At 44.4% G+C, this 281,964-nt stretch overlaps 1 protein-coding gene across 1 annotated transcript; it reads left to right on the plus strand.

The window, feature by feature from the left end:
- The first annotated feature begins 14,300 nt into the window (after positions 1–14,300).
- On the plus strand, positions 14,301–156,966 carry LOC146832707 (adapter molecule crk-like). The gene is made up of 3 exons (XM_085604172.1): positions 14,301–14,429; positions 21,480–22,004; positions 156,389–156,966. Exons 1-3 carry the CDS (start codon positions 14,412–14,414, stop codon positions 156,452–156,454), a joined length of 609 nt encoding a protein of 202 aa, XP_085460298.1. The 5' UTR covers positions 14,301–14,411; the 3' UTR covers positions 156,455–156,966.
- Positions 156,967–281,964: the final 124,998 nt, after the last annotated feature.

Here is a 281,964-nt window from a genome sequence, read left to right on the forward strand (position 1 = left end):
TTTAAGAAAAGAATTCTGCATTTGTGCCTGATTATTCAGAGAAAAAATAAAAAACCCTTTGTGAAGACATATATGTCAGTGGTGTAACACAAAATAATGCCCACACCATGCAGAATGTGAAGAAGGGTCCCAGATCCCCCCATACCTCACAAATATTCATTGGTCGTGGGCTGAATGGGGGCCCCCTGAAGAGTTGGGGGGCCCCCATTCAGGCTGGGGGCCCTCGGCACTGCAGGGGCTGCAGGGGCCTGCGTTATGCCCCGATATATGTAGCGTCACGAGCCAGTGCAATAGATAAAAATAGTACACAACTTGCATCTATCTGGTCTCAAAAAGGGCTCAGCAATAATGAATTTTATGTGTGTGAGTCACGTACATCAGATAGCGAAGTGCACAAATAGTTTAGTAGGGCTAAACATTCAGGGGCTTAATTACAAGCCCCTTGCATTGCCGGTACATCACGTTTTCCCATATTAAAAATGACACACTGGCGGCGCAAGGTGCTTGTACATAAGCCGCTCAGAGAGCAAAATCAGGGTACTGAAGGACAAATCTTTAAATGCATAAAAACAAACCAAGAAATGAGCAATTAATGATCCCAAAATGACACATAGTATAAATTCTTCCTTGCTACTTGCCCCTATTATAAATTTGCTTTCAGATCAGCACTTTTCGGGAGAGCATACTTTTCTCTGACCCCATGTCTTTAATCATGCAGTCTCCTGCAGCTAATGAGGTAGCTATACATTATTGAACCACACTGTCTGCTGCAGATCCACACAAGTAAACACTTTCTGTCACCTAATTAACTTTTCGTGGCAGCTAAAACATCCAGCAATGTGAACAGAAATAGAAGGAGCACACATTTGCAGTCCCAGTGTGTCTGTCACAAACGCTGTCTAGACGCGATACCATCGCTTGCCATGTCTCCTTTAGTTTCCTCATACAGGTCTAAACTGACTTCCCTTGTCACCAATGTGAGATCCTAGAGTTTTCCTGCCTGCTCTTGGGCACCGCCCTTCTTCTCCCACAGGCCCAGACCTTGTGAGTGTTGAAATCCAATAATTTGTTACACGTTATTTAATATGGAGTTTTCTACAGCACCCTTTGGTTATTCTGGTGATCTCAAAACGCCAGTCAGTGATGGTTTATGCATGAGGTGCATGAATTTGAAGGTTAATTGTTTACATGCACTTAAATTGACTTTGCAATATTACCCACCAAAATCTCTTCAAGGTAGATAGTTGAGGAGTTAATAGTAAATCTATATATACATATACATGTTTACCATGACAACATGTTGGTAGCTATCCTGGCTGATGATGGGTGAAACCCCAAAACCGGTCCTAGAATGCTTGTTTATAGTCCAGGGACGATCTGGCCTGGCAGTTTGGGATGGACTGTTCCCCCGGGGAGCAGGGTCAAGACTGATTGGCATATTGCTGAGTCTAAACTGGAATGGCGTGGCTTGAAAAAAAGCAATGGATTTAACCCAGATCTGTGTTTGGGGGTGAATGTTTGATTGATTCAGCATTATGTCCATTATCCGTTCTTTTTGACATGTTGGTAGTAGATATTGTGAAGCAAGGGAGCAGCCCAAAAAATGCAATACCACCATACTTTTAACTATATGGGAGCAAGGATCTAGCAAGCCTAGAACTCTTTGAGGATCGTCTCCCCTGAGATAATTCTAAAAGCAGGGAAATGCATATATCAGCTGATCTTATTCAGAGATGTTGAAAGCATCACTACTTCTAAAGTACATTTTGAAAAATGGGACAACATTTTGCATTTTACTGAACAATTTTCAAATAAATTGTCTGAAACAGATACAGGTTTTACAGGCAGTTGTGAATGGGTACAGTTGTAAGGGATGCTCATATGCAAGACAAGGCTTATCCACACAGGGATATTGTAGATTATTGCAACGGAATAGTCCTCTTCATGCTTATAAACTTGTACCCTTGAGTGACCAACTGTACTGTTGTCTAAATCCCTAATGCTAATTTTTGTTGTCATGCGTGCATGCCATGACATAGGCCTGTCTCACGGATTAAAGTCTTGTTGGACCAGAAGGGACACCCACAGCGCTACCCTCATAAGTGGTGGAAGGCCTTCACCAGGAGATAAGCACGGTGGCGGCAGCATACTGTGTAGTAATCAGTAGGAGTGAGCAGGTTCTTTTTAAACTGTGTCACAGAAGTGAGGCCTACAGGCTTGCTCACTTTTTAAAGTTGCACTGCTATGTGCTTAACTCACCACTTGGCCTACATCGGTTGGATGTAAAGTGCTGTGCAGCAGAGAAGTGGTGACTCTGCGCTGAATGCATAAGTGCCGGGGAAGGATACAATACAGAGATAGGACAATGCTGTGCAGTGCATGGTGAGCGCATGAACTGGGTGTAAATGTACTTGTGAGGAGAACGGTCCATGAAAGATGTCCTGTTGTGCTGCATGCACATGGTGAATGTGTGTACTGGGTGTATGTGTGCCGGCAAGCAGCACAATAGAGAACGTCTACAGTGCTATTCAGTGGACACAAAGGTAATGTGTGTGCTGAGTGTATATGTGCCTGTGGTGGCACAATACATGGTGGTAACAGTGCTGGACAGTGTGTATGCTGTGTACGTGCCCAGAGAGCAAGTGTGTCTTTTAAGGTACATTGCACGGAGAACCCTGGGTTCCATTGTGGAGACCCACGCCTGCATGGTGAAGACATGAAGAGGTTGAGGAATCCCTCTAGACAGATTTGTGTATTGCTGTATTCCTGTGAGCTGGGTAGGACACACTGGGGAGGAGAGAGCAAGATTTCCCTGTACATTTCAAAGGTGCTCTTTGGTTCAGTGAGAGATCACAAGGAAGGGGCCTGGACACATCTCAGGAAGGAAATGCAGCTAATATGGGAATCATAAAGAGTTGGACTGGAAGCCTGAGATTAAACTTTATAATTAGGCTTTCCTGTTTTCAGTTTCTATTTTTGGGAAATTCTGGTGGTGTTTTTCAGTGTTTTCCAGTGATTTCAATACCTCAAAAAACAGTGCTTTTCAGTGGTTACCACTTTTCGCGCCATAAAAAACAGTGTTTTACCGGTTTTTATGGAACGCTTTGCTTTTATTATTGCTTTTGCCATTTTTCTTCAGAAAATGTATACTGCTCTACATTTCAGAAGCTTAATACATTTATGAAAAACTTTCCATTGTCCTTTGATTCTGCAGCTCAGATTTAACAAGCATTTGCAATGCAATAAGTCTCGCATTTATGCGAGTTTAAGCTATTCGCATTGTAAATGACAAAGCCTTTTATTTATGTTTTAAAAACGAAAACAAAAATACAAGGCATTGTTATTTTCAATGTCAATAGCTCAAACTTGTGTAAATGTGACACCTATTGCATTACAAATGCAGTTTGAGAATAGGCCTCTCTGTGTTGAGTGCAGATAGTTTTCAACTAAGTCCCTGCCAAATAGGCAGTCGAAGCAAATTGGCTGGGAGAGCAGGAATTTGTGCAAACCTTTTGGTACCAGAAGTCAATCTAGCTACAGAGTTTTGAATCCTTTACAGCGGAGCTATTTTGAGAATGAAACCCCAAAATATGCACCACAAAATTAACTACTGCTTGTGGGTGTCTGCATCAATTATGGTGTTCTGTAGAACTGTGTCGTCAGAGACCACACCGTCAATAGTAGTGTGCAGTGGAACACAACCACTGATGCAGATGCTAGTGCGCGATTGGCTCCATGCTCTCGGCCTACTGCAACCCACTTCCCAACAGTCACTCTTCTGTACCAGAATTGAGAACAGGTTGCCCTACCCAGGGGAACTATCAGAGATAGGAAGGGGCGAAGAGTGCCAAGTATGCAACCCTTTGCATGCCTTGACGCACTGGCTGAACACTCTGCCCACGAAGTTCTGTTCAGTGGAAAAGCCATGACTTTTATTCAGTGGCAGCTACTGCGGAACAGGAGTGGCGGGGGCGGTATAAAAAATAACAATAAAGATCTCTTACCTGTTCACGCTGCACGCTTTTCATCGTCCCCTGCTCTTCCTCACTCCTGGAAGCACCCAGGGGTTCATCAGTGCAAATACTGGATTTTCTGAAAATCGACATTACAAATCGCACTGCGGGCTTGCCTGGAAGCAGTTCTGAGCTGCTTGGCGTCAATGCACTATCTAAGAAACTTGACCAGAATCGAGTTTGAGCGCTTTACATAGCACCAGTTGCATTACATGAGGACACATTCATTTTTGTTAGGCCGGCCAACCGAATCGGTGGTGTCCATCCCACACCGAATGATTAATTTAGCAGCCTGCTGTCCATCCAAAATCAACTGGGTCAGATCGTTCCGATTAGCTTCTGGGAGCAATGGCAACAGCTGTGCCAACAGATCCCATAGGGCAGGAGAAAAACGTCCGAGGACACAAGATGCATTGATGGAACGCAAAGCAGCACTAGTGGATGAGAAAATATGCTTACCACAAGAGTACTATTTCCGGGAATGTCTGTCAAGAGGAGTATGAGGCAGACAATCCAAATCATGAGAAGCTGTAGCGAACTGCACCAGGAAACTGTGGTCTGTCAGGTTGCGGAGGAGACAATCCAGGTTGGTGGGGGCAGGACGGTGATTGTAGGCAATAGAATAGTCCACAGGGGCACCACTATCTGGCTTAGACCAAGTCCCTAACAAAATATTATGCAGCGCCTCACAAAAGGGCAACAACTCAAAACCTGTTTGGCCCGTGTGAAGAACTCAAAGGAGGGGTTGCATTGACTTTGCCACCGAAGCAAGGGACAAATCTAAAACTACAGCCGGCGGAGCTTGCCGGAGCCGAGAATGGTGCCTAAGGGACGAGCTCCGCACTACTGACAAATCGTGCAGGAATCCTACATTACCTAAACGAATATCACTTTACCACATGGTGCCCTGAGTTGCAGAGACTATCTGCTGCGATAGCGCTGCTCCCGAAGCCTGACGGAGCGGCGTGAGTGGAGAGGCAGACACGGTGGGGCAGCGCGCTGATTGGGCCGCACAGCCTCGGACTCAAGTCTACAAGACGCCCGCCGGAAGTGACACCCGGCTGGGCTGCTGAACCTGCGTGAGCCGGCCAGAGCCCTGAAGAAGCCTGTCGCACCCTCGGAGACGGCGGCCACCTGCAGACAGCACTGCATTGCTGTCTGCGACTTATTGTCCTGACGTGAGGAGCAGCAGTGCAACGAGCACGCCCAGATCGGAGCTGAGGGTAACGTGTGCCCCAGGACCGCGGCTCTCCCGCAGCGGCAATTCGGAGATGTTGGTGAATGTGCAGTGGTGCGGCTACCGCGGCGTTCACCCTGAGATCTTGTGGAGACCGTCAGACGGCCTGTTCGGAAGGGCGCGGTGGCTGGGGGTCTTGATGAGGCGCGAAGAGTGAAGTGGTTTCCACTGCCATAGCCGTCTCGCCCAGCACTGCTGTCTCTCCATTGATAGCCGCTTGGCAGGACCTGCATTGCCATGAGCTTGTCCCGTAGCCTGGAGCTCCATCAAGTGGCCAAAACACGCAACAACAACGAAAATCAGTGACACTCGGTTTAAACCGAGTCAGCTGATTTTCGTCCGGTAGGGTACTCTCGGGCATAATCGGTTTAAACCGAATTCCGGACAGCCTATTTATGATGCACATATCACTGTGCATGACATCCGGGTGTGAACTCTTGTCACTCCCATGGCCTGGGTTGTGGGACTAACAGCTCAGCGTCTCTCCTCTTGTGACAGATGGCTTTTCAAGATGAAGATGGAGTGGAGAAGTTTGTACTTCAAAAGAAGGAGAACTCCAACATGAAACTTCAAATACCCAAACGCTAAATCACACTTGGTGCCTGGAAGTGGACAATAAGAAGGGGAGTTTGCGACCCCAACAATTGTCTCCTGCCAAGCAGCCAGACGGACTGTATATGAGAATGGGAAGCTCAGCAAGACCGGTGCCTGTGACCATGACTGGGGGCCAAAGCCTGGTAGTCTTTCTGCTGGGTATGGGGAAATCACCCAGGGAAAGCAAGATCACCTGATGTAGAGCCCCGAGCACCAGTGCCTGCCTGCCTGCTTGTCAAGACCAGTTGCCCTGTGAGGAAGAGGAGAGTGTTGGAGCAAGCAAGGTCCAGTGGGGAGCCCTGTTGATTACAGTCCTGGGAAGAGTGGGGAGCCCTGTTGAGTACACTCCCATGACGAGGTGTGAGGAAGTGGCTGCTGCACCAATCGGGTCATTGCATGTGTGCAGAACTGAGTAAGTGAGTCCAGCTTCAAAATCCTCCCTTCAGAAGCATGAAAAATTACCTTGCAGGTAGACTGCAGGAAACACCCTGATCATTTTTGAAGAGTGACCACGAGGGAGAGAGGAGAGAGGGCCTGCTTCAGCCGAGGTGAGTCTGCTGTGTCCACGTGCAGCCGACTCACCTGACCGGGACTGGAGCTGCTATGAGCACCTGCAGATGGGGCGCACTCCAATGCTCTGACCGGTTCACTCCAGTATGATTTGTTTTGGGTCTACCGGCCCCAGAGGGACTCAGTGCTGAAAGTGCTGCAGCCCTAAGACACTTTTGAATCAACTTTAAGAGTCACAGTGGACTCTTGAGAAATGGACTTCTAGTTTGGCATTCCCTGCAATTCAAGCCCCATGGCCCTCAGAAAGAGGTTCTGACAAGGATGTATTAGATTCTTTCCATCTTTCTCTTATCTTTCTTTTGGATTTCAATCTATGTCTTAACTTCTCATTATCTTTCCTTCTTTTCTTCTTGTTCACTTTTTCCATTTTTATTTTCTATCTTTTACACCTTCTATTCATCTTTCACTTTATATATTTTCTGCCGCTCGTAGGCTTGTCGCTGCTTGCACGTTACTTGGGCTGTTTTTGCTGGACTTCGTGGGTCATTGTGGGCTCCGCCTGAGGACGCTATGCTGTTTGGGGGCTGCTAACATCTTGGATTATTCCTAACCGGGACTGCGAGGAACAGGCTGCTTGGCGGTGTTCGCAGCTGTCTCCTCTTCCCGGCCCCTCGCTCTGCAGGCTCTTAACGCATCGCGGCCCCCGCTTCGCGGGTGCCGCTCGTAGGCTTGTCGCTGCTTGCACGTTACTTGGGCTGTTGTTGCTGGACTTCGTGGGTCATTGTGGGCTCCGCCTGAGGACGCTATGCTGTTTGGGGGCTGCTAACATCTTGGATTATTCCTAACCGGGACTGCGAGGACCAGGCTGCTTGGCGGTGTTCGCAGCTGTCTCCTCTTCCCGGCCCCTCCCTCTGCAGGCTCTTAACGCCTCGCGGCCCCCGCTTCGCGGATGCCGCTCGTAGGCTTGTCGCTGCTTGCACGTTACTTGGGCTGTTGTTGCTGGACTTCGTGGGTCATTGTGGGCTCCGCCTGAGGACACTATGCTGTTTGGGGGCTGCTAACATCTTGGATTATTCCTAACCGGGACTGCGAGGACCAGGCTGCTTGGCGGTGTTCGCAGCTGTCTCCTCTTCCCGGCCCCTCCCTTTCCGACCCCCTGTCTTCATTGCGCAGCTCTGCTTCCGCGCGCAAGCGGGACGCGCGCGGGTCGTAGCCCGGGGCGAAGACCGGGCAAAGAGCGGGCCGTTTGAGGCCGTTAGAGGACGGGAGAGACTGGGCCTGGGCCAGTCCCCTTGGCCCATTCCGGGATTGCATCTGAAATTAAAGGGTATTTATCGTTGACTTACTTCAGAGATGACGACCAGGGAAACAAGGAGCAAAAGCGTATCGGCTGCTGTTGCTACAACAAAGGGAACATTGGATAACTACTTTGTGAAAGCTGGCTCCCTATTAATAGAGGACATCACACTTCTCGAGAGGCGAATATCCCAGGAACTAGACCGGGCGGAGGAGATCGTCTATGGGTCCCTTAGCTCAGGGAAAGTCTCCTGAGGTAAGCCCAGAACTCATTTTGTTGGATATGGGGGTAGACGGCACAAATGACCCCTCCGGGACTTTGGATATTTCAAATTGCACCTCCCAGTTAAGCATGAAGGATCTTAGTGATTCTGTAGATCTTAGTATGTTAACTCTCCCGCCAGCTCAACCCCACCCTATACTCACTACCACCCTCGATTCTGACCCTGAAAAGGTTAATTCCGCAGGCCCTAATGCGAACAAGCGGAAGGGGATTAGAGAAGGTGCAATCCCGAAAAAGAGAGGAGGGACCAAGAACAAGGGTGGTCGGAAGCTGAATATCTCTCCCCTGCACCCGATATTAAATAGTCCATGTTTAAACACTAGGGGAAGAACGCAAACTGCTAGAGCTGAGGCCTCGCCTTCAAATTTACCGGGGGAGAAAAGCATTCATGCCAATCAGAATTTTCCCGAGCCTACTGAGGAGGATGTCACCCTTGCTGATATAGGCGTACTTATAAGAAACCTTTTAAGCCCCCTGGAAGAAAGGCTAATTAAAATTGAGGCCAGGTTAGTGGCCATAGAAAAGTCGACAGTGCAATTAGCTGATAGTTTTAAAGGAACTAGCAGTGGTGGGGCCAAGGTTTCCGCCAGAGAGACAAAAAAGGGACCTTCCCAGGCTATCAACCAGGCCAAAAGTGTTACTTACACAGCGCAGCAGGCAAAACCTACTCCGCCTACAAGCATTAATATACTTCCCGAGGCAACTGTCCCTAAAAACCCTGCAGAACAGTATAACCACCCATCCTCTTCTCCAACTAGTGCTAAACAAACCAGGGATAATAACCCCGTCCCCATCAAACCACTGAATGCTGGAGAACCAACGATTGAGGATGCTAATAAGAGGAAGAAGCCTAGACCAGTACACCTTCCTCCAGAGGCAGCTCCATATACTGTAGTCCTAGCAGGGATACCAGAATTTAACATTTCCTCCAAAGAATCCACCGCTTCACTTAAGAACAAGGTGATAAATTGGCTATCTACACATAGACCACTCCCGGAAGGCATATCGAGCATAGTCCTCATGGTTCGAAGGGTGCCTTGGCTGGGTAGCTCAATTAAATCCATAAATGGTGATTGTGTTATAGTTAGTTTTAGAGATCACAGGACAGTCCAGCACATATGCGGATGGATATCAGAGGATGAGGGGACCACTATTCAATCTTTACCTCTTTCCTTTTTTTACCCCCCTCGGGTTTATGACAGAGAGGACGAGACTTGGGGGCCTTGGACACAAACACCGGCTGGTTGGGAAGACAGAAAAAGAAGGGGAGATTTTTATCATCCCAGAAGCCAATATCAAGGATGCCCTGAAATCAATGCTCAGTGCACCAACACAGAGAGACGGGGTGGGGGGCTGGCAAGTGGATGGAGAGAATTCCCCAATTCTAGAAGACATCAGTAAATCCACTACACCACGAATACAGATGACGAGGGATGGGAAATTTGCCATAGGAGGGGAGGCAACTGGGGCTCTAATGAGCAAGATTATTACCCCCGGAGATTTCCCCAGCCATTTTATCTCCCAATGCAGAACAGGTATAGCCAACTAGACATGGTAGACTGACTATCCACACGTAGAAGCAGGCAGTGCAATTCTGTATCATGGGAGGGGGTGGTGGGAAATAGTCTAGAGATAGAGCTGGCCGATGCCCAAGTACATCATGGCAATTTGGGTAATATTGGTGAGTCACGAAACAATGTGGGGGAAGAAACAAGCCACCCCCTAGCATATACAGAGACCTTGGCCAGTGATAAAGGGAATGATTCCATCCATACCACTATTGCGAACAACAGGCCTCTGCCACTAAAAATACTGTCATGGAATGTGGCAGGCCTGGGAAATAAGTTCAAATGTCAGGAATGGATCGAATATATTAACTCTAAAGACTTATGCATGTTCCAGGAAACTTGGGAGAGGGAGGAATACTCAAGGCAGGGTTTCGCAGTTTTCTCCATTCCCGCGAAATGGGGGGGCAGGGGGCGCCCATCGGGAGGCCTTGAAACTTGGGTCGCAGTCCATTTGGGATGTCAGGCCACGCGTCTCCCAGTGGCATCAGAGGACATACTTGTGGTTATACTGGAATGGTCCAACTGCTGCAGACTAGCAGTGGTAAATGTATATTCAAGGCCGGTCACTATCTCGCAGGAGTCCTCTACCATTGAAGAACTGTCGGATGTTTTGGGTGAACTCCCCAAGGGGACCCCTTTTGTAGTGGGTGGGGACTTGAACTCACACTTCGAGCCCCTAGCTGGTCTCTTGGATGGGGCTTCCCTAGAGGAAGATGCAAGATGGCGAGGACCACCGACAGTATCTATTCCCCCCAAAGCTTGGACCCCACTAGCACTCCAGATCACTGCCCTAACTCTGAAACATGGGGTGAGGGCCTGTAATGGGCGTGCTAAATCTGATATCCCGAGCAAACCCACGTTCAACCGGAAGGGAAGGGAGTCAAGACTAGATTACATCTTAGTACAATTATCCTCGTGGTCGCATGTCATTGACTTCAGGGTAACAGACAGAGAAGACAGCGACCACAATGCCTTGGAATTGGACTTTCTCCTTCCTGGCCGGGATCATGGGGAAGTAGAATTGCCTAAGATAAACCTGGACCTAGCCCTAGAAAGTAATAGGAGGAGAATTAAGTGGGAGAAATTAGCTGCAAGCACAGTTAAGCTCCCTCGGTTTTATAATAATTTTATCCCCATATTGGAAAAAATGGGCACCCTAAATGATGAACCCAGCTCAGGGGAGAAAAATAAACAAATCTGGTTGATGCATGAAGAAGTCGTTAAGACTCTGACTGCAGATTTATTTAATAATGGACCAAGGAGGGCGGGTGGTAAGACCCAGCGCACATGGTATAATGCAGCGTGCCGTAGGGCAAGGAGGGATCTTTTGTCGAGTATTAAGAATCGCAAAAGTAGGCCTGAGATTCAAGCTAGGAGACGTGAATATAAGAAGTTGGTCTTTAATGCCAAGAGTGAGTGGGACCAGAACAAATGGGAAGAACTTACTAGTTTCCTAGCCTCCATGGACTCACGGAGGTTTTGGAGAATTGTTAATACAGGTTCTGAGGAACTCGTCTCGGCAATAGAACCGAATATCTCTCCTAAGTCATGGCAGGAGCACTTCCAGTCTCTTTATACAGTGGAAGCAGGGCATGGAGACTGTAAAACCCCACTCGTATATAATTATCTGGAAGGGGACCCATTCACCGAAAAGGAGGTCCGGGTTGCCATATTAGGCCTGTCAACTGGCAAGGCACCCGGTCTGGATGGTCTCCCTGGTGACCTTTTTAAACAGGAGCCAGACATATGGGCCCCTTATCTCCTGGTATTGTTCAATGCGGTTCTAAAGGGGATGGAGGTACCCTGTACTTGGCTGGGCGCAGAGGTGGTTCCGATTTTCAAGAAAGGCTCGCCTCTGCTCCCATCCAACTACAGGCTCATCAGCCTGATAGATGTGTCGCAAAAACGTTTTGGGAGGCTCATTTTAGATCGTCTCCAGAATTGGATAGAGGAAACCGCCACCCTGAGCCCATATCAGGCCGGGTTCAGAAAGGGGGTATCCACCATGGTCCAAATTTTTCGCCTTAATCTTATTTATTGGAGGACAGCACTCGTCGAGGGGGGCAGCTTGTTCACGGTGTTCGTGGACTTGCGTGCCGCCTTCGACTTGGTGCCTAGATCCAAACTCTGGAATGTCCTTGAGGATCTGGGAGTCCCGCCAGACATCCTGGCCATCCTGATTAAACTACACCAGGACAATTATGCGCGGGTCAGGTGCGGCAGGATGGGGGGCTTAACAGAAAGATTCCCCGTTGACAGGGGGGTGAGGCAGGGATGCGTACTCGCACCCACCCTGTTCTGTCTCCTTGTCAACGGGGTAATCGCCCACCTGTCCAGGATAGAAGACATCGACGCCCCCAGATTGAATGGCAGCAGGTTGCCCGCCATAATGTTTGCGGATGACACCCTGCTGCTGTCTAAATCCCCTATGGGAATCCAACGGATAGTGGATGGGTTCTTGCAATTTTGTACTGAGAGGGGCCTTGAAATTAACGCCTCCAAGACAAAATATATGATTTTGAACCCTACCCCCTCAACACGTCCTAACCCCTTGTTGGGTACAGTGCGATTGGAGAGGGTTTCCACTTTCGAATATTTGGGGGTGACTCTGAATGAGAAAATGACATGGGGGACACATATGATTAAGGCAAACATGAAGCTATCACAGAAAGTGGGTGGTATTACCAGAATGGTGGGCAAATCTATATACCGCCCACTGGGCCCCATGATACAGATCTATAAATCCCAAGCTCGGGGCTCAGTTACATACAGCGGCGAATTATGGGGCCATACTCCTGCTAAAAACCTAACAAGCACAGAGAACAAATTTCTCAGGCAGTTGGTGGCTCTCCCTCCTAGCACACCATTGTTTCCTTTGAGATTGGACCTAGGACTTAGGCCCATCGCCGAGGAACTTGGCCTAAAACCATTAACTTTTTGTCAACGATTATGGAGTAGCCAGGATCTAAGCGAGCTACAGGAGTTCCTGGCCTTACCGAACATTCGTATTATCCCATGGCTAATATACATAAAAAGATCTTGTGAAAGTTTAGGTCTAACGGAATTATAGACCGACCCTGCAAACTCAAGCACGAGGATCCCTCGAAAGGCACTTTCAAAACTTTACTACCAGTCAAAGCTGAACACCGCTTTAGACAACACACGGGTGGGCTCACTGACTAATTTATTTATACAATTAAAAGATTCCTACCTAATGGAAAGTGTTTTGGATGGCATGGCACCTGTGATGGCAAGAAAGCTCTACCTACAGTGGAGATATGGCTCTCTACCCTTGAGGGCCTTTACCAGCTCTTGGTCCCAGCCTCCAACAAGTGAGCAATGCCCAGCCTGTACACATCCTCAGGAAAGCGATTTACATGTGGTCCTTTTTTGCAAAGCCTATCGAAGAGCGAGGAAGTATTGGCTTCTACCCATTCTTAAAAATATTGGTTTTAGGAAATTCTTGCCTGCGTTTAGAATACTAAAATCTGATTTGTCACCTCCGATTGTCTTTGCAGTGGCAAAGTTTTTAATGGCCATGTGGCATGTTCGAACTAGTCTTTTAAAAGAGGGGGGGGGGGTTGTATAATGTCAAATGATTTTAGAACACCCTTTCTCATGTTTTTAAACGTCTGTTTTATGAAATTTTTGAAAGTCATTGTTCAAATGTAAATATCTAGAATATCGGAAACTCCTAAATTTTAATAATTGTTAAGTATTTATATCTTTGATGATCTAAATGATCGAAAATAAAGATTATTTGATTGATATATTTTCTTCCATGTTTCTATATATCTTTCCTTCATTTCTGTCCTTGTTTTCATCTTTTGTTCTGTCTTTCTTTCCATCTTACCCTCGTCTATCTTTTTCTTCTTCATCTTACTTCCTTTCCATATTTCTTTTTATTTAATTTTCCTTCTTCCTTTCCTTCTTTCCTATCTCCTTTAGTTCATCTTTCCCTTTTTCTCCCCATTACCATCCTTCTTCACTTTTGTGCTTTCTTCCTTTCCGCTCATCCCTTATGTGTTCTTCTGTCTATATTTCCCACTTCATTTCTGGCCTTTTTTCTTCATTTCATCTTTCTTTCATTTTTCATTCACAATTCTTATGTCTTCCTTCCCTCTATCATTATTTCAGCTGTTTCTAATTTCTTTGCTTCCTTCCTTGGTCCATCCTTCTTTCTGTATATATCCATCCATCCATCCACCCTTCTCTCTATTGAGCCGTCCAAACTTCCTACCATCTATCCATCCATCCGGCAAACCATCCTTCTCTCCCTGGATCTTTCTCTTTATTCACGTGTTTTTCTCTTCAGTGGTCCATCCATGGGCTTCCACAGCCATCCATATGCATGTTTCTCGCCATCCATCCCTCCTTCCACTCTTCTCTACATTCACCTCGTTTCTGGATTTCTTCTTTCTACCCACCTATTAGGCTGCCACCCGTGTTCCTGGTCTTGCCTGCCTGTTCTTCTTGTACCTGTCCAACCGCAGTGACTGCGAGGGCTGACTCATGGAAAACGAAGCAGTGTCAGCTGTTCCAGGGCTTAATTGCAGCCATTGGTTTCTGGTGCTGGCCTCAGCAAATTAATTGTCAACAATGGCACTTATGCCAGTCTGCCACATGGTGGCGCTGTTTGTCTGATTTAGAGTTGCGCACAACAGTTGTTTACTATTCCGATATACATTAAAAAATACTAATACAGCTGGCCAGGTCAATCTTCTAGCTTTGGGGGTGCCAGTCTAGATTGTCACACTTGAAGGAGTGTGATGGTTATTAGTTCTTATTATGAAGTGCATTGGCCGTCCACCTCTTTGCCGGTCCAGCCACAACCCCTGCTGCTTTCAGTCAATATTTCTGCAGGCTGCCCCTGAGTGCCCCAGCCCCTCCTTCCCAGCTCTAGTCCCTGCATGCTCAACCAGCCGCAGGTAAGTAGAGAGAATGGAAGGTGGCTTTGTTTTCCTGCATGGTTGCCTCTTCATAATGCTTTCAGGAACCCATGCGAGGTGAAATGATCCGTGGTTGCTTTCTGTTTTAGGTGCAATGTACAACTTCAGTATGAAGTATTTACTGAGTTTTGGTAGACCACTGGCTTTTCGTTTTTTAGTGCATAATGAAAGTAAACTTTGGGAGGACAGCGCGCACGGCTGGTGCCTCGCCTGAACCACAGTCCCAGGCTGTGTGCAATTGATCAGTCGTTCCCCTGATACAACTCGTTCCAATACCTTCCTTAACGAACTAACTTCTCCCTGTGGTGTCTCACTTTATTCTGAGCTGTCTCAAGTTGCTGCCACCGCCCTTCGTTTCATCGTTCAGTCAGGTTTGAAGTGTTTTGAGGTTGTGTTTTTTCCATGAGGGGCCTCTGGCTCTTGAGTGGGCTCGTCCCTTCTCACGGTTGTTCTGACTGCTCTGCCTTTTGCCTGTCGTGCTTGTGTTGATAACCTTTCGAGTGTGGCCAGCGAGATACAGAAGAATGTGAAATGTGTTTCTACTGGCCCGCACACTTACCTGGTACAGTTTAACAGTTGTCACCCTTGTCCTCGGCATGGCCAGAGGAGTCATTTGCCTGTTGCCTGAGCTCCACTGAACTTTCTGTTGCCTGAGCTGTTCATTTTTGTATCACCTCACCTGCTTAGCTGCCCCCTCTTCAGCTGCCACCCCTGTTTCGGGTTTTGCCATCTCTATTTTGGCATCGTTGTGACACCATCCCTTTTGCTGGAGGTGTTCCCTACTGCTTGTTGGCTGAACTCACTTTATTTGACTCACCTGATCCGTCATTGTGCCTCTTGTGCTGTTTCTCCTCTGAGCTGTCCCTCGCACTCTATTGTCTGAGTGGTCCTCTCCTCTGTCTAGGCGCTTTGTGTTTGTCTGAGTTCCCCAAAACTATATGAGGTCCCCTAGGTCCCTCAGGACACCTCTCAAAGCATTGACTAGGCATTGCATTAGGCTCAGGTGGTCTTCGGGGCTCATGAGCTCCATGGGTAGATTTGGCGTGGCCTGTCCGGGTGCAGGCTGAGAGGCATGCCTGTGTGTGTGAAGCATGGGTGCGCAGTGTGCCTGATGGAGTGCGGCAGGGGGATGTATGACGTAACAACGCGAGTCTTTACAACGCGTGCAGTTACATCGCAGTTTTTACAAGGAACGCGATGTAACCACGCAATGCCATTACAATGCAAGTCTTTACATCGACTTGCGCTAGCGTGCTAACATTAGAAAAGCGTAATTTACTATTCCAACTCCAGTCCACTTAACAGTAGGGAAGGTGTTGGGATAGTAAACTACACTATTTGTAATGTTAGCACGCCATCTAGCACAAGTCGATGTAAAGACTTGCGTTGTAATGGCATCGCGTGGTTACATCGCGTTCGTTGTAAAAGTTTTGTTGTAATGGCAGTGCGTTGTAAAAGTTTCGTTGTAAAGGTTGTTTACCGCGGCAGGGGTCTGTCTGCGTGAGTAAAAAGTGATTTCTGCCTTTTTGAGTGCAGGGTGACCGGTGATATGTGATATGGGTATTAATTTTTTAAATGCACAATCGTTTTTTGAATATATTTTATAACTGATTTGAATCTGTTTTAGCTTGTATTTTTTAGCAAAGGGGGTTCTGTTAGTTTTAGCAAAGTTTTATCTTATGGAAATTTTTATAAATTCCGAGTAAAAGAACTCCGATTAACTCGTTTTAAATATGAATTGCTCTTGTAATTGCATTTTATTGTGCTTTTATGATTGTTTTCCCACAACCAAATAAAGCTTAGTTTGATTGATTGATTGAGTGCAGGGTGAGAGGAGTCTCTAGGAGTGGAGGTTGATTTCTGTGAGAACGATTGTCGACTCTTCTCTCAGGTGTGCATGATCCTTTTTGTATCTAACTTGATTTTTTGTTAATTCTTGTGATTAATGTAATTACAACTGCTGTAAAGCGCTCTGATACCCTCAGGGGTCATGTTTGCGCTATACAAAACACTAAATAAATAAATAAGAACAGGGTGAAAGGCATGCCTGCATGACGACAGGGCGAGGAGCTTGCCTGTGTGAGTGCAGAGTGGGGGGCCAATGTTCCTGCATGGGTGCAGGGTCGGACTATAGTGTAATACGTGTGCTTGTGTGAATGCAAGGGGAAGGGTTGGTATAAGTGCAGTGGTGCTGGCATGGACCAAGGGTGGGAGGTGAGGGGGGCACGACAACAAAAAACTAAATAATAAATAAAAGAAACTTCCCATCCTTTCTTGCAGCACAATGTCTTCTTCCCTCTGGTGTCTTCCAGGAAGCTCCCAATGCAGGAAACTACACTACCCAATCCTGCTGCTGCTCTCACAGCATGAAAGCAGTACCAGGATTGGACAGAGCAGACTCTCCCAGTGCTTTCTAACCCAGCTGTGCATGGCTCGCCGTCCCAAGACAGCCGGCCAAAGAGACATGCGCATTTTAAAGCACATAGCTCCCTGCCTCTGCCACTTGGCAGTGCTGGCCCCACCTCATCATGACACTTACTTCAGGACGGACTCCTAAAAAATAAAATGGAAATGAATAAACGTTATTACCATTTTTTTTTCAGCTCTGGGGCTTGTGTGGGTGACTCTCCCCTGCTCAAATGGAGGAGCCAGCCCTGCTATACATGACCGTCAAGGAGATGTTCTAACAATGGACAATCATTTCATAATAAGAGCAACTGCCATGGATGAGTGCTGCACCACACCCACTCACTTACCTTAGATCTGAAAGGAGTGGGAGTTATGAACCTTATTCCTTGTGGATTCCCTCCGTTATACCTTTTGTAACACTAGAATATCTTTGGTGAGGAAGAACCTGTATTTATGCCAGGATCTAATTTTATCTAAGATGAATATAAAAAAGACCAAAGATATGATGTTATTCATTATCTTATTTGTAACTAGTGAAAGGAAAGACGTATTAAATAATTAGTCTTACTGGACATATTTAGTTATGTTAGCAGTACGGTATAGATGTGGTAAAAACATTTTGGACAGAACAGGATACTTTTTTATGCTACATTCTTCACCCTGGTGAGCTTACCAGGTCGTCCAAGCTTTTGGAACCTTTAGGTGAAATCTTGATACCGTGCCAGCTGATGCAGTTGGATATCCATAGGATCTTTATTAATTGTGTCAAACCACAACACCTACTGAATTTATTGCAAGCCAAAACCTACCTAACCTAATGCAAGCCGAAACCAACCTCACCTAATGCAAGCCAAAACCTACCTAACCTAATTCAATCCAAAACCAACCTAACCTAATGTAAGCCAAAACCAACCTAACCCAATGAAAGCCAAAACCTACCTAACCTTTTGTAATCCAAAAATCAACCTAACCTAATGCAAGCCAACACCTACCTAACCTTATGTAAGCCAAAACCAACTTAACCTAATGCACTCGGATAGCTCTAGATGTAATGCCTGGCAACTAGAGTGGAAACAGCTACAGACTTGTGTCTATAACCCCAGGAGGAGATATTGGAGATGATGTTGAATCTCTCATCAGTCCTCAGAGTCCAAGGAGTGAAGAAAGGACACAATGATGCTGGTGCTGGAAAGTGTCAAATCATCTGTTAAACAAAAAACGAGCACAATTGAATTTTCAAACAGGATATGCATGCTAATCGTTTAAGCCAAAACCAACTTAACCTAATGCAAGCCAAAACCAACCTAGCCTAATGCAAGCCAAAACCAACCTAACCTAATGCAAGCCAAAACCTACCTACCCCAATGTAAGCCAAAACCAACCTAACCTGATGCAAGCCAAAACCAACCTAACCTAATGCAAGCCAAAACTTACTGAACCTACTGCAAGCCAAAACAAACCTAACCTAATGCAAGCCAAAACCAACCAAACCTAATGCAAGCCAAAACATACCTAACCTAATTCAAGCCAAAAGCAACCTAACCTAATGTAAGCCAAAACCAACCTAGCCTAATGCAAGCCAAAACCTACCTAACCTAATGCAAGTCAAAGCCTACCTAACCTAATGCAAGCCAAAACCAAGCTAACCTAATGCAAGCCAAAACCTACCTAACCTAATGCAAGCCAAAACCAACCTAACCTAATGCAATTCAAACCAACCTAATCTAATGCAAGCCAAAACCTACTCAGCCTAATGCAAGCCTAAACCTACCTAACCTAATGTAAGCCAATCCCAACCTACCCTAATGCAAGCCAAAACCAGCCTAACCTAATGCAAGCCAAACCAACCTAACCTAATGCAAGCCAAAACCTACTGAACCTAATGCAAGCCTAAACCTACCTAATCTAATGTAAGCCAACACCAACCTAACCTAATGCAAGCCAAAACCAACTTAAGCTAATGCAAGCTAAACCCTACTGAACCTATTGCAAGCCAAAACCAACCTAAACTAATACAAGCCAAAACCTACTGAACCTAATGCAAGGCAAAACCAACCTAACCTAATGGAAGCCAAAACCTACTGAACCTAATGCAAGCCAAAACCAACCTAACCTAATGCAAGCCAAACCAACCTAATCTAATGCAAGCCACATCCTACTGAACCTAATGCAAGCCTAAACCTACCTAACCTAATGCAAGCCAATACCAACCTAACCTAATACAAGCCAAAACCAATCTAACCTAATGCTAGCCAAAACCTACTGAACCTAATGCAAGCCAAAACCAACCTAACCTAATACAAGCCAAAACCTACTGAACCTAATGCAAGCCAAAACCAACCTAACATAATGTAAGCCAAAACCAACCTAACCTAATACAAGCCAAAACCAATCTAACCTAATGCTAGCCAAAACCTACTGAACCTAATGCAAGCCAAAACCAACCTAACCTAATGGAAACCAAAACCTACTGAACCTAATGCAAGCCAAAACCAATCTAACCTAATGCAAGCCAAAACCTACTGAACCTAATGCAAGCCAAAACCAACCTAACCTAATGGAAGCCAACAACCTACTGAACCTAATGCAAGCCAAAACCAACCTAACCTAATGCAAGCCAAAACCTACCTAACCTAATGTAAGCTTTAGTCTTCCCCGCATTGTCGTAGAACACACTAAACAGAGTTCTAATGACGTGCAGAAGTTAACTTAGAGTTCAACCAAATGTTCAACGTAATATGTATGTTGGGTGAATAATACTTCAGATCTAAATAGCTACAGTGATACTACCACATGTAGACCTGACTAGTGTACGTACCATCAGTACTCATAGCATGGTCCCAATGTGCAATGCAGTGCTTCAACATACACCAAAGGACCCAGCAAGCTGTGTAGCAGTAACTCCATGCATATATATTAATGCAAGCTCCAGCAGAAACACCATAGGAGGAGAGCTGAGAAGCCACACCCTGCAGGCCGTGCCATGGTTGTCTAGTAATTTTGTTTACCTCTGAGCCGTTTGAAGTAACACCCAAAGTGGACCTTAAAACAGCTGTAAAACAAAGAAAATATACATTTTCAAAGTGGGTGGTAGACGGCCCTTTGTTAAAGTGTTCAAGGGTTATGACAGGCTGTCTGGGTGCTGCTCTCCAGCCCCACATCTTGTGCCAGGGCAGTAATCTTGTCAGATAGCAAGCTCATAAAAATAAATGCAGTGGCCTGCACTCGGATAGCTCTAGAGGTAATGCCTGGCAACTGGAGTGGTAACAGCTACAGACTTGTGTCTACAACCCCAGGAGGAGATATTGGAGATGATGTTGAATCTCTCATCAGTCCTCAGAGTCCAAGGATTGAAGAAAGGACAAGATGATGCTGGTGCTGAAAAGTGTCAATAATTCATCTGATGAACAAAAAAGCGAGCACACTTGAATTTTCAAACAGGATATGCATGCTAATCGTTTAATCTGAGACCCTGCACGAGATTGCTTTGTAATCACCCAATTAGCCATTGCCAGGTTGATGTATTTGCTGCCATTTTTGTCCTCTTATGTTGTGTATAGCCTGTTTGTTATCTCGCTTGTGGTATTTTTAATTTCACCCTCCTTCTTGGCACCGCTAATCAAGGAGACAAAAAAGAATAGATCAGCGTCTGGAAGTTTACATACTTACACCTTTTTAGGTCTCGCTGGCGTTGCAGCGCGAAGCGCTGCCGCCGACGAGACTTATTGTTGCCGTGTTTGCTCCCAAGAGAGAAAGACCAGGGCACGCTCAGCCATCGGAGTCTGTGGACACGCTTGCGCAGACGCACACGCACACACACACACACGTGCGCGCACACACCCCGCCGCTGCCGACCCCCCTCACCGCATCCGCGGCTGCCTAACGTGCACACACACACCTCGCCATCGCCGCTGCCCCCACCTGTTAGAGACCAGTGTTTCTGTTGTAGCTACCTGCAGCTTCCTTCCCGCCCTCATCCCGTCCAGGGCTCTGATGCTCCCACCACCGCCTTTTTCATCGTGCGGCCCCCCCTGCCCCCCCGCCCCGCTCACCTCCTCGTTCTGTGTTGTTTGGTGCTTTGTGGGTCCGCCGGACCGCCCCCCCGCGCTGTTTCTCCTCCTGCGTGGGGGCCCCTCCGTTGGCGGCATGGTGACTGTGTGGCGGGACCCTGCCATGCTGGCCGCCATCTGAGTGTTGTCCTGGTTTAACTTTTCTGCAATTTTCCATGTCGATCGCAGTTGGGCGTTTGTTTGGTAGGATATGGCTTTGTTTGGGCTTCTTTTTAAATGGGATTTGCTGATCGGCAGTTGGGTTTTGTTCGGTAGGATATGGCTTTTTTAATTTATTTATTGACCATGTGAGCTGTTTCCCTCATAGAAACGTAGCCCACGAATGGCTCAGTGTATATTTTAGACATCTGCGTGTTAGTTGTAGGTCTCGGATTTTTCATCTCTATTAAGTCACCAACATTAGTGACCATGCTGTTGCCGAAATTGGAGCAGTAGACTTCTATACCTTCCTCCTGGACTAAGAACATTATTCAAAGTATTTCTTGCCATTTTGATGCTGTTGCCCTCTTAATGTTGGCCACATTCCTTATTTTTGTTCTTTGCCCACCAGGTATCACACTACATCATTAACAGTGTGCCTGGCAGACTGAAAATTGGAGATCAGGAGTTTGATGGCCTGCCTTCCCTTTTGGAGTTCTACAAAATCCACTATTTGGACACTACTACCCTGATTGAGCCTGTCTCCAGGAGCTTGCCCCCACGCGGGGGTCCTGGGGTGCCTCTGAGACCGCCCTCTGATGGAGATGATGGAGGAGAGTGGGTCAGGACTCTGTATGACTTTTCAGGCAATGATGAAGAAGACCTGCCCTTTAAAAAGGGTGAGTTGCTGAAGGTGCTAGCCAAGCCGGAGGAGCAGTGGTGGACGGCGCAGAGGTCAGACGGCTGCATGGGCATGATACCTGTGCCCTACGTTCAGGTCTGCAAGTCACAAGCTATGCCCAAGGACACCCTCCTGGGTCCCTACGCACAGCCCAACGTTAATCCGCTGCCAAGTGTGCAAAATGGTCCAGTTGAGGCACGGGCAATCCAGCGAAGAGTGCCAAATGCTTACGATAAAACAGCCCTGGCCTTCGAGGTATGTGCATAGAGTGTAGCAGCGTAAAGTGTCTCTCTTCCAGTAAAAATGAATACTGCTGTGGGTGTTTTATTACTATATTTAAAATGTGGATGTTTATCACATGTAGACCATTGTGTTTACCTCTGTTCTTTAAATACAAGGTCATAGCGCACAGAGGTTATTAGTGTGGTAGAAATGCACTTAGCATATCAACTTGCAGGAAAATCTCCAACACCTTGATGTGCCCCTCTTTGTGGAAGTAATTGCTGTTATAAGACTATCTATCCCCTGCCAAGGACATCACCTGTGTCATGTCGCCTATTGAACCCACTCTCCTCTACGTTACAGATTATTTCCAGAAAACCGTTCCATCCTATTTATTGAGCCTTGGTGATTTAGCACATTAAATTACCTAGTATGGGAACACTGGGTCTGATATATATATATTTGATGCACTTAGGTGAGCTGCGGACACAGATACAGACCAGCCCCCACCGATCCCTTTCTCCAACACGTGGAATGCTCCCCCTGGTGTCTGTCCTGGCTGTCCATATACCACGTGCTCTGAGCTAATAATGGAGATGACCATGTGGAAAAAGGCTGCATGATCATTCCACATTCTGTGGACTGAAGCTTGTAAGTGCAGGGGTGCTTTACCATTTTTCCCTAGCCATCATCACACCCTCGATGATTCTGAGGCAAACGGGTCTCAAAGCAATGGCATTTGAGGGACTTCATGTAGCCTAATTGTCACTCGCCTCCCAGTAAAAAGAAACAAGCATTTGCAATGCAATAGATCTCGCATTTTGCAGCAGTTTGAGCTATTGACATTGTAAATGACAAAACCTGGAAGCGTTGTGTAAACGCACTTTAAACTAATAGTCCTTGCTTATGAGAAGCAAGGCTGGCAGTAAAAGAGGTGCAGTTACTGGCAGCATTGCTTCTCCTAAGCAATGACTATATGTACAAAGTGTGTGTTTACGCATCTCTTGCAGGTTTGCAAAGCACATAAATAAAAGGCATTGTCATTTACAATGCCAATAGTTCAAATTTTCGCAAATGCGAGACCTATTGCATTGCAAATGCTTGTTCGTTCTTCTCACGGGGAAAATGTGCACCTGTTATCGGAGTTTCGGTTTCTCTCACGTGTACTCTCGCTTCCAGTACGTATTAAGAAAATCTATAAAATGTCATACAAATTGGAGAGGGGTTAGCATTACATGCTCACAGCTAATAGAGGGGAAATGCTGTCACGTTGTGTAGGGATATCGCTCTTTGCTTCTTTTGCTGAATAAACTTGTTCCAACTTCTTGTAGGCGTCAGAGGAGTCTGTCTTATTGTTGACAAATTCATCCTTTGACTTACACATCATAGAAGCCACAGGCTGGTTACAGACAAGGAGGAGCGGTTTGTTCCATGTCCAGTTCAAGCAGCAAACACGATAAATCCATTTGTAGACGTTGAACATGTGCCCATATCTAGGATCAAATGTATTCCGGCTGCTCACAAACATCTCCTTGAGTCAACCGAGACTCACATACATAGATTATGAGGTTTTCTAATGCAAGGCTACTTTCTGCCAAGGTAAAGCGTGTAGCTGTAAAACAAAAGGTGAGATAAGGGAGCAGTGTAATCCCATCATTCTCTTGTGCTAGGAATTTCACATTTGTTTGGGAAAAGGATTTACGGGCTGATTCCTTATTCTGCTGTAAGTGTGCGGACTGCATTACCACACCATCTGGGAATTCAAAGACATATTTACTTCCTATACCCTCGCAGAAGAAGTCCTCGGAAATTTGGGAATTACTTGCAGAATGGACACACTGATTTCCATTGTAATTCCCCATTTGATTGTGGTCAACTCAGACTAGAGCAGCCAGAAATGACTGCCACGGCTGTGAAAGAAGTCATCGGTGCAGTATCAGCAATAGGGTCGCCAACATTTTTGGGTGGATTTCAAAGCATGTGAAGTTCAGTTTTTCTTCTTCCTGGGGAGTGGAATTAAGGTTGCTCCACTCCACTTGGTGATAATTGCATTATGGGAATTGCATTGCCCTGACCCTTGACAGGGCTTTCAAAACCAATTTTCCCAGCAGTGAATCCTAGATGGGTCACCTTCCCAGGAGGCAAATGTCACACAGGCGCTTCTCTGCCGGGGAACAGGGTGTGGCTTGATCAGTAAGGTTGGGGGTCTGGGGGGGTTGAGCTTCAGATTTTCCGACAACTGGGCTTGCATATAATGTTTAAATACATTATAGGACAAGCAGGGAGCATGATGCAGTAGAAAGGTGGATGAATGTGGATTGGCAGGGGTACTAGGAGAGAAAATCATATTTTGTGAAATATTCAATATTCATAGGACTTTCAAAACAGAGAGTGTGTGTGCATTTTTATCTGTGTGTATGCAATAATCCCTGGGGAAATCCGACTGACATCTCACCAGACCCAGCTGAAAGCCCCTGTACCCAACTATCTATCTGAAAAAACATTTATTAGGGGGGAGTAACACCCCAAACTCATCCTTAAGCTACGCCCCTGCTGGGAAACTTGGTTTCAAACACTGTCACAGCTCGGGTATTGCACCTAATGTAATCCAGTTACCACAATGGTAAGTAATCACATTACCTAACCCCTTGACAGTTCTAGACCTTAGAAGTATTCCCATCCCTCTCATTCCTTAGTGTAAGGAAAAAGGAATACTAGTGCTGCAGGCATTTCTGATCTAAAAAAAAAAATCATGAACAGCCAGATGCAAACACAGCTAAACAGGCGCAATTGCCAAGCGTTTGCTATTCACTCACTATGCATTAAAAATAATAATAAAAAATATGCCCACCACTGATTAAAACATTGAATGTCCCACACTGTTCAAAAATGAGGGCGAAAGCGTTGGCGACTGTCTGGTTAAGCGTGCCATTGAATGCCTCTTGTTCATTGAATATAATTTATAGAATGACTTCACTGGGTACGTGTATATTGTACAGAAGAAGCTCTTCGTCAGCACATTGGACTATTTTTGAGCAGAGGCAAGTTGCATGGCAAACACTGTACTGAAGAATACCAGTAGAAGTCCGAGGTTTTTTTTTGGCAGAGGAACTATAGGCCTATGGCCTCTCGTTAGGCCCTTTAAAACCCTAATCATCACTTCTATCACCTTCCTGAACGTGTTCCAACTCCCTCAAGTTCGAGAACAACTAGACGTGTCTCCGCCAAGAGAAATCCGTGCTCGCTGTAAACGGCAAATGGCAACTTGGACTTGTTTTAACAAATGCTGCTTGGCAGACATGCTTGCGCGGAGGCCACATACAATATTTAAAGGTTCCCGCAGGAACTAGCACAGAGACAGAAATATTTGTCAGATTTACATGTAAACATCCAGTGTTTCATCAAGCGAGGCGTCGTGCAGCGGTATCCTAGAGCGACTGGTAATGATTTACTTCCAGTCACAATCAATTAAAGACGTCATTTATTTCTTTTGTGCCTGCAGCTTTTAGATTTTCTGTAAACTAAGCAGAAATGAAAGACTAGCGGTGACGTCAAGACTGGCCACCTCGGAGTTGTGTGCCAACCCCCTTTCGAAAATATGGACCCAGCGATGTGAGAAATGATGAGAAAATGGGATGTGGAACAAAGCAGACTCCCTGTGTACTTATAAAATGGCGCTACATTCAATCGCTTTTGATTCTCACAAAGAAGCTCTTGTTTGTATTCCAGTAGAGGGTTTTCGAAAGATATGTATCTAATGAACCATTTCATTGGTGAAGTGGCTTTCAGGCTTGCCATTTACTTTTGACAATGTATGCTCAAGTCACCTTGGAGACAATGGGTGTTGGGCCTTCCGGGTGGCAGATAATGGGCATAGATAAATAACCACTACGGACACTTGGGCTACAGATACGGACCGGAAGTCCCGAGCGACTCCGGCCCCTTTCTTTAAAGCCTTCTGGCCACGCCTGGCCAGAAGGTGATACATTGTGTGTATCGGGTTCCGGGTTGGGGTCTGCATGTTGTAAGACGGTCAACGACTAGACCGCTACATCCCTTCCCAAATCAGTTCAAACGACAAACAAGGATAACTTTAACACACATAGTCAATAAGCTTTTGACTGGGCTTCGGATGGGGTCTCATATTGTAACGATGTCGTTGACTGTCATCTCTCAGGTTCACTGGCCCTTCTATCCCGACTGTCCTGCTGTCCTGAGCTCTCTTGTGCTTTCTGGAGCCGCTACGTTCATACTCGGGCCAACTGTAACACTCTGACTTCCATCGGGCTGCTCATTACTTCCGCTAGGGACTTCCTCGACTATTGGTCTCTCCACTTCCGAGTTAGGCACCCTCTTGAACCAGGATATGTTTAGTGTGATGACTTCTCCACCTTTTTCGACTGTCACAGCAGTGCCTCTCACGACTTTGACTAGCCACAGCCCTGGTTCATAGGGTGTGCGGAACTTTCCTCTGCTGCGACGATTTCTCACAAGGACAACACACCCTGGTGCCATCGGTCGGACCTTTGCTCTTCTCCGCCTACTCGCTCTGTCATTGTTGGCTGACCTCCTTGCCTGCGTGCTTGCCGGGTCATACGGTTCAGGTTCCCAGTTCTCTGGTACGGGAATGTTGTCTCGCCTTTGCCCAGCCAGCATCAGTGACCACGGGGACCTATGAGTGGTGCAGTGTGGTGTGCTATGATATTCCCTTAGGAATCTCTGGAGTGCGACTTCCGGATCGGACTGTTCGGCCATGGATATGCGTAATACTTTGTTCAGCGTCTGCATGAATCTCTCCACCTCTCCGTTTGCTTGCGGCCACTGCGGCGTAATGCGATGATTTTTGACGCCTAGTCGCGCCAGAAAATCCTTAAATTCGTGCCCTAGGAATGGGGACCATTTTCTGTTTTGACAACATGTAGTAGTCCGAACAGTGCGAATGTCTTGTCCAACAGCGGTAGTAGGTGGTCGAATGCAGTCGATGGTAGTACTTCCAACACGGGGTATTTTGTGTACCCATCTATCAGGACCGCGGTCACTCTCCCGTCGGGGAAGCTTCCAAAGTCGGGACTGATCCACGACCAGGGTGACGGTGCTGGCTCTTCTGTTATCACCGGAGCTGGAGCCTCCGAGCCTCCCGTGAGCTGACAGGCCCGGCACCTGCGTACAAAGTCTTCTACATTCTCTTCTAGGTTCGGGAACCAAATCTTCTCCCTCAACCGGGCTTTCATCAGTCTGGTGCCTTGGTGACCCTCATCATGAGCTAGGGCAGTTATCCGATCCTGGAGGGTCAGGGGTATGACAATGCGCGAGCCTCTCAGCACTACTCCGTTGGCTGCAGCGCTTAGTTCTTCATGGACTCGCCACATCTTCCCAAGGCGAGCTCGGTCTATTTCGGTCCATCCACTGATGTCATGGAGAAACCCAGTCCACGAGCCTTTTCCAAATTGCTCCTAGTACTTTATTTAAAACCATGACCCGACTTGGTATGGGTCTCATTTTCTGACGATGTTAGGGCTTTTGGGCACGCCCACTGTGTGACCATGCTGACAAACTCCTCCGTTAGTTGCTCTTGGTCGCCCGTTTCTGCTGGGGCGACAGCTGGATGCCGTGATAGGAAATTCGCTGGATTATTGGCACCAGGCCTGTAGACTAGATCAAACTGATAGTGCTGGAGTTGAATCGCCCATCTTTCGATCCGTGGCGGTGGGTGAGGCGCAGTTCCTTTGAATAGTGGAACAAGCGGTTGGTGATCCGTTACTACCCGGAACGGGTGTCCACTCAGATATAAATGAAAATGGTTGCAGGCCCACTTGATGGCCAACGCTTCCCGTTCAATTTGGGAATATCTTGTTTCTGTTGCCGTCAGTGACTTGCTGGCGAACGCTAGTGGGACCCATGTTCCTGGGTCTGTTTCTTGGGACAGCAGAGCTCCGAGGCCTAGGTCAGTTGGTCGCTTGGTATCGAAGTATGCCATAGTCGTTTTTCCTAACAACGTGAATTTCACCTTGCTGAACGCTTCCTGTTCCTCTGGGCCCCACTTCCACACGCTGTCTTTCTTGGCGAGGTTTCTCAACGGCTCTGCTACTGTTGCGAGGTTGGGTATAAATCTCCCGCAGTATGTTGTCATACCTAGAAAACTTCGAACTTCTGATGCTGTTGTGGGACCTGGAGCTAGTTGGATTGCCTGCGATTTCCGGGAATCCACCTTGACACCCTCCTGGCTGAAAACGTATCCAAAGAATTCAATGGTCTTTTTGAAAAATTGGCACTTGTCTTTATGGAGAGTCACTCCGTGCTCCGTGAACCGTTGGAGGGTGGCCCTGAGTCATCGATGATGATCTTCTAGAGTCGCTGAGTGGATTAAGATGTCATCACTGACATTTAATACCCCTTGGAGCCCAGACAGGACTTACCGTATGGCGTTTTGGAAAATTTCGGCGGCTGACGATATCCCAAAATGTAGTCTTTTATATCGTCTGAGCCCCAGGTGTGTTGAAAAGGTAGTTATATACCTGCTTTCCTCCGCCAATCTCTGCTGGTGATATCCTGCATTGAGGTCTAGTTTAGAAAACCACCTGGACCCATTTAGATCAGCAAGGATATCATCCACGGAGGGGGTCAAGTGTCTTTCCCGTCTTATTGACTGGTTAGGCATGCACATGTCTATGCAAAGCCTGATTTGTCCAGGCTAGTCGGCTTCTCAGCAATTACCATGGGTGACATCCAGGGGGTTAGTCCGGTTACTTTCTCTATCACCCCTTGTTGTTCAAATTTGATTAGCTCCTGTTCAACCAGCGGCTGTAGATGGAATGGGATGCGTCTGTGTCTTAAGGCCACGGGCTTTACTGACGAGTCGATGTGCAGTCACACCGGAGGTCGTTTCATGCTTCCTAGCCCTTTGAACAACTGTGGTAACAGCTCCAGGATGTCTTCTGTTTGTAGTACTCTTACCGCATTTGCAAACGTCACTAGGCTTAGATCTTCAGTGGTGTGGCTCCCCACCAGGATATCTGCTTCTTTGTCGACCACATGGAATGTGGTTGTTATCTCGTGATTGTCTGACTTTACTTGCACAGTCATTTTGCCTTTCAGCGGCAGAGGAGTCTGACTCCCATACGTAAGAATTCTTACCTTAGATGGTGTGAGCGGGGGTCTGGGGCTTAGCTTTTTGTTGGCTCCCCATCACATTGACCGATGCTCCGGTGTCAATGAGGGCCGTCACGGGGCACCCTGCAATCTCAATCGCACGTGTTGGTTGAGGGCGTCGCCTCCGTTTTAGGTCACTTGCCCATGTCGGATTCTTCAAGCGAAAGTTGCCTCACTGCTTTCGTCAGTGGCCATCGTCTGGCGCTTCCTCTGCCCCGCATACCCCCTCGGCACACACTGAAGAAGTGATTGGGAATCCCGCACTTCGAGCAAGTCTTCCCTCGTTGTGGGCATGAGTGCCGCCTCCATCTCTGTGGATCGGACCTCGGACAGGTCGTGTGACCGTGCTAGGACGAGCATGTCTCCCAGGGAGATCCTGGGTTGTCGAAGAATGAGCATCCTCAACGTTTTGTTTTGGCATCCTTGGATGAGTTGCGCGCGCACCTCTTTGACCTGATCATCTTCCGTGCATGTGCTAGCCAACTCTCTCAGGCGTGCGTGGAATGCATCCATTGACTCTCCTTCTCTCTGACGGGCTTGTCGCAATTTAAATCATTCATAATTGGGGTTTAGTTGAGGGTCAAAATGGGCATTGAGAGCCCTCACCGCTTTGTCGTAATCTGTGGGGGCCCCAGTGTTTGGTAGGTGTGTGAATTGTTTGTATATCTCATCCCCTGCGAAATGCAGTAGCAACGATCTCTTGACGGCGCCATCCGTTTCTCTGGTGGCGATGAAATAGTTGTCCAGCCGGCCAACCCACACGTTCCACCTTGGTGATGCAGTGGCAGGATCAATTAGCTCGCTAAACGGTGGCAACGTGCTAACTTGAGAGTGTATGGGCGTTGCTGGGGCTGGCGCTGCTGCTTGCTGTGGGGCTGCTGCTGCCCCTGCTTGGTCTGTCATGGCTGTGCGTTGTTGCACCACCTACCGGCTTCCTGGCAGCCTCTGCGATGTGTGTCCTGACGGGCCTTCCCTTGGTCCGTAGCCTCTGTTGCTGGTGCTTATTTCCCGGTTTCTGCTTGCCTGTACCTCTTCTCTTGTGTGGGTCTCCGCGATGCGAGCCGCTCCACGGTTGACCACACACGGGAGGTCCGCAGGAGGGCGGCCGGAGCAGATGCTTCAGCAGACGGGGAAAAGAGCAGCTGCTGAGGTGAGGGATTTACACTCACACCCTCGTCGCCATTGTTGGGCCTTCCGAGGGGCAGATAACGGGCATAGATAAATAACCACTACGGACACTTGGGCTACAGTTACGGACCGGAAGTCCCGAGCGATTCCGGCCCCTTTATTTAAAGCCTTCTGGCCATGCCTGACCAGAAGGTGATACATTGTGTGTATCGGGTTCCGGGTTGGGGTCTGCGTGTTGTAAGATGGTCAACGACTAGACCGCTACAAATGGGTGCATTAATGTATACTGCATTTATGTATAGATTAGATTTATTTGTGAATTTGGTGGATTTGTCACACAGACACATATATCATTTGGGATGTCATCAGTTATGTCTTCAGTGATGTCACTGACCATTTTATAAGTAATGTAATATGTGAGGTCATAAGCAGTTTATTGCCGGGGCTTAAGTTATAGTTAGCTCAGGTAACTATAACTGCTGAATTTCGGTGGTTTATGTATAAGTGAAATGTTAGCCTAGCGATAACGTCCCTATGAACTTCGGATTTTTCAGTAAAATATACATTTTATTTTCTAACTATGAAGTTTAAAGATTTTTCATATTCCATGTCTTAACTATGGCTGCCTTAAAATTTCACCAGCTGGCAGGTGCAATTACCTCTAAATTTAAATCCTCCCTGACCAAGCCCATTACCCCTGCCTTAGAAATTTATAACATGAAAGTCATTAGTGCCTCCTTGTATGGTTCGGAACTGTGGGGCTTTGCTAATTTGAACCAATTAAGACTGGCAGAAAACAGGTTTTTACGCTGCCTAGTTGGAGTTCCCCAAAGTACCCCAACGGTTCCGCTTGCATATGACCTAGGCAGGAAAAAAATTGAGGATTTGGCACGACTACGCCCACTCCTTTATTGGAGACGGATTCTGACAACTCCTGAACTAGCCCATTATGCTATTGCCTTGAAGGATATTATTAGGGCTGACCGCTTTCATTCCATCTTATGGCTCAAGGAAATTAGAGACCTGTTAATAAAACTGGAACTAGGACATTTATGGAATGACTCAAATGGTTCAAGTTTCCCATCTAAGTCAACTTTTAAAAAAATGTACTGGGATATGATCCTGACATCTGCTTCCAGCTCTGGCCAAAACGCCAAGCTAACGGGTCGCTTTCTTGATATCAAATCTATACCCTTTTGTGAGGCATATTGGGATATTATAGAAAGGACCATTGATAGAAAACTGTATTTGCAGTTTAGAATTGGGTCCCTACCTGTAAAAGCATTCACCCATAGATGGTCATCCACCCAGGATGATAAGTGCCACCATTGTAAAGATTTGATCGAGGACATAGGTCATTTGTTGTTTGTATGTCCTCTGTACACCAACCCACGCTATAGGTGGTTAAAACCAGTGTGTATAAACTTGGGAACACGCAGGTATAAAGAGGCCCTAAGAATACTTGAATCTGATTGCACTCCCTGTATGGCCATTGCCGTCGCAAAATTTTTAGGGTGGGCTTGGATAATTCGCTCTCGCACCTTAAAGTCTCTAGAAGTTGGCCAATGAATTCCTGACTCCACACAACGCATGATTAATTTTGACACCAAGATTTTATTCTTTTTTAACTGCTTTTATATCATTGATGATGTTTCACTCTTTTAAAAAAAAATTATGTTATTCGCCAGCATTATGATTTAATGAGTTCTTAAAAATGTACATATTGTATCTTATTTTAGTATTTATAGTATTGTTAGGATGTTCATTTGCTTTTATGACATGCTGTCGAATAAAGCTTGAAACTTGACTTGATAATGTCTGTGTAACCTTTGTTTTTTTCAGTGAATTTTTAAGGTTTTTTAAAATTAATTTCTAACTTTAACATCCTTATAATCTTTAGTTTAACTAAAAAAATGGGCAGTAAACAAGAAGATGTCAGAGCCCATGACCAAAAAAGTAACCTATACCTGTGTTCTTGGAACTCATTTTGCAGCCTCTGAGTCCAGGGGTCACAAAAGCAATGCCAAGGGTTGGAAGGGACAAGCCAGGGGTTGCAGCTGCAACCCCTAAATGACGTCTGTGCTGGTAAAGAAAGTATTGTGCCCAACTGGAGCCTGTAAAATATAGGCAGGGATAGTGGAAAGTCAAACATTTGTCAGACTTCTGCCTCTGAGAGACTCCTGGGTCTACTCTGGGGCAGAGGTAGTGAAACAGCAAGCTAGGGTCTGTGAAAGGCATGGAGGACTGGACAGCCTAACTCATTTCCAGCTCTTGCCTATGAAAGAGAGGTAGGGTTGGAACATGGAGCAGAGTCAGTGTCCTTCCAGTGTGATATAAATGATTTTCGCAGAAGTATCAGGCCAGAGCCTCTGAAAGAATATTGCCTGTGAAAGGCTCATAGGGCAGGGCATTGTTGGTTACATATCATGTTGCTGCTTGTGAAAGGCTGGTATGAGGGTGGACATGGGAGGGATCACATCACAAACCTGGTAGAGCTGGGCAGAGTTAGTCACAGGTCATGTTGGAGCTTGTTAAAGGCAGGTCTTATGGAAAACGTGTCAAGCTTGTGCCTGTGAAAGACCAGTAGGGTTAGACATAGTTGGTTGTGCATCATGTTGGCACTTGTGTGGTATCGTCGCATTTGTCACAAAAAGTTGAGGGGCATGCATTTTGTTATCGTGATTAATAGCAAAAACAGTGTGATTTTTAGAAAGTGTTAAGAACACACAAACACACACACACCCACCAACCCACACACATATACATAATGTATATATATATTCACTGAAAAAACCATAGGTTTCACACACGTTATAGTTAGGAATTAGCATTTAAAAAACCTTGCAAATTCACTGAAAAAACCATAGGTTTCACACATGTTATAGTTAGCTGTACATTTCACACGTAAAAAACCAATGAAATTCCACGTTATAGTTAGTGCAGGCAACTATAACTCACGCGACCGCAATCCTCTGCTGATGATGTCAGATATTACATCACTGATGACATATGTGTCTTTATGAAAAATAAATATTTGTAATATATGTATAGCTAAAGATACAGTATTAGCATCAACAGAGGATTGCGGTCGCGTGAGTTATAGTTGCCTGCACTAACTATAACGTGGAATTTCATTGGTTTTTTACGAGTGAAATGTACAGCTAACTATAACATGTGTGAAACCTATGGTTTTTTCAGTGAATTTGCAAGGTTTTTTAAATGCTAATTCCTAACTATAACGTGTGTGAAACCTATGGTTTTTTCAGTGAATTTGTACGGTTTTTTAAATGCTAAGTTATGTATTTATTTTTAATTTTTGCGCGCACGGTGCGCTTCGCGCACCGTGCGCGCTCTGTGGGCGCACCGAGCGCCCACGTTGCGCATTTCGTACCGTGCATGCCTCGCCATTTTTTTCAAAATATCAATTGTTTTTTTCTCCCTTGGGGGTCCTTAGGTTTATATATTAAATGTGATTGTTAATTTTTTTTTTTTTTTACCGTACGCGTACGGTAAGCTTACCGTAAGCGCACCACGCGATTTTTGTAAAAAAATTTTAAATTTATTTTTCATACTTTTTGGTCCTTCGTGAACCCCCTGACGAACGCTAGGGGTCTGCAACTCTCTTCGTTGCCCCCTTTTCATGTTATTAACCTTTTTTTTTCAGTGCGACAGACAGAAAATGGCGGCCGATACTTCCTGGTTTTGACCGATTCGAATGTTTACTTTGATCTAACAACCAATCAGAATCGCGCTCGTGCACGGCACCGTACGCGTACGGTAAGCTTACCGTAAGCGCACGGTAAGCGCACGGAGCGCGCTTACAGATATATATATTGATTTAAATGCTATTTTCACAGGAACTACTGAACAGATTTACACCAGACCTACAAAAGGCACTTCCTTGACCTGCGGACTACCTCTCTGCCAAATTACAAGTAATTCTGTTCAGCCGTTCGGGCTGTAGCTGTGTCTAAAGGTCCTATGGAAAAATGCATGGAAAAAACGCGTTTTGGGACCCCCCTTTTTTCTCAGCCCCCGCTTGACGAATCCCCCCGAGACTTTCAGGGTAGGAGCGGAGCGTAGTGCCCCATTAGTTTTGAAAATTTCGCGAAGATTCGTCGACCGGCGCCAAAGTTATTCCAAATAGAATGTTGCGGATTTCCTATGGAAACAGGGTCCTAACTATAACTACCTACTGGCGACCGCCAGTAGGTAATATATATATATATATATATATATATATATAGATATATATATATATATATATATATATATTACCTACTGGCGGTCGCCAGTAGGTAGTTATAGTTAGGACCACGTTTCCATAGGAAAACCTCAACATTCTATTTTGAATAACTTTGGCGCCGGTCGACGAATCCTCGCGAATTTCTCAAAATAGGTGGGGCGCTACGCTCCGCTCCTACCCTGAAAGTCTCGGGGGGATCCGTCAAGCGGGGGCTGAGATAAAAGGGGGGTCCCAAAACGCGTTTTTCCCATGCATTTTTCCATAGGACCTTTAGAACGAGCTACAGCCCGAACGGCTGAACAGAATTACTCAAAATTTGGCAGAGAGGTAGTCCCTAGGTCAAGGAAGTTCCTTTTGTAGGTTTGGTGTAAATCTGTTCAGTAGATTCTGAGAAAATAGCCTTTAAATCAATATATATATCTGAGCCCGCTTACGGTACGCTTACCGTACGCTTACCGTAAGCGTACGGTGGCGTGCGCGAGCGCGATTCTGATTGGCTCTTAGATCTTAGTAAACATTCGAATCGGCCGAAACCAGGAAGCGGCGGCCGCCATTTTCTGTGTTTCACTCTGAAAAAAAAAGAGTGAAAACAAGAAAAGGGGGCAAGGAGGAGAGTTACAGACCCCCTAACATTTGTAAGGGGGTCAAAGAAGGACAGAAAAGTACAAAAAAAACATTGATTGATTTTTAAAAAAATCACGGGGTACGCGTACGGTAAGCTTACGGTAAGCGTACGGTTAAAAAAAATAAAAATGAATAAATGAAATGACGAATTAAGAGTTTAGAAATTAGGGAGCTCTAAAAAGAGCTGTTGTGTTTATGAAGTCATTTTTTTAGTGGTACCTACAAGTAAGTACCGATGCAGAGTCTAAGGTTCAAGAGGAAGACTCTGTTCCCTTCATCATTGAAGTGCACACCATCTCCTCTATAAATGTCTTGCATGTCATAACGCAAGTTGTTGTGGTAAATGGCACCCATACCATAGTCACGGAGGAAAGCAGAAACAGATTTGTTGACGTGCTTTCTTGCTTTGTCAATCTGTGGACAGAAATGATTGGACCAGTTCCATTTTTGCCTTTGGCATATGTTAGAAAACACAAAGGCAGTTTTAGGGAAAAGTGAAAACAGTTGTGCAAAGGTCTCCTTCATAAGCATTTCCAGACCTACCCCAGTCAAAGTGCCTAGGTCATTGCCACCACAGTGCACTATTATGAGGTCAGGGTGTTGGATTTGAATGAAGGATTTCACCAATGGCATCAATTGGTGCCACTTTAACCCTCTCTGACCAATCCATTTAATGTCTACATTTGGCAAAGCAAGGTCTCTCACCATACCTGTTTTCTCTGCAAACTTTTCACTCCAGAAGACATAGCTGTGCCCTACAATCCACACTGTGAACATCTTCAAAGGAGAACTGGATGCACTCAGGAGGTGTCTTTCAGTAGAATGGCAATATGAAAAGAAAGACAGTTTGGAAATGGAGGCATACATATTTTTTTCAAAACAAAAAGAACTGATTGGCTGTTTCATACCATTCTAGAATAAAAACTAGGCTGTATGTGTAAATTAATAGAAGCATGTTTTGTATTGGTAAAAAAAAATGTGTAACCAAAGAACAGTACTATGGATTTGCTGTTAGGTTTGAAAAGTCAAGCACTCTTGCTCTGTGGAATTGAAACATTGTTTGGCGAACTTCTGACCTAACTCAACACAGCAGTGTTCCATGAGCTGTTGCTATGGTAGCAGGCAGAAGTCAAGTTGGGGGAAGGGTACTAGGCAGAAGTCAAGTTGGGGGAAGGGTACTTTTGGAAAAGGGTTGGTTTTCAACCAATAGAAATGTGTGATTACATTTGAAAAAAAGGGGGAAGCACTGAGATTTGAAACTTACAAGTATATGTGTGGAAAAATAGAGGGAAAGTTTGCCATTATCTGGTTCTGCTGAGAGGAGAGAGGTGAACACAACAGAGATCCTGGCTCTGATAATCTGCTGTTTGAGTGCCACATTTCTTTCACAACTAACTAATTTTAAAGGTGAGTTTAGAGTTTGAGAGGGGATGTATATGGTAAATTAAGAAATGAATAATAGAAATGCAATTCTTTTTGTTGAAGTTGTGTTTATTATTTTCTGTTTTGGGAGAAATTTAAATGTGAGGAACAAGTGAAATAATATGGACTATGTTTTCACAATAAATTAAGGTGTACTGGTATAATAAAAGAATAGTTTAAGGGTTTGAGGTTGGACTCAGTAATGCAAATACATTCAGCATCACTAAGGCTGGTTGCCCTTGCTGGAGTGTAGGCAGTCACCGAGAATACACATGGTGGTGGTCTGAAAAAGAAGTTTGGACATGTGCATTTAAGAAAATCGAAAAAAGTGGTTTCATAATGTGTCAGTCTGTAAAAGTGATTTTCACTTGGCCAAAAAAAAAAGAGTAGTAAGTGTGCTTTCAAATTGGCAAAGAAATTTCGTTTTGGGACTAATGTGAAAACATGACTCTGTGTGCATAGAGGAATTATAGGCAGAGATTTATTGCGTCTTGCTCTGGTGATTTCACAGTTGCATTAGATGGAAAGGGGGAGCGAATTTTTGGGGGAAGAAGCAGAGTCTTAGCACACACCCATGTGCTTGCCATGTATAGTCATGCACAGTATTTACAAGCGAGTGGGGTTTTCAGGTTTCAGTCTGTAATGCAAATACATTCAGCTTCACTAAGGCTGGTTGCCCTTGCTGGAGTGTAGCACTCTGGACATGGGCTTTTTAAAAAATCTGAAAAGTGGTTTCATAATGTGACAGTTTGTAAAAGTGATTTTCACTTGCCCAAAAAAAAGAGCAGTAAGTGTGCTTTCAAATTGGCAAAGAAATTTCGTTTTGTGACTAATGTGAAAACATGACTCTGTGTGCATAGAGGAATTATAGGCAGAGATTTATTGCGTCTTGCTCTGGTGATTTCACAGTTGCATTAGATGGAAAGGGGGAGCGAATTTTTGGGGGAAGAAGCAGAGTCTTAGCACACACCCATGTGCTTGCCATGTATAGTCATGCACAGTATTTACAAGCGAGTGGGGTTTTCAGGTTTCAGTCTGTAATGCAAATACATTCAGCATCACTAAGGCTGGTTGCCCTTGCTGGAGTGTAGGCAGTCACCGAGAATACACATGGTGGTGGTCTGAAAAAACAGCTTGGACATGTGCATTTAAATAAATCAAAAAAAAAAGTTTCATAATGTGTCAGTCTGTAAAAGTGATTTCCAATTGTAAAAAGTGATTTTCACTAGCGCCGAAAAAAAAAAGAGCAGTAAGTGTGCTTTCAAATTGGCAAAGAAATTTCGTTTTGGGACTAATGTGAAAACATGACTCTGTGTGCAGAGAGGAATTATAGGCAGAGATTTATTGCGTCTTGCTCTGGTGATTTCACAGTTGCATTAGATGGAAAGGGGGAGCGAATTTTTGGGGGAAGAAGCAGAGTCTTAGCACACACCCATGTGCTTGCCATGTATAGTCATGCACAGTATTTACAAGCGAGTGGGGTTTTCAGGTTTCAGTCTGTAATGCAAATACATTCAGCATCACTAAGGCTGGTTGCCCTTGCTGGAGTGTAGGCAGTCACCGAGAATACACATGGTGGTGGTCTGAAAAAACAGTTTGGACATGTGCATTTAAATAAATTAAAAAAAAGGTTTCATAATGTGTCAGTCTGTAAAAGTGATTTTCACTTGGCCCGGAAAAAAAAAGAGCAGTAAGTGTGCTTTCAAATTGGCAAAGAAATTTCGTTTTGGGACTAATGTGAAAACATGACTCTGTGTGCAGAGAGGAATTATAGGCAGAGATTTATTGCGTCTTGCTCTGGTGATTTCACAGTTGCATTAGATGGAAAGGGGGAGCGAATTTTTGGGGGAAGAAGCAGAGTCTTAGCACACACCCATGTGCTTGCCATGTATAGTCATGCACAGTATTTACAAGCGAGTGGGGTTTTCAGGTTTCAGTCTGTAATGCAAATACATTCAGCATCACTAAGGCTGGTTGCCCTTGCTGGAGTGTAGGCAGTCACCGAGAATACACATGGTGGTGGTCTGAAAAAACAGCTTGGACATGTGCATTTAAATAAATCAAAAAAAGTGGTTTCATAATGTGTCAGTCTGTAAAAGTGATTTCCAATTGTAAAAAGTGATTTTCACTTGCGCCGAAAAAAAAAAGAGCAGTAAGTGTGCTTTCAAATTGGCAAAGAAATTTCGTTTTGGGACTAATGTGAAAACATGACTCTGTGTGCATAGAGGAATTATAGGCAGAGATTTATTGCGTCTTGCTCTGGGGATTTCACAGTTGCATTAGATGGAAAGGGGGAGCGAATTTTTGGGGGAAGAAGCAGAGTCTTAGCACACACCCATGTGCTTGCCATGTATAGTCATGCACAGTATTTACAAGCGAGTGGGGTTTTCAGGTTTCAGTCTGTAATGCAAATACATTCAGCATCACTAAGGCTGGTTGCCCTTGCTGGAGTGTAGGCAGTCACCGAGAATACACATGGTGGTGGTCTGAAAAAACAGCTTGGACATGTGCATTTAAATAAATCAAAAAAAGTGGTTTCATAATGTGTCAGTCTGTAAAAGTGATTTCCAATTGTAAAAAGTGATTTTCACTTGCGCCGAAAAAAAAAAGAGCAGTAAGTGTGCTTTCAAATTGGCAAAGAAATTTCGTTTTGGGACTAATGTGAAAACATGACTCTGTGTGCATAGAGGAATTATAGGCAGAGATTTATTGCGTCTTGCTCTGGTGATTTCACAGTTGCATTAGATGGAAAGGGGGAGCGAATTTTTGGGGGAAGAAGCAGAGTCTTAGCACACACCCATGTGCTTGCCATGTATAGTCATGCACAGTATTTACAAGCGAGTGGGGTTTTCAGGTTTAAGTCTGTAATGCAAATACATTCAGCATCACTAAGGCTGGTTGCCCTTGCTGGAGTGTAGGCAGTCACCGAGAATACACATGGTGGTGGTCTGAAAAAACAGCTTGGACATGTGCATTTAAATAAATCAAAAAAAAAGTTTCATAATGTGTCAGTCTGTAAAAGTGATTTCCAATTGTAAAAAGTGATTTTCACTTGCGCCGAAAAAAAAAAGAGCAGTAAGTGTGCTTTCAAATTGGCAAAGAAATTTCGTTTTGGGACTAATGTGAAAACATGACTCTGTGTGCAGAGAGGAATTATAGGCAGAGATTTATTGCGTCTTGCTCTGGTGATTTCACAGTTGCATTAGATGGAAAGGGGGAGCGAATTTTTGGGGGAAGAAGCAGAGTCTTAGCACACACCCATGTGCTTGCCATGTATAGTCATGCACAGTATTTTCAAGCGAGTGGGGTTTTCAGGTTTCAGTCTGTAATGCAAATACATTCAGCATCACTAAGGCTGGTTGCCCTTGCTGGAGTGTAGGCAGTCACCGAGAATACACATGGTGGTGGTCTGAAAAAACAGCTTGGACATGTGCATTTAAATAAATCAAAAAAAGTGGTTTCATAATGTGTCAGTCTGTAAAAGTGATTTCCAATTGTAAAAAGTGATTTTCACTTGCGCCGAAAAAAATAAGAGCAGTAAGTGTGCTTTCAAATTGGCAAAGAAATTTCGTTTTGGGACTAATGTGAAAACATGACTCTGTGTGCATAGAGGAATTATAGGCAGAGATTTATTGCGTCTTGCTCTGGTGATTTCACAGTTGCATTAGATGGAAAGGGGGAGCGAATTTTTGGGGGAAGAAGCAGAGTCTTAGCACACACCCATGTGCTTGCCATGTATAGTCATGCACAGTATTTACAAGCGAGTGGGGTTTTCAGGTTTCAGTCTGTAATGCAAATACATTCAGCTTCACTAAGGCTGGTTGCCCTTGCTGGAGTGTAGCACTCTGGACATGGGCTTTTTAAAAAATCTGAAAAGTGGTTTCATAATGTGACAGTTTGTAAAAGTGATTTTCACTTGCCCAAAAAAAAGAGCAGTTTGTGTGCATTCAAATTGGCAAAGAAATTTCGTTTTGTGACTATTGTGAAAAGAAATGTAGTAATATATTTAAATACAATAAAGGATTTTTTTTTAGTTTTTTTCAGGTATTGCTGAAGAACAGTGAACAAAATTTAAGATGCCTACAAAATCTAGAGTTCAAAAAACGCTAAAAAAAAAACTATATTTGAAGACAACTGGAGGACCAAAGTTAGTAGAAGATGCTCATGTTGGGAAAAAGAAAAAATCTTCTGGTAAGCAGAAAAAACAATTTCTTAAAAAAATATTCAAAACAAAGAAAAATGTACAAAATGTCTGTCCTGGAAAGAATGTAACAAAACGAAGAGAACAGCAAAAAATTGAGAATTTAGTTAATGCAAATATACCTTCTGCAACTGAAAAGTTTTACATAAACAGAAAAACAGCGTTTAAAGAGATACGTAGAAAAATGTTTCAGAGAAGAGTTATGTCCAATTTGATAAAGGATGTGAAGAAATATAAGCAAAAGGCAAAATATTACAAGAGAAAAAAAGAAATTGAAGCCATTGCAGCAAAAGCATTAGAATTAAAAAGGAAACTATTCATATTAATTTTGAATAGGATGCGTACATTGGATAAAATGGTTAATGTACTGAAATCACAAAGCAAAAGCAAAAGAGTAGTGAACAGAACAAACTTTTGTAAAGTGTTTTTAGGAAAGTGGATGCATAGTTCAAGTAGTGAACCTTTTTTTAATGAAGAGAGCTATTTTCAAAGTAATAGTTTGCTGCATGCAGTTGACACCAGAGGTCGTTCATACAAAGTAAAAAATGGTTGCATAATGGAGAAGGAGATAATGGTTCCAAGAGATGAGGTACAAGTGATGGCAGATGAGGCAATGGGGAGACGTCCTAAAGCCCCAGTGTACACTTGGAATTGTAGTAGTATTTGCACTGTGCGTCAGGAATCTATTGACAGATTTCGAGAGTTTCTAAGAGAATATAGTAAAAAAAGTGTAAAACAGAAGATTAAGGTGCTTCAAAGTCTGGATCCATGCAGAGTGAGAGAGAATACTGGTTTGCAGGGTCATTCTCTGGCTTGTCTATCTAGAAAAGTGTGCAATAGTGTTTTCCATCATTTTAGGATGCTGGCTGTTCATCATACTGAAATGAGAAAGTTTGTGAGACGGTTGTATTTTGCCAAAAGTCCAGCAATAAAGTTAAATGAATTGAATAGGGCTCTGTTCCGAGGAACGGTATCAGATGTAGAGAAGGTTGTTGATGAAATTCAGTTTTGTTACTTTGGTCCTGAACAAAACAGTGCAGAGAAGGACACAGTAAATGAGGAAGAAGTGGAAGAGAATGTAGAACCTTCTGTAAGTAAGACATTTAATGATCACATAACAAAATTTGCAATAGTCTCTAATGAAAGACCAAATGTTACTTGCATTTGTTGCCGCAGAACTCATTATAGAAAACAAACTAGGAATGTTGATCTCTACAGAAAGAGTGAAAATGAAGATAATTATAAGTGGAAGGATTTTGCCACATATATATTTCTTGAAAATTGTTTTGAATTGGGTGAAGATCAGCGTATTTGTAAATACTGTTACAACAAGTTAGAGGAAAATAGAATGCCGACCAGAGCTGTACATAATAATTTAGAATTGGATGCTATTCCTGCTGAACTTTCTGAATTAAATACATATGAGTCTATACTCATTCAATGTGTTCATCCGTTCCAGACCATAGTACGTATGGAGCCCAAAACTGGTAAATTACCTCCTTCAGATTTACTGAGAGGTTTAAAAGGTAGAGTGGTGTATTTGCCCTTGGATTTGAAAAAAAATATGGAAACTATTGATGCGGATACTTTGGAAACTGAACCATTAATTATTCTGGTTAATGGTGTACCTACAAAGAATAAGAAGATTTGGCAGGAGCTGGTAGATGTGCGGAAAGTACAAAGAGCAAATTTGTATTTGAAAAAAAATAACAAATGGTATGAATCAATTTATATAGAAGAAGAAGAAGACGAAGATTTTCAAGAAGACACAGAAACACCAACTGGACAAATTGAAAAAGTGGACAAGACAAAGGAAGAAGAAATTTATGAACATTTTAGCATACATCCTCTTCATTCGAAAGAAGTTATGGGAGACAATATTGATCTCTTTCAGATGAAGAAAGCAAAAGGAACTCCCGTGAGTGTATGGGAGGAGAGCTTGGAAGCTCGATGTTTTCCCCAGCTGTTTCCTACGGGAAAAGGAGGACGATACGATGAACGTCCAGAACAGATTCCAGCTTCAGAGTATCGGACTACAAGACTATATGCTGAAGATCCCAGATTTCGACAAAGTATTCCTTATTTGTTCCATCTTTTATTTGAAAGCGACTTGTCTGCACTGTCTTATGCAGTAAATCACATTTTAAAAAGTGGAGTACATTTACAAAATGTGTCTGCTAAGGATTTTATGGAGAAAGTGCAGCACCGAGATGATCATTTGGAAACACAACTGATCAATCTGATGGCTTGTCAGCGTGGGACAAATGAATATTGGTACCGACGCCATGGTGAACTAAAATGCATGTTACGCAATTTAGGAACACCAACATGGTTCCTTACCCTAAGCTGTGCCGAGTACGCTTGGGATGATTTACTGGATTTTCTACGAGAGGCCAATTCAAACATTAAAAACATCGAATACAAGACAGCAGGAGAACTGTGCTCATTGGATCCGGTTAATGTTTGCAGATATTTCAATCATAGATTTGAGGCTATGATGTCCTTCATCTGCAATAAAAAAAATCCACCCCTTGGAGAAGTAGTGGATTTCTTTTGGAGAAAAGAGTACCAGGCAAGAGGTGCTCCTCATATTCATATGCTGTTGTGGATCAAGGATGCCCCAAAGTTTGGAACAGATACTGATGAAGCAGTGTTATCTTACATTGAAGAATATGCAACATGTGGTATACCAAAAAGCACAGAAGAGAACAAGTTAAAGGAGCAAGTTTTACGTTTCCAAAGTCATCGGTGTGGAAAATACTGTCGACGGAAATACAAGAGCAAAGAAAAATACTACACTAAATGTCGATTTGGATTTCCTAGACCTGTTCTTTCAAATGGAAGAGTAAACAGTTTTATGTCAGCTGTGAGACATACTATCACAAGAAAATCACCTAAGAATACCTACAACCTTAAAAGAAAAGAAGAATCAAAAAATATAAATGACTACAACCCAGTCATTTTATCCATGTGGAACGCTAACATGGATATACAGTATGTAGCTGACAATTCCATTGCTGTTGCACGATATGTAACGTCTTACATTACGAAATCAGAAAAAACAGAATTGAAGGAAATGTGGGAAGAGATTTCTCACGAGAAGACTGTCAGTAAGAAGCTGTACAGTTTCAGTTTGAAGATGTTATCGCATCGAGAAATTGGATCCTACGAATGTTCAGATAGGTTATCTTCTGCAAGTCTCTACTCGAAGTCAAGAAGAATAATTTGGGCAAGTTTAGGCCTTGCAGCAATGAGAAATCGGGTACTGAAATCTGTTGGAGAAATTGAATATTTGGCCGAGAATGACCCAGAAAGTACAGATATATTGAAAACAAACATGTTGGACACATATTATCCCAAGAGAAGTCATCATCTGGAGAACATGTGTCTCTATGAAGTGTTGCAGAACTACATTTATTCACGGAAAGCTGCAGAAGACATTAATAATGGAAAATATAAAGTTGTTGGTGAAGAAGGATGTTTGGTGAAGCAAACCAAAGGAAGTTTGATAAATCACCGGAAGCTGAGTTGCGACACTACCGACAAGAAAGAATTTTACTACTTGGCTCTTTTACAGTTGTTTAAACCATGGCGTACAGAGGATGAACTACTGGGAGAATTTCAAAGCTATGAGGATTCATTTAATGCTTGCAAAGACAGCATACAATGCAATACATTCACAACTTATCTGCAAATGTTAAATGAAGAAATTGAACAGGAAACTACAATTGCAGCAGAAATAGCTAGAGACAGTTCTCAGGACAGCCAAAGTTCAGGAACACACAGTCAAGATCCCCTAGGACAACCAATCGTTGAAAATGAAGCATCAATAGCCATGAATGAAGTGGAAACGGCTATGAATCAAGCTCAAGAAGAATTTATAGACTTAGAAAATTTGGAAAGACAACTGAATCAAGAGCAGCAACAAATTTATGAAGAGATCAAAAACAAAATTGATCACGGATTTCTACATGTAAAAAAAGAGTGCTCATGCACATCATTTCATCCAATCAGGATGTATGTAAGCGGACAAGCTGGCACTGGAAAAAGTTTCCTAATTAAAGTCATCAGAAGCTACCTAAAGCAAAAAACGGATTCTACTTTGTCTTGTGTGGTTACTGCTCCAACTGGGTTAGCAGCATATAACATAAAAGGAATCACCTTACATCGTTTGCTAATGTTACCAGTGGAGCATGAGAACAAAATACAATTCAACAAGCTAACTGGAGAAGCATCCTTGGAAGTTTCACGAGTATTGAAGAAGATGCAAGTTCTCATTATTGATGAGGTGAGCATGGTATCAAACTTAATGCTTGCCTTTGTGCATTTAAGAATGCAGCAAATTTTGAAGACAGACTATGACGTATTATTTGGTGGAAAACACGTCATAGTTTTTGGAGATCTTTTGCAACTTACTCCAGTTAAAGGAAAACCAGTGTTTAATACTGTGACACATGAAGACACGAAGAAGTCATTGGGAAGCATCGGAAATACAAATATTTGGTCCTTCTTTGAGTACAAGGAACTTACAACTAATATGAGGCAAGCAAACGATGAAGAATATGGAAGTATTCTGAAAGATATCAGAATTGGACTACTCACAGAAGTTGGCAAAAAAGCATTACAGAGTCGGCTGCTACATAATTTATTTCCAAAGGAAGAAATAGTTGCAGAGAAAATATACAAGAATATTGCAGAAAACAAAAGTGTCATCTGCTTAATGCCAACTCTACGTGAATGCTCAATATTCAATGAGGAGCTTTTGAAATTGGAAAAGGAAGAGATCAGGAAATTGAAAGCAGTGGACAAAATTGAGGATGGAAGAATTACTGTCACAGTAACAGGCAAACTGAAAAATAAATTGGACTCACTAGAGAAGAACATCTCCAAAACAGCTGGATTAGAAAAAAATCTATATGTTTGCATGAACTGTAGAGTGTTTTTAAGGAGAAATTTGGATGTTGAGAAAGGTTTAGTTAATGGAGCGATGGGAAGAGTTGTGGGTTTTATTAATTATCAGAAAAAAGAAGGAATTGAATGTTTAAAAATAAAATTTGATCAGATAGATGAAGTTAAAGATATTTGTCGTTGTACAGTTCGTTTTATGCTTGTGAAAGACTTATATGTACGTAGGAAGCAGTTTCCGTTTTCTCTAGCATATGCTGTAACTATTCACAAGTCTCAAGGATTGACTGTAGATTGTGCATTTGTGAACATTGGTTCAACTGTGTTCAAAGAAGGTATGGCATATGTTGCTTTGTCACGAGTCAAAACATTATCAGGTTTATTCATGATAGACTTTGAAGAATCAAAAGTTAGTGCTGATACAAATTGTGTAAAGGAGTATAATAGATTAAGAAGAAGCTATGCTCCTCATTTAGGTCAGTATCCTGTGTTGGAGAAACGTGTAGTTTCTCGTAAAAGGAAAAATGAGAATATCTGTAGTGAAGATGTAGAGAAGAGGAAAAAAAAGAGGAGTGATGTAATTGCAAGCAAAAAGAAAAAGGAAAATGAAGAACAGGTTGTAGGATGTCATTTTGAAAATAGCTCTGGTGTCAACTGCTACGCAAATGTAGTGCTGAATGTTGCATTTTATCTGGAAAGTTTGCAAGAGCAGATAATAGTAAATCAGGGAAAAAGATTCTGTTCAGAGCTGAGTCTCCTTTTTCAAAAGCTGAGTAAAGATAAAACTCAAATAGAAAGTGCTACTGACATTAGAAAACTTTTAGATGTATGTTCAGGACGAACACAGTTTTCTCAAAATGAACAGCAAGATGCACATGAATTTTTGATGTATTTTCTTCAGGTAGTGGAAGAAGAAGGAGTTCCCATTGACATTTTTTTTGGTCTCTCTTATAAATGGGAACATAGTTGTGATAATTGTTATAATTGTTATAATATAAGTGGCTCTATTGTTGATAATGAAAGGTTTATTTATTTGACATTGCCAGAGAGTAAAACAGTCACTTTTGCAAAATTAGTTAAAGATGCTAATCATAGCATGAAATGTGGTGAGTGTAATTCTGACATGTTTTCAACATTAATTTTAAAGGAATACGGACAGTATGTAATTTTAATGATGCAACGATGTAGAGCTGATGGTTCAAAATTGGATACTTTAATAAAGAAGTTTACAGGACAGCAATTATCAATTTCAGGAAAAACTTTTGTAACTGTTGCAATAATTTTCCATGATGGACCTACTGTTACTTCTGGACATTACACAGTTTATCTTAAATGTGAAAAAGGCTGGACACTGTGTAATGATTCTCAATTGATTTTCAAACAACGTTTGCCTTTTGATTTAGCAAATTCATATCTAATCTTCCTGAAACCTAAATTTTAGAGAGACTTGGCAAGATCTGGACAAAACAATTTTACCATTTTACTGGATTACCATTGCAATTTTGTAAAAAAAAATTTTTTTAAATTATCATTTGGCCTAATGGAAAGATAACCAATTGTAATGTGGACTTTTTTAATTTTTAATGAAATTTTGAAAAACCAATAATTTTGAGATTATCGGTAACTTCTGCACATTTTATATTTTGGAATGTTATTGGACTGCCATTGGAAATTTTTTCAAAAATGATTTAAAAAATTACTATTTGGCCATGTGGAAAAGTAACCAATTCTATTGTGGACTAAATAAATTAATCAAAAAATTTTCGTGAACCAAAATGTTACAGAGAATCTGTGAGATCTGGACAAATTAAACTTTAGAATTTTATTGGATTACCGTTGGTAATTTAATCCAAACAAAAATTTAAAATTACTATTTGGCCTAAAGGAAATGAAATCAGATGTTTTTTGGAGTTATTTGAGATATAATATTGTGATTATACTTCTGAAACAAACATATCAGACGGTATTTTAAAGGAATAAGTATTGGTATTAGATGATATTTTTTTACAATATTATGCATTTCTATAATGTTAAGTTTAAGTAAAAAAAGAATCAGGGCTTTTTTAATACAATCTTTGTGATTGGTATTTTTTTTTGCCCGCTGTAAAATGATGAATGCAATTGCTTTCACAATTTATAGTGAAATGCAATATATTCTGAAAACAGCAAAAATAAGGCAAAAAAATTTTTGGGGAAAAAATGTAAATATGTGTACTGTATTATAAAAAGTTTTAAAAATATTAATACTTTTTACTTTTTTTCCAGATAGATATAGAAAATTTACGAAAACTACAAACATTTTTAAAACTATTTTTTAAAAAAAGAAATGAATAAATATTTTTTCAGTGAGTATGGTAAGTCAATAATAATAATTGTAGTCTCTCAAGGTCAATGTAATGTCATAAATGATTTTTAGTGTTTTTTTAAAAAAAAAGTACGCGCACCGTACGCGTACGGTAAAAAAAAATAAAAAAAAGTTTTTAAAAACATATGTAAAAAAAAGATGAAAGATAAGGTTGGCTCTTAAAAGAACCGTTGTGTTCATGCAGGGACAGAGGAAAGAAAGATTGGGAATATTAGACGGTACGACAAGTGTGCTGATCTATTTTACTGTTCACCAGGGAAACACTGGTCTCCCTATAAGTAATTAGATCGTGACAAGTGGCGCACCGTACTTCAACCCTCGCAAACCGAGGGTTAATTTCCAGAGGGCCAGCAAAAGGAGATTCTCCCCCCACAGATGAAGGGCTCACCTGACCTGCAGAAGAAGGAGTCAGCCCTGCAGATGATGGTCCAGGCTGAGCTGCTGTGGATGTACTGGCTCGTCTTTCTGAAGAGTTACCTCCAAAAAGATGACCATGTGTCCTTCTGTGTACATCCTGGAGGTGTCTCTTCATGGTGTGATTCCCAAAGGAATACTTCCTGTCAGGATTACCTCTAGAAAGTACACGCTGACACAGCCTGCAAGTAACTAAGGGTGCATTCACCTTTTGCTGGCCTTCAGGAAAAGTAAAATAATCCCAAACATAAGAAGGCTTTTGTTTCCTCGCTCTCTGCCTCAAGACAGTGCTGCTGGTGCTAGCCTCACTCTCAGAAGGGCTCTGCTGTTCTGCCATCGTATCCCAAAGACAAACCAGCTCCTTCTCCTAAGGGATCACAAGCAGAAATGAGGGGAATGGGTGTGGTGTAGGAGAGTTCTAGAACTGAAAGTAGTTTCAACCAATCAAAAGTTGTGTTTCATGATCACATGACCAACCGTACGCTTACGGTACGCTTACGGTACGCTTACGGCAAAAGTGCGCATGCGCGTAAAAAAGACACGCGCTTGCGCGCATGCGCATAACAGTCACTCCCCGACACTTCCGCGTAACGTGCACGCGTGGCGTAAGCGCGCACGCGTCCCACGCGCAGTACGCGCGGCTACGCAAAGTGCGTAACTATACGCAAGCAGCGTAGAAAGATTACGGACGTTGCGTAAACCGTACGCTTACCGTGAGCTTACGGTACGCGTACTAAAAAAAATTTAAAAAAAAAAAAAAAAACTGGAAATAAATTTTACATGTTTATTTTAAAAAATATATAAAAAAAAACATATTAAAGAATTTTAAAAATTTAAGCATAGTCTTTATAAAAGGTAAGAAAATTAAATTAAAAATATGTTAGAAAAAATTGAAGAATAAAAAAAAAATTAGCATTTAAAAAACCTTGCAAATTCACTGAAAAAACCATGGGTTTCAAACACGTTATAGTTAGGAATTAGCATTTAAAAAACCGTACAAATTCAATGAAAAAACCATGGGTTTCACACACGTTATAGTTAGGAATTAGCATTTAAAAAACCTTAGAAATTCAGTGAAAAAACCATAGGTTTCACACATGTTATAGTTAGCTGGACATTTTACTCGTAAAAAACCAATGAAATTGCCCCGTTATAGTTAGTTCAGCTAACTATAACTCGCGCGCCCGCAATGCACTGCTGATGACGTCACATATTACATCACTCATGACATGGTCAGTGACATCACTCATGACATCACTGATGACATCTCAAATGACATCACTGATGACCTCACTGATGACATCATCCAGTGAATGTGTGTTTTTCTGAAAATTAAATATGTTTTATATATGTATATCTCAAGGTCAATGGAAGAATAAATGGGTATATAAGTGTCTAAATGGATGCTTTCTTTTTGAAAAATTTATTGTGTAACTGACTGATTAAGTGTATCATAGTGAATACATGGCTTACTGTGTAATGTTTAAATATGAAAATATCTGTATCAGTCTCTCACTTTGTGTATAAGTGGTTGCATGGGTTGGTGAGTAGCTACATGGGTGTCTATATAGGTTATTAGTTGTTTTTTGAGTATCAGTCTGAGTGTCTGTATGGTTCGGTGGGGGGTATTATGTAGTGCATAGGTGCATGAATGAATGATTCACTCTTTGTGTGTGTTGAACACAGCATGTGTGCAGGACTGTATGGGTGGATGAGTGTGTGTATGGGTGTGTTAGTGAGTGAATGACTGTCTCAATAGTGTCTTTATGAGTAACTACATATGTTTAAAACTAGTATATGTGACTATTGGTGTATATATGTGAGTATATGTGAGAGATTGAAAGAGTTCCTGTATGAATAAGTATGTGTTTCTATAAGTGATTGTTTAAAAGACTAAGTATGTGTAAGTTTCTGTAGAAGTAAGTGTGGTGGTGTGTGTATAACTGTATATGCTAGTAAATGTATGTTTGATTCTTTATTAGCATGAGTGACTATGTGTGTGAGTAACTCTGTGGATGAGTGGCATTGTGTAACAGGATGTATAGGTGTATGAGTACATGTGTTGAGTGAGTACATGTATGAGTGACTGTATTGGACTGTTGGTGAATGAGTGGATGTTTATGTAGATCTTAGAATTACTGAATAGGTTGTTGTAACTGGTATTGGTATGTCCATTGTTTTGAAAATTTTAGTCTCTATTTTTGAATGTGTGTATCAAAGGTTATATTAGGGTGAGAGGAGGTCTGCCACTCTATCACAAGGATGATGTCATCAGTGAGGTCATCAGTGATGTCATTTGAGATGTCATCAGTGATGTCATGAGTGATGTCACTGACCATGTCATGAGTGATGTAATATGTGACGTCATCAGCAGTGCATTGCGGGCGCGCGAGTTATAGTTAGCTGAACTAACTATAACGGGGCAATTTCATTGGTTTTTTACGAGTAAAATGTCCAGCTAACTATAACATGTGTGAAACCTATGGTTTTTTCACTGAATTTCTAAGGTTTTTTAAATGCTAATTCCTAACTATAACGTGTGTGAAACCCATGGTTTTTTCATTGAATATATATATATATATATATATATTCACTGAAAAAACCATAGGTTTCACACATGTTATAGTTAGCGGAAATTTTACTGATAAAAAACCAATGAAATTCCCCCGTTATAGTTAGTGCAGGCCACTATAACTCACGCGACCGCAATCCTCTGCTGATGCTAATACTGTATTTAGACACTTATTTGCCCATGTCTTCGTCCATAAATTTTTAGCTATACATATATTACAAATATTTTTTTTTCATAAAGACACATATGTCATCAGCAGAAGATTGCGGTCGCGTGAGTTATAGTTGCCTGCACTAACTATAACGGGGGAATTTCATTGGTTTTTTATCAGTAAAATTTCCGCTAACTATAACATGTGTGAAACCTATGGTTTTTTCAGTGAATTTGCAAGGTTTTTTAAATGCTAATTCCTAACTATAACGTGTGTGAAACCTATGGTTTTTTCAGTGAATTTGTATGGTTTTTTAAATGCTAAGTTACTTTACGCCATTCGTGGCGTGCACGCCCACTTAACGCAGTTTGTTCTGTGTGCGCACGGTGCGCTTCGCGCACCGTGCGCGTACAGTAAGCACGCGGTGCGCTTTGCGCACCGCGCGCCCACTGTACGCAGTTAGTGCCGTGCACGCACGGTGGGCACGCGGTGCGCTACGCGCACCGCGTGCCCACGTTACGCTAGATGGGCCATGTACGCACGATGCGCTTCGCGCACCGTGCGCACATGGAGGACATATGATGCACTTCGTTTTGAAAGGTAATATTTAAATTTTTCACACCTCTTATAAGCCATGCACAAATGGTGCCCTTCGGGCACCATTTGCACACGGGGTGGGGAGAGTGTGGATAATTTTTTTTTTTTTTATATTTTTTTACCGTACGCGTACGGTAAGCGTAATCGGCGAAATTAGCGAAAAAATAAAAATTCAGTTTTTGGCCTTGGGGGATCTTTGGGGACTCCCTCAACATGGCTAGGTGTTTTGGAGCTGTCCAAACAGCCCCTTTACATGTTTTTGTGCTTTGTATTTTAATCCACACTCTCAGTGCGAGAGAGAAAATGGCGGCCGCCGCTTCCTGGTTTCGGCCGATTCGAATGTTTACTAAGATCTAAGAGCCAATCAGAATCGCGCTCGTGCACGCCACCGTACGCGTACGGTAAGCGTACCGTAAGCGCACCGTAAGCTGGCTCAGATATATATATTGATTTAAAGGCTATTTTCTCAGAATCTACTGAACAGATTTACACCAAACCTACAAAAGGCACTTCCTTGACCTGAGGACTACCTCTCTGCCAAATTTCTAGTAATTCTGTTCAGCCGTTCGGGCTGTAGCTGTGTCTAAAGGTCCTATGGAAAAATGCATGGGAAAAACGCGTTTTGGGGCCCCCCTTTTATCTCAGCCCCCGCTTGACGAATCCCCCCGAGACTTTCAGGGTAGGAGCGGAGCGTAGCGCCCCACCTATTTTGAAAAATTCGCGAGGATTCGTCGACCGGCGCCAAAGTTATTCAAAATAGAATGTTGCGGATTTCCTATGGAAACGTGGTCCTAACTATAACTACCTACTGGCGACCGCCAGTAGGTAATATATATATATATATATATATATGTGTGTGTGTGTGTGTGTGTGTGTGTGTATATATGCACATATTGTAATTAATGTTTGAGGTCAGTAGTTCACTAATATAACATGTAAAGGGAGATTTTCATAAGTAATTTTATGGTTCCCCACTGTTTTATTCTATTTCCCATTTTCCAAACTACATCAGCATTTGCGAAAACATCAGCATTTGCAAATATCACATGACTATAAAATAAAGGAATTTCATTGTGCAGTACACTTTTCATTATTCTAGAAAGGAAGTCCCCACCCAAGTCTTTTCTTCACACTTTCAGATTGGAAGTATTTCTTGTGGAACCTGCTTTTACCAATATTAGGGAATCATTGTGTACTTTTTGGGGGAAAAATGGTAAAAGTAAAATGTCATCTGGTGGCAGTGGAGAGCAGGAGCCACACACTGAGGAGCACAACTCATGCGATGTGGAACCCCCAGTGAAGAAGCAGGCCATCGGCTGGAAATTGTTTACCAAAGCACTTGAAGTTCTCATTATGCAAGAAGACCCTGTCCAGGGGTACATCAAAAATATTCTCCTGTGAGTGGATGCATGAGTGAGTAAGTGGATGTGTAAGTGTTTTAGTGAGTTGATGTGTGTGTCTGAGTGAGTGGGTGTGACAGTGGCTGTAAAGGTAAGTGAGTGGGTATGTGAGTGGCTGCATGAGTGAGGGAGCAGTTGTGTGAGTGGCTGTAAAAGTAAATGATTGGGTGCGTGAGTTGCTGTTATGCATGAGTCAGTGGGTGTGTGAGTGGCAAAATAAATGATTGAATGGTTGTGTGAGTGGCTGTATTGTCTGAGTGGGTATGTGAGTTGCTGCATGAGTGATTCAGGTCCCGCTGCACCTCGTCTTCAGGTTTCACCTACTAGGTGTCTGCAGCAGTGCCTGCAACTTTGAGTGTCTGAGCAGTGCGGAGAGGTTTTGCCGAGTTTTCACACTGTGGAAGAGGTAGAGGGCCGCAACCTGAATTTTCCACCCACGAGGACCCGGCGGTGGTCGGGAGGCCCGGTAACTCAGTGAGAACATAATCCATGGGCGGAGAGACGTCCCCTACATCGCAAGTACAGCCGGCAAATTCATTGACCATGGGAACGTGGGACACAGTGAGGTATTTGAAATCCCCAGCAGCTCGTTGTCCAGCCAGTGGCAAGACCCACGTTCAGAATAGAGGTGAGACTAATTAAATATAAAGGAACCCCCAGGAGTGCAATGGGGATATCGCGGTGGCTGACTGCTGGGTGTAACGAGTGGACCGCAGGCAGCAAGATCAGTGGAGCCAGGACTAATTAGGAGACCACGGACTCAGGCTGCAGACGGTGAATGCGGCAAACAGAGAGCTGTGAATGAGTGAACGCCATATATTGATAAGCAGTTATAATGGCAGGGGCGAAGGAAACCCCTCTGCCTCAGCCTGCACACTTTGTCTCTGCAAGATTGTTTACTTAGAGGTGCGGGTGACACCTTAAGCAAATCTTGACTTTTAAGCTAATCGCAGTTGCATTGTGGGAATTGAAGTTTTGTTTTTAACTTTGTGTATATAGACTAAATGGCCCGATTTCACTGCCTGCACTTATTTGTTTATTCCAGCTAGAGGGGGGACACAGGACTTCTGTCCCACCCAGCATGGCGGCCGTTGCCGCTCCCGTCAGCCCTCAGCGCCTGGAGGCGCTTTAAAAGGCGCTTAAAAAAAAAACAGCGAGGGCGAAGTCCTAGCCCGTTACTGCCCGGAAGAGGCTGGGCTGGGCAAGCCCTCTAACATTTGATATTTGGGGTATCAGCCTGATTTAACGTGTACTATTGCTGCCATTGTGACATATTAGTATTTTTTATTTTTTTGGTTTACCGCCTTCACGCTTGTGCTGTCATTAACATCGGGTTTTAATAATGAGTAAGCGAAAGGGAGTGGCGGGGACCCTAGATGCCTTTATTGTCAGGGCAGAATCCATGCTTAATCACGAGATACAAGTAACTGAGAGGCGCCTTTCTCTTGACCCACTAACTCTGCGGCGCTCTTCTTTGGGTCGTATTATGCAGTGTGAAACCCCTCATACTCAATCGTCTCTCATGGCCTGGCGGACTACACCCCTGCCTCTGTACTTGTACCGGCTTCGGGAGTAACTGTGTTAGTTACCCCGCAAGGGCCTGCATTGGGCATGAGAACTCGGATCTCTAAGATCAGTGACGAGGATAAAATAAAGGAACAACAAGCGAAACGAAGTAGGGGAGAGGGAGTGGGTTCTCAAAATCCCAAACCTAAACTACAGAAATTGCCCCGGCGTGTAAAAAATGTAATGACACGTACCTGCTCGGTTGGTACGCAGACTGAAGCCCCCTCTCCTGTTTTTTCTTACAGTGCATTAGTGGATGCCGCTTCAAACACTTCTGGGAAGACAGACCATGATAACGTTCTAATGGATTTTAAAGAGTTATTAGATAACAGCCTTGTACCATTACAAGGCTGTCTGGATCACATGGACATCACACTAACCGCATTGATTGATAAATTAGTAATCTTACAGTCTATGCCTAACTTAGTGGGGGGTATGGGCATAGCTGCTCCTGTCGCATCTGCAGTTTCTGTTTTTAATGATGTATCTAATGATGTTGTTTCTGCCTCGCTTGACCAAATGTTGATTAGGGTTACTGCCATTGAGGATCTATTAAGATTAGGGCAGAGAGTTACCCCCAGTAATTTTTTAAATAAACCTCTACATTTTGTACGGACTGAAGTTGCGGTAGCCCCCACTTTGCAGACTGAACCCGTCCATATTGTAGAAAGTTCTAGGGGTCGTAGTAGTACCTCGCTCAGAGGTGCCTTGACTCTTAATAATTTAAGAGTAACTCAGCATATATCCATTTCCTGTTTATCCTCTACAGTTAGGGAGGAGATTAGTCTGAATCTACCCCCGGAAGCTACCCCATATGTCACCATTTTGGCCAATGTACCCCAGCTCCCTCTCATGGCTAACGAAACGTGGGAGGGACTGAGAAACAAGACTCTCTGTTTGCTCAGAACAAAAACCGGGCTTACAGAGGTCTTGTTTGGTGAGTTTAAAATGGCAAGGCGAGTCAACTGGTTGGGGAATAGCGATAAAAAGCTTCCCGGTGATTGTATTGTCCTTACTTTTAGATCACCTAAATTGGTACAGGAGATTCTACGTAGACTTGGTAATGTTTTTATTGTCGATAATGGCATAAATGTACTGCCCATTGGTTTCTTTTATCCCCCAATGAATTATGTCAATCCCTCCCGAAAGCAGAGGCCTAACAATTCTAATACATATGAAGGTTTTATGGTACCTTTGCACAATAGATTTGATATCCTGCCATCCCTGGATGATATAGACTGACTCATTTCCTTGCTTGGCCCCACAGTACAAAGAGGGTCTTTTTTATCTAATTCTTTTTGTTCTGAATCTATGCCCTCTGTTGCAAGGGTAGCAGTTCATGACATCCTTAGCCTGAGGTCTGCTATTCCTGATACTTATTCTTATGGCGGACTGGGGTTATCGATTGGTGCCAAGTCACCTAGTGACGTCGCTGGTAATGTCACCAAGGGAGCACAGCTGTGTAATGTGAACACGTTACATCCATCTTTATTTTTTAGTTTGGCCCCTTCACCCAATGCTACTAATAAAGCTGTCTGTACTAAGTCTGTTGCTCAGGGTGAGCCTAGGCCTAGCCTAGTGAATATTCTTTCTTGGAACCTGGCGGGACTAGCTACAAAACTAGCTGATCCCGCCTGGTTAGACTTCATATATAACTTTGATATCTTATGTTTCCAAGAAACTTTGATGGACGTGGTACATCACATCAATGGGTTCAAATCTTTTTTTACGCCGGCCGTACCTTCTAATCGTGGGAGGAATAGGGGAGGCTTATGTATATATTTATCCCATAGGATGAATTTGAGCAAGATAGATCTTTCCGAATCTAATACCTATTTTCAGGTCCTGAAGTTGAGCATTGATAGCACACATTGTATTGTTCTTGTTAATTTTTACAATAATTTACCTAACTCGGCATCTGAGGTAGTATTAAATCAGCTACAGAAGGCCTTGGATAAAGCACAAAGGGGTAATAACAAGGATTTTTGTATAATGTGGGTAGGTGACTTTAATTTGGGACCTTGTCCACATGCAGCAGACGGTAATTGTGGTTCATTGTCTGGCGATGAGAAAGATATCTCCCATTTCCTGCATACTCCGTTTGGGGATCATTTAAATTTAATTAAGTTTACCCAGGATTTTGGTTTTGCCAATGATCTTTGTTCACCTGCCTCCCCATTTAGTCACACTTTCAACGGCCGTGGGTTGTGCTCGACCATAGACTTTTTATTAATATCAAACAGACACACTGGTAGGATATCTAATTTTAAAATTTATACAGTTGCCTTCAGTGACCATTATCCGCTGAGTGTTATTTTGGATTTGCCAGCTAATGTGCTATCTAAAAAACACGCATCTGCACAGGCCATCAATAGGGTCAATGGCTACACTATTAAATGGGCAGGGATAGATTCACTTCAGTTAACTAAGTCACTTTTGACTAGTTGTAAAACAGATTTTTTGTCTGTCTTGATGAGACCGCCTTGGACTCCAACATCGTTAACTCCTTTAGTAAAATTACACAGGCCATACAAACTAACTTAAGATCAGAGCCTCAAAGCTCCGTTTCTTGCTACACAAAAATTACCCAGCACTGAAATTTCGATTGGGGAGGATCAATGGGTGTCTCATTTCTCTAGATTATATTGTAATCATGATGACACCCCCCAGGGTGATGATCCCGGACCTGCTCTGTCTAACTTCCTCCAAATTGATATTGATTTTAACACGGAGGAGGTAATCTTGGCCATTAATGCAAGCAAGGGCGGAAAAGCCCCAGGACCAGATAGTATACCTGTGGACTTATTTAAATCTTGCCCCCTGTTGTGGGGCCCACTGCTCACTCTGGTCCTACGGGCCTGTTGTACTTGCGACCTCCCTCAGACCTGGACGGAATCAATTCTTGTGCCGATATTTAAGAAGGGCGATCGTAACGACCCAGCTTGTTATAGACCTATTTCATTGCTAGATTCTCTAGTGAAGGTAGCCGGGCGCGTTATTTTAAATAGACTGCAAATGTGGGCAGAGAATGCCGATGTAATTTCTGAGCTTCAGTACGGCTTTCGCCAAGGTCTTGGCACTGTGGAGCAGAGTTTGAACTTATGCCTCCTATTGTGGAAATATACACAGGCAAAAAAGGGGAGTTTATACCTGTGTTTTGTCGATTTCAGTTCGGCTTTTGATGGTGTTAACCATCAGAAGTTGTGGAGCATACTGGAGGTCATGGGGGTGGAAACCCCTTTAATTAATTTCTTAAAACAATCATACTTTGATGCCCGGGGTAGGGTTCGCTATGGGAGAACAGGAGAACTCAGTGATAACTTCCCTGTCAGAAAGGGGGTAAGGCAGGGGTGCGTACTAGCACCATTCCTGTTTACCCTCTATATGAATAGCCTGGGGGATACCCTATCTAGGGATTGTCTAGCTATACCCATTGTTGGCAAACGGTCTATTGGCGTACTTTTATATGCTGATGACGCAGTTTTAATAGCTCGTACACCACTAGGCCTGCAGAGACTAGTCACGAGTTTTGTGTTGTATATGTCTAATTTAGACCTAAATGTAAATATCGCCAAAACTTTTACAATGAAATGCACTAAGCCTTCTACCAAGTGCCGTGATATTTTTATTGGTAACAACAGGTTGGAATTTGCTAAGTCCTTCTCTTATTTGGGTATTGTGTTTGAAAATAGGGGTTTGTGGGCTCCAGCTATCAATTCCAGAAAATTGCTCTTTGCTAAAGCCGTGGGAGACCTTTTAAATTTTGCTAGGAAGCTAGGCTAGCGTCCCATTAAAGATCTACTGACAATTTACAAGGCCAAATGCATTTCAACTGCACTGTATGGAGCTGGGATTTGGGGCTATGAAAGTGTAGAGTCTATTCAGAAAATCGAGAACAGTTTTTTAAAATGTCTTTTAGCTGTCCCAGACAGCACCGCTACGTATGTTTGTCACGCCAAACTGGAACTACCATATGTGTCCGACTTAATAAAAAATACAGCCTATACTATTGTGGCATAAAGTCTGGAATGGTATTTCCACCAGTCTCAACCGGGATGTGATAAACGACTGTCTGAATGTACAAGGGGTTTTACGTACTCCCTGGTTGGTGTATGTCAAAAAAAGCCTGTATGACATGGGTCATCCCGAGTTTTTTGATAAACCTGACCATTTGACTTCAATTACGAGGAAGGAGTTAAAGTCCCTATGTTTTAGTCATCTGGAGATGCTTAGATTTTCCTCTAACACTATGAAATCAACGGTCAGTGCTAATCAAATGATCCAGACCGAACCAGGGTTACAACATTATTTGTCTTTTAATTTGAGTATATACGCTAGGAGGCTTTTGACGCGTTTGCGTCTAGGCAATTTTCATAACATGGTTTCATTCCCCCAAATGAATGATTGGTCACATCTTTTGTGCCCATGCCCATGCGATGACATCTCCCCACAGTCGACAATACATGTCATATTTTTCTGTAAGTTTTACATCATAATCAGGAAGAGATGGATCATACCCATTTTAAAATCACAAGGTCTGAGACAGTGTCGACCTGCATTCATTAAATTGCAATATTTGGATGATGAAATCAATACTGGCCATATAGCTATATTTTTAAAAGGGGTGGTTAAATCTAGAAACTCGATGTAATCAGCGTCCAGCGTAACTGATTCTCGATTTTATTCACGTTAGGGATGTTTAAAGAAATCTGTATTGTATTTTTAATGCTCTTACATGGATTGATATATCATGTTTTTAAGTCTTTGTTTTATGATGTGCTTTTATGATTTAATTGTTTTTAAATCGAATAAAGCGTATTTTGAGTTTGACTCAGTGACTCTGTGAGCGGGTGTATGAGTGTCTCAGTTGGTCTGTGAATGGATGCCGAAGTGTCTGAGTGGGTCTGTGAGTGGATGTGAGTGTATGAGTAGGCCTGTGATTGGGTGCATAAATCTCTGAGTGGGTGCATGAGTCTCTCAGTGGGTCTGTGAGTGGGTGCATGAGTTTCCGAGTAGATATATGAGTGAGTGAGTGCATGAGAGCCTGGTTGGGTCTGTGAGTCTGCATGAGTCTCTGAGTGGTTCTGTCACTGCATGCATCAGTGTGTGAGGGGATCTGTGAGTGAGTACATACATCTCTAACTGTGTCTGTGAGTGGGTGCATGCATGTCTATGTGAATCTGTGAGTGGATACATTAGTCTTTGAGTGGGCCTGTAAGTGGGTGCATGAGTCTCTGAGTGGCTCTGTGAGTGGGTGCATGACTGTCTGAGTGGCTTTGTGAGTGGGTATGTGTCTCATTGGGTCTTTGAGTGGGTGTGTGAGTGTCTCAGTGGGTCTGTGAGTGGGTGCGTCAGTGTCTGAATGGGTCTGTGAGAAGTGCATATGTTTCTGAGTGGATTTGTGAGGGGTTGCATGAGTCTTTGAGTGGGTCTGTTAATGGGTGCCAGAGTGTCTGAGTTTGGGTCTGTGAGTGTGTGTGTCAGTGTCTGTGTGGGCTTGTCAGTGGGTGCATGAGTCTCTGAGTGGGTTTGTGAGTGGGTACATAAATGTCTGTGTGGGTCTGTGAATGGTTTTTTGAGTGTCTGAGTGGGCCTGTGAGAGGGTGTATGAGTCTCTGAGTGGGTGTCTGAGTGGGTGCATGAGTATCTGCGTGAGTCTGTGAGTGAGTTTATGAGTGTATGAGTGAGTCTGTGAGTGGGTGCGTGAGTGTCTGAGTGGGTCTGTGAGTGGTTTTGTGAGTGTTTGATTGGGTCTGTGAGTAGGTGAGTGGGTCTGTGAGTGGATCTGTGAGTGTCTGAGTGGGTGTGGGATTGCCTGAGTGACTCTGTAAGTGGGCATGTGAATATCATTTTTAATAACAATTTTGGTGATATTTGCAAATTCATCACAACATTACACGGGGCCACACTGAGTCTGTGCAACGCATATGTGAATATCACACATCCACATAAAATCAGTTTTTCGACATATATTACACATAAGGGTCCTCTCCAAAACCCCTATATAACTCCCATGGGGTCAGGATTCCTCTACACTTAATGGTCAGTTTCAGGCCTGGGGCCATTTCCTGTTACTTAAAATGACTGTCACAACCTTCTGCTCAGGTTGTGGGCAGCTAATTATGGCATTCCTATGAGAACATGCATTCACAATGCTTTGCGAAATAGTTGCGAACTATTCGTGCACCTGGATATACAAATTTATTTTGCCATTAATATCTCAAAACCTACAGAAACAATTTTATACCAAATCACAAAAATCGTTCTTTTTGGACCAAGAGCTACCTTCCTGCCTAATTTGGTGAAATACTGTCCAGCGGTTCGAGCTGTAGTCGTGTCTAAAATTTCTATGGGAATTAACATGGGAAATTTACTTTTTTTACCTCCTCCTTTTTCTTGGTCCCAATTTCACGGGTCACTCCGAAACTTTCCATATACCGCTAGAATGACCAGCACACATTTTTTGGGGAAAACTAAACACAAAAGATATAGGAATGTCAAAAAAGCTTTTCCTATGGAAATTAGCAAAAGAATCTCACCTGCGAAAACCGATTGGAGGGTAATTGAATTTAAAGCATGCAAGTAAAAAATGGTTCTTGTAGTACATCTGCGCAGTTCCAGTTTGCCTAGTAATAAGGGGCTGGGGGCCCTGAAACGTGTTAGTCAGGATATAATTGATTGGGAAAGAACATGCCGGTTTGCCTTGGAATAAATATTCTGTTGAATCAAACTGCAGGGAGTGCATCCTTGCCTTATGGACAAAACATGGAATATATATATATATAGATAGATAGATAGATAGATAGATAGATAGATAGATAGATAGATAGATAGATAGATAGATAGATAGATAGATAGATAGATAGATAGATAGATAGATAGATAGATAGATAGATAGATAGATAGATAGATAGATAGATAGATAGATAGATAGATATGTATCTATGTGTGTGTGTATATATATATTCACTTAAAAAACCATAGGTTTCACACATGTTATAGTTAGGTGGATATTTCACTCGTAAAAAACCAATGAAATTCCCCCGTTATAGCTGGTTGAGATAACTATAACTCACGCGCCCGCAATCCTCTGCTCATAACGTCACATATTACATCACTCATGACATGGTCAGTGGCATCACTCATGACATCACTGATTACATCATCCTTGTGATAGAGTGGCGGTCGCGCGAGTTATAGTTATCTCAACTAACTATAACGGGGGAATTTCATTGGTTTTTTACGAGTGAAATATCCACCTAACTATAACATGTGTGAAACCTATGGTTTTTTAAGTGAATTTGCAAGGTTTTTTAAATGCTAATTCCTAACTATAACGTGTGTGAAACCTATATTCTTTTAAGCGAATTTGTACGGTTTTTTAAATGCTAAGTTATGTATGTATTATAATTTTTTTAATATATTTTTTTTTCAATAAACTACGTATTATTTTTTTAAATTTTTTTTTATGGTTTTTCACCGTGCACAATGTTTTTGTCTGCCTTCGGGGTCCTGCAGGGACCCCCTGACCAAGGCTAGGTGGTCAGGAACTCTCTACCCTGCCTCCTTTCACGTTCGCCACCTTCCTTTTCCACTCTCGCACTGAAAACAAACGAAATGGTTGCCGACACTTCCTGATTTCGACCGATTCGAACGTTTACTGACATGTAACAACCAATCAGAATTACGCTCGCGCACGTTAGGGTGCGCGCACGTTGCGCGCACGGTGCGTGCACGGTGCGCGGCTATAGATATGTATGTGCTTTTAACTGCAATTTTCTCAGGAACTACTGAACAGATTGACTCCATATATGCAAAAGGCAAATCCCTGACCTGAGGACTACCTCTCTGCCAAATTTCAAGTAATTCTGTACCTTTGACTAAAGGTCCTATGGGAAAATGCATGGGGAAAATGTGTTTTGGGACCCCCCTTTTTTCTTGGCCCCCGCTTGACAAATTCCCCCGAGACTTTCAGGGTAGGAGCTGAGCAGCACGCCCCATTAGTTTTGAAATTTTCGCGAAGATTCGTCAACCGGTGCCAAAGTTATTCAAAATAGAATTTTGAGATTTCCTATGGAAACACGGTCCTAACTATAACTATCTACTGGCGGCCGCCAGTAGATAATATATATATTACCTACTGGCGGTCGCCAGAAGGTAGTTATAGTTAGGACCTATTTTCCATAGGAAATCCGCAACATTCTATTCCCAATAAGTCTGGCGCCGGTTGACGAATCCTCGCGAAATTTTTCAAACGTGTGGCCAGCTCCACTCCGCTCCTAACCTGAAAGTTTCGTGGTGATTCGTCAAGCGGAGGCCGAGAAAAAAGGGGGGTCCCAAAACGCGTTTTCCCCATGCAATTTCCCGTAGGATCTGTTGTCGCAGCTACAGCCTGAACCGCTGAATGGAATGACACCAAATTTGGCAAAGAGGTAGTCCTCAGTTCAGACTCGTGCCTTTTGCATAAATGGTGTGAATCCGTTCAGTAGTTCCTCAGAAAATTAGAATTAAAAGTACATAAATATCAATGGCCGGGGAGGATCCGCAGACCCTACCCGCACTGTAAGCGCACCCTCCCCGAACCGAGTGCGCACTCTCCCGATCGCGCGCTGAATGCTAATTGGCTGTCGAGTGTCTGTCTACATTCGAAACCAGGCAATTTTCTGCCTCGGTAGAAGCGAGGCTGAAGAAGAAAGGGGAATAAGTGTGTAAAACATATAAAGGGGGCACAGTGGAAATACTCTGACCCTCTAGAGGTGCTTAGGGGGTCCTAGAAGGACCCCCTGGGGTCCCATTTAAAAAAAACCAAAAAAACGGCGGAATGCGCGCACGGTGTGCGCATCCTAACGCGTTGGGTGCACGGATTCTCTCGCGTTGGGAGCGCGGATCCACGGATTGTTTTTTTTTTAAAAAGACAAGAAATCATTGGTTGTATGACTACTTTCTACACTGAAAGGTAGGGAGTATATTTCTGTTTTTTAAAGGTATGATTCTTCTTGGTTGACAAAAACAGATTGTAAGGAAGAATATATATGATAAGCTGATATGTTGAAAAGTCAAGCACACTTCCTGTCTTGTTAGGCAACATTGTGTGCTGAACTGGTGAACTGTGTGCTCAGTGCAGTGTTCCATGAGCTGTTTCTATGCTAACAGGTAGAAGGCAGATTGGGGGTGAGTTTCTTTTGCTAATTTCCATAGGAAAAGCTTTTTTGACATTCCTATATCTTTTGTGTTTAGTTTTCCCCAAAAAATGTGTGCTGGTCATTCTAGCGCAGAGGTCTTCAAACTTTTGGATGCCGAGACCCCCCTGTCAACATTCTGAGGCGTAAGGACCCCCTCCTGACAAAAATGTCTAAACCTGTTGACTAAATTGCGTGGGATGAAAATGTAAATGAGGTTATGTGATGCCGCGTATTTTGGGATAGCATTGCTTCATTATTTTGATATTTGTTACACACAGTAACGCTGAGGAAAGATTTCACCCAATCAGTACCCATTTATAACCAAAATACAGCAATTATCATCAGAAAGATTTCAAGTCAACCTTTGTGAAGGGCCTTCCACTCTGCAGCAATACGTGCTGCCACATTAGAAGCTCACCTGGCCCTGACCGGAAGAAGCAGGGGTCCCTTAAAATCCTGGTGGTTTTGTGTAGAGTTAAGCCGTTTACCCATGCAGCTTTCCTCTCACCCCCTCCCTTCCATCCCTCTCTCCTCTCTTAACCCCGGATCCCTCTCTCACTTTGCAGGTCATTTTCTTTCACCCCTTTTTACAACTTCTGAACTCTCCCCATTCAACCTCTCACTTCACCTTTAATGACCTCTTGCCATTCTGTCCTTTCACTGCCCTCATCTCTAACAGTCTCTCACATTTATCTCATGGTCTCTCTGGCCCTGTCACCTCCCGTGCCCCTCAGCACTTCTCATTCACCTCGTCTCTTCATTCAAATTTTTGTCTATTTGTATCGAACACCTCTCCAGTCCCCCCCATTCCTCTTTCACATCTCCCCTTTGTTCTAACAGAAGCCCTCACCTTTGGATCACACTCACTTCTTGCGTGTCCACACTTCTCTTCGGCAATTCACATTTCTCCTCATCCCTGACCTCTTCAATCAAATTCTCTCACTCCCTTGCTGTCCTCTCTCATTTTGGGTGCGGATGCAAGTTCAGAATGGGATGAATGAATGTATGATTACTGATGGGCTTGTTTGAGTGAGTTGCATATTGAGTAGTGAGGGGGACAGGTGAGTGAAGTGTCACATGAGTGCAGGATGAGTAGTGTACTCGTGTGTCTGCAGGTTGAGGTATAGTGTGAGCAGGACAAGTGCATTTTGAGTGCAGAGTGATCACTGTGAGTGCAAGGTGAGAGGGTGAATGGTGCAAGTGCATGGTGATCAGTGTGAGTGCATTGTGATCACTGTGAGTGCAAGGTGAGCGTGACAATAAAGGGCGAGAATGAGGAATGAGTTGTCTGAATGCAGGGTGCATTCCCAGACCCATGAAGTAACTCAGCATGTTATTGACGGGGCGTAGACTTTAAGATCTAAGTTAAACAATTGCGGCATTAATCGGGGATCGAGGGTGAAGGAAATAAATAATGTGCTGATCCTGCAACAAACTTCCAGTCCTATGGTTAGGGTTACCAGCAGATTATTTTGATGGCCCAGTCGGTACAAAAAAAAGCAGTCACCTAAAGCGGTATTTTCAGCGCTTATCTGTGCATACTTCCCTGGGCCGGCTTTAGTGCTGGTGGTGCCCTGTGCGACAATGTTTGTTGGTGCCCCCCCAATAACCACCCCACCACGGATTCTCTCACTAGCACCCTTTAACAGTGACCAAGTCTCCATAACCCCACACTCTCAGATGCAATGAATTAGTTATATAGTGCCACTCATACCAGTGTAGGGTGTCCGAGCACTTTGCATCACACACACATTACACAGAGACAATCAATCATAAGTGTGTAAATCAGTGTATAGGAAATGTTACATAAGCCAAAGGACTAAAAGTATAGGAGTCACATGTCATCCATACTGGTAGGCAGCATAGTTCAAGAGTGCTTGGTGTGGAGAAGCACAAACTCAGAGTCGAAAAAGAAACAGCATAGTTGGGAGTTTCCTTTAATTATAAGAATTGATTTCTAGCCAAATTAACCCTTTTTGCAACATTAATCAATGGTCTAATAATGTACTCTTTGTAGTGTGCATGCTGTTCTAGGATGAAAGTTAATAGCTCACTATCCTATATTAGGACTTTAAGTTATAAATTGCAAGTAACAAAAGGATGTCTCTTTTGAAAGCAGTAACCTGCTGATCTCTTCACATCATACGCACTCTGTAATCTACTTGGTACACGTTCTTTGCAGCAGGCATATTAACCCTCTGCACTAACTTCACCTAAGTCAAAACCTCAACTATACAAAATTCTGATCTCTCTCCAGGAAGATAATTAATCACGAGTTATCTTGACATTTATGTGAGGCCTGGCAATTGCCGGGGAAAGAAACGCTGCAGCAGGTGCTTCAAAAGCACAATAAACTTTCACACACGGCGCCCCCAGAAAGCCAACTTTGTATTCCTTTCCATGAAATGCATTCTCACACTACGGCAGTGAATGTAAAATCCACATGTAAGGAATAGGCACAGTGGGGACCCAGGGGGTACTGGAACCAGCAAAAAAACCTAAGCCTCTGTAAGCAGTTTACAAAGGCATGTTAAAATGCAAATGGTCTTTAAAGACCTGTGAAAAAAACACGGGGTGCCGGAGATAGGAATCCAGACACTGCCCAGCTGAGCCCCCAGCAGCTCAAGTTTCACTGCAGCAGGCCGGGCTGAGACACAGGAGGGGGGGGGAAGTGTGGGGGGATGCTGAAGCCCTTGGGCCTGGGCAGAAGTGTGACTGGGAAGGCGCGACCCCCTTTGCATCACTCCACGGCCCCCCTGGGGGTCGCGCCCCACAGTTTGAAGACCCCTGTTCTAGCGGTATATGGAAAGTTTCGGAGTGACCCGTGAAATTGGGACCAAGAAAAAGGAGGAGGTAAAAAAAGTAAATTTCCCATGTTAATTCCCATAGAAATTTTAGACACGACTACAGCTCGAACCGCTGGACAGTATTTCACCAAATTAGGCAGGAAGGTAGCTCTTGGTCCAGAAAGAACGATTTTTGTGATTTGGTATAAAATTGTTTCTGTAGGTTTTGAGATATTAATGGCAAAATAAATTTGTATATCCAGGTGCACGAATAGTTCGCAACTATTTCGCAAAGCATTGTGAATGCATGTTCTCATAGGAATGCCATAATTAGCTGCCCGCAACCTGAGCAGAAGGTTGAAGGGTTGAAATGTTTAACCAATAGAAATGTGTGTTTGCTTTTGAGTTCATGTGTGAAGGATTGTGATGTAATATTTACATGTATATGTGTGGAAAATGAAAGGGAAACTTTTCCATTCTTTGTTTTTGCTGAGAGGTGCACAGTGCAGAGATTCTGTAAAAGAAAATATGGTGAGTGACTGATATACTTTTTAATCTACAAAACAACTTGAAAGGTGAGTTATTTAATTGTGAGGGGATGTATGTAGACTATTTTCATTTTAATCTGACTAATGTATTTCTCCTGCTAAAGTGTAGGGAGTACTTTTTTTTCTCTACAATCTTATTGACAGTGTGTGTGCATGTAGAAACCATTCTGTGATAATCATTTGTGTTTTTCATGTGTTTGCAGACAGATAACTGTGCTGTTTTTATATTTTGGTAGAATTAGAAACCAGTCATTGTTTATGAATTTGTGAAATGAGTTATGTTATGTATCTATACTAAAATGTAGTACTTCTTCTAGATGAAGAAATGCGTTTTAGTATAGAGCAAGGGATAGTGTTGTTTGTCTAGAATCGCACAGTGAGTATGTGTGCATTTGGGAACCACTGTGAGAGAAGCATTTGGTAACATTGTGTATTTGCTGACAGATAACTGTTTTAAAACCTGTCATGTTGTCAAGTTTTAGTAGCATTAGAAGCCAGTCTTTGCTTATGCATTGATAAAATGAGTCATGCTTTGACACTAATGTGTTGTACTTTAATATGTAGATTGTGTGTAGTCTCCTTATCCCTTGCACAGTAGTGAATGAGTTTTGGTAAGCTGCTAGGGATAGTGTTGCTTGTCTAGAATCACACTGTGAGTCTGTGTGCATTTGGTAACCACTGTGAGAGAAGCATTTGGTAACATTGTGTATTTGCTGACAGATAACTGTTTTAAAAGCTGTCTTGTTGTCAAGTTTTAATAGCATTAGAAGGCAGTTTTTGCTTATGCTTTGAATAAATGAGACAGGCTTTGACACAAAAGTGCAGTCCTGAAATGTGTAGATTGTGTGCAGTTTCCTTACCACTTCCACTGTAGTGAATGAGTTTGTGTAAACTCCTAGGGATGGTGGTGCTTGTCTAGAATCACACTGTGAGTGTGTGTGCATTTGGGAACCACTGTGATAGAAGCATTTGGTAACATCATGTATTTTCCGACAGATAACTCTTTTAAAACCTGTCATGTTGTCAAGTTTTAGTAGCATTAGAAGCCAGTCTTTGCTTATGCGTTGATTAAATGAGTCAGGCTTTGACACAAAAGTGCAGTCCTGAAATATGTACATTGCGTGCAGTTCCCTTACCATTTCCACAGTAGTGAATGAGCTTTGGTAAACTCCTAGGGATAGTGGTGCTTGTCTAGAATCACACTGTGAGTCTGTGTGCATTTGGGAACCACTGTGAGAGAAGCATTTGGTAACATTGTGTATTTGCTGACAGATAACTGTTTTAAAACCTGCATTGTTGTCAACTTTTAGTAGCATTAGAAGGCAGTTTTGGCTTATGCTTTGATTAAATGAGTCAGGCTTTGACACAAATGTGCAGTCCTGAAATGTGTAGATTGTGTGCAGTTCCCTTACCACTTCTACTGTAGTGAATGAGTTTTGGTAAACTCCTAGGGATAGTGGTGCTTGTCTAGAATCACACTGTGAGTCTGTGTGCATTTGGGAACCACTGTGAGAGAACCATTTGGTAACATTGTGTATTTTCTGACAGATAACTCTTTTAAAAACGGTCATGTTGTCAAGTTTTAGTAGCATTAGAAGCTAATCTTTGCTTATGCATTGATAAAATGAGTCAGGGTTTGACACTAAGGTGCAGTACCATGTACTATTCTCTTCAGTGTGCCAGAACTGAAAATTTAAAAGTTTTACCCAGGCACTGTCCGAGCAGTAGTCTGATGATTTAGTCAGTTTCTAAGTACTTATGTTGTGAACCATACTTTACCACATAGACTGCTTCAAATGTCTATGCAGTATGCATGCAGTCTCCTAACATACTATACATGTCTTTCACACCTTCAATTCGCTTGTCAGTATCCATACACTTCCAGGAAACACCCTGTCACTCCCTTTGCACTCCTCTAGTGACCCATTCAGTACCAAGTACTAATCCATTCACTGTGCCAAAAGCCAACCACTTATAGATTCACCCAGGCACTCTCCTTGCTGTACTCTAATCATTTAGTCAGTACTAAGGTGCAGTACCATGTACTATTCTCTTCACTGTGTCAGACCTGAAAATTTTAAAGTTTTACCCAGGCACTGTCCTAGCAGTAGTCTGATGATTTAGTCAGTTTCTAAGTACTCATGCAGTGAGCCAGGCCTTATAAACATAGACTGCTTCAAACGCCTATTCACTATGCATGCAGTCCTCTAACCACCTACACAGTTGTTTTTCACACCTTCAATTCCCTAGTCAGTATCCATACACTTCCAGGAAACACCCTGTCACTCCCTTTGCAGTCCTCTAGTTACCCATTCAGCACCATGTAGTAATCCATTAACTGTGCCAAAACCCAAACAGTTATAAATTCAGCAAGACACTCTCTTTGCAGTACTCTAATCATTCAGTCAGTGCCTAAGTATTCATGCACTGAGCCAGGCCTTAGCACATGGACTGCTTCAAACCCCTATCCACTATGCATGCAGTCTTCTAACCACCTAGACACTTGTTTTTCACACCTTCAATTCCCTAGTCAGTATCCATACAGTCCAGCAAACATCCTGTCACTCCCTTTGCACTCCTCTAGTGACCCATTCAGTACCAAGTACTAATCCATTCCCTGCGCCAAAAGCCTACCACTTATAAATTCACCCAGGCACTCTCCTTGCTGTACTCTAATTATTCAGTCAGTACCCAAGTACTCATGCAGTGAGCCTGGCCTTAGCACATGGACTGCTTCAAATGCCTATCCAGTATGCATGCAGTCCTCTAATCACCTACACAGTTGTCTTTCACACCTTCAATTCCCCAGTTAGTATTCATACACTTCTAGCAAACACCCTGTTACTCACCCAGTGTGTCTCCTTATAGTACTGTAATCATTCAGTCAGTTAGCATGTAGTCTTTTAGTGAGGTAGTCTTTAGGGCATGAACTGCTTCAAAGTAGTATGCACTATGCATGTAGTGTTTTAACCATCGTCACACTTGTGGTTCAGGGCTATAGTTTCTTAGTCAGTTTTTATATAAAATGTGTTTGTACAGTAATGGAATAGTATACATTTGAAAGTTATTAATATACATTTATTTGTGATTCTTTTTTACAGATACAGTTTTTCTATGTTAAAATAGAGAAATCATGCCAGAAAAAAAAAGAAAAAAAAAGAACAGAGACAGGAGGCTTATTTGAAGAAACATCAACCACAAGTATTGAATGTACAAGATAATGTGGCTAAAAGGAAAAAATCTTCTGGTAAGATCCCAAAGCAATTTATTAAAAATGTTTGTAGGAGCAAACAGAATATAGATAATGCTGGAACTACTGAGAATTCTTCAAGTAAGAAAAAAATTCAAAATAAGAGGAAAAGTAAAAAAACAAATGGTCAGTCAAAGGAGATGAAGTATGGTAAAAGAAGGCAAAATCAGTATAAGGTATTACGCAAACATTTTTTTATAAGAGAGTAGTGCATAATTTGCTGAAAGATGTAAAGAAATATAAAAAGAGAGCTTTATTTTATAAAAAGAAGAAGCATATTGAAAACATTGTGGAAAAGGCTTTTGAAGTAAAAAGGAAACTGTTTATTTTAGTGTTAAACAGAATTCGACCACTAGATAAACCAATACATGTAATGAAGGCCAAAAGTAGGAGGAAAAGAGTTATTAATAAAAAAAAAAATTGTGATTTTTTTTGGGGAGAATGGAAACACAGTTCCAGTTCAGAGCCTTTTTTTAATGAAGAAAGTTATTCACTGAGCGAAAAATTATTGTATGCAGTTGACACCAGTGGTCGAGGTTATGAGGTTAGCGACAGTTGTTCAATTGAGAAAGAGAAAATGGATGAAAGAAATGCAGAAGAAGTGATAGCTGATGAAGTTTTAGGGAGACGTGCTAAAAACCCTGTGTACACTTGGGATTGGATTAGTGTTTGCAGTGTATGACAGGAATCTATTGAAAAATTATGTAGTTTTTTACGAGCCTATACTAAAAAAAGTGTAAAACAAAAGATTAAGGTGCCAATTCCGATCCGGTAAAAACCGGGTACGAACCGTCGGACGGAGCCTTTTCTCCGTCCGACTCGTACCCGGTGCGAAATCCATCCGAAAATGCAAGTACGATTCATACGGAAACACCATTTCCGTACGATTCGAACAAAACACCGACCGAACAGAAACTAAACACAATTCCGATCCTGAAAGGAGCCGACGTGACGTCGGTACGCATCCAGCCTACGTTTCACGAACCAGGAAGTACGATTCGAACCGACGTCATCCCGCACGGAAAATATTTACCGGCTGCCAAAAACTGCCGGGAAATCAGGACGACACACGCAAGGAGCAGCTGGACGCGACGAACAGACATGGACCCGAACCTACGTGCCATCCCTGCCCTCCTAGCAGTCCACCTGGCGTACAGGAACCGACGCAGACGCCGCAGAAGGTCAGCACAACAACCAGGGGCAAAGGGGGGGGCAGGGGCAGGACACACAACACCAACACATGGTACCAAATCACACATGGCCTGGACATACCTGACCATCAGGGCCTGGTCACTTCCAGGGGGTGGGGGCAAGGCCAGCAACGCAAGCGTCCGCCACAACGGAAGTGGATGGTCACGCGAACCGGTACGTACCCTACCCAGGCCGCAAGAGCGTGGGTACGGAACGTACCACGCGTCCCCCTACGTCACTCCAACAATAGCGGTACGGCCCGTACCCACGTCAGAAAGGCCTTGGTACAGCTCGTACCAGCATTGCTGGGGTCATGTAGGGGTACGCGTGGTACGACCCGTAGCCACGCCCCCAAGGCCTGTGTACGGTGCGGACCCCACGGCCCGCAACAATGGTGGGACGCACCGTACCCACACACCAAAGGCATGGGTACGGCCCGTACCCAGGCACGCAGAGCGTGGGCAGGGGTATGTACGGACCGTACCCCCACCCGTGGAAGTACGGCCCGTACCCCCACCCGTGCATGTACGCCCCGAACCCCCACTCGTGTATGTACGCCCCGAACCCCCACCCGTGTATGTACGCCCCGAACCGCCACCCGTGTATGTACGCACCCAAGCGCCACCCGTGTATGTACGCCCCGAACCCCCACCCCACCCTGGTATGTACGCCCCGAACCCCCACCCGTGTATGTACGCACCCAAGCGCCACCCGTGCATGTACGCCCCGAACCCCCACCCCACCCTGGTATGTACGCCCCGAACCCCCAGCCGTGTATGTACGCACCAAACCCCCACCCGTGTATGTACGCACCAAACCACCACACCAGCCGTGTATGTACGCACCAAACCCCCACCCCAGCCGTGTATGTACGCACCGAACCACCACCCGTGTATGTACGCACCGAACCCCCCCCCAGCCGTGTATGTACGCACCGAACCACCAGCCGTGTATGTACGCACCAAACCCCCACCCGTGTATGTACGCACCTAACACCCACCCCAGCCGTGTATGTACGCACCGAACCACCACCCGTGTATGTACGGACCGAACCCCCACCCCAGCAGAGTATGTACGCCCCGAACCCCCACCCGTGTATGTACGGACCGAACCCCCACCCCAGCCGTGTATGTACGCACCAAACCCCCACCCGTGTATGTACGCACCAAACCACCACCCCAGCCGTGTATGTACGCACCAAACCACCACCCGTGTATGTACGCACCAAACGCCCACCCGTGTATGTACGCACCAAACCACCACACCAGCCGTGTATGTACGCACCAAACCCCCACCCCAGCCGTGTATGTACGCACCGAACCACCACCCGTGTATGTACGCACCGAACCCCCACCCCAGCAGAGTATGTACGCCCCGAACCCCCACCCGTGTATGTACGGACCGAACCCCCACCCGTGTATGTACGCACCAAACCACCACACCAGCCGTGTATGTACGCACCAAACCCCCACCCCAGCCGTGTATGTACGCACCGAACCACCACCCGTGTATGTACGCACCGAACCCCCACCCCAGCAGAGTATGTACGCCCCGAACCCCCACCCGTGTATGTACGGACCGAACCCCCACCCGTGTATGTACGCACCAAACCCCCACCCGTGCATGTACGCACCGAACCTGCTATAAGAATGGGGTGTGCAAAACACCCCCAGCAGTGCCCAGACACAGGAGGGGTGGGTGCAGGGTCCTCCCAGCAGTGCCCAGACACAGGAGGGGTGTGTGCCTATCACTCCCAGCAGTGCCCAGACACAGGAGGGGTGTGTACCTATCACTCCCAGCAGTGCCCAGACATCGGACAATATACCCCATCAACAAGTTCAGTGACCTACAAGGGTGATACCCCAGATGCAGGCGGAGCCATCGCTGAGCCAGCATGGCTATATTGAAAGGCAACCCTCACACATCCAGGAAATGTAGACACAGCACAGCACAGCATTTGGGAGACACCCTGCAGGAAAAATGGCCTGGGCCACAGAGGACGGAACACACCTTGGGACAATGTCACCATACAGTGAGAGCAAACATGACCAAATACCATTTGCAGAGACCTTTGTGATGGCACGCAGATGGCAGGGTACACCCCATGAGCAGCACACTCCAACATTTCACAGACCCCTAACACATTATCACCACCCCAACGCAGGGAGCACCAGCACCAACAGCAAGTCCAGGAAAGCATCAGTGTGCAAAACAAAAAGAAAAGGCTTTATTCAGCAGGAAAATATATCAGAGAAAATGTCCACTATGTACAAGGGCCATGGGCCAGCCCAGCAGCAATGTCCGGGGGGGGGGTACACATCGGGACGTGTGTCCCCTAGCTTGCCTGCACAGTTCACAAGTCCATTTCATCCACAGAAGAGGGGGCATCAGGGGGGAGGGTGGAAACAGGCACCGCAGGGACAGGAGGGGAAAGGGTAGGTGTTGTGGGTGCAGGGAGGGATGAATCTGCCACAGGGGGGGTGCCAGCGCCAAAGGTGGAGGACAGAATGGCGCTGCACACGTCGGCAAGTTCCCCCAGCGACTCCCCCGTACCCAATCCAACCACAGGCCCCAAGGAGGGGGGGGGGGCAAAGGGATGGGTCGCAGCGCCACTGGGGGAGGGTGTGGACAGGGTGGGGGACTCAACTCCCCTGGCCGGGTCCCGCCTCCACCGCTTGCGGGGTGGTGTCATCCTGGGGCTGGGGGGCACACTCGCAGTGGATGATGCTGTCACTGACTGTTGGCCAGGAGAGCTAAGGGGAGTGGATTTGGAGGGAGTGGGTTGTGTGGAATGCGGACTCCCACTGTGGCTGCGTGTTCTACGTTTCCCCCCCGACCCAGTGGGTGTGCCTTCCTCACCCTGTGTGTGCGTGACAGGAGGTGTGCGCTTCGACTTCCCTGGTGGTGTGGTGCCTGTGTCTGTTGGGGTGCGTGCACGCTGACGTCTGGATGTGCGTGGGACAGGCACGGGAGTGGGAATTGTGGATGGGGCAGGGGTAGGGGGTGTTACGCAGCGCTGCAGGAGATCCAGTGCTGCAGTCAGTGTGGAGTCTATGGACCTCAGCAACTGCCGTTGGTCAGACTGCGCAGCCGACATGCCCTCCATGTATGCCTCCATCTGGGTCAGCACCTGGGTGTGGGCATGGAGGACATTTAGCATCGCAGTCTGACCAACCTGCAACTGCCTCAGGATGTCCACAGACTCCGCACTCACCGCAGCAGTGGTGACAGGGGCAGGGGGTGCGGTGCCTGGCAGGAAGGAGACATGTGGGGACCGAGCACGGAGGGAAGGGCCACGAGCATGTGGGAGGCCGGTGATGGAACCTGAGGTGGCGGGGGGATGTGGAGGGCTGCCATCAGCTGGGGGGGCAGACTCCGCCACCTCTGGGAGCTCAGCCTCGGACCCGTCTGCGTCATAGTCTGTGTTGGCAGTCAACAGGTCCTCCGCCTCACTCCCTTCGGCCTCCGTGCCACTCCATGTGCCAGACAGGACAGCACTGCTGGTACTGGTGCTCAATCTCTCCTCCCGGTCCGTGCTAGTGTCTCCTTCCGTGTCCCCCGGCGATGCTGTGGGCAAGGTGAAGAGACAGGAGAAAATCAGACACCTGTACACTTATGTCACATGAGTCAAATATACATAGGTCACATTGCATAGCCTGAAAAGCAACAGGAGTAACACCTACAAAACAATGTACACATGTAGGCCATGGAACACACAGTTTTTCTACCCACCATGCCACTGAGACACAATGGAGATCATGACACAACAGCAAATCACTGCACCTGAAATTTTAGAGAGGAGTCAGCCTCTGGGGACAAATGTGCACAGCACCTGCACCACACTGCGTCGTCAAAAAGGGATGAGCATGAATCATATCCATTTACTCTTGCCGCATGCTGCAAAGGCAATACATGAAACCAGGCCACACATGACAGGGTCACTGCACCTTGAGCGTATGTCCAGTCAAACATCACACACAGGCTAAACCCAGCAAGGAGGATGAAGCTTCTGACATGTAGGCCTTGTACGCACAAACCACCCACACCTGAGACAATCTCATTGAGACGGAGAAAGTATGTACACCTCTTACTCTGGGATGGAAACACATGGCCTCCACTAATTCATGACTGTAAACACACAGCCCCTGGTGGCCATGTCCACACATCATTGACAGGCAAACATCATCAGATTGTCTCAACAACACACACAGGTAATGCCCACTGTGAGTATGCACAAGCAAAATGGGTCCCCCTGTACAGTGGACACATGTAGCAACCTGTAGGTCCTAACAGTTGAGCCCAGGGTACAATGCCACCCTACGCAACCCATGGCAAAGACACAGTGAATGGCCATATTGTTGGATGACGCACATGATACCTAGGAAGAGGTGCCCCAGGGCACAGTAGTGCCCACACTCCTCCATGGTCCAGGATGGACATGACTGCAAATTAAGCAACCGTCCCTGCACTTAGCAGGCCTCCCACTCAGGCACATCATGTCAGAGGGCACACAATTGGACATGCATGCTGGAAGGCTGTACATTTTGGAGACACACCCCTATGTCGTGATTCACAATCAGTGCCAAGTGACATGGACACCACAATGACTGAAATTGGCCATGGCACACGCAAGGTCCCCATACCTGTGGCACATCACCCCCACACATGATGCTGATAGCATAGGGCACCTGCATGAACTGCCTGCATAAATAACCTTGTGCAAGAGTGGCGACAGACCAGGGAACACATTGCAAGGAGGGGAAGGGAGGGAGTGAGAACAGCACTGTGCTACTTTGTGGAGAAGTTGACGCACTGCACAATCAAACCCTGGCAGTGTATCCATGCAACTGCACACTTACATTGGCTGGGGACACACAACTGACACACATGTACCTACCCCCTTCCTGCTGCTGCCTCTCCTGTAGGCGCCTGTCCATATCGGGGAAGACCACCGCCAGCACACGCTTCTGGATGTGGGTCAGACGACGGCGGCCACGGTTCTTACGGCTCTCAGGTGAGTCCCCCAGCAGGAGCCGTGCAATCCTCCTCGTCCAGCACCGGATGTCCTGCCAGCGTTTCCTCACCTGAGACAGGCTCCGCCTCCGACCCTCTGTACCCCTCACGGCACTGACGGCTTCCCTCCAGATCTCCCCCTTGGCAATGGCGCCTACCTGTGAGGATGCAAAAGAGAGAATACATTAATCCACATGAGCAAAGACACAGAGACACACATATAGAACAATCCTCATTATGAACAGGCCATGGTATGCATGCAACTAATTGCACCTTTGTCATAGGGACATTATCCACTGTGGAAGGCCAAATGCACTACGTGCCAGTGGAAGCACACGGGTGGCATGAGGGGTACCACACACTCACTGACCAGGGATCACACTGTGCCTCACAGGCTACACCAGGATTATGTACAGCACCTCACAGCAGTCACCTGCCCCAGCACACTGATGCTACCTCAGCAGAGTACACAGACACACACAGGTACAGGACAATCACATGGCATTGCCAACTGCGGGTACACACCTCACTCTGCCCATGTGCCAGTAGACGGGGGTGTCACAGGTGTGGGGCTGGCTCAGCACGGCATGCACACAGCACTGCTCCCTGCTCACATCCGATGGCCAGGCCATATCCATCCCTCATGCTGCTTGTGTGCAACACTCCCCATATGCACTCACCCACATGACAGGGGACTAACACACACACCAATGTGCAGGGGACGAACACGGCCTTTGGACACTCACAGCACAGGTACACTGAACAAACACACATCCATGGGTACTGACACCTGTCACACTGGGGGGAACACAGGATCACATCAGGACTGTGGAAACAACATCCCCAGGAGGAGTATGCAGGCAGAATGTGGCATGCACCTTGCATTCATTGTCACAGTAGGCACTATGCAAGTGAGGAGTGCACACAGGAAACACAGCATGCTCTGCATGGGTGACATGAGGCCTTCCACACCCTGGGACCCACTCCAAACAACAGTGCATGTCTGTCACACATGGACACAATGCCAGAAGTCACTGTCACACAAAAGGGGCACAGTCTAAGCTAGTGGAGTCTGCACTCACCTGAACCCCTGGTCGACCATACAGGCTCTGGAACTGTGGGAGGATCACATCTATCAGGGCAAGGTTCTCCTCCTGGGTGAATGGCTGTGACCTCTCCACAGTCCTGGACATGGTGCCAGAGGAATCACTATCAGCAGCAGTGGTCATGGATGAATGGATGTGCAGGCAAGTGCTCTCTCATGGGACCTGGCTGCCTTATATATGCCTGGCTGGCCTGTTCATGTATAGGAGTACAGATTGATTGGTCAGTCACATTAGCATCCTACGTTTCATCCAATCCCTTCAAACCTACCCCAGTGTGTGGCTTTGCATGGTTTCAGTTTTGATAATGATGTCAAGTCAACATCCACATTGCAACAATGTAGATTCTTTCAAACTGACTTCTGCTGTGCACCTGGTGCTCAAATTCAAAAATTTAACTCAGTCTCCATGGCAACCATCAGGCATTTAGGCCCTTATACTTGTCCCTCATGTGTCCCCTATGTGTTTTCATACATTTACACACAGGTACGGTGCGTTCCACGCCCTAGGGCACCCCACAAGCAGTGATACCGACCGTACATGCGCTTGTACGGTCCGGATCACAATATGGGCGCTGGCGTATGCGTACGCCACAGTAGTACGGACTGTACACGCGCTTGTACGGTCCGGATCACAATATGGGCGCTGGCGTATGCGTACGCCACAGTAGTACGGACTGTACACGCGCTTGTACGGTCCGGATCACAATATGGGCGCTGGCGTATGCGTACGCCACAGTAGTACGGACTGTACACGCGCTTGTACGGTCCGGATCACAATATGGGCGCTGGCGTATGCGTACGCCACAGTAGTACGGACTGTACACGCGCTTGTACGGTCCGGATCACAATATGGGCGCTGGCGTATGCGTACGCCACAGTAGTACGGACCGTACAAGCGCGTGTACAGTCCGTACTACTGTGGCGTACGCATACGCCAGCGCCCATATTGTGATCCGGACCGTACAAGCGCGTGTACAGTCCGTACTACTGTGGCGTACGCATACGCCAGCGCCCATATTGTGATCCGGACCGTACAAGCGCGTGTACAGTCCGTACTACTGTGGCGTACGCATACGCCAGCGCCCATATTGTGATCCGGACCGTACAAGCGCGTGTACAGTCCGTACTACTGTGGCGTACGCATACGCCAGCGCCCATATTGTGATCCGGACCGTACAAGCGCGTGTACAGTCCGTACTACTGTGGCGTACGCATACGCCAGCGCCCATATTGTGATCCGGACCGTACAAGCGCGTGTACAGTCCGTACTACTGTGGCGTACGCATACGCCAGCGCCCATATTGTGATCCGGACCGTACAAGCGCGTGTACAGTCCGTACTACTGTGGCGTACGCATACGCCAGCGCCCATATTGTGATCCGGACCGTACAAGCGCGTGTACAGTCCGTACTACTGTGGCGTACGCATACGCCAGCGCCCATATTGTGATCCGGACCGTACAAGCGCGTGTACAGTCCGTACTACTGTGGCGTACGCATACGCCAGCGCCCATATTGTGATCCGGACCGTACAAGCGCGTGTACAGTCCGTACTACTGTGGCGTACGCATACGCCAGCGCCCATATTGTGATCCGGACCGCACAAGCGCGTGTACAGTCCGTACTACTGTGGCGTACGCATACGCCAGCGGCAATATTGGCCCAGGGACCCTATACACGCGCTCCGAGCGTATGTACGGTGCGTATAACAACTGTCAGTGGTGACAGGCGGCACACAGACAGGAATGGAGCGGACAGGTATTGCCAAGGGTGGACACCAATGCATTGTCTGTGCAATACCACCTGTGTGTGACACAGGTGTGTCAGGATGTGATGTGGCACTTTACCCCTGAGGTGTGGGCAAAGCACATGTACGATGAGCTGTGTACACATGTCGTGTGTGATGGTGCGCATTGTACCACACATCCCCTGCACTCCTTTGACATGTGTGCATGTCGTACACACTAGTGGAGCCATGAGTCACTTGCATGTCCCAGTCACGGACACCCGCACCTGTCCCCTGATGCCAGGTACACGGAATATTACATATGACACGTGTATGGCTGCGTTGCATGCTGCAACCATGTCATGTGTGTGGCATGTCTTTCCATGATTTTGCTGTAGGTGTGTGATTCAATGTGTCAGCAGTTGCTGCTGCCAACATGTGTCTGTGTGTCGATGGGCATGGCACACTGTTCCGCACACCAGCCCACATATGTGATTTGCCATGAGGTGTGTATGTATCCAACTACACGGAGTATCAACACAAGTACATATCCACATGCTCCCTATGTATGTTCTGTCTCGACATGTACTCCTCAAAGGCAATGTGTGTGGCCTGTCCTATTCCTATGACATGTGACCAGTGCATATCGCATCCAACTACCTGTCTGTACCATACGCATACTACCTCTGCACATGTGTGGATGTCTGTGAATCCTGTGATGCGTGTGCATGTTCACTTACACTGGCCCACAGCTAGTCTCATGCCATGTCATCGTGATCTTGCCCCCCTCCGTTAGTGGCTGTCCCTTGGTAGGAGTGTAACCTGACTGGCGTTCGTGTCCAGGAACTGTGGCACAGACCTGACTCACAACGTGGCATATGTGTATTGGCTGTGTAACATGTGCTCAGTGCATTGACGATGTTGTTGTACAGTGCTCACTCTTAGGTGTTCCTTCCATTTCACTGCAGGGCTCCGCCTCTCCCTCGACGTATGCCAGACATTGCTGCCCTGCATGAACGGGACTGTATACGCCGCTACAGATTCAGCCAACGGTTGATTGATGAGTTGACTGGCCGGCTGGAAGCACAACTCCTCCCGCGCCACAGGTATCCAAGTGCACTGACACCCAAGTTGAAGGTGATGGCAGCCCTACATTTCCTTGCCACGGGTACGTTCCAACATACCATTGCTGATGTCGGGGGCATGTCCCAGACGATGTTCAGCCGTGTTCTGCATGATTTCTTAGAGGCCATGTTGGTTCACCTGGATGAGTACATTAAATTCCCAAATCGTGAGCAGTTGACAGATGTCAAGCGTGAGTTCTATGCCCTGGGAGGGATGCCCCATGTCATTGGGTCCATAGATGGGACACATGTTGCGTTGGTACCACCACAGGCACAGGAGGTGGTGTATAGGAATCGCAAACATTATCACTCCATTAATGCCCTTGTGGTGTGTCTGTCCAACATGGTGATTTCACATGTCTGTGTTCGCTTTCCAGGATCAGCACACGATGCCTTCATCATGAGGCGTAGCAGGGTGCCAGAAATGATGCTGCAGCTGCGGAACGAGCGAGCATGTATTGTTGGTGGGTAGACTCTGGCAGTTCAGTGTTTGGCGTCATCTTCCAATCTCACTGCCTGTGCTGACACACTTCTGTCCATGATGTTTCCTTGTAGGGGACGCTGGCTATCCCAACATGCCATGGCTGATGACGCCTGTCCGCAACCCCAGCACGGCTGCCGAGCACCTCTACAACAACGCACATGGGCGGACCAGGAGAGTCATTGAGAGGACGTTTGGACTTCTGAAGAGCCGATTCCGGTGCCTCCACAAGACCGGCGGAGCACTCCCATATGCCCCGGTGAAGGTGTGCAAGATCATCATCGTCTGCTGCATGCTGCACAACATGGCAGTGGAGGAAGCTGTTCCACTCATACTGGATCAAGATGACCAGGACCATCCACCCGTGGAGGATGAAGGGCTTGGTGACGGGGCAAGTGATGTGGAGGAGGAGGAGGCTGTGGAGGACATGCGGAGTCGGCTCATACGCAACTTCTTTGCTTAGTGGTGAGTTCCAGTGTCTGAGTGTGCACGCATTGGGCCGTGTGTGGCATGTGTTGCAATGTGTGTGTCCATCTGCATGTCTGCCAAGTGAGTCAGTGGTGTGTATTGAAGTGTCACTCAAGTGATGGCGCAATGGAAGGATGTTGTCTGAGGGTCATCATTGTCACCTGTCATGTTAACAACATGATACGTGTTAAGTACATGCTTGCGGATGTGCTCCTTTGTGCTGAATCCTTGTGTGTCTCTCTTCCACAGGTCCATGTGCATGCTGTCTGCTGGTGGCATTGTTGTGCTCCTGCTACTCCTCATGAACACAGCGACATGTGCTGATTCAGCGTCACATGCACGGGCAAGTGTTGAAATCTCCTCAGGGTAAGGGATGCCTCACGTCGTTTTGGGTGTGTGAATTGTTTGTAGTCTGTGTGCACTTCTCCGGTTCATGTGTGTTCCATTTGCATACATGGTGATCCTACATGGGGAACATGACATGGGGCAGGCTTCACCTGGAGCCATGCTCAGACTTGGTGACTGTCATGTGGCAGGGGATTGGGGATTGTGATGAGGCCATCATTGTGTGTAACACTGGCCTCGGAAACATACAGGTTGCACCGGGTTGACATGGTGTGTGATTGCCCCATCAGGGCCTCAATGGTGTATAGCGGCCTCTCCGTGGCAGCAGGGGGTGTTTAGCTGTTATCCGTCACTTGTGTGCCAGGTCAATGGGATGCCAGCATCTGTGTTGCAATGGGGGGTGCCAGTGTTGCTCCCACATGTACATCCACATGACCTGTGTATGTGTTGACAGAGTATCATTGTCATTCCAACACACATGACTAATAAATTTGTCCCTCTGTCTCCAAGGTGCCTCTTCCCTGTCAATGGTGCCCTGTTGCCACTGTGCGTGCCGCAGGTCTGGCATAGTTTTCATAGGTGGTGCATATGTGTCTATGTGTAGAGTGACAAGATGCTAGGGGTTTGTCAGGGAGTGGGAACTGTATTATGCACAAGATGCACAGTTCCATCCACCTCAAGGCAAGAGAGACCATCCCCCAGGGAAACTACAACATCTGTGTAGAATCCTACCCTGCAGTCTACGGACATGTGCCTCACGACTCCCATGGTACTTGTCCATATCCGGAGTGCATCTGCACAGCTCTGCTACTGCGTCGGGCAACCAGGCCACATCAACGTCCTAACGGGATGGGGGGAATGTTTCACAGCCAGCTGCAGGATGACCTTCTAGATCCACGCCCACACTCATGATGCAGCCCACAACCCCAACACAACCATGTGGCACAGTGATCCTAAACTGCATTCTGGCATCTCCATGCATCCAACCTTGGCCTAGCCACCATTCTCAACATCCGCCTGACGCAAGCATGCTGCACATTGTAGGGACACATGTCTAGACATACCTGGGAGCGGCAAGCCAGGTCACTCCACATGATCCCTGACCTCTGCGCATGACTGTTGCTCCCCTGAATGTGTCTGTAGCCACAGTTGTGCGGGAACCACTCAGCTGGTTGGGCCCAGCACAGGTGAGTTTGGTACTCCATGTCTGTATCAGATGAGACATTGGGACCCATGTGTGTCCTGGGCAAGACTGCGACCCCACGGTTTGGATGGTTGGAGTTAATTCTGAGATCAGGCATGCTTTGACTGTACGACACACACATGTATTGTAATAATGTAGAATCACGGCATCATCTTGTAAGTGTGATTAATTTATTTGTGGTGGGGTACGGGTTTGTGGGGATGACAAGAGGTGCACAGCGGGAGTGTAGAATCCAAAGTTCACTGGGGGAGTTGGTATCCTTGTCGTAGCAAAATGTCAGAGTCCATGCCACAGTCTTCGTCAACATAGGTCAGACAGTGACCAGCAAGTCCATGTGGCAGAGAATGTCATGTGCTGCTATTGGGCCAGAGGGCCAGGTGCCAGGCCAGGTGACCTGGGAGATGGTGATGTTCTGCTGACTCTCACAGTCTTTTTCGTGGACGACCCACCTTCCTGCGGGGACCCTCGGAAGCAGTCCGTGACGATGTCTGTGACGCTCCGTCGGATGAATCCTCCTCCTCCTGATCCCTCCCTGTGTCTGGTAATGGCCTTCGCCTGGTGCCACAGGGAGGGTTGCCCATGTTGTCGGCAATCCGACGGAGTACACCGGTCATTTGGGTTTGCACCGCCACGAGCTCAGCCTGTCTATCCTCCATCCTTCCTTGGTGTTGCAGTTGACAGGCATGTTGCTGGGACTGCAGGGTCTTCATCTCCTGGAGGGTCCCCTTGATGTCATTGAGGGTGGACGCAATCTGGTCCATGCCCCTGGTGTCACGCCGGTATGTATCCAGGATGTTGCTGACCTGGGACACTACCGGGTCCTGAGCTGCCTGGTCAGGTTCGCGCCTCCGCCGTCCTCCACTCCCGCCACCCCTGCCCACGTGCACCTGGCCTGCCGTTGTGGGTGCATCGGGTCTCCGGGACCCCTGAGGGATGGCATCTGCGTTGCCGCCTGCCTCCTCCTGGGTGCCCGGAGGACCGTGTCCCTCCTGGGCAGACTGGCTGGGTGGTCGTGTGCGGGCAGGGCTCCTGGACGTCTCCTGGGATGTGGCAGGAATGGGGGTGGTGGTTGGCACAGTTGTACCTGACGCAGGTGCTGCAGGTGGTTGGACACCAGAGGGGCCAGGTTGGTCTGGGTCATCCACGGAGTGGTGAGAGTCATCGCTGGCGGTGGGGTCATCATCCCGCGGAGCCTGGTCCTGTGTGACTTCCCCCCCAGTGTTGGGGGGTGTTCGTCGACGTTGACCTGTGTGTGAGAGAGACAATGTTAACAGTGTCACATGTGGCATCCATGTTGCATGCATTTCTGATTTGGCACTCTTCCTCTGGGTAGTTGGATCTGTCCTGCATTCCTCTCACAGTGCACTTGTGCATGGCTATGTCCCTTGGCCACAGCTGTCAGGGCTTTACGCATGTGTGAGACACAATCTTAGTTGATGCATCTATTTGGGTACACAGTCAGCAGTGTGGTGTGCGGGCGTAGCGAGCCATGCAGAGGCGCCTTACGTGTTGCACTGTACGTGGCCAAATGGTGTTTTGGCAAGGCAATTTGATGTTGCAGGTAGGGGACTGAAGCATTTGTGACAGGGTTCTTACCGACACGGTGGGTGGGTATACTGGGTGTGTGGTTAGGTCTGTGCCTGCAGCACGGATGGACTCGTGCACAGATTGACACATGGACCGGTCTTCATCTACGGAAGGGGGGGTTGAGGCACTGCCAGACCTGGTCTGCATGCACACAGTCCACCGGCTGACGAGTGGACATGGCCACACCACCCAAGGGTGATTTAGTCTCCCTGTGTCTCCCTTCCTCCCTCCCTCTGTCACCCTCCTCCCTCCCTCTGTCGGTCTCCCTCTGTCACCCTACTCCCTCCCTCTGTCTGTCTCCCTGTGTCCCCCCTCTGTCTCCTTCCCTCTCATTCCCCCTCTCCCTCCCTCTCTTTGTCACTCTCTGTCACCTCAGGCCAGCTTCCTGGGCACACACAGTTAGCCGGTCTTTGAATGGCCATTGGCTTGTTCATGTGAGTTAGTCCCTGTTCTCCGGGCACCCATTGGGCAGTGTGTCTGAGTGTAGGCTGCTGCTGTGGCGGTGTGTGCTGAGACTCTATCAGAGCGATGCATCTTCATTGTCTGCTGTTATGTGCAAATTGTGCCTTCAGACCCATGGCATCCTGCATGGCAGCCATCATTTGCAGGCAAGACAGTACTGTGTGGGTACACACAGTTTGTATGGCTGTGCCCTGGGCCATATGGGCTGAGGGCATTGTTGTGTGCTTGTGAGTTGCTCAATGTTAGTTTTGCTGCCCCCACTCCCAGCATCGACCACATCCTGTGTTGTGTTGGTGTTTTGTGTGGCCTGTGACTTGGCATGGCCCTGATTGATGCATGGGGCATGGAGGTGCCAGTGGCATGTGTGTGTTTGTGGAGTGTTGTTGTGTCCGGTGGTGGCTTGGGGGGGGTGGCATGCATGATTGATTGTGTATGGCATCCCCCCCATGTGAGGTGAGTTGTTTGTGTACTCACCAGGGTCTGGGAGTCCTGGCAGTCCGTGTAGTCCCTCCACCGCCAGCGTGGACATCACCTTCTCCTCCCAGGGATGGTATTGTACCGGTCTGGGGGGCGGCCCTCCTCCAGTGATGTTCCCCTGGTTGTGATTGTCAGTCATCTTCCTCTTGACCGTCCTCCGCAGATCGTACCACCTGGATTGGCACTCGTGCCTGGTCCTTCTGGTTGTCCCAACAGCATTCACAGAATCGACGATCCTCTGCCACATGGCGGTTTTTTCGGATATGCTGGTCTGTCTGACCAATGTCCCAAAGAGCTGTGGCTCGACTCTGAGGATTTCGTCGACAAGGATCTCCAGCTCCTCCTTTGTGAACTTTGGATTCTTGGTGGTGGACATGGCGTGGGGTGTGGTTGTGGGGGTGTGGGTGTGGATGGCTGTGGGTGTGTGGGTGTGGTAGTGGAGGTGTGTGTGTGAATGTGATGAGGGGGTGTTTGTGTAGGTGGTTGTGTGAAGGTATGCAAGTGTGAGGTTCAAGTATGGTGGTGTGGGTCGTCTGTGGGCTCTGGCAGCAGTGGGTCTGTTGCAAAGGCTCATGGTTTGTGTGTGTGGTCCATTTTTATTGGTCCATTTGTGGGTGTGGCTGTGTTTGAAATTTGTGTGGGTGTGTTATGAGGAGTGATTGAGTTTTGGGCCTCTGTTTGGCAGTTTGGCAGTTGCAGGTGAGTGTATGTGATGTTTGTGGGGTTGTTGGGCCTGTTTGGTGGTGTGGGGAAACTCTACTTGACTCTCCTTGTGTAAATATGGTTTGTCCGGGTTCAGTACGTGTTTTTTTGGCGTCAGTACGGTCCGTACATGCACTGGTGGGGGTGCGGTCCGTACATTCCCTGGTGGGGTGGTGGTTAGGTGCGTACATACACGGCTGGGGTGGGGGTTTGGTGCGTACATACACGGCTGGTGGTTCGGTGCGTACATACACGGCTGGGGGGGGTTCGGGGGCGTACATACACGGCTGGTGGTTCGGTGCGTACATACACGGCTGGGGGGGGGTTCGGGGGCGTACATACACGGGTGGGTGTTTGGTGCGTACATACACGGCTGGTGGTTCGGTGCGTACATACACGGCTGGGGGGGGGTTCGGGGGCGTACATACACGGGTGGGTGTTTGGTGCGTACATACACGGCTGGTGGTTCGGTGCGTACATACACGGCTGGGGTGGGGGTTTGGTGCGTACATACACGGCTGGTGGTTCGGTGCGTACATACACGGCTGGGGGGGGTTCGGGGGCGTACATACACGGCTGGTGGTTCGGTGCGTACATACACGGCTGGGGGGGGGTTCGGGGGCGTACATACACGGGTGGGTGTTTGGTGCGTACATACACGGCTGGTGGTTCGGTGCGTACATACACGGCTGGGGGGGGGTTCGGGGGCGTACATACACGGCTGGTGGTTCGGTGCGTACATACACGGCTGGGGGGGGGGTTCGGGGGCGTACATACATGGGTGGGTGTTTGGTGCGTACATACACGGCTGGTGGTTCGGTGCGTACATACACGGCTGGGGTGGGGGTTTGGTGCGTACATACACGGCTGGTGGTTCGGTGCGTACATACACGGCTGGGGGGGGTTCGGGGGCGTACATACACGGCTGGTGGTTCGGTGCGTACATACACGGCTGGGGGGGGTTCGGGGGCGTACATACACGGGTGGGTGTTTGGTGCGTACATACACGGCTGGTGGTTCGGTGCGTACATACACGGCTGGGGGGGGGATTCGGGGGCGTACATACACGGGTGGGTGTTTGGTGCGTACATACACGGCTGGTGGTTCGGTGCGTACATACACGGCTGGGGTGGGGGTTTGGTGCGTACATACACGGCTGGTGGTTCGGTGCGTACATACACGGCTGGGGGGGGGTTCGGGGGCGTACATACACGGCTGGTGGTTCGGTGCGTACATACACGGCTGGGGGGGGGTTCGGGGGCGTACATACACGGGTGGGTGTTTGGTGCGTACATACACGGCTGGTGGTTCGGTGCGTACATACACGGCTGGGGGGGGTTCGGGGGCGTACATACACGGGTGGGTGTTTGGTGCGTACATACACGGCTGGTGGTTCGGTCCGTACATACACGGCTGGGGGGGGTTCGGGGGCGTACATACACGGCTGGTGGTTCGGTGCGTACATACAGGGCTGGGGGGGGGGTTTGGTGCGTACATACACGGCTGGTGGTTCGGTGCGTACATACACGGCTGGGGGGGGTTCGGGGGCGTACATACACGGCTGGTGGTTCGGTGCGTACATACACGGCTGGGGGGGGTTCGGGGGCGTACATACACGGGTGGGTGTTTGGTGCGTACATACACGGGTGGGGGTTCGGGGCGTACATACGCGGGCGGGGGGTGGTGGGGTGTTCGGCGCGTATGCGGGCACATGTCTCCATGGTTGCTATGGGAGTTCGGTTCGGACGGTGTTTTTTGCGTACGGTTGTGAAATGGGGAGGACGGGAGGGATCGTACTTGCGCAGTCGGACTTTATTTTTCCGCACGGTGGGTTTCTCGCCCGGGGACGTGTCGGTGACTTTTCCCGACCCGAGGACGTGTGGGGAAATCTTCCCAATGCGATTCGTATGGACTTTTTTCCGTTCGAATCGTACTTGGCAGTTTGTACGCTACTTTGACGATTCGGACGGAAAAAAATCCGGATACGAGTCGGACGGGGAATTTTTTTACCGGATCGGAATTGGCACCATAGCTGTTGCAAGGACTAGACCCTTGCAGAGTGAGAAAACATACTGGTTTGCAAGGTCAATCTCTGGCTTGTCTTTCAAGGAAAGTTTGTTAAAATGTTTTTCACCATTTCAGAATGCTGGCAGTACATCATACTCAAATGCGGAAGTTAGTGAGAAGGTTGTATTATGCAAAAAGTCCAGCACTAAAGTTAAGTGAGTTGAACAGTGCTCTTTTGCGTGGGTCAGTATCAGATGTGAAGCAGGTCTGTGATGATATTGAGTTTTGTTACTTTGGTCCTCAGCAAGAGAGTGAAGAAACTGACACATTAATAGAACAAAATGTTGAAGACAATGTACAATCCGTAATTACAGAAAAATTTGAGGATGAAATCACAAAGTTTAAGGTAATTTCAGGTGAAAAACCAATTGTTTCTTGTATTTGTTGTCGGCGAAGTCACTATAAAAATCAGACTAGGGGTGTCAATCTGTATTTAAAAAGTGAAATAGAAGATAATGATAAGTGGATGGAATTTGCAACTTATTTGCTGGTAGAGGATTGTTTCGATTTGGGATGTGAGCAACGTATTTGCAAATATTGTTATAACAAATTAGATGAGAATAAAATGCCTGCTAGAGCTGTTCATAATAATCTAGAGTTGGTTGCTATTCCTCCAGAGCTGATAGATTTAAATACGTATGAGTCTATTCTCATACAATGTGTTCACCCGTTTCAGGCTATTGTTCATATGGAGCCCAAAACAAGTAAATTACCTCCATCAGAGTTGCAAAGAGGATTGCAAGGAAGAGTTGTGTATTTACCATTAGATTTAAGGAAAAATATTGAAACTATTGGTGTAGACCATGCAGAAGATGAGCCACTAGTCATTCTATTTAATGGTGTTCCTACTAAGAAAATCTGGCAAGAGTTAGTGGATGTTAGAAAAGTGCAAAAGGCGTCATTGTATCTGTTAAAAAATAATGAGTACTATAGAAATGTGTTTGTTGGAGAAGAAGAAATAGATTTAGCAGAAGATACTGAAACATTAAGTGGACAAATAGAAAAAGTGGACATGTCTAGATGTGAAGAGATCTATGAACATTACAGTGTACATCCACTTCATTCCAAAGAGGTGATGGGGAATATGATTGAGTTGTTTCAAATGAAAAAAGCAACAGGAAGTCCCATGAGTGTATGGGAAGAGAGCTTGGAAGCTCGTTGTTTCCCGCAGTTGTTTCCAACAGGAAAAGGTGGACGATATGATGAACGTCCTGTGCAGATTCCTGCATCTGAATATCGGACAACAAGATTATATGCAGAAGATCCAAGATTTCGACAATGTATCCCTTATATGTTTCATCTTTTGTTTGAAAGTGACTTGTCTGGACTTTATGGATAAAGTGCATCAGAGAGATGATCATTTAGAATCTCAGTTGATTAATCTGATGGCATGTCAGCGTGGGACTAATGAATATTGGTACCGTCGATATGGAGAACTGAAATGTATGCTACGGAACTTGGGAACTCCTACATGGTTCTTTACACTAAGCTGTGCTGAGTATGCTTGGGATGATTTACTTGAATTTCTTCAAGAGGCAAATTCCAATATAAAAAATATTGAATACAAGACACCTGGAGAATTGTGCTCTTTGGATCCTGTCAATGTATGCAGATATTTCAATCATAGATTTGAAGCTATGATGTCTTTCATCTGCAATAAAAAGAATCCTCCTCTTGGAGAAGTTGTGGATTTCTTTTGGAGAAAGGAGTATCAAGCGAGAGGTGCTCCTCACATACATATGTTGTTATGGGTCAAGGACGCCCCCAAATTTGGAACAGATTCAGATGAAACTGTTTTGTCTTTCATTGAAGATTATGCTACATGTGCTCTTCCAAATAGCTGAGAAGACAAAAACTTAAAACAACAAGTCTTACGATTTCAAATCCACAGGTGTGGAAAATACTGTCGACGAAAGTACAAGTCAAAGTATAAGTTCTATACCAAATGTCGTTTTGGATTTCCACGTCCTGTATTATGCAAAGGAAGAGTGAACAGTTTTATGTCAGCTATGCGACATACCATCAAAAGAAAGTCTCCGAAAAATACCTACAACTTAAGAAGAAGCGAAGAGTCAAAATACATAAATGACTACAATCCAGTTATTTTATCCATGTGGAACGCTAACATGGATATTCAGTATGTTGCGGAAAATTCCATTGCTGTTGCTCGATATGTAACATCTTACATTACTAAATCAGAAAAGACTGAATTGAAAGAAATGTGGGAAGAGATTTCTCATGAGAAGACTCTAAGTAAGAAATTATACAGTTTCAGTTTGAAGATGTTATCGCATCGTGAAATTGGAGCATATGAATGTTCAGATCGGTTATCATCTGGAAGTCTATATTCCAAAAGTAGAAGAATCATTTGGGTCAGTCTAGGTCTTGCAGGAATGCGAAATCGGGTACTGAGATCTGTTCAAGAAATTGAATATTTAGCAGAAAATTACCCAGAAAGTACAGATATTTTGAAAACGAATATGTTGGACACATACTATCCAAATAGAAGTCATCATCTTGAGAACATGTTTATCTATGAAGTGCTGCAAAACTACACTTTTAAACGGAATACTACAGAGAACATCAACGATGGAAAATATGGAGTGATTGATTCCGAAGGATGTCTGGTGAAACAAAGGAAAGGAAATGTAATTAATCACAGGAAACTGAGTTGCGACACTGCTGACAAAAGGGAATTTTACTTTTTAGCCCTTTTGCAAATGTTCAAACCTTGGCGTTCAGAACTGGAATTACTTGGAGATTTTCCCAGCTATGAAGATTCATTTAATGCTTGTAAAGATAGCATACAATGCAGTGCTTTCGCAAATTATGTCAAAATGTTGAATGATGAAATTGATCAAGAAGCTATAATTGCAGCTGAGATTGCTAGAGACAGTTCTCAAGACAGTCAAAGTTCTGCTGCACTGAGTCAAGATCCACTAGGACAACCAATTGTTGAAAATGAAGCAGCGATTGCAATGAATGAGGTGGAAACAGCAATGTATCAAGCACAAGAAGATGCAATACAGTTAGGAAACTTGGAAGAGCAACTAAATGCTGAACAGAAACAAATATATCAGCAAGTGAAAGAGCAGACTGACCATGGATTACTTCATGAAAAGAGAGGGTGCTCATGTACATCATTTCAACCTATCCGAATGTATGTGAGTGGTCAAGCTGGAACAGGAAAAAGTTTCTTAATTAAAGTAATTACAAGTTATCTGCAGAAAACAACTGATTTGCATTTGTCTTGTGTTGTCACTGCTCCAACTGGGTTGGCAGCTCATAACATTAAAGGAATTACTTTACATCGTTTACTAATGCTGCCAGTAGAGCAGGAGAACAAATTGGAATACCACAAGCTATCTGGAGAAGCTTGTTGTGAAGTTTCAAGAGTCCTGAAGAAAATGAAACTTCTCATTATTGATGAGGTGAGCATGGTCTCAAACTTGATGCTTGCCTTGGTGCATTTAAGAATGCAGCAAATTCTTAAAACAGAGTATGACGTGTTATTTGGAGGAAAACACGTCATAGTTTTTGGAGATCTACTGCAACTGACACCGGTAAAAGGACAACTGGTATTTAAAACACTTGCCCATGAAGATACCAGAAAGCCTCTTGGCAGTGTTGGTAATGTGAACATTTGGAGTAATTTTGAATACAAAGAACTGACAACCAATATGCGACAGGCAAATTATGCTGAATATGGAAGTATTCTTCAAGATATAAGAATTGGAATTCTTTAAAAACAAGAGAAAGAAGCTTTGGAGAGTTGATTACTTTGCAATGTCTTTCCAAATGAAAATGCAGTTCCTGCAAAAGTGTATGTGGAAATTGCTAAAAATAAGTCAGTGATTTGCTTAATGCCAACACTGCACGAGTGTTCAATATTCAACAAAGAATTATTAAAACTGGAAAATGAAGAAATTGTAAAAATGGAAGCCATCGATAAAATACTGCATGAAGGAATCACTATTATTTTGACGGGAAAGTTGAGATCAAAACTGGATTGTTTAGAAAAAAAAATATCTAAAACTGCTGGTTTAGAAAAGACACTATATGCGTGTGTAAACTGTCGGGTAATTTTAAGGCGTAATTTGGGTGTAGAGAAAGGTTTAGTTAATGGTGCAATGGGCAAAGTGGTGGATTTTGTGAATTATCAGAAAAAAGAAGGAATTGAATTTTTAAAAATTAAATTTGATCAGATTGATGAAGTTAAAGAAATTGGTCGTTGTCCAGTTCGTTTTTTGCTTGTTAAAGATTTATATGTCCTTAGGAAACAATTTCCATTTTCTCTGGCATATGCGGTGACTATTCATAAATCTCAAGGATTAAGTGTAGACAGTGCATTGGTGAACATTGGATCTACCGTATTTAAAGAGGGTATGGCATATGTTGCTTTGTCGCGAGTCAGAACATTATCTGGTTTGTTTTTGATTGATTTTGATGAGACAAAGGTTACTGCAGATGCAAACTGTGTAAAAGAGTATAATAGGTTAAGAAGGGTGTATGCTCCAAATTTAGGTCATTATCCTGTATTTGAAAAGCGTGTGGTTGGTCAAAAAAGAAGGTTAGAGAATATCTGTTCTGAAGGTGTCAAGAAGGGAAAAGAACAAGATAATGTTGTGATTGCAGGTAAAAAGAAATTGGACACTGTTGGAGAGATTGTTGGTTATCAGTTTGAAAATAGTTCTGGTGTCAACTGCTATGCTAATGTAGTGGTCAACGTTGTTTTTTATCTTGAAGGTTTGCAAGAACAAATTATGTAGAATCGGCAAAAAAGATTTTGTTCTCTGTTGCATTCTGTTTATGAAAAATTGACAACAGATAGAAGTAAAATACAATCTGTTTCAGATGTTCGTAGTCTTTTGGATGTGTGTTCTGGTTCTACACAATTTACACAAAATATCCAACAAGATGCTCAGGAATTTTTAATGTATATGCTTACCATTTTTGAAAATGAAGGTGTGGAAATAGAAAATATTTTTGAACTTTCTTACAAATGGGAACATTATTGTGAAAATTGCATGTATACATGTTGCACCAATGTAGACACTGAGAGGTTTCTGTATTTAACATTACCAGACTGTAAATCAGTGTCTTTCAATAAATTAGTTAAAGGTGCAATTCAAAACATGGAGTGTAACCAATGTAAATCAGAAATGTTATCCACATTATTCCTAACAAAATATGGAAAATACATAATTTTAATGATGCAACGTTGTACAGCTGAAGGAAGAAAATTGGATACTTTAATAAAGCAATTTGTAGCAGCACAACTATCAATATCAGGAAGGACTTTTGTAGCAATTGCAATAATTTTCCATGATGGTCTTTCCACAACATCTGGATATTACACTGCCTAGCTAAAATGTGACAAAGGCTGGACACTTTGTAACGATGCCCAGTTGGTTTTCAAACAACGTTTGCCTAGTGAATTACCAAATTCCTACCTAATATTTTTAAAGCCAAAGTTTTAGGAAGATAATTCACTCTCTGAGTATTTTATTATTATAATTTAATAGGACTACCATTGGACAATTTACATAAAGAAGGAGTGCAAAAATACCATTTGGCCTCAAGGAAAGGTATATTTTAGAATTATGGACTTTTTGGTGGTCATTCATTCGGTGATTATTTTAATGCGGCAATATTTACAGTTTTTATAAGTTAAAGTTATAAAACTTTGTAAGCTGTAAGCATTTCATATATGTGTGATTTGTATTTTCTGGTATTTTACTGAGAATAGTATGTTGTTTTTTTTTAACAATCTTTCTGATTGTTTTTTTTTTGCCCGCTGTTAAGTGATGAGTACGATTGAAATCACTATTTCTAGTGAAATTCAATATATTCTGAGAACAGCAAAACAGGGAAACAAATTACTATATGGAAATTATGCTGTGTTGTAAAAAATGTATTATTACATGTTATAATTTTTTTTTCTTTTCTTTCACAGATCCAAATTTTAAAATAAGCAATTTATATGAATTTAGATTGCAATGAAAATCTGAAAAAAATGTATACCATTTTTTATTCCTATTATTGTGAAGGTAAGTTTAACTAAGTCTCAATATGCAGAATGACGAGGTCTGCAAGAAGCTACAAAGTTGAAACACGTTTCTAAAAACACTCTGTTTATACCTATGTAGTTTTGAAATCTGACCATAATCAGATATCATGTGACCTGCAAAAAAAGAGATTTGAGGGGTTAATAATATTTCCCATTGTTCCTATTGAAGGACCGCAATCATTTCAATCATTCTTCTTTGAGCATCTTTGCAGACAAAACTCTGTGCTTACCTTCTATCATTCGCAAGGAATTTTAAAACCGGAAATATGTCACTTTTTGTAACAAAGTTATTGTGCAAGACACTCTTTTATATTTACAAAGAGAGGAAAAGGCACTCTGTGTACTTTTTCTACTCCATGTAAATACAACCTCATCATACACACCACTTTGCGTTGAAAGGGTGTTCTATAAGTGTTGTTCTGCATGATTGCACTGAATACTCATAGAACAAGATATATCTCTAGATTTATCAGAAATCATAAATCTCGATATGTATGTGAATGCTGCACCATTCTAAAATTGGTGTAGGAAAGTACAATAAGGATTTTTTTTTTATTTCTCCACATTTTTATATCTTCAATGCATGCTAAAATGTTCAGCATACATTGAAGGAGAAAAATGCATTTTCTCATTGTTTTTGTGTAGGAAGGTGTGTCTTCCTGGAGAAAAACAAACAGCACATGAAACAGATATCCTTGCACTATGGTGCAAGGGTGCCTGTGTCACCACATGGCTGCAGTTTAAGCAGCCGTGCAGAGAGAAGCATAGATTTGCAACTTATTTATGTACATATGTTGCATACCTTTGCTTCGGAAGTACTACAGCACACTGTAGTTAAAGAGGTTACTGTGTAATGCTGCAGCACTTCCTCATAGTTCTGCACTTATACATTCACCATACGCTACTAATGCATTCATTCACTCAATTACGTACTACACATACATTCATCTAAACTTTCACACACCAACAAAGATATTTAGCTCTTTTTTTAAACCAGGAAAGTTAGTTCTTACAAGAACATTTTTTTTTTCATCTTTCTTCTTTTATATTTTTTTTTTGGTTTTTCTAACAATTTTGTGATTTTTTTGGTTTTTCTGCAAAAAAAAAAAACCAGGAGGAACCAAACAATGAACTTCAGGGAACAAAAAAAAAAAGCTAGCAAATGTGACTTTCTTGCCGGTGGCAGATCAGATCGATCGACTGCTCACCGTAGCACAAAGTCGCATTGCACTTAGTGCAGAGCACTTTTAAATATTGAAATTGAGGACGGATGTCCAAGTTTTGGGCTGATGGATGCACTCTTGAAGTGCTCGGCTGTGATGAGGTGGAAGGCGCAGGAGCAGGAGTGATCCTCATCCGTCGGCACTCTTCTCGTGCAACATTGTTCGGATGAAGGGTCCTCAGGTGCTTCATCATACTTGCCGTGCCGCACGAGTATTTCTTGTTAGGATCCCCTCGCGACAGCACTCTTTTGCAAATCTTGCACGTGACCAAGGTGGCATTGGTCTTATTCTGCCCCTCAGGAAAAGTAAAAAATTTCCAGACCACTGAAGAAAAACGTTCTTTGGGTTGTGCCTCCTCCAAAAATTCATCCTCAGATGTATGAGGAGATGCAGGTGATGCCTGCTGCCCTGAAGCCATTTTTAGTTGAAAAAAGTTAGAGCTAAGTGTAAACTTAGTCTAAAAAATCTTCTTCTCTGCAAAGAGATGCTCCTCCAAAGAAGGTCAAAGAAGAATGATTGAATTGGGTGGGGTCTTTCAATAATTAGAACAGGAAGTGTAATGAACCAATCAAATCTCTTTTTTGCAGGTCACATGGGATCCGCGCACCCTGCGCTTACACAGCACGCACCCTGCGCGCATCCACGAAATTGAATTAAAAAAAATTATAGGATTAGATGTAAAAATATATTAGTTTTAAGACTAGTTTAGAGTTTGTCTTCAATTAATATTCACATGAAATACATATATATATATATGTTTTTTTAAATGTTAAATATTTCACGGGATTCGCGCACCTACCACGTCATAGACGCACATGACGCATCGCGGAAGCGCGTAAACGTCGCGTTACGTACATCGAACGTGTCGCGTATAGGCTGGGAGTCACGTACCAGTCGCATTGCAATTGTGCACTAAACACTTACCCAACTCGTACCATGCGCGGATGCTAACACGTCGGGATCGAGAACGGTGCTCATAGGCTGCGCGGATCCAAAAACATGGAAAAAATATATAAAATAAAGTTTTGAACATAAAAAATATGTTTGAAAAACCCATTAAATTTAAATAATATTTTTTAATTTTTAAAATAATTAATTGAAAAAATAAGTTTATAAAATGGTGATAAAAAAGTATTTTAAAAAAAACATAATTAATGAAATTGACACACAATTTGAAAAATATAGAAATCCAATCAAAATCATTAAACATGATATCTTTAGAGATAAGTTATAGATAGGAATTAGCATTTAAAAAACCTTTGAAATTCACTGAAAAAAACATAGGTTTCATGCACGTTATAGTTAGGAATTGGCATTTAAAAAACCTTTGAAATTCACTGAAAAAACCAAAGGTTTCAGGGGCGTTATAGTTAGGAATTGGCATTTAAAAAACCTTAGAAATTCACTGAAAAACCATAGGTTTCAGGGGCGTTATAGTTATCTTGACATTTCCGTCATACAAAACACTACAAATTCCCCCGTTATAGTTAGTTCAGCTAACTATAACTCATGCCCCCGCAATGCACTGCTGATGACGTCACATATTACATCACTCATTACATGGTCAGTGACATCACTGAGGACATCACTGATGACATCTCAAATGACATCACTGATGACATCATCCAGTGAGTATGTGTTTCTGTACAGTTTTAATATGTTTAATATATATAGGGAAAGGTCTGTTGAAGAATGAGTGGGTGTCCAAGTGTGTGAATGGATGATTTTCTAGGTGCGTAACTGACTCTATAAGTGAGTCATTAAATGTATCTTACGGCAGACTAGTGACTAAACTGTGTGAATGTCTGTATGTGTCTGTGTGTAGGTGTATAAGTATCTGCATGGTTTTGTGAATAGCTATATGAGTGTCTATATGGGTTATTGATTGGTTGTCTGAGTATCTGTATGGGTGCCTGAGTGTTTGTGTGGGTAGGGTGTGTGTGACTCTATGCATAGATGTGTGAGTGGGTGATTCTATGGGTGCATGGTTTTAAGAGTGCATTTGTGATGGACTGTATGGTTTGGTGAGTGTATGTATGGGTGTGTTAGGGATTGAATGTATATCTCAGTTGTACATGTGTGACTAACTACATATGTGAAATGCAGTATATATGTGTGTAAGAGTATATAAGTGGGTATATGTGAGAGTGTGTGATTGTGAGAGGGGCTGTATGGATGAGTGTGTGCTTGTATCAATGATTGTATAAGAGCGTAAGAATGTTGTACTATTTTTATGAGTAAGTGAATTTGAGTGTGTTTAACTGTATATGTGAGTAAATTGGACTGTGTTTAATTACTTGCATGACTGACTAGGTGTGTCAGTACCTCAATGGATGATTGGCGGTGTGTGAGTGTCTATATAGGTGTATAAATGCATATGATAGTCTTGTACGGAGTGACTGTAAGTATGAGTGACTGTACAGGTGAGTGAGTGGAGGTGTATGTAGACCTAAGAGTTAATGAGTGGGTATGTAGTTATTGGTGTTGGAGTATCTATGGTTTTCAAAATGTCCGTCTGAAATTTTGAGTCGGTGTATCAAAGGTTATATTAGGGTGTGAGAAGATGCACTAATTTATCACATGGATGATGTCATCAGTGATGTCATCAGTGATGTCATTTGAGATGTCATCAGTGATGTCATCAGTGATGTCACTGACCATGTCATGAGTGATGTAATATGTGACGTCATCAGCAGTGCATTGTGGGGGCGGGAGTTACAGTTAGCTGAACTAACTATAACAGGGGAATTTCTAGGGTTTTGTACGAGGGAAATGTCCAGCTAACTATAACGCCCCTGAAACCTATGGTTTTTTCAGTGAATTTCTAAGGTTTTTTTAAATGCCAATTCCTAACTATAACGCCCCCGAAACCTTTGGTTTTTTCGGTGAATATATATATATGTATATGTATATATATATATGTAATTACTATAATATACAAAACAGTGATTATATATATATATATATTCACTTAAAAAACCATAGGTTTCAGGCACTTTATAGTTAGGAATGAGCATTTAAAAAAACCTTAGAAATTCACAGAAAAAAACCTACGTTTCAGGGGTGTTATACTTAGCTGGACATTTCACTCGCACAAAACCATTGAAATTCCACCGTTATAGTTAGTTCAGCTAACTATAACTTGCGCGTCCGCAATGCACTGCTGATGACATCACATATTACATCACTCATGACATGGTCAGTGACATCACTCATGACATCACTGATGACATCTCAAATGACATCACTGAATACATCACTGAAGACATCACTGATGACATCACCCAGTGAATGCGTGTCTTTCTGAAAATTAAATATTTTTTATATATGTATATCTCAAGGTCGATGGAAGAATAAATGAGTAAATAAGTGTGTAAATGGATGTTTTTTTTGTAAAATTGTTTGTATAACTGACTGATTAAGTGTATCTTAGTGAATACATGGGTTAGCGAGTAATGTTTAAATATGTAAATATCTGTATCAGTCTCTCACTTTGTGTATAAGTGGCTGCATGGGTTGGTGAGTAGCTACATTCGTGTCTATTTTGGTTATTAGTGTTTTTTTTAGGATCAGTATGAGTGTCTGAGTGCCTGTATGGTTCTGTGGGGGGTATTACTAAGCTCATAGATGCATGAATGAGTGACTCACTGTTTGTATGTGTTGAAGACAGCATGTGTACAGGACTGTATGGGTGGATGAGTGTTTGTATGGGTCTGTTACTGAGTGAATGCTTGTCTCAATAGTGTCTTTATGAGTAACTATATATGTTTTAAACTAGTATATGTCAGTATTGGTGTATATAAGTGAGTATATGTGAGAGTGAGAGATTGGAAGAGTTCCTGTATAAATAATTATGTGTTTCTATAAGTGATTGTTTAAGAGAGTAAGTATGTGTACGTTTCTGTGTAGTGGTGTGTGTATAACTGTATATGCAAGTAAATGGATGTTTGATTCTTTATTAGCATGAGTGACTATTTGTGTGAGTAACTCTATGAATGAGTGGCGGTGTGTAACAGGATGTATAGGTGTATGAGTACATATGAAGAGTGAGTACATGTATGAGTGACTATATAGGACTGTTGGTGAATGAGTGGATGTGTATGTAGATCTTAGAATTACTGAATAGGTTGTTGTAACTGGTATTGGTATGTCCGTTTTTTTGAAAATGTTAGTTTCAATTTTTGAATGTGTGTATCAAAGGTTATATTAGGGTGAGAGGAGGTCTGCCACTTTATCACAAGTATGATGTCATCAGTGATGTCATCAGTGATGTCATTTGAGATGTCATCAGTGATGTCATCAGTGATGTCACTGACCATGTCATGAGTGATGTAATATGTGACATCATCAGCAGTGCATTGCGGACGCGCAAGTTATAGTTAGGTGAACTAACTATAACGGTGGAATTTCAATGGTTTTGTGCGAGTGAAATGTCCAGCTAACTCTAACACCCCTGAAACCTATGGGTTTTTCTGTGAATTCCTAAGGTTTTTTAATTGCTAATTCCTAACTATAACGTGCCTGAAACCTATGGTTTTTTAAGTGAATTTCAAAGGTTTTTTAAATGCTAATTTCTTGCTTTAACATAACTGAAACCTATGGTTTTTTAAGTGAATTTCAAAGCTTTTTTAAATGCTAGTTTCTAACTATGCCTACAGAGGTAGGACATGTGAAGAAAGAAGAAAAAAACGGAAAGAAGAAAAAGAAATGCAGAAAGAAGCAACAGAAGTCCTCAAAGACGAAGAAAAGTGCAGGAAGAAGGAAGACGTGCAGAAAGAATAAACAGAGGAGCAGAAAGAGTCTTTGTTGCAAAATCATCCTGTACCCTCAACTTTTTCAGATGGGTACTGGTGGTAACTGACTCTGACTAACCAGTCCTAGAGCCAGTGCTATGCTAAAAGACACTTAGAATATAGTTAAAACACCTACATACACTAGGGAACACTATGCATTGGGTTACCCTCCTCTGTAAGCCCCTAGTATATAATAGGTCTGGGGGATTAAAACTACCTCTTAAAATGCACCACAGGGTGCGTTTGCCACTGGTGAAGGGGGGGCTGAGCTGATGTGTGCAAACACGCCCTGTGGCTGTTTTAATTTGGGGGATAAAGTCCCCTTGAATCCTGAGTGTCCCTTGGGTACAACTAGCCCATCAGGTATCTCTAGTTAGCACTACAGAGCTGCGTTGCAGAGAAGATGGGCACAGCCTGGACCACCTCTCTGCAACGCAGCACAGTGGCGCTTACTGGAAGCACCTGGTGGACTGGTTGGCCCCCAGGGTCCCTTAGGATTGAAGGTGAATTATTTCCCCAACTTAAAACGTGCCACAGGGCGTGTTTGCACATGTCACCTCAGGCCCCGTCCCCTCCCTTCACCACTGTGTAAATGCACCCTTTGGCTGTTCTAAGTTAAGAGATTAAGTCCCCTTGAAACCTAAGGGTCCCTAGGGTCAAACTAGCCCACTAGGGACCTCCAGTAAGCGCCACAGAGCTGCGTTCCAGAGAGGTGTAAAAAGGGGCATGCCTCTGAACACCTGTCTGCAACGCAGCTCCCTGGCTCATATTGGAGATACCTGTTGGGCTAGTTGGCCCTCAGGGACCCTCAGTATTAAAAGAGAGTTAATCCCCCCTTTTTTCTCGGCCCCCGCCTGCCGAATCAACCCAAAACTTTTCAAGATAGGAGCTGACCGTAACGGGCCAAAGTTATTGGGAAAACAGAAAATGAGTTTCCTATGGAAACTAGGTCCTAACTATAACTATCTACTGGTAACCGCACAGTGGTGAAGGAATAGGGCGTGGCCTGAAGTAACATGTCTTCAAACATACGCTGTGGCGCGGTTTAAATTGGGAAATTAATTCCTCCTCAATCCTGAGGGTCCCTGGGGGCCAACTAGCCCACCAGTTACCTCCAGTATGCGCCAGAGATTTGCGTTGCAGAGAGGTGTTCAGAGGCCACGCCACTTTTTACAACACTTTATCATGTGCGATTAATGTGCAAACTGTTTACATTAGTCGACGACGCTTCGATCCTTTAAAAACAATAAAAGGATCATCACCAGGACAGTTAAGGTGCAAACCTGAATCAATGATGTGAGATTCGATGCTCAATTGCTGGGTTCCCAGCGATTGAGCAACGGATCTCACATCATTCTGTGCTTTGCCACATGCTAATTTATTGAATATACTATCACGTTTTGCTGAAAAACGCCAGAATATCTTCACCACCTTATCCACAGAACCATCATTACTGCAGCTCCGGCCCCTCCTGAGTCCGCGTACGGCTATCCTTTTCCCGCAAGCACTATCCAGGCTATTTTCATTGATTCAGGCTTGCACCTTAACTGTCCTGATGATGGTCCTATTATTGTTTTTAAAGGATCGAAACATCCTTGACTAATGTAAACAGTTTTCACATTAATCGCACATGATAAAAAAAGTGCAGTTACTGTTTCTCTAAACTTGTTAGAAATTGTGCTCAATATTCCACAAGCTACCCCGTCTTGCCTGATATATTTTTGTTCTAAATGTATTTGTCATGTGTTCATGTTGGATGCAGGATTGTGTCCCATGTAAATTCTACGTTTGTATTTTTGTTCTTTGACATTTTTGATTTATTAAATTGATTGTCTGGCTGGACACTTGCATTATAGTACTGATTCAAGTCTAATATTAGCCTATTTACTCAACTGTTGCGTTTAAGGACCACTGTTCTAATACTAACCTGTCACACTCAGAGCACTTTACTAGGGACTGACAAGTAAATCAAATAAGGCAATCATGGAAACACCAATCAATAACACAATTTACACAGAGAGCATATACACTTTAGCACTGATCAGCAGGGGTAAAGGGCCCAGTGTCCTAAAACCAACAAAGACAGGCCAAGAAAAAATAGGAAGAAGAAGCAAAAGGTTTAGGGATAACCCTTCTAAAAGGGCCATTTCCAACACAACCCTCTTCCAGCCTAAAGCCAGGGTAGAACAATCCCTACCTTGATGGGTTTCCCTGCTTAGGCCGATAGAACATGGAACCTGGCCCATAACAGCAGGAGTCTATTCCCGTCCTACGCGTCCCTGAACCCAGTTGGATCCCTCTATCCATACTCTCAGGACCCACTAAGCTGACCCATGGGGAACCCTTCTCCTCACCTCTGGACCCCATCTGTGCAGTGCCTAAACCTACTTTGTTCACAGATGTGTCCCAACAGACCGACAGTACCCACATGGCCAACACAGTGGTGTGGCCCAGTCCAGCCCCGGGAAGTGACTCCTTCCCCCCTCCCAGGGGCAACTCTGTCCACCAGAACAGCCAGCCACAGTGGCCACTGAAAACTGTCAGTGATGAGAGCCAGGCTTTATGTCTTTCAGGCCACTCTAACCATTGTGACATCAGAGAGTGGGGGGCGGTAGCCCCAGGTGCCTGGAACCCTTTCTCCACTCTCCCTCCCGCCAAGTCAGGTATGGCATCCTGACACTGGACCACCAGCCCAGGGTCTGTAACCTGCGGCTGGACAGGAGACTGGGGTGGGCTCTCCCACACCCTGTGTCCCTCCCTGGGGCTCTACATCCCCCACCGGGAGCAGTCCCCCTCGACTCCAGAATTGTCAGGGCACCTGAGGCAGGTGTTCTGCATAATTCTCCCACCCATTCAGGGGTGCTATCCGGCAACTGGTCCACCAGCCCAGGGTCTGTACCCTGAGGCTGAACATAAGACTGGGGTGGTCTCTCCCACACCCGGTCCTCCCTGGGGCTCTGTAGCCTAACCACCTGGAACAGTACCCCTTCCATAATTGTTAGGGCACCTGTGGCAGGTGTCCTGCACAATGTGCCCACCAGTTCAGGGGTACTATCCTTTAACTGGTACACCAGCCCAGGGTCTGTACCCTGAGGCTGAACCAGGGACTGGGGTGGGCTTCCCACGCCTAATCCTCCTCCCTGGGGCTCTGTATCCTCCCACCTGAAGAGGCACCCCCAGAAGACAAACTGGTAGGGGCACTGTTAGCAGTCATCCCTTCCCCCAGGTCAGGGGGGACACCCTAAACCTGGTCTTCCAACCGAGGGTCTGTACCCTTAGGCTGAACCTGTGCCTGGCAACCCAAGACTTCCGGGGGGAGTGCACCAACCCCTCTCCCAAGGGAAACACACTACTCATGAGCTGTGCGAGAGTCTACTTGGTGCAGGTCTCCAGCCTCCTGTCCACCTCACAGAGCATGAAGACCCCCCAGGCCAGAAGTGGCCTCACCATGGTCAATCCTGGGGTGCTCTGACCTCACAGCTGGCAACCCCTGACCCACTGGTCCTTCCACTGGGGACAGCGTCCCCCTCACCCATTTCTCTGGACTCATGCACACTACCAATTAGAGCGGTGCCGCCAGACACCAGAACAGGTGGCATGCTGGTTACAGCCGTACCCCCCAGCTCACCTGACATCTTGGGATCCCCCTCAGGGAATGGAAACTGGTAGCAGACTAGGTCCCCCTCCTGGCGTTCCCTCATGGAACCAACCAGTCCCTGGGATGGGGTCTCGGGCACCTCGGGACTCAGCCCACCCCCACTCCCTCTCCTCAGAGACAGGACGTGGGACCCCACACCAATCCCACTACACTAAGTCCTATCTGGGTCACTGCCAACCTCCCCTACCTCACCTGGTCGGGCAAAGCCCAAGCCACCTCCTTTAGGATCACCCCCAGATGCCTCTCCAGACTCTCTGGAATCTACCAAAAGGTCTGCCTCCAGTGCAAGCTCCCTGGGTTTAGAGAACTCACACGACGCCAGGTGTCTTGGCATAGTTCTGGAAAACAGGGACTTAAAATATGCTCTCTAACAATTGAATCACACAGCCCAACACAGGTGTTAACCAAACTACCCTTCACCCAACCATCCAGTGCCTCAGAAATGTACCCCACATCATTCTCACAAGAATGGTGAGACAGTGTCTGACTGTTCCTGTCCCTCATCCCAATTTCTTCTGGCTGGTCTCCATACTCACTTACCAGGGCTTCTATCATGGGGGAACCACTCTCCCTGCACCTCTCATCTAGAGTCAGTAGAGTGTTCCTCCCACTACCAGGAAAATGATCCCCTGTGCTAGTTCCCCAATCCACCTCAGGGACACTGCGCACCACTGGAGTAACCTCACAATCCTGAACCCCCTGGTGTATGTCAACCCCCTCCTTCAAGCACGGCATAAAATCTATGTGTGTGTGTACCTCACCGCCAGTACTGGACCTAACACTTTTGCTGCCACCATCTGGGCTGGATAGGTCCAGCCCTCCCGGCTTCTCAGGCTAGCTCCAGCTCTCTTGCCTTATGGGAACAGTCCAGCCCGAACTGACAAGCAAGGTCCTCCCTGGGTCCGGAAACAAGCATCCTAGGACCGGTTTCAGGATTTCACTCCTCATCAACCAGAATAGCTTGACTCCAGGGGCATGGAGAGCACGAGACCCAGGTCTGGGCATACCCATCCTACTCGGGGTGACAAATGCAAAAAGATCAATTGATGGGCAGAATGCTTTGATTTGTTTTGCTTTCCGTCCATCAATTTTATGTCTTTTGCTTTCTCGCCCTAAGTCTCATGGGGCACAGGGTCAAGACTGATTTGCATATCGCCAGGTCTAAACTGGGGTGGCATGGTGAGTAAAAGAATGATGGATTCAACCCACATCTCTTGACTGGGAGTGAAAGTTTTGATTTGTTCTGCATTCCGTCCATCAATTGTGTGTCTTTTTATCATCTTAAGTTGAACACTTCAAAAATTTAAATACTGATGTGCAGTGAATGGAAAAATGATGATCCTCTGACTTTCTGACTGGATAAAATAGAAGCTCCTTCAAAAATAATTGCAAAATCACGCCTACACTTTCCATGAATGGTCAAGCAGGCAAGCTATCTCAATCAACATTCTACAGAATGAAAATGTGTAGGCTCATCTTTTCACAACTTACATTTCCTCAACTGGGACAAGCAATGTCATCATTCTCTCTAAACGTGATTATGCTAACAGACTGTACCACAGCATTTCACTCTTAATCATGAGAAGGCTGCAAAGAATTCAGAATTCAGCAGAAAGGCTACTTCTAAATGTAAATATGCAAACCCATATCTCATCGTTCCAGTCCTTAAGGCTGTACACTGGCTCCCAATAACAAGAAGATCCTCTTTCTTAAGTTCCAGGTTGGCCCTGCATTTAATACTTCCTGCTTACAGAAAAAAACATTGGTGACATTACTTTCTCCATTCAAGCTGACAAACTATGGAATTTCCTACCTGCAAAGATTAGCACCAAGTAGAATTACAAAGGTAAATTGCACATGTAATCAATTTACATGTGTAGTTTACTCTTACACTGTTGAGTAACTTTACTACTTTTGGCTATTGACAAAATTCTGGCGTAATGTTACTTAAAGGGTAGACTTACACCTTGCCCCCTCCCTCCTTGAGAATAGTGTTGGAGTCAAATTTAGGAGTAACAGTATTAAGTACAGCACCAGACAGGGCCAACCACTTCTACTGTAAGACCATCCCATTGAAAATAATGAAGGTAGGAATTTAAAATAAAACCCTATTGGAAGTAATGTTAAATTATTAAACAATTTTAAATAGTTAAAATGTAACTAAATACAATTTTAAGTTAAACATAATATATAAATTTGTTTTTATTTAATTATAAAATGTTTTATTTACCTTATTTGCATTTACAAACTAGTGTAACAATATATTTTATTAAAATATAAGTAATTCTGAACATCAGTTGTAATAATTATTAATGCATAATTACAATTTTACATTGGTTTACTTTAGGTGGGAAATTATTTTTAAATCTACACTTCAAAAAAATAAATGTAACTTAATTTAATATTTTTACATTAAATAAAGATTCAATTCAAGATTAGGATAATAGTGATGTAGCACTGTTTTCTTTAAATCTACATTTAACATAAACATACACATTTATTTTGCATGAATATTTATTTTAAAATATGTTTATAAACGTTTTCCAAGTATAATAAACTTTTTTATGTTTCCTACACTTTACCATGCGGAGATCTCGGCTCCATCTTCTTGTATGGCATTAGTATTTATTAATTCAACTAACCAATAACATGTTCTTGTTAAAGAGGAGGCCTTACTTACGTGAAAAGGAAGGGTGTCCATGCATAAAGACCTTGATTGATTAATGGTCTTTGATCATGTTCATACCAGCAATAACGAGAAAGTTTACTCTTAGTGTTAAGCATATATTTACTGCTTCCTGATTTCTTGCAAAAGGTAGCAGTGATATCTGCTTTGGTAACATTCTTGGTTCCAGACTAGCATTTAATAAAGTCAAGATTACAGATCGATTTCGATAAATGGAGAGCAAGTTTGATTTAAAATTTTCTAGAAGTAAAGCGATTTTGGTTGAATTATGCGTCATAAAATTTCTACAATTTTCTGCTGATATTGTATTGTCTTTTGCTTAAAACCATTGGGATTGATACCCTTTCAGTGTTCTACAACATTGTTCGCATGCACGGTGCCATATCTGCACATCCCTTGTTCTAATTGATTGGTGAACTTCAGCCCAGTTAGACATGTCAATTTAGTGCATCAGTTTCGAAGCCACCCCAGGCACTGTGCATGCACACATACACACACAGTGCACATATGCAGCAAAGTTCCATTCACATGCTTGTGCAATACAGTGAGCTTCATGGGAGTAGGTGGGTTTCCACCAAGCAGTTTGTCTATGTGGCACTTTTGCTGAAGAGCATATACTGCTGCGCTTGAAAGCACCACACTTGCACACTAGACAACCAAGCATTGGATTGAACAGACCAGATTCACCACTGTCATTGCTGCCCTGAAATGAAGTGGTGTTGGCTGTAGGGAAAACCCAGAAATGGTCAAAAGAATACATAAAGTGATCCCTACTGACAGTGGCTCAGACGTTAGTTGCTTCCTCCCTGCCAACCCAATCCATATACATACCTGTCATTACATTTGGACACGTCAGTCATGTTATGAGTAAGAAATCCAAAGCACGTCAAGCTGCATTGTACTGCCTGTGCTCTCAGTGGCACATATGCACACCATTGTAAATTTTACAGAAGTGACCAGCACTGAGGCTATTGGAGCTCTTCATGCCACAACAAGAGGTGCTGGGTGAGAGAGAAAGAGGTTTGCTTGATTTCTTCTGGGATCGATAATTGTATTTCCATTGCAGTTCATGTGGCACTGTATGAACTGATATAGGGGGCCTACGACGATCGGTGATCCATTAATCCCTGACTCTCCTGAAATTACTGGATCCCTTGTAATTGTGACAATTGGAGATTTTACCACTCGAGTTCTGGGGCCACCTTGCTGTTGAACCCACCGTAAGAACCAACGGGCATATTATCAAGGGCCTTATCTCCGCTTTTTTGGCTTTAAAAGCCAAAAAAGCGGAGATGATGTTTTTGCCCTATTAACAAGAGGGTGCTAACATGCATTAGCGCATGTTAGCACAATTTTATCCGACGCCTCCCTTTGCATCTCTAATGAGATGCAAAGTGGCCGTCACTGGGCAGAACAACCTTGTAAATATTGCTGATGTGCACATCGTGGAGGAGGCCCAGGCATTTTTGCAGATGTTAGTTTGTGGCGTAAACCGCGGTTTTCGCCAAAAACTACCGTCTGCAAAAATGCTGACTTACCTATACTTTATATTGGAGGTGGATTATGCTGATACGACCACAGGGTCGTATCAGCAAGGTTATCGCCGTTTTCCATGGAACATCGCTGGTTTTCCAGCGATGTTCCATGGAAATCAACGCTATCGCAGGAATAATTATCGCCATTGTGCTATGCATTGTTAATACAGCGCTAGCATGGCGATAATTATCTGCGATAGCCGGCGATGACAATTCTCACGCACAGAACGGCCAGCGATAATTATCGCTGGCCGTTGATAATATGCCCCCAAGTACCTCTCTTTTTCACTTGACCTTCAAGGTATGTGAGGCAGAGCAGTCCAGTGATTACTCAGAGAGGTGACCTGGGTTAAAATCTCAGAACTCCTCAAAGCTCACATGAAAAAACGTTAAAATGTTTATGCGGGCCAGTGCTATTACTTTTAAAAAAAACATACTTTAAGCCCCACTCAGATAAACAATAAACATGAACTTACAACTATACACAGTGAGACCTAGATCTCTCTTGCCCCTACTGAAACAGTGATCTATGCAATGAGCTCCCAATGTTAGACAATGTCAAACAATGTCCTCTTGTGTTTGCCACAGAGTTCACAATGTAAAAAAACCTACCTATTCCTTTTCTCAGAGTACAGAATACAAAACCCGTCATACTGTATTTGTCAAAGGTGTCACACTATGCAAAGTCTCTTCCTACTTTCTTAGTTTCTTTGACACAGGGTCTGTGTTAACAATGTCTGTCAGTTATGACCAATGGGCCTACTAACACTACTGCTACTCAATCACATGCCCACAAAGACGAAAAACAAAGCTTGTCTCTCTACACCATTCTTCATAACACCTTTATTTGGTGATTACCTGAGCTCTGGAACGCAGCTAAATATTTCAGGCCAGACCTAATATAATTGGGGGTAGAGATGTAATGGATCAGTGTCGCGTGTTGTCTAGCTGAGCTGTTGGTCAGGGTAGGCTGGGTGAAGTTTAAGGTTGGACAGGAATGTCAATAACATAAAATGTGGAAAAAATTTAGATCTTCAGTTTCTTCTGGTGGTTTTACAGAAAGGATGGAAGTTTGGGGTATATGGGTAATTTGCCAAGAATTGTGATTAATAGACAGAGAAAACAGATTGTTTTCCTCTTCATTCAGATCATTCTATAATTCTTTACCTACATGGGATGTGTTACCTATTGTGCTTAGACCACCACAGATACAGAATTTGCCAATTAAGTTTGTTTGATTTATGCTTATTGATACCTTTTTTAGGGGATTGCAGAAGAACAAAATGCTCCTGTCAGCTCTTTATTGAGCAAATTAAGTTGTCTTACACGGTCAGGATGATGTAGTCAAATTTTAGTTAATTTGTGAATAGGTGAGTAGGTGCATGTATAACAGCTTTTAGAAGACCCATTCTTACATCAAAGATATTGGTGAGTGTGGCACTGCCACTATAGATCGGTCTGAAGAGTCCAGTGAAAGTGGATGTAAAAATAAATGTTTTGAGTTTATGGAGGCTTGGTTAGTGAAAAAATGGTCTGAAATTTCACGTGCTCTTTGAAAGAAAGATTTGCATCTAGGTTGAAAGCCTATGAACCTTTCACAGCGGGTTGTAGGAAGGAGACAAGATGTCAAGGTCCATATACGGACTGGCAGCTGAAAAGTATTGACTTTCATCAGCACAAACTCCAATAGTCCAGGTTCAGCTTCCAGACTGTGCTGGACTAAAGATTTGGATGATGTCTGATTGGGAACTGGGGTTCCTCATGTAATTGGCTGATGATACTTTGAAATAATCAGCCGGATGGCACATTGTCTACCACAGCAGCGGAGTTTATGACCTACTCTGCGCAGGTAGCCCATTGGCCACTGTATTTAGAGATCTCTGTCTGCCTGATGGAGAGCTCGATGACTTCAGAAGAGCCGTCTGCCTTATGGAGATCTCAATTACTTCAGAAGGGCCGTCTGCCTGATGGAGATCTCTATGACTTCAGAAGGGCCATCTGCCTGATGGAGATCTCTATGACTTCAGAAGAGCCGTCTGCCTGATGGAGCCATCTCGATGGCTTCAGAAGAGCCTTTTGCCTGATGGAGATTCTATAACTTCAGAAGAGTCGTCTGCCTGATGGAGATCTCTATGACTTCAGAAATTCTGCCACCACAATGGCTCCTGTAAAGTTATTTTTACAGATATTAACTCCGAAATCCTCGTGGTCACGAACAAAATAAAGTGCACAGACCATCTGCTCTAAATAGGGTGGGTGATTTGATGTACTTATACTAATGGCCCAAAGTCTATCGAGCCATCTTTATAAGGTATCTGACAGCGTAGAAAACGGGGGAACCGCCAGCACAAACCTGACAGACTACCCAACTCTAAATGGAGGTTGCGGAACATTAGTTTGGTGAATGGGGTATTCCGCCACATTTACGGCAGTGCTCTCTCTGCTAAATTATAAAGTTAGCCGATATTTGCCTGTTGTTTCAGTGGGAGATGTTTCATTGTTCGAGTAAGAATCCTAGGAGATGCATTTCTAAACTTAACAACAACCATGCAATAATAGCCCCCTATGCAGCTTTAAGCACTAATACAGGATTATTATGCGAACATTGAGCCTACAGACATGCTATCTTGACCATGATCGGGCTTAGGATGGTGCGCGTGTACCACATTGAGCATGGCAGCGGCGCCCCTCACATTTACGGGCAATTTTAAATGAGAATTTACAGGGTCATAATATTATTGAATAGTGCAATGTCCAAAGTACTGAGTTACAGAATTGTTTGCTACGATAAATGATATGGGAATAGTTCAGTGGAAGTGGGAGTAAGACCTCTGACCGTCGGTCTAGGTCCACTCTCTCCCCGCAGCTCTGCTGTGCCTTCTCTTGCCTCCAGACCCCGATCTCCTCCTTGGGAGGTTTGAGGCTGCTGCCCGCTCCTGGGCCTGCTGCCCGCTCCAACTGGGACCAGACTGCCTGCAACCACCGTAACCTTTCTCAGCCATATTTTTTTCTTAATTTTTCCTTTTTTCGCCACTGTTATTGTGCCCATCTGTGTCTTGCTCTAATTCCACCACTGTGTTTATTTTCCCGTGCCTGCCTGTTCCTTTCGCCTTTCACTGCTGCAGGCCCTGCAGTCCCTCCCCTCCAGAATTCCCCCAGAGGGAGGGTAATTCCCCCCTGGAATCTCCCCGATCCCTCTGTCCCAGCCTCTCCTCCTTCCCACCTCCCCTACTTAATGGGGGCAGCCAGAGACCGACCACCACTGTGTAAACTTCGCCATCAACAAACTCAAGGCACCCAAACCAGCCACACACCCAAGGAACTGGAGCAAGGTTACCGACGAGCAACTTAACTCCACTTAACTCCACCCTCACCCAAGACAACCACACCTGGGCACCCGACGCAAACGGCGCAGCCAGAGAACTCCACACCTGGATCTCCAACTGCTCAGACAAGCTTGTCCTGCTACACAACCCCGGCAGACAAAGCCCCAGGAAAGCCACCTGGTTCACCACCGCTCTCCAAGAAGCCAGATGCACCTGCAGATGCCTGGAAAAGAACTGGAGAAACACCAAGAAAACCCAAAACCACACTACCTACAAGGACGCCAAAACGGAATACCACAACCAGATCAGAGCCACCAAGAGGAACTTCATCCACAACAAAATCCTGGCCAAGTCCACCAACTCCAAGGAACTTTTCAGTGTCATTCAAGAATTCACCAAACCATGTAGCGAAGCCACAGACATCACCCCATACCAAGACATCTACGACTAGCTTGGAACCTATTTCCACCTTAGAATCAAAAAGCTCTACGACATCTTCATCAACCATCCACCAGGTGCCACAGACAGCCCCCCGCCCCCCAAAAACACCAGCCAGACCACCATCTCCAACTGGACACCGATCATGCCGAAGACACCTCCTCGACCATGAAAAGCATCCACTCGGGGTCCCCCACCGACCCCTGCCCCCCTCACATCTACCACAGAGCCACGACCCCCATCGCACCCGAACTACAACACACCATCAACACCTCCTTCAAAACAGGCACCTTTCCAGATGACTGGAAGCGCGCAGAAGTCAGACCCCACTGACCTCAAGAACTATCGACCCATCTCGCTCCTCCCCTTCGCAGCCAAGGTTGCAGAGAAAACATTCAACAGGAAACTGACACGATTCATTGAAGAGAACGCTGTCCTCGACCCGTCCAAATTCCAATTCCGAAGCAACCACAGCACAGAAACCGCCCTACTCGCCGCCACAGACCACATTTACACCCTCGTGGACCAAGGCCACTCCACAGCCCTCATCCTACTCGACCTATCAGCGCCCTTCGACACCGTCTCCCTCCGCACACTAGTCGCCAGACTACATGACGCAGGCATACAAGGAACAGCCCTGGACTGGATCCGATCATTCCTTACCGGAAGAAGCCTAAGGATCACTCTCCCACCCTTCCTCCCTGACCCCACGAGAATCCCCTGCGGAGTCCCACAGGGTTCATCCCTGAGCCCCACCCCCTTCACCATCTACATGGCCTCCCTCGCAGCCATCGTCCGACAACACGGCCTCAACATCGTATCCTCCGCCGACGACACCCAGCTCATCCGCTCCCTCACCAAAGACCCCACCACTGCCAAACTCAACTTCCAGGAAAGAATGCAAGACGTCGCAGTCTGGATGACTAACAGCTGCCTGTAGCTCAACGCCAAGAAGACAGATGTCCTCGTCCTCTGTACCACCCCTTCTGCATGGAACAGCACCTGGTGGCTGACAGGCCTCGGAAGCCCACCTACCCCCTCAGGCCACGCCAAGAACCTCGGCATCGTACTCGACTCATCACTCACCATGAACCAACAGGTCAAAGCCCTCACCTCCAGCTGCTTTAACACCCTCTGCATCCTCCGCAAGACCTTCAAATGGATCCCCCCTGAGTCAAGGAAGACAGCCACCCATGCACTCATTACCAGCAGACTGGACTATGGAAATGCACTCTATGCCGGCATCAACAAGTCCCTACTCCGCAAACTCCAGACAATACAGAACACCGCCGCCAGACTCGTGCTCGGTATCCCCCGACACAAACACATCAGCCAACACCTACGAAGTCTCCACTGGCTCCCCGTGGAGAAAAGAGTCACTTTCAAATTCCTCACTCACGCCTACAAATGCCTACACAACAACGGACCCAAATACCTCCATGACAGAATCAACTTCCACGTACCCAAAAGAAACCTCCGATCTTTCAACCTCGCACTGGCTGAAACCCCGCGCATCCACAGAGCCAGAGCAGGCAGAAGATCCTTCTCTCACATTGCAGCCAAGACCTAGAACAAGGTACCGGCAGACATCAGACGCGCCCCCTCCCTGAACACCTTCAGAAAGACCCTCAAGATCTGGCTCTTCGGCTAAACAGATCTGCGGACCCCCCTCAGCGCCTTGAGACCCTCACGGGTGAGTAGTGTGCTTACAATTCCCTGATTGATTGAAGCAATCGAAAAGTACAACGCTTTTGTCCTAAATATTCTATTTTTGACCTCCAACTACAATAGCGCATAGGAACCGTGACACTGGCTGTTCAATTCGCGTAAGTTGACCCTGATTGCAAGGTTCACTACACGAAAACCAGGGCAATTATAAAAATATGTTATAGCTTGTGGATAGTTGATGATTGTATGCATTTCTGCTGTAATTGATGGCAAACGTTAACAATGAACGTCAGGAACAATGTAGAAAACTTGATGTTTGGTGCAGGCTCCATACCATATTATAGTGCAGACAATAAATAATAGAGTAATTTCATTTATATTTATTGAATGAAGAATGGCTTTATATAATAAACATTTATTCCATTAGCAGTGTTTATGAAAATGTGTGTGTCAGTAAGATTACTGAACATTATACTGTCCTATGACTATTGTTCTTTAAAACGGAAAAGTAGTCTCCCTAATTACTTGACATTCACAGCAATGTCACTTTTTTAATAAGATTTGAATCTGCCTAAATCCAGATGCCCAGCTGATAGGTCTGCTTTGGTAATGAGCTTGGCAGGAAAAGCAGCGCAAGCAGTTTCTTTCCCTATTTCCGTACCCTCGAGAGTGGATTGCGTCTGGAATTAAAATAATGCAACATGTAAAGGCTGCAATGCGGCGCGTGAAAAAGAGAGAATTGTAACAGGCAGGCCACAGTTTCAAAATCATGATCTGATAAACCTGCAGGCAAAAAAAGTTCGAATTTATGGGGGAGGGTACATTTATAGCTTAACAGGCTGTTAAGGGCTATTTAATTGGCTGCGGCAGGTTTCTGGGGTGGTGTGAGAAGGGTGGGTGAAAAGCTCCTAGAGAGGCGACATGACTCTTTTAGAGCGCTTTTTTAAATGAAATCCCCACCAATCCATAGGTTCTAAAGGGAGGCTTGTGTTTCAGTACTGGGTTGCTCGCCTTCGCCTCTCTAGTAGTGTTTGGGCTTTACTCTCTCAAAAAAAGACTTTAAAAAATGGAAGAAGAACTGTGATTGGGCCATGGGCAATGGTTTCCTAAGTGGAGCCAGCTGAGGCTCTCCTGGCAGAAACCCTGCGGTAATGCTAAGGTAGGGAAACCGTGACTTTGGCTCTGCTGTCAATCACATTGTGATTTCGAGCAAGGCACCATATGTATGGTTTGTTATTTTAATTTAATTATGCTAACACCAATCAGCAATGCTCAAATTATATGTGCCAGTCTTTATGGGCCAAGCATAGTGAATTACGTTGTCCTGCCGTTTAGATTCGAGTCTACAGAAAACATCTGGCTATGCATTTTTAGTTGTTTTTTTTTTTTTTACTTATGTATTTGAATACTTCAGAATTACACCTCGTGTTCTGAGGGCTACTCTTTGCAGATGGCATCACCCACTCCCTCACATAAATGACCATGTCGAAATTGGGGGTGGTGGTGTTGTGCCTCTATAAGTAGAAAGATGTGGAAAATCTACTGGACATTATTCAATTCCTGGTGTACTAATATCCTATTCCCAAAAAGTGTGCGCAAATTGTACACTATTTTTTGCTAATGGAATCTGATTTGATACCCCATGTGACTTGCTGCAAACATAGGGATGGTGGTCTGCAAGAGATAACAAAACACCATCCTTGTGTTTGCATTGCCAAACAGAAAACTTTTTTTAAAGCAGCCCGAGTTCCTAAATGGAGCCAGTGCTGCTATAAAAAAGAGGTTTCCCATTTGGAAATATTTCAAAATGTGAAGTCCGTGGTCTTCTGGACACTTGTCTACTCACCTTGAGGGTGCCAACCTGATTCTCAAAGGCGAAGAGTCCCGAATGGGACCACTTCTCCTCTGTGAATCAGTTGCCACCTTCTTTGAGCAAAAGATAACTGGTCAATGGTTTGCAACTAGATTGCGGTTGCAAACTACTGATACATAGGTTACCAAAATGCAATTTGGAAGGAACACCCCTTTCACGCCCTTTCTAGATTGCGATTCTGTATGGGTTATAAAACTCATCTAATGAGTCAGAATAAATTTGCAACTTGTAAAACGTGCTTTGTGCACAATAAATAGGGATTTGACTGTTGCAAACCAAGTGATTATTTGAATCAGTGGGTGGCAATCACAAAATCCTATTGTACATCTGACCCACAGATCATTAAATACGCTGAACCAGTGACCCAAACCGCTACCTTAGAGCATGCACTGTAGGGGACCCTCCAAGGCATTAACACTGTCTTTAATTTGGACTATTTGTTCTACTGTCTTTTACTGTAGTGTAGTTCCTATATCCCTGATAGGCTCTGCGCATTGGAATAATATACACTATAGTTTTGACATAGGACTAAGGTCAGTATGTCTCCATCGAGTATATTAAACTTAATAACTTGTGTGTGCCAGCTAACTCAGATGTCACTAGAAATCTTCTCGAATAATCAAGAAGGGATTAGTTTCTGACAACCGCATGAACATGACAACTTTGTTTACCTTAGAATCGGAACAATCTAAGAATCGTGGAAATAACAGATAACAGTTTCACTCAGTCAATCGTGCATGCTTCGTTTCTACAGAGTTTACACGGAAATAGATAAACGGGCGTTTCAATAAAAAGGGTTTATTGAACAGTCTTATTTCTCGTGCAAGAGATATGAACTGCTACAATCGTAAGACAGATTGCGAAGTATAATATGTAAAGCGTTAGCAGTAAGATAAAATAATACTGCAATAGCATGGTTTGTAGCTATGACAGATATTCATAAAAATACACACATAAATAACACAGGCTAAAATGTTAATACTCATCTGATGCTTCTAGCTAGTTCTACCTCAGTGTACCTAACCTATAGTACGAGGTAAGAAGTAGGTGCTGTTTGTCTTTAGTCTAGTTTAGCTATAGTTGCCAAGGTTTGCCAAAAGTGCCTCTAGGTTCAAGTTCGCTCCAAACCTTAGAATGAGTGAGGTTGGAATCTCTTTCCGAGTCTCGATCTCTAACACCCCACAAGGGGAATCCGAAACACTGGAGCTGGATTTTCTGCGAGGAGGATGACTGCGTCTGGCCAGTGCGTCAGGCGGGGACTTGACTTCCTTCCGAACTTGCCGTGGAGAGCCATGTCATGCAAGTAGGCAGCCGAACCGTGGTTTGCCATGGTAAGTGAAGGTATATTTATACCTTGAAGGTGTTTAGGAACGCCAGTAGTGACGTAAAAGTCGGGCAGAAGAACGTCATGAATGAACCCCTAAGGAATAGATGTTCATGCATAATAAATGAGTTCTTGGAGAAATCAATATCCAAGCAAGGGCAAGTTTTATAGGCTTAAGAGTCTGGTTTTCCAAGAACTCGTTGTGACGTAGATGAACGGATGTAGGTGGCCATGTCTATGTGATGAAGATTTGTGCATATCAGAAGAGTCAATGGTCCAGGTATAAAGAGCGCTAAGAAAGCAGATAAGGGGACTCCAGAGGGAGGGTTTCCTCTGTGGATTGGCATAAAACGGATGCAGCCCCTCTACTACGAGCTTAGAACATGGGGATTTACTACTTCGCAAACACAATATCAGTCTGTATTTGGTTAGCATGGATAATGCCTAAATAAGGGTAGGATTTCTATGCCTAAATATAAGGACATAAATCGAGAAACCTATATACGGTATCTAAATTGACACACAACACCCACTCCACTTTCATATGAACGACATTACTAAATCCTAAACATGCTAAACATATTTAAAATATAACTACATATGGATGGCTAAGAACATGTCTAAAAATACATTTGTAAAATGCATAAAAACTGTTGCCATGCATAAAAATGCATAGGTGTTGTACATATGAAAGCAATGTTCCGTTAGAAGCATATATTTACATTAAATGCTAAATGAATGAACATACATATATATACACATTATGAAATGGCTCGTAAATACAGAAAAAAAAGGCTGAAACCATTTCATGCGAAGTTACATGAATCACTTGGTATTGATATTGTCTCTGAAAGTGTATCAAATAATTCTGTTCTCTATGAATAGTTCTCCTATAAGCAGATTACTGTGCCATAAAAAGAAAGATTCAAATTTGGAGAAAAAAAAAATTCATCAAGGGAAAAGTTCCAATCTAGTCTTTGTTTTGAAAAATGAAGGCCAAAATCAGAGTCTTCCTGGTATACTGTGTGCTGAATCAAAAGGCAGTGTATGGGGATGGAGAAAAAATGAAATCTTCTAACCCTGTAGACAAAAAGTCGTCTACCATTGTAGGTGAAAGTTGGATTACCTCGTTTAGAAGACTAACCGCACATAGCTGAGAAGCATCGCCGTCAGCATTGGTCGCATCAGCAATGTTCGTATCGGCTGTTACCTGCGTGCCTGTTGTTTCCTCTCGTACCTCAGCAGTAGCAATTTGCGTCTGTGAGATCGCAATGAATGCCGTCATCAGGATTAGTAGCCGCTGGGAACAACACACAGCATGGGCCGTTACCGGGTCCAGCAGAGTATCGATATCCGTAGGCATGACTAATGGGAGTATTAGACAGATGTCTAGCACACATTCTTCACCGCAAAGCAGGCAGCGTAGAACAGGTAAGATGCAATCTTGCCAGATTGGTCTGGATGACAGAAACCATGTGGTATTTAATTCTCGTAGACACTTCATCTCCATTAGAGCTCTCTCTATGGTGCTTGGAGTGACGCTGGTGGTTTGGCTTGCCATATCGGAGCAGTAGGAGCAAAAATAGGATCCCTGCAACATGTCCAAAAAGTAGTGGCAGTCTGCCAAACACAGAGTGCACGAAGTTGGGAATTATTCTGAGTACTGCTTGAAAAGCTGCTAAATGTCCCGAACATACGTTCTTAAATACATGTACAATACCGCTCGTATCAGACATGTTTAAGATACATTCCAACATTTCCGAGAAATGTATAGGGCAGTTTGTATTCAAAAGGGCTTGCATCTCGGCAGAAGTCCTTGCGACTTGTAGATCATAGGTTTCTTTGGCCGAGGTCAGTGGCACAATTTGTTGTAAAAGAATGGCTTTCATTCTGCTTCCAGTATCAATTTGTATAGAAGAGATGTTCAGTGAAGGCCATAGTGGCGACTCCCTGACTGTCTGTACTTGTGGAAACAAGACTTGCATACAGCAAGTGACCCTGGACGTAACCGTTACTATATATGGGATACCTGGCAAAATGCCACAGCAGCTGTGATCATTCAACATGAGGTAACTTCCATTTGAAAGTAGTCCAAAAATTGGATTAATCACTGCAGCTGGTGAGCCTTGCAGGGGACAGGATAAGTTTGTAGTGGAACCATCGCAGGCCCTGTGTAAATTAATACCCTGACAAAGGAGAGAACTGCTTAGTGCATTTTCACAGTTTGTACCGATAGGAAACACTTCACGCCCCCCACTCCAACATCCATGTGTGTAAGGTAAATCCCAAGATGTCTTGATGTATTCTTTACTCAACCTTTCATATGTGCCTGCTGGTATATGTTTTAGGCAATATTGAAAATGGAAAGTTGTAACAGGCAGAGTAATTGTACCATGTATGATCCACTCAGTAGCTGTTTTTTCTGCCACAGTGAATGGTAATTTTTCAAGTTTTTCAATGCTCAGAACCGTATACTCTGCTCCTGTTTGTGCCAGTTTGATCTGTTTATCAGTGAGATTGAATTCTGAAAACAGTGACGTAGTGTTGATTAAACGGCAAGCCACATAGCCTGAACGCAAGTTTTGGAGCATCCAGCCTAACAGCATTATAGAACGTAATTGAGACTGACCATGTTACAGTATGACCAAGTCTTGTTCCATGATGTCTATGGCAGAATACACAATGCTGTCCAATGAATATATCCTGGATGACAGAGTTGTTAAACCATTGCCTACTACAGAGAGAGATTTCTCTAAATTAATAGATCAATTTCTCGTATTCGTTCTGCAGTCTCTGCTTGGGTAATCTTCCATATTTCATTGTAAGTAGCGTAGATACCGGCATATTTGAAACGTTTTTGACGCGGTTTTCTCGGTCCTAGCAAGAATTTACTAAGGTCTGCGCCTTCTTTAAGTAAAGATAAGTGTTGCTTTACATCCTGCAGTGTAGCTTTCTGTAGCCAATCAAGGCAGAGTTTCCCTACACTGTATGCTGTTACTACCCCTGGATGCTGTCTTTGAACATAGCGTCGGTCTATTGATAGTGAAACCCTGTGTTTTGTTCAGGAATCGATCTTGACAGTTGTTTGTGTCTGTGGGCCAGAGCAACCATTTTTTCCATTCTGGATCTGATCTGTTGTGATGCTAAATTTTATGTACGTCTACCTCCCCCCGTGTAGTCCTATTAGTTGCAGGTATACGTATGGTCAGTATGTTCATGTCTTTGATCTTGGCTAACCCAAGGCAAGACGTTTGTTGGACAGTGTCATTCATAAACATAATTTGCTCAGGGATGATACAGGCTCTAAACAAAGCTTCTACCCCCTGCACTTGCCAATCTTTTGTACCCCAGACAGCTTTTGTCTCAATGTTGTCTTTCCAAAAGTTGAAACCCTGTCTAGACAGTTGGGCAATAAAGGCTGCAGAATACATCTGTTTCGTATTGGTTAACATATTTTTCATTCCTATCTTGAGCTACCCTTTGGAGGTGTAGGACAATGTTCCCATTGGTTATACATAAATACATTTCTAGTTGATGCAGTTTTATGCAAGAAATGATGACCATAGTGGTTATAGCAATACATTTATTCATAGTCTGATGAACCCTCTAAATATTCATGATTTGTGAATACTGCAGACATTTCTAGATCAGACATCATGTTATCAACAGTCTCAAAGTCCCAATCATCAGAAAAGGTACTAGAGGTAATAGTCACTTAATGAAATTTTAAATAAGTGTGGAATCTTCAAATGTTCCGACGGGCCAAAAATGTTATATTCAGTTCTGTCCCAAACTATACCATCTGGTATAGGAACGGCTGTGATGTTCACTGCTGACAAGTCTCTTGCTTCACGATGGGATGATTTGTGTGGCTGGAGAAGTAAGTTCACTCTTTTACTTTCTGTGTCCTTTTGAATATATCTTCAGTTTATCAGCATACCCAGAGTTATTACCAGAGCTAACCAAAGTAGAAAGAAGAATATTCCCAAAACAATCCATAGTTCAATCCATGGTGAAACCAGATAAGTCTTTTGCAGGAGATGAAAAAAGTCTGTTGCTTGTTCTTTGAAAGTTGTGTGTGCTGGCGTTGTTTCAGGTTCGCTGGGATCCTCAGAAAATGTATCAAAGTTAATGAAATAGCCAGAGGCAGTTCTGTCAATGGTTGGAATTGCATCAGGATTCGTTGAAATTGCTGGAACCAGTTGATCATCACTTGTTACTTCGTTGTAGACAGGTGTATCAGGATGAACTGTTATATGGGTCTCAAGAGGGACGAGTTCCATAGCTTTGTTGCTTAGTCCTTCATTTCTCACTGTAGAATCTTCAAAGGTGATGAGTCTCTCAGTTTGAACCTCTTAGATTGTAGCAAGCGGAGTGACCCTGCTACATTGTTGGAGTCCACTTGGCCTACTGCTTAGTATTGGCCACGTAGTGTGGTTTGATCAGGTCGATGGACACAAATCTTTTCTCCATTTTACCAGCAAGGGGCGGCAGTAGTACTGTTCTCGATCCGTGGATTGCTAGGACAGGTACTGGTTGTCTGTAAGAAGGCCCAGATTCCTTCTTGTCCAAGATCTTTTCTCTGACTAGATCACCAAGCTTTGGGATCCAGACAGGCCTTGCTGGGACAGTTGGTTGTTCCCCAGTGGTGGTTGGCTTCAGGAACACGTTGCTTTGTTTCGATCTTAGTTCATTTAAGTCCTGTAAAACAGCCAAACGATCTTTTATATCAAACTTTTTATTTTCCACCACTGTGCCTTTTATGTCAAGGTCCGGAATCAACATTCTAGTTCCAAATAGGACTTCATATGGAGTGACACCCCCTTGAGAACTTCTTGGAAAATTGTTTAATGAGCGTTGGACCCCATAAAGATGTTTGACCCACCCATCATCCGAACCTAATACCCTAGCTGTTATAGACTGCTTTATGTCCGGTTTTTTCTTTCCACAACAGAATTTCCCTCAGGATGGAATGGAGAAGAATACCTAAATGCTACGCCCAAACTGGCCATGGCTTCTTTGTACCTCGAGAGCTAAACGCAGGACCCTGGTCAGAATGTAGTGTGCCAATTGCGTATGTGCCGATAAAAACCCGCAAATCTTTTATAACAGTTTGAGCGTCAGCCGAGCGCTGAGGCCACATCCAAAGCAACCTTCCACACGAATCCACTGCGACCATGATATATTTATAGTTACCATCCCTTTGTAAGGGACCGCAGTGGTCCAGGTAAACACATGCTAATGGTTTATCTGAAATGAACAGGGGCGTCTGTGCAGGACGTTTTACAGTAGAGACTTTAATCTTCTGGCATATTTCGCAGTCCAAAACATAATTCCTGGTCTGTTTCCTAATGCCTGGCCACCACTATCTCTGTTTTAATAACGATACTGTGGCGGAAACACCTGCATGGGCATAGGCGATCCCTTCATGTGCTGCTAGCATTAGTCCTAATCTATGTTCCATGTTTGGTATTACCCTATCCCCCATTCCAGGGATTTGAGCAAATGGAACATTGTTCGCATCAATTATATATGAGTTTTTGAGTAGAAACCTTTTAGGTAACGCTGCACCCCTGCCTTTGCTTGAAGCATTAACAGCCAGTATTATTTCACTGTCTATTTTCGTTTTTGAACGAGTGATTGCAGCTATGGAAGCCATTTGCACAGCCCCTTTTGCGGCTTCATCAGATAATGAATTCCCTTCAATGTGAACGCCATCACGTTGATGACTCAGTGTGTGTATCGCATGAGTGTTTTGCAGTCCGTTTCACAACTGAAGTCCTTGTTCCCAAAGCGTTTTTTGCTTGATTGTGCCACCTTTTGCATCTTTGAAACCATTTTGAATCCAATTCTGTAAATATTCATTGTTTTTGGAGGTTGGAGCAGCGCACATTTTTGCCTTCACTTGATAGTTCATATCCAAGGAAAAGGATGTTGAGATGGGCAATTCTCGATTTTTTAAATTGAATTTATAACCTTCAGAGGTGAAGCCCAGTGTAATGGTATTCAACCTGTTCAAGTGCCTGTTCAGGTCATCATCTGTCAGATAGTTATCATCGACATATGACAATGCCTTGTCATCATAAGTTTGTAGTAACTCTGTTACCCTTGCTGAGAATAACCCTGGACTATTCTTGAATCCCTGAGGGAGATGACAGAATTCACGCTGGGTCCCTAATTATTGAGAAAGCTGTCAAATACCTACTTTCAGGTGCTATGTTTTGACAAAAGAAACCGTTAGAAATATCTAATGTGGTTTTATATTTTTTACGCACAATGTTATTCATTAATGCTGTACTGTGTGCATTTTGCACTGCAAATGTTTTACAACAAGAGTTTAGGTGTCTGTAATCCAAAACTAGACGATATGTATTGTCTGGTTTGGAAACAGGAAACAAAGGATTGTTCATTGATGAGGTGCATGTTTCATTCACCCCTTGGTATTCAAGTTGATCTAAGATCTCCCTGACCTGTTTTTTAGCTTCTTGCTTAATTGGATACTGCCTTTGTGCAGTTGGTTGATTTTTTAAATGGATTTTATGGTAAGGTGAGTCCTCATCCCATCCTACATGATTTTTGTATAATGCTGGGGCCTGGGCCACTGCCCATTTCCTGGCCGCATAAGTATGTTTTAAATGTACTGGAACATGGTTAGAGAAGGCTGGCATAATGATGTCTTCGCCATGTGGGCACTCTGACAAATTCTGGGGGCCAGTCCCGTTCTGCTAGAAGTATATCATAACCCTTTGAAAGTCGTTCCCAAAAGAGTGATTTCACTTTTCTTGGTATGTCTCCCTCCATCCGGAGTGTTATTTCTTATAACCTTTGTGGAGAACTAACCCTGGTGTCTGCAGTTTCAACTCGAATGGCTTCATTCAGGTCCACTGTCTCCAGAAGTACCTTCAGGTTCTGGCGAGCTATTGATACTCCTGCTGCGCTGTCCAACATTGTCTGAGCCCATTCTCGGTTCTTGAGTTGTGTTCTCAGAATCCTCGGCATGTCTGATCTTCAGACCTGCTACTTTCTTCTTGGAAAATTGAGGTTTTGGTTTGTTTTTCTGAACGTGTTGATCATCTTTGGACTTCACGCGTTCTTCTTTTTTATCTGACCGTCCTCTTCTTTCTGATGTCTGTGACAATATCTGAAAGGTACGAGAGGAACGTGTATCAGTATCTTGATACCTCTCAGGTTTTCTCAAATTATCCCTAATCCTGAGGTTATACCTCCTTTCAGAGGGCTCCTTTTGAGGAGACCTACCTCGGGATTAAGAATCTTTCTCTTTTAAATGTTGTTTGTTATTTTCCCACTTCTTTTTAGACGAGGTAGGATTGTTTTAGTAAAGACCTTTTCAGGACTTTCAGACAGTTGAGGTTTAACTGGTTTCCCTCCCAAACTGTCTCGGCCTAATTCTTCATAAGATTTTTCAATTATTCTGGCTAGTTCTTGTGGTTGTTCTGTTACATCAAATTCCCACTGATGCTGCTTCTCCTTTAATAATAGATAATATTATTGTTGAGACCTGGTTGAAATTTTTCAGGAACTTCATCCCTAAATTCAGAGCAGGTTCTGCCCCGTATTCGTTTTGAATTTGTTTCAGGACATCAGGTATTACCGCCATAGACGGAACACCATGTGTTTTAGTGTAGATAGCATCAAAGACTGTGCCCCAAGTGGTACAGTCTTCCAGATATGGTGTTATCCACATTGGTAAACAGATAGTTAGAATTCTATGTTTCTCATAAGGGCTGGTATTAGGAAATACCGCTTCGATTTGAGTAATTGTTTGAGCTATCCAGAACAGAATTTGTTCATGTTTTGAGGTCATTTTACCCATGACTGCATATAAAGTCTGTGGTGTGATTTTTAGCGCATTCCCCTGGTGAGAGGTTTGTCTCGTAATGGCTATTGTTGGTTGGACTGTTTCATTAAAACCTGTATAATCAAAAGCTGCTGCGACTTCGTCGGGTACAGCTTCATCGGTTCCGGTGTTATTATCCCTGTTTAGGGACATTGTTAATGAAAATTGCAGAGCAAGTTTCAAGGGAACAAAGATAAGGTGCACAATATTTTGGAACACTGTATCCTTCAACGTTGAACAAACCAAACAGCTAAGACATAGGATTTTTATCCTACTCAGCTATGGCGGATATTATCCCTACCCACTCCAGATGTCTTATGGAGTATTATGTGTAGGGGTCTCTGATTAAAGCATGACTGAGTTACTTCAGTCTCTAGCATTAAATTAGTGCCTTACCAAACCGTTGGGCGCCATGTAGTTTAGTGCCTATATCCCTGATAAGCTCTGTGCATTGGAATAATATACACAATAGTTTTGACATAGGATTGAGGTCAGTATGTCTCTATCGAGTATATTAAACTTAATTACTTGTGTGTGCCAGCTAACTCAGAGGTCACTAGAAAACTTCTTGAATAATCAAGAAGGGATTAGTTTCTGACAACCGCATGAACATGACAACTTTATTTCCCTTAGAATCAGAACAATCTCAGAATCGTGGAAACAATAAATAACAGTTTCACTCAGTCAATCGTGCATGTTTAGTTTCTACAGAGTTCACACAGAAATAGATAGACGGGTGTTTCAATAAAAAGGGTTTATTGAACAGTCTTATTTCTCGTGCAAGAGATATGAACTGCTACAATCTTAAGACAGAATGCAAAGTATAATATGTACAGCGTTAGCAGTAAGATAAAATAATACTGCAATCGCATGGTTTGTAGCTGTGGCAGATATTCATAAAAATACATACATAAATACCACAGGCTAAATGTTAATACTCATCTGATGCTTCTAGCTAGTTCTACCCCAGTGTACCTAACCTAAGTGTAGTTTGAGGTAAGAAGTAGGCGCTGTTTGTCTATAGTCTAGTTTAGCTATAGTTGCCAAGATTTGCCAAAAGTCCCTCTAGGTTCTAATCCGCTCCATACCTTAGAATGAGTGAGGTTGGAATCTCTTTCCGAGTCTTGATCTCTAACACCCCGCAAGGGGAATCAGAAACACTGGAGCTGAATTCTCTGCGAGGAGGATGACAGCATCTGGTCAGTGCGTCAGGCGGGGACTTGACATCCTTCCGAACTTGCAGTGGCGAGCCGCGTCGTGCAAGTAGGCTGCCGAACTGTGGTTTGCGATGGTAAGTGAAGGTATATTTATACCTTGAAGGTGTTCAGGAATGCCAGAATTGACGTAAAAGTCGGGCAGAAGAACGTCATGAATGAATCACTAAGGAATAGATGTTCATGCATAATAAATGAGTTCTTGGAGAAATCAATATCCAAGCAAGAGGAAGTCCTAAAGGCCTAAGAGTCTGGTTTTCCAAGAACTCATTGTGACGTAGATGAACGGATGTAGGTGGCCATGTCTATGTGATGAAGATTTGTGCATATCAGAAGAGTCAATGGTTCAGGTATAAAGAGCGCTAAGAATGCAGATAAGGAGACTCCAGAGGGAGGGTTTCCTCTGTGGATAGGCATAAAACGGATGCAGCCCCTCTACTACGAGCTTAGAACATGGGGATTTACTACTTCGCAAACACAATATCAGGAGATAAAAGTCGAATACATAAAAAAGTGGATGAAATGTTAAAAAAGAAAGTAATACAATTATAAAAGAAATTAACACAATTAAAATTAACAATACAATTTAAAAAGGATAATGGATTTAGAAATAAATGAAAAAGGGAAAAACAATAAAAGGACAATGGATAAAAAGGGAAAAGTAGCATATATATAAAAAATGTATCACTGACAGAATATCGAGGAGAAGAATATCGAGCTGCCACAATATCAAGGTAAAAATTTCGATTGACAGAATATCGACTTCCTGTCTACAAACAGGTAAGTACAAAAATATCGGATCCTAAATATCGTTGTTAATAATATAGTTTGCTAAAATTTTGACTTTTTAAAATGTCTTAAAAGTAATATAAAATTAATTAAATAATAAATATAATTAACTAAAAGATACTTAAAAATAATTTAAAAACGTTAAAATTAATAAATAATAAATGTAATGTAAAAAAAGAAATACACATGCATTTTTTTATATATGTATTAACTTAAAATTATAAAATAATGAATATTTTTAATTATAAAATGTTAAGAACATAATTTAAAATATAATTACATATATATATAAATAAACCTACAATATAAATATCAAAATAAATTATATATAATAAGTTAAAACATCAAAATAAATATTTTAAAAAATATTATTTTACGCTACATTAAATATAATAATACTGAAAATATTGCATAGCTTAGGGGATAAAATTACTATTCCCACTCCAGCAAGTGGTACAGTAGGGAAAGTGTTGGATAGCGGGTGGATAAAAATTACTATTCCCACTCCAGCGAGTGGAACAGTAGCGAAAGTATTGGATAGCGGGTGGGTAAAAAATACTATTCCCACTTCAGTGAGTGCAACAGTAGGGAGAGTGTTGGATAGCGGGTGGGTAAAAATTACTATTCCCACTCCAGTGAGTGCAACAGTAGGGAAAGTGTTGGATAGCGGGTAGGAATAATGTACTGTTCCCGCTCCACCAAGTGTAACAGTAGCGAAAGTGTTGGATAGTGGGAGGGTAAAAATTACTATTCCCACTCCAGTGAGTGCAACAGTAGGGAAAGTGTTGGATAGCGGGAGGGTAAAAATTACTATTCCCACTCCAGTGAGTTCAACAGTAGGGAAAGTGTTGGATTGCGGGTGGGTAAAAGGTACTATTCCCACTCCAGTGAGTGCACCAGTAGGGAAAGTGTTGGATAAGAGGTGGGTAAAAATTACAATTCCCACTCCAGTGAGTGCAACAGTAGGGAAAGTGTTGGCTTGTGGGAGGGTAAAAATTACTATTCCCACTCCAGCGAATGCAAACATTTTGAACACAATTAACATAATTAACAATGAATTATTATTTGTTATTAATCAATTTATCATTAATTAATAATACATTAATTAACGTAATTAACAATATAAATTATTAAATACTAAATAATTAATAAATAAAATAATTGATTAATTCATTTCAATTAAATTACTTCCCACCCTATTCCCCTATAAACCCACAACCAGCTACAGAATTAAATTACGCAAAAAGTAATTAACATATAATTAATTAATTCTAAATCATTCTTAAAGACTATATTATAATTAAATTACTTCCCACCCTATTCCCCATAAACCCCCAACCTGCTACGCAATTAAATTACGCAAAAATTATTTAACATAAAATTCATTACTTTAAAAAAATTCAAACATACATTACAAAAATAATACATACTTTTATCACATATACTAACACTTAAAACACTAAAAGAAATTCGATATTTTTAACATCTATATTATGACTGTCGATATTACTAACTTCGATATTATGAAAAACGATATTTCTTACCTGCATTACGATATTCTGAACCACTATATTTTTGAAGTCGATATTATGTCCACTCAATATTTAAAACTCGATATTTTGCCATATCGATATTTCAAATTCAATATTTTGACTGTTTACCAGAAAAAACGACTTATGCACACAGACATACACACATAAATATACACATATATATATTTTTTTAGTTCAAAAGTAAATTTATTAAGAAAACAGGTGATATAGTACAATACAATATGAGGGGGTAAAAGGACAGAAGAAGGAAACAAAAAAAAGTTAAAAGTATCATGTAAACATATCAAGGTTGGAATGAAAGGCCTTAGAAATATCAATGTATCTATAAAAAAACATTACATGTAACAACCAAGTAGTAATGTAGCAATAGTCAAAATATAGCAACATAGTATAAAATATTGACAATCTTGGTGTTGGAAGTGTGATCTTCCCAGATAGGAGATAAGCTACCCAGAAATAGATGTGTGATAGAGAAAGGGAAGTTGGAGTTGAAGATGGAATTGATTTGATCCCAAACAGATGTCCAAAAGTTATTTAAGTGAGGGCAAGTAAAAAGCAGGTGTTTTAAATCAGCTATTGGAGAAGAACAGGACCAACAAGTATCTGGTACTGTGACATGCCTTTTATGTAATACAACCGGGTGTAGCTAAAGCCTATTATAGATAAAAAATAACGTTTGCGTAACATTTGCTGCTCTAGAAGTTTTTCTGATTTTAGACCATATTTTATTCCATAGAGAAGAAGGCCAATCAACTCCAAGATCCTCCTCCCAGAGACAATTCAGTCTTAGTCTTTGTTCTAATGAGCTGTGAGGATCGTAAATAAGTATAAATATTGGATGCTTTAGGAGATGAAAGAAGAAAGGGCAGTAAATTATTAGCGTTGGGAGTTATCGGTTGCATTTGAATTTGAGTATATGCAGTTAAAAGAGCTTGTGAGATTAAATTATATTTGGACTTAAAGGAAGGGGGTAAATTAAAATGTTGACTGGCTTCAGAAAAAGACAAGGTCTTATTTGAAAAAACAATTGATGTGTCCAAATTCAGCCTCTGCCTCTCCAAGATTTCCAATAAAAAGGTTTCCCGCCAATTAAAATAGATGTGTTATGCCATAAAGGAGAGTTAAGGAATGAATCATGATCGATGGGCATGGAGAAAAACCTGAGAAGTTTACAAGTATATTTGAGAATAGGAGTGGATAAAGATGGTGGTTTGCGAGTAAAAGAGAGAAATTCTTTGAAAGAAAAAGGGGAGAGAAAGGAACTTTCGAGTGTTACCCACGAAGGACAGTCCACTGAGGAGTCAGAGAGCCATCTCAAAGCTTGGCGAAGTAGGAAAGATCTACGATAAGTGGGGAAATCAGGATAGTTAACACCACCTTCTGCTTTAATTTTTGTTAAACGCAACAGGGACATGTGAGGCATTTTTTTGTTCCACAAAAAAGATGATAATAAAGAGTTAATTTTGGAAAAAACATTTAAAGTAATAGGAACAGGAATATTAGAAGTGGTGAATAAAACTAATGGAGCCAACATCATCTGGATGGTATCCAGACATCCCCACCAAGAGAGATATAGCGGGTGCCATTTAGTGATAAGAGAGGACATTTTTTGCAAACATTTCTCCATACAGAGAGAAAGGGTTGTCGAAATCAAAGGAGTAAAGTAAAGACCCAAATATTTAATGTGATGTGAGTTCCAAGCAAAGTTAGAAGAGCTAAAATCGTCTTTGAATGTGTATTTAGTCAGAGGCAGTATTTCACATTTATCACGATTAAGTTCATAACCAGATACAGAGGTGAAAGGCTCCCCTTCTTATAAGAAGGCAGGGACAGAAGAAACAATAAGATGTCAAGCATAAGCTGCTAACTTAAATTGGACGTCTTTAGTTTCAATTCCCTTTATGTTAACATTCTGACGAATCCTGGATAAAAAAGGGTCTAAGGCTAGATTTAAAAGAAACGGTGATAATGGGCAACCCTGACGTACCCCTCTTTTTAATTCAAAATAAGGAGTCAAAGTACCATTAACAAAAACGGCTGCTCGTGGATTAGAATATAGGATAGAAATCAAAGAGATAATTCTGGAGCCAAAACAAAACCATTTCAATGTATGAAAAAAGTATGACCAATTTACTCAATCAAATGCCTTCTCTGCATCCAATGCTATTGCAGCTAATGAATGTGGTAAGTAAGGGGGTTTTGATAAGATATCAAAGAATAATCAGGTATTATCAGAGAGGACACGCCTTTAACAAAACCAGATTATTCTGCACCTAATAGCTGGGGGAGGAATGATTCAAGGCGAATAGCCAGGGCTTTGAAAAACATTTTATAATCAATTTTTACAAGAGAAATGGGCCTATAGTTCTTGCAATATTTGAAGTCTTTCCCATCTTTGTGCATAAGACAAATTAGAGCTTCTCAAAAGGAACCTGAATATTTCACTGATTGTCTAAATAGATTTAAGTGATAAAGGGGCGATTCCGATCCGGATCAGAAAGCACTCTGACCGAGTCGGATCCGGAGTGTTTTCCGACCGAGCCGGACCCCTACAGTCCGACCGAGTGAGTACGATGCGCACGTATCCTGTCGGACTTGGTTCGGTCGGACTCCCATAGAAGTCAATGGAAGCCAGTTGTACGACGCGTACATGCGCTCCCATTGACTGAATGGGTACGTCTTGAACAAGTGCGCCCCCTACAGTGGGTACGCGTCGGTGCCATCCTCACCGTACATGCCTGTGTTGAGGAGACCCATAGGTCTCCCCCTGTGTCCGAGTCGTAGGGCTGCTAAGAGACCAGTGAATTTCGATCTGTAAAGGGATCAATCACTTGGTTGCAATCACCAGCGAGGATAAAATTATCATCAATACATGGGAATATTTCCTGAGATAAAGAAGACCAAAACAGGGGGTCTCCATTGGTAGGTTCATAAACATTCAACAAAGATAATGGAACATCCCCCACTTGTATTTAAGTATATAACTATCTACCTTCGTCGTCAGACTGTTGAGAAAGCAGATTAATATTTAACGATTTATGACAAAGAGCAATAACTCCATTGCGTTTACCCTCACCTGGAGAAAAAAAGACATTCCCGACCCATCCCTTCTTCAACTTTAAGGATTCTAAAGCATTTAAATGGGATTCCTGAAAACATACAATATCTGCTCCTAACTTAGATACATGTGTTAATACACATTGTTGTTTGATAGGAGAATTCAGACCTCTGACATTCCATAATATGATTTTCAAGGACATGAAAAGAACACTAAAATGATAAGGAAAGGAAGGCCCATAGAGACCTTCGAAGAATAAATGATGCAATTTTCAACTGTAAGAGCATAAAATACATAGACAAAGAAAATTTAAGAACAATAAATATAAAAGTGAGCTAGAGAAAAGAAGCAAAGAAAAATAGGAAGTGAAAAATGTAGATTGAAAGGTAAAATACAACAAGAAGAAAAAAGGAGAAGTGAAAAAAGAAGAAGGATGAAGATCATGAAAAAAGAAGAGACAATAGAGAAAGATAACTAAGGACAATAGATAGTCAAGTGAGAATAGAATAATGAACCAGAAGAAGGAGGAGAAGAAAGAAGGAAGTGGGAGAAGAAGTTGTAATATAAGAATAGGAAGTATGAAGAAAAGAAAGAGGAGGAAAAAAAAGAAGGACAGTGAAAAAGAAACAACATACCTAATTCAAAAGACATCACAGAGGAGTGGGGGTAGGTGAAGCCACGAGGAATGAACGGCGCGTCCAGACTCAACGAAACGAGGACGAGAACAAACTACAACAAATCAAATAAGGTGAGGGTACATAGTGGGTGCGCATATCCAGGGACCTGTAAGGAAGAAAGACAAAAGAAAAAAATAACAAAAGTAATTATCGTTGCAGGAAGACAGAACAAGTGTAATATAAACACAGTACCGAAAAACAAGAACCAACAGAACAAACGATTAAGAACAGATAAACATTCTAAATAGAAATAGTAAAGGCTAGTATCTAGAACCAATAAAGACCAAGAAGAGAGTTCAATACATTAGACATGCGAACCAATTAAACAATTTGGGAAGAGGAGGCACCAGAAACCTCCATAGAGTCAGGGGACGCGCCTACGAACCTGGTAGTTAACCTTGAAGGTCGGGAAGACCACGGACATCACGCTGGACTGAGGGGAACGGCTCCTCTGCCCCTGTACTCTGCCTCTGCTCTGCCCCTTGTCGAGCCGTGAGGTGAACGGCAAACCTGCACAGTGCGAACTACATCTCCCAGACGCCCTGACAGCGCGCACACCATCCGCATCATTGAGACGCCGCCTGGAGCCCTCAAAAGCGGCAAGGGTATACCGCAGCGCGGGACGTGCCTACGAACCTGGTAGTTAACCTTGAAGGTCGGGAAGACCACGGACATCACGCTGGACTGAGGGGAACGGCTCCTCTGCCCCTGTACTCTGCCTCTGCTCTGCCCCTTGTCGAGCCGTGAGGTGAACGGCAAACCTGCACAGTGCGAACTACATCTCCCAGACGCCCTGACAGCGCGCACACCATCCGCATCATTGAGACGCCGCCTGGAGCCCTCAAAAGCGGCAAGGGTATACCGCAGCGCGGGACGCGCCTACGAACCTGGTAGTTAACCTTGAAGGTCGGGAAGACCACGGACATCACGCTGGACTGAGGGGAACGGCTCCTCTGCCCCTGTACTCTGCCTCTGCTCTGCCCCTTGTCGAGCCGTGAGGTGAACGGCAAACCTGCACAGTGCGAACTACATCTCCCAGACGCCCTGACAGCGCTCACACCATCCGCATCATTGAGACGCCGCCTGGAGCCCTCAAAAGCGGCAAGGGTATACCGCAGCGCGGGACGCGCGCGGGCATGCCCGGGTGCTGCCCGTGCGCTGCCCGGGCGAAGCCTGGGCCAAGGGCAGGCCCGTCCGCGCCCGTCGGAGCCAGAAGGAGACTGGGCTGGGCCACTCCCCTGTCATCTGCAACATGGGTAAGAGGAAGCTGGCTGCAACTCAGGTACAGGGGGGCTCAAATGCAAAAGTCCCTCGTAAATCCACCTCTATTATTACCTACCTGACTACAGCGGTGGGTGTGTTGAACAATGAAATCGAGGTTGTGGAAAGGGAGTTGGGTTTAACAGCTAGAGAGGGTGTGGACTCACCACAGGTTGAACTGCCATCTATTCCATTGGAACCGGAGGTGATTGTAAATAAGGGTCCTGGAACTGTCATTGCTCCCTCGGGGACTGTTGGTTGCGATATGGGGGAGCGGGACCGGCTCTTGGAAGTAGCTACTATTGACTTGGCAAAAGGATCCAAACATCAGGCAACCAAGACAGAGGGACCTCGTGCTTTACTTAAAATAAACGGTAAAAAACAAAAGGGGCCTAAACCAAACACAGCAAAACCTAGCCACGGCATGGATGAAAATATACAAATAGCACTGCGGAATCTGGTCGAAGAGATTTTTTCGTCACGGTTTGAGGCCATTCTGACAAATGTTGCCAAGGATGTCATTGATACCATGAACAAGTGTGTGGCGGACCTACGGTGTAAGTGCGACCGACTAAATGTTATGATTGACTCATTTAAGTCTGACGCTAATCGTCTTTTATTGAATAGTCGGCGGTCCAATTCAGGTCCGAACACACACCTTAATGCTGATTTGGTTGAAAGTCCCCTACAAAGGAACTGCCTCTTATTTACGGTTAATATAAATCAAGAGCCACTAATGAACCATTTGGCTTCTAATGTACGAAAACCTGGTGTTGAATCACACTCGGCTGGGGACAAGAATTTTGGGATTCAACTCGCTGATAGAAAGAAGGTGGCATGCAACACGAATGTAGAGGACTGTAATAAGAATATAGAGCAATTGGGGAAGTTGCTTTCTCCCAATTCATCCATAATTAATTTACCTCCAGAAGCTACCCCCTTGGTAGTAGTTTTGGTGGGGGTCCCTCCTCTACCGGCTGGTGATGTTGAATCCACAGCTGCACTATTGAGAAAAACTAAGTATTGGTGTGAGCATCATTCCTCAGGTTCAGCAGGGATTTCAGCCAATATTATTATGGCAAGGCGAGTTGGCTGGGTGGGTCATGGCCCCAAACGTGTTACTGGGGACTGCATTATTGTTAATTTTAATAACCAAAATATACCAGGAAGATTGCTATGGAATGCAACGGATCAGCTTGGTGGGGCTATTAGAGTTGTGCCCCTGGGTTTTTTTTACCCACCCTCTAGGAGAATCCATGATCCTTTTTTTCCCTCCCATGTGGATAGGCCTGTCCCTCAAGATGGAGTTATTAGTCTACCTAAAGATAGAGTGAGTATGGCTGTGTTACCACCAGCACAACACTCATCTCTATTACCCACTCCCAGGGATACAGGGCTGTTGTCCTCTAATAGATTTTTCCCCCTTTCTCAGTTGGGCCAAAATGATTGACCACTAGGGATAGGGGCGCCTAGTGACGACTTGATTTCTATGGTTCAAGATCCAGGTGTGAACAATGTAGATCTCATTCGTAATTGTAAAATTATTACGTGGAATATTGCTGGCCTTAATTCTAAGAAACACGATCCCTTATGGCTGAATAACATAAAGCAATATGACATTATCGCCCTTCAGGAAACATGGGACATGGAGGACAACTTCTGGTTAGATGGTTATAGAACCTTCTCCCTACCGCCACGTCCATCTAAGGCTGGTAGAGCAAAGGGTGGTTTGTTGTTCCTCTTGTCCCTTAACCTTACAGGTTCTCTATCAAGACTAGAGGTTGATTCATTTAATATATTGGCTCTAGAAGTAAACCGTCCCAATAATTTTAACCTGTTATTAATTAACTTCTATAATTCAAGTGAATGTACAGATAAGAATAAGCATTTGGGAATACTGAATGATTTTTTACATGAATATAGGAGAGATCATTCCACTAATTGTTTTATTTTGCTTTTGGGGGATTTTAATATACACTTATGTGAACATGCTTGTCACATAGTAGATAACTTGGTCTATACTATTTCAGAGACCCCGCACTTTGAGCACTCTCCTCGAGGTGTTGCCCTAGAAATTATTTTTTTTTGTCTGATTCAGATCTTTTCGAACCCTCTTTTGCTAACTCCTCTGATCGCTATCATACATTCAAGAATGGTGAGACCATTATCGATTACATTTTTCTGACTCACAATCTTCTTGAAAAGGTTATTTTTTACAATGCTATATCATCTCCTTTTAGCGATCACAATCCCGTTCTGCTGGAATTAGCTTTAGACTGTGGGTTTTTGGAATTAAGTAGGAGAACACTTGGCCCTAAAAACCTGGTAACCCGGGATCAAGATAGGAGGCTTAAGTGGATCAAAGTGATACCAACACTATTCTTTACTGATTTATGTGCGAATACCAGGGATCTCATATTATTATGTAAAGATCCCCTAACTTCGAAGGACGTAACCGTGGAAGCCTTTGTGGGTATTTGGTCGCAGATTGCTAAAGACCTGACCACTAAATTCAAGGGATTTGTTGAATTGCATGAAAAATGGTTTGACCAAAGTTGTTCGCAAGCACATAGTGCCCTAATCTCAGCATTGAAGGCCTCTCCGCAAGATAGGTCTTTGATAGCGAGCCGTAGGAAACTATATAAATTGGCGATCCATAAGAGAAAATCTGAAATTAAAGCAGATACGTGGGATGCCCTGCTATCAGTCGACGTCTTAAAAGATAGTGCCAAGTTCTGGTCAATTGTAAATACCCCCTTTTTTTCAGGCTTGGCTAATAGTTGCCAGGAAACCAATGTTACAGAAGCCCAATGGTTAAATCACTTTGAAGGGATCTATGGCTCTAATGACCCCAATATTTATGAGTTTAATAATTTTTTACAGCAAGGGAGGTCACCTCTTACTTTTGAAATTGAGGACATAGAAAAGGCCATAAAGGACACAATGAGCAATAAAGCACCAGGCCCTGATCATGTCCCAGTGGATGTTTACAAACATAATCCTACTTTCTGGGCAAAAATTCTGGCCAATGTCTTTAACGCTGTGGCTTTGATTGGGCCTCCTCCATCTTGGTGTCACTCGACAATTATCCCGATTTTCAAAAAGGGCCAACGGAGTGATCCAAGGTGTTACAGACCTATATCCCTGATTGACTCGGTGGTGAAAATTCTTGGCAAAGTGATTCTTGGAAAGATCACAGCTTGGGCAGAAGATAACAAAATTATAACTAATCTACAATATGGTTTTCGTAAAGGTCGTGGCACTTTAGACCAATGTTTGAATTTGTTTATGTTAATGGGTAAATACACTATGGCCAAGGAGTGCACGTTGAGCCTTGCTTTTCTGGACTTGTCCTCAGCTTTTGACCTGGTCAACAGGTCAAAGCTGTGGACAATTCTATTGGAGATGGGTCTAGATCCACCTTTGGTCTACTTTTTAGTAGATCTTCATCGTAATCTTACTGCATCGATCAGGTTATCTCGGGATGGTAGTTGTTCCAAGCCCTTCAAATCTAGAAGAGGGGTAAGACAGGGCTGCATTATGGCACCTCTGTTATTTACCCTTTATATTAATGCTCTGGACAAAACCCTGGTCAAAGCATGTTTGGATATTCCGCGTGTAGGAGATACCTTAATTCCAGTTCTCCTATACGCGGATGACGCTGTCTTACTGGCTAGGACGTTGGTAGGTCTACAGTGCCTACTCGATGCTTTTGGTGAATTTATGTCGTCCCTGGACCTAATTGTAAATATAGGCAAATCACATGTCATGGTAATTGGCAGGAGACCTAAAAAAATAAAAACCTTCACTTGTAATGGAGGACTAGTGTCACTCGTCCCCTCCTTCACCTATCTTGGGGTAGTTTTTGATGAAAAAAGTACTTGGGTCCCCCAACAAAAATTAAAAAAGAACGCAGTAACCAGATCAACTTCTGCTGTTCTAGGTTTTGCGAAACGCTTGGGGGCAAGACCAATGGAGGCCATTTTAAAAATATATTCCTCCAAGTGCTTGGCCATAGCGAGCTATGGCTCCGCGATCTGGGGATATAAACCCCAACCAGATCTTCAGGTGGCTGAAAATAGTTTTCTGCGGAAACTACTCTCATTACCCCAATCTGCCCCCACTCTCTCTTTGCATCAGGAATTAGGTTTGGGTTATTTATCTGACACCCTGAGCATGGCTCCGTTACTCTGCTGGCTCAGAGTTTGGCTTAATCCAGACTTGAGTCTCAATCACGAGATACTTAGAGATTGTGTTAAATTGGATAGAGTTGATAAGATTAACTGGTTGGTATATGTTAAAACTATGTTCGCCAAATTGGGACGTCAGGAGTTATATGACCATCCGGAAAACATCAGGAAGGATGATTTGAAATGGGTAAAAAGCAATTTCATAAAACTAAAGACTATGGAAAGGGAAGGGATTGAAATACAAAAACCTTTGGTGAGGGCTCACTCCCTATTAAAAACTACTTTGTCAATAGAACCCTATCTGCTTATAGTCACTAAACCATTTCATCGCTGGCTACTGACCAGACTGCGATTCAATTTACTACACTTTATTTTAGGGGATTATCCAACCTGGTCGAAACCCGAGGATGCGGGGCTATGCTCCTGTGATAATTACTCCATCCAAGATACTCTACATTTTGTATTATTTTGCAAACACTATACGGGGGCCCGCAAGAAGTTCTTGGTTCCCTTGCTTAGACAGAAGGGTTTCTTCCAGGCCAAACCTGCCCTACTATATTTACAAATGCTAACCAATATTTATGAAACTTTTTGTATAGCGTCTTTTCTTGTGGCCGCAGTTAGGGTGAAGGGTAGGATGATAGCCAGTAGGACCTTGTCGATTGATTAAAAAATGGCATGCACTTATGGCACGGTTTTCCTTATGTGATTTTCTCTGTTTATGCACTATGGCTTCTGTATCATGAATTATTTTTAAAACTGGTTTTATGATGAATGTAATAGTGTTATTTATTGTATTTTGTATGTATATATGAAATGTATATGTTGTGTGCACTTTTATGATTTTAATTAATCGAATAAAGTGGAATGAAGAAGAAGAGTCAGTTTTGCTGAAATTGATGAAACTCTGCAACTTGACAGGATCTTCATAAGTCGTTGTTTTGTTGTTATAGGTTACCTTGAAAAGGCAGGGGTGGAAGAGGCCATATATGGCACCCATAGCACGTAGAGCAGGTCTCATATTCAAAACATCTTTGCGCCTGTTAGCTGTAGATCTGGCAAAATCTTGAGCGAAAAATAGTGAAGAGCCAGACCAAGAAATGCGTTGGATAGACTTGTCTGCTGAAAGTACCTTGATTAGATCCGTTTATTCGAGAAAGTACATGATGACCCCTCTCGGTCTCTGAGAAGAAGAAGTGTCAGCGCGTTGTTGACCAGGTCTGTGAGCTCATTGAATGTTGAGTGAAGTTCCTTCAGACAAGTGCAGCAATTTAGGAAGAAAAGACTTGAAGAAAGACAAAGGGTCTGGCCCCTCAGAGCCTTCCGGCAAACCATATATGCGAAGGTTATTTCTTCTGTTTCTGTTTTCCAAATCTTCGACCTGCTGCTGCAATGATGCAACCTGAGACTGAAGAGTATTGACTTTCTCAGTCGTGTGAGAAAAGGAAGAGACACTCTGTTCAACTGTAGTAAGACGCTCATTCATCTGAGACCAGTTTTCCGTTAAGAACTGCAGCTTGGTGGAATTAGCCTCCATGAAGGGCCGAAGTGCCCTTATCTCTTCTAGCAGTACTTCTAGGGAAACAGGCATGGAAGCATTTGTTTGAGAAGGTGGATCCTTCTTGAGTCTTTTGGTGGTGACCTTACCATTTGTAGAAGCACTTACGTTCAAAGAAGGGGATGCTGCAGAAGCAAGCGAGTTTTCCATCTTGGAAAGTTCCGAGAAAAATCTAGAATTCTTAATGAACGTATAAGTGATACGTGGCGTAGAGGGTCCCAGCTTCCTCAATCTTCCCATAAAAAAAACACACAAAGATAATACGCTAAAACGTATTAATACTGTAATCTGGTGAAAACAAAACTACATCCTGTGAAAAAATATTGTTAAATGATTCACGACAAAGTTCAGCACAGGCAGTCTTTTATCATCACTGTAGAATGACTAAGACGAATTGCCCTCCTTGAAAACCTTGACAGCTATACTTTTTCGCCTTTTTGAGATATAAAAAGCCTGTATGGGGTCTGAAAACACAGCATGTGAATATACTTCGCAGCATACAATCCCCTGAGCCAAAGCTTCTTTTAGGCGCAACAGCAAGGGCAGAGTAAAAAGAACAGAGTCCAACAACAATGTGTTACAGGCATTAATCTGTGCAGATCCAAAGGAGTTAAGATATTGGTGATGCGTAAAAAAACTGACTTCCAGAACACATTTCACCAGGAACAAAGCCGGAAAGAGCAACCACTCGCCATGAAGAGACTTTCACAGGCACAGAAAGTTTGTAAAAAAAGGCTTTATATGTGTTAGAGCCGCATGTAGCTGAGTGCTCAAAATGCCAGAAGGAAAAAGAAATATCTTAAGCAAAAGCTTGCTTTAATTCTCCTCACCGGAGCCGGAGTGCCGCTTAATAAACGGGAGGTCGCTTTCAAGATGGCGGTCGCGCTCGGCATCTCAGAAATGCAGAGCGCGCCGCATTGAATATCGGAGTAATTGGGCAGCAATGACTCACGGAATAGGCGCAGGTCAGGGCATCCTCCGTTATCCACACCAGCTCACCAGATATCCAAAGTGAACCACATTATGTAGATATCTCGGCCCGCCTCGGAGAGCGCTACACGAACACCGCCATTCACATCGGGCGCCAAGCCACGCCCCCCAAATATACACATATATAATGATCGCACCTGTGAAGTAAATTCGAAGTAAAGGTCTTTGTTGTAAAATACCTAAAAACCTACCCAGACTGTAAGCATTCCCAATATAATTATGTATGATATAACACCCCATTAGTCCCATTAAGTAGAGACGGCAAGATAATGGTAGCACACCACAAACCATATCATTAGATATATAATTGGTGCATCACAAAGGTAAATTGATCGCCGGGGCACCTAAGTGGCCATTCATCCTATTCCTTGTTGTTTTAGTGATGTAGTCTTAATGTGGTATTGTTATGAGAACCATTATTGGGGTATTACAATGAATATCGATGCAAGACTACAGGAGAAAAGAGAAAAGCCAGCAAAGCAATAAATGGGCAAAACAACAGTAGGCAAAGGAGGAGAAAATTCTGAAGTAGCAAAAAATCAATGCAAAGTTTGAAGTCAAATAAAAAGAAAGTAGGCTAAAAGGACAATATCAATGAAATTGATAGTATAATAGTTTGAGTTTGAGTTTCAAATACTTTATTTAGACAATCAAGTCCATTAAAATGCCAAATGCTTTAAAGATGGGTTAAATGAAAAATCATTACATAACTGTGCAAGTGTTACTTTAAAAAAAACGAGATCTGCAGGTATAGAATAGTATAAAAGTGTATCTTTCAGTTCATATTTTGACTGCTGAAGAGGAAAAGGTATTGAAGTTGCGGCTGACGTTCTGTCCAAAAACACATTTCAATGATGTTCAAGTCTGAATTGAGGTCTGTAACTTTACTCAAAAGCTCAAACTAACCAAACAATTTGCACACGTTCCCCAGAGAGACACGTCATAAATGTGCATATCCCATGAGATATTAGGCTTACAGATAGAGGATCTTGATGATCTGAAGTGTTAGAAGAACAAAATGAGGACAGTGGTGATGTGCAGATGAGGAAACCGATAGACATGAATATAGTATGCTATAACGCAGGCTTTTGCATCGTGTTCCGTAACAACGCGGTCCTTACAACGACCCGTTGTCACAACACGATGCCATTACATCACAAGTCATTAGATCGACTTGCACTAGATGGCACTCCAACATTAGGAATAGTATAATTTGCTATGCCGACTCCACCCTGCGCAACAGTAGGGAAGGTGTTGAAGCGCCATCTAGTGCAAGTCGACCTATTGACTTGCGATGTAATGGCATCGCGTTGTAACAACGGGTCGTTGTAATGACCGCGTTGTTACGGAACGCGATGTTTTTCAATAGACATATAGCCAATATGTTGGAGGCATTTATTTAGATAAATCTGAATCAAGTGGAATTAAAAGGAAGTGTAAACTTATGCCCATGACAGGAAACGGTCCAGCTAAAATATTACAGGATATGAGGATTATGACTGTTAAAAACAAAAAACAGAAAAGACCATTTAACAACATTTAGAAGAGGATGAAGGCAATTGCATCTCATAAAAGTGACAACAACTTGATTATCAATCCCTCTGGTGAAGGGGAAAATGGGATACTTATAAAAACAATGGGGTATATTTACAAGCCCCTAATGCCACCACAACCTCACTTTTAGTGAGGTTGTGGTGGCGATAGGGGCTTCTCCATATTTATAAGGCAGCATTAAGACACTTAACGTGGCTTAACGCTGCCTTGTAAATAAGGCACCCTTTCACGCTGTACTTAGCGTGAAATAAGAGGGCAATGGGTGTTGCAGTGGAAGCGTTACACCACAACACACAATGATTTTGATGCTGCCCACTATTTACAAGGCTGGCGTAAATAGGAGGCACCACCAAAATTAAGACCAGGGTAAACCTGGTCTTAAACAGGTGAAACGTGAAGAAATGCTTTATTGCTCCTCGCTTTTGCTGTTACTATATGTGCTGCGTTCTGTAGCACACAGAAACAACAAAATGCCATTGATTTTAAACAATAAAAGAAAATGACGTCTTGCGACTTCTCTGTGTGCTGCCTTAAGCAGCACACATAAAAGTTACAAAACACCATTTAAAGATAGTTTATGTGCAGTAAGGGAGACCTTCCTGCACATAAACAATCTTCCCCTCAAAGCAGACACCCTTGCAGTATGTGCAAGGGTGCCTGTGTTGGAGCTATGCAGCTAAATTTATGCTGCAGCGCAGGCGGAAACACAGGGCCGCACCATATTGTTGTAAATATGGTGCAGTTCTGCCTTTCTGAAGTGGGGGAGCGTGGCATTAAGCCAAGGATGCTAACTCCACGATCTGCCACTTCGTTGTAAATATGCCCCATAGTATCTTGAAGAAGCCATGATTTAATTCCACAGATAGGCTGTTAGGAAGAATGAGTGGTATGGAAAGAGGGGAATAAGAAATGTAGAGAACATGTCGTAATATGGTTTCCTTATATTGAAGATTTGTTTATTGTGTGGTCTGGAAGTAAATCACCAGCAAAATAATTCATCAGCAGACTGAATGATGACAAACTTAATATTACATGTGAAAGCCGTATTGACAGAGTCTTTTTCATCTGTAGATTTGAAATTAATTTTCAGTGAAAGTATTATTAAAAACACTTATTTGTGGAAGGAACTGCAGAAAATAGTGTATTTAATTTTTTAAGCTCCCATCTGAACAATCGGAATTGGAGCATTAATTATGGTGAACTTACCCGCAACAACCGCAATGGCAGGACAATGGAGGGCTATAACGTAGACAAGTAGGCTTCATTTGATCAGTTTATGGAAAGAGAATTATTACAAGAAACAATCATTAAGGTGGTTCATCTGGATCACATCAGACCTCTCCATAAATGAACGATAATATAGAGGCAAAATTGATCAGAATAATAGACAAACATTTGTGAATGTTACATTCAATTGAGAGTTTGAAAAATAAATTCGGCAACTATTTGCCAATCATGGATAGAAGAGCATGTTCTTCGAAGAATGAACATGTGCATAGTTATCTTAGGAATGCATCTCAGAAGGACTGGCTGTCCACAAGAAGTGGAAAAACTCTCATTAAAGCCTCTTCAATTTACAGTCACGGAATTACAAACACAGTTAAAGATCAGCGGAAATCTTACTCAACAGGTTATACACTAGGGACCCGATTGCGAGTTTCGGCTGTGAGAAGGCGGGCGGTACTCCACTGCTGCACCGCCGACACTCGCCGCGGCCCCCAAATTACAAGTTATTTGTAGTCCCGCAGGTGGCCTGGCATTCCCAGGGTGTTGCCCCTTTTGAAAAACTTCCACTTGATGGAAGGGGACCATCTTTCAGACACCCTCCAAATATCTTGCGGAGTACCACAGGGATCGGCACTAAGTCCCACACTTTCTTAACGTGTACATGCAGCCACTGGCAGACATAGTACAAGAATTTGGCATGTCAATTGTGTCATACGCCGATGATACACAACTTGTGTTATCAGTGACGAATGACCCCTACTTCATACATAAGAACCTAGGCCCCTGCATGTCTAAAATAGCTGATTGGACGTGTAAATGCTCACTGAAATTGAATGGGGATAAAACGGAGCTTATGTTCCTGGGAAACCAGACAGTACCCAGGAACATTACCAGCTGGCCAATCCAGTTGGGTGAACCATCAATCCCCAAGACAGCCATTAAAAATCTGGGAGTCTGGCTAGCTGATAATCTAAGCATGGAGACCCAAGCAAAGAAACTCTCAGGTAAATGCTTTGGATTACTACATATGCTTTGAAATTTTTTACCCATCCTACCTGTAAAATCCCGCAGAACAGTGGTCCAAGCTTTGATTATGTCACAACCGGATTACAGGAATTCCTTATACCTTGGTGCACCAAAATATGTCATCCATCGGCTGCAGGTGGTTCAGAATGCTGCTGCACGGATCTTGCTTCAGATTCCGAGAAAGCAGTCAGCCAAAGCCGCTCTGAAAACTTTACATTGGCTCTCAGTTCAGGCAAGGATCACCTTTAAGGCACTCTGCATTGCCCACAGAGCTATGAACAACAGAGGACCTACGCTACTAAGAAAACTGGTTGACCATTACATTCCCAGCAGGAACTTAAGATCCTCAAAAGATCTTCTAATGCGCCTCGGCAGAATAAAATGGGCAAGATTGGGAGGAAGATCTTTTCTTCATCTGGTCCCCAACATCTGGAACTCACTGCCCAGAGAGATACGCATGTTAACTGACAAATTAGCCTTCAGGGAGAAACTCAAAACACTGCTCTTTCCTTAAAAACCCTATCTGGTGAACCGAACAAGACCACCACTGTCATACCCTTCTAGCGCTAGGAAGCCCATGGGCAGCCATGCGATTTATAAATCCATAAACATAAACATGGGAACACCTCACAAGGTTTCTTCACAGAATGGAGTGGAAAGTGGATGCTGTTGTAGGAACTGTTGTGCATGTACCGAGGGGGCACATGTTATGCCCCCTGTGTGCATGCACAAGCAAAGGAGGCACAGGGGGCCCTCCAGGGCCCCCTTTGTTTCCTCTCCACCAGAGTTGACACAGAGGAGGAACCTCCATATACCCACACACAAAGAGGAAACTCATAATATGCTTGGCAGGATCGCAGTGGTACACCCAAGCATATTTTGGCCTCTGACCGCTGTGTACCTCCAAGAAATGGCATTTTCCCTGGCAGCATTGTCCAACTCTTAATGGGGTGGTCAGACCAACGGTGAGGCAGAGCCTGGGCTGCCACCACAACACCACCACGCGTCTGGTGGTCCTTGAACAGCCAGACTCGTAATCAGGCCCTAAGGGTGTCACATCATGAGGTCCCACCTCACTTATAGATGGAACAGCAGGTTTAGCTCAATTAGGATTTTCATGTCTCCCTGTTTCAGGTTTTATCTTATAATGTCTATTAATATGCCTTCCATGACACCCATATCTTCTCAAATTTCTGGGGACAGCTGATCCCTTCATAAACATACTTTTCAGCTAACAAGCCACATTGCATGGCATTCTTCTAGTTTTTGATGTTAGTGGGGGTTCTTGCACCCAAAATGTTCACTGTATTCGTCCTGGCTGCCATGAAACCAAGAGCACACAGTATTTTGAGGTATTTTGTGTAAGCCTCTTCACTCCATACAACCTATACGTAATATTACTGTTTTCTCAGTAGGGAAGCCTGTAGCTTGTTTTGAATATTTGTAGGATTCTATCATTAGTTGTGACTGGTTGTGCTGTACATAAGAGAATACAAGTGCGTACATGGAGATTACCTCATCCCGTGTGTTGTCCAATCCTACCTACCAAAGCCAGTGTGAAAATCAAAGAGAACAGTGGTCTTCTCTGCCTACTTTCCCTCCCTAATTGGAAAGGGTCAGATATGACCCTAATGACCTTTATCCTGGGCATTGGCATTCTACAGAGTAGATCAAGCCGCTCAAGATATTTAGATCTAAAGCCAATTTTCCCAAGGACTCCAACCATGTAAGGCCATTCTAGGGAATCAGAAGCTTTGGCAGCATTTAGCGACAGTGGTCTCTCTCTCTCTCTCTCTCTCTCTCTCTCTCTCTCTCTCTCTCTCTTTCTCTCTCTCTCTCTCATCTTGTTACCTTCTTCTTCCCATGATTGCGCAGTCCTGTTTCCCAGAGGGCCTTGGGAAGGTTTTTGTTTAACCATTCCAAAAAGGTGACCTTTCCTATTCATTACATTTTCTTTTCCCTATCCAAGATGGCAATTGCTTATTTCCTGTTATGTCACTTCCTGCCTTTGGATATTTAAAGGGCTGGAATCTTCCTTTCCTTGTGTTGCAAAAGTCCATGCTCCTGCTGTTGTGTCCTCACTCTTGTTGGTATCCTTTACTCCTGCTTTGTGTACTCTGGCTTCCTGTTGGCGCTCCCAGCTTTTGTTTGGATTCATGGAAGCCCTCTACTCCTGTTTGGAATTCGTGTCTACCATTCTTCACTCCTTACTGGGGTTTGCCCTTGCCTGTGGGTTCTTTCCTTCCTTTCCTTTCCTAGAGTCTCTGCCCTCATCAGATGTGTTTCCCTACTGTGTTTTTTAACCTCTTGGGACTCCTTCTGGAAGGTAAGGTCTGCACTGGCTTTTCATTGTGGGCAGCACCGTGGCTATCGGAAAGGGTCCCCCTTACCACAGACAGCCCAGGACCTTCAAGAACCAAAGTTAGGAATCACTCCAACATGCCAAGACTGGTAAGGAAAGTTCAAACTTTGACAAGATATACTGTTGGGTCATGGGGCCTTGCATGTTTGTATGTCCAAACCTCACACCTCTTCCTCTTTAGCAAAGAGGCTGAGAACAGTGAGAGGCACGGTATTAAGATTGCTCACGTCCTTCCTAGATAACCGCTCACAAACTATCTGGTCTCCATCTTTTGCTGCAGCAATCCCCCCCATGAATGTCGGGGTTCCACAGGGCTCCATATTGAGCCCAAATTTGTTCAACTTATATATGGCCCCTCTCGTCCTTCTCGCTGAGAAATACGGTGCCAAACTAGTGTTGTATGCGGATGACACTCAACTGCTGTTCACGTGCGAGACGGGTGTTGAATTCAACGGCAATTCAATTAACACCTGCCTCTCTGGAGTCTTCTCCTGGCTCAGACACAATCAATTAAAGTGTAACTCTGAAAAGTCAGAGATCATCTTCTTAGGTCCGCGTCCGTATGAAGCTTGGCACACCTGGTGGCCGCAGGACATGTCCCCCCCTCATCTTCAGTCACCATCGTGAAAAATCTGGGGGTTAAATTGGATGCTGCCCTTTCTATGAAGGCCCAAATCCAAACAGTGGCAGGGGTTTGTTTCAGGGTGATGAGAATGCTGAGGAACTTTCTCCCCCTGCTCTCAGTCCCTTACAGGAAAACAGTGGTCCAGGCCCTGGTGGTGTCAAGACTGGCCTATGTTAATTCCCTGTATCTGGACCTCCCTGAGTACTTAATGGACCGATTGCAGGTGATTCAGAATGTGGCAGCAAGGGCCACCTTTCTGACAGGACCTAGGACTCACACAGCTCAGCTTCTGTCCTCCTTACATTGGCTTCCGGTGCGGAAAAGATTCCATTTTAAAGCATTAGTCTTGGTTTTAAAAGCGTTTCATAAGATTGGAGCCCCCTACCTTAGGGAAAGATTTCAACCTTATATACCACAGCGTACCTTGAGGTCCTCTGCTTAGCTTCTGATCTCAACTCCGAAGGTCCTGCTCTCCCGGGTAGGGGGAAGATCTTTTCAAACAGTGGCCTCTTGGCTGTAGAATGGCCTACCCCTCTCTCTTAGACAGATTCCAGACCTCCTTACTTTCAGGAGGAATCTGAAAACATGCCTCTTTCAGCTTTGAGTTCTGTTGTAGGGGAATGTTCTGTATGCCATTATGTGGTCTTTGTTCCTAGTGCCGGGACACTCCTGGGAGTAGCCGTGCGCTTTATAAATATCAGATAACATGACATAACATAACAACATTGACATCTGCCAGGAATACTTGGATTTCTCTATATAGCCTTTTGGGTCATATAGGGGCAGCACTTTTTTCCATCACAAAATTAAGACCATCTATGACAACTTTGATGACAACAACCCCCACGAGGAACCCCTTCCCACCGCTCCCAGCAGCATGCAGCCGACACTTGACAGCGAGACCACCCTCAGCATCGAAGACACCCTAAGGATAATGAAGACCACCAACTTCAGGGCCCCATGGACCGTTGCTCCCACCATATCTACTGCAAAGCTGCAGACATCATCGCCCCCGAACTCCAACGTATCATCAACCGCTCCTTCGAGACCGCCTCCTTCCTTGACGACTGGAAACACACCGAGATCAGCCCTCTCCTGAAAAAACCCTCAGCAGACCCCACCGACCTCAAGAATTTAAGACTGATCTCCCTACTTCCTTTTGCGGCCAAAGTCAAGGAAAAGGCCATCAACAGCCAACTCGCCGCCTTCATCGAAGAAAACAACATCCTCCACTCCTCCCAATCAAGCTTCAGAAGGAACCACAGCACGAAACCACACATTTGCAGCAACAGATGACATCTGTGCCCTCCTTGACAGAGGCGAGACTGTGGCCCTCATCCTTCTTGACCTCTCCGTGGCCTTCGACACTGTCTCTCACCGCACCCTAGCCTGCAGATTCCATGACGCGGGAATCCGGAACTAGGCCCTTGCCTGGATCCTCTCCTTCCTCTTCGGCAGAACGCAATGAGTCAGACTCCCTCCATTCCTCTCAGAACCGACTCCAACCACCTGCGGAGTTCCACAAGGATCCTCTATCAGCCCGACCCTGTTCAACATCTACATGGCCCATTCGCTTCCATCGTCAGAGCACACGGACTTAACATCTCATCATATGCAGATGACACCCAACTCATCCTCTCCCTATCCAACTAACCCAACATCACCAAACACAACTTTCACGATGGAATGGAAGCAGTTGCCAGATGCCCCCCTCTGCAGAACCCTCATGCCCCCCAGAGTCACCACCTTCCCCAACTGACCAACCTGCCCTCTTACCGTTTGACTCCTTGGGTGGGAAAGAAGAGCCGGCTTGCTAGTATGGATTTGTCGCAGCATGATAGGGACTGGCACAAAGACACAGCAGCAGAGTGTCCTAAAGGGCTGGACCACAATTTTGCACATCCTGTTAAAGGCTGCTCCATTCTGCCCTCGGCCGCTGAGCCTGCTCCCTCCATGTGCTCTGCACCACTCTGACCCTTCTGCTCTACATTCCGCTTCGGAACCCAACTTCTGCTTCCAAGATGCGGAGCTGTTCCTTGGCCCATATATGCGAACCAATTGTGCATTTCTTTAAGGTCCGAATCACTATTAAGGGGCCTCAAGAAAAGCAAAACTGCCTTTTCGATATGTACGAAAATCATTTGCAGCATCACAAAATGTGATTTCTACCCAGAATGGGAAACGGCATACAGAAATTACCTATTTGCGAATCGATAACCGCATGTACATAGCATTTCCTAATTTACGACTAGTCACAAAATCGACATTTACGAAATACAATTATCATGGAATTGGATCTGGTGATAACCAGGTGCAAACCTAAAAAAAGGCACCCAAAATGAATCAAATAAGGACACCCTCTGTCTAAACATTAAGAGCAGAATGTCAGATATCTGATTTGTGCACAGAAACCACAATGTGATGATGTACCATATGCTAGGTAAAAAATAATAAATTATCTTCTGAGTCCATGATAGTTTTGCAACCAGGGCAATAGTCACTTGCTGCAACAACTTTAGACCATTTGTAAGTATATACGTTTACTAGTTATTCCAAGTCTAATGCATATATAGAGGTTATTAGCCTTATGGGGAACAAGGTTGTCTATATATTGCTCGAATTTCAGAATACATTAGTTATTCAAAAACATCAACCAACCCCTCATTCCTGACCTCTTTCCTCAATCTGTTCATAACATATAGCTAATACTTCTTCTTAAACATGTTACTCAAGAAACAGTAAGTCAGCCTGGGATATTTCCAAAGCTCTTTCAGATCCAACAACTGACACCCAAGTTTTAACACAGTGGCACCACGCGTGACACAAGATCTACCTAGTTCAATCAGATTCACTAAGGATTGTCTCTAATGCTCCAGTTCTCTCAAGGTCCAAACATGTACCCAATAGAGCAGTGTCCCAAGGTTGGCAAAGTGAGCAACTTAATTTGTGCTAGATTAAAAATGCATGGGGAGCAGTGGAGCACTACTCAGGAGACTAAATAGAGGCCTCAGGAATTAATTTTCAGACTTAGGTCAGAGACATTTCCAGATCTCAGCCCTATGAAAGCTGGCACAACCCTTTGCACTGGTAAATTTTTAACACTGATGATGTCACACTAGTAGCTATAAAATGTTTTCCTTTTGTCTCAAAAGCTGCTCTATATCTACGCACCAGCTCACTAAATAATGTGAGGGATCTTGGATAAAGCATTGGCTAGATTGACCCCAAAATAATCGTAATTCCCCGTGGTAAACTCAATTCCCCAGATTTAAAAAAATATATAATTAGCAGGGTTCTGCAAATTTACCTGACACAACACCGAAATTGAGAGTTTTTTCTCCTGTAATGCTCTTTAATACACAATATATTTGCAGTTCTCTCAGAACCAGCATTACCAAGTGCAACTACATTTGCACATGAGGTCAATAAGTGTGGCGGTGAGGTCGTGCAAATTCAAATTTATCAGTATTTTGAGGGCACATACACATATTGAGTCAAATGTAGTGCTAAGACATCCTAGTTCTACTGTATAAAGGAGACTAAATGTTTATGACGATGAAATAGCGGAGACTGAGCTTGAATGCCATTCATGGATTCACCTCCCTCTTAAGTTGAATGCTGAGAATCTACAGCAAAACCCCATGAAGAAACTTAGAAACAGATGGGACACTTTTATTGAGATAATTTATTTGGACTGTGTCTGACCACTGCTTACCTTCTTAATGTTCTGTCCTCACACAGCAATACATTATTTTTGGTATTTAGTATCATTTTAATTGCTTCTGAAAAACACGCACCATGAAGCCTGTACCCTTGTATTGTTTTGTATTGTTTTGACCATCTTGTCAAAAATGCCCATGATTTGTTTTTCTTACATCTTCATGTTTATAATAGGACAAAGTCCTTGGCTCATGCACACTTCTATATCACCTGCACTCAAATCCTTCTGTAGGCTATCAAGTGTTCGCAGTTGGGTTTGATTGCAAACGAAGACATGCACACCAGACTACTTATTAAGATGCATTTTGAATGAGTCATGGTTCCCTGAACTGGTACAAACCTGACCATGAATAATCTTCTGCTTGTACAGATGATCATTTGCATAACTCCTAATCAATAACCAGGTGGGACCCCTGGCGACAGGCTGGAAAGCTGCAATCTGGGCATGACTTCGATCCATTTCAAGATTGGATCAGGGCTAGTGGTATATATAAAGCAAACAGGAGGTTCCGAGATGCTTTTCTTAACTTGCAAATTCCTAATAGCGATAGCGAATCAGTAGCAATAGCTATTTGGAAATTGCAGGTCAAATGCATTCCATTTGGCAATTCCCAAATAGCGATTTTTTATGGATTCGCTATTTGGGATTCAGAATTTCATAAATATGGACCCTTGTGACCACTAATTGTAGTGGGCATTTAATCAGCCCAGATGTTATCGTTAGTTGACTTTCTGGTCACTCTCATTGCTTGCTTCTTTTTAAATCACTGTCCTTTGTCTTCTTGTGTTTGTCTCTCCCCTGAAGCAAAGCTTCTTCACTATCCTTTGGACTGGATGACTTTTATCCTTCCACTGCTTACATTCGGGGAACTTCTTGTTTATTTAGCTCTCAGCACTATATATGAGTGTATGGGCTCTCTTGTTCTCTCCCCACTGTGTTGCTTTCCCTCTCAGATCCCTGCTCCCCTACGCGCTCCGTATTGCCCCTCTCCTAGCTCATCCGTTGCTTTACCTATCAGGCTCAGCTTTTTAAAATTTAAAATCCCCTTACCTAAATTCTCTGTTGCTCCAACCCATTGATCCCTGTTGCACTCCCCTCCCCGGGGTATTTACTTTTCAACATCTCTTCCTGCCTAGTCCACTTTTTTTTAAACACTTTTTAAGCGCATAGTAGCTGCAATTTGCTGTTGGACTACTCCTGTCTAAAGAATGGACTTTGTGATTTTTCTGTTTTTTAATTTACCTCTCCACAATGGAAATGGTAAATTAAAAGTTTTGAATGGGCTGAGGCATCATGACAGATATGTGTGCCTCAAATAATGATGCATGCATATTCATCATCGCTCAGTAGGTGCCTCATTTATTAGATTTTGCCATACGGCAGCGCCGCAGGCCTTCCTGCCCCCCTGCCCTACGGCAAAACAAAATGGCAGGAATGTGGCGTTTCTATGAGATACAGTGCATTCCTGTCCTTTTCCCCTTCTCCGGCACACAATGTGTTGCTGTGCGTCAATGCAGGCTCCTTTGCACCATGGTGCAAGGTAGCTTTCAATGCGGGGATAATTATTTTTGGGAAGGAACGGAAACCTTCCTGCACAAAAAACGAGGAGAAATAAAGATATTTCTCCTAGTTGTGCTCCCCTTATGACCCCCAGCAACACCCATTGCACGCCCCTTTAACGGAAAAAAACAGCTTTAAAAATATGGAGCAGGCTCCTGCGCCTCTGAATGTCACAAAAAGTGACGTTCCAGCCGCGCAAGCTTCCTCATAAATGAGGACCTAGGTTTTTTTTTTGTTGCAAAATTGCTTAGCAGCCGCAATAATTATGCTTTTTTCTTCCTTTTACTGATGCTAAAGAACATTGGCAAAAAACATTTGCAAAGCCAGACGCAGGACCTTTTTTAATGCTTGTTAAATTTGAAGTGGTGTATTGTCTGAAGCTGTATTCAGCAACCACAGACCGCCTAAATAGTGCAGCACTGCACTAGACTAGTCACATATGTGGATTGATTTTCATTATGACTGGTCTCTACTCATATTTATGTCGTTTGTAGGAATAAACTACATTTTTCTGACGATGCACGACGTCATTTACTTACGGTGACGTAGTTGGTTCTCGATTTAATTAAAATGTGTTGTCTATTTAATCAGCAGGTAGGAAAGAGCAGCAGTAAAAGTAATCAGGGAGCCTTTTGCACACCGTGCACAAGTCCATGCATTTAGCTACCGGAGCACTATGCTGCCTGGCACTCTCGTTATACATCACAGTCACAGAAGCAGTGTGACTAGCCAAAGTCTAGACAGATGGAGTTGTTTTTCCAAAAATATGAAAGTCAGCGAAAAGCTGTGTCACACCATCTGGAAGAATTCACAAATCTGTGGCTGCCTTCTTTTTTTTTTCTTTCTGTATTTTTGAGCCAGAAGTCTGTCAAATATACAAACATTGAAATGTAACCATGCCGCGGGGTTTTGATTCCATTACTTCCTGGGAAGCTTATCGGAAAACAAATTTGTTATCCGCTCCTACAGGTTTGCCTGAGACTGTGGCGTGACTGACTGGACATATTTTTACCTACTACAAATTAAGTACTGCTGGTAGATTGATGGGCGGAGCTAAGTGCGGGTTACTAAGCCCCACCCTCACACCCTGTTAAAAGAGGAATAGGCATGAATAATAATATAAAAAATAGAAAGTTATATATTTATTAATTACTGATGATATCCAGCAACCATGGAGCGCTGATGTGTGAAGGTGGTAATATGTGACCTGCACATGGGCACATTTGTTGGGCTGCATTTATTGTAGTGGTGATGTAAGGGATTGTATGTCTTTTTGTATTTGTGTGATGATTACTAAATTTTATTATTGTTGTGTTGTACTGTGATTATTGTGCTGTGTTTTGTTTTTACTGCTTTGTTATGCTCTGTCTTCCTATGTTTTTGTTATGTTGTTATGTTGCTCTGTGTTTTGTTATTGTGCTGTGTTCTGTTTAGGCCTGGGCGAAAATTTCGTTCCGTTCGTGGAAATTGCGATAATTTGACATTTTCGCGTTTCGCGGAGAGCGCGAAAATGTCAAAAATTCCGGTTTCCGCAGCTTGGCGATAATTTGTTTCTTGCTCGCGCTGTAAAATAATACATTCTCGCGCGCGCGCGATCGCCTTACCTGAATCCCTGCGTTCGCCGACAAGTTTTCTTGATCCTGTCGCGTTCTCCATGAGATGTTGTATTGTTTTTAGCCATTTGCGCTGTCTCGCGACAGTTCGCGCCCGCAGTGACGTCATGCGTCGCGCGATCACGTCTTTCTTCTCGCGATCATGCACCGCGAGAACAACTCAAAACAAGATGGCCGCGCCCGCAAGCAACCACATGGGTAAGTTGGCGACCCGCAACCATGCAGAAAATCTCGCGAACATGCCGGAAAAAAACTTCCGCATTTCTGCTTGTTTGCGATAATTTTAAACATTTTCGCGATAATTTGCGAAGGTTAATTCCGCAAATTCCGCCCACCCCTAGTTCTGTTGTGCTCTGGAATACTACTGCTCTAGCGCTTCAACTATTTAGGGCAACAGTCAGCCCTGGAGCAGCATAATTGATGCCACACCTTTATATGCCACGAAAATACATTTATATACTCATATATGACATTTATATTCAATGTGTGATTTAACTTTAATAATATTGAAATTGAATTGAATTGAATTGAAATTAAATTTATAAAGCGCAGCTCATGCCCGGAGGTGTTTTGGCGCTATAAACGATCTAAAAACAGTAGAAACACTAGTACAGATAGCAATCAGGTTAGTTCATTCAGATGGTTTGTGTGGACAGCCAAGTTTTCAAACCTTTCCTGAAACTAATCAAAGAGGGTGCTGTTTTTAAAGTAATGGGTAATGTATTCCACAGCATTGCTGCTGATCTGAAAAGGCTCCTGCCTCCCCAGGTGGCCTTCTTGAGAGGGGTGGTTGCCATGTTCCTGGCTTTTCCTGACCGTAAGGTTCTGTTGGGAACATACCATTTTAATTTGTTCCTAAATTGTGTTGGTCCTAGATTGTGTAGTGATTTAAAAGCCAGGCATAAGACTTTAAACTTGCATCTCTGCCTGACTGGAAGCCAGTGTAATTTTTTTATGGATTCTCTTGATGAAACATTTTTAGGGTTTTTTAAGATAAGACGTGCCGCCGCATTTTGTACAATCTGAAGCCTGTTAATCAGGCCTGAATTGATGGTAAAGTAGAGGCTATTACAGTAATCTAGGCGGGAGAAGACCAACACCAGAGTCACTGTTTTCAAAAGTTCCTCTGGTATATATTTCTTAATTTTGTTGATTAATCTTATAGCACAGAAGGAGATGGCTGTGACTTTACTGACTTGGTCCTTGAATTTGAGTTCTTTATCAATAATGATGCCCAGATCCTTAGTTTTAGCAGTGGGTACAGGTAGCATATCGAGTATTGGTGGCCATCAGTCAGGTGTCCAGAGGGAGGGTTTATTACCAAAGATGATAACCTCTGTTTTAGACGCGTTCAACTTCAAGCAGTTGCCGTCCATCCAGTCACTCACATTCTTCATACAGATCTTAAAGGCCTCGCCCGGGTGCTTTTCTCCATTTGTTAAGGACGCCACAATCTGTGTGTCATCAGCATAGGAAGCTAGGGCAAATCCTGCTTTTTTATTATCAGGGCTAATGGCGCTACATATAGACTAAAAAGTGTGGGACTCAGGGCAGAGCCCTGCGGAACTCCGCATGGTAGGGAAAACTGTTTGGAGGTTACTGACCCCATTGCTACATTTAGTTGCCGGTTGGTTAAAAAATATTTTAAGAGTTCAAGTGCAGTGCCTTTTATTCCTGCTTCCAAGATTTCATGGCTGGCCGTATCAAAGGCCGCCGAGAGATGAAGCAGCACCAGCACGGCCGTTCCTCCTCCATCTAGAATTGACTGGATATCTTCTATGGCTGTGATTAAGGCCGACTCAGTGCTATGATGCTTCCTGAAACCATGTTGTGTTTCGTCTAATAATGAATTAAATTCAATATGTTCAGTGATTTGTTTATTCACTGAATTTTCAATGCACTTGGCAGCAAAGGGTGATCTTGCAATAGGGCGATAATTACCGGGTTCTGAGCTATCAAGATTGTCTTTTTTTAAAAGGGGGAGAATGGAGGTGCGTTTCCATTGAGTGGGAAAAGTTCCACTGGCAAATACTGTGTTAAAGATAAAGCCCAGATACACTGCTAGTTGTGTGGGTATCAGGTGCCTTATGCTGGGCGGGCAGGGGTCATATGGAGAACCAGACTTAATTGATAAAATAAGTTTATTAATTGTTCGTCTGATGGATTTCTGAATTCAGGAAAGCTGGTTACATCTTTCTTGGGGTTGAGTTTATACTTGCTCTGAATGTTAATGCTTGTGAAATTATCATAGATGTTAATCACGCATGTGTGATGCATTTAAATAATAAATCATATTTAACCATTGTAGCCATTAAAAATTCTTATATAAGTTTATTAGATTGATCTTTTGACCATTGTAATCATGTTATTTCCATAGCCATGCTTAACATTTCTCCTATTTTATATAGACATGGATAATTGTGTAATAGACATCAATTTTGATTTGTGAGTTAACTTAGCCTGACATTGGCCTCAAATGAAACCAGTAACTGTAACCTTGGCATAAGGCTGTTTTTCTTTTTCTTCTGCAGCTGTGTTATCACGCATTTCGTTGGCTAGAGAAAGGCTTATTGTTCATATATGAAGACGGACAGTGAGGCCTGCTGCAAGGAAATTGGCAGCTTGGAGGAATTGGAGGAATTGGAATTTGGGAAATATTGGTCAAAGGAGGTCTTCTGTTTACTGTGTACCAGAGAATGTAGTACTGAAGGTTGTCAGCTGTTGACCTGTTTGCAAGGAGATGGGGACTTAGGGAGTATGTCGACCCCTCTGATATTGAGCAATTTGGTTGTTTCTTGTGGTGATGCAGAGTTATGGATGCATTTGCAGCTACAGTTATATTTAATTGGTGTTTCCTTAGCTAGTTAAGCATAAGACACACAAATGATGGCCGGAATGCAGAACAAAGCAAACATCCACCCCCAATCGTGAAATCTGGGTAAAATCCATCGTTCTTTGGCTCACCCTGCCACCCTAGTGTAGACCCAGGCATATGTAGATCAATCCTGACCCTGCTTTTCATGGGAACAGACCAGCCCGAACTGTTAAGCCAGGTCCTCCCTGGACCAGAAACAAGCATACTGGGACCGGTTTTGGGATATCACCCCCATCAGCCAGGCTAGCTTGAATCCAGTGGCACAGTGAGCTCGGGACCCGTGCATTTTTTAATCCGTAGTTTAGAAGATGCAGACTAACCCAGCTGCAGCGTTGTAGTTTCTTAACCTTCTGGCGGGTCTGGTCAGTATAGATATTTTTCTCTGATGTCGTTTCACTGATCGTAGTACAGTGATCCTTAGGTTAGCCATACTACCACCTTCTATAATACCTAGATTTCAGTCACATCTTATTTAGTAACTTATTGGTATTTTCCACCAACCTTTTAGGATGTTCCCACTTTCGTCCTGATGAAGACCCTATTGTAAGGAGCAATTGGCTTTTACCTTTACCTGGGGTTGAAACATCGACATTTCCTAACATACTGACATGTACTGGAACTGAGGCCATGTTTAGATAACAAGAATTGTAGTTTGCATCTTCTAAACTACGGATTAAAAAATGTGTCGAATGTCTTCACACAGGTTCCATATTTATGGACTGTAAATAACTTTACTGTTTATCTTCTTTGTATTCCTACCTTCTCAATTTTCAACTAATCACGAGCACTCTATCAACACTTGGCTTTTTTCAATCACCTTGGAGCAACTGCTCAACAAATTTCTTGATAAAATTCAAATATATGACGTGAAAATTAAAAAAAAAATCCATATAAAATTGTGCATTAATTCTTATTTTCTATATAATTTTCTTGTGTATGAGTAATTATTTTGTTTAAATGTAATATGTCTCCGCTGTGACCATTACTGTTCTTTAACATATAATATGGCATGGGCGCAGTGGCCATGCCCCCATGCAACTGAGGGATCACCCTCTGGAGATAACGCTGGAGCTAAGTGCGCCAGCACCATCTGTAATACAGAAAGGGCTGCACAAGTGTTCGCGGACCTTTCTGTAATACCATAGTGCCCCAAAGGCACGCAAAGTGGGCACACATGCCTGTTGCGTCCACGGGGCTCTTTCCATAATACGGCCCATGATATTTTGGCGGTTGAGGGTCATTTTGAAGCAACTAGAGTGAGTCTCTGGGTCAGGTTTGAGAGATTTAGAAATATTATATTTGTTATGAAATCAAAAATCTCCTGCCTGCTTAATCTATGCTTTCTATATGTGTCCTCTTCACTTTTATCAAATATTGTTACTCCAAACTGAAAAGTGAATCATGTCTCCTCCTCCACATGTGCTGTGCGGACAGAATGCTATTTCACCTTGCAATGGCATGAAGTGAGTGCATTTCTGAGTAAACATTTACTTTCTGACCCCTCTTTATAGTTTTCACCTAGTTAGCACTTGTTTCCACTTCCTGGTAATTTGAAGGACAAAATCTATTTTTTGCAACTACTTGCAGAATACAAAGGTTTCGTCCAAAGCATAGCATATACATTTTTCATAGATAGCAGATACACTAGACAATCACAGTTTAGTAATTGCTATTTCTGTTCACTTTTGTAAAATTATTTTGTGCACTACCTATTTTTTGGCCTTTCATGTGGTATTTTGCTTTCACTAACCAGTTTGCATTAGCGATTTGCAGAATATTTGTACATTAGGCCCAAAATTCTTTCAAATTGACTTGTTTGTCTAATAGGTCACCCACGTATTGAATTGAATTGTTTTTTATAGAGCCAGAGGATATTTTGAGAGACTGAGTGTGATCGCTACTACTTAAAGAAATGAACTGTGGAAAATTAGAAAGCATACAATTCACTTATTGCCTATCCAGATATTTTCAATTTCAGAAAATATTTTTAGTTTTTGTTTTTTTAATGTGGGACGGTTGAAATTTGTCACATTTTCTTTATTGGTCACACGAAAAATTAGCACCTGAGTAAAAAAGAAACTTAGAGGAGGATTAGTGCGAATAAAATCTTTAATTTGTGAAGTCGCACAGTCTATAATTCTGCCTCAAATCTGTGGGAGAGATTGTCTTCTTATATGTTGCAGGCATCCCTTTCTTTCAGCATAAACAGTGTTTGTTTTTGCCAAATGGAGGCAATTTATACACAATTCTGATTTAGTAGCAAAATACAGTAGGAACGTGGTGAGAAGCTATCGAAATGAAATAAAGGTTTGTGACAGCTGCCATCTCCTTACTTGACTGTGCTTATTTGTGAAATTGTCAATTGCTGATTTTGATCAAAAGGGATCAAAAAGGTTATTTTACTGCAGCCTAGTTGTTCGAGCAGTTTTTGTTCAAGCAGTTTTCCATGACAATATCTTCAGTCCCCTTCCGTATAAGGATCTCTAAGGGACCTATTTACGAGCCGGTTTGCATCGCTCGTAAACTGCGTAACTTAGTGCAAGAGCACAGAAAACCCTACATGTGGTTTATAATGCCACGCAAGCCCACTTTTTGTGGCCCGAGTGGCTCCATAAATCTGGATTAAGGCAATTCATCACAAATTGCTGCGTTTCCTTACTCTGCCCTAGGAAGAAGTTGTTTGTTTGTTCCCATGCAACTCCCATGGTTTTTGATGCATTCACAGATTTACCAAAACTGGTAGACCTGGGAATGCGCCAAAAGGTTACGCCTACCATGAGAAGCATAACAGGGAGAAATATCTTTACTTCTCCTCATTACTTCCTTTCACAATTTTTACTGCATTCTGCAGCACACATAGAAAGAGGAATAATCTTCTCAAGATTGTTTTCTTCCTGCACAAAAACAATCCTGCATGCAACACAGACACCCTTGCATCATGATACAAGGGTGTCTGCATTGGCGCTAGGCTGCCAAAAAGGTGCACACACAGGGGAAAATTCAGGAATGCGTTGTATTGCCCTAAATACGGTGCATTCCTGCTCTTTCCCTGTAACACAGTGCTACATAGCAAGGTGACTTGTTGCGCTACATTGCATGACAAGTTCTTAAATAGGACCCTGTGTATATAACTTTTTCAAAGGTCTGCTATCAAGGGTCATTAGTCATATGCTACATCACAATCTTTGGCTGAGCAGATTTAACTCTATAACCAGAAAATGTACTAAAGTTTGTAAGTATTTCCACAGCTCATGGAACTGTCTGTGGAGTGTAAGCCAAGATCAGGGTAGAGGGAGAGGAGAGAGATTGGGGAGAGGAGTTGGCCTAACAGCTAGGGCGGTCGACCTCGAATCTGGGGAACCAGCTTCGAGTCTCAGCAATGACACTAAACATCCTGTGATTCTGGGCAAATAACTTAATATCCCCGTACCTCACAAAAATGAATGTGTCCTCATGTAACGCAACTGGTGCTATGTAAAGCGATCTGATACCCGATACCTTTGAGTCAAGTTCGCGCTATATAAAACTCTGTTAATTAAAAAATAAAACAAATCAGAAAATCATGGATAGATGGCTTAACTTTCTAGGGCAGGGAACCTACCTGCAATCCACAGCTTGGAGCATTAATTTAGGGGGTTGCAGCAAGTGAATCTATAAATATTGAGCATGGAAATGGGAGAGAGGACAGCCTTGGCTGCTGCCTTTTTAACTTGAATGTTTTGAATGGTGCTGCTAGTCATGATAACCTTGCTTTTAGATTGTGGTGCAATGCTTTAATAGCCAAAATAAATGGTTGTGGACAAAAAACACCATACATTCCATGAATTATCACAGCAGTTATCTTCTATACATCTACTATAGTGCAGGGGTGATGGGTCAGTTTTCAGAGTGTGGGTGCTGCCATTAGTGTTGCATCACTAAAGTCACAGGGATTGTGAAATTCCAGCTGTCACACAAAGAACAAGTGTGGCAAATGCAATCAGTAGGAGAGTGGTAATGGTGTAGAATGTAGCTGGTGACGCATTTTGGAACACAATGTCGCAAAGATATTATTAAAGTATGGTGTAGTAACGCACTGTCATTTAGAAATAGCACATTTTCCATTGAAATGGTGACATAAGTTGGACAGACATACAGTTTCTCATGAACATCGGGATTCAGTGAAGATTTATAATTGGAACATCACTAAGTAAATTGTCTTGATTTGTTTGATCCTTATTTTAATCACAATTCAGATTTACAAAACAAATTGCTGAATTTGTGTATTCCTACCTGCTGATATATTTTATTTACAGTTTTTTAAATTGTATTGTGTGTTAGAAAGAATGATATGCAACAGGCTATTGTTTTGCAATCCCTATGCTCCATCCAGATTGTCCCATAGTTCACTTTACAAAACCCCCTTGCTTTGCAGTCAGAGAAAGAGCAGTAAACACAAATCTCCACTTTAAAAGAATGAGCAGCATTTTGTCAGGAGACATGAGCTGCCATTTGACATTTGTCTTTGAAGCACAGAAAATGTGTCAACATTAACAAAAACAATTAAAAGGCATGTTTATTGCTCATTCACCTTCTGAACTCCAGCATGGTTACAGGGGCTGTTGCAGCACCAGCCGAACCCTTACTTCCAGTGCCTATGCCAGAATGACTCCTACTGGATGAGAGAAGGCACATGCCTTGCTGGCATAGGCTAGCAGTGGAGGTACATTCTTGCCCACATGCCTTTTTTTGGAAACCCGCTAGTCCTCAGGAACTAATTTACTTGCCATATTTTGGAGCCTTTGTGCTTTGATATTGACATAGATTTTACAGTCAGTGTTAGGAGATGAAATTGTTTTATATGAATTTCAGATGTATAATTCTTAACCGGGATTTCAAAAAAGGGCAATAAGCGGCTCTTGCAATGATAGAGGAAAGGAACCAGTCACAAAGAGGTCTTGACATTGTTCAGTGGGGGATCCAAATCCTAGCTAGATGAATTCTTCTACAGCTCTGCTGATATGACATAAAAGAGTCCACTAATTAAAAATGAAACTTAGGTAACATAGTAGATGGTTATGAAATGATAAATGTAAAAGTAATTGCTAATGAGACTCTTTTAATTGTGCTGATTTGCCTTAGGCAGTCATAGATAAGGGCATAGATCACAGAAAAGCTACGAAGCAAGTTTCTTTAACTAAAAGCAAACCTAATTTTGGTGAAATCTGCACAACGTGTTTTAAAAGCTTGACCTTAAAATGACATGCTAATAAATGTGTGTCATAACTGCAGAATGTTCCGGTTTAATAAATGTATTACTTTAAAAGCAACATTTTCTTCTTAAATATCAAGAACTCCCTATTTTCTCATGTTCTCATATAAAGGTTTGATTAATATAATTGTGCGTTAGACAATAATTCTTGTTAATATTAAATGGAATGCATTGCCTAACCATTATTTTGTCTCTTAGTTATTATAGTTCATTGTTCTCGCAGTGAAACAAAAAGTAATGTAGAAGGCTGACCTGTGCTCATATGCCTAAGGATACTAAGGTGTGTGTTTCCAGAATCTAACTATGCAAGCATGTTTGTAGCAAACTTTGTAATAACTTTGCAAGCCTCATGTATTTTTTCATGAGAACAGAGGAGCTGAACCTGCCGACTGATGAGAGATGCCATTCAATTGATCCATGGATGAAGGAGCCCGATACAATGTCTGCAATATGTATTCATGTATTTTATGCTGGTTCGTGTTCCTAGGTAGATGCAATGCTTTTACTTCCCTTTGTCAGACTCTAGAAGGTTGCGGCTACCGCTGCAGCTGTTTGCCCTGTTGCCCTAATATTGCCATTTGATTTTTACAGATTGCAACTGCAACAGTATCCTGATTATTTTAGATTTACTAAGACTCTGCTGAGCTTCATGAACTACTCTTTATGGGAAGTTTTACTGATTTACATTGGCTTTGAGCTTTAAGCTTCTCTGATGTCAATATTTTCCTGTTGAATCCAAACTTTTCATGGGTTCTACAAATCTGACACCCTGATCTAATCTTAAGTATAGGGATTTAGGGGCTTATTTACAAGAAACTGATGCATCTGTATAGATGCGTCAGTTTCCCGTTGTCTGCGGATGAAACCCTTATGCCACCATGGATGCTCCGTATTTACAATCCGGCACACCATGGTGCACGGACTGACTGATGTGTCAGAAATTTTGACTTATCTGTTGGCGCAAAAATCACGCATTGCCGTACTTGTGTCCCAAGCAGGATGCAACTCCAGCAATGCATGTGGAGGCCTATTTCTAGTGCACTGCGTCCCTCTTTAAGCCTGCTCCAAGCTGGCGTAGGGTTTGGCACAGTGGCGTCCTAGAAAAAGTGCTGTGAAATCTTGTAGGTGTACTGCGTCACATCTACGAGGCTTTCCCATGTGGAAACGCCCACTCTGAATACATTATGCTGACGCAGGTATAATGTGGCCCAGGGCTTTACAAGGTGACGCATCTCCCTAGATGCGTCAAGTTGTAAATGGGCAGCAACATGGCGCATTATTTACACCACTGAGCATCACAAAAAGTGACAAAGCAGCGGTGCAGAAATGTTGCAAGGGGCTTGTAAATCTGTCCCTAAGTCTTTAATGGAACACACTTAAATGTATTACTTGGCGGCGAAAGAGAGCCCCACTGCAAGCTGGCCATCACTGCGTGAGGCTCTGCCAGACTGAGTTTCTTATCCGGCAATAATCCGCTCTAAAAGGCGGCATCAGGGTTTGGAGGCAGGCTGCCTGCATTCATAACACCCTGTTGCTATTCCCAAGTTTTCACTGACAAGAGCAACACAATTCTGCACCTAACCAGAGAGTGAAAATCGTTGCAATACCAGGGCAACGCAGTCTTGGTTTTCTCAGACTTCACAATCATGGTACAAGCTGCCCGGAGGAACTTCCTACTGATTACGTGTTCCCTGATGCAGACAGATGCCAAATATTCACTCCTATACCCTGCCAAACTCCAAATTTGTCATTTAGGGAAGACCCACTACTTCAATGACTCAAAGGCAGCTGCAACATTTGTTAAATCCCTTCCAAAGGCTACACCGCGGCCATCTCTGACCGCAAAGAATCCTGTGACCTGAACCTGACTCCACTCGTAGGGCTCTCTGCCTGGCACGGCTACCCCTGCTGACATGCTACAATGACAGTGATGGCTGCGGAAAAGGCGGGCGACCTGCCCCGGTGGGCCCTGACCACACACGTTCTTGCTCTGACCATCTGGCTATCCTATGGCTGGGAGGTCACCGGTCTCGGGTGTGCACCCATGGAATGAGTTCCTGTTTTGGTCCTATGTTCTCCAAGATGGGAATGCTGGATGGGAGGGCTAGCCATATTTGGCCTATTTGGGGGGTTAAAGTCGTAGGAAGGTGGCCTGTTCGGGCAATTCTGTTGTTTACAGTTATTTGATTTTGCAAACTTATTACTCTTTTTCTTTCCCCAACCACTCAGCACCACTTAATGTATCGCCAAGCTAACTGCTCACATTCTAAATATCATGCGCTCTTATCATTCCCCCTCTTCCCCTATGCGCCCGCTTATATGTTTAACATCGAATGTTCGTAGCCTTAATGATAGGTGTAAAGCACAACATGTGCTAGCTTACCTGCAGTGATACCAGATCGATATTGGCTTCTTGCAGGAGCTGCCCCTCATTAAACACACTCAAGCGCGCTTGTGAGTGGGATGGATTGTGGAACAACATTTAGCTTACTATTCAAGTTATGCGAGGGGTGTGGCAATACTGCTCCATAAGGGACTCCCCTGGTGCACACCCTGGGTCATATGTAACCCAGCGGGTTACTATGTGTTGTTTGCGGGCACAATGGAGGGTACTCCACTGAAGCTGCTCTCAATTTATGGCCCTAATGTTGGCAACCCCTCGCTGGCACCCTCAGCCCCGAAGCGATTTTGTGGGGAGGGGATTCTAATTTAATGTGAATGTAGACCCTGTTGCCACCCGCTCTAGCGACATCATTAGGCCACACCTGAATCCTGCTGCCCAGTTACATAGTCTCATAAAAGGCAATCATCTCTCAGACCTCGGCCTCACTAGTTGCCCAGGAAATGTTGAAGTCACTTGTAGCACATCAACTCACTCTACCTGGTTGTGCATCGACTAACTGGTTAGTAACATGTGATATAGATGCTTGGACCACAAAGAAGGAGCATTTGGATAGAACGTTATCTAACGATGCACCAGTCCCACTGTAGCTGCACTTGCCGGATTACGCTGGGTGGGCCTTTAAGTGGCAGCTCCTGCCAGAATTTTTGCAAGATCAGGTTTTTTGGGAGGAGGTCATAGGTGCCATTGTGGACTACTTAGAGCAAAATCAGCACTCCGTATCTTCACCCTCTACGCTCTGGGAGGCCTCAAATATGTGATCCTTGGGGTCTGCATCTCAAAGCAGGTGGGCATTCTGTGGAAGCTACAGGCTGACCTGAGCCACCTTGAGGTGGAAATCCATGCACTTGATACACAGTGCTTTCAGCACTGCTCACCAGATGTGTGGGACAACATTAGGGATAAGTTGGCGTACTATGAGGAGGTGGCACAGAGGTAAACTCACTATTTGGGGAGGTTGGCACATGCCTGCATATTCGGTCAGGGCTGCCTGCATATCCGGTCAGGGCTACATGCCGGGTAAAATTCTAGATAACCTACTGTGTAAACCCTGGGTCATTGACTACATTACCGAACTACATGACAACATGAATCAGTGTCATGTCTGCACTGTAACAGTGCAAAGTGAAATCTCCACAATTTTCTCCTTTCTTTACACGTCCAAACAAACACAGCCCTCTTCCGACCTTACTGATTATTTAACTTCTGTGCAACTCCTGGACGGCAGGCACAGACAATATCTGGACATACCGTTCACTAAGGAGATCATACAGGTTATCAAGGCTATGCTGGTTGACAAAGCTCCCAGCCTTGACAGCCTAACTGCAGCCTTTTACAGAGAATATGCTCAGATCCTCGTGCCTCATCTCCTTGAATTGTACAAGGAGTCTCCCCGGGTTGGCACCCTTCCTCCCTCTCTTCAGGAGGCCCTGATTATTATCATACTTAAGCCAGATGAGGACCCCCAAAAGTGTGAATCATACCGACCACTACCAATGATTAACCTTGACAATAAGATTCTTGCCGAGTTGATTACCTCCAGACTACTACCCCACCTACTCCTTATTGTCCAACTGGTTTTGTGCCTGGGTGTGCAACAGCTCTTGACCTGCGCACTTTATTTCTGCTGTTTCATACTATTAATCCTGACCTGCAGGCCTCAGTGGTCTTTCTAGATGCCACAAAGGCGTTTGACTCCCTGGAATGGCCCTACTGTTCACCTTGCTGTCCCGTCTAGTTTTGAGCCCCAAATGTATTCGCCAGATAGGAATTCTGTACACCAACCCTGCAGCTCGACTACGTGTCAACGGTGCTATACCATCTCCTTTACCTGTGGCTCTGGGCACCCTCCAGGGCTGCCAGTGGTTGCCACTCTTATTTGCCATCACCATGGAGCGTCTCCCAGGAGACTGCAGCAACATCACTGACACTGCGGTTTGGGATTTATACAGTGGGAAGTCCCTGTGTCTATATACGCGAATGATGTGACGCTATATGTCTGAAATCCACGTGACAATTTGGACCCGTTAATCCACATGATCACTAGGTTCAGAGGTCTGTCCACCATTATTATAAACTGGTCTAAGTCTATAATGTTACCCCTCTCTTTGGTCTACTAAAGAATTTTCCTCGGAGTACTCATTCAGTTGACCAGCGAGTTAGTCAGATATCTGGGAATAGGGCTTAGTAGGAATCTTCAGGATCTCTGACTTGACAATTATGGTCATTTTATAACATGGCTAGAGGAGAGGGAGGAGGATTGGCATAGGCTGCCACTGTCTCTGACAGGTAGACTTGGCATCACCAAAATGATAGTATTGTACAAGCTTTTATATCTGTTCATAAACTTGCTGCTCCCGATAACAATGGCTTTCCGCAGAAGACTTTGGTCAAATCTTATGCTTGGGAGGTGCTAACACTCCCCTCTGAGCAGGGAGAGCTGGGGGTGCCCAATATGAACTTGTATTACTAATGTGCACACGTGCAATTTACCCATTATTGGCTCTTTCACACATGATTTATGGCGCCAACTGAGCCAGAGCAGGATCATGCTGCCCCTTGCCCTCTTTCAACAGCAATTTACATAAATCCTAGGCGTTCACATGCATCTGTTGACACTGTTGCCTGCCCTGTGTTGGCATGAGACGACCTCCGGCGGAGAACCTTATTTGATATCCTATATACCCCATTGGTGCCCACAATAGGCCATCCCTTCCTACCTTTCAGACAAGATGCAGGCACTCTATCCAGGCTGTGCAGCCGACACTTAATGGCCATGGGCATGTTGTATCCAGAGGGCAAGTGCTTCAGGGTATGAACATCACTCTGTTAGATATATTAACATACTAGCAGTCGAGCGGCGTGCTTCAGACAATACATGACTCCTTTCCTGAGACTCCTCTCACGTGCCAAGTCCTGGGGACCACACTCACCTCCCCCAACCCAAACAGATAAGAACCCAGACTCTATACTGAAATGCTGGTCCCTTTACCCCAATTACATACTACGACCAGTGCATTTTAACTTCATACATCGCATATAACACACTCCAGCGCATCTCCTTAGTATGGGTCTCGTAGGGGATCTGATCTGCTTATGATAATCCGTGCCCACAGCAGATTTCATACACCTAGCGTGGAGCTGTCCTGATATACAAGACGTTTGGTTGCAGATTTTTGACACTGTTGAGAAAATTGGAGAATGCGTGATAGAGCACTCGCCGCACATTGCATTACATCTATATGTCAACGATATCCTGCCTGGGGCACACTGACTGGCGGTGATTCTGCTCTTGCTTGCCAAATGCCAAATGGCACTGCACTGGAGACGACAACCCACCCCTAAAAAAAAGACTGACTGTGTGACACCACATATTCAGGAGCAGCTCTCAGCATACTTGGATTTAATACCGGTGCACTCCCAACCCAAACACATTTGGGCCCCACCAGAAGCAGATATTAGCGGGCGCTGGCTGAGTTGCGCGATGTGGAGCCAGCTGCGCCTGTGAGCCGTGCACTAGTCGATCTGGCCAGTTAAACTCCTCACCAGTGCGGGGCTGATTGGTTACGCCATGGCAGCTCACAATCTAACTGCACTCACATACCGTAGTGTACATGTTGATAGCCCTTGGGACTTTCTGAGTGGTAGCTTTCCACTCCCCTCCTACTTTTTTCTTCTCCTTCCCACTTCTGACAAGTGAGATGCACCAGTTGTCGACTGCTATAAACAATCTCCTGAACACTCATGATACTCTGCTTGTTGAACGATGTATCTCTCTAATGCATGTCGCTGTATTTTGGGAGACCAAATAAACAAATCTTTTTTAGAATGTATAACTCAACTTTTGAATCTAAGCATTCTTTTTGATGCGATTTCTGCACACTTATTTGATTCATAGACTAACCGAATTGAAAATGACCAAAGAACTTTACTAATCTCTTAATGAGAAGAAAGGTTTTTGAAGCTTATGTAAACTCTCATCATTGACTGGACTTAAATGATTAGTGCAATTTAAGCTTATGATGACTGATTTGCTCTTTGACTCATAATACGATATTCAAAGATCCATCACCGGAGGAGAGAAAGCGCCAGGGCGAAAATATGGCCTACCCCTACAAGTGATGTTACTTTGGTAAATAAACCTTATTAATATTCAAGATTCATTTTAGGGCCCAGCCCCTGCTATCAGATGTCAGTGCCAAATTATTTACCATCTTTTTTGTGAGCGGTCCATGTTTTATTTCCATCTTAGGTGTAGGAGCTGATAAATAAGTCTGGTCACAAAGAAAACTAAAAGAAATGTTAATCAAAAACTAAGGGTATGTACAGAATTTAGAAATTGTGATTTCCAATTAAGAAATCGTAATTCCTAATGTACAAAAACGTCCAAGTTTTAATCAGCGTTTCCTAGTGAGTCTCAAATAGTCCTACCTTATAGATATGAATGAGGTAGGCTGCACTAGGAATTGATATCATCAGAGGGATGATGGCCTGCTGAGGTCAACATACCACCATGTTTATGACTGCTGTGATTGCTTTTTAATAAAGGAAAACTTGATGAGTTAAAAAAAATAAAAAGACATTTTTTGCCTGCTTTTAAAAAATATTTTTTTCAACATTCACAAGTGGGAAGTGATACCTTTGGCACCCATTCCCATTTGCAAATGGTTACCACATCCTTTGAGGTGTCAGCAAAATATGAATGTTTTGTGAACGTAATTCTATCGCAAAATATTCAGACATACTACTGAGATTCTGTATTTGGAATGCACGCCCTGAACACACCCCTTCCAAATCCTGAATCGCTAAAACAAGTTACTATTCAGGTAGGGGCATATTATCAACGGCTAGCGATAATTATCGCTGGCCGTGCTTTGCGATAATTTTGTTATCGCCTCCTATCTCTGGAATTGAACGCCCTGGTAGTGCGTTATTTACAACGCGTTTCTCCAGGGCGATAAAGATTCCAGAGATAGCGAGGTTATCGCCGTTTTGCAGGGAACATCACTGGTTTTCCAGCGATGTTCCCTGCAAATCGGCGATAACCTTGCTGATACGACCGACAGGGTCGTATCAGCCTAATCCACCTCAATGTTAGGGATAGGTAAGTCTGCATTTTAGCAGACGTTAGTTTTTGGAGAAAACAGCGGTGTTCTCCAAAAACTAACGTGTGCTAAAATGCTGGGCAGCCTTGTAAATATCGCGATGTGAACATCAGCAATATTTACAAGGTTGTCCTGCCCAGTGACGCCCACTTTGCATCTCATTAGAGATGCAAAGGGAGGCGTTGGGTAAAAGGGTGCTAACATGCGCTGATGCATGGGCAGCTAGGCAAAAAGAATATGCACAGAACGTTATGAAGACATAACAATAGGTGAAGCATACACCAGGCACACCTAGCAAGTGCATTCTGTATCCACTTGATGGCCTGTCTAGCATGTCAGTCTATGATGCTGTTGGGCACCCAGATTACTCATCTCTTCCACACCCTTACTTTTCCCTGAACCGAAAGACCACCGCATCGAAAGTAAGGGTGTGGGTCTTCTCGGCGCTCCTATTTTTATTACTCTGCTATTTAAACACACCTGTTCGACCCCCATGAGCATGTCCAGGTCATGCAAAGATGTTCAATAAATCAATACTTCCTGTCAGATTTTTGGTTTCCCATAGAAAACCAATAGCACAATATTCTATGGGAGTCCCTTGGAACTCATGGTGTCCACAGGGATCTTCACTAGAGCATGATGGAAGGCAGTCTCCTAATAGTTGAATTCAGTGACTAATTAAAGCCTGTAGTTGCCGGTGGGAGAAACCAGGGCTTATTAGGTCTTGCCTAGCGCTGCGAGGCTTATTGTGATCGAGAACATTTCTGTAGTGGACTTGTAGCCACACCCATCATTTTGATTTGCTGGCGTCATCATTTATGTTAAACGCTGGCCACGATTGAAAGTGAGGCTTTTTGGTTACCGCCCTGTCTCATTTAGGCCCCGCCCATCCGGACAGGATTGTTTCCTTGCGGCATTACACAGTCTCCTTGAATTAGTCGGTGGGCACTTTTTTCTCATTCACGCAATGGCGACAGCTTGTTATTAGTTATATGTTTATTCTGAGCACGGCTCCCGCTTTATTGCCGGAATGGCGCCAACCCCGTACTGCACCGACCAGATGTGAGTGAAGAGCCACCTAATAGCATACAACCAGCCCCACCCTGTTTTCCTTATCTGAAAATATTCCTTCCTTTGGCCGGCCTCCTCTCCCCCCTCTCCTCCCCCCCATTAACCCTGTAACCAGACACGTGCACTGGAAGAAATTACTGAGCTTACTCCCCAAGCCTACCCCTGTCTACCAGATGTCCCCCAAATTTTTAGAGACTCTGATGCCTCCGTGCGAGCCGTCCATCCGCGGTGCAAGGTCACACATCTGAGGTGCTGTTGGGGCCTCTGGGGTTTGGGCAGAGGGGTGCACTCACCCACCGAAGGCCCAGCCTTTACTACAGCTGCATCTCCCCCAGCTGGCAGTCGCGCCGATAGCGACCGACCCCCCACCCATGTCTCCCGAACGTCCGTAGGAATTGCCCCCAAAAGACCCGGCCTCAGAGAATGAAAGGCTACATATATCCACACATCCATCCACATAAAGAGATGAGAGCCCGTAGGAATTGTGGGTAATAGGAGATGGATACATGGATGTGCTATGTAGTGTGCGGAGGGCTATGAGGTGGAAAAGGTCTTCGGGGGTCAGTTAGGCTGAGCATTGAGGTAGTTACAAGGATAGTTGGCAGAAGAGTATGGTAAAGTGAGAGGTGCCATGGTTGAGGGGTTATGTGTGGAGGGTTCTGAACTGTTATGTTGTATTGTCCCCTGGTCTGTTTTTTAACCGTCCCCACCTGTAAGTATAGTTTCAAGGCTGGTAATGATGAAATACTGGTAGTGTATTACCCAATATTTATCTCACACTGTTGTTTACTTAGCAATCTCTGACGCTTTATGTAGAAGCAGAACTTAGCACATTCGGACCGCTTCATGGAGTGCACATCTTTCAAATACAATTGTGTGTCACATATCCACTCATCCCTACACATAAAGAAGCCTTTGTTGAGAGACTCCCAGCACTGTAATTGGGACACCAGAGTCTGAGAGCACCTGGGAACCTACCGATGGTGGTAACTCTCTATACAAAATGCACTTAAAATGACATAATGTTACTAATAAAAAATGTTATTGTGTGTAACCGCCTTGTCCCCTACCCTCCCACTTTGTAAGGCGACCCTCTGCTCCGCACCACCTGCGCAAACAAACCTCGGCCCTCTCTGCTTCCTTGCACTTCTCACCGCAATAACACCCCTTCCCCCCTTCCCAGACATCACCCAACCCCCCGCCCATGCCTCCCAAGTGCCCGCAGGCACTGCGGCTGACGGGAACTGCAACCCCTCCAACTGGCCTTAGAAAGATGAAGGTTGAGGCATGAAGACCGGGCCTCGAACCGCCATCTACGGATACACGTGGCTCCCCGAATCTTCTACCCATGCGGCATGGAGCCAGTACAGCAGTCACTTCTTGGGCAGAGGACCGACAACCCTCCCCCGCATTCCCCCCCTGTCACATCCTATGCATGTGTGAGGCAACAAACCCCCACCACCCATCCGCTGGCACTGCAATTCCCGCTGCTACCCTACCCGTGTGCCCTGCCCTCAGCACTACCTTTACATGGCACAAGCACAGTAAAGTTGTACTCCTACACAAGCCACATCAACAGGCCAGTGTAAAAATGTTTGCACCTCCCACTGACCGGTGCAAAAATAATATTTTCCTCGACCAATTACTAATAAATATTCAATATGAAGACTAGTGCAAAAAAACTCATTTTCACACCAGTGCATCATTGGAAATGTTGTTTCTGCACAAGTCGCATACTGCAAATACTACAAAAGTGCACTGCCCTGGTGCAAAGTTAATATAATATGGTTCAGTTCCAGATGGCTTATCTAGAAACTACATATAGTAGCTGCAATCAGTATGTTATAAGTATAGAAATGTATGCAGGCAACGGACAAATTCACTTCTGGCTCCATAGCAATCAAAACTACACTACCTATATCACCTTGTGCGTGGAATAGACTTTCCACTGAATAAAGGAAAGATTCTTCTGCATAAATAAAACCAAGACAGAGATGATAGTTTGAGAAATGGACCCCCTTGCACCTCCCTCCCACCCTCTGTTGTCGGGGTGCTCCATTCGCCCTCCATTCCACCCTCCATTCTGTGTGTGGCTCATACCCCCTCCCTCCAACCCTTGGTTGTCTGTCTGCTGCCCCTGCCCTTCCAGACTATCCTCCATAGTACCAGTTGAAGCCTCCATTGTCAATGCTGCCCTGCACCTGCCTTCCCTCTATGGTCTGTGTCGCCCCCCACTCACCCACCCTCCGTTGTCCGTGTTGCTCCCCCACCCCATGCTTCTTACAAACTCATTTACAAACTCATTTTCCTGTGTGCGACTACTTTATTGCCTTTTTATATAAAGTGGGCTTGTTAATTAACTCTTTAATGAGTCTGTGTGCGTGTCTGCCTGTGTGTGTCTGTGTGTATGCTTGTGTGTGTGCGCCTCTGTCTGCTGCGGTAAAATGTGTGCCAGTCTCTAAAAACAAGCATTTGCAATGCAATAGTCTTGCATTTGCGAATGTTTCTGCAATTGCCATTGTAAATGACAATACCTTTTGTTTATGTGTTGGATTTTAAAGCATAAATAAGAAGGCATTGTCATTTACAAAGCCAATAGTTTAAACTCTCGCAAACGCGAGACCTATTGCATTGCAAATGCTTGTTTTTAGAGATTGGCACTCATTTTACCACATCAGACATTTACCTGGCAGCTCTGGTATTTGAACGCTGACATTTAGTATAACCTCTGAGCAGAACTTTGGGCACCGGCAATCATTCGTTTGCAAATTAAGTCCTGGTTGAAATAACCCTCTAGTATGTTTTTATGTAATTCAAACCAATAGTCCTCGTTTGGGAAATGGACAGTGATTGCTTGTGCATTAGAGACAGTCAGTTTGAATCTTGTTAATGTGCATAGTTGACACACGTAGTGGAATGAGAGAATTTTACACTGAAGGAAGCGCTTCTGTTAAATATATTAATCCGAGCAACTTTTTTATTAACCTGATAGGTGAACTGTTAGGTTTATGAGCTCTTGACAGCTTCAAAGCAGCTAGTCTTAGGTGTTTTTTTTGTATGCAGCCCTGCCAAGTATCACGCATCAGGCGTTAGACTAACGCATTTCAGTGTGGTGGTCCGCATCACCGCACTGAAATGCAAAGTCACGCATATCAGGTCTCCTCTACTGTGAGCTGTCCGGAGCACTGCTCGCTAATATGCCATATAATGACCGATAAACCTGGAGTGTCAGCGCATGCTGCACGCTACTCTCGGCAGGCTTGGGAGCTGGATAAGCTTTAGCAGTTACTGCTACAATGTATCAAACATGCCATGATTGAATCACTGCTCGGCCGTGGCATATTTCTGATACTTTTCACTCACTGATGTAATGGATGATCCTGCGACGCCCACAAACCCGACCCCACCAGTAGCTGACTGAACCTTGGACTACCTTGCGGCAGCAGGAATGGTACTCCTCATAAAACACATGCCTGACTGCAGGAAGCTAAGTTGCGCTGTGAGGCCAGAGAGCCTCGACCTGAATCATGATAGGCGGCATTGCCACGGGCGTGGTCGAATCGGGATTCAGTGGCCTGCCAAGAGCCAGCTGGCTTTCATGGACCCTCTGAACTTTTCAAAAAAGTAAGTGCCCAGTAGCCTCTAATGTATCGTTTAAAGTTGGTGGCTGGAATACAAATATGCTTGTACACGCAAGACACACAGGTACGCATTTTTGCAATGCACAGACATCACACACACGCACTTGTTGATATCAATGTGTTAAGTTTTGTGTAGCGCAGTCAGCCACGAGAGCGGAAATTAATATCTGCTATCACGGGCCTCCGCAGTCACGTGGAACCTGCAACTTCATAGCTGCCAAGGTTTCAAATTGCTTATGTGTGACATTTTCATAATTTCAGTGTAATTATGAGTGACATTTCAACGACTATGAGTGACACTTTCTTGCAAGCAAAATCAAGCAATGAAGATGAGAGAAATGAATATCAAAAATTACACCCATTTGAGCAATGAAAAAGACTAAGAATATCTTAAAACTGCTCCAAAGCATCAGATATTGAAGGGCACTAACAGGAGACAGACCGTAGTGATCAGCAATAGAGGGCTGGCTGGCAGGCACTGCCGCTGCTAAGAAGGTTATCTCAGCCGCACCATGCCGATTGTGCAATATTGAGAACTGAGTATCCCAGGTGAACTGGTGATGGCAGTTGGTCAGAGAAATTGCTGCTGGAGGAAGCAACAGGATGTTGTTTAACGGCGCCAGAGAGAGCCCTGTACTATTCTGCTGTGTCTTTCCCTGCCTGGAGAAACTGGATTTCACAAGCCAGTTAGCTCATTTTCTGTAGTTTCAATAAGTTGTGTTAGTTAGGGAGCTCAAATTTTTTTGCGAGAAATTTACAGTCCCTACCACCGGTTTTACCAGGAAAGAAGAGTTTTGCAAGGCACTGAAGGCCTGGCTAGCAGCCAGGGATGCCCCTAGGAATATGGGAGAGCCTGTGGTGGAGGGAGAGAATGTGGATGAAGTGATTGATGTAGTAGGTGGTAAAGCGCTTTCCAGCCCGGGCACGAGTGTGTCAGCGAGGGGTCTGTCCCCAGAGGAGATGGAGGACAGGGAAAGAGAGAGACGCCATAATATGGAGATGGCTAAGATGAAACTAGAAGATCAGAGGGAGAGAGACCTTGAGAACAAGAAGCTAGAGTTTGAGATGATGAAAATGAAGCTTGAGCATGAGAGAGCATTGAGGGAGCTGGAGATTAAGGCAAAGAGTGGAGAGACCTCAAGTCCCTCTGGTGGCAGCATACCAGTAGTACAGACGGAGAGCAGAGTATACATTCCTAAAGACGTTATTAAAGATTTCCACAAGAGTGAGGATATTGGGCAATGGTTTGCCGCTTCTGAAATAGCCATGGTGTCCCACCGGGTCCCTGAGAAGGATTGGGGAGCGGGGTTGTTGGGACGGTTTGTGAGTGAGGGGAGAGACACCTTGTTGGATCTGCCCCCAGAAAGGAGAATGGTTTATGAACACATGAAAGAAGCGCTGATGACCCGCTATGGGTTGACCTCTGAGATGTACAGACAAAGGTTTAGGTCCTGTAAGAAGTTGGAAGGTACCACATGGGTGGACTATGTGTCTTTTTTTGCAGAGCAATGGAACGCTGGGTAAAGGGTAGCAAAGTAGAAACTTTTGAGCAACTGTATGATTTGATTGCATAGGAGCATCTATCTGATAACTGTTTTCCTAAGCTACGCCAGCACCTCATTGATTGCAGGCTGACTAACCCTAGGAAGCTTGCTGAAGAGGCGGACCCCTGGGTCAGCACCAGGGTTCACCAGGGTCCAATGGGAGACTTCGCCAGAGGTAGGCAGGGTCCCCAGCAGAGAAGTGGGGGGGACAGGGTTCAACCAAGGGAGTTCCACCGAGGGCCCCAAAGTAATGCTCAAGGGAACCAAGCAGTGGTGTCCCAGCCTCCCCAAGAAAGGAAGCCAATGCCCCCGACAGGTAGGCCTGTTCACAGGGGGCCCCCTACTTGTTATCATTGTGGCCAAGTGGGCCACCAGACCTTTGATCCCCAGTGTCCTCAGAGGGCTACTGCCGCACCCCCCGTGCACCACCCCGCCAGATGGCTAGTGTAGCCTTGAAAGGAGAAGAGATGGATGCCCAAGAGGGATGGGAACCTGTACAGTTAACCCTTATCTCCCTAGGAGACTGCGAGATGGTCCCTAAAACTGCACTGCCTGACAACAATAAGAAATAGAGGCAGTGGGTGACCATCAATGGCCATAAAGTGGAGGCTCTCAGGGACACAGGAGCCAGTATAACTGCTGTCAGCTCCCGGTTGGTGTCCCAAGAGCAGATTATTCCCCATGCATTCTGCCCAGTAGTGTCAGCCGACAACTCAGAGAGCCACTGTGAGGAGGCTCAGGTTCCCTTCGAGTGGGGGGGGTCTCAGGAACTCTTTAGGTAGCTGTGAGGCCTGCCATGCCTGTAGACTGTCTGTCGGGCAACGATTTGGAGGACTCCCCGTGGGCTACGGTGGAGAGGAGTTCTCACTTGGAAATGCTGGGTCTGCCTGAATGGGCGTGTGCCACCACTCGGTCCATGGCAGCCAAAAAGGGTATTGAGAAAAGTCTGGAGCCTGAAAGTATGGCCCAAATCCCTGCCTTAGAAGGAGCGGGGGGAGCAGGAAACCAGCCCCTTAGTTCCCACGGCCCAGGAAAGAGCAGTGCTTGAGGGGGATGCCCTGGAGCCTATCGGGGAGCCAAGCACCGACCTGGGGTACCTGCCTGAGCTGACCCATTGGCAGCAGGAGGGGGGACCCACCAGGGAGGACTTTTGTGAGCAGCAGAAAACCTGCCCTTCTCTTGAGGGTATGCGGCATCAGGCTGCAGCCCAGGCAGCAGGTGATATGTCTGGTTCGCATCTGATCTATTGGGAGAACAGTCGCCTGTATAGTGAGCCTAAGGCCCGTGTGCTGGTGGTACCCGAGTGCTTCATGGCCTTCCTACTGGGGTTGGCTTATGACATTCCGCTGGCAGGACATCTGGGGCAGACCAAGACCTTTGAGAGGCTGGTCACCCACTTCTATTGGCCCCAGATGCGCAAAAGTACAGATACTTATTGCAGGACATGTGAGACTTGCCAGGCAAGTGGGAAGAGTGGGGGGAAGATCAAGGCCCCACTCCAGCCCTTTCCAGTTGTGAGTACCCCATTCGAGCGAGTAGGAATTGACATTGTGGGGCCTCTGGACCCCAAGACAGCCATGGGCAACAGGTACATCCTGGTCTTGGTGGACCATGCCACCCGGTACCCTGAAGCTATCCCGCTCAGGACAGTGATGGCCCCCGTGGTGGGACATGCACTGATGGGGATCTTCTCCCGTGTGGTGTTCCCCAGAGAGGTGGTGTCCGACAGGGGAACCAACTTTATCTCCCAGTACATGAAGTCTCTGTGGGAGGAGTGTGGGGTAACTTTCACCACTCCTTACCACCCCCAAGGAAATGGCCTGGTTGAAAGGTTCAACCGGACCTTGAAAGGTATGATTATGGGCCTAGAGGAGCCCCTGAGGCGTAAGTGGGACGTCCTCTTGCCATGCCTTTTGTTCCCCTACCGTGAGGTGCCCCAGAAGTCCTTAGGGTTCAGCCCCTTTGAACTACTCTATAGTCACCCGGTCAGAGGGCCTCTGAGTTTGGTCAGGGAAGACTGGGAGCAATCTCCCAGGAAACCTCCCCAAGACGTATTTAGCTACATCTTGGCCTTCAGGAACCAGACTCGGCGTTTCAGAAAGATTGCTGGGGCAAATCTGGAAGCCAGCCGGGAGGAGATGAAACGTTGGCACGACCAGAATGCCACTCTGGTCGAGTTTCAACCTGGTCAGAAGGTTTGGGTACTGGACCCAGTGGAGCCCTGCGCGCTCCAAGATAAGTGGACCGGTCCATTTGAGGTGGTGGAGCGCAAAAGTCAAGTTACCTACTTGGTGGATTTTCAGTCGCCCAGGAACCCCCTGCGGGTCCTGCATGTGAACTGCCTGAAGCCCCACTTTGCGAGGTCTGGAGTGAGCATGTTGCTTGCCACAGATGCTGGAATGGAGGAGGAGAGTGAGCCTCTTCCTGACCTCCTGTGCGTAGAAGAGAAGGATGGGTCAGTTGAGGGTGTGGTCCACTCCACCACACTGACCCCTGAGCAGCAGAGAGATTGTCACCAGCTGTTGGGACAATTCTCAGATTTGTTTTTCCTGGTGCCTGGTGTCACTGACTGGTGCGTCCATGAGGTAGACACCGGGGACAGCCCCCCTGTCATGCATAAGGCTTACCGGGTGTCTGACAGGGTCAGGGCCTACATTAAGGAGGAAGTCTCCAAAATGTTTGCCCTAGGGGTGATTGAGTCCTCTAGCAGCCCGTGGTCCAGCCCAGTGGTCTTGGTACCAAAAGCTGCCGCGCCTGGTGAGGCCCCTGAACTAAGGTTCTGTGTGGACTACCGAGGTCTAAATTCGGTCACAAGGACCGATGTGCACCCCATCCCCAGAGCAGATGAGCTTATTGATCGGCTAGGGGCTGCCCGGTACTTCAGCACGTTTGATCTGACGTCTGGGTACTGGCAGATCGCCTTGACTGATGGGGCAAAGGAGAGGTCAGCATTCTCCACACCAGATGGGCACTACCAGTTCCGTGTGATGCCATTTGGGATGAAGAATGCCCCTGCCACCTTTCAGAGGTTGGTCAACCAGGTGTTGGATGGGCTGGAGGATTTCAGTGCTGCCTACCTGGACATCATTGCAGTGTTCAGTTCCTCCTGGTAGGATCACTTGCGCCACCTCTGGGAAGTGTTGATGGCGCTGCGCAGAGCAGGCCTCACAATCAAGGCCAGTAAGTGCCAGATTGGGCAGGGTTCTGTGGTATACCTAGGACACCAAGTGGGGAGTGGCCAGGTGACATCCCTGCAGCCCAAGATTGAGACCATCCTGGCTTGGGAGCCCCCAAGGACCCAGACGCAGGTGAGGGCCTTCTTAGGACTCACGGGGTACTATCGGAGGTTTGTCAAGGGGTATGGCAACATTGTTGCATCCTTGACTGAGCTGACTTCAAAGAAGCAGCCAAAGATTGTGAACTGGACTGACACCTGTCAAAAAACTTTTGATGCCCTCAAGACTGCCATGTGTACAGCGCCTGTACTCCAGGCACCCAACTTTGCTAAAAAATTTATTGTCCAGACAGACGCTTCAGAGCATGGGGTGGGGGCTGTTCTGTCACAGATCAAAGAGGAGGGACTAGACCAACCTGTAGCCTTCATCAGTAGGAGGTTACTGCCACGGGAACAGAGGTGGAGTGCAATTGAGCGTGAGGCATTTGCTGTGGTCTGGGCGCTGAAGAAGCTGAGACCATACCTGTTTGGGACTCATTTCCGGGTTCAAACAGACCGCAGACCCCTCAGATGGTTGATGCAAATGAGGGGTGAGAATCCCAAGTTGTTGAGGTGGTCCATTTCCCTACTGGGGATGGACTTTACGGTGGGACACCGCCCTGGTACAGAGCATGCCAATGCTGACGGTCTGTCCAGATTTTTCTGCCTTAGTGATGAGAAGTTCCCAGGGGATGGGTAGTTTTCCCCACATTTCAGCTGGGGGGGGGGGGCACGTGTTAGACCTGGCACCATTGGCGTGAGTTTCCCTTCCATTTGTTCGCTGTGCCTCCTCTGTTTTTTCTGGTGATAGATGCTCTGGGCGCGGCGCCACTGCCATTCAGTACCGCAGCGCGGATACTCCCTGTGTAAAGATGACATATGAATTGATGAATCCCTGATTGGCTTATTTGGTCTACCTGTTAGTCCCTAGTAATGTGGCCTGTGTGTGCCCAGGGCTTGTAAACCAAATGCTGCTGGTGGGCCTGCAGCGCTGGTTTGCGCCACCCACAGAAGCAGCTTGTAAAGTGTGTCTCAGACCTGCCACTGCAGTGTCTGTGTGCAGTCAAGACCTGGCATTTTGGCTGGGAAGTGCACCCACTTCCCAGCCCCTGAACCTTCCCTTGGCATCATGTAAGCCACCCCTATGGTAGGGTGCATTGTATGTGTAAGGTAGGACATGCTCTGATGTGTGTAGCATGTCCTGGTAGTGAATTACACCCAATTTCGTTTTTCACTACTGTAAGGCTACCTGTTCTCCATATGCCAGAATGGGAGGTTTGGTTATTACATTCTATAGTCCTAACTGACCCATAGAACATGGTAGAAAAACAAATTTAGTATGCCTGAGCTCAGAATATTACAATACATCTTTTAGTGAAGTTTATTTTTATATTCTGTGTTTGAAAATACCACTTTTAGAAAGTGGGTATTTTCTTGCCTAAGCCTTCCAGTGTGCTCTGCTGTTATGTGTATTGGCTGTCTGGTTTTGGAGGAACAGGGTAGGCTGAGTCAGACCTGGGTTGAATAGAGAGATCTGCATTGGAGTATGGGGAGGGGTAGCTCCTAGACCTGAATAGGGCTGTGGCTGGCAAGGTGAATGCTGGCTCCACCTCCCATTGTGCGTCTGATGGCAGACCCCCTCTTTCTGAAAGGAAGGATGTAGCCTGGTAAACAAAGTGCTCCAGGACTGGGCAGAACTGGTTCTGGCTGGGTTCAGTGACTTGTAGCTTCTGAGAACAAAGACTTTTGGGGTATAAATATCTGTGCTGAAACCCCTACAATTTGTATTGCCCCTGGATCTCAAGACCAACCTCTGTCTGTGGAACTTAAGGAAAACTGCAGGAGAGGACTGTCCTTGTGCTGTGTGCTGTTCCCTGGATTGGCCTGCAGTAGTTGTCATTGGACTGGAAAGGAGAGGGAAAAGGAGCTGTAAGAGAACTTTTTAATCTTGAACCTGCAATCACCCAAGGGCTAGAGAGAGAACTAGCCTCCTGACTGAAGTCTCAGGCCCAGTAGACTTCATTTCGTTGCTAAAGCCTGTTAGCGAGCCGCCGCAGCCGAGGAGCATCAAGAAATCCGTTGCACGGCTGCCACCGAGTGCTCGCTGACGAAATCATCACCCCGCACGTTTGCGGGCCTCGAAATCATTGCTATCGCCCGTTTGCGAGCCACCGCAGCCGAGGAGCGTCAAAAAATCCGCCGCACGTGCTTGCTGACCTGATCATCGCCCCGCACGTTTGCGGGCCTCTAAACCATCGCTAAGGTCCGTTTGCAAGCCTCCGCGACCAAGAGCATGAGGAAGAACATCGCTATCACGCCGTAGCGGCATTTTGTGGATTATTGACACCAACATCAAGGAACTGTGAGTAAAAGGGTCGCAGAGACCACTGCCCTGAACTGAACTTTGCATTCCCCATTTGAACTATTTTGGCAGCATCAAGAGAGTATTATTTTTGTACAGTATTGTGGCTTCCTCGTTATTTGGTCTTGTGATAAGCCTATGTATAAAGATAACTATTTTTGATAACTACCTGTGCTGTGTCCCTTTGTAGTGTTCCTCACTGTATTACTATGTATGGTCATAGATGCTTAACGCACTGCCTCTGAGATTAGCCTAACTGCTCGTGCTACGTTACCACAGGGTAGAGCAGGTGTTGTCAAAGGGGTGCAGCCCTTCACTCTGACTTAGAAAGAAGGGTCCCTGCTTGGACGGTGGCCATCCACTGCCAACCAGAGACCCCCATTTCTAACAATAAGTTTTCTGGAATACCTTTTGGGAACGATACTGTCAAATGTATTACATGAAGTGTAGGCGTTCACCGGACAAACGTTTCTGGGTCCATGACATATGACGTGCGAGCTCCAATCCACTTTAGGTATGTGGTTTCCTAGCTCGCAGACAGCCGACAGGTTTTTGCTCATTACTTACTTTAAGTCTTTAATATCACAAGTACCCCAGTGCAGCGGCGTAACAAAAGTTGAAGGGCCCCCCCTGCAAGGTACACAGAGGGGCCCCCGCTCTGGATTTAATCCGGAGCTCTCTGGTGTGAGTACAGTGCTGAGGGGGCCCCCTGCAGCTCGGGCCACCCCACACTGCGGGGGATGCGGGGGCCTGTGTTATGCCCATGCCCCAGTGTTACTGGCGGGTGCTCCTGCCTCACACTGGCACCCAACCTACCTTGCACACTCCCTCACAGCTATGCCTGACAGCTCTGTCTTTACTGCAGTTGTGTAGCACCTAGAGGAGTGGTTAGCGCCCATGAGGCGGAAGGGAGGTACAGCAAGATCCCTGGAGTCTCTTGTCATTTCTCTGACTCGGACAGCTGCTGTTTCTCCCATGGCCTCTAGTTGCTCTGGGAGCCGCGTACAAAGACCAGCACACTCCAGCTGTGATCCTCACATAGACAAAAGCACGCCACACTTTAGGCACACAACAACAATCTCTTGATCCAGAGTCTCCCATCCCCGGGCTGCAGTAACGATTAATCTCCTCAATGGGTAATATTATTGAAAGTGCGTCATGTGCAGTCACATTGGAGGTGTTCCTTGGCCACTGACTTGAAATGCCCAGTCATGCTGGTGCTTTCACATTGCCAACGGATGCCCACGGCCTCAGGGCACCCACAGGCAAGGAAGACAATGCTGCACACGAGTGTTGCTTTTAATATTCGTCACCTGGGTCCCAGGTGTACAAATGTTAATAGGGCTAGCTGCGTTCAGCTTAGGGCGACCTTCTCAATCTGTGAGGGAGGGACACTAGGGGCTCCCTGTACCAGGGCACACTGGGACCACAACTACCAGAAGCAGCACTGCCCCTTCCCTGAGGCCCACTCACTTGAGGACGTCTTCTTCTCTGCCCAGTATCTGGAGCACTGCTACCTCTGCCTTGAAACAGCAACTCCTCTGTAAGGGCCCTGTCCTGTGATCTTCTGACATGGGGTCACACCAACCTCGTAGCAGCACCTCACAGATCCTCATAAAAAACCACACTCAGGAGTATATTTACTAAGATATTGCACAGAGTTTGCCTTACAAAAATGACACAAAGTGGCGCAAAATGCATATTAAAAATGCACTTTCAGTCACCTGAAAGAAATGCAAAGCAGCTCCTTGCACACTTAGGACCTCATTTACAACAAATTGGTTTAGGGCAGCACCGCATATCTTTTTGCAGTGCTGGCCTAGCCAATTTGAAAGGGTAGGAATGCACCGCATTTACAAGATATGGTGTATTCCTGTCCTTTTAGCCGCCACCGCCACACAATTTGGTGCCTAGCGCCTATGCAGGCACCCTTGCACCATGGTGGAAGGGTGTCTTCGTTGTTGGGAGTACTGTTTTTCTGCACCGAGGGACGCCTTCCTGCACAAAACAATCCATGGAGGCATTTTCCTACTTCTATGTGTGCTGCAGAATGCAGCACATACAGAAAGAAAAAAACAAGGAGAAATTAAAACATTTCTCCTCATTGCAACTGCCTTGGGGAGGCATAAGGTATTGGCATTGCCCCTAGTTTATGTGATTTTGTAAATCGAGGAGAGCATCAAAATCCATGGATGTTGCTTGAGAACACACTCCGCAATACCTCCTTCATGTAGAGTAGGGCAACACAGCGCTTTGTACTGCCTTCCCTTACTCCAAAGCTATGAGGCCATGCAAACCCACGCAGGTTGGTTTTGCCTCGCATAATGGATAGGATTGTGAAGCCTGCACACTGGAGCATAGAAAAAAGCGTCAGTCAGGCGGCGCAGGCCTTTTGAAAATAAGCCCCTTAGCATGAAGGGAGCATTTTATGGGTCATCAATGGGTGTTCCCATGCAACCAGCCCTGTTTTTTTATCCAAAACTTTAACTACTAAAACAAGTAGCCAGGAAACTTGGGAGGTTAAGCAGGTTTATAGGGTGGGTTTTACTACCTTTAGCATAGAGGCCAGGCAGTCTCCAGCAGGCCGTCCTGCAGGAGGACTACTAATTTGGGCCAAAACCTCTCCAGCGTGTAAAATTAAGGTGCTGAAAGTAGGCTCAGAAGAGATACTTGGCCTAGAATTGAACGCCTTGAAAGAAAATATCCATCTCAGATTGTTTAATAGTTATAATCGCTTTAGTAGTCCCCATAGGACATCAGACACGATAACCGCGCTATCCAACTACATTGACACAATCAAGGGGAAGTACCAACTTATAGTCGCTGGTGACTTTAATATAACTTTCGAACCAGTTGACCACATACAAGAGTTATTGTATGAAGAAGACCAAGCTAGGGGAGGTTGATAAGCTCCAGATCCCAGCTGTTAGGAAATGCACTACAGTTGGGAAACAGGTTCTAACATTTACCCTCACCCATGGGGTTCGAGCCTGTAATGGTCAAGCACGCTCAGACAGTGAAGCCTGCCATATGTTTAAGAGGGGGAAAGTTAAGAGCAGGATCGATTATATTTTGGTTGATCTTGATCTAGGGCCCAACATTAAGGACATGGCTGTATTGGAACGGGAGGACAGCGACCATAACGCTTTGGCACTCACGCTGACTGGTCTTGCAATCTTGCATGGACAAACCCGGCACAAAATGGTCCCTGCTATCACCTCCAATAATAACAAAAGAGAAAAATGGCCCCAGACTTTAGCTGATGCAAACCTCCTCCCTAAAATTTATTCCGAGATAGCACATTTCCTCCCTGCTATGAGCAATCCGGTTGCCAGTGTAGTTGACATTATGGCCAATTTTCAGCAACTGACTCTTACACTTAGACCGCTCTTTAACAAACAGTGCAATCCTAAATTATTTGAGGGGAGCACTGCCCCATGGTATAATGAGGTCTGCAAAAAAGCAAGGGATGCTCTAATTGTGGTCGTCAAGACAGAATCCCGGTTAGATATTAAAAACAACAGGAACCTATACAAAAAGGCAAAAGCTAAGGCTAAAAGGGATTGGGAAACAGAAAACCGGCGCCTACTAATAGAAGTGTCAAGGCAGAAGGATAGCCAATTATTCTGGCATCTTTTATCGAAAGGGACACCCAAACAGAGAACAGAAACAGATTTCTATATACAGCCCCACGTTTGAGAGGAGTATTTCATGCTCCTCTATGCTGGCAAACTGGATGACTCTCACATATACTCTGTGTTAGAAAACCCCGGGCAACCGGGTCAGCAGTCACCCGGGGCTTTCCAGCACAAGGGGTAGCTTGGCTTGAGCGGTCGGGGGTCAGGCACCGTGTTAAGCGTACGTCACACCCTCACAATAACCATGCGTGCATCCGTTCCAAAAACGACACTACACCGTAAAAATTTATGAAAAATATATCTGTGTTTATCTTGTTTTCTCTTAGTTGCAGGTTAAATAAATAATAACACACTTACAGTACACAAAGCTTCTTCTGTAAAAAGGGTAGGTCAAATAAATAAGCTCAGATCATAAATAATCAGTGAAGAAATAGATGTGCATAAAATACATAGGCAAATAAATACTGTGAGGGAATAAATACTGTGAGACAATATATACTGTGAGACAATAAATACTGTGAGACAATAAATAGGATAAATACAAAGAATACAATACTCTCAATAAATATAAGCCATCAGTACCCTTTCAAGTCAGGTCACATTTGTGAGGTACTATGGGTTGATTTGGCCCAATCACAGCTTGTGGTTATGTGGATGGCCTGAGGGTGTCTCACCTAGCTTGGATAAGGCTGAGGCTAAAACTGAGGTAGATCAAGGGTAATCTAGGAATTTGGCTCTCCCAAACTACACAACCCCTCACACAGGTCACTGTATCAGTCTCAGTCCACCCCTGGCACTCCCAGGCTGGTCCTAACACCTCTCTAGCCCCTAGGATGGTCTCTTAGGGCTCCAAAGGGCCTTAGGCGCCCTCTATTCCACTTACTGCCCTCTTTATGAACTTCCGACTCCGCCGGAGTCGTGTCGACGCCGTGAGGCGGTTCCGGTTCGATGTCGCTAGCCGGCCTCGGCTCGATGTCAGTACCTGTTGACGCCGTGAGGCGGTTCCGGATCGATGTCGGCGGACGGCCTCGGCTCGATGTCAGTACCTGTTGACGCCGTAAGGTGGTTCCGGATCGATGTCGGCGGGCGGCCTCGGCTCGATGTCGCTGGGCAGCCTCGAATCGATGTCGGTCTCCGGCGTCACAGGGACACGATCTCCCTACTTCCGGGTGTCTCCGGAGTGCGACCTCCACTCCCGACCCCCGGTGCTCCTTTCCTCAGGTTCCGGCGACTCCGGAGTGCGATCTCCACTCCTGACCTCCGGTGCTCCTTTCCTCCGGTTCCGGCGACTCCGGAGTGCGATCTCCACTCCCGACCTCCGGCACGATTCTCCTTGGTCCCGGCGGCTCCGGAGTGCGATCTCCACTCCCGACCTCCGGTACGCTTCACCTCGGTCTCCGGCGACTCCGGAGGGCGGACTTCACTCCCCCGTCGACGCCGCACACTCGACCTCAGGTGTCTTCCCTCCTCGACCTCTGGTACTCTCCACGACCTCCGTCGGCACCCTCTCTCGACCTCTGGTGGCTCCGGGTACGACGTCTGCTTTCCAGTCAGCGCCGCTTCTTCACCTCCGGCCCCAGGTCTCTAGGCTTCTCGACGTCGGACTCCAGGGAAACCAATAAACAGGTCAGGAACTTGCTGTTCTTCACTTCCAAGGCCTGTTCCGGCTGTTCAGGTCCTTGTGTTGGTTCTTCTTGACTTTATCCCACACAGGGCTCCAGGCTGGGCTCAGTCAGTAGGGACTAGTATCAAGGGTGGGTTTATGGACCCCACTCCAGGCACAAGTTTCCACCCCTGCTGCCTCACTCCTTCCTCCTTCAGTGTTGTGCTGCTCTCCCTTCACCAGTCAGGTGCCAACTGCTGCCTTCCAACTGCCAACTGCCAACTCTGAGCTGGCTTCCCAACATTCCAAACCTGCCTCACATTGTCACAGGGTTCTAGAATGTTCTGGAAGGTACTAGTAGGTTCCAGTGATTTCTGGTGATGTCACAGGTGACAATGGGTGGCCACCATTTTGTGGTTCAGGCCCTCAGACAGAAGTTCCAGGGGTAGGGAAAATGGCTCCCTGACCCTGCATCAACACTAAAAAGTCTGGTGGTTCCCAAAAAGGAAAAATCTTAACAGGGTTTGAGGCAAAAGTGGGACAAAATAAATAATGATGAGGAGGGACCACCCAAAGGGCTGACAGGTCTAACACGCGTCCCCCCCAGCTGAAAGTGGGGAGAGCTACCCAACCCCTTGGGAGTTCTCATCACTAAGGCGGAAATACCTTGAGAGACCGTCTGCATTGGCGTGGTCCACTCCAGGCCGATGTTCCACCTGAAAGTCCATTCCCTGTAGGGAGATAGACCACCTTAGCAGCTTGGGATTCTCCCCCTTCATCTGCATCAGCCAACGAAGGGGTCTGTGGTCGGTCTGAACCAGGAAGTGCGAGCCAAACAGGTATGGCCGCAACTTCTTCAGAGCCCATACCACTGCAAAGGCTTCACGCTCTATTGCACTCCACTCTTGTTCCCTGGGAAGTAGTCTCCGGGATAGGAAGACCACGGGTTGATCCAGACCCTCTTCATTGAGTTGCGATAATACTGCCCCAATGCCATGTTCCGATGCATCTGTCTGGACAATGAACTCCTTGGAAAAATCTGGGGCCCTTAAGACCGGGGCCTCGCACATGGCTTGCTTCAGTCTCACAAAGGCCTGCTGGCAAGCCTCCGTCCAGACTACCCGTCGAGGTTGTTTCTTGGACGTTAGCTCCGTGAGGGGGGCCACAATGGTACCGTATCCCTTCACGAAGCGGCGGTAATATCCCGTGAGGCCCAGAAAAGCTCGGACCTCAGTCTGAGTCTTGGGGGGTTCCCAGGCCATGATAGCCTCGATTTTTGCCTGGAGGGGTTGCACCGCTCCCCTACCCACCAAGTGTCCAAGGTACACTACCGACCCCTGCCCGATCTGGCATTTGCTGGCCTTGATCGTCAATCCAGCTTGTCTCAGGGCCTGGAGAACAGCTTGCAGGTGACGCAAGTGATCCTCCCAGCTGTTACTGAAGACGGCTATGTCATCCAGATAAGCAGCAGAGAAACTCTCCATTCCAGTGAGGATCTGGTTCACCAGGCGCTGAAACGTGGCAGGTGCGTTCTTGAGCCCAAAGGGCATCACACAGAACTGGTAGTGGCCATTGGGCGTGGAGAAGGCTGACCTTTCCCTTGCTCCATCAGTCAGAGAGATCTGCCAGTACCCCGAAGTAAGGTCAAAGGTACTTAGATATTGGGCAGCTCCCAGCCGGTCAATCAATTCATCCGCCCTAGGGATCGGATGAGCATCAGTCTTGGTTACTGAGTTCAGTCCCCGGTAGTCCACACAGAACCTCAGTTCCGGTTGGGCACCCGGTGGTGCAGCTTTTGGTACTAACACCACCGGACTGGACCAGGGGCTGTTGGAAGGTTCGATCACTCCTAGCTCCAGCATCTTAGTGACTTCACTGTGAATGCTGGCCTTCACCTTGTCTGACATCCGGTAGATCTTGGACTTCACAGGTGGGCTGTCCCCTGTGTTCACATCATGGACGCACAGGTGAGTCCTACCCGGAACAAGGGAGAACAACGAAGAGTACTGTCCCAGGACCTGGCGGCAGTCCTCCTGCTGTTCAGGAGTTAGAGATGGGGAGAGAATCACTCCCTCCACCGACCCATCCTTCTCTTGAGACGCAAATAAGTCGGGGAGAGGCTCGCTTTCCACGTCCTCTGCTCCGTCAGTCACCATCATCAATATGACTTCGGGCCTCTCGTGGTGGGGTTTGAGGCGGTTGGCATGCAGCACCCGTAGGGGCTGGTGAGGGGTCTTAAGGTCCACCAAGTAGGTAGCCTTACCCTTCTTCTCCAATACCTCAAAGGGTCCTGACCAGCGATCCTGGAGGGCGCTAAGCTCTCCTGGTTCGATCACCCACACCTTCTGGCCAGGCTCCAATTCCACCGGGTGAGCGTTGTGGTCATACCACGCCTTCATTACTGCTTGGCTGGCCTCCAAGTTGTCAGAAGCTTGCTTCCTCAACTTAGCCATTTGGCTCCGGAAGGCCAGCATGTAGCTCATCAAGTCCTGGGGAAGCTTTCTGGGAGTTCTTTCCCATCCGTCTCTCACCAGGCTGAGAGGTCCACGCACAGGGTGCCCGTACAAAAGCTCGAAGGGGCTGAAGCCCACTCCCTTCTGTGGCACTTCCCTGTAAGAAAAGAGTAGACAGGGTAGGAGGACGTCCCATTTCCTCCGCAGGCTTTCAGGCAAACTTCTGATCATGCCTTTCAAGGTTTTGTTAAACCTCTCCACCAGACCATTGGTCTGGGGGTGGTAAGGAGTTGTGAACCGGTAGGTCACTCCACACTCCTTCTACATCGCCCGCATGTACGCTGACATGAAGTTGGTCCCCCTGTCGGACACAACTTCCTTGGGAAAACCCACTCGGGTAAAGATTCCCATCAGGGCCCTAGCCACAACAGGTGCAGTAATGGTCCTCAGAGGTATGGCCTCTGGGTACCGTGTGGCATGATCCACCAGAACCAGGATAAACCTGTGACCAGCTGTAGTAGGCGGATCTAACGGACCCACAATGTCGATGCCCACCCTTTCAAAGGGGGTGCTAACGACAGGAAGTGGTTCCAGGGGAGCTTTCAGCTTCACCCCTGTTTTCCCACTGGCTTGGCAAGACACACATGTCCGGCAGTAGGTGTCGGACGACACTTTCATTTGAGGCCAATAAAAGTGTGGGACAAGACGGGCAAAGGTCTTGTCTTGCCCCAGGTGTCCTGCCAAGGGGATCTCGTGAGCCAACTCCAGTAGGAAGGCTCGATAACGTTGAGGGACTACTAAGGCTCGTGACGATCCATGTAGGGGTGCCTTGGGTTCACTGTAGAGGAGGCCATCCTCCCAGTAAACGTTGTAGTTCCCCTCAACGTTCCCTGCTGCCTGGGCCTCGGCCTGTCGCCTCAGTCCCTCAAGGGTAGGGCACTCCCTCTGGCCCTTGCAGAATTCCTCCCTGGTCGGCCCTCCCTCCACGTGCCACTCGGCCGGGATGGGTAGGTCCTCCAGTTTGGTAACATCCCCCACCGCGGACTCCTGGTCCACCACCTCCGGTGGCCTATCCGTCACACGGGGCGCGGATGCCGAGGCAGGCTCCCCCTGTCCTCGGTTCTTCCCTTGGTCGGCAGCTGGCTGGGCCTTTGTTCCAGGCTCCAGCCGAAACGAACTCCCTCTCCGGGTAGTCGCGGACCTTGTGCTGACACAGGCCCAGTCAGGTGTACCCAGCATCTCAGCATGAGTCCGGTATTCCACCTCCTTCCAAGCATTGTGCTCCATGTCATTCCCCAGCAGACAATCGACTGGCACGGCAGGGCTTACGGCAACTCGAAGTGAACCTGCAACCCCCTCCCATTCAAAGGGAACCTCGGCCACCGGATAGTGGCCTGTTCTGCCGTCAGCCATCGCGGCTGGGTGGAGTACATCGGGAATTACCTGCTCTGGAGACACCAGTTGGCTACGTACCATAGTCATACTGGCTCCTGTGTCTCTCAGAGCCTCCCCTCTTTGGCCGTTGATGGTGACCCACAGCCCATACTTTACGGTATTTGCGGGCACCTGGATCTTAGGAACCATCTCCCGTTCTCCCAGGGACACTAAAGTGACACCCGCCCACTCCCTCCCTTAGTTAAGGGCATCTCCTCCCCGAGCACTACACTAACTACTCCGGGGGCCTTTCCTCCAATGGGAGGGGGTGGTCTTTTCGGGCACTTCGCATCTCCCTTATAGTGTCCAATACCACCGCACTCGAAGCAATAGACAACCCTTGGCTGCTGACTCTGGCCAGGATTAGGGTTTCTGGGTGGGTTAGCCCTAGGGGTGAATCCTGTTCCCTTCCCTGGGAAACTATTTTGGGGGCCTTTAGAGAACTCCTTTTTCTTTTCCCCTCCCTCTTTCTTCTGGGGGGCGCCCTGTCCGGCCTTTTGAGTATCCCCTCCAGTCCCCCTTGTGGACACCCGGGTACTAGCCCAAATGTCCGCCTCCTCAGCAAGCTTCCGGGGATTGGTCAGCTTGCTATCCACCAGGTGTTGACGCAGTTCGAGGAAACATTTTTCGAGCAGGTGTTCCTTCAACATTAAATCAAACAACCCCTCGTAGTCCCTCACCTCACTGCCCTGAATCCAACCCTCTAATGCCTTCTTCGCATAGTCCAGGAAATCCACCCAATTCTGTGTGCCCAGTTTGTGGCTACCCCGGAACTTCTGTCTGTATTTCTCGGGTGTTAGTCCAAACTTTCTTACGAGCGCCACTTTCATGGTGGGGTAGTGGGTCTGCTCATCCTGCTCTAGGGCCAATAAGGCATCCCTACCAGCTGGAGGCATGTACTTGTACAATCCCCCTCCCCAGTACTTCTCTGGAACCCCATGGGCCCTTAAAGAGACCTCATAGGCCGCTAGCCACTTGGCAATATCATCCCCTGCACTATAGCTAGCTACTATGTCTTTCGGCAGATAGGGTTTGGGTTCCCTGGTGATCTCTCGGTCTTTGCTGCCACCATTAGGAACAGTTTGTGCCCCGACTCGTAAGATCTGGAGATCCATCTCCTTGAGCCTCAACTCGTGAGCCATCCTCCGTTCCTCCTTTTCTTTCTCCAGCTCCGCTAACTTCCATGTGAGCTGTCTTTTCTCCCTCCGGTCAGTTAACTCTGCTTCAGATAAGCCACCGCTAGAGACAGTGCTGCCCTTCCTGGAAATGGTTTTGGGCCCCGCTAACAGGTTCTCCACCTCAGGTTGGTACAACCCAGCCCCCTCACTGTCAGGCTCTCCATCCTTGTCCTCCTGCTCAGCCTTACTCTCCCGTCGTGCCTCCCCCCAAGCCCTCAAGCTGGTCTGGAGTTCACCCTTCTTTGCACCTTCGGGACAAAACACCCCCTCTCTCTGACAGAACTCTCTGAGTTGGGCCACAGTGTAAGTTTCCACATCTTCCAACACAAACTCCATTTTGCCCACTCAGATTAGAAGACAGGTGTTTACAGAAGCTATGCAGGGGGGTACCTTTTATAATACCTCCTCCCACCACCAGAGTAAATTTGGAAAAAACAAAACTCAGAATTAGGAAGTCCGCTTTGAGAAAACTCCCGGTGTAGGCCTATGGACTACCCACAGTTATTGTCGAGTGGACGCAAGCACAGCTCTATCCCACCGCTGAACACCAATTATGTTAGAAAACCCCGGGCAACCGGGTCAGCAGTCACCCGGGGCTTTCCAGCACAAGGGGTAGCTTGGCTCGAGCGGTCGGGGGTCAGGCACCGTGTTAAGCGTACGTCACACCCTCACAATAACCATGCGTGCATCCGTTCCAAAAACGACACTACACCGTAAAAATTTATGAAAAATATATCTGTGTTTATCTTGTTTTCTCTTAGTTGCAGGTTAAATAAATAATAACACACTTACAGTACACAAAGCTTCTTCTGTAAAAAGGGTAGGTCAAATAAATAAGCTCAGATCATAAATAATCAGTGAAGAAATAGATGTGCATGAAATACATAGGCAAATAAATACTGTGAGGGAATAAATACTGTGAGACAATAAATACTGTGAGACAATAAATACTGTGAGACAATAAATACTGAGAGACAATAAATAGGATAAATACAAAGAATACAATACTCTCAATAAATATAAGCCATCAGTACCCTTTCAAGTCAGGTCACATTTGAGAGGTACTATGGGTTGATTTGGCCCAATCACAGCTTGTGGTTATGTGGATGGCCTGAGGGTGTCTCACCTAGCTTGGATAAGGCTGAGGCTAAAACTGAGGTAGATCAAGGATCTAGGAATTTGGCTCTCCCAAACTACACAACCCCTCACACAGGTCACTGTATCAGTCTCAGTCCACCCCTGGAACTCCCAGGCTGGTCCTAACACCTCTCTAGCCCCTAGGATGGTCTCTTAGGGCTCCACAGGGCCTTAGGCGCCCTCTATTCCACTTACTGCCCTCTTTATGAACTTCCGACTCCGCCGGAGTCGTGTCGACGCCGTGAGGCGGTTCCGGTTCGATGTCGCTAGCCGGCCTCGGCTCGATGTCAGTACCTGTTGACGCCGTGAGGCGGTTCCGGATCGATGTCGGTGGACGGCCTCGGCTCGATGTCAGTACCTGTTGACGCCGTGAGGTGGTTCCGGATCGATGTCGGCGGGCGGCCTCGGCTCGATGTCGCTGGGCAGCCTCGATTCGATGTCGGTCTCCGGCGTCACAGGGACATGATCTCCCTACTTCCGGGTGTCTCCGGAGTGCGACCTCCACTCCCGACCCCCGGTGCTCCTTTCCTCAGGTTCCGGCGACTCCGGAGTGCGATCTCCACTCCCGACCTCCGGTGCTCCTTTCCTCCGGTTCCGGCGACTCCGGAGTGCGATCTCCACTCCCGACCTCCGGCACGATTCTCCTTGGTCCCGGCGGCTCCGGAGTGCGATCTCCACTCCCGACCTCCGGTACGCTTCACCTCGGTCTCCAGCGACTCCGGAGGGCGGACTTCACTCCCCCGTCGACGCCGCACACTCGACCTCAGGTGTCTTCCCTCCTCGACCTCTGGTACTCTCCACGACCTCCGTCGGCGCCCTCTCTCGACCTCTGGTGGCTCCGGGTACGACGTCTGCTTTCCAGTCAGCGCCGCTTCTTCACCTCCGGCCCCAGGTCTCTAGGCTTCTCGACGTCGGACTCCAGGGAAACCAATAAACAGGTCAGGAACTTGCTGTTCTTCACTTCCAAGGCCTGTTCCGACTGTTCAGGTCCTTGTGTTGGTTCTTCTTGACTTTATCCCACACAGGGCTCCAGGCTGGGCTCAGTCAGTAGGGACTAGTATCAAGGGTGGGTTTATGGACCCCACTCCAGGCACAAGTTTCCACCCCTGCTGCCTCACTCCTTCCTCCTTCAGTGTTGTGCTGCTCTCCCTTCACCAGTCAGGTGCCAACTGCTGCCTTCCAACTGCCAACTGCCAACTCTGAGCTGGCTTCCCAACATTCCAAACCTGCCTCACACTGTCACAGGGTTCTAGAATGTTCTGGAAGGTACTAGTAGGTTCCAGTGATTTCTGGTGATGTCACAGGTGACAATGGGTGGCCACCATTTTGTGTTTCAGGCCCTCAGACAGAAGTTCCAGGGGTAGGGAAAATGGCTCCCTGACCCTGCATCAACACTAAAAAGTCTGGTGGTTCCCAAAAAGGAAAAATCTTAACAGGGTTTGAGGCAAAAGTGGGACAAAATAAATAATGATGAGGAGGGACCACCCAAAGGGCTGACAGGTCTAACACTCTGGTAAATTGTATAGATCCTCCATATATAGACGAGATTGCCTATACAATAGAGGAAACTGTTACTGTTATTAATTCTTTGCAGAATGGGAAAGCTTCAGGCATAGACAAGCTTCCGGGAGACCTGTACAAAGCAGAGCCTACAATATGGGGACCGCTATTACAAACGGCTTTTAACGCCATTTTGCAGAGTGGTGATATTCCGGAGTCCTGGAAAGGCGAGGAAATCATCCCAATTTTTAAAAAGTGCTCACCTGCAAACTACAGGCCCATCAGCCTTATAGATGTTTCACAAAAGATTTTCTGCAAAATCATCCTAACTCGGATCCAAGTTTGGATCGAGGAGAACAACATTTTATTGAACCTGCAGGCAGGATTCAGGTCTTCTACTAGCACTCTGGACCAAGTTTTCAGATTTTTAATGCTTATATGGAAGGAAGTGACTAATAGAGGGCGTCATTTGCATGTCGTGTTTGTAGACCAAAAAACGGCCTTCAATTCTATAGATCGCACCCAACTTTGGACTGCCCTTAGAGACCTTGGTCTCCCAACTTATTAACTCAAAATCCTGATTCGTTTACACCAACGTAATTACGCTAAAGTGAAGTGGAACGTAGATGGCAGCCTAACAAATGATATTTCTTTCTGTAAAGGAGTACGACAGGGCTGTGTTCTTGCCCCAACACTATTCACCGTGTTTATAAATGGGTTAATAGGAGAGTTATATGATTGTGGAGGCGATCCCACAAAAGTAGCTGGAAGACCCGTGCCCTCACTGCTTTTTGCAAACGATACGCTGCTTAGAGCCAGGACGCCAAAGGGGATTCGGAACATCATAAACAAGTTTGCAAAAGCCTGTAAGGAGAGGGGCTTGGAAATCAACTACTCAAAGACTAAATACATGGTGTTTAACCCCTACACATCAAATAAGTGTAAAGTGAGGTTGGGCTCCCAAACTTTGAAACAGGTTAAGGTATTTGACTACTTGGGAATCCTAATCAGTGACAGGCTGGTCTGGTCATCCCAAATTGAAAAGAGTGTTTTAACTCTCCAACATGTTGACTGTGCAATAGCAGTGAAGGCAAGGGACGTTTTCTGACCGTCCTCTCCAATTCTGGAACTATATAGGGCTAAGGGTATAGGGGCAGCACTGTATGGGGCTGAGTTATGGGGGTTGGAGAATTTAAAGCAGCTAGGCTCCGTCGAGAATAAATTCATAAGGGCAATTTTTAATTTACCAGGTAATACCCTTCTTTTGCCGTTATGACTTGACCTTGGTCTCAGATCCATTAACAACTTTGCCATTCTCAAGGCACTCTTGTACTGGGTCAGGCTACGGACCAGTAGTACACAGGTCCCAGTGAAGGAGGCCGTTGAAGAGCTATTAATCCTACAGAAACAAACAAGTCGTCTTGCATGGTTCAGTAGGGTTAAGGAATGGCTCTTCAAACTGGGGCTTGTGAGAGAATCCGGGGTCCATCGAGAACCAAATGGTCCATGTTGGACTTGGCCCTTTTGGCAGGTTCACCCCTAAACATTTTGCCTTTTAATGTGACCTGATGTTAGTTGTTTTAGGCCTCTAGGCACTTTAGCACTGTGTCCCAGTGTAAAGTGTGTGCGCTCTGTGTTACCTTTAGTGAGACTGGCCTGCCCTTCCAAGGGAATGCATGGGGATATGTGGGTCCATGGTAGAACCTGATGTGAGAGGAGTGCAGGGTCAAGTTTAGTATGTGCGAACTCGTGAGAATAAATGTTGCGCAATGGTGTGCGCAGATTTAATGTGACTGGTGGAGAAGTGCCATTTTTAGAAGTTGGCATTTCTGTGTGCTATGTGTCTGCCTGCCTGATGTGGAGTACATGTCTGGCTTGTGATTGACAGGCGCTGGATGGTGTGGGGAATTCCAGGAGCCAGGATGGGTCAGCCCGGTAGTGAATGGAGAGATCTGCATGTAGATGGGAGGGAGGAGTCGCACCTGGGACCTGAATAGGGCTGTGCCTTCCCTAAACAATGCTGGCTCCACCTCCTGTGGTGTGTCTGATGTCCCTAGCCTGTCCTGTGAATAGGGAGAGGGGCTGAGCAAAACAAAGTGCTCCAGAACCAGTTGTAACTGGTTCTCCCCTTGCCTCTACAGTTTGTAACAAAGGAAATGGGTGTATAAGAAGGGGCTGTGACCTCATGTATGGGGCTCTGTTGTGCTTGTGCTGACATTAGGGGGGCACGCTGCCAGGAGGAACTGCTGCGGGACCCAGCTGCTGTTTCCTGGGGGTCCCTGCGTGCTGGCCTGCCTGGATGCGCTTCGCTGGGTTCCCTTCAGCACCAAGGACTTCTCCTCTCGGCATCTGCAAGGACCTTGTGGCTTCTAGCACCTGGGAGCGCTGTTATGTGAATTTCTATAGAGGCAAGAGGAGCGTGGGGACCTCGCAGCACAAAGCTGCAGCCCATTTTGAGGGAATCCCGACATAGGGATTCCCCCGCAGTCTTCCCAAAACCGAGTGGGTGCCCACCCCACTGGTGTGTCTATTTGCGGGATCCTTCCCCGCGTTTCCGCTGTTTCTATATTCTCCCGCGGGTGCCCACCCCACATATGGACACTTTCTAAAACTAAGCAGGAGCCCACTCTGCCTTTTTTTAAAGTCCCCAGAATCACCGCCGCAGCCCGGGCTTAGCCAGGAAGTCAGGCAGTGTGAGGCCTGACGTGGGGCGGGACATCCGCTTCCCGAGGGAAGTCACGCGCCCACGGCATCGTGAGAGGAAACGCAAAGTGAGGAGGAAGTGACCGGGGCTCCCGTGAGCTGAGGGAGCCCCGCGTGTGCAGCCCGGGTGAAGAGCCAAGGAATCCAGGCGGGAGCCCACCCCGCGCTAGACCTGAAAGGGAGGAGTGCAGCCGGAGCTGGTGCGGAGGGGGCGCGAGGTACATTGTCGGTGCCTGCCCCTCCGCGCTGGGTGAAGTCAGGAGTCCTCCATGGGAACCCGGTGAGTGAGGGCCGGGCAGGGGACAGGGCCACATTCTGCTACCGCCCCCACAAGAGGGGCACCTCCTATCTTTAGAGCCCGTGTGCTCCAACAGGTGAAATATTCATTTAAGGAGCGCACCCCCCAAGAGGGGCTGCATAAAGGGCATCTTGCCGGTGCTTAAGATCATGAGCGGCCCCATCTGGCAGCGGGCCACTCCAACGAACGGCCTAATTATTGATAAAGGGCCCAGAAGGACCCATGCCTTCCCTCCCAGGTGGCCATTTTCACAGTTGTCCTGCGAGAGCGCAGACAACTGCAACGTTGGGGCCAAAGTGTGGAGCCTTGTTGGTGCCCCTTGGGCACAGTGGGTGCCAGTATCCTAATTTACTAAAGAGGCACCAGGAGGAGCCCAGTGCAACGGGGCTCCCCAGACACGAAGAGTGCCAGTGCTTGTTTGGTGGCTTTTCCAGCTGCCCTGTGAGAGCGCAGGCAGCTGCAACCTTAGGGGACAGTTTAATTTGGAGTCCCAGAGAGGGGCTCAGGAGGCACGCTGGTGCCCAGGCTCATTATCCCCAGCTGCCCAGCAATTAGTGGGCAGCTGCCACGTTTAGGCTTGAGTAATTGCGCCTTCTGCTTTTGCTGCGTGCGCAGCCAGCCCTGACACTGTTGGACATAGGGCGTTGAAGCCCTGTGAGAGGCCAGTTGGCCTGGGGACAGTTTTTCATGTGTTGTGCCCCCGCCTGGGGCACCCTCTGTTTATGCTGGTAATTACATAATGTATTTATGCTTGTAATACCTACTGTGATGCCTTTTGCGTAATGTGTGATGCTAATGAGGTTTGGGCCTAATGTAGTGTTATGCCTAAGGTGATTCATGCGCAAGGTGATTTATGCATCCTCTGTTTTACATTGCAGGATCTCATACTAAGTTCCTAACTTTACCAGTAGTTACTGGTTGTGCACTACATTTACTATTTGTTCTACATTTACAATTGGTGATTTGTGATGGTTGTGACAGTGGCCCAATTGGCCTTGTCGTGTGTAAATAGTCCCCTGTAGATACTGCCCAGTGCCAGTTGGCACAGTGTAAATTGTGTGATTATTATCTAATGTGTTTATTATAATACAAAGGCTATTTTTTATATATAACCTTGTGTGGAGTTTCTTTTGTGGTGTGCCTAGGGTGTTGTTGCTGTGTGCGCGCGCAAACGCTTTACACATTGCCTCTGGGATAAGCCTGACTGCTCGTGCCAAGCTGCCAAGGGGGTGAGCAGGGGTTATCTTTGGCGTGTAACTTCCTTGCCCTGACTAGAGTGGTGGTTTCTGCCTGGCTTTGGCGCAAGCCTTAGCCAATCAGAAATCCCATTTCTAACAGTCCACCTACTCAAAACAAATATCTGGGAGTATGTGGATAATCAATGTATTAATGTAAATGCACATGGCACCTTAACGTCTAGCTTCACAAATGTAAAACCTTGGTTTGGCTTTGAAACATTTATGGATGATATCGAACCCCCACAGGCAAGAGCACTCTACATTTAATTCAGGTACGGGGTTTTCCCCTTAAATTCATTTTTATTAATCATATGTGAAACCATGAAATTCTTGGCCAATTTTAATATTGTTGGAGTTATGCGATAATCTGTTCTTATCTCATTTTATGAATGATGTAATGGACTTTTTATCTTTTTATCCTTTTACTACTGACTGTGAAAATTTGTGATGTAAATGACCATGTTATTGATCGAACAATAAAATATATATATAATTAGGCAGGGGTTTTCACCAAAAGATAATGTACTTTTGATACGGACGCTATTGAGGAGAAATGCTTTTATTTCTCCTTTCTTTTCTAACTTTGCATGTGTGCAGCACTGTACAGCACACATACAAAATAGGAAACATTTAATAGTTAGTATAAGCATAGTATTTGTGTATTGGAATGGTACTCTTCCAAAACAAAACCTATACTAAACTCAGGCAAAGACCGTTGTACTTTGGTGCAAAGGGATGTGTGTGTGGAGCTATGAAGCATAATTGTGTGCCGGCACTAGGGAGAAAGCAGGATAGTGTTACATCTCTGTAGATATGGATCTTCACTGCTCTCTCCCTCTTATGAAACCCAGAAATTTGGGGTTCTGAAATTTTAGTAAATATACCCTCAGTGTCAGCACTCTCCAGACACTCGGGCACTGAGGCTCTTCTTGGAGAGCAAGTGCAGAAGTCTACAATGTGCCTCTCTTTTGTGGGTTACTCGAGGGGGGCTACCCCCAGCTGAGTATGTTGATTTAGTTTACTGAATATTGCAGCTTAGGTCTACTCTGGGAGATCAGAGCCTTTACCTGCCTTGTTTATTCAAGAACTCTGGTCTTGGGCCACACAGGCAGTTTGCTTGGAAAATGAGTCAACCTCTTTCTACTTGTAGTCTGGTTGCTATATCTCAGGCTACATCCTTCTGACCCATCACATTGCATGGATATGACCCGCAATCTGCCTTTATCAGCATTAGAAGATGCAAGTATGCTGAGTCCTGCCAGCCAGGAAAAATCAAAACACCCCTACTACATTGAGGCTGTTTGAAGTCTCTCAGGCTAGCTTTACTAATTCCGAAGGATTTGCTCCTGTCCTGCTGACCTTTCCCATTGTAAAGATATGACCCTCAATCTGCTTTTATTGGCATTAGAAGATTAAAGGATACTGAGCGTTGCCAGCCAGGAAAAATCAAAGTACCTCCTGTCGTAGTAGAGTTGGTTGCAATGACACGCTCTAGCCTTGCTGATTCCTGGTTGCTTGGTCCCATCCTGCTGACACTTTGCATTGTGGTGATATGACCCACAATATGCATTTGTCAGCTTTAGAAGATACAAGTACGCTGAACCCTGGGAATACCCCTACTGCATTGAGGCAGATCACACTGTCACTATCTAGCTCTGCTGTATCCTAGGGAATTGGTCCTGTCCTGCTGACCCTTCCCAGCTGTGAAGATATAACCCGCAATCTTCCTTTCTCAACATTAGAAGATGGAAGTATGCTGAGAGCTGTCAGCCAATCATAATCAAACTACCTGCTCCCACATTAAGGCTGAACACAATGCCCAAGACTAGCTTTGCCAGTAGGCAATTGGTTTAATCTTGTTAACTTTTAAAAGATATGACCCACAATCAGTATATGGCATCAACAGCTTTACAGTATTTTTCACCATCCCCTCAGGTCACCCACTTCTCTATCAGACTTCAAGGGGGCGAATCAAACATCAAACGCCATGAGATGAAATGGAGAAATAAATTTGCCCTGTCTTCATGTTCCAGCTTGGAAACATTCCCTTATCTAATTAACAAGGGGATGCCCCTACCAGCCTCTGAAAATGTCAGCACCACCCTTTCCTCCAGACTTGGAGATTCAGCAAAACATTCTTCATGAATAAATATATAAAAGAAGCCCGCTCAGGTGATATCAGTTCCAGGCCTGAACTGTAGACCCATGCAAAGATACAGAAGGAAACAACTCAGGTACTTGTAAAATCAAGCAATCACATCTTAAAATTTAACACTTTTTAGACCTAAAGAGCACAATATAAAGAGTTTTTAGACACAAAATACTGAATGTACCAGAGATTATGCACTTTACTCAAAATGTATTGCTTTGGAAAACAAATGAAGTACAAGCCTTCACCCTGTTAGGGTTTACAGTAACCTTGTGTACAATATCTAGCACAATTGATCTTTACTGTCTCTCACCAACCAAACAATTACCATATATGTCAAAACATCTGGTAGAAGTGGGGAACATGGAATGGATGAGAGAGAAAACAAAGACATCATTCTGGTGGAAAGGAAGGCTGCAGGTTGAAGTGGGTTCTAAAATACAAAGAGATAGCTTAAGTAACTTGTCAATGGAACCTTGATATACTTTAGTAATATTTCTGTACTTTGGCAGGTTATTGAGAATTCCAGTAAGTTAAACACACAGTTACGTACATGCGCACACATATTCCTATGGTGTAATAAATACCTCAACCTGAATCACTATACCTACTTTTGCGAAAAAGATAATATAGGTTCTACTTCACTGCTGTAAACCGAAAATATATGAAGATCATTACCATCCTGTGAATACCTACACCTAGTAAAACATAGGCGTACTGTAATTTTAATTGACATTTGTATGTATGAAATGTCCTTTCAGATTCAGGCCTGTTTCGTAATAGGCACTTTCGCAGAACATTTAAATTTCTACAGTTCAAACAATTGTGCAAATAGTTGAAAGTTCATTTTCAAATGACACATTATCCATGAAGCACACATTGCCTATCAGGGATATGTAGGACCACAAGGGAAGTTGTACCTGCAGATCAACGAAGGACAGAGTCTCTCTAGAAGCATGAATGACTGTGGTCCATCTGTAGGAAAGTAGGATCTGCTTTCATTGTCAACCGCACTTTTTGCTGTTACCTTTATGCTTTTCTGACTAGTCTGACTCGGATCCTGCTAATCAGGATCCCAGTCTCTATGCTTCTTCCCTAAATTGGACCTGGTGAGTACTTAAGTACACTCCAGATTGGCTACTGGTGTGCCCTGGTGTCCCTAGTATATAATACTGAGGTACCCAGGGCATAGGTACACCAGGAGTCTTCCATGTGCTGAAGCATGTATTATGCCACCCACGAGAGACCATCAAATTGTGACAGATATAACATTCCATATAAATGAGGTAACTGCACTTAGCCTCTTGAGTGCCCATGACGAGATGGTCTCGTCATGGGCCGCGGTTGCGCTGTGCCCATGACGAGACTATCTCGTCATGAACCCCGCCCGCTAATGAAAGGGCCGGCACAGGGCGGGGAAAGGGCGGGGCACTCAAGGGGTTAAAACCTATAAGTCACCCCGAAGGCAGGCCTTTCAATCCTGAAGGCAGTGTGCTCGGATCTAAGTGTGAGGGTGCCCATGCATCATCAGAACACCCCTACAACCTTTGGTGTCCATTCTCCCAGGTTGTAAGTGCATCAGACATTAAGATACTTAGAGGGGCCATGCGTCATTACGTGATGACCATCTCTAAACTGGCTGCAACGAACCCTGTTGTGTTTGGTACCAAACATTTTGGAATCATACCCCATACTGTAAACAGTGTGGGAGTTATGATTCCGTGCACTGTAAAGCTCCTCCGTGAGGCCCTCAGTGCTCCCGGTACCAGTCTTCTAGACCCGGACAGCAAACTATGGCTCTACCGACCAGAGACACAATTCTACCCTCCTGCTGCTGAGCCAAGCTGAAGCAGAGGAAGGCAGGACAATAGGAATCCTGTCACAGGGAGGTGTGACCATCTCCCACACAGGAGTTAGTGTATTGGGACAGGGTGGGGGCGCTTGCCAGCACCACTCAGACTGCTTGAAGGGCACATTTGGTGCCCTCCTTGCATACTCCAGTCCAAACCAGTTCAAGGAGCCATTGGCTCCCGCTCTGGCATGAAACCGGACAAAGGACACAATATCCTCCCTACTGTCCAGCCCCTCCTCTGGGAGGGACCACTGAATCATTCCAACCCTTTGCTTAGGGTACTTAAGGGCTTACCTGTGGATGGGTCCGTATATTCATCATTGGACAAGATCCAGATCACATACCACTTCAACTTCAACATTCTGGGTACTCTGGACCTTGCTGGACTTCGGGTTGGGAACCAAGACTGCAACTGTAAAGACTCCTGCTGCTCCTGGTCTCGTCGTCCTGCAAGTCTGCTGCAACATCTGTGCCTGTGCTCCATACAAGTTCTTCGCCAGGCCTGTGGACATCAAAGACACCCGAAGGAATCTGCTTTGGAGTGAAAGAGTCACTCCCCCACATCTGCAGGCACCGCAACACAGCTGACCAGTCTGCTGATCCTGGGCTCCCATTGACTCCGAAAGGCTCAGCAACACAGGTTGTGGTTCTGCAACTCTTTTGAGGCCTGTACTGTCTTCTCGCTGACTTTGAGGCCAGTATCCCTCGTAGGAAGCGCAGTAACAGCACCCCTGTTCAACATGTTGACTTGCTGTTGCCAAGGCTTGTTGGCTCTCTCCCCTAGAGATCTTCAAGCTCCAAGAAGCTTCAACCTTAAGCACATCCTGCAGCCAAGATCTTCACCTGCATTGCATCCTTTGCACCGTGTGCCTTCATCCTTGGTGAGTTGCTCGAGGTCCTCTTGCACCTCATGTGCCTTTGGCCCATGAGTCCTCTCAAGTGTCTTCTTTTGCTCAGTGGGCTCCCCACTTTCTTGGGGCCTGCTCTGACTTACGTGCTCATGGTGAGTCACTTGAACCTTGCTGGTCCTGACACATCACCTTTTTCTTTAACTACATTGGTTACCATTACCAGGGCTTGTTGGTGCCCTTGCCGTACACTGACCGCCTTGGCTCTTGACATCCGACGTGGGACAGCTCGTGCACAGCTCCTGGTCCTCCTCTGCATCACCTGGTCTGTACAGCTGCAACTTCAAGGGCACTGTCAACTCTCCTGCATCTCCGACATCGGTGGGCATTCGTCTCCGTGCCTCCTGGTCACTCCTGAGTGGCATAGACACTGTTGCCTCTGCTTTTAGGTACCTGTCATCATGAATCCACCTTTGGGTTTCACCAGACACTTTCACCTTCTTTGCCAGCGGCATCTTTGCTGAAGTCCTCCATTGCGGTCTACAGTGGTTTCCGATGTCACTTTGCACCTATTCAATCGGCTTCCCTGGTGTGGATAGACTGGTTCCTGGAGTACCCACAGGTGGGCTGACTCTCCAACCTTCCATGTTCCATGGGGTTTCTTCAGGGTCCACTCTGAAGGCTCCTTCTTCTTTAAAATTGCAACCATGACTTACCTATTGATTAACATTGAGCACGCATTTGTGTGCCCACTCTGCACAGAACCTCCGTGGGGTTCCTCAATACTCACCTTGATGGTTCCTTGGGTCCCTGGCTCTTCTACATCTTCTCGGTCCGTTCACGACTTAGGTCGTGTTTCGTATTCAACTATTTTAGTATATGGTTTGGTCTCCCCCTGGGGACCACTGTGTATCCTGTGCTATTTACGTATTCTATGGCTAAAGTATGGTGTGTATTGTTTTGTATCTCCGGGTACGAGATAATAAATTGTATTAGTGAGTGTTAATAATAAATAAATATTTTTTAACCTACACTATGCGGTTCTTTTTTACTTAGCATATACCATAAGATTAAGTACTGGTAAAACAAGCTGCTTTACACTTCTTATGGACTAAGCCTGAAGGCTGCTCTCCACAGCTACCACTTAGAGAGCTTTCTAAGGCTGTCTAAGACCACTAAAATCACCATAAGGACTGTCTGGATTAATGCAGGGTGCTACACTTACGTATCACCATATACTAAACCAGCCTCTCACACCACTAGAAAATGTAGTTCACTGAGGATGCTCTGCCACACAATGTGTTCCTAATGTTCCATCATCTTGAACCAAATATGCACTGCATCCACGCTCTGTTCCTCTGCAGGAAGGTCTTCAGCCTCGAATTACTGATTCCTCACAAACAAACTCACACACAAACTCAACATGACAGTAAGCTGCATTTTCAGCCTTGCATACTGATAGTCACTCCCACTCCCCACCACCACCACTGCCAAAAATGCAGTCATCTCGGCTGTCGGGCTTCTGATTTGCCAGAATATCTTATATAGAGGTCATGCAACAGTCAAGAAGCATGAAGATTGAAACCTAGTTCCTATGATTTCTCTTCAGGACCAACCAAACTCTTTTATTCCAACAAATATAGCAATTTCCCTCATATATTTCTTGAGTTCAAAATCTTATGTACCTCATACACATTAACTTGACTTGAACTCAACTAGCATAGGACGTGAGGCGGGACATGTTTTTGCAGGGCAACTGTTTATCAAAGATATATGAACAACTGGATGGACCTTTATAGACTGGGGCAGTTTCAATCTTACATTACCTAGATTCACAATTTGTTCTAATAAAATGGACCCACAAACTCATGCTATAATTTAGAGAATTATTTCAATGAAAATTCTTTGGAAGCAACCACACATTTTCCGCTAAAGATACTGAAGAGCAGGACTTCTCTTCTGATCAGCATAAACCCTATAAGTGTCTTTTTTCAAAATACATTGTCCATAGTTTTGGATCTCAATTAACTTGGTTAAATGTTCTTGCACAGAGGAAACAGAGGTTGGTACAGTGATCCAGAAGAATTAAACGAGGATGAAGGACATACATGCAAATAAAGATTGACAACCCAATAGAAGAATGATCTGACTTGTTACAACATCCTGCTCCAATCATCCTCTTACTTTAAGGCTTGATACTTTAGGTACTGTTCAACACACTAATTCAATCGTTCAGTATGTTCATAAGTCTGAGGACGATAGATGGGGGATAGACAAAACTCTGCAAAGCCCAAAACATTTGAATCACCTTTGCTGAAGTGGGTGAAAAGCCCTTGCTATTTGGCAGCTATTTTCTTTTTATCAATCTTGATGCCCTTTGGTGTAAAGCTGTGCCCCAAAAAATCCACCGTAGTGGGGTGAAAAAGGGATGTATCCATTTAAGCACCTATCCATACCCACACTGCATATTGACCGCAAACCTTTCCATTGCTGGAAAGCCTTCAGCACTGATGATCTCAAAAGTTACTGCTTCCTTGCACATGAACCCAACAGCAAGTAGCACTTCTAGCCCTGCATCACTACATGTCCCGCTATCAGTCAGACGCCCTTAAATTTGGAGTACGTCCCATCTGAAAACAGAGATACCTGATTCCAGATGACCAGCTGAGTGAAACAAAGGCCTTCCTCACTCAGCATGCAGATGTACACTTGTGTTTCACATGTCAAATGCAATCTAACCAAAGCCCCTTACACAAGCAATCTACGGGCAGCTGACCTTATACTACAAGGTAGCTATAAAGAGCTCTAAAAGTGAAAAAACTGGGGACTTTTTTTAATAGAGCTATGTTCTGTAATGGGGTCATAGGGCAGAGGTTTTGTAGGAGTAACAGAATAAATAATAGTGTATACATGACACCACCTCTTTTGGGTGCCCTGATTTATGATAAATTAATTGTGCAGGTTAAAAAACAAAATCCAAAATACTTTATTTCCAAGAAATACATTCTTGCAGAAATATTGCACATTACAAAGTTCATGAGTAAACAATTCAAAATGTCATAAAATTAATAGTATACAGTACTCATTTGGATAGATTTGACTGACACATGACTTCAGCGAATAGCCGTTTAAACATTGAAACATTTCCAATGCTAATATACAGCAGATGGTCAACAACCCAAAGTCCCACATATATTAATAATGCATTAAAAAAGACAAAAGATGCCGAATTAACCATTAACTTGCAGCTCATTCTTCTCTGGTACAACATTTTAAAGGTTGTTTGAGCATCTTATCAATTGTAGCAACCAATTTCCAAATCAGGCTTTTGTACTGTCAAGAATGTGGGACTTGCTTGTCCTGTTTAGACTGTAGGTGCCAAAGACATGTTTAGATCAGTCCAGCTGCAATAAGTAAAGATGTTTTGATGTAGTTGAGGACTGACATTTATTTTTCCTTGAGATCTATGATTTTTTATTTATTTTCATTTATTTGCGCTTGAGAATCATCCTGATAAATGTATCTTTGATAGGTCAATGCCACAGGATTTCAAATATGTTAATGTGTGTTGGCACAATAGGCTATACGTGGCATAGGATATTATTTACTTTACAAGCCAATATCCATGTACTCACAGATTTGTTCTTCTATGGCGTTGGAATGATGCTGTTGTATATGTGTTTATTGTTGATGGGTCAGTGAACTTACCAACTGATATTCATGTTTGGAAGATTGGCTTTTTCAGTCACTGATAGTGTGTGTCTTTTTAGAGTATTCTTGTGTTTTTCTTCTATTCAACTTTGGAATGTTGTCTTGGTCTTTCTGTGGATCACTAGTGAATGAGGTTTAGCAAAGGCTTGTTTCATGAACCCCTTGGGTTCCTCAGAGATGAGCTATCACCTCTTTTTACCACTTGCTATGAATATATTCAACCACAGTTGGTATTTCCTGCACAGAGTTCAGCTAATCATTCATCAGCTCTGTAACAGGATCCAAAGCCCAGTAAGTCTGAGCAAGTGCTGCCTCAGTAAAAGAACAGCTGTTCACATTTGCATTTGCTGTAGACGCCATTTTTTTTTTTAGGTTTTGCAAAGTAATGAGGGAAGTGAAATATGAACTGGAAACAAAACCAGTGAGAAACATGGCAGAACCACGCCGGAGAAATGAAATGGTCAGGATTCGGGGCAGGTAACAATAGGTGGAGGTGAGCGCATCCTTTGGTTATGCTTGGCGCATCTCTACTTGCATCTGTGTCCAGCTCTATGATCACCAAATAAAGAGAAGCATAGCCCTGGATGAGATTAAGCGACTCTTCTTAGAGGAGTGTTTGTGTTTCCATGATGAGACGTGCAGAAGTTTGTGACACCCCAGTACAGCAAGCACCAAGAGCCATTTGACTCTCTGCCATACTAAAAATTATAAACAAAATGGACTACATTTCCCTTCAACTTTCTAAACTATCTATCTGCACTGCAAAGCTATTACAACAACTCTTAAATCCGTGGTTCAAATGTAGCCACAGGACGAGCTCTCTGAACCACCTCTTTTATTCCCTCTCATGCCAACCTCTCTCCTATATTTACACTTCATAGACTGGCAGGTCATTGGTCACACTGATGACAGGTTGTAAGTGGTTTGCTGAAGCTACAGACAAACCACTGAGGCCGGTCTCTCCCAAAGTAAGCCTGAGACACAGGACAATGCTGGTGTGTTCCATCCCCCAATCAGATGGTTCCTTTTGGTAATATCATTAGCCAATTAGCATGAAGTAAAGAACTACTGGATGCTCATGCAGAACAGGGTATCTTGAGCTCTACCCACACAATGTAGACCTCCACAGACTGTAGAGATGGCTGCAAGTAAAATCCACTCAATAGGATAATGCTCAGGGCATGCAAAGTAATTTCCACTTTAATCTTGCATTGAACATGCAACGCCTACATAACAGGATTCCATGCATCAGAAACAAAAAGAAGAACATCAGTACTACTTGTCTGATCATCAGATCCTGGAGGTAGGTGAATCAGCAAAGCACATGCCTCTAAGAGGAACAGGATAATCAGGATGTCTCCGTATAGGGTGTCCTTACTTATAACTGCTGGATGGACATTTGAGTCCAATCAATTTCTCATTCTAATACAAGAGATTTTTTTAACTGACAAGTCGCCTGTTTCCATTGGTGTGCCAACCTAATATGATAAAATGGCATTATTAAAATGATCATATTGATGTCTGCAAGTTAGCTCTCTCAGTTATGAGCTCACCTCTGATTTATTAGGCAATCTTCAGGTCAGAAACTCAAATTCAGGAATTCTGAATCAGCTTTCTACCCTTCTGAAGTCAGTAAACTAAATGTATTAAATTGAGTAATGGTAACAACTTATATTTACGGGCACCTTATCCTCGTTATGAGTGGGAGAATTTCACACAGAATGATAACTCCAGGTGAAATTCCATCACCCCCAATTCAGAGAGTCTCTCGACCAGGAATGATCAGGTCCGCAAACTCTAGACCAATTATTCTGACACAAAGTTCTCGCTGCATGTGCAAGAGATTTGATCAGGAACACAGGCCAGTCTCTACCAGATCCCTGCAGCAAAACGGGAAGAGCAGACAGTGCTATCCCTGGATAAAGCTTGCCTTAATCCCCTGCTCCCAACGTACATAAATACCACCACCAGCCATTCTGCTGACACTTTTTACCTCTCCTCAGCAAGTCCACAAAGTTATTCCCCATTCTTCAAGAAAGGTTGTAATTGATAAAGCGTGGTGCTGGGATACTGACCATAAATGGAGAATCTGGCCACCCTGCGTCCCCACACCAAACGCCAACACACTTGAAATCAGGGTTTGTGGCCCTCAGGACTAGCTGGAGGTGGCACTCTGGTCCTTGTGCAAAATGGAGTTTGAGCCGGGATCACAAATCAAAAGGTATCTGATAATTATTGCAGCACCACAGTTTTTCCATGACAAATTTTGGCATGGCAACTCTGCCGAAATCTATTAGGAGAAAAGGCTCAGAAAAAGGCAAACGTTGTGTGATTCAAGGCTTTCAACATTGATTCTGCTTATTATGCCAGATTTCTTCGTGACATTCATGAAATTTGAGGATTTCATCACACTTGGCAAATATATCTCCACAAGGTAAATCCCTTTACCTCACTCCCGTCCGGCCCACTCATAATCGGCCTTAGCAGTGTAGCGTAGCATAGAGGAACGTTGTCAATACACACACATGAATGAACATTGCACAGTGTCACAAAATAAATTTTTCTTAGTATGTTTTAGGACGTCATTTAAAAGAGCACCCTTATCTGTGCTAACAGGTAACATTTATTAACTGAAAAATAATATTATGATCAGAGCATTTCTAAATTAATACCATGCCACAAAAATAAATGTGTTATGTGTAGCTGTGCAAAGCAAAGCGGACAACAATGTGCAGTTAGGCTAAAATAAGGGAGAACCGCAGTTGGCCCTAAAGGGAGCGTACTACAACTTAAGCATTTGTGCCCCAAAGAAAATCTTTCCTGTGGTTTTAGGAAGCAAGAATCAGTATGAAAACGTTAACCAAGATAACCTTTTCGCAATAATATCAAGGCATAATGTGGTGAATTTTATCACTAGAAGAGCAGGGAAAATTGAAAAAGGCAGATGTTCAATCAGTTAAAATATGGCTTGTGAAAGAAGTAGCTGAATTGATTTTGACAGAAAATAAATTGACTTTAGCAACTCGAAACTTTATCTGAGGGTTTCTAGTCATTAACACCCAAAAGTTTGGATTGCACAGTAGACAGTATTGGCATTCTAGAACATTCATTGTTAGCTTATAAGTGTGCACACGAAATGATGAATACGACATGAAAACCTAAACAAAGTCCTTCTTTCTGCTTACGCTCATACCGAGATCAGCCTTGCGCCCGAGCATCGTTTGTCAAATCATTTCGGAGACTCGAGGTTTATCTGGAGGAAGAAATAAAACCCTGTCATTTCTATCAATAAAGTGTCATTTGTACTACAAAATAACATTAAAGTGTTACTGTACAGGTGTTTGTGAAGGGAACACTATCTACTGGGCTCTTTATTCGTCTCCCTGGCAAGAAAATTGTGATGCCGGAGATAGAAAATCTGTCAGCTCAAAGCCATTAATCAATGTCATTCATGTCACCATTTCTTAAATATTTGACCATTGTTGATTCTAATAGGCTCTCAGATTGCCTGTATGCATTCAGCAAGGGGTCTTTCTAACTGCAAAACAATAACCCGGCACCACAAAGTCTAGACAGTGAAAAGCAATGCAGCTCCTATGAACTGTGTACACAGTTCCTTCTCTGGATGTTTTTAAAACACTTTATCAGGGAATAAAAGCACACCAGCCAGTACTGTTGGTTTAAAAATTTGCATATCAAACATCTCTGGTCTCATGGCCTTGAAAGGATGCATTTTGTAATATTTATTGAGAAAGATCAAAATTCTTACATCATACTCAGTGCGTCAATTACCGATAAGAAGCTACTACTATCTGTTCAGTGTCCTTTGATGACTCTGGCCAGTCTAGGTGGAATTATACAATTCTGTATAGAATTTATTGCAGAATTATGGTTTTACTTCATTTCCTACATAATGTGCAACATAATTTGTAGATTGTCTCAAAATGTTGTTTACAGCTCAAATGCATGAAAATATTACTGCCAGAGAATGTGCAAAAAAAAAGTGCTTTTTTACTGCATAATTTAGATAACATTACTGTATAATTTGAGCCGAAATGCCGCATAATCAAAGGAAAGTCGCTCTGAGAGAGATTTGTGGCTGTCATTATGGTGATGAAACCCATATTTCACAGGTCATTGGCCACTGTGTGGTTATGATTCGGACTCATTTTGCTTGGCATATAACTTTGTACTCCACAGATATAATTGCACATAATTTGGCAAACACAAATGTAGGGGCATATCAACAAGCGGCAGCGATAATTATCGCTGGCCGCCCTTAGCGTGAGGAATTCTATCACCGGCTATCGCAGATAATTATCGCCATGCTAGCGCTGTATTAACAACGCATACCGCAATGGCGATAATTATCCAGTGATAGCGATGTTTTCCATGGAACATCGCTGGTTTTCCAAACGGTGATATTCTTGGTGATAGGGCCTGTGGTCTTAGCCACACAATCCACCCCCCATGTTAGGTATGCCTTAGTCAGGAATTTAACAGACGTTAAATTCCTGCGTTAAGGCATACTTAACGTAATTGTAAATATCGCTAATCCTCGTTGTTAATATGAGGAAGCTGGGTTAGCGATATTTACCCAAGGGAGTCTGGTCAGGCACGCTTCCTTTGCATCTCATAAGAGATGGGAGGCGTGCTGACAAGGGGTGCTAACGCAAGGATGCACGCGCTAGTGTGTCCTTGTTGATCATGCGATCATATTATCGCCGCTTTTCGCTCGAAAACGGGTTTTAAAGCGGCAATATTATCACCACACCTTGTTAATATGCCCCTTAGTAAGTTGAGGACCAGCATACACGTTGCATGCACTTCTGTGCAGGTGAAAGTTAAGGGGACGGTAGTTTTGAAATAAATTGGGGGTCATTAGGATGGCAGACGGACTACAGTCCGTTTGTCATCGTCCCGGGGATGGTGACCGCCCGCCTATAAGGAGGCAGTCCGCAAATGAAATTAGGATGCGACTGCCACCACGGCGGCCGCAAACGGCATGTTTAACATTGCAGTGGGTGCTGCTGGCTGCAGCACCCATCACAATGTTAAAAAACACTGTTTACATTTCCCTGCACTACGTGGCAGGCACCATGCGGTATCTGACCCATGTTGCAGGGAAATATAGGGGGGCACCTATCAGGTGTACACACCAACTGCCCCTACACAAGTGGGACCCACAACGGGCCACCAAAGTACATCCTCACAAGCTTTTCCATGGCGGTTGAACCGACATGGACAGGCTGGCGGGGATCCAGCATCCTGATCTTGTGGAAGGTGCCTGCCTACACCGCCACCATTCTGTGGATGCGGCCCGGTCCGATAGGTAATCGTAACGATTGCCTCTGTCGGACCCGTGGCAGACGGGCTTTCCGCCCACCAGGTACACCGCCCACCATCCTAATCTGGCGGGTGGTAATTGGCCTTGTGATAGCCGGCAAACTCGCCACCGGCAGCCTGCCGGTAGCGGATTCACCGCCATCATTATCAGCCCCTAAGAATTTTAAAAGGCTCTAGAGCATGCCTTAATATGTTATCGCTTTTTAATATCTGTGTGACATTTATAAAAAGAAAACCGACAAGTCTGGTAATTTGAATTTTTGAGAAAATTGCAGTTCCATGGCTGCCATTTCATGCCTGTAAAAAAAGGCACTATTTGTGCAAAACATTGCGCTTCATGAAAATCTCAATTGTTTTTGCAAAGAATTTCACTTTCTTTTTGTGAAAAATGTAAAAAAAATATAAGGCAGGAACCCACGTCAGACACAGCTAAAGAGTGTGCACATTGGGGTGACTGCCAAGGAAGGTTGGACGCCCACAGCAAGTTCGGTGCTGGGGTTGACCGCAGGCTGCTCTCTGTAACCAATGTCCACTGTGAATGGCCGAAAGCCATGTGAAGCAGAGCAGCAGAAGATGGCCACCCACAGCAGGCTGCAGGCCAGGCACCTTGCCAAACCACTGCTGTGCATGGTCGAAGGTTATGCTTAGCAGGATTGGTCAACTCCAGTGAGTTGGGATCTTGGCCTGGACACAGGCTGGGCACTGCAACCAACTTTTGCTTGGGACTGCTAAAGGCTGTGCACAAGGATGGGTTGTGGAATAACTGTATTATAAGTAAAAAACATTAGCCATGGCCTAGGGGTGACCAAGATGAAGGCTTCTCCGTGAGCTCCATTTAAGTGAGGAGCTGCATAGCGGATACATTCCTATCTATGAGAGTTTCTGCTGTTTTTGGCTAATCAAGTCTTTAACCCCTCCCCTGCTCATGACGGAACCACTCCGTCATGAGCCACGGGTGCCGTGTGCTCATGACGGAGTGGTTCCGTCATGCTGCGGCCGTTAGCGGCCGCTCCGCCCACGCGTCGCTAATTCCCCGCCTGTGCGGGCGATTAGCGCAGTGGACGGAGTCATGACGGAACCACTCCGTCATGAGCACAGCTCAACCGTGGCTCATGACGGAGTGGCTCCGTCATGAGCACAGCGCCACCGTGCTGCCCCCAAACCCCCCCCCCAGCGCTGCGGCGGAATTCCCGCCGCAGCGAAGGGGTTAAGAAGAGGTCCAGCATGTTGAAGTTCTTCTTTGCTGATCCTAGGTGTGCATATCTACAGGACTTATTTGACTTTTTTTCAATGGACGATTTCGCGCTTCGGCTGTCAGTTTTTTTTTTTGAGGCTAGCTGTTTTTTCTTCGAATATTCTTAATTTGAAAGAATCTATACCGGCCAACAATCAAATCATTACTTTAAATAGTGCACCACCATGATGATCCTTGTGGGAGACAGTATTCAGCACTAATACCGATTTTATTGTCATTTATAAGTGACAATCTCCATTTAGATTTTCTGTACGGTTACGTTTTTTCTTCACCTGCAATAGTCACCTCAGACTTTAATGTTGATGTATATGCATATTGTTTATGAGACAGCATGTCATATCTAAAGGTTACCATAATTTATACTATTTTGTACTACTTTCAAAACATATCCGAGGAGCCCTCATCAGAGTTTATTTTGTGACTATGGTGAGACACATTATTGTCCTGGCTTAAGGATTCTTCTTAACATTTTAACATTTCACTGCTAATTTCATGATTTGAATCACAAGTTCTGCTAAGTCACTGTTAGACATGGGGTTTCTGGTTGGCTGGGGTATGCACCTAAGCCGGCCAGAACCTACCACTTTAGTCAGGGTAAGGGAGTTGCACACCCAAGATAACCTCTGCTCACCCTCTTCGTAGCTTGGCAGTGCAGTCAGGCTTATAGCAGAGGCAATTTGTAAAGCGTTTGCGCAACACACAAACACACACCAGTGACCCAATACACACACCACAAAAGAGACTCCACATCAGGTTATATAAAAATATCACTTATATTATATATGAAGACATGGACCACAATCACATAAGTCATGATCAGTTTGCCAACTAGGCAGTTGTCATACTACCACCGCTAGTGAAAGAAAGTAACTACTTATAGATTGCACAAGTCATGAAAACATTACGAAAGGCACCATTCCTGTGCCTATCATACCTACAAATATACATCATTAAATCAGGACATAAACATGCAGTAATTCGATGAAGAATGTAAATGTGTTATACATAAATCACCATGAACATATAGGTTGCAGCTTCCCTGCAATACTACAACACTTTATATGGTAATTCTACAAGGATCCCGGGTGCAGCAGCACCTGAGCGCCTATACTGGGGAATGTGGTGAATTCTCACAGGGAATCGGGGGCCTCCGTTGAGGTTCCACCGATTGCCGACAATCAACCAATAATGCCCCAGGTATGTCTAAGAATGGGGGGCATTCATGCACCACCACAGTCAGTGGGGGAAACCTTGCAGGAAAGGCAGGAAAGGCAGCTGCTTGCGTTCCTACTGTGCATCTGCAAAACAAGCCCCCACTGCGTGTGTGAAAAGGCAGCTGCCCCCATCACTCACTAAGCAGCCATGAGCTGCACCGGCTACTAGGAGGGCTGCTGCAATAGCAACGGAGCAAAGTCTCCGTCGGCTCTGCTTCCTTCACCATGTTCTTCTGCGTCTTCCGCTATGGGCAGGCTCCACCCACCATGACGTCACCATTGCTCAGCAATGCAGGGGACTCCAGGCCAGGATTCCCCATACTCTCGTACATGGATTCCCCCTCCTCTCGTACGGCTCTGGAAGATTGCCCCCCACCTTGGGAGCTTCAGGTCACGGCCCTTAGTGCAGCGCGGGCTCGGGTAGAGCCACAGTATGTGGCGGTGCCTGCAGTGCAATCTCTGTCCGGGGGCAATAAACAAAGTACTCACCAGGCTTTAACTTTGTCAAAGAATAAGAGAATTGTTATCCGTAACTCTCACCCTGCAATAGTAGATGCAAGCCTAATGTGGTCCCCCACACACTAGATTTCAGTGCTCCTTCTTAGAGGGGGAAGCACTCTCCACACGTTTTACTTGGCAAAAAGGTATAGGGACTGTCCAATTCAGGTAGGAGGTGCAGGCCGGCCTACTTTACACAAATCAGCAGCTGCGCTCCTCACACAGTTTTGCCTTCTCCCCTTCCAGGCAGGTTACTTTTAGATCCAGCAAAGATATGGTGAAGTATTTTATCTCTATGAGGCTTCACAACAGGTGGCAAGCACACACAAGCCCTTAGAGACCTTCCCAAGCAGGATACCACAGCAGGGCAAAAAGAGTCAGTCCTTTTCCTCTGCCACAGATAGAAGTAGCAACTGCAGGCCAACCTACCCGTCACACAGACAAGGCAGCACTCCTCACATAGCTCTTCTTCTTCGCAGGGTCCTCTTGTTTCCAGAAGTAGTCTGAAGTCCTGGGGTTTAAGGTCTCATACTTATAGCACATTTATAACATCTCATTGTTCGCTTTGGTTCAGAGTCTCTGAGCTCAGTACAAATCAGTTCTGTCCTTCCGGGGCCAGCTTGATGACAGGGGGTGGAGGCAGCATTGTGCAAAGGAGACGCAGCCTATTCAGGAGCTAGCGAAACTCCTCCCACTACTCTAAATGAACACCAGTTCTATTCACCCTAGCGATGAGTCACCGAGGCAAGGCAGGACAGAACTCAACCCCCTTGTGACTGTCTAGACTTAATGCACATCCCCAGCTCCTTCCACTCCAAAACCACTCCAAAACCAGACGGTGAATATACAAACAGGCAGAGACACTCAGAATGGCAAAGCAAGAAAATGCCCACTTTCTAAAAGTGGTATTTTCAAACACACAATCTAAACCACCTTAACTAAAAGGTGTGTTATAAAATGTTAAGTTCAGAGAGCCTAAACTCCATTTCGCTATCTTGTCCGAGTAGAATGTTACGCTTGTAATATGTTACAAGGCAGCTCCCATGTTAACCTACAGGACAGACAGCCTTTCAATAGAGAAAAATGAAATGCACAGACATGTAAAACACACCAGCACATGTCCTACCTTTCACATAAACTGCACCCTGCCCATGGGGGTACCGTGGGGCTACCTGCAGGGTGCATTACATGTAAGGAAGGTGAAGGATTGGGCCTGGCAAGTGGGTGCACTTACTGGGTCAATATGGCAGTTTACAACTGTGTGTGCAGACACTGAAGTGGCAGGTCTGAGACACATTTACAGGGCTACTCATGTGGGTGGCACAACCAGTGCTGCAAGCCCACTAGCAGCATTTGATTTACAGACCCTGGCATGCTCAGTGCACTTTAATAGGGACTACCAATCATAATCACAATTTACACAGAGAGCATATGCACTTTAGCACTGATCAGCAGTGGTAAAGTGGCCAGAATAGTATAGCCAACAAAAACGGGATCAGAAAAGTAGGAGGGAAAAGGCAAAATGTTTGGGGACAAACCTGCAAAAAGGGCAAGGTCTAACAGTAGCAGTATATATATTTTCTACCAATGCCTTTCTCTCCATCGTAAACTTTTTCAAAGGATCAACTAATTGTTTTGGATTTTCAGGAAACAGATTTAGGCCCATATTTATCAAGTTTTCATGCAACGAAACTGCAGCAAGCCACCTTGCTAGTTGCACTGTGTGAACGATAAATGGCAGGAATGCGCAGTATTACAATTATATGGCATATTCCTGTCCTTTTCTAGAGCACGCATAGATTTGTTTGCCTAGCACCAACGCAGGCACCCTTGCACCATGGTGTAAGGGTGCCATGTTGCAAGGGACACCTTCCATCACAAAAAAAATCCTGAGAAGCATTTTCCTCTTTCAATACATGCTGCAGACAAGAGGAACAAACTAGGGGAAATAAAGATATTTCTCCTCAATACACCTCACCTGTAGAGGCGTAGCTTTTTGATGCATTCCCAGGTCTACCACTAATGGTAAATCTGGGAATTCGCCAAAATAAATGGGTGGATGAGTGGGCACAGCCAAGCTCCACCCATGGAATGCCTCCCTGCCACACAGTAATGCAAGACAGAGATTTGCTCTGCCTTGTGCTGCTCTAGATTAATCAAGACATGTGTTCCTTAGACATGTTTCTTCCTTAGATTTGCTGCGCTATTGTGTTTACTATCTTCTTTCTATCCTTCTAATCTCTCTATAAGTATCATTCTTCTTACTTTTTATTCTATATTTGCTTTTTCACTCTCAGAGGTATTTTCTCTTCACAGAATCTCTTATAATTCCTAAGTGAATGGCACAATTATACGTTTTTTGTTATCTTTGCAGATTGTCATGTTTGTTCCTGTTATCATGTTTATTTACATTGGTCATTTGTCTGGGAAATCTGATCAAAAGACAAAGGTTACTTGCTCACAGTTTCAAATTAGACACATAAAAAAAGGTTCTTCAAGAAATGCATTGCGTTACTCTGCCCTGGGAAGGCATTCCATGGCCGTTGCGTGGGTGTTCACATGCAACTCCCATGGATATTGAAGCATCCCAAGATGTATTTGACGAGCTTGTAAATCTGGGGATGTGCCAAAATCTTACACCATCGCTGGGGAGGTGTAATGAGGAAAAATATCCCACCTGCCCTGAACAGTTAGCTCACTGCCCATCCCCCTCCCCCTACCCTCTGTTGTCCAAGTCCATACCTCAGCTTCCTCCATCTTGCCCTGCAGGGTCTGATGTGCTACCACTGCCATCCATTATGTTATGCTGCAACTATCTCTCCTGTCTGTCCAGTATGGCCAGCTTGCTACACTTACCTCTTTCCCCTCTGCTCTCTGTTGACCTTGTGCATGGCCCTGTCCCTCCATATTGTTTTCCATGGTCTGTTGTCCTACTGCTGTCCCGCTTGCCCTGTGTGGTGTATTGTGCTATTGTGCGGCTGCAAGCCCTGACGCCTGCCTTCTAAGTGCTTCTGCCCATCTCCCTCCTGCCCCCGTTATCTGAGTCCATGTCCCTACCCCATTACACCTGCCCTCCTCGATCCAATGTACAATACTTTCCAACATTTTGAACTTGGTAAGAGGAAGATTTAAAAAAAAAAACTGGGGAATTGATTTTCCGCATTGACTTACCTTAAAAAAGCGGATATTTTAGGCAGGAGGCAGATAAAATAAAGCCCTTTTGGGCTTAAAAACATCAGGAGTCTCCTGCCTGAATCTGGTCTTCTGCTATGCATGGTTGTACTGCCACTGCCTCTTCCTTCTTTGACCTCAATGGCCTGTTATATTGCCACAGCCTCTCTTGCCTGTCCTGCATGGTTGGTTTGTTGCCACTGCGCCATTTTCCCCTGCCCACCATGATCCGTTGTGCTGCCACTGCCCCTCCCGCCTGCCCAGCATGGTCAACTTGTTGCCTCTGCACCATCATACCTACCCTCAATCATCTTAGTCTGTGCTCCTGACCTCTTCCTCCCAACATTATTTCAATGAACAACTAGATTGCTAACGTTCTATATTTATAACAAAAATGTGGCATGCCTGATGTGACTGATGCACAAAACTGCCCAAAGGTGCTATTCTCTGTTGTCAAAAAATTGACTGGTGCTAACTCGATCCCTCCTCCCCCGGCACTTGATGGCACTCAGTGTCAGTCCTTAGCGGATTACTTCATAGATAAAGTTGACCTTATCTATGAAAATTTCACTACACCTCTAGGTACTATGTACACTGCCCTTGACATAGTCCAAAAATTGGAAAACAATGACACTGATGCAGTAGTCACTACTTGGCAGCCCTTAGACGCCATTTCTTTCCTCTCCTGTTTAAATAGTGTGAGATCGGGCTCCCCACAGGACGCTCTCCCGGCCAAAATATTAAAACAATTAGACCCCCTCACTCATCCCCCCATCATTAAATTACTCAACGCTTCTCTGAGCGAGGCCCATGTCCCACAACCTTGGAAACACGCCATGGTTGTACCGTTATTAAAAAAACAGGGTGCAGATCCTTCAAATCCTGCTAACTTTCGCCCTATATCTTTGTTGCCAATTTTCTCAAAGATATTGGAGAGACATATAAATTCTCAGCTCTCCAAACTGGTTGAAAACACTGGATTTCTCCATCCTTCTCAGTCGGGCTTTCGGCCTAGGCACTCAACCGAGACAGCCCTCCTGGGGGTGACAGAGAGTCTTAGGCACGGTGTCGATCAGGGAAACACCATGGCGCTCATCCTGCTGGATTTGAGCGCAGCTTTCGACACCGTGTCACATTCCATCCTCATTGACTCTCTGAAATCTCTAGGTGTGGCAGGCCAGGCCTTGGCCTGGCTGGCGTCTTTCCTTAGTGACCGAAGCTTCCAAGTGTTTTCTTCTAAAGCTGCCTCCGCCATTTGTCCATCCACCCGCGGCGTCCCCCAGGGCTCAATTCTTAGCCCTTTATTATTTAATATTTATGTTAAACCCTTGGCAACCATAGTCGAACAAGCTGGGCTAACCCTGTTTTCCTACGCAGATGACACCCAGATTGTCTTCTCCTTGTCAGGGAGAGACGTAAACAACATCTCCGCACTCAAGTCGGGCCTCACTCTTGTGGCCGACTGGATGCGGAGAAATTGTCTCAAGCTGAATGGGGAGAAGACCGAGGTGGTCATTCTGGGACAGAACAAACATCTTTGGGGTCCTCGCCATTGGCCCATCGAACTGGGAAATGCGCCTACACCATCTACTGCAGTTCGCAACCTGGGCGTCATTATTGACGACAGGCTAACTATGAGACAACAGGCTACTAAGGTCTCAGCCATCTGCTTTTCAACCTTGCGATGGCTTCACAAGATTTTGTGGATGCTCCCCCTCTCCTCTCGCAGAACTGTAGTCCAGGCACTTGTAACATCACGCCTGGACTATGGCAACATTCTCTATTTGGGCGCAGATAAAGCTACTATACATGTGCTGCAGGTGGTGCAAAATGCGGCCGCGCGCCTGCTAAAGAATGTCCCCAGACGCACCTCAGCCACTGCCGCTTTGCGTGACCTCCATTGGTTGAGCATCCCAGAACGCGTTAAATTCAAGGCACTCTGCTATATGTTCAAGGCTAAGCAGGGTAGCGCCCCAGTATATGTTCAGGGGCTGGTAAAACCCGATAGACCCCTGCGCTCATTAAGGTCATCGGACACTGGCAATTTCACAGTACCAAGATGGAAGCTGGCAAAAATGGGAGGCCGCTCCTTTTCCACTCTTGGTCCTAAATACTGGAACTCCCTCCCATTGGCATTAAAATCTGAGACCAACTTACTCCGCTTCCGTAAGGCTTTGAAGACCCTGCTCTTTACTAAGCGTGACCAATAGTCGGCAGAGGCCTTAAGTCAAGGTGACATTCTCTTTTCTTCTACAGTCTATCCCTGGCGCCGGGAAACCCATTGTGGGTAGCTGTGCGCGGTACAAGCTTAAATAAATAAAAAATAAATAAATAAATCTTGATGTAATCAAAACTGTAATACCTAAAGCCTCTCCTTTAAAAATTATAAAAATGAGAGGGTCTTATTCCCATAACAATTATGGTTAGTGCTCTAAAAAACTACAATGAGGACATATTTTCTGTGTTCCCAATTAGCAACAAAGCACAGCTAAATTTTGCTATCTTTATGTCTTTTTACCTGGTTGATTACTTGATTATATGTTACACTTAAAGGAGAGGATGTGTTGCTACGGCTAGAACTGCAGACTTTGAAACAGTGAAACCAGGTCCAAGTTTCGGCATCAGCTTGACATCCTGTGATTCTGGACAAATCACTTAATCTCTCCACGCCTATAACCAAAATGAATGTGTCCTTGTGCAATGTAACTGATGTTCATGGAAAGCACTCCAATACCTTTGGGTCAAGTCTGCGCTATATAAAACTACAAAACATCAAGGGCCAAATTACAAATCTGGTGGTTTGAGGCGGTGCTGCAGCAGTCCAGAGGTACCTAAATGCTTGGCTGGACCGCCATGGTCCCACCAAGCATATTACGACTTTCATCCCCGCCACTGTTTTCATGAGGTCTTTCCTCCACGAAAACAGTGGCAGTGAGGATCTTTTGCCTCATGCCTCATGGCTGCAGTGGTGCGGCGCTCCAGAGCCACCTATATGCTTAGTAGGACCACTGCAGTCCCACCAAGCATATTACGACTTTCATCACCTTCACTGTTTTCATGGAGGTTTCTCCTTCATGAAAACAGTGGTGTTGAGGAAGAGAAAGGGGGCACTACAGGGACCCCTTGTGCCTCAAGTCTTGTAGATGCACACAGGGGGACACAACATGTGCCCCCTGTGTGAATGCACACAAGTTCCAGCTGGGCATAGACGTTTAAGTCCATTTTATTTTAAAGGCACTGCCGTGGGAACACCAAAGGAAAAGCCTGCCAATTACTTAAAAAGTCAGTCCGGCCACTGCACGTTCGAACTCATAATAGGGCCCTAAGTGTTTTGCACAATTCTGTCATTGTGTTATACGTAGACTACATTTGAGTGATATTTATGCTACATTTGGTGCCTTTTTTCTCTGGTGGCCATCTTGGGAGACTTATTTGGTATGAAGCTCCCTAATTTCCTCATTTACTGCAGTATCCTCAGTAGAAAATGCTTTCAGTTTACACTTCGATTCCATCAAGATGGCGTTCAGATGTTCCACACTTTTGGCATAAATGAAGAATGTTAGCACTCTAGTTGCTCATTAAAACACTGTAGTAAAGCTACTGATCACCAGGGAATTAAGTGGCAGTCTGCTGCTGGGGTTGAAAGTGCATGTTTCAGTCTTCATGTCAGAATGTTATAATGAAATAGATGAGGAAGATATTTGAGAACTAACTTAAAATGTGTCCTAATTTCTCTCTCTATAGAACTAACCATAATTTCTATTAGAAAATGAAACCCTTCATTTGGCTCCATTCTAAATTAATGTTTTAGTTTGATTCAAACAAGATGACTTCAGCTGTGCCATACTTTTTTCATAAGTAAGACTATCAGCACTCTAGTTGTTCTTTACACTCTGGGAGGCTGCAGTAGAACACAGAATAATCAACTGACAGGATGCTCCTGTTGGAAGTACATGTTTTACTGAGAATGTCAGACTTCATTCTCATATGGCTGACAAAGATAGTGTGAATTTACAGAAATTAGGCTCTCATTTTAGGTTCTGGAGCACCTTCCATAACCTCTATGGGAAAATCACGAGAAAACAGTTTTCTCTCAAACATGATTCATGAAATCTTAAAATCACCTTAGAACACACCACAATCCCTAAAATTATTATGGTATGTTCAACAAATGATTTCTATTGTAACAAAAAACTATCACGCATTATACGTTCTCCTTATGTGATCCTCAAAACCTGCCATTCACTACAAAGTATTTCAATGGGGTGTTGTTGTGTATTGGTCCAAAGATGGCTGCCAGCACTTCCTGGTTGAAGTGCTGACAGCCAATCAGATCTCACCATGAGATCTGTGCTTAGGCTCCGCCCAGATATACAAATGTCCTTTTCCTTCAATACCTCCAAAACTACAGAAAGGATTTACACCAAATAACAAAAAGAGGTCTTTCTGGACCAAGACCTACCTCACTGCAAAAGTTTGTGAAATTCCATCCAGCATTTCGGGCTGTAGTTGTTTCTAAAATCTCTAACAGAATTAACATGAGACAAACAGTTTTTTGACCTCCTCTTTTTCTCTGCCCCTGCTTTGACGGATCACCCCGAAACTTTCCAGCCACTAAGATATCCACTCACACACTGATACAGACAATGACAAAGCTACTCATGTGACATATGTTAGAAATAGCATCACTTATTTGTAGTAGATAACAAATAATGATTTAACTTATGCAGTAGCTTATTAAATATCTTTAAGTGTCACAAACATTTATGAAACACAGTCACTGAATGATGTCATCAGTGATGTTGCTGGAGTGGGGTTTTCTTTAAAAATCATATACCCTCTCCATTTTGCATGTATATATTAATTTCCTGTACTATGAAGGGACTGATAGGACCTTTTTGTGTCACGGCTAATGTTCTTAGTGACCACAACCCACTATCTTTGGAATTAAATATTAATGATATCTTTAGGCCTATTCATATGTCTACAATTTCTAATTCAAACATAGTCCCCACTAAACAGGGAACTCGTTTGAGATGGGAGGTTATTACTCCTAGTGATTTTCTTGAGAAATTGTATCACAGTAATCTGGAGGATTTTAATATTTGCCTAGCGATAGAATCTAAACCAGGGGATATTCTTGGTGCCTTTGAGCGAATAACCAGCCAGGTTATGGACAATTTAACTCTCGTTGGGAAACCAAGACCTAAGAAGCATAAAAACTGGTTTGATCAGGCATGTAGTAGTGCGCACTCTACTCTCTTACTGGCCTTAAAAGATGGCGCTAAAGATACCAGTAGGATTGTGGAGGCAAGAAGATCCTTCAAGAAAGCACTAAAGGCAAGGAAATCTTGCCTGAAAAAATTGGCGTGGGAAGAATTGTCAGACGCTAGTGTCTTAAAAAGTAGTTCCCAATTTTGGAAAGTAATTAACAGCCCACTTTTTAATGAAATGGAAAATATTAATAATGATTGTCTTATTGCCCCAGATAAATGGGTGTCTCATTTTAGTGGGCTTTATTTTGAGATTCCTGACCAGAATCCTGTAAATTTTGGGGATACAAATCTGTAATCGAAAATTAATTTTACTGAGACTGAAGTTCAGGACGCCATTGAATCAATGGCAAAGGGCAAAGCACCCGGCCCCGATGGTGTCCCGGCGGATTTGTACAAGGCAGATTCCATTTACTGGGCGAAACTTCTAACCTTAGTTTTCAATGCGGCAGCAAAGGAGGGTGTCCCCCGTTCTTGGGGTAAGGCCGTGATAGTACCAATATTTAAAAAAGGTGCAAGAGAGGATCCGGCATGTTATCGGCCTATTTCTCTTCTTGACTCCGCAATAAAAATAATGGGTAAAGTTGTCCTAGCACGGTTAACATCATGGCTGGAGGATAACTCCATTATTTCGGACCTACAGTATGGTTTCAGAAAGGGAATGAGCACGGTTGGCCAATGCCTTAATTTGCATCTCATCATTGGGAAGTACACGATTGCGAAGCAGGGGGTCTTACATTTAGCATTCATGGACCTATCGACTGCTTTTGATTTGGTTAACCGCCAAAAACTATGGGCTTCCCTGGCAACTATGGGTCTTGACCCTGTGCTGATTTCCTTTTTGGCACTTATACATGAAGATACTACTGCGGCGGTCCGTTATAATAAGGACGGGAATCTAACTGATGCCTGGCAGGTGAAGCGTGGGGTGAGACAGGGGTGCATTCTTGCCCCCCTGCTTTTCTCACTCTATATTAATAACCTGGGGGATGTTTTGTCTTCATCTTGTAAAGACATCCCAAGAGTAGGTACTAAGTTGATTCCCGCGTTGTTGTATGCGGATGACACGGTCTTATTGGCTAGAACTGCAAGAGGCCTTCAAGCCCTTTTAAATGGTTTTAACGATTTTATGGTCTCTTTGGACTTAGTAATAAATTTTAAGAAATCCCATTCTATGACAATAGGAGATGGAGCTGCAAAAAAGGTTAAATTCTTCTGCAATAAGCAGGTGCTAACAAAAGTCCAGACCTTTCCATATTTGGGGGTTACTTTTGATGACCGAGGATCATGGGTCGCGCAACGTGCGCTGAAACAGAATATCCTCGCCAGGGCAACTGGAGCGTTGTTGGGTTTTGCAAAACGGCTGGGTTGCAAGCCCTTGCCCGCGATTCTGAAAATATACAACGCTAAGTGTGTGCCTATGGCCCTGTACGGTAGTGAGGTCTGGGGCTATGCATCCGCAGTGGAGATTCAACTAATTGAGAATGCCTTTTTCCGGAAACTTTTGTCATTGCCTGTTTCTACTTCAATTTTTAATATCCATGAAGATTTGGGGGCCGAGTATCTAGTGGACCAGATTGCCGTTGCCCCTTTAATGGGTTGGCTAAGGGTTTGGGCGCAGCACCCACCAACCCTAAACCAGCTCATTATACAAGATTGTCTGGTCCTTGACAAAGCCATGTGCATTCCCTGGCTACGATATATTAAATCTAAGATGGAGACTCTTGGCTGCCTAGAATTATTTGAGAGACCATGTGAGCTGTCCAAATTGAAAATAAAAGACTTAAAGTCTCAGTTCATGTGCAGGGCAAAGTTGCAGAGAGAAGGCGTGGAAGTGTGTAAACCGTCTGTTAGGAGATTTGTCATGTTAAGTATGGGCAATGAGATTCAGCCATACTTGACTTATATAAATAACCCTTTTCATTTGTTTTTACTGATTAGGTTTAAACATGACATGTTACCCTGGCTCCTAGCACACCCGAAGGGCTTTTTTAAAGAGGGCACTTTGGGCCCTTGTCCATGTGATAACGCCTCTGAACAAAATACGCTGCATATGATTTTTTGCTGCAAATTTTACACTCGGTTACGTAAGAAATTTATTTGCCCAATTTTTAAGAACTGTCACTTTGACCAAGTAAGGCCCGCCTTGGTATTTCTGCAAATGCTGGGCTCTCCTTTTGTCTGTTTTGGAGTTGCCAGTTATCTTTCAGGGGCTATTAGAAGTAGAAATCAAACGTAGTTTAATATATTTTAGCTCTATTCTTTTTATAACGTTTGAGAGTCCGAGACCAGGCCTTTTTTATCTTCTTTCTTTTGAAATCATGAAATAGTCTTTTAAATTTTGGCCTGTTTTATATCTTTTAACGTTCACTTTCGCCAATTATCTGTTTAAACATATTTTTATGTATATTTGTGTATTTTGCACTGTTTGAATTTTCTTTGTTAATTATCTTTATTTGTAACTATTTGCAAATGAAATTTTCTGTATGCTTTGATGGTTTTAATTATTAACCGAATAAAGCTATTGTTGACTGACTGACTGGCATGTTTAGATTAATAAGATTAATTAATTAATGGTACTTATACTAATGGTTTGCTGTGTGAATTGATCAACATTACTAATATAAGAAATACACGTGGGAAATTGCAGTTGCATGGCCTAACTAATGATGTAAACTAAGTTTGTATGCATATTAATAATACATATTCAGAAATTGCATGATTATATGTCGCTTTCGTGATGTATCTGTGATTTGTGCTTTATTAATGTGAATATAACCGGAATTAAGTGTTGCTTCTGCTAGATAAATACATACACATGTGGGTATTAGTAAGGGGATAACAGATTATTAGTCATTTTTATGTTTTAATTACATTTTGTGTTTCTTTGCTTAAGTTGACCATTTGGTGGCCACAAAATGGCTGACGTCCCTGTTAGACGAGAACAACTCCATTATGAGCATCTCTGGGTGAAGAGCGCATGCGTCGCCATCAGCTGCCACAGCCTTTACATGACCCCGACTCAGCTGTGACAACCAAGGCTATTTCCCGGGCTTATGGCCAAGCTACTCTGAAAGAAACAATGAAGAGATACTATTGTGTGGATTGGAACTATATCTAAAGACACATTATATGTATGGGACAGAGGACGAACTTTCCCCAACGGACCAATAAAATTTGTTCAAAATAGCAATCGTTACACTTTGGAATGTAAATTTACTATAAAAATGGTAGATTAGAGAGGAGTAAAAAGCTTTTTCCTTTCAATTCTTCGAGACCCTTCAGAAGATTTGTGATTTATTGACGGAGAGGACGGTGACACTGCAGGACAGCTGTTTCCAAAGACACTGACAGTATGAACTGACGACCGGGATTTTGACTTAGAGGGCGACTTTTAGCCAGAATAGGTAACTATGATGATCTAATGTGCTTGATTAAAACCCAGAGAATCGAATTCAATTATTTAGATAAAATTTAATATTTATTACAAAGACATGTGTTGGGTCGTTTTTATTTGAGAAAATGTATTAATATAAATGATGTTTTAGATTTTGTTATCACTTCAACCTGCAGATAGTAGATCCATGGCCTATACATGGAAGGAGTACAAAAGGTGAAGCTTAGATCTTTATGAATAGGGTTATGTGAGTACTCTTTCCATTACAGCGAGTGGAACAATCACCTCTTTGAAACAGGTTAATCGTTTGGTGTATATTGGTGTTATGGGCCCCACCAGCGTATGAAGTATTGTGTGTGATCTATGACCTGTGACGTAGAGAGGGATTTTGCATTTCACGCTACATCAATGTCATTTGAGATGTCATCAGGCAGCGCAGCCATTCTGCCTCCTCCCCGCAGCATATGGGGCACTGTCTGAAATCACTTAACGTATTTATGTATACAACATGATAAGACTTGTGAGGTTCACATTGAGCCTTTTTCATTTTACTAATTTTAGTTTTTCGTTATTCCTTTAGGAAGCACAATAAAAGACTCGCCTCCTCCTCACATTGCATGGAACCTTGCCTTCTCCATTTACAAGGCATTTTCCGCGTCACGGCTTCAATTGCGTACCGGCACCAGTAATCATGGCATACCAATTTATGATATAATGTACTAAAGGGCGGCACGCTTTAAAAGCATTCAACTTTTTAATTTTGTGCTTAACAACTAGCGTCGGTTACAAATGATAAATGAGCAGCAGAACCAGCAATCATAGCTCACTTGGGGGCATATTTAGAAGGGCATTATCGCCGCTTTAGCTGCACTTTTTGCCACTAAAGCGGCGATAATTTCATCGCCCTATTAACAAGGCGGCGCTAATATGCATTAGCGCATGTTAGCTGCCGTTTTTGTAACGCCACGCATCTTAGCGATATACATCGCTAATGAGATGCACAGTAGGCGTACCTTCCCGTAACACCATGACAAAAGGTCGCGAACAAGACATCACCTTATTTACAAGCCGCGCTGCCAGCGGTTTACGCCGGATCCTTACGCCTGGTCAAAACTTGACTAAGGCATGTTTTGAATGGGAGGTGGATTCTTTGGTTACGTCCGCACTCCCCTATTATCAAGCTTTTCATTAGCGTGTGAAATCATCGCTTGATATCACACGCTAATGATGAATATCGCCGTCTATCGTAGGTTTGCACATCGCCTGTGAGCAAGGCATTGTAAATATGCCGCTAACACGGCGATGTAAACCAGCGATAGGCGGCGATATTCCAAATCGCGCTAAGCATGATTTGCAATGTTTAACGCGAAGCGTTGTTAATATCCCCCTTCATATCTAGCGCTATAGAACTGCACGCTTTGATGGCACATAAAGTGTTTTTTACTTTTGGTCATAACAACACACGGGGCAAACTCCACTGAGAGTTTTCTGTGGGCTATCACGTTCCATGAGCCACAAGAATGCTCGACATTACAAATGCCAGCAACATTGCTCATTTAAGAGAAACGTGGCAGCTAAGTGGGATACAGAACCTGAGCACCAACTAAATCTGCTTTTAAATCGTGCTAGCAATATTTACACTACTCTTTTGTTCTCAGTTTCCACAAGCTGCTTCTGTGTCCTCAATGTACACCACGCTCTCTACAAACAAATGGGGATGTGTGTTAAGACCTTAACCAAAGCAAGTTTAGAAATCTGGTTCACTAAGTTGTATGATTGTTGTGATTTACTTAATTATAGAAATTGTGAGGAAAATGTGCTATTAATTCTGACAGATTTTCATTTGTATGATTTAAAAAATTGCTGCATTTGAAATTACAGTCATGGCAATGATAACTGTTGTCACAATTCTGTTCTCACTGTCTAGTAACGTGAGAACGTTTAAATTCATTGTACGGGATTACAGGTCACGTGATCAAGACCTGATAGTGGTTGAAACGTGTTGTGTTTTGTTGGATTCCCCTCAAAATAAAAGTTTACATTGAAGAAAGTCGGCTGGTGTGACTCGTATCTTTTGCTGAAATCAGTGAAGGTAGTTTGGAGCATACTTTGGGGCATATTATCCAGACAGGCGATACATTATCGCCGCTTTAGCGGCAGAAAACTGCATCTAAAACGGCGATAATGGGCTTGATAATATGCTCTATGGAATTCCAATTGAAGCTCAGGTTAGATGTCCTTCACATCTAACATGGGCTTCAATTGGAATTCCATAGAGCATATTATCAAGCACATTATCGCCGTTTTAGATGCAGTTTTCTGCCGCTAAAGCGGCGATAATGTATCGCCTGTCTTGATAATATGCCCCTTAGTGCTGATGCCCACTGACAATATATATATCTCCAAAACAAAACAGCTCCCATCTCTCATTTCATGAACACGACTCCCTTCCTCTTTCTCCTGTGTGGTTAACTAAAACCATGACATTATAACACATTTAAAAGGCATATTATACAAAGAGCAGTAAAAGAAAAAAAGTGGATAGGTCCTTATGATGCCCTCTAACTTAACACACATAATACCTAAGAATAAAACTCTTGGTCTGGGATCTGCTTTAGTTAGCTTTAAAGCAATATAAATCTTTTTAAAATCTGTACAGAAAAACCAATGTTAAAGATAGGTGAAAATCAGTAAATCATGGTAGGGCTGTCTGACACAGATAATTTAAAATCCACTACAGTTAAATTGGATACATTGCAATTGTTAAAACTCAATTACAAAAAGGCCAAACTATGAAGTGCCTAATGTCCATAGTACAGGAAGTAGATATTGTCAATCGGCAATCATCTCTGGGCTTTGTTGTGTTTTTTTAAGGAGGTCCTGCACTGCTTTAAAAACTTTGACAATTCTTGCCAGTTCGAGGGGGACAATAGTGCTTAAAATCCGGGTTCATTGCATTGTTGCATATTCTTATGCCATGGATTAAAAAAAGTGTCTTTAATAATGTCCGCCAGAAGTGGAGCAACGTCGGACAGCAGCATAGTAAGCGTGTGAAAGTTTCAAATTTGTAGCCGCATATTCTGCACTTAACAATATTGGAGAGCAGTGGCCAGTTTGGATTGGAGTCTTTAATTTGTTATGCCAGCATCCTCACGGCCAACATTTGGTTTAGACAGGCTTTCCAGATTGTACAATTAAGCTCTGATTGTGCCTGGAGGCCAACATGGCAGTCCTTGTTATGTAAGGCTGCCAGGGCCCCTAGCGGCGGTGTGGACTTGATGCTTTTCATGTCCGCCATCTTCGAAAGGAATTTTATCTGTTTTTTCAATATGCTTTTCACTGCTGTGTGTGTAAGTGATAAAGTATTTAGTGCGGTCAGATCTATTTGGAGAGTGGCTGCTACCGCCGTTAAATAGGTGGATCAAGGACTGTTTTTAGTTTTGACTATGTTCTGAAGGATAGATTTCAAGGTGCAGGGTGTAGCCGTGATGCATCTATTATAATATTTTAGAAAGAATCCATGCTAGACCATTCGATGCCCTCCAGGCCAAATTCAGGCCTCACCAGAGATCCCCTGGTGTAATAAGGCAACTTGAACACTCTTTTGTAGACTTTTAGATGTCGTTTTTCCATAGTTTTAATGGGTGGGTCCGGGAAAGGCTTCCTGCCATAGATGATTGCAGATGATAATACGGCCCTGAGCACTTTTCTAATTGGGGCAGAGGTGGGGCTTTTGAGGGCTGTGTGCAATTGGCAGAGTCTGGTGGTAATTGATGCAGCCTTATCCCTTAATTGGCGCAAGTGTGTTTTTGGTGTGTCATGTGCCGAGAACCATGTGCCCAAATAATTCTAGGATTTTGCTCCTGTGATTTTTAAGGGACCAAGAGACTAGTTACAATTTGTTGGCTTTTGCGTCCTTCTGAATGAAATCACCTTTGTTTTGGAAGCATTTACTATCATCTTGTTTGCCGTGTTGTTTGTGTAAAGAGTGTTTAGGGCTCACTGGATTCCTATATTTGAGTTGTCAAGCAGAACAATATAGTCCCCATAATGCAATATCGTGATCTTTGTTTTTCCTATTTTTGGAGGAATTAGTTTGGCGTTGTTTAGTGCCAAAGACATGTCAGGTGAGTATAGATTAAACAGCATTGGAGCTAGGACGCACCCTTGTATTAGCCCTTGGTTAGTATTGATCTTACTCATTAACGCGGTATCTGACAGCTTGACCCTCACCCAAGTTGATAAATATAATGATATGATGGCATGAAGCAGGTCGCTTGGTATGCACCACACCTAGAGTTTGCTCCATAGAATGCCCCTGTCCACCGAGGTGAATGCTGACGAATAGTCCACAAAGCATGTGTAAGAGCTGAAGACTTCTGACTGTTCGCCTGGTGGACGAGGTTGAATAGAGTAGTTATGTTATCCAGTGTGGAAGAGTTTGGTCTGAAGCCTGTTTGGCAAAATGGAATTATTGCTTTTGTTGTTGCCCATATATCAAGATCTTTTAAAATTTTTAAAGTTGGCCTCAATATCCAATAAGGCAATCATGCGATAGTTGATGGTGTTCTGTCTGTCGCCCTTTTTAAAAATCGGATGCAGTATTGATCCTCTCCAGCTGACCAGCACTTAATCAAACTTGAAGCAGGTGGTAAACAGTGAAGAAAGTATTGCAGGCCATAGTGCTGAACCTTCTTTGAACAGTTGGGCTGGGAGTCCATTTTGGCCAGGTGCACCTGAGGCACGTGTTTTATGTACCGATTTTTAGATGCTATTGGTCGTACACTGAGGGACACAGCTGTTTGAGTCATCAACAGGTTCTAAGATTTCGGGTGAGAAGACTCTCGATTGTTTACGTGCAAGGTCCACGTAGCTTCATTGATGGCATTACTCTTTGTAACATCCTGGCATGTTTTGTTTTTAATATGCCTCCATAAATCGGCCTGGTTGTGCTTGCTCATAATTGAGTGAACATATTGCCAATCCTTGTCCGTCTGCTGATTTTCAGCCTGCCATACCAATTGCTTCTGTCGTTTTCTTGCGCCTTGAAGTTCCAGTTGCAACGCAGCTTTTGACTTGTTGGTTCTGTGTTTTCTGTCTTGCCTTCGTCAGTTTACGGATAAGCTGTGAGCTAGTCAATATAGATTTATTTTTGTTAGAAGGTTTTGACTGAAATCGCCCACGACCTGGTATGGAATTCAGGGATTCATGGATGCCCCTGGTTATAGATGCCCACATTGAGTTAATAGATATTTGCCACTTTTAGCCTGCAGGGACTGTCCGGTAGTGGCTTTCCATGATTTTATTTTCTGCAGATTAACTGGGTACAATGTTAAAAGTTTGATAGTAAAAGCATATTTAGAACACATCATATTCTTGAGTGAACTCAGATACATCACTCAATCATTTATTCACTCATATGTAATTTAAGCTTTTGTTTGCCAGTCAACCCTGGGGAAAATTTTGTTTCCAAGTCAATTGTCAGAGTCTAGGCATTGAGTCCAAGTCCTGATGAGGAATTAATGCAAGGTCAGGCTGGTAGTTAAGTCATAAGCAGTGTATGATGGTTGTGCGAGATATTGTTAGTTCACTAAACTCCTAAAAAGCCGGGCTGGCTGCAGTGAACACTCTTGATGGCAAACCAACCATAGCTGAAAGATCAAGATCTCTAGGTTTCATCTGCACAACATAAATCAAAACCTTAGCAAAGAATACTCAAAACAAAATCAGTATACTACCAAAACTGAAATCCAAAATTCAAGCTGAATATTTTAGAACAGTAGTGCAGTCTCTGGTCCTTTTTAAATGAAACTACAGAAACCCCTGTATTAACCAGCATTCATAGAACTGGTATGGCCCCTCTGTAGCTTGCCTTCAATGCTGCAGTGTGGCTAGTAGGAGGGGCAAGACATTCAGACTTCATCCCTCCCACATTGATCCTAGTAAAGTGGCTTCCACTTGAAGCCAGATGTTTTTTCAAGCGGTCCTGGATTGTGAGCAAGCCTTTCACATATGCTCTCCTCACTAGCTGTCCCAGAAACGTATTAGCTTCTGCAGATCTAGATCACTCTAAAGCATCGACTGTGACTCACACCGTCTTGAAACTCAATCCTTCAAAAATTTAAGCACCCTGAACAAACCCTTTCCCAGCAGCACTCTAAAGGTTGGAACTCAATTCCCCTTTCCTTAGGAACTAATCCTTCACATGCTATCTTCAAGAAAGAGCTCAAATTACTGCTCTTCCAAAAGACATTTCAGGATATAACAACAAATTTGCCACATAAAATATTGGGGAGATCAAAATCTGCCTTACTCATGGATTTGCATCAAGCAACATTATCCCAGCTCTGCCCCTACATATCTGCCAGTGCATTTAAAACTGTCTATAGTCTAGTCTACCCCTAGCTATAACCTGATATTTCTACTCTTTCCTGTGCATTTGTACCTCTATCCTGCCTAGCCAACCACTGTCTACTCATATGCCTACATATTACCTTTTACCTCTACCCCTACCTATGCTGTAGTAATGCTCCCCTTTCTCTCTTTGCCTGTTTTGTGCGATTTTCTTGTCTTTTTATCCTCTTTTTTTGGTGTGGTTTTGTTGATTTTCTTTAATTTTGCGAGAAGATTTTTCCTCATTTTAGAAATTCATCAAAATGAAGTTTCACCAGCCTGGGTTAGTCATACTTGGATTTTTAATATTGGGTATTCTCCAAAATGTGTTATGGCTCTCAAAATCTCACACTTAAAAAATGTAACACAAATCTGATTTCTGATTAAAACTTTACAGAATCAATCACATATGCACTTAGGTTTTGATGCTGACAGCATTTACTAAATCTGAAATAAAAAAATATTTCTAGGTTGCATTTATCTGGCTGCCACACGATTGTGATTCCATGGCTGTCAGGATTCAATGCAGCCTCTAAACTGACTGGCATGTTTACATTATATCGGATAATTTCACATGCAGCACATGTTTAAAACTAACCACTAACTAACAGGCCATACCCTCTTGTTCCATTATTTCATATTGTATGGGATTTGTTATAAATATTCTGATGGGTGCCTGTAGGTGGGCGGCATTGGCGGAATTTGATTCAGTGTAATTCAGGGGAATAGCATTAAATTCTGCGAAATTCTGTGGAATTTCACCATGGGGAACAGTGGCCATTTGGTGCTATTTTCTTAGCACAAAATACACCCTTGCGTCCAAAAATGGATGCAGGGATGCATTTTGCGCAATGAAATAGAGCTGCCAAATACCAAATGTACTGCAATGCATACATGTGATACCCTTTCATACTATGCAGTGGGACCAAATACAATAAAAAGGGGAGGGGGTGCGCGACCCTCCTCCCCTCGCCTTCTTGGGCCCTGGGGACCCCATATATGATTTTTCTTTTAATTTCAGGACAGGGGACTAAGCTCCTAAGTCTTCTATTGGCTGCCATCAGTGGTTTTATCATGCTACTGGCAACCAATCAGAGTGCTTGCTCCTACGGGTGTCTGACACCCACAGGAGCGAATTGGCTCAAGGGGAAAAAAAGAATCCTGGCCATTCAGGCCGCTTTATTTTTAAATTGGCACTCCCACAAAACTCTCACAGACGGAACAAATATTTTGGACCTCAATTTCTCAAAAACTACTGAACAGATTTACACCTAGTCACAAAAAGCACAGTTTGTGGACAACAAATATCTAACTTTCTGACAAATTTAGTGTAATTTTGTTCACCAGATTTGCTCCTTAAAGAAGTCTTTGGAAAATGCATGGGGATTTTCTATTTTGAGACCCCCGTTTTCTCGGGCCCAGCTTGACACGTCACCACAAAAAAACTTTCATGCACAAATTAGGCAAAAAAGATACTTTTGTGGAAAGTATTGTGAAGATGCTTTGTGTCCCTTTGCATTGTTCCTCAAGCACCATGTGTAGTTCCCAAGTTTAGGTGGAGACCAGCTCCTTTATATGAAGCACCTCACAAACACCACTGACACTCTGATTCACCACACCTCAAATGTCTGTTTTTCTAGCAGAGTTTTTAAGCATAAGATTAGCACAGTGCCATCCATGCCACACTAGAAAGTGACAAAACCTTGCAACATTTTTATAGCAAATTGTTTAAGCATAGGATTAGCCTGTGCCATCCAGGCTGAGCTGAAAGCATGACTTAAGGCTTTTACCGCTTCAGGCACAGTACTACAGCTTTGAATTGGTAAAAAAAAATCCAAGCCGGCCTGAAATGAATAAAAGCAACCCTTTGACACATGTGTTTCACTCTAGTTAGAGCTCATCAGGGAGGTTCAGCTTTTTCCAGCCACAAGCAAGGGAGAACCCAGTAACAGTCAATTCAATAATAGGATATATATAAAATGTAATACCCTGATGCAGGGGTGGTAGAGTATGGGCAGAGCTAAGATACTGTGGCCAGGGAAGAAGTGTTCGATATAGATGAGGTACAAGGATGGGCTTAGAGTTACAAGAGTAAGGGCAGGTGCAGAGAAAATGAGGGGATAGGCAATGGTAATGCTGCTAAGGTTTAGGTAAGAGCGAGGGCAATATGATGTAGGCAATAGTTGAGATACTATGAGGTAGAACCACCATAAGTTGTTAGGTGTAATGGTACTAGAGAGAAGGTGCTAGAGTGCTAAGATTAGGTAGAGAAATTATAGCTTAATCAGTAATAGGGAAAAAAGGCTATAATTAGTGGAAACTGAAAGCGGCTATCCACTAACCTTTTGGCACTTTGTACTTTGAAACAGCAGATATACTGAGAGGTGTTTTAGCAGCCTCTCAGTGCCAGGGGTCCAAATATGCAGGTAAATCAGTCCATAATTAAGCAAGTCTGTATATTGATGCATTTTGATCACTATTTAATTAATTTTGATTACATTGAATATTGGTGATAGCCATCATATAAACCTGACAATGCAGTATTTATTGAACTTGCAGCCTTTCTTCATTTCAGAACTTCCCTCAAGCCCAGTGGAACCGTAGTGCATACAAAAAGGTAAAGTGCTCTTGTTCTTGAAATGTACTTAACAGATATGCAGGCACGTGCATTAACCATTTTTGCGAGCGCAAACGGTGTGATTCACAAACATCAGCTGTTTGTGCCCGCAAAAAGGACTTTTGCGATGCACCAGGGTTCAAGGCACTCGCAATTTAAGAATTCGCAATTAATTGCAATTTCTCAAATTGCGATTGCATTTAAGGAATCGCATTTTACGATTCCTTAAATGCAATGCAAGAACCACTTTAAAATAGCAATTTCGCTATTTGAGGCCGCAAATTACCGCGCAATTAAACTGGTCGGTAATTTGCAAAAACTTTAATAAAATGCACTAAAGTGCATTTTTCAAAGTTTCATGTTGCGCACACAGATGCCCTTGGGGCATATGTGTTCGCAACATGGGTGCACATCACAATTTCAGGGGTGCAACAGGGGGTCCTTTTGACACCCTTGCACCCTTGAAATTGCATGCGCAATTTGCGAGTACCTATTGGTACTCGCAAATTGCGCATGCATTCTCCAATTAATTCCTATGGGCCTGTAGGCCCATATGAATGAATGGGGAACCATTCCTTAATTGAGACTCGCAAATTGCGAATCGCAATTAAGGATTGTTTAGGAATCGCTATTTTTATTGCGATTCCTACATGTATAGGCTTTTGCGAGTCCTTAATTGCGATTCCTTAATAAGGGCAATTAAGGAATCGCAAAATCCTACCTTGATGCATGTGCCCAATGGTCCTATCACTGCCCATAGTACATTTCGGTATAGAACTTATGGTGGTTCTACCTCATAGTATCTCAAATATTTACTACATCATATTGCCCTCGCCCTTACCTAAACCTTAGCAGCATTACCATTGTCTATCCCCTCATTTTCTCTGCACCTGCCCTTACTCTTGTAACTCTAAGTCCATCCTTGTACCTCATCTACATTTCGGTATAGATGAGTAATCACTGAACGTAACAGACAGACTATACCAAGTACCATCACCCAGGAATCATTCTTCCTGTGCTCCTTTCCTGCTGACGCTAGCCTGCATTCAAAGAACCATCAGTCTGGTACAAATGGGAAAGTTTAAAATAAGTGAGTAGAAATGTAACCAGATTGAAAAACACTCCCCTCTAACATGTTGGACAAATTGTCAAGCCATTTTAATTGAAGCATATTGTCAGTGAGGGAAGGGTCAGGCTGTTCTGTTGTGTTGTCAAATGCAGTGTGCTGCCTCTGTATTTCTTCTTTCATGAGACTCGCTTTCGGGATTTCACCATGACGGCAGTTTGCTCCTTTTCAATTTCAGTACTTCAAAGGGCTTCAAACACTTTTAACTGAATTAAAAAATAGCGTGATGCATGCTTTTTCACACGCAAATCTGCAGCATTTTAATTTGTGAATTTCTTTATTGTATGTTCAATTGTGAATGATTAGGAGTTAAAAAAGTTAAAAGGTTCTGACATGAACATTAACCACTTAAAGATGCACTTGGATAATCACATCGCGATGCCATTACAACGCGGTCGTTACAACGACTGCGTTCTATCCACACAATGCATTACTACGCAAGTTGTTACATCGACTTGCAGTAGATGGCATGCTAACATTAGAAATAGTATAGTTTACTATTCCAACACCTTCCCTACTGTTACGTAGGCTGGAGTTGGAATAGTAAATTATCTATGTAACGACTTGCGTAGTAATGGCTTTGCGTGGTAACAACGCGGTCATTGGAACAACCGCATTGTAATGGCACACGGAGTAATGGCTCGTGTTGTAACGAGTCATATTCCTGCTATAATAGTCCATCATCGCAGGCCTTTTATAGGTGCAGGAGTTTACAGTTTTCATGTTTCCAGCAAATTCACAGGTACAACTTGGCCACCAAATTGTAAACAATATAACTCTCAAAATAAAGTTGCTTTCTTCTTAAAACAGTTTACCTAATGTCTAAAGTCAAGTGAAGCTTAGTAAAATAGTCCAATTTTTCCGACCCCTTTTTTGCTGTTCCCAAACTGGGCGACAACCCTCGTGCACTGCAGATCTCTGGAATTACCCTAATTTCAAGTTACGCTCTACATCCGGTCATCTTTCTTAAAAAGAAAAGTGGTAAATACCTATGTGTGTTGGAATCTGCAGTCAGGACACCCTGGAAGAGGACGAGGAAGAGGTGTGGTGCAGCAGCCAGGGCGACTTCCTCCAGATCCTTGCGCTCATGGTTTGATCCCCGATGCCGGCAGCAGATCAGCCCAGCACCATGTGACTCTGGGCAATAGTTCGCTAAATCTTCCCGACGGCCCCAGCGCCGGGACACCTCTCCGGAGGTAGCTGTGCGCTTTACAAATACTGGACATTTACATTTACACCCGACAGTAACGACAGAAGCACAATAGTCAATATATCAATCAATAGGCTGATATTAGTGCCCACTTTGCTAAAGGTCTGCAATGGTACTCGTGCGACAATGCAAAGTGGCACAAGACATCACAAAGTGGTGCAAACAGCTCTGATAGATTATCTCTCAGGTGAAAAATCTATTTTGTGCCTAAAATCGACTGTTGCTTAGGGCCAAATATTTTGCATCAATTTCCTGTTAATATACGTAAGGGGTGTGTCTGGAAAGGCCAGCTCAAAAGCCAGAGGATTTGTGGTTAGGCCAAATCTACTAAATTGGCGTGATCAGGCTTTGTCCCAAGTGTGTAACAAGGTACAATCAAGTGGTCAAGGTGTAGATCACTTGATATGCTGAAGTCTAACGTGTGTACTTTATACTAATGCACACATCATATACATGTAACTCCTGTGCAGTGGTCAACAAATAGGAATTTGTTCTGGTGGCTGTACCTCCACTTCACATTCTAAGATCTACACATTGCTGGTTTTCCTTTGCACAGTAGCACAAGGTTAAGAATCGTGCAGAAAAGTCATATTTAGAAACATATTTACGAACCATGTTGCGTCGTTCTTGCACCACGCAATGTAGTGCAGGAGCGACGCAGTGTACATTTTTTATTTATGAAGCAACACAAGGCCACCTTGCATGGCCCTGAGTGGCGTCATAAATCTCAAGTAGAGCACTGCATTACTCTGTGCCAGAGAGGCATTTCCATGGGTGTTGCATGGGTGTTTCAATGCAACATCCATGGATTTTGACGCATTCCCAGATTTACCAGAGGTGATAGACCTGGGAATGTGCTAAAAACCTATGCCTCTCCAGGTGAGGCGTAACGAGGAGAAATATTTTTATTTCTCCTAGTTTTTCCTCTTTCTATGAATGCAGCGGCACACATAGAAAGGGGGAAAAGCCTCAGTAGATTGTTTTTGTTCAGGAAGGTGCCCCTTCCTGCACAAAACAATCCTCCTTGCAATGCAATACCCGTGCACCATGGTACAAGGGTGCCTGCATTAGCACTAGGCAGCCAAAAGGGTGCCAGCGCAGGGAAAAAGACAGAAATATGCCATATTGCCTTAAATATGGTGCATTCCTGCCCTTTCCCTGTCATGCAGTCCAGCGCAGCAAGGTGACTTGTGTGTCATGGCCATAAATATGGCCTTAGCATGAGTAACATCAATGGCATCCATAGCTGGTGACTCTTGCTAAATCAGATGCTGCACTAGTTTCTGTCCTTCATATAATAGAGTGCGGCAACTTTTCAAGCAGTGCTCCATTGCATGAAGGACAGTTAAAACGGACTCATGTTTTTATAAACTGGCATTGTTTTTGTCTGGAAGAATATTTACCCTTTCACTGTAGTCATGTTTGCACACCCCCAGGCCGGAGCATTTCTAATAACATTAGCATTAGATTGTTCATGCACATGGACCTCTTACGGCTCCTTGTGCAACCATTCATACAATGCGATTTTTTTTCCGGCACATTAATTGACATGTATTGGTGCAACCCTAGAGCAAAATGTAATTGCAGCCTAAAAACATAATGAAAAATTAGGAGATATTTAAAACAATTTAACAAATTGGCCCAATAGTTTGTTACATTGCTCAAACTGACAAATATAAGTTCTGGAACACTAACAAAGGAAATGTTACCATGACTGGCTGGTGTCAGGCAATATCAAATATGTCTATGTTTTCCTATGAAATTTAGGGGTATATTCACAAGAAAGTGTGATAACTACCGCAAGAGTAGCGTAACGCAACTTTCAATATCGCAGCCTATCGCGGGAAAATAACCCTGTGCCAATGTGGAATTCACAACAAGGCGGTAGCAAACCCACCAAATCTCTGTGTGAAAATCAACACCATGCCGCATAAATGCGATACGCGAACGCAAATAAACATGCAATGAGGCTAACCGCGGTACAAAAAGTAGCGAAAACAAGCTACAGGCCTGCAAATCCCACACGTCTGGTGGAACAATGCACCATAAAAACCACAGAAAAAATCCACCAAAAACAATCCAAAGCGCGTAGCAACATGGATGCACCCTGACACAGCGCAGGGGCCAACTCGAACCCCACAACCCCTACAGACTACCAGCAAGGAACAAGGTGGTCGGGGAAGGCCAAGGAGAAGAGGGAGAGGAAGACGGGGTGCAGACCGCAGGAAAAAAAGACCAGCGTCACGGAGGTGACAAAACATTACCAGCAACTGACCCACTAGCAGACCACCTGGATTGCAGTCGGAGTGCCCAGGAGGCCAATCCAGGAGGCCAATAGGCGCCGGCATGGCGTGACTACCTAAACCAGGCACAAACCCGCTGCCAACAGGAAGGCAGCAACGACGACAGGAGGTGGCAGTCGAGCACCACCCGAGGAGCTGCAGGAAACCCAGGCCACAGTCATCAGTGTGGAGACGGTTCAAGGAGTAGGGACTACGGTCACAGCTTGAGAGATCCTGACACAACATCAACAGGGAGTGCAACGAACAGGGACTGGGGGAGTGGGCACAATGGCATACATGCACAACGAGGTGTAGCACACTGCACACCCACAATCACCCAGGTCCATGGGCCCGATCCCCTTGGCACACTGCAGCACACACACATCGCACGAACAGCACACCCACATTGACAACAACGAGGAACAATGCGCATAGCCGACACTGCAGAACAGAGGATACAGCTGGCTCCGCACACGCACAGAAACATGCCTACTACATCTGACAGAGCCGGAAACTGTGAAATGGAAATGTACTCGTACGGCATCACATCCGTCATGTAGACCAAATGTACACTGTCCCGCAGAAGAATCCAGCACCCCCCAAACAGTCACAATGTACATTGCCATACAGTCTGCATGCAAACCTGCACAATGCACCAACATATATGTCAACGCAAAGTCAATACGCACCTCTCCTTCACATCGCAGAGGGGCACACAACACCTTCAGCAGAGCACAGAATACAACACATCAGTGATGCCGGAGAGGACCACCACACCGTTGACACCGACACCCTACAACAGCACATGGATATCCCACGCAACCCCCCACCAGGACCCGGACAGCCAAGCTACTCAGAGGAGAACACACAGCCTGCAACAGACCATACAGCATGAAGCACCCGCAAGCACAGCTGGCTCACGACACTTCACCCACCCACACAATGCCATGTTCCTGCATGCCAAAAGGAGGTGTCCCAACAGGTGTGGGTGGGGGCCGAACCCATGGAATGCGAACCAGGACACATACGTAGGTGTCCAACACCTCACTAAGGAGACCCACACTGCCATAGAGACATATGCAGTTGCACATTCACAGTACAGAACCACGGGCTGGGGCGCTCAAATTGCAGTCACACACCCATGTTGGCTCTGCGTACGAAGGCCCTGGCCACTCCCCCTACGAATTGAATAGGTGACGACAAAGCTACATGTCCAAGCTCCAACCCGCTGCCTGCGGTGACACGTCTGCATCCGATGTACACAGCACAATGTAATGGCGTCGGGCCCAGGGCCCTCATGCATACAACAAGACCACAGGAACACACGCAGATATCATGTTGAACTGGCTACGAGCACATGTGCCCGGCCCTTTTATTGGCATGGCCACATGTACAGTGAGGCCTGTCCTGTATGTGTGTGGGGTGAGTGTAAGCCAATCCTAACGGAATGTCTAGTGCTGGCAACCCCTTGAACATTAGACACCAGTGCAACGGAAACAAAAAACACATGGATAAAAGATTCAACTGCTGAGCAACATGGAGGGAGCCGGAGAAAGTCAAGAGGACAGTCAACGTGCAAAGAGAAGTGTTTGTGAGTTGCGGTGCCCAAGGGATGGGACACTAGAGATGAGCGCGTCCATGTGAAGAAGAAGTCTCGGATTGTGTCCCTCCGACAGACACCTGATGCAGATTCAGAGGGGTGTGTCATACCTGCATCATCTTTCCCATCAAAGTCTCAGGCCCTCACACTATTTGAGGTGACATAGCTGCGCAACCTCTCTACAGCTCAAGACTCAATCAATAACGGACAATGACTTGCGGTGCACTGAATCACTGGCACCTGGAGTGCTGAGTAGGGTATCAGGCCGATGATGGCATCCACGACAGGTCTGGCCAACTCCATAAGTCTGTACGGACCACCGTGTCGACTGTGGCAGATGGCTGTTGGAGGTGGTCCTTGCGGTGGTGGCGTGTACCTCCTGCGGTGATGCCACGTCCAGGCCGGTCAGGACTTGATTTGGTGTGTGAGCCCTGGTGGGACGCTGTTGGGCCCGGAGGCTGTGTACAGCGCAGGGCCACAGAGAAATGGCGTTGATGACCCCAAGGCCAACGCTTCAGGGGCCATCCAATATCTCAGAAGAAGGGGTCCCGGAACTGACCAGCACAGAGTTAGTGGCCCCGGATGCACAGCGGCCGGCACAGGCACCCAGCCACGGGATGGAGACTTGCGGTGCAGTCAGATGGGCCATTCGACCTGAGTGGGTCACCATCAATGTCCGAGGTGTATGTTGCGGAGGGTATCGGGGGACAGTGGAATGTGTCCTCCAGGGCATGACGCCGAAAGGTTTGATTTTATCCGGAAGCAGCAAATAGAGGAGTGGAATGCAACAGCCTTGTTGCCACCACCAATTAGGTATCAGCTACATGAGGATGAAAACTGCCTCCTAATCCATCGACTCAGAAGCCACCAAAGTTCGACCAGAGAGTGTCCATGATTGTCAGGGAACAGACTCGTTGGCTGGCGAGGCACAGAGTTAGTGACACAAGGGCAGTTGTCGGTAGTGTTTGATCACCTCCGTAACGATGATCTTGTTCCCTCAGAACAGCAACGCGTCATCCTCTTACGCCTCTCTGTGTGTGCGATGACATGTATTCTGCCTTTTGAATAACCAATATTCATTTCCAAATCTGTGACCCACTCATACGCAGCGTAGGCCGAGGGCAGTAGTCAGCGTAGGGCCACAGACATGTGTGGTTGTGATGATGCCATGCACAGACTTGTTGGCACCAAATCGAAGTGAGAATAGTGACTTGTCCTATGCCTTAAATGGTGTTCACTGCCATGGTGTAATCAAGACTCAGTTCCAAATGTGTGACCTACCCGGCCCATTCACAGAGTGTCGCCGGCATAAGTTGGATGGCCCCACCAGCCTGCGTAGTTCAGGTTCAGTGGCACCACGTGTTGGGACACCTCCTTGTATGTGACCCGGGTTTCGTCTGGACAGAGTCGCATCTTCCTCTTACTCCTCTCCGTGCGATCACTAGTGTGGACTCTGCCATTCGTGATTTGCGCCTAGGTGCTGGATGTGGGACCTACTGGTCCGCAGGGTAGTCCTGGTCCCTCATCCACATATCGCCGACTGACGTTGAACAGGGTTAGTGGTACCACGTGTCGCCGGCTGGTGTTGAACAGGGTTAGTGGCACCACGTGTCGCAAGAAGCCCATATGGAACTATGCCTCACTGATCGAAGGGAGTCTGGTGCTGTTGCCGGTGGCCCGGATTTGGGGTCACTGCCATTCATGACTTAGGACACAGTTTCACACATGGGACCTACTGGGCCAGGAGTAGGCCTGAGGTGGCAGTAGAGTACGTCAATGAAAAAGGACTAAAGCGGGCCTGTGGCGTGGAGGCCGTGATGGTCTGAGGAGTCTGCCAAGGTTGCGGGTCTCGGGCCTGAAGCTTGAGCCGGAACGTGGAGGGCCCTCCTTGACACACGCCTGTGTCAGCAGGTGATCAGTGAGACCTGGCTGCGCAGGGGCAGGCCTGACAGGTTTGTGGTCCGGCAGGCGCACAGCCTCGCAGGCAACTCCGCTCTAGAGGGCGGCAACGGCCTTGTGGTGGAGTGAGAGGCACTGCCCTGGCAGAGACGTTGGGCTTTCTGGAAGAGGACCACGCTCAGGGCTACATGCTACTTATTCACACCACTAGGCTGGCGTGGCGTACGCCGGGCCATCCCACTCCGGTCACGCTTAGGGGGGGCGTAGCAGGCAAGATATCCGCGAGGTCCCCCACTGGCTGTGGTGACATGGTTGCGTCCACTGTCCACTACACTCCATACACCAGAGGTGTATGTCGCCATGGATATAGGTGTGTGCTGCATACTGCGGTCTGTCCAGCACATCTACGCCACTCTTGGCATTGTGTGTGTACTTTCCCAATCATGATACTACTGCATCCTTCACACATGCCTGTTTGCCACCTCTCCCCACATTCGGCTGTTGTGTGGCTGAGGTGGCATGCCATTGACGACTCATGTTCACGGCTTGGCCAGGTAACCATTGTGAGTTTTTCTATCGTGTCTGGTGGGTGGGCATGTTGTTGTGCATGTTGGTTGTGATTTTGTGATGTGTGCATTGCCAGAGTTGTGATTTGCATGGTTGTGGAGTTGAGGTGAGTTGGGTGTTCATTTGGAACTTGCCAAGGGGCTTTGCATTTCCCTTGGTGCCATCATGGGAACGCTGGTTGCTGATGGACTGTCGGAGGATGGAGGAATCATGCACACTGGCTGTGTATTTGAAGGCAACATTGTTGGTGGTTCCACGGTGTTCGATTGTTGCCTGCACATTGGGGTGGGACATGTGCTTTCCGTTGCGGTGATTGTGTGCTGTGTCACCAGGGGGCACAGGTGGGACATGTGTGCTGTGGATTGCCCCCAACATGTGTGTGCATCCTGCTATGGCGTATGATCCTTGCTTGGTCTCCAGCGTGACCTGTGCATTGTGTTGGACGTATGGGGACTGGGGTACCAGGGTGATGGTGATGTCCAGGACAGGTGTGAGGGACTTGGATGTGGCTGGCAGTGAGACTCCTCCGACTCTGGCAGGTGTTGGTTGAGGGGTGCCAGGGGCCACCAGGTGCAGCCAAGTAAGCAGCTTGGTGTGGGGTGGGATGTTGGTTGTCCGCTGTGTTGGTGCCGTAGGCCTGTTGGGCGATGATGGTCGGGATGCGTGGACTGGTTGTCCCTTTCAACCTGTGGTGGACGGTGACATTGTCAGAGGTTGGGTCTGTGCAGCTGGTACGCTTCCTGGGGATCCGCTGTCTTTGTCTGCGTTGCGTCTGTGGTGGTCCGGGGGGGGTGTTCTGGGTGTGGGTTATGGTCCTGGGGTGGTGTCAGTGGGTGTTGAGGCCCTCTTGGGTGTCCGGGCCACATGATGGGTGGCTCCATGGCATCTGTTGCTCTTCCAATGTGGCACTGGGCTGGTCTCCCTTTTGCGGTGCAGGCTGCCGTCCGACTTTACACCAGGTCAGAGCAGGTGTAGATTTCCTGGTGCTAACGCGCCTTTTCGCCTGTTTTGTGTTTTTATCGCAGTTCTGTCTCATCCTTGAGAATGTTGAGGTGTGATGTTGTCGCGGCTTTTGGCACGGGAACGCCCACTCTGCATCTCATTAGCGATAGTTGCGGGGGGCCTCAGTGGCGATGTTTTTTGCGGCTGCTATCACGGGTAAACTGGTGATGTGGGCTGTTTACACCGGCTTGTGAATGGGGAGGTATTTTTTTCGCGACTTTGGCTGCGATAAAGTGGCGTTTGTTCGGTGATAGCTCCTTGTGAAGATGCCCCTTAGTCTGCACAATCAGTTATGTAATATTAGCGCAGAAAACAAAATTGTAGTGGAGTCACTGTATATGGTGCACTGTTCATTTGATGATGGATGGCAAACTCCGGACTATTTGGACAGTATAAAATCTATATATTTTCTAATTCTTCATGAACTAAGGAATTTGTTGGTGCAAGCCAGACATCCCTTGCCCTGACTGGTGGACTATTAGACGATGAACTGTACCCAGATTTCTAGTATTTTCTTCTGCAAAATTTGATAATTCCTTTCAGTCTCTCTCATGCAGAAACAGACTCCTTCCAAGGCTCGACTTCATCTTTATTCCTTTGGGTCTCCTGAGCATGAGGGCACCAGACATAGGTGCAGTGCATTTTGAAATTTGGTAGGCAGCTGAAATTAAAACGGTAATTAGGTTACTTTTTATTTGGTTCCAGGTATCACCACTGGGACGAAAGAACATCTTTCAAAATCATATATTTTTAACATCTACAAACTGTATCAAACTAATGTACTAAATAAAAGTCTCAAGTCAAAATTTATTAAGCTGTCATAATTGGAAGGACATTTCAACACATTCCCAGGCAGAGGTCAATCAATGAATGCTGTTTCTTATGGATTCAATAAATCAACTACAGCTCCAGGGCCATTGGCAGGCTTAGGTGAGTTATAATTTTTTTTAAGAAAGTGGCTAATTGTATGCCAAAAAAAAGCTTCTTACATTATGTTTAATACGGCTTTTAGATTCTGCTCTCATGCTTGGTTTGTGATGAACTCGTATAAATCACTTTGTCCTCAGCAATTTCTGTTTTTAAAAAAGAAGACCCTTCCTTCATAAATCTGGTTGTTTGCCTGCAAAAGTCTGCGCTCTTCCATGGGATCGACCTTTTGTAGTGAAATTATGCCTTTTGGTGTCAACTACCATGGCTCAGCCAACCACTTCTATGTACATTTCCGGTATTTAAATAAGAGAGAATTTGCCTGCTAAAGTCATCGTTTAAGACTCTGCCCATGAGATCTTTCAGACAGGCCATGTTGAAATCCATGGGAGGCGCTAATGTTCAACTCACCTGTCCGTTCATCAAATTCTACATGATAGCTGGAAATCGTAAAAAAGGATTAGATCCCAGTTGACCTCTACTGGAGGGTTTGTGTGGCATTATTCAAGTGCTTTAACCCTTGTTGGGTCAAGGGCAACTACAGGGCTCAATTTCATTTTTCTATTTTTGTCTGTCTCCTTTCAGGGTAACTTTCCACGCTAGTGTTGTTGCACTTTGGGCTAAAAACGTGTTTTCAATAGATCATTCACGTACATTAATGATAATAATAATATAATAATCTTTATTCCGGCATATAAGAAAATATGACCGTAAAAGATACAATTTCATCAACACATCAATCAGAAAACAGTGATGATAAGGGTAAACAAGAACTCTAGGGATAGAATAATACAGTAAAAACAATACTCAATATTTACTAAAAAACATTAAAAGACTCTACCACCTATCCTAATTAATACACAGATTCAATAGGTGGTCTTCCGCTTTTCTGAGCCCCTGTTATTTCTTAACTTTAAAGCAGATCTTAAAAAGTTCGAGACAGAGAATATGGTAAAAACATCTGGGGTAAGTTTTAAAAATAACAGGGCCACACGGGCCTGCTTGAATGTGAGTTTCTTTAAAAGCCCCTTTAGAAACACTTTTCTTGGGAATGAGTAATACGGGCATAGAAGAACAAAATGTAAGGTATCCTGTGGAGATCTAGTGTTGCAGCCACAGGGCCCCTTTTGTTCAGGATGTGCCACGTACCCAGCCGGTACAGCCAGTAGATGGTGAAACAGATTCAACCTGAACCTCGTAATTAAAAATCTATCATGTGCACTGGCTATAAGGGTTCAATACGGTTCTATGCTTTGTGTCGACACAACTAAAATATAGTTTCTGACCGTGGGTTTATTCAGTTCAATTTCCTCCCTTTGGGCCACAGTGTATTTAAAAAATAGATCATTAATAAGCGCTTTATCCCGTGCACACACCGTACCTGGATTGGAGAACAAATCTGATCTACCAAGCATAGGGAAGGTGTTTTTTATGTACTTCAGCAACGGGATTTCCAACGCATGGTCCAGAGAGAGACAGTCCTGAATTATTTGCCTGTTAAAACCTGTCTCATCATTGGACCATATGTTTGCCCAACACAGAAGAAGCTTCACTGCCACCAAATCAGAAATATATTTTGACCCCAGCTCCTCATGTACACTAAATGCAGGGGTACTCTGGGGGACTTTCAACAAACGCCTAAAATAACAGTTTTCTTCATTTTGGAGTTTGTTTGTCCTCACAGACCCTCAGACCTCACTTCCATAAAGGACTTTAGAACTACAAAAGGAGTTATACTGTTTTTAAATTGTCCCCAGCGACCATCTACCTAATCTGTGGGCATAACTTGTAATCGCTCCAGTAGACTTTGTCAAACCGAGACACTTGCCCTCTAATAACTGTTTAAAACTGAGTTTATCATCGAACATGATGCCTAAGTATGAGAAGGCCGGTACTTTCCCCAGGTTATGTGTACCTATCTTATAGGTGTTTGGCTTCCCACTCTTCTTCCCTAATTCCATTTTATAAGATTTTGTTATATTAGGGGACAAATCCTGCTTGTTCATAAACCCTACGAACCCATCTAATAAAACCTGCAAGCCCTTAGGCGTACGAGCAAGGAGAACCGCATCGTCCGCATAAAGTAAAACAGGGACTGATCTTGGGCCTACTCTTGGGGTGTCTGCTTGAAGTGCGGTTAACGCAGAATCCAGGCCAATAATATATATTGTAAATAAAAAAGATACTAAAATACATCCCTGTCTGACTCCATCACAGACACTTAAAATATTCTGTTGTCTTTCAGTCTTGCGTGTATCTTACTGCAGCAGAAGTGTTTAAATTTAATGCCCTTAAGATATTAATTAGGGCTGGATCCAACCCCAGCGATCCCATGATGTTCCAAAGTTTACAGCGATTAACACGGTCAAAAGCCGCAGTAAGGTCCATAAAGGTTAAGTAAAGTGCCACAGCCTTGACTATTGTATACTTTGCAGTAACAAGATAAAGATTTAAACATTGATCAACCGTAGATTTACCAACACGGAACCCATACTGCACATCCGTTATTATGCCTTGCATTCTGCCAACCTATTCAGTACCACTCGGCCCAAAACCTTTGCTGTCACATCAAGAAGCGATATTGGGTGATAGCAATGTGGACTGTCCCTATCCCCTTTCTTGAATATTGGGACAATGGTGGCCATGGACCATGAGGGAGGCATTTCAGTTGCAACTGCAGCATTTAGTACCCTTACCAGAATTTCGCCCATACCTCTGGGTGGCTTCTGAATAGATCAGGTGGAATCCCGTCTGGTCCCGGGGCTTTATTCCACGCAAGACAGTCTATTCCAAGTCTTACCTCTTCTAAGGTGAAAGAAATAATGTCCCTGCTCTGGTCGAGCGATAATGTCTGTGGCTCGTCCACTCGTAAGGGCTGATTATACAGCCCCTCAAAATGAGCCGGCCATTGCTCAGGTAAAATGTTATGGGCCAGGCATGGAGTGTTAGAATCTTTAAAACATGGGCTATTAATGACCTTCCAGAAATAAGTAGAGTCCTTTAGCTCAGCAGCCTCTTCTAAATCCTCCCAAGCCTTCATTTGGAGTTGGCGCTTCCGTGTCCTAACTGCTTGCTTATACCCTTTGTGGCACGACACGATCCATTCCCTATCTCTAGGTGATTTTTTAAGGGCCCTCTTTAGAGTTCTAAGGGCCTGCGAACACTGCCCATCAAACCATCTTGGCACATCATTAGAGCATGAATGTGCAGGTGCTTTTAGAAGGCTATTTACTAAATGTGCAATGTCTATAAAAGTCTGACCTAGGTCTCGTCCCTGTATTTCTAGATCTAAACACTTCTGTATCTCTTGCTTACCTCTGGTAAAAAGGGAATTATTAAAAGCCACAGTGTCAATCTGTGCCCAATGCAAACGTCTACCTTGATCTGTTGGTGAGATCTTTCCCCCGTCAAACTGAACGATGCCGGGTGACATCGTGGGGCCACCAGTGATAAAATTACGGGATTATGATCACTAAAAGTGCTATAACAGATATTAAAAGAGACAATGAGCCTCCTAACCATATGAGAGACAAAGATAAAAATCAATAAAAGATGCACATCCTCTGCACTCATAGGTAGGGGGCACAGTTGTATCTGGATGATGGGGAATCAGATCCATTGTGTAGGTTAGGCCAAAAGTATTTAGGAGCACACTCAACTCTCGTCCTAACTGGGTGTGTTCCATGTGTGGCTCCTTTTTTAATGTACAAGTCTGCCAGTCACCATCCGTCACCCTTAAATTGGGACACAGGTGGCAGTTAAAATCACCCGCTAGTATTAGATGTGACTGGACTCGGCCCTCAAGTTGCAATTCCTCCAAACCAGTACTTAATTTGTGTAAGTTTGGCAAGTTTGACTGTGCGTTATAAAAATTAATAAGTGCCAGACGATATGTATTGCTTACAAATGTTAGGCCCTGTACTACATCCGACTCCCATAGCATGGGCTTCAATCTCCCCTGAACCCTTAAATCTGCAAATATTATTAAGCCACCCCTGGCTCTCCCTGCACTAGACCTTTGAGACGGGCAGAAGAAAGTTTTGTACCCTTCTAAAAGGAAGGTATTTGTTGCCTTTCATGTTTCCTGGATGGCAATTATGTGAAAGTTTCTAATATAGCAGAGCCACTGCTCATCCTGAAACTTACTCGTCAAACCTGCCACGTTCCATGAAGTCAATTTCAAATCACCCATAATTTGCTTCACATGAGGTCCAGACGATTCCGTAATAGCCTCATGATCGCTGGGAGATCTCAATTCCCCTTGTTCCCTCTGCCCTTGATCAATTTTACCAGTTATCCCATCATTAATCTCCACTCTCCTGCTTTGTACCTCAATGTGTCCCACCCCTGTGCCAACCATTCTTGCTAATGTCGCCCCCTCTGAGAGTCAATCTATATCATTCAAATCCCTCAGTGGTGCAAATGGATTTCCAGAGTTCAGTTTGCCCCCACCCCAACTAGGGCGCACTTCCTGTATTGCCACATATGGGGTAGACAAGGGTGTGGGCGGTGATCTGTAAAAGAAACCCAGTGGAACTGGTTTAAGCCCAGAGTCTATAGTAAATGATCGAGAAGATGAAAACAAGATCTTCTGGGCCAGTGCCGGATACCTAAGTGCAACAATCACACTATCCCCAGGGAAAATTTTCTTAGACCTGCCAATCCACGCCACCCTTCTAGCCATCAGGATGTGCCTATAGTCTGAAGTATTTAACCCAGCATGTTTGCCCAACCAATGGATTACCTTATTTATCAACTGGGCACTAGACTCATCCTGTGTACAATCTCGTCCTGGAACCCCCACTAAGACCACCGTGTAAGGACAGCATGCTGGAGGGAGGTCTATTACTGGCAGGTTTCGGGTATTGTGGGCCAATTGAGTGACACCGCTGGCCCACTGACCATGATGTTGCGACCCCCCCGGGGAGCCTCTTGTGTTTGGCTCCCTATTCAGGTTGGTCAGCTCACCAATCCTAATAATCCCCGTGACCTGTACCCCCAATTCCCCCCGTCCCACCTGTCCATTTGTACCCATGCTCAGTGATGGGTTCTGGGACTCAGTGCATGTCTCTACCGGTGGATTAACGTTAGTGGTTGGTTGTTGTTGGACATTAAACTTCGGTGCAGCACACTGCGTAAGTTGATTATCTGAGGGCAAAGATTTTTCGATGTTCAAGAGTGAAGCTTTGATGTCAATGACAGATTTGGATAACTCATTTAGAAAATCCTTCAGGAGACCAGACACCAGATCCACTATTTTTTCCTTGTGGGATCCCCATGAGTCTTCAACATCCTTAACAGGGTCCTTGACACCCCTAGCATATGGGCCTCTGGGGTTTTCTCCCAGCTGCTTGGGAGCTATTTTCCTCTGTACCTTGCGCTGTCTCTTCGGGGCTGGTAGGCCATTCTGATCCCTACAACTTGCTATAGACAACATGGCACGTCTCCTTTCCCCCTGGGCAGCCCCTGCGCTATTTAAACTGATACTGATGTTCTGATTTGGGCCCCCACTATCTTCTGCTTCATCTCCCTGATTCAAAATGTCTCCTGCTCCATTTCCGGACGCATTTTCCTCTACCAGTGCCATATTCCCATCTGGTGGCAATGCTACTATACCAACCCTGCTCCGTGAAAGCCTCCTCTCGGCTTTGTCAATTTCTTTCGAGATAGCTCCCACTGCCTTAGTTAAAAAAGAGTCAATAGTGCCCTTGGTAATGCCGGTGATGAGCCAGTGGCAGCGCACTTCCTCTTCCCCATGATAAACATGTGCAACAGTCTTATCCAAATGCTCCCCTACCAAAAGCTGCGAAAGCAGGCCAATTGAAAGTTCTTGCTGCCACTGCACAGCACCCCCGGGCCTCCTGCACAGTCTCCAAAAATGTATTATGAACTGATCATTACTCACAGTGGAAGTCTTGTAAGATCGGAGGTAGTGATATCCAAAGGCAGATGTTAAAGATGTGGCCCAGCCCGGCCACCTCCGGTCAGTGATGGGCAAGGATGGGCCTGCCCTTGCTTCGCCCAGGCACACCTGCGTGAGTCCCGTGAAGCGGAAGCCGCTAGTAGCTTTATGCGCCTCCGGGCGCATGGAGTAACGCCTCCTGGCGCGGGAATAGGGCAGTCTGTAGGCTGAAGTCCACCTGGTGGAGTAGGTGCTGGTGCCGGTGTTTTGGTGCACGGTTCCCGCGAAGCGGGAGGCGTCAGTAGCTTTATGCGCCTCCCTGCGCGTGGAGTAACACCTCCTGGCACGAGAATAGGGCAGTCTGGGGGCTGAAGTCCACCTGGTACAGCAGGTGCCGGTGCCGGTGTCTTGGTGCGCAGTTCCCGTGAAGCGGGAGCCGCGAGTAGCTTTATGCGCCTCCGGGTGCGTGGAGTAACGCCTCCTGGCGTGAGAATAGGGCAGTCTGCGGGCTGAAGTCCTCCTGGTGCAGCAGGTGCCGGTGCCGGTGTTTTGTTGCGCGGTTCCCGTACATTAACTTTTAGTGTTTTTTGCTGCTTCTCTTTTAAGCATGTGCCTGAGAATAGCTGAATCTTTTGCAGATGCACTTTAAAAATGGGGTTGCTGAAGGTATTAATGACCTGTCAAATTCAGGCTCCGGATTATTGTAACATCTAATGCACTTGTTTTCATTTTAACTTGCGGAAACCATATATGTCAGGTTAAATCAAGCGAGTCCTGTTAATATGGACCATCTTTTTAACATAATAATTCTTATGCACCTTTTCCAAATTCGTGCTTGCATTCATTATAACATCTAATGTACTTCCTCTTCATTTTAGCTGTGGAAGAGTATATATCTCATCTTAAATCAAAAGAGGACAGCGTGAAATTTGAATATGATTTTATTGTAATAATAATAATCATGCACTTTTCTCATTTACATTTTATTGGCCACCATTGGTTATTGATTTAAAAAAATAAAATATGTATGTGTTTTATAGTTTCTTGCAAGTCAGTCAAATTCACTTTATTCGGTTGATTAAAACCATAAAAGTACACTACATAAAATCAATTTAAAACACTAATATAACACAAACACCGACAAGATAAAATAGTCATACATCTTAATCATCAGAAAGCAAACAATTTATGATATACTTCATTAAAACTATTTAAAAAATAGTTAGTATATTCTAGATCATCATTTTCCCTCTCTTTTTCCTTATTCTGACTGCTGCTGTTAAAAAACTAGCTATATTAAAAATTTCCCAGACATTGGTCAAGATTAACATTTGTAGGTATATCAAAGCAGGCCTTGCTTGTAAAAATACTTTGCCCCTTAAAATTTGTACAATAAACCATTTCCGAATGTGCAGAAAATGCTCGCAGAATAAAACAAAGTGCAACAAATCCTGGGTAGAAAAATTGTCAAAAGTACAAGCTCCCAGGTCCTCGATCTTTTTCCATCCTTGTGGTTCAGTGAGTAATAAGTGCAAATTCTTAAATCTAAACCTTACTAAAAGGAAACGACTATGCTGATTGGTTACTACATTTAAATAGGGTTCAATTGCGCACAAAGTTTTTAACAATTGATGTGCTCGTACCGACGGTTTTGCAATTCCCTGGCCTCTCTTTCGATCTGAGCCAACTGCTGGTAAGTATTCTTGGCCCACAGCATATCTTCTTTAAATAATTTATCTGGGAAGTCAAATAACTCAGGCCTTCCTAATTGCATTGCAAGCCTTTTCACATAGCTCAACCAGGGGACACTACTTGCTCGATCTAGTGCTAGGCAATCACGAATAATTTTGCGATTCAATCGTAGGTCTGGGTTTATCCAAATTACTATCCATTTAAGTAGAGGTGCCATTCCAATTAGATCAGACACAAAACCTATACCAGTTTCTTGGTGCATTATATAAGAAGATGTTGATTGTGGCACAGATAGCTAATTTCTTAAAAATTTATTTTCTACTATTTGGATATTCCTAACTTCTCTATATCCCCATATGTCGGAGCCATAATTTGATATAGCAATGCGTTTGGCTCTATATATGTTTAACATTGCGTGCATTGGCTTTGCCCCTAATCAGCATGCAAAGTCAAGAACCGCCAGTGTAGATCTGGCCATTACATTTCTTTTAGCTTTCTCCTGCGGTACCCACGTTCCCCTTTCATCAAATAAAACACCTAGGTATGTAAATGATGTAACCCTTAATATCACATTTCCCTCACAATAGTGCATTTTAGGTTTACAGGGCTTAGGGCCCATAATCACTGTGTGGGATTTAGAAAAGTTCACATCTAGGTCCAACGATCTCATAAAATTGGCAAAGGTAGTTAAAAGGCGCTGTAGGCCAATCGCTGTTCTAGCTAGTAGGGCAGCATCACCCGCATATATGAGAGCTGGCATTAACTGCTCCCCCACACGCGGGATGTCCTTACTGGCTCCCCCTAAAACTGAGTCGAGATTGTTGATATATAAAGTGAATAATAGGGGGGCTAAAATGCATCCCTGTCTTACTCCTTTTATGATGTGGATACCTTGCGTAAGGTTGCCCTTTTGATCAAATCTCACTGTAGCTATTAGGTCCCGATGCAGGTCAGCCAGGACGTTTACAATGCTCTTGTCCACTCCTAGTTTTAATAGTAATACACATAGCTTGGATCTATTTACTCAGTTAAAGGCCGAGGAAAGGTCCATCAACGCAAAGTAAAGCGTCCCTTTCTTCGCAATGGTGGGCCTCCCTGCCAGCAAAAGCAGATTTAGGCACTGGTCCATTGTGCCCCTCTCTTTCCTAAACACATATTTAAATTTGAGAGTATATTGGTCTCATTAACCAATCAGTGAGTTTACTGAGGACCACTCTACCTAATACTTTCACTGCTGAATCTATCAGTGAGATTGGCATATAGCATCGTGGGTCTCCTCTATTCCCCTTTTTGAAAACCGGGACTATAACTGACTGAGACCATGATCTAGGCAGGAAAAAATTGCAAGCCATTTTAAATATATTAGCTAATAATTTGGACTAGAGTGTCACATTGGATTTAAAAAGGTCAGCCGGGACACCATCTGATCCCGACATTTGGGCAATTGTCACAGCTACTTCTTTATCCGTGAAGACCAAAGTATAACCCTCAACTATAAACGATGTACCTGGGGGTCCTTGGTCACCCTGATCACCATATATATATGTTTGAAATGGTTAAACCACTCTTCCTCTGGAATATTACAATCCAGTGGACTACCATTAGTATCTAAGAAAAATGGTTTATTGACAATGTCCCAGAACTTGGCACTGTTCCTGATGACAGTAGATCGTTCCACGCCTCATGTTTGATTTCCGATTTGCGTGTGTATATCGCCAATTTATACGTTTTTCTAAGGGTAGCTAGGAGAGGTTTATCTTGTGGTTTTTGTTTTAAAGCGACCAACAACTTTTGTTGGGCAACTGTATAATTGTGGTCAAACCACCTCTCTCCTCTCTTTGGAAGTTCCTTGTAGGGGTATGTAAGGGCTCTAGCCACCTGATTGTATATCCTTACATAAGCTGTAAGGAGCTTGTTGTCCCTTATATTGTCTAAATAGAGATCTATCTCCATTCCCACAGTATTAACTAAATCATCACAAAACTCGTCTGGAATTACCTTACACCACTTAAGTTTGCGACCCTGGTCTTTTGCTTTTAAAGCTAAAGTAGAAAGACAACTGTTGGTCTTAGAGTTGATCTTGATACCCCTGTCAATATAAGTTGTATAGACTTATGATCACTAAACTGTGACCACATAGCCGGATATGCTACAACATGGGGTTCCAAAGCAGTATTAATAAAAATATAATCAATGGTGGAATGTGTTCCCCTTCCCTTAAAAGATGGAGTATCATCCTTACCACACAAATCATTGGGATATGATAGACCAAATTCCACTACGGTATCCTCTAGGAAGTCCCTTTGTTGTGACTGTTCGAAATGGGTCTCTGAATATTTGCCAAGCCCTAAACTATCAGTAACATGGCAGTTCTTTAGGCATAAATTTATATCAAAATCCCCTAAAATAATAACCGAATAAGGTGTGACTTGTTTTTCCTTATAAGACTCCAAAAAACGTTTAAGACTACACAAATGTTCATTGGCAGAAATTCTGTCAAATGAGTTATAAAAATTAACAATTAGTACTTTGGGGGGCATATTCTCAATGAGCTATCGCCGAGTTATTGGCACTTTATCGCGACCAAAGTCACGATAAATTTACCGCCCCATTCACAAGCCGGTGCTAACAGCCCATATCACCAGTTTTCCGGCGATAGCATCCTCAAAAAACATCGCCACGGATGACCCCGGCAGCTATTGCTAATGAGATGCAGAGTATGCGTACCCGAGCAAAAAGCCACGACAACACCACTCCACAACATTCTCAACGACCAGCCAGTTTGACGATAAGAAGACAAAACATGTGATAAAGTGCGTTAGCAGCAGGAAACTAACACCTGCTCTGACCTGGTGCAAAGTCAGGCGACAACCGGCAGCAGCCAAGGGAGCCCAGCCCAGAGCCAAACCTGAAGAACAACAGATGCCCCCGAGCAACTGAACATGCAGCCCGGAACCCCAATAGGGCAACAACACCCACCGCCACCACACACAGGACCCCCCCCCCACTCCCTTTGGTCAAAAAGAATGCACATCAACACCACAAAACCATGAATCAAACAAAGCGCCTGATGTTGCACAATCACAACACCTAACATACTGGTGCGGCCAGAAAAATGGAAATCATACATTCAAATCCTATAAACCCCAAAAAAACGTTATCACAGATTAAACAAAAAACAACAATCTTGAAGAGGCAAGGCGGGTCTTTTCTGGGCATTCTGTAAGTCACAGCCTGCAAGACAGAAATACAGATAAGAAGGTGTGTCATGAGCCCATCAAAGTACAGAGAGAGAGAGAGAAAGAGAGGGAGAGAAAGAGAGGGAGAAAGAGAGAGAGAGAGAGAGAGAGAGAGAGGGAGAGAGAGAAAGAGAGGGAGAGAGAGATCCGACACTGCAGACCCAGGTCTCACTGCTCACCTGCAGCCACTGGTGTGTCTCCAGCTATGTGCCGGTACACACTGCAGTGCCGCAGGTCCCTCATCTGAAACAGTTGCCAGAGACATGATTGGCAGAGTCCATACAGCAGCACACGCCATCCGCCCTTGCCCACCCCTGCGCACACAGGCTGTTGCACCCCAGCCCCTCCCGCCGCCCAGCGGAGATTGCCCGCCCCTGCGCAACCAGGCCTCACTGCTCACCTTCCGCCACCAGTGTGTCTGCAAGAGGTCCCACCACGTGCCACTGGGAACCCCAAGCCCGAGTCCATGGCACCCTCCACATCATGCTGCACCGCACCGCTGGTCACCAGGTCACACACTTGATTGTGGGTCTTGATTTTGCTATGGCAGAGAACATATCAGTGCACCCGGCCTCATCGCAGGCTGCACACTCGCTCAGCACTAGAGGTGCCATTAACTCTGTGAACTGAGAGGCGACGCCACGTGGCGGTAGGCCTGCACTGACCACTGGCTCAGGCCTACACTGCAGTCCAGCAGGGCTCACACCAATGCCACCATTCCGGACGCCCGGACGGCGCATCATCGCAGGCTTCACACCCGCTCAGCACTTTAGGTGCCCCTACCTCAGTGCAACCAAAGACACCCTCCCGTGGCAGTGTGCCTGTGCCTGCAGCAGTGTATCCAGTGCCACCAAGTCTGTGCACCGCAAGCTATGAACCTTTAATGATTGAGTCTTGTGGTGCGGACGCCATCATGTCACCCCCGGCACCGGGCAATGTGCTGTGCCTGGGCCCTAGGCCCTCATGCATAAATGATACCCAAACAGAGACACCCTGTTGGAGAGTGGGAATGGCGTCCAGCACGTGAGCCAGGCCCTTTTTATTGGCAGGGTCGCATGTCCTGTGACGCCGGTGCTGAATGGGTGTGGTATGGGTGTGAACCAGCCATGAGGGAGTGGCTGTGGCATGCTGACAACTAGACCTGTGAGCAACAGATCCCTACAGGGAAAACCTGGGACATGTAGCGTTGTCGTCCCCCCTGTGAGCGTAAGAGGAGTGGGCTGGCCTGGCGGATGCCAGTCCAGCCTAGGGGTGTGAACAATGACCCAGGGGCTCTGGGTGTGGTTCCATCCTGGGCTGGATAAGGAAGTAACTAATGCGTGTGTCTCCATTCTAGTGTCGGCGCCACCCGGAACGCCATCGGCAATGTGTCACCCTGTGACCCAAGGGGAAATCATTGACCCTATATTCATCCATACCTCCAAACTTGCAAGATCATAGACATGACACATCGGTGTGACAATGAATGTATAATGCACATTCAAAGGAGTGTCGTAGCTGGAGCTGTACAGGGCCATGCAAAACCCATGTTACATTGATAGCCCGTGGAGGGCCAACCAGAGTCCTTCAGTGAATGACAAGTACATCAGAAGAGGAGGAGTTCAGTCCGCAGTCTGATAACTGTCTCATTTGTGACCAAAAAGAATATGGCAGTCCATGTCAAGGTCCAGGGTGAGTGTCGCAGAGTGCATCTAGGGACAGTGGAAGGTGATGATGCAGAGAGCAGAACCAAGCAGAAACAGGCCATATGGCGGAGATGAATTCTACTGCTTCCTTCTGACCACGAGGGCAGATTCATCCACATCTTTGTCCTTTGCTGTTTCAGGTGCCTCACATGTGGGTGGTGGTGTTCTGTCTCCAGCACTGTGTGGCACTGACACCTCAGGGGCCTGAGGTGGAATGTCTGCCGCACTGTGTGGCACTGACACATCAGGGGTCGTGGATGTGGATGGAGTGGTAGCAGCAGCATGCATCAGCGCCAGGCCTAGTGGCAGCAATGCCATGAGGAGGGTCATTATAGCATTGAGTGAACCAGCTACCTCTCGCTCATGTGCAGCCATGGCATCCAATCTTTCCACCCGCGTCTGCTCCATGTTCTCCATGAGCCTCCGCATGAGTCCCAACTCCCAGGCGAGCTCGCTGGAGCCACTTTGACTAGACATTCATTCTGGTCGCAGAGTCAGGACCCTGGCGATTTCAGCCATGGTTCATTGGAGGGCATGGAGCGGACTTTTGGTGTCCATTAGGGACTGTGAGTGGTCCCTGATGGGGCTTAGACACCCACTTATGGCGTCTAGTTTGTCTGCCATGCAGTCGAACCCCACCTGCACCTGTTCAGTCAGCTTCTCCTGGCATCCCAACACATGGTGTTGGAAGGCCATGTGTTCGTCGTGGGGGTCCTGGGAGGCAGCCGTGGTGGTGGGTGCTGCCTGCTGTGTGCTCTGTGCAGGGGGTGGGCTCTCCTCGTAGCAGCTGGACTGGCCTGCTCCTGAAAGTGGGCTGCGGAGGCTGTCCACAAGCTGTTGGAGGGCGTCAGAGTCAAAGGTGTCGTGGTCCGCTTCGTCATCTGAGAAGAGAGGTTGGGACTGCTCTGCAGGAGGTGTTGAATTTCCCTCTGCAATGTGAAGGGGAGATGCAGTTTAACATTGTGTTCACATGTAAGTTGTCGCATTGTACATGTTTACATTCAGACTGCATGCCAGTGTACATTATGACTGTTTGTGGGGAGCTGCCTATATGATGTGGGACATAGAACATTCCGACAACATCACGGATGTGTGTTTGTACTTGTACATTGTCAACTCACATTTCCCTGCTATGCCACATGTGATTGGCCAGTTTCTGCACACACACGGCACCAGTTGTGTCCTCTATTCTGTGGTGGACGTGTTGCGGATTGTGCCACATCGTTGTCAATGTTGATGTGCTCTGGTAGTGATGTGTGTGTGCCGCATTTTGTGGGAGTCGCCCTTGCAGCTCTGATTCGGCTGCCCCTTATCCCTTACATGCTGTGTGCCTCTGACGTCTGTGCTTATACAGTGCTGACATGTTGCATACTTGGATGCATTGGTCTCTTGGTTGGAGTTGGGACTCTGGGGCATGGTTTGTTCGCAACTGTGCTATACTTAATTGTGCATGTGTGCCATCTCCCCCCGTCCCCCCAGTACCTGGTCGTTACTCACCCTGTTGCTGTTGTGTCCGGTCATGTTGAGCAGTGTTGGGCCCCCAACTCCTGCCACCGTCTCCCCACTGATGACTGTGGACACCATTTCCTCCATCTCATCCAGCTCCTCCTGTGGCGCTGGACTGCCACCTCCAGTCTGCATTGCTGCCTTCTGGTTGTTTGCGAGTTTCTGCTTGGTTTTGCGCTTGACATCATTACAGCACTTCGTGACCTCTTCCATTGTCCTCTTCAGCACTCCGACTGCATTCACATTGTCCACGATGGTCTGCCATATTCCATTTTAAGTTGCCAGTGACACAGTGGAGGTGACGAACGGTAGTTGATGGTGTTCTATCACCTTCGTTATCAGGATCCTGTTTTCCTGCGGACTGAACCTTTTCTTCCTACTCTTCTTCTCCTTCCCCTTCCCTGACCCCAAGGTCCCAGGCTGGTCCTCCGGGGGGCTTGTGGGGTTCTGGTTGTCCTCTGCACTTGCTCCGGCTGCCTCCATTGAGTTTCGCTGTTGTTTGGCTTTTGTATGTGTTTTTTTTCCTACTTTTGTAGTGCATTTTCCTGTATGTCGCGTGGGGATTGCAGGCCTGTGTCTGGTTTTCGCTGATTTCTGTATCGCGATTTGCGTCATCACCTCTTTTTTGCACGTTGGTGTTTTGCATTTTTGTGGCATCACGTTGATTTTGACGCATTCATTTGCCCCGTTGTGGTGGGTCTATCACATGGTGCCGCTATGTTGAAAATACCACGTTAACACAGTGTTATTTTCCCGCGATAGACTGCGAGGTGAAGAGTTGCATTAAGCTACTTTTGCGGTAGTTATCACACGCTCTTGAGAACATTCCCCTGGATGTGTTGATAGGCGTGATTTCGACCGCTAGACAATTTTCTGACCCAGAATCCAGTTAACAGTGGTTACCTTTGAACTTTAGAGAAATTTGGCTTATTAAACCGTCCATTGGTCTATCAGCTACAGATGGCCTTGCAGGCTCAAAATAAGTTGTGTAACCATCCAACCAGAGAATATTTTCAGTTTCCCATGTTTCTTGAAGCCCGATCACATCATACTCCCTTAATAGACCATTCTACATAACATTGTCCATTTTATTTATTAGCCCTGCTATATTCCAGCTGAGTATTTTGACTTGCCATATCATACTTGGCTCTTCTCCCCAAGTCGGGTTGATTGTATGATCCCCACAACTATCAGGTACCTGCCTTTGTATTGGGGAACAGTTGGTTAGTCAGTCATTACTATCTAGCTGGCTCAAAGGAGTAAATCTGTTTACTAATTCCAGCCTTCTATCAGTAGCCCTTTCTCTTGTAACCTCCACCAAAGGTGAGTGGACTATGGGGTACTTACTCATCCTCATTCTTGCAAGTCATTTAAGATATATGCAAGAGTTTTACTTCACATTGCTTATTGTAAGATTTTTTTATGAATCAAGCAAAAAAGACTTTAACTTACTTACAAATCCTAAGGTTTCTATTGCTGATGTCCAACCTCCCTCCCCTTAAATGGAAGACCAGAAAATGGCACAGAACTTACCCTTGTTAGATTTTTTGCATTTTTTACAAACCATGATAATTTCCCCCACTCCCCCTAACAACATATAGCTGTAAAGACTTGGTTCACAAATTTGTTGCTCTAGGTCTACTGAATATGCAACACCAGACATTTTTGGGGTTTTCTATGGAATTAGGTTGTTCACATTGCATTGTATAAATTTGGAACACAGCTGCATGGAGAGTGCTGGTTTAAGGTGCCTGTCTTTTGGTCTTAGATATCACCCCATGGCTGTATGGACATATACAACACACATATATCTTTAAGATCTACATATCATAAGGTTGCCCTGGCTGGGTGACAGATTTACCTCATCTGAATTGACCGGTCCGGGCATTGTGCTGAACATGATATTTGGAAGATTTTTTTGCATGTTTTCTAAAACAGGGTAATTGCCTCCAGTCTAACTCACACTGGAACAGATACCTGCCAAGACAAGAACCTCGTCATTATTTCTCTGGGTCTCCTGATCATGAAAGTACCTGGCACGTTTGTGTTTTCTTTGGTTTTTGGTGTCCACAGGCAATAAACTGGGTGCAGTGCATTTTGAAAATTTGGAAAGCAGTTGCAAGTAAAATGCGGTTTGAGGATACCTGTCTTGGGTTGTATGTAAACATATGACAACCATTTCTATTTAATATCTATAATGTTTCCCTTGCTGGGTACCAGACTACCCCCCACCTTCCTGATTGCCTGCTGACTGAAGCAATGTACTAAGCACATTTGTCGGACTCAACATTTTTCTCCTCATATGGTAACTTCTTTTAGTTGTCCTCAGACAGGAATGTATCCCTCCCAAGACTTTGATCCAAATCTGTATTCCCCAAAGTCTTCACAGCTTCAAAGTGTGGGGATATCAGACATTATTCAGTTCTCCGGAGCTTTGAGAAAGCATCTATAAACCAGACAACAGAGAATGTTCCTGATGGTGGACACTCCATGGGGAGATCTGCAGTATTTAGGTGCAAGATCAGCCAGTACCCAGAGGAACCTCCCAAATCAAGACATTTCGGAAAATATATGGGAATCTATGGTAATATGGCCTGCATGAATCCCAACATCCTTTATAGTCCAGAATACCCTGTAAATGTCAAGGGTAAAAAAAATATAATACTTACATTTTCTGTGACAGAAAACTCCAGAACTTCATCCAAATGGCAAAACCCCTGCCATCCAATGTTCCCACACTTCTGTCACAAAAACTGGTACCCCTCATATCAGATTTGTTTTGCTGCAAATCTAAAATCCCAGTTCTGACACCATTTTCCATATGCCGAGCACTTTAATGATACTGGAAATGGAAATAAAGGAAAGAGCACAGCTTAATAAAACGTATAGCAGACACATACATCCAACACCCATACACAGCTGGGTTGTGTAAAACTGTATCAGTGAAGCATGGCATTTATATTGGGACCATCCTTAAAATGGCTCCGGTGTTTGAACACTCCTGAACATGCTTTTGGGTAATTTAGCAGAACTTTGCACTTCCTGTTCGAGAAATCACAATCTATTGTCCTTTTCCAAAATTTCTTGCCATCAGACTGGATCCGATTAAACAGATGCTCCTTGTTATGAACAACAAAAACTTGTGATCATTATAGTTCCATGACACCAGGGGGCATATGTATCAAACCCTTTTCCCGTTCGCAAACGGGCCGATTCTGAGAATCGGCCCGTTTGCGAACGGGGAAAGGCCTTTTGGGATGTATCATCCCAAAAGGGCATCGCAAATTAGAGAATCGCAAAATTTGCGATTCTCTATTTTGCGATTGCATTTAAGGAATCGTAAATTGCGATTCCTTCAAAGCAATGTATGAAGCCTAGAAAAATTGCAATTTGGCCGTGAGAAATCGCAATTTACCACCAACTTCAAGTTGGTGTTAATTTGCGATTTCATTGAAAAATGCACTTTTTGGCATTTTTCAAAGTGCCATGTGACGCACAGACATGCTCTTAGGGCATGTATGTGTGCCACATGTGCATACATACATATTTCAGGGGTGCAACAGGGTGTCCTTTTGACACCCTAGCACCCTTGGAATTGCATTCTCATTTTGCGATTCTCAAATTGCGAATCGCAAAATGAGAATGTCTTCCCATTCATTCCTCCTAGCCCATAGGAATAAATGGGAAGGTTTTCCTTAATTGCGATTAGCAATTTGCTAATCACAATTAAAGAATGCCAAGGAATCGCAAAACATTTGCGAATTTTTTATTACATCCCGTTTTGCAATTCTCAAATAGCGATTCCCTAATAATCGCTATTTGAGAATTGCAAAAACGGAACTTGATACATATGCCCCCTGGTGTTTGACACAAGTTTTGTACCTCTGTACGGGTTCTAATTCCCCTTTCTTCTTACTCACTGGGGCACCTCCACCTCAATGTTGGAGTAGGGGTGACGACTGCTGATCAAGGAGTGCAATTGTGTTGGGGGGGAATTTAGAATAAGGGAGTAACCATAAGGGACATGAATTCATTTTTCGGGAGTCTGCTACCTGGCAGTGCAGCAAAAGAGCCAAAATGAAGAGATGCCACTTGCTGGAGGTCCATCTCTTATGACTATGACATTAGAGAAGCAAGCCATGAACAATAATATGGGACTACATAGAGGGATGATTATTGCAATGTTGATGGATTTTTTGATTGTTCAAATAAGAGACAAATTGGCAAAATACCACTGGCAAGATTTAGAATATGGAGAGCAGAGTGCTCAATCACAAACATGATTTTATTTTGTAAACTTTTTTACTCCTCATAAGACCTCAAGTAAATAAGCCCCCTCCTGATCTGTCTACCCCTTGACATTATATCGGGGTTCATTTTCAGTCAATGTGTCACTCAGGTATCGCCCAGTATCACACATCAAAAGAACTGACCGAGAGGTATAATCATTGGACATCATGGCCTTCTGTCAATTCCAACAGATACCAAAATGAACAAGGTTCTTCATTAATCATATTCCTTCGAACCTAAATATCTCATGGAGTGTTATTCTGCACATATACAGAACTATGCACAGGAAACAGGACCTCAGTGAATAGGGGTGAACCAACCTACCACATTAGTACCAAACGAATACCAAACCAACTAGCTATAGTGTCTCATTCGTTCTCCTTCTACAGCGAAGCTACCAATAATTAGACAATCTATATCACGTTACTCTATCTTGGGAATCGCGGGAGCCAGACACTCTTTCAATCACTTACTCGTACTTGTCCACAATGTGAGTAATCTGAGATGTGGTATAGTTTAAAATGTTTATTTTGAACTAACGCGCTCTATGGTGCAGTACACGTGCCAATGCTAGCAGCAAAATGCATAAACACAATATAGTCAGCATTGTTACAATACCATAGAATACAAACGGGGATATCATTTTATAAAAATCAGTGGAAAAGGACTTAATGACCTGACCACCCTACCCATGGTAAGAGATAGTTTATTATAAAAAAAGAAGACCGCTGGGCTTTGTCAGCAGACCCCCATACCTCAAGGCCTGGATGCAATGTTCACATCTCAGGACAAGCACAGCTCTTCTATTCGGAAAGGTGTCTCTCCAAGTGTGTTAAAACATGTTGCGCTTGCAATATTAAAGCACACGATTTACAGTAGTGCAGCTGTGGGTAGCATGTTATGTCTAGGTGCGAGGCACTGACCAGAACAGAATAACAAGGAGCTTTGTTGTTTAACCTTGACCAGCATGTGCAGACTAAACCTCAGAGCACAGCAGAGAACATGCAAGGTAGACAGTTCTCATGTGAAAGGGGCACAAACAGGGTCGTGCAAAATATATGCATGCAGTGTTGTGTGCAAAAGCAGCCTCATGGCAGTGAAGCTCATGATAAATTAGCAAATGTCGACAATGGACCTATAAGCCATACTACAGGAGCTCCACCATTCATGCCATTCCTGGTTCGGCACCACGCTTTACATATCGCCCTCCTTCCCAAAAAGATCAAATAGAAAATCAACATTCTTTGCAGTTTTGAGGGGGCCCTGGAAGCAGCTTCTTGCCTTGTCATGGAAAACATAATAAGGGTGGGCCTTACCTCTTCAAATCCGAGGACGTAAGAAATTGTCTTACCAATATTCTTCCAAAAAACTTCCAGGGCATGGCATTTAACAAACATATTGATATCGTCTGCATCCCAAGATCCACACCACTTACATTTAACTTCCCCATCTCCTCTTATCTTGCCAACTTTCCATGGGGTCCAGTACACTCTATGTAAAGTAAAGAAGTGATTTCTTCTTAATGCAGAAGATTTAACCACAGAATAAAGCATGCTTAAAGATACTTGCCATAACCCTTCCACTTCTTTTCTTGGCAAGTATCCTTCCCAGACCAGATGAGGGGGTCTCATGCTTTCCTCCCTTGCCACCACCATATGTCCTTACCACCACAATACCTCCTTCTTTTCATGGTTTCGGAACTTGAAGATCCTTTTCCATAGAGTTTGAATCCTCTTCAATCAACCTTTGATTCCTGAGCCAGGAAGATATTTGATAGAACTGAAACCTGGAAAGTGCTCCATTGGTCTGCTCCTTCTACATGTCCCAAGTGAGGCTCTTACCCCTTTCACCATCTGCCCCAATACAATATTGCGGACTCCCTCAAAGGTATTGCCAAACTGTCAAACAAGCATTCCGGAGTTCTCAGTGAATCCCATACTGGAGACCACTTACTATAATATGGAATACCCAGGAGAGACGAAACCCTATACCATGTTTTGGCACCCACCTTCAAACACTTCAATCGCACTTTCTTAAAAAAATTGGGATCTCCGACTTTATACATAAAGTTAACCTCAGATTTGTCATTCAGCATGGCACTGTACATGAAACCCACTAACGAACAGTCAGGATTGTGTAATAACATCCTGCTATCCTTTAGCTGATACGCCCAAAACTACATTTGAAAATCTGGCAGCCCTAGCCCTTCGCTTCCTCCTCCTCAACTTCTTCCAAGAGAGTCTGACCCCCTTGTTGGCCCAAATAAAATATGTAATTCTCCCCTGTATTTTGGAAAAAAAATGCTTAGCAAACTCTAGCAGGATATTATCAAACAAATATGAGAGTTTAGGTAGAATTAACATCTTTACCAGGTTCACTCAACCATCTAGAATGAGTGGCAGACTTTGCCACATTTTTAGGATTATATCTATCTCCTTGAACACCTTCTCCAAATTTAGCGCAGGTATCTTTTCTAGCTCATGTGAGATTGTTATACCCAGACACCTTAATTCCTTTGAGATCTGAATACTCTGACATTCCATATCATTATCTCTGTTTTACTATAATTTATTTTGTAACTGGATAAGTTCCCAAAAGACCTCACCTCTGACATTAAACATGGTAAAGTGCTCTCAATATTTGAGGTATCAGATCATCTGCATATAAGGCACTTTTCCTTGAGAATGTTCCCAACTCAAAAGGCCTTATTGCACTATTTAACCGCAAGCTCTGTGCCAGTGGCCGATATACAGATCAAAAAGGATGGGAGACAGGGGATATCCCTGCCTAATACCTCTGCTTATCTGTATTGGAGAAGTAGACTACCATTAACTAGTACCTGAGCACACGGTGTACTATAGAACCAGATTAGAACATGCTGAAACTCTTCCCCAACACCAAACATATTTAGTCTACTCGCCAAATACCTCAAATTAATGCGGTCGAAGGCCTTGGCCTTGGCCAAAGTTACTACAGTCAAGAGGGTTCCATTAGCTGTAGCAAGATCTAATGAGCCCATTAAGGAGTGTGTAATTTCTCTCATCTGCCTCCCTGGTGGGAAGCCCTGTTGGTCATCATTTAATAGACTGCCTACTACCTCACCCAAACGAGTTGCTAGAGTACTCATGAAAATCTTATATTTGAAGTTCATCAGCAATATTGACACTGCATAGGCGTCTTGCCCAGTTTTAAAAGCAGTGAAATTACTGCTTTGTCCCAGGGCTTGGTAAATGGGAACCTTCGAAAAGTATTGCAAATCAGGATTAGTACTTCTGGAAGCAAGATATATGTTTGGATCTTATGTGGGCCTTCTGCTTTCTCTCTTTTCAGTCTTTTAACTGCCATCAACATTTCACTTGCTGTATTTTCACTGCTCAAATACTGCTGCTGCTCGGAGGTAAGTTCCGGCAGGTGGTTACCCGAGAGCCAGTTATCCTACTCCTCCTTATCCACCTTGAGCATTTCTGTATATAAATCTTTGAAAAGCTTGTGGAATACCGGTTTTACCCTTTCTGCATCCTCTACCACCTCATTCCTCTCTTCATACCTGAACTACCTGATAATATTCCTTGTTCTATGCATCCTATCCTTCCATGCCAGCAGTTTCCCACAGCTTTAAACCTGCTCGTATTCTCTCAGCTTACTTGATTCCCACAGCTGTTGTGTTTTCTCTTCCAACTTAAGTTTAAACTTCAGCTGTAGGTCCTCCAGCTTACATTTTAAACTCCTCCTGCTTTCTCCCTGTGCCTGAGATGTCTTTAAATTGTTTTCCGCTAAAGCTATCTCCTCTTCCAACTACGACAACTGCCTCTTTTCTCTCCTAAGCCAGCTGGCGGAGGAATTCTTCAAGGACCGCCTTAACCAGGTCTTAAAAGCATCCCAGACCGGTATTCAGTCAGAATTTTGAGTTGGAAATGTCGACTTACCCTAATATCGAGTTTTAAATATCGAGACACAGAAATATCGACAGAAAGAAGGAGGTGGCGGTCGCCCCTGTCTCTCTTTTCGGCTGGGCTATTGGGCTATATACAAACCTACGCATTTCCATTCACTTGGGGGAAGCACCAAGACACTCCTAAGGCTTAAACAGCAGTACATTTCATTCCCCTGCAGAGGCGCTGTTCCGACCCAAAAGATTACTTCGTATTCTCTATCAGGACTAAAGGCGAGGGTTATGCTTTACGTTCTTCACTCTTTTAACCAGCAGTCATTTTAAAGGTCAACACTTATTATAATTAAAAAAGTAAATAAACTACATATCCCAGCAACCTCTGAGAATGAGTAACCATTGCTACGCGTGATCATTGAGCCCTTCCCAAACCCAGGCACCGCCTTGAGTGATTGAACACTCACCTAATTTTGCTGCCTGCCCTGGACCTAGATGCTGGTCACTTGCAATCTTTCTGCACCGAGGGAGAAGCCCCGAATCTTGCAGCTGGGGGACTACAAGCCCCAACCTCACATAGTTACCCTATTCAACTGGATTGAATAAAAGAGGATTATAGTGCGAAACTGTATGAAGAGTACAAGCTGATGGTCTTAGGTGTTGAAACCATACCAAGATGTACGGTCCACCATTCAGCTGACCATATCTCGGTAGCCTTACCAAAAAGCATGATCTCTGTCTTATCGCGTTCAATTGGAGACAGTTGTTACTCATCCAGACAGCGACTTCCATCATGCAGTCTGTTCATTTATTCTTCACCTTGTCAGGATCAGGACCAAAGGAAAACATCAGTTGCATCTCATCTGCATATGACATGATCTCTATACCGCAGGCTCTAACGATTCTTGCAAAAGGAGCCATATAGATGTTAAACAAAGTGGGGCTCAGGCACGATCCCTGGGGGACCCTCTGGCCCATATGCATCAGTCACGACTTGCAAGAATCCAAGCGGACCTGTTGTGGCAAAGACGTCCATGAGCCAATGTAGCGTCCTGCCATGAAGCCCTGCCTTCTGAGGCCTGCGGGTAAAAATAGAGTGAGAGACCATGTCAAATGCTGCTTTTAAATCCAACAGTACCAACATGATTGGAGGTCCCACATTGAGGGAGAGCCTGATATTATCCAATACAGCCAATAGCGCGGTCTCCATGCTGTGCAGCTTTCAAAAACCTGATTGCGAGATATACAGGATGCGCTTAGCTTCAAGAAAGGTAGAGAGTTGTTTATTAATAAAGCTTTCTAAAAGTTTTCATAAGTACAGGTTTAAGAGCAAAATAGGTCTATAGTTGGAAAGAACTGTCGGATCACAGTAGACATTTTCAGCAGTGGAGACAGAGAAACACCCTTCCAGTCCCCGGGCACTTTAGCAGTAGTTAGCAGAAGGTTGAATAAATCTGTGATTATAGGAGCCAGGCATACCGCTAGGCTAGCCGTTGTCTAGTGTGGACAAAGGTCCTGCGGAGAACCAGACTTGGTGTGGAGAAGCAAATCGAAAACCTGGTCTTCCGAACAAGGTTCAAAGTCACACAGGCTACCCATAGCTAAAGATGTGGAATATTAGAATCAAACTCATACTCAGGCAAGTGTGGAATGACAGGAAAATTACTGTAAATTATCTCAATTTTGTTTCCAAAGAAGTCAGCTAACTCATTGCTCAGCTCTTGTGATCCAGTGGTAATTTAACGGTAATTTCTCAATGCAAAACATAATTTACCTCTTGTTTACCGCTTTAAAGGTGATGGACCTTTGCCACCGTGTCTCACCTTCAGGAGACTTTACATAATAATTAAAAATCAAAATGCAATTAATATTTACGCCAATAAATAAAGAGAGTTGCGAGTATTTTAAAGGGTTTTATTTTCTAGTCAAAGGTTAAATTTCTCTGATTCTTTATTCATTAATCAATTTTCAATCAGGTTACAGAATTGGAAAATTGGAAAAATAGAATTAATACAGAACATATTATAGATTGCATACAAAGCACTCCATAAAGAAAAGGGAATCCCCTAATTCTATGTCAGTCAGAACTCTCTAAAGAGTTACAGGAAAAATATAATTCAAGAGTGAGTTTTGCAAGCCTCATCAATAATTAATAATTGGCAAAAATCTCACATAAAGAGAAATACATGCATAAGAGAAAAACCTGTCCTGAATTTCTCAGCTGCTCTCTTTTCACTGGTCTGTTCATCTGTCTCTCTCCCTCTCTATGTCTAACAGAGAGGCTGCTCCCTTGAAAATGCCCTCCCTTCACAAGACGACAGAAGAATGTGATCTGCCTTGCCAAAAATATGACGTGCAAGGCTAGCCTACGCCTCTCTGAAAAAATATGAGCAAGGCCCCCTCCTCCCTCTGTGTCTCCTCGGACGCAATCTGCTCCCAGGCTGCACCCGCAATGTTCACGTACCAAACCCAAATGATGTCTGGTCAGATCTGCTTCTTCTCCTCTAAGACTGACACGCCCCCTAAGGGGTCAATATTTATACTCTAACTCTTGGCTGACCATACTAATAATGTTGCAGTTTCAGTAGAAACTCGCACTGTGATTGGTTAGCACAGGTGACATACGGGTCTCAACATCCTGTTCTCATTGCAAATCTAACCCCTACCGGTTTTAACAAAGGAAGTGTTAAGGCTTAATACAGTCATATGTATCACCATCAATAATTATACAATATTGCAACAATTAAGCGATAAAATGTACCAGTTTATTACCGCCTTGCTTTCACGTCGCATGCAGGGATGACACTCTCCCACAAACACTGGTACATTGGCACGATGACAGGAGTGTGCAGATCACTGTTACCTTGACCATTGTGTCTTCACTTGAGGCACTTGGCAGTTCATGCAGCTGGCACAATCTTCTGCGCATGCGTCTCTCATTCAGCACACTGCTAACAATTCTCATCCATGCTGGATTCCTAGGCAGCCATTTTTATTGTGGGCCCAAATGCAAAACAAACACAAAAGAATATTAATTTATTAAATAAAACCCATTATGTTTACCTCCCCCATACTAGTACCCTGTATTAGTTATTACCTAGCAAAAGCTATTAGTTTAAAGCCGCTTTTCTATCATTTGTGCACAACATGCAAAAATGTGCTATGTACAACATAGCATAAACATGCACCAATGCACATTTTCAAAGCGCAAACAATTATTACATACTCATAGCAACATGCTCTAATGTTTTAAATAGCTTTTCATGCAAAATGCGTTTGCCCCACATGTAGTGTTGGTGCATGCATGCAATACACATTAGAAGAAGATTTGTTATGAACTGAATATGCATTGTATAAATATGCAACAAAGCCAAAGTCTCTTGAGACGGGAACAGGGAGTGTAGATTACAAGGAAAAGGAGCTGGGAGGAGAGAACACACATTCCATTTTTATGTTCAAAGAGGTCACAGTGAACCTTCTAAAGGAAATTGAAATCATGAGTTTCCTACACTGCAAAAACACATGGTAATTCAGTACAATTATGTGCTACTTTAAAAGTTCAAAAAAAACATTCTCTAAATTAAATGTACATTCTATAGTGAGGTTAAATCTATACTAAACACATAAAAGATCCATGTTTATTTAATTAAGTATGGTTTTACATGATTTCATTTGCAGGCCTCTTTCATGTTTTTCACTTGACATGCACCAAAAGTGCCTTTTTAAAATGCAGTCTGTCTGAACCACAAAAATAAAGCAATGCCTGAATCCAGATGAAATCTGAACTACATCACTTGTGAGGCCAGGGTTGTAGAGGCACCTGCTCAGGGGTTCCTGAAGCTGTTCAGTACTTTATATAGATCTTTGGTGGAGTTTCCGGCATCAGCAATTGCAGAGGCCACATAAGCTTTCCGCGTTGCGCTTATCATATCATGATAGACTCTAAGCCTGGAACAGTATTCTACTTTGTCCTTGAGAGATTTGGTAAGACCTATCTATGCTCAAGGCGTTTACAGACCTATTTCTCTTTAGGCACATTCGCCAAAAACCACAGAGCTGGACTTCTAGCAGAGACAGATGAACATATTTTTAAGGGTGCTATGAGATCAAAAACACTAATCAGGGAGTGGGGAAAAGGCATGGTAGCAAAGCCGGTCTCCATAAAGACGGTCGGGGTAACTGTTTTCCAGTTGTGTCGGTATCTAGATGCAGGTTTCTTCGGGTTTTCGTGTACAGTTTTACACGGGATACAAAACCTTATTAAGTAAGGGTCTGACCAGGTGACAGGAAGGGGTGAATCACAGGAGACTTCATTAACATTAGTGAAGATAAAATCCAACGTGTATTCTGCCTTATGTGTGGGGCCGGACACTATCTGTTTGAGCTCAGTGATTCCAAATCTCCTAAGAGCTGGATCACACCTGGATCATCGCAGTTTTCGCAATGACAGTTAAAATCACCCAATAAAAGAAACTTTGCAGAGGCCAAGGCATAGGGTGCAATAAGATCTATTAGAACATTCGAATGTTGGGAGCTCCATTGTAGACAATGGAGTGCTCCATGTTTCTAGCAGAGCAACATTCCAATGTTTTACAAAGGCCTCTCGGAACTCGAGGGGATTTAAATTGTTTTATTTGTTAGAACATTCTGCCCTCTAGTGGCAGAACGTTCTAATAGCCTTATAGTCCTTTGTAGCAGGGCCATACCGGCTATTAAAGTCCTGGTCCCTTGTTAAAGTCCCTCGCCTTCGGCTCGGGCCTGTAACGCGGGAGCGGGCCTTTAATAGCAGGTGTAGCCGGCTACGTTGGGCTCTAAGGCTATATGAGAGCCCGAGTGAACTCCTGTTTCATGCTTGGAGGGCAGTATAAGAATATCCCTTTCCAGGTTTCTGTGGCAGATAAAACTATTTTAAAAATGCTATTGTCTAACCAACCAGTGCAAAATGTTTTGATTAACTCAACCTTTATGGGGCTGCGAAAAGCACTAGCAATATCCCCTCCTGGACGATCCGTCTGGTCAGATCTAATAAGAGAGCATTGTCCAGGCATGGCTAGAGGAATGTAATGGACTGCAGAGTTACAGAGCCATGTTTCAGTAAAAAACAAAGCTCGGGATTGGATGCTGAGATCAGGTTCCATATTTCGAATGCGCGCTTGGACATAGATCTAATGCTACCGTACAGGCCAGCAATTTCCCTAGTCGAATCTACTGTGACATTATCAATGCTGATTAGAGAACCCATTTCATTGGTCAGATTGGAAATAATTCCAGACAGTCGGGTGTACAATGTTAACAAAGGCAGATTATTCACAGTCTCCGACACTACTATATATATACACACACACACACGCAACCATGCACACACACACACACACACACACTCTTACTTACTGGTGCACCTCTAGATGGCATTGGTGCGAAGTAGAAATATTGTACATTCACTGATGTGCCTCTCTCTGGCACCAGTGTGAGGTAAGCTGGCATTCAATATATTTACTGGTAAATATTCATACTGTGCATTCAGCAGGGTGACGCTGCCTGGCACTAGCAGAAATATGTCATCTTTCATGCCGTATGTTCCTTGGTGCTTTTTCCACTGACCTGGGTGTGAGGCATGTTGCACGCATGTAGTACGTTCAGCCACATGCCCACTGCATTGCCCCCAGCGTGAGGAAGAGAGGTATGCTATTCCGTCTCAGTTTGTGATTCTTCAGAGGGAGACCTGGAAGCGTCCACGGATTCATCCTGTCTGAACAGACCGCGGTGGCGCTGCCAAAGACGCTTTCTCTAAAAGCCTGGGCAGTAGATGTTATAATTTTCGGGAACTGTGTGATTCTCTGCCCCATGGCAGCGATTACAGAGGGAAAATATTTACAAGTCCTCGTCACTTGAAAAGCACTTTGATGCCAAATGTTGCTGTCTCAGCTGGTGATTTTTGTTTGAACAGCCTGTCGTCTGTTTTCTCTGCGAACCGGTCCAGGATAAAACTATAAAGGAAAATTGAACCTTCATTTTATTAACATGTGTAGGATTTCCTTCATCAGTGCTTTACAGTGCATAAGAAAGGGCTAGGAGGAAACAAATGAGAACTGCACACAATTAGAAAGAGATGTTCTGCACATACACAGATAGCTATATTCAAGGGCACTGGAATTATGCGACAGGGGAGGACTAAATAATGCGGCAGGGTTGACTAAGCTATGTGTCAGGAAAAGGCAAATTATGTGGCTTAATGTGGCACATTGTTTGATAGTATTGTGTTATGATCTACTTTTGCTTTTCCCCTTGCCTATGTATCTCTTCCCTGCTGCTCAGCCAGAATGAGTGTTGGTGTGCTTGGAGATGTCTGGAATGTTGGATGATTGATGATGTCGTGGAATGCATGGGTGCCTGGTGAGGTTGTGAGTGTCAGTTGGAGTGTGCAGGCTGAGCAGGACAGAGTCTGCTCCTGGTGGGGCATCACCTGGACTTTACATCTTCCAGTACTTATCTGAAGCTGTTATCTTATGAATAAATCTACAACATACTAATAATACATCACTTGGCTACAGAAGATCTTTTATTTACAACATATTACTTCATACTGTTGTCATTTCTTTGCACATCTTAACACTGGGCAAAGGTTTGACCATATTAGTACCAATTTACACACAAATAGAGCAACAATCAGCTGAAGGTAACCAGTCAACCTTTGTGAATGGCCTTTCAGTGTGACAATGTTTCACTACGTTATTAGTAGTGTGGAAGTGTTCCAAATATATACTTTTGTGCAATAAATAATAACGAATTATAATATTTTTATGTAACTATTTATTATGAGATTTTCTCTGCATTGCTTTAACATGCTGGCTTACTTGCGAGTTATTTTGTACAGTACTTATTGGGATTGTGATTCATAAAAAAACTGAATGGAGCCTCAAACTGTGTAATATCTTTCAACTTTACATCTTCGTGGCTGTCACCTTCTGGTAAGCAAATTAACCTTCAGCATTATTACTCTCATAAAATTGCAAACCAGGCCTTCGTGCTCATTTGTTCTTGATCATGCTGTCCACTGTCAGATTGTTGACTCATAATTAATTCTCATATATAGTACAAACTCCAAATGAATTGCATGTTGGCAGGTGTTTTAAATGGGAATACACGATTGGCCATGAATGAAGCATTTCAGGCTTGTAGACAATCTGGTATGCAAATGAAGGCCACACGCTGCATATACACTGTAAACACCATACCACATCACCTTATTGCCTCATCCTAATCACATGCTTTTATTTTATGAAGTCAAAAGGATTAACAAAATAATTTAATGTTTATTGATAATGTAGGCAAGTGCAAACCCCCTTCAATCGACATGTGAATGTGAAGTTGTGTGTGGTATGTACATAGCATAGCGTAGCCAAGTCACCATCAGCTATGTAAGTGACACTGATGGAGCAGGGTTTTGCGAATTGAAACCTGCTCGAATTAACGCCCCAAATAATGTTTACTAATAGTGTGCTATGAATAATAATATGCACCAACACAAACATTGGGAAATGCTTTGCGCATGCGTGCACTGATGCTAAGATTAATGCATGAAAAACAAGGCAGCATAGTTCATTCTGCTTTTAAGTTTAATAAAATAATGCTGCTTTTGCACAAAAATGCTTCTATTAGGAAACATAACATGGGGTTAGTACAACGGTGGGAGGTGAACAGTGAGAAGTGCATTTCTTGAAATAATAAATGTCTGTGTTCTCATTCATTTCAGAAGAAAGTACGAGCCTATATTACTGCATGAATGATAATGGTTGAGATCGAGAAAATAAATATGAAATCAATGCTGAAAAATCAAGCTCTGACAGAGAGAGGAGAGACATGGCATAGGCTAGTGTTATTGACCTTCGGGAAAGAATGGTGCATGTCTGCCAAAGAACAGGAAGACAGGCATGGGAATGAAAGGAAGATGTACAATTTCTTCCGTCTAAAACAGCAGATGCTGAACAATGAGAGTGTAAAAAGTTACAATAGTCGTCTGCTAAAGGAAATGTGCTTAGTGTATGTAGTAATGTCATGGGAAGTTGTATTAAACAAAGAACTCTAGGAAGAATACAAATGAGACTATGGTAGTGTGATAGAACACCCCTGAATCAACCAATGAAAGACTGAGTTTTCACAAATGTTTCAACTATCGTGGGCTGGACATGTAGGTTTTAGGGTATAACTGAGGTGCCTTAGGAGGTGTGGTTAGCCACGCTGTGTGGGGGAGCCTTCGCTCAAGAGTCGAGGGAGATCGTTGCTGTCCGTCGGTTTGCTGCTAGAGGCCTACTTGTTCCCATTATCCTGTATCCTGATCTAATCTTTGTTCTCTGAACCTGTCTCGGGGAACCTCTTACTATCTGTGGCTTGGGGATGGTATTTCCTCTATTTCCTTAGGTTAGTATTAGATAAATGAACATTACTGTGCATAATAATTAGCAAATGTATTTTGTCTCTGAAACTTTTGTCTCCTCATCTATCCACTCCTTCATGTGCATTTATTCATTATGATATGAGTTTGACACTGTTTCCATTAATATATGCTCTCTGTGTTCAATGCATTGTTCGCCTGTGATTCTGTACATTTTTTAGCTCTTATTAACATTATTTGAAGATAAAACTATTAACCTTTCACTGAGTTTGTAGTTATTTAGTGTCATGGTCAGATAGATAGTTAGTACTAATATTACCACCAACTTCTCAACTTTTGGTCCATCGACCACAGGAAAGACTTTTTATATGCAGGCTCAGTTAGTTATTTAGAGAGTTAGATACAAGCCTATATAATGAACAACTGATTTCCATTAGTGTTCATTTTGTCTTGATAACTGAGAAAAATATATAGGGGTAGATTTACAATAACTGGCGCACCCCTGCATATCAGCAGGGATGCGCCAGTTATTGTGCGTCACGGCTCCGCCACCATGGATGCGCCGCATTTGCAATGCAGCGCACCATGGGGCAAAAACGGACAGATGCGTGACGCATCTGTGCTGTAAAGGCAGGGCATTGTTGGTGTTGCGTGGCAAGCGTGACGCAGCTCCAGCAAGGCTCTGGGGTGCCCTATCTTTACAATGCTGCGTCAATCCTTTTGCCTGCTTCAAGCAGGCGCAAGGTTTTGACGCAGCATGGGCTCAAAAGTGAATGAGTGAAATCTTGTAGATTTCACTTAGCCACTTTTGGGAGGCGTTCCTGCGACGGAACGCCCCCCGCTGCACAGCAACGCCTACTTCTGGCGCAGATGTGTCACGTTGTAAATACCCCGCAGCATGGCGCTGGTTTTGCGCCGCCGCTGCGTCACATAAGTGACGCAATGGCGGCGTAAAAGAGGCACAAGGGTCTTGTAAATCTGCCCCATAGCGTTCAAGTACAGAGAGTTATGTGGGGTAAGTGTGTGAATTGGGCCCCTGGTTGTAGTGTTGTACCATCGACCCCCTGACTTGGCGCTGGATCAACACCATCTGCCCATCCTGAATTATTAGCCAAGAGCACTTTGCATTCTGGGGGGGCACATTTTCCAGGGGCCGAGTAGGATTCAAGTTTAATCAATATCCTGTTTGACTAGTTGCATTAGAGGTGTTATGGCTTATCCACATATTGAGCAGAAACATGGTTTTAAGTCAAGTGCATTATACCATGTGGGATGCAGCCTTTTCCTCCCATCTTCCATGTACCTTAACTTGATGACTTACTTCTTATTTAGGTAAAGCAGACAAGGGTTCATTTAGTTTACTTTAAGTTGGTAAGGGTTTGCAGCTGTTTCCTTGTTCATGGTGCAGTTGCTGTTGAATGGTGAGACAGCCAGAAGCCTTACTGGGATGGGTGAGACATCACCACAAAGTCATGCTGTCAGTGGTTGGTTGCTAACAGAGCCACATGGTGATAGGTTAATCTTGACAGAACCAGCTTTTGCTGATTCACTGATTGTGGAATGCCACTATGCCATTTACTCTTCATGTTATACCAGAACTGCTTTTAATTTGAAACTTGAGTACATCACCACTATTAGGGATACCATCTTCCAAAATGTGAATTCAGTGATTTATGGGACTACTGAAACTGTTTAAGAGGCCCCGAGAAAGCAAGATTTCTCATGAAACACATGTTGGATGATTTGTGCTTGGACAATAAATTTATCACGAATACGTTTTTCCTTTGCCCCTCGCAATTCTTTCTGTGTATGCAATTCTAACAGGCAGGCACATCCCAAGGGAGCATTTGGTGCTGGTCTAAATTAATCTGCCCCATTGTGAATTTATTTGACAGAGATGTGTTAGTATTGACTCTTGTTTGGCAGTTCATTTGTTGTGATTTTTTTAGATCAATTTAATTAAGAATATTGGGAAACATTGAAAAAGCCTAAGGTTTCTGTTGTATCTGTAACTGAGGACCAGAAAATACCGACAGAAGGTACACCTGCATGTGAAATGGTGACTGATTTATGGTATTAAACTACTACCTGGATTTCTGAATGGCATGAATATACTGCATCTGACAAAAAAATACAATTTCCTTTAGAGGGCACTTTTAATATTATAAAGCTGTATTACCTTAGACAAACTATGATTGACAGGAAACTGTTGCTCAGACCTACATCATTTGACGCACTAAAAAATTGGGATTGAATGGCGACAGAGAAGGTGAGAAAGAAAATGTCAAAGCAAGTGAAATGTTCATTTTGACAGTGTTTGGAAGAAAAGTGAGTCAACAAGAATAATGTTGGAGAGAGGATAGGATGGAAGGGGTAAGAATCTATCATGCCATAGTTGAAGGAACCAACGATCCAAATAAGATAAATGAAAGAGAAAAGCAGGGCAATGATTGTGATGAGGAGTATCATTTTCTGAATGATCTTTTCAATATCAGACCTCTTCCGCATACAGTTGGAGCAACTGGGACAAATTATTCTGGTTCTAGGCCTTATTCTGGAGCAGGAGGAGATGGCACTTACAGCTGTGGTGCAGATTGCACCAATTGAGACAGCAATGACAGCATTGACTAGTACCAGTATGGATACCCAATCTTACAATCAGGTTTATTCACCTATTAGGAGATTAGTGGTTGAGGAGCCAGTAAAACTATTAACATTGGCATTTTAAAAATCCTATTTGGTGAAAAGTTACAGAGAAACATTGATTAAATATGCTGTTGACATACAATGCTGATGAAATGAGATATTTGACTAAAGAGGCAGACAGGTTTGCAAATGAGGCACACAATAAATTAGAGGAGCTAGCCGATGAATATGGAGTGTACATCAGTAGAATAAAAATGTGAAACAAAATTATAAAATGTATTTGACTCATGATAATATTAAAGAAATGGACTTAATCACTTTGAGAGCTTTTATTAAAGATTTAATTGAAAAAACAAAGGAATGGAGTGACGAAGAAATATAGGGAAAGATGGAAGAGAGGGACAGCAAGCAAAAAGAAAGTGAAGAGAACTGAAGGCAGGACAAGGTATACAGCAAGTGATGCAAAAGCTGGGACAGGAATGTGTTTTGAAAATCCTTTAATGGAAGTGCATGGAGGGAATCTTGTGCATGTGCCATGGTCAAGGACTGATATTTATGATTTTACTATAACATTTAGAAAGTTGAGGGAGGAGCCTGAGAAGGGGTAATAAGACGTGCACAGACATCACATCACAGGTACTGTGGACTGATTTCAATTCATTATTTTTAAATTGTAGTTCTTAATTATGTATGGGCAGAGTGTAAGGTGGTGGTTGCATGGCCAACTGAGGAACCAGCTAAAGTTGCTCCTAATAATGATTCTTCGGAGCAAGTATCCATTAAGCTCATCTAGGAAATTGAAATTTTACTAAAAGGGCGTGTGAAAAGGTTTTAAATCAGGTACAAATTTTGAGAACGCCACAGAAATTGAAAGAATCAGAGACTGCTTTTTATGAGAGGCTTACACAGTCTTTCAAGAAACACAGCAGAGTAGATGATTCCGAGAAAGGTGGTGTCAGTAGTTTTGTTTCCGCATTTGTTATGGGTATGTTACCAGAGCTTTGTAATCATATACAACAGGGAGAATTGTGTTGGCAGACAAAAAATACAGATGGGATTTTGAAGTTGGCAAAATACATTAGTGATTACTTTAATTTGAAACAGACAAAGATCAAAGAGAATTTGGTGATTGCTCAGATAAAGCAGTTTGAGAGAGGATCAGAACTGAATGGGTTTAAATACCAATGATATGCGGCCTGGAATGAATGGGATTAATTAATTGCAAAGTGTGCAAATGGGAAAGGAAGTGATAAAAAAGCAAGGTGGTGGAAGGGGTATGATAAATAAAGATGGAACGAATGTGAATGTTGAAATGATGAAAAGAAACACTGCTTGTCACTTCTGTGAGAAGATTTGGCACTTGAAATGTAAGTTCCACTAGAATTAAAATAGAATTCATTGTGAAGTTGTTCCCCAAAGACAAAAAACATGATGGTCCCAACACTGCCAAATTCTGAGCATGGTGTGCAGAATAAGAAATCATTTTGAATGTGGATGCCTTTAGCACCAGTGATGCCGCAATGCATTTGAAAAAAACTCCATCTAGTGCAGAGTGCCAACAGAATCCATAAATTCTGAATGATGATAGTGTAGCCGGGAGCAATTCACAATGACAGTGCCCGAGGAGAGGAGGATTGCCTATTTGGAGCATTCCTAAAGGTAGATCAAAGTGGCCCATATATTGATTGGGAAGTAAATGGCCATTCTGCTTCATTTATAGTCGATATGGGTGCTACTCGTTCTACAGTTCATTCTGTGGAAGTCACAAGCCTACCCTTTTCAGAAAGAGAAGTACAATTTGTAGGGATTAATAATACACACATTTTTAATGAGTTTACAGCAGATGTCTCAGGAAAAACTGGTCAGATGGAAAATAAGCACCAGTT

The sequence above is a fragment of the Triturus cristatus genome, chromosome 5_1, assembly GCF_964204655.1.
Source record: "Triturus cristatus chromosome 5_1, aTriCri1.1, whole genome shotgun sequence".
NCBI classification, from domain to species: domain Eukaryota; kingdom Metazoa; phylum Chordata; class Amphibia; order Caudata; family Salamandridae; genus Triturus; species Triturus cristatus.

Excerpts from the sequence above, each read along its gene's own strand:
- LOC146832707 (XM_085604172.1), top strand. Across the intron at positions 22,005-156,388 it reads AAACAGCCCTGGCCTTCGAG|CTGTGTTATCACGCATTTCG; the intron begins GTATGTGCATAG and ends TTTCTTCTGCAG.